The sequence below is a fragment of the Pseudophryne corroboree genome, chromosome 2, assembly GCF_028390025.1.
Source record: "Pseudophryne corroboree isolate aPseCor3 chromosome 2, aPseCor3.hap2, whole genome shotgun sequence".
Classification (NCBI taxonomy): Eukaryota; Metazoa; Chordata; class Amphibia; order Anura; family Myobatrachidae; genus Pseudophryne; species Pseudophryne corroboree.
Genome location: NC_086445.1, coordinates 354,084,331 through 354,329,291, shown reverse-complemented (window position 1 = coordinate 354,329,291; position 244,961 = coordinate 354,084,331). Strand labels below are relative to the sequence as shown.

At 44.1% G+C, this 244,961-nt stretch overlaps 1 protein-coding gene and 3 pseudogenes across 1 annotated transcript; 2 read left to right on the top strand and 2 right to left on the bottom strand.

The window, feature by feature from the left end:
* Positions 1-76,893: 76,893 nt before the first annotated feature.
* ADPRHL1 (ADP-ribosylhydrolase like 1) lies at positions 76,894-178,761 on the bottom strand. Its single transcript, XM_063953115.1, has 7 exons — positions 178,484-178,761; positions 141,877-142,041; positions 104,911-105,036; positions 91,674-91,814; positions 88,202-88,329; positions 86,218-86,350; positions 76,894-81,052 (listed from the first exon to the last, which is right to left on the bottom strand). The coding sequence occupies exons 1-7, from the start codon at positions 178,695-178,697 to the stop codon at positions 80,895-80,897; spliced, it is 1,065 nt and encodes a 354-aa protein (XP_063809185.1). The 5' UTR covers positions 178,698-178,761; the 3' UTR covers positions 76,894-80,894.
* LOC135051423 (5S ribosomal RNA) lies at positions 138,865-138,982 on the top strand (annotated as a pseudogene).
* LOC135052647 (5S ribosomal RNA) lies at positions 174,638-174,757 on the bottom strand (annotated as a pseudogene).
* On the top strand, positions 176,502-176,621 carry LOC135052646 (5S ribosomal RNA; annotated as a pseudogene).
* Positions 178,762-244,961: the final 66,200 nt, after the last annotated feature.

The following is a 244,961-nucleotide window of genomic DNA, read 5'->3' as shown; positions in this document are numbered from 1 at the left end:
ACATACATGGTTGGTATAGTAGGGTTCTGAATATTGATGAAATTATTCTCATCTTGAGTTATTATACCTTTTTGTTGTGCTTCATCAGTTAGCAATTTCAATTTCTTTATGATGCCATTAGTGGGGTCGCTTCTAAGTTTTTTATAGGTGTTGGCATCTCCTAATTGATGATTCACCTCATTAATGTAATCATCTTTATTTAGGATGACCACCGCACCGCCTTTATCGGCGGGCTTAATTATTATGTCTTTATTATCCCTTAAAGATTTTATAGCCAGATGTTCTTTTTTGGTGATGTTATATTTTCTCTTCATCTTGTTCTGTTGTATATTCCTAATATCTTTTTCTACTAGAGTGCTAAAGCAATTGATGCAATTGCCTTTCATGTGTTTTGGAAAAAAGGTAGACTTGGGTTTGAACTGGGATTTTGAATTATCATTCTGATTGATGTTGTTTTCGTCCTCTTTAGTTAGAAAGAATTTTTTTATACATAATTTACGTATATATTTTTGAAGGTCTACATATACCTCAAACGGATTAGCAGATGAGGTTGGGGCAAATTTTAGACCCTTTTGGAGAACAGCTAATTCTTCTTGTTCCAGGACATGAGTGCTTAAATTAAATACCTTGCCCTTCTCAGGGCTTATAGGGGGATTTTTTTGAGAGGGTTTGTTGAACTTTTTCTTTTTTCCTCCCCTTTTGCCCCTAGTATGTTTTTTGCCCTTAGTATTACTCAGGGAAATCTCCTTGGAGTTCTGTTGCCCCACTCTAAAAAAGAAGGATCATGTCCTGAAGAATCCCTTAATGTCTCAAAACGATTTCTAACTGGTAGTTTGAAAACATTTTGACGATAGTAGTTCCTATACGGACGATCATGCTCTACTCTTCTCCAATTACTGCTTATTTCATTACGATTATCATATGTTGTTTGATATCGATTATAACCCCTCTGATCCTGTGTGTTAAAAGATCTTGGTGTTCTATACGATTGAAATGGTTTTTCTTTAGCAAAATTCTTCCTATTGAAGGTGTTAGTTCTTAAAGGTTTATTGGGCAAGGGATGTGGTAATGTTTCTACATATTCATTTTCATTTTTTAAATCCCTTTGAAGTTTCTTTTGCTTCTTTAGCTTTAATTCCCTAGTATTTTTCTCTAATTTGAGTAGAATCTGTTTTTCTTTCGATTTCACATCCTCTAATTCCAGTACAGGTTTTAGAAGTGTGTTGATGGAATCAATTTCTTTATTGAGAGATCTCAATTCTAGTTGCCGTTCTTTTATGATGAGGTCAATTAGTGAATGGGAACATGTTTTAAGTATTAGATCCCAATCATGTTTGAATTCGGATCTGGCTGATTGAAATGAAGGTGTTTTGGTTAATTGCAATCCCTTAGGTACTATATTTTTCAACTGGTACTGTTCCAGGGTTGCAATCTCCCACCAGATTCTATTTTCCTTTAACATACTCCTTTCTAATTTATTTAATAACGTGTTTAGATCCTCATCACAAACACTAGAATCATCATTTATATTATCAATGAAAATATCTCTCATTTGATTATTACGTGTTTCTCTGTATGCAAACATCCCTGCAGCATAGACCACCTATGGATGTTTGAAAAATGGATCAGAAGAAAAAGGGTAGGTGGACTTTTGCGCACTTGGGGAGAAGAAGCAGCACACTTAGAATGCCAAGGACATACAAACACCATATGTCAAGGAACAACTTTTGAGAGAGAAAATTGGCATCTATGGTGTGCGCTGGTTTTCCCAGGGAAGTGACAAAGGATCATAAATTATAGTCAGCTTTATGACAAGAAGACAAAAGTTTTATTCTAAACAACCATTATATAGACACAGTGCATATGTCATGGCTTGGACATACAGGAACATGAATATTAAAACATATTAAAAATATTGCACAGACCCTTAATTTGTAAACATGGATGATGTGAACATGAAAGAGCAGTCTTTGTGCAAAAATAAGCAAGGTGAGACTTCAGACTCGTACCGTTCGGGGTGTGTGGTGTGTGCCTTGATGTAAAGGTTGGGTTCCAGCTGGGCAGCCCAGCACTACACCACACGCTTAGCCCAATCGCAGTTGGAAGCAGCGAAGACGGCAGTGAAGATCCGATGTAGCTTGCAAGTCCCACTCCAGGCACAACGCGTTTCGGATTACTATCCTTTTTCAAGTGCATTTATTGGAGTGGTGAACAGTGTTCTATTTAAAGGGCTTTTCCGGAAATGGATGGATTCGAATTTCCCGCTGTATTCCGTTTCCACGTCTGACCGGAACCGGAAGTGTGCGTTCCACCGGTGCTTATGCGTTCCACTGGCTATCGCGGCCGGAAATACGTCGAGGCATCTTGCGTTCCACAGCTTTCCGTACCGGAAGTAAGCGTTCCATTTGGTACGAAGTGCCTATCTTTGTTCCACAACTTGATACTTTTGTTCTTCATGTTATGGATGAAAGCTCGGACAATGTATTTATAGACAAAGGGGTATTATTCCTCCACCATTTATCTTCTTAAAGAGAGATCACGCAAGCCGACATATTTCTACATGGTACTTAGTATTCCCATGAAGTCCATCCCTATCGGCAATGCTAGATTCTCTTACACTCGCATGAAATAAAGGGAAGAAGGATAAAAATATGAATTAAAAAATATGAATTAAAAAATTGTACATCACATCATGAACCATTTTAATTCAAAATCTGCATTGAGGCCGTTTGGGACCAAGGTATTTAAGACATATATCCATTCCATTTCCTTCTTAGCTAATCGGATATCTATGTCTCTATTGCGATTTGATTCTACTACTTGTTCTATACCAATAAACCTTTTTATTTTTGATTCACAATTCTCATGACATGTTTTAAAATGCAATGATAAAGGATGATTTAGGTTTCCTTTTCTAATATTGTAGATATGTTCTGCCATGCGGATTTTTAGACTACGGGAAGTCTTTCCAATATAAAAAAACCCACACACGCATTCTATTAGATAAATAACATTCCTTGAATGACAGATGATAAAATTCTTCAAAGTATAAGTTTTGCCATTGGCCTCAAACATGGTGGTCTTCCTAGTATTAAAAGAATTATTAGAAGATCTGCACATTAAACATGAGCCGCATCTGTGAAAGCCCCTTGTTCTTTCACTGGCAGTCTTAGAATCGTATAAAGTGCTCTTTACAAGTTTGTCTTTTAAAGACGGAGCTCGTCTATATATAAATTTGGGTTTTTCAGGTAAATGATCTTTTAGGACAGGATCTTCTTGTAAGACCCGCCAGTTTTTTCGTATGCTTTTTTCAACTGCTTTAAAATGCGATCCATATTGGCAGATAAATGCCCATTGTAATGATGGGTCATTACCCTCATTCTTCTTCTTAAATTTTAGCAGCTCATCTCTATTTATTTTATCAAGGGCAGTTTTTGCTTTCGTTATATTGTGCTCTGAATATCCTTTATTCTTGAAACGTTGGCCAACTTGTTCTATCTCTTTTTGACATGTTATCTCATCTGTACAGTTCCTTTTTATTCTTTTGAACTGTCCTAAAGGTATTCCTTCCAACCATGTTTGATGATGTTGGCTAGAGGCATCAATATAGGAATTGGAATCAGTTTCTTTCCTAAATATACTTGTAGCTATGGTATTATCTTTCACATAAATATTAAGATCTAAAAAGGAAACTAATTTGTCGCTGGTATTAAAAGTTAATATGATATTAAAATCATTAGTATTGAGATCGGTGCAGAATGATGATAAACTCACACCGTCTCCCCTCCAAATAAAAAATACATCGTCAATAAAACGGTACCAGCACACCAGGTTTGCCCCTTGTGATTTTAGATGATTAACAGCAAGATTTTCCCAGTAAGCCATGTACAAATTAGCGTAACTAGGGGCAAACCTGGTGCCCATAGCTGTACCCTGTATTTGTAAATAAAAAGAACCATTAAAAAAGAAATAATTATTATGAAGGATGAAAGAAATTGATTCAATAATGAATGCTTGCAGATCTATGGTGTATTTACTTTTTTCTAAAAAGAATCTTATTGCTTCACAACCCTTTTCCCAATTGATAATGGTATAGAGACTACTTACATCACCTGTACCAAGAATGAAATCAGACTCCCATTGAATGTCTTTAAGTTTATTGAGGGTGTCAGTTGTGTCTCTTAGATAAGAGTCATTTTCTATTACTAAGGGTTGAAGAAAATGGTGCACCATAGCGGAAAGGTTCGAGGTGATGCTGTTAGAACCAGAAATGATCGGTCTTCCCGGGGGTTGGGTTAAATGTTTATGTATTTTCGGTAATACATACATGGTTGGTATAGTAGGGTTCTGAATATTGATGAAATTATTCTCATCTTGAGTTATTATACCTTTTTGTTGTGCTTCATCAGTTAGCAATTTCAATTTCTTTATGATGCCATTTGTGGGGTCGCTTCTAAGTTTTTTATAGGTGTTGGCATCTCCTAATTGATGATTCACCTCATTAATGTAATCATCTTTATTTAGGATGACCACCGCACCGCCTTTATCGGCGGGCTTAATTATTATGTCTTTATTATCCCTTAAAGATTTTATAGCCAGATGTTCTTTTTTGGTGATGTTATATTTTCTCTTCATCTTGTTCTGTTGTATATTCCTAATATCTTTTTCTACTAGAGTGCTAAAGCAATTGATGCAATTGCCTTTCATGTGTTTTGGAAAAAAGGTAGACTTGGGTTTGAACTGGGATTTTGAATTATCATTCTGATTGATGTTGTTTTCGTCCTCTTTAGTTAGAAAGAATTTTTTTATACATAATTTACGTATATATTTTTGAAGGTCTACATATACCTCAAACGGATTAGCAGATGAGGTTGGGGCAAATTTTAGACCCTTTTGGAGAACAGCTAATTCTTCTTGTTCCAGGACATGAGTGCTTAAATTAAATACCTTGCCCTTCTCAGGGCTTATAGGGGGATTTTTTTGAGAGGGTTTGTTGAACTTTTTCTTTTTTCCTCCCCTTTTGCCCCTAGTATGTTTTTTGCCCTTAGTATTACTCAGGGAAATCTCCTTGGAGTTCTGTTGCCCCACTCTAAAAAAGAAGGATCATGTCCTGAAGAATCCCTTAATGTCTCAAAACGATTTCTAACTGGTAGTTTGAAAACATTTTGACGATAGTAGTTCCTATACGGACGATCATGCTCTACTCTTCTCCAATTACTGCTTATTTCATTACGATTATCATATGTTGTTTGATATCGATTATAACCCCTCTGATCCTGTGTGTTAAAAGATCTTGGTGTTCTATACGATTGAAATGGTTTTTCTTTAGCAAAATTCTTCCTATTGAAGGTGTTAGTTCTTAAAGGTTTATTGGGCAAGGGATGTGGTAATGTTTCTACATATTCATTTTCATTTTTTAAATCCCTTTGAAGTTTCTTTTGCTTCTTTAGCTTTAATTCCCTAGTATTTTTCTCTAATTTGAGTAGAATCTGTTTTTCTTTCGATTTCACATCCTCTAATTCCAGTACAGGTTTTAGAAGTGTGTTGATGGAATCAATTTCTTTATTGAGAGATCTCAATTCTAGTTGCCGTTCTTTTATGATGAGGTCAATTAGTGAATGGGAACATGTTTTAAGTATTAGATCCCAATCATGTTTGAATTCGGATCTGGCTGATTGAAATGAAGGTGTTTTGGTTAATTGCAATCCCTTAGGTACTATATTTTTCAACTGGTACTGTTCCAGGGTTGCAATCTCCCACCAGATTCTATTTTCCTTTAACATACTCCTTTCTAATTTATTTAATAACGTGTTTAGATCCTCATCACAAACACTAGAATCATCATTTATATTATCAATGAAAATATCTCTCATTTGATTATTACGTGTTTCTCTGTATGCAAACATCCCTGCAGCATAGACCACCTATGGATGTTTGAAAAATGGATCAGAAGAAAAAGGGTAGGTGGACTTTTGCGCACTTGGGGAGAAGAAGCAGCACACTTAGAATGCCAAGGACATACAAACACCATATGTCAAGGAACAACTTTTGAGAGAGAAAATTGGCATCTATGGTGTGCGCTGGTTTTCCCAGGGAAGTGACAAAGGATCATAAATTATAGTCAGCTTTATGACAAGAAGACAAAAGTTTTATTCTAAACAACCATTATATAGACACAGTGCATATGTCATGGCTTGGACATACAGGAACATGAATATTAAAACATATTAAAAATATTGCACAGACCCTTAATTTGTAAACATGGATGATGTGAACATGAAAGAGCAGTCTTTGTGCAAAAATAAGCAAGGTGAGACTTCAGACTCGTACCGTTCGGGGTGTGTGGTGTGTGCCTTGATGTAAAGGTTGGGTTCCAGCTGGGCAGCCCAGCACTACACCACACGCTTAGCCCAATCGCAGTTGGAAGCAGCGAAGACGGCAGTGAAGATCCGATGTAGCTTGCAAGTCCCACTCCAGGCACAACGCGTTTCGGATTACTATCCTTTTTCAAGTGCATTTATTGGAGTGGTGAACAGTGTTCTATTTAAAGGGCTTTTCCGGAAATGGATGGATTCGAATTTCCCGCTGTATTCCGTTTCCACGTCTGACCGGAACCGGAAGTGTGCGTTCCACCGGTGCTTATGCGTTCCACTGGCTATCGCGGCCGGAAATACGTCGAGGCATCTTGCGTTCCACAGCTTTCCGTACCGGAAGTAAGCGTTCCATTTGGTACGAAGTGCCTATCTTTGTTCCACAACTTGATACTTTTGTTCTTCATGTTATGGATGAAAGCTCGGACAATGTATTTATAGAAAAAGGGGTATTATTCCTCCACCATTTATCTTCTTAAAGAGAGATCACGCAAGCCGACATATTTCTACATGGTACTTAGTATTCCCATGAAGTCCATCCCTATCGGCAATGCTAGATTCTCTTACACTCGCATGAAATAAAGGGAAGAAGGATAAAAATATGAATTAAAAAATATGAATTAAAAAATTGTACATCACATCATGAACCATTTTAATTCAAAATCTGCATTGAGGCCGTTTGGGACCAAGGTATTTAAGACATATATCCATTCCATTTCCTTCTTAGCTAATCGGATATCTATGTCTCTATTGCGATTTGATTCTACTACTTGTTCTATACCAATAAACCTTTTTATTTTTGATTCACAATTCTCATGACATGTTTTAAAATGCAATGATAAAGGATGATTTAGGTTTCCTTTTCTAATATTGTAGATATGTTCTGCCATGCGGATTTTTAGACTACGGGAAGTCTTTCCAATATAAAAAAACCCACACACGCATTCTATTAGATAAATAACATTCCTTGAATGACAGATGATAAAATTCTTCAAAGTATAAGTTTTGCCATTGGCCTCAAACATGGTGGTCTTCCTAGTATTAAAAGAATTATTAGAAGATCTGCACATTAAACATGAGCCGCATCTGTGAAAGCCCCTTGTTCTTTCACTGGCAGTCTTAGAATCGTATAAAGTGCTCTTTACAAGTTTGTCTTTTAAAGACGGAGCTCGTCTATATATAAATTTGGGTTTTTCAGGTAAATGATCTTTTAGGACAGGATCTTCTTGTAAGACCCGCCAGTTTTTTCGTATGCTTTTTTCAACTGCTTTAAAATGCGATCCATATTGGCAGATAAATGCCCATTGTAATGATGGGTCATTACCCTCATTCTTCTTCTTAAATTTTAGCAGCTCATCTCTATTTATTTTATCAAGGGCAGTTTTTGCTTTCGTTATATTGTGCTCTGAATATCCTTTATTCTTGAAACGTTGGCCAACTTGTTCTATCTCTTTTTGACATGTTATCTCATCTGTACAGTTCCTTTTTATTCTTTTGAACTGTCCTAAAGGTATTCCTTCCAACCATGTTTGATGATGTTGGCTAGAGGCATCAATATAGGAATTGGAATCAGTTTCTTTCCTAAATATACTTGTAGCTATGGTATTATCTTTCACATAAATATTAAGATCTAAAAAGGAAACTAATTTGTCGCTGGTATTAAAAGTTAATATGATATTAAAATCATTAGTATTGAGATCGGTGCAGAATGATGATAAACTCACACCGTCTCCCCTCCAAATAAAAAATACATCGTCAATAAAACGGTACCAGCACACCAGGTTTGCCCCTTGTGATTTTAGATGATTAACAGCAAGATTTTCCCAGTAAGCCATGTACAAATTAGCGTAACTAGGGGCAAACCTGGTGCCCATAGCTGTACCCTGTATTTGTAAATAAAAAGAACCATTAAAAAAGAAATAATTATTATGAAGGATGAAAGAAATTGATTCAATAATGAATGCTTGCAGATCTATGGTGTATTTACTTTTTTCTAAAAAGAATCTTATTGCTTCACAACCCTTTTCCCAATTGATAATGGTATAGAGACTACTTACATCACCTGTACCAAGAATGAAATCAGACTCCCATTGAATGTCTTTAAGTTTATTGAGGGTGTCAGTTGTGTCTCTTAGATAAGAGTCATTTTCTATTACTAAGGGTTGAAGAAAATGGTGCACCATAGCGGAAAGGTTTGAGGTGATGCTGTTAGAACCAGAAATGATCGGTCTTCCCGGGGGTTGGGTTAAATGTTTATGTATTTTCGGTAATACATACATGGTTGGTATAGTAGGGTTCTGAATATTGATGAAATTATTCTCATCTTGAGTTATTATACCTTTTTGTTGTGCTTCATCAGTTAGCAATTTCAATTTCTTTATGATGCCATTAGTGGGGTCGCTTCTAAGTTTTTTATAGGTGTTGGCATCTCCTAATTGATGATTCACCTCATTAATGTAATCATCTTTATTTAGGATGACCACCGCACCGCCTTTATCGGCGGGCTTAATTATTATGTCTTTATTATCCCTTAAAGATTTTATAGCCAGATGTTCTTTTTTGGTGATGTTATATTTTCTCTTCATCTTGTTCTGTTGTATATTCCTAATATCTTTTTCTACTAGAGTGCTAAAGCAATTGATGCAATTGCCTTTCATGTGTTTTGGAAAAAAGGTAGACTTGGGTTTGAACTGGGATTTTGAATTATCATTCTGATTGATGTTGTTTTCGTCCTCTTTAGTTAGAAAGAATTTTTTTATACATAATTTACGTATATATTTTTGAAGGTCTACATATACCTCAAACGGATTAGCAGATGAGGTTGGGGCAAATTTTAGACCCTTTTGGAGAACAGCTAATTCTTCTTGTTCCAGGACATGAGTGCTTAAATTAAATACCTTGCCCTTCTCAGGGCTTATAGGGGGATTTTTTTGAGAGGGTTTGTTGAACTTTTTCTTTTTTCCTCCCCTTTTGCCCCTAGTATGTTTTTTGCCCTTAGTATTACTCAGGGAAATCTCCTTGGAGTTCTGTTGCCCCACTCTAAAAAAGAAGGATCATGTCCTGAAGAATCCCTTAATGTCTCAAAACGATTTCTAACTGGTAGTTTGAAAACATTTTGACGATAGTAGTTCCTATACGGACGATCATGCTCTACTCTTCTCCAATTACTGCTTATTTCATTACGATTATCATATGTTGTTTGATATCGATTATAACCCCTCTGATCCTGTGTGTTAAAAGATCTTGGTGTTCTATACGATTGAAATGGTTTTTCTTTAGCAAAATTCTTCCTATTGAAGGTGTTAGTTCTTAAAGGTTTATTGGGCAAGGGATGTGGTAATGTTTCTACATATTCATTTTCATTTTTTAAATCCCTTTGAAGTTTCTTTTGCTTCTTTAGCTTTAATTCCCTAGTATTTTTCTCTAATTTGAGTAGAATCTGTTTTTCTTTCGATTTCACATCCTCTAATTCCAGTACAGGTTTTAGAAGTGTGTTGATGGAATCAATTTCTTTATTGAGAGATCTCAATTCTAGTTGCCGTTCTTTTATGATGAGGTCAATTAGTGAATGGGAACATGTTTTAAGTATTAGATCCCAATCATGTTTGAATTCGGATCTGGCTGATTGAAATGAAGGTGTTTTGGTTAATTGCAATCCCTTAGGTACTATATTTTTCAACTGGTACTGTTCCAGGGTTGCAATCTCCCACCAGATTCTATTTTCCTTTAACATACTCCTTTCTAATTTATTTAATAACGTGTTTAGATCCTCATCACAAACACTAGAATCATCATTTATATTATCAATGAAAATATCTCTCATTTGATTATTACGTGTTTCTCTGTATGCAAACATCCCTGCAGCATAGACCACCTATGGATGTTTGAAAAATGGATCAGAAGAAAAAGGGTAGGTGGACTTTTGCGCACTTGGGGAGAAGAAGCAGCACACTTAGAATGCCAAGGACATACAAACACCATATGTCAAGGAACAACTTTTGAGAGAGAAAATTGGCATCTATGGTGTGCGCTGGTTTTCCCAGGGAAGTGACAAAGGATCATAAATTATAGTCAGCTTTATGACAAGAAGACAAAAGTTTTATTCTAAACAACCATTATATAGACACAGTGCATATGTCATGGCTTGGACATACAGGAACATGAATATTAAAACATATTAAAAATATTGCACAGACCCTTAATTTGTAAACATGGATGATGTGAACATGAAAGAGCAGTCTTTGTGCAAAAATAAGCAAGGTGAGACTTCAGACTCGTACCGTTCGGGGTGTGTGGTGTGTGCCTTGATGTAAAGGTTGGGTTCCAGCTGGGCAGCCCAGCACTACACCACACGCTTAGCCCAATCGCAGTTGGAAGCAGCGAAGACGGCAGTGAAGATCCGATGTAGCTTGCAAGTCCCACTCCAGGCACAACGCGTTTCGGATTACTATCCTTTTTCAAGTGCATTTATTGGAGTGGTGAACAGTGTTCTATTTAAAGGGCTTTTCCGGAAATGGATGGATTCGAATTTCCCGCTGTATTCCGTTTCCACGTCTGACCGGAACCGGAAGTGTGCGTTCCACCGGTGCTTATGCGTTCCACTGGCTATCGCGGCCGGAAATACGTCGAGGCATCTTGCGTTCCACAGCTTTCCGTACCGGAAGTAAGCGTTCCATTTGGTACGAAGTGCCTATCTTTGTTCCACAACTTGATACTTTTGTTCTTCATGTTATGGATGAAAGCTCGGACAATGTATTTATAGACAAAGGGGTATTATTCCTCCACCATTTATCTTCTTAAAGAGAGATCACGCAAGCCGACATATTTCTACATGGTACTTAGTATTCCCATGAAGTCCATCCCTATCGGCAATGCTAGATTCTCTTACACTCGCATGAAATAAAGGGAAGAAGGATAAAAATATGAATTAAAAAATATGAATTAAAAAATTGTACATCACATCATGAACCATTTTAATTCAAAATCTGCATTGAGGCCGTTTGGGACCAAGGTATTTAAGACATATATCCATTCCATTTCCTTCTTAGCTAATCGGATATCTATGTCTCTATTGCGATTTGATTCTACTACTTGTTCTATACCAATAAACCTTTTTATTTTTGATTCACAATTCTCATGACATGTTTTAAAATGCAATGATAAAGGATGATTTAGGTTTCCTTTTCTAATATTGTAGATATGTTCTGCCATGCGGATTTTTAGACTACGGGAAGTCTTTCCAATATAAAAAAACCCACACACGCATTCTATTAGATAAATAACATTCCTTGAATGACAGATGATAAAATTCTTCAAAGTATAAGTTTTGCCATTGGCCTCAAACATGGTGGTCTTCCTAGTATTAAAAGAATTATTAGAAGATCTGCACATTAAACATGAGCCGCATCTGTGAAAGCCCCTTGTTCTTTCACTGGCAGTCTTAGAATCGTATAAAGTGCTCTTTACAAGTTTGTCTTTTAAAGACGGAGCTCGTCTATATATAAATTTGGGTTTTTCAGGTAAATGATCTTTTAGGACAGGATCTTCTTGTAAGACCCGCCAGTTTTTTCGTATGCTTTTTTCAACTGCTTTAAAATGCGATCCATATTGGCAGATAAATGCCCATTGTAATGATGGGTCATTACCCTCATTCTTCTTCTTAAATTTTAGCAGCTCATCTCTATTTATTTTATCAAGGGCAGTTTTTGCTTTCGTTATATTGTGCTCTGAATATCCTTTATTCTTGAAACGTTGGCCAACTTGTTCTATCTCTTTTTGACATGTTATCTCATCTGTACAGTTCCTTTTTATTCTTTTGAACTGTCCTAAAGGTATTCCTTCCAACCATGTTTGATGATGTTGGCTAGAGGCATCAATATAGGAATTGGAATCAGTTTCTTTCCTAAATATACTTGTAGCTATGGTATTATCTTTCACATAAATATTAAGATCTAAAAAGGAAACTAATTTGTCGCTGGTATTAAAAGTTAATATGATATTAAAATCATTAGTATTGAGATCGGTGCAGAATGATGATAAACTCACACCGTCTCCCCTCCAAATAAAAAATACATCGTCAATAAAACGGTACCAGCACACCAGGTTTGCCCCTTGTGATTTTAGATGATTAACAGCAAGATTTTCCCAGTAAGCCATGTACAAATTAGCGTAACTAGGGGCAAACCTGGTGCCCATAGCTGTACCCTGTATTTGTAAATAAAAAGAACCATTAAAAAAGAAATAATTATTATGAAGGATGAAAGAAATTGATTCAATAATGAATGCTTGCAGATCTATGGTGTATTTACTTTTTTCTAAAAAGAATCTTATTGCTTCACAACCCTTTTCCCAATTGATAATGGTATAGAGACTACTTACATCACCTGTACCAAGAATGAAATCAGACTCCCATTGAATGTCTTTAAGTTTATTGAGGGTGTCAGTTGTGTCTCTTAGATAAGAGTCATTTTCTATTACTAAGGGTTGAAGAAAATGGTGCACCATAGCGGAAAGGTTCGAGGTGATGCTGTTAGAACCAGAAATGATCGGTCTTCCCGGGGGTTGGGTTAAATGTTTATGTATTTTCGGTAATACATACATGGTTGGTATAGTAGGGTTCTGAATATTGATGAAATTATTCTCATCTTGAGTTATTATACCTTTTTGTTGTGCTTCATCAGTTAGCAATTTCAATTTCTTTATGATGCCATTTGTGGGGTCGCTTCTAAGTTTTTTATAGGTGTTGGCATCTCCTAATTGATGATTCACCTCATTAATGTAATCATCTTTATTTAGGATGACCACCGCACCGCCTTTATCGGCGGGCTTAATTATTATGTCTTTATTATCCCTTAAAGATTTTATAGCCAGATGTTCTTTTTTGGTGATGTTATATTTTCTCTTCATCTTGTTCTGTTGTATATTCCTAATATCTTTTTCTACTAGAGTGCTAAAGCAATTGATGCAATTGCCTTTCATGTGTTTTGGAAAAAAGGTAGACTTGGGTTTGAACTGGGATTTTGAATTATCATTCTGATTGATGTTGTTTTCGTCCTCTTTAGTTAGAAAGAATTTTTTTATACATAATTTACGTATATATTTTTGAAGGTCTACATATACCTCAAACGGATTAGCAGATGAGGTTGGGGCAAATTTTAGACCCTTTTGGAGAACAGCTAATTCTTCTTGTTCCAGGACATGAGTGCTTAAATTAAATACCTTGCCCTTCTCAGGGCTTATAGGGGGATTTTTTTGAGAGGGTTTGTTGAACTTTTTCTTTTTTCCTCCCCTTTTGCCCCTAGTATGTTTTTTGCCCTTAGTATTACTCAGGGAAATCTCCTTGGAGTTCTGTTGCCCCACTCTAAAAAAGAAGGATCATGTCCTGAAGAATCCCTTAATGTCTCAAAACGATTTCTAACTGGTAGTTTGAAAACATTTTGACGATAGTAGTTCCTATACGGACGATCATGCTCTACTCTTCTCCAATTACTGCTTATTTCATTACGATTATCATATGTTGTTTGATATCGATTATAACCCCTCTGATCCTGTGTGTTAAAGGATCTTGGTGTTCTATACGATTGAAATGGTTTTTCTTTTGCAACCCTGGAACAGTACCAGTTGAAAAATATAGTACCTAAGGGATTGCAATTAACCAAAACACCTTCATTTCAATCAGCCAGATCCGAATTCAAACATGATTGGGATCTAATACTTAAAACATGTTCCCATTCACTAATTGACCTCATCATAAAAGAACGGCAACTAGAATTGAGATCTCTCAATAAAGAAATTGATTCCATCAACACACTTCTAAAACCTGTACTGGAATTAGAGGATGTGAAATCGAAAGAAAAACAGATTCTACTCAAATTAGAGAAAAATACTAGGGAATTAAAGCTAAAGAAGCAAAAGAAACTTCAAAGGGATTTAAAAAATGAAAATGAATATGTAGAAACATTACCACATCCCTTGCCCAATAAACCTTTAAGAACTAACACCTTCAATAGGAAGAATTTTGCTAAAGAAAAACCATTTCAATCGTATAGAACACCAAGATCCTTTAACACACAGGATCAGAGGGGTTATAATCGATATCAAACAACATATGATAATCGTAATGAAATAAGCAGTAATTGGAGAAGAGTAGAGCATGATCGTCCGTATAGGAACTACTATCGTCAAAATGTTTTCAAACTACCAGTTAGAAATCGTTTTGAGACATTAAGGGATTCTTCAGGACATGATCCTTCTTTTTTAGAGTGGGGCAACAGAACTCCAAGGAGATTTCCCTGAGTAATACTAAGGGCAAAAAACATACTAGGGGCAAAAGGGGAGGAAAAAAGAAAAAGTTCAACAAACCCTCTCAAAAAAATCCCCCTATAAGCCCTGAGAAGGGCAAGGTATTTAATTTAAGCACTCATGTCCTGGAACAAGAAGAATTAGCTGTTCTCCAAAAGGGTCTAAAATTTGCCCCAACCTCATCTGCTAATCCGTTTGAGGTATATGTAGACCTTCAAAAATATATACGTAAATTATGTATAAAAAAATTCTTTCTAACTAAAGAGGACGAAAACAACATCAATCAGAATGATAATTCAAAATCCCAGTTCAAACCCAAGTCTACCTTTTTTCCAAAACACATGAAAGGCAATTGCATCAATTGCTTTAGCACTCTAGTAGAAAAAGATATTAGGAATATACAACAGAACAAGATGAAGAGAAAATATAACATCACCAAAAAAGAACATCTGGCTATAAAATCTTTAAGGGATAATAAAGACATAATAATTAAGCCCGCCGATAAAGGCGGTGCGGTGGTCATCCTAAATAAAGATGATTACATTAATGAGGTGAATCGTCAATTAGGAGATGCCAACACCTATAAAAAACTTAGAAGCGACCCCACTAATGGCATCATAAAGAAATTGAAATTGCTAACTGATGAAGCACAACAAAAAGGTATAATAACTCAAGATGAGAATAATTTCATCAATATTCAGAACCCTACTATACCAACCATGTATGTATTACCGAAAATACATAAACATTTAACCCAACCCCCGGGAAGAGCGATCATTTCTGGTTCTAACAGCATCACCTCGAACCTTTCCGCTATGGTGGACCATTTTCTTCAACCCTTAGTAATAGAAAATGACTCTTATCTAAGAGACACAACTGACACCCTCAATAAACTTAAAGACATTCAATGGGAGTCTGATTTCATTCTTGGTACAGGTGATGTAAGTAGTCTCTATACCATTATCAATTGGGAAAAGGATTGTGAAGCAATAAGATTCTTTTTAGAAAAAAGTAAATACACCATAGATCTGCAAGCATTCATTATTGAATCAATTTCTTTCATCCTTCATAATAATTATTTCTTTTTTAATGGTTCTTTTTATTTACAAATACAGGGTACAGCTATGGGCACCAGGTTTGCCCCTAGTCACGCTAATTTGTACATGGCTTACTGGGAAAATCTTGCTGTTAATCATCTAAAATCACAAGGGGCAAACCTGGTGTGCTGGTACCGTTTTATTGACGATGTATTTTTTATTTGGAGGGGAGACGGTGTGAGTTTATCATCATTCTGCACCGATCTCAATACTAATGATTTTAATATCATATTAACTTTTAATACCAGCGACAAATTAGTTTCCTTTTTAGATCTTAATATTTATGTGAAAGATAATACCATAGCTACAAGTATATTTAGGAAAGAAACTGATTCCAATTCCTATATTGATGCCTCTAGCCAACATCATCAAACATGGTTGGAAGGAATACCTTTAGGACAGTTCAAAAGAATAAAAAGGAACTGTACAGATGAGATAACATGTCAAAAAGAGATAGAACAAGTTGGCCAACGTTTCAAGAATAAAGGATATTCAGAGCACAATATAACGAAAGCAAAAACTGCCCTTGATAAAATAAACAGAGATGAGCTGCTAAAATCTAAGAAGAAGAATGAGGGTAATGACCCATCATTACAATGGGCATTTATCTGCCAATATGGATCGCATTTTAAAGCAGTTGAAAAAAGCATACGAAAAAACTGGCGGGTCTTACAAGAAGATCCTGTCCTAAAAGATCATTTACCTGAAAAACCCAAATTTATATATAGACGAGCTCCGTCTTTAAAAGACAAACTTGTAAAGAGCACTTTATACGATTCTAAGACTGCCAGTGAAAGAACAAGGGGCTTTCACAGATGCGGCTCATGTTTAATGTGCAGATCTACTAATAATTCTTTTAATACTAGGAAGACCACCATGTTTGAGGCCAATGGCAAAACTTATACTTTGAAGAATTCTATCACCTGTCATTCAAGGAATGTTATTTATCTAATAGAATGCGTGTGTGGGTTTTTTATATTGGAAAGACTTCCCGTAGTCTAAAAATCCGCATGGCAGAACATATCTACAATATTAGAAAAGGAAACCTAAATCATCCTTTATCATTGCATTTTAAAACATGTCATGAGAATTGTGAATCAAAAATAAAAAGGTTTATTGGTATAGAACAAGTAGTAGAATCAAATCGCAATAGAGACATAGATATCCGATTAGCTAAGAAGGAAATGGAATGGATATATGTCTTAAATACCTTGGTCCCAAACGGCCTCAATGCAGATTTTGAATTAAAATGGTTCATGATGTGATGTACAATTTTTTAATTCATATTTTTTAATTCATATTTTTATCCTTCTTCCCTTTATTTCATGCGAGTGTAAGAGAATCTAGCATTGCCGATAGGGATGGACTTCATGGGAATACTAAGTACCATGTAGAAATATGTCGGCTTGCGTGATCTCTCTTTAAGAAGATAAATGGTGGAGGAATAATACCCCTTTTTCTATAAATACATTGTCCGAGCTTTCATCCATAACATGAAGAACAAAAGTATCAAGTTGTGGAACAAAGATAGGCACTTCGTACCAAATGGAACGCTTACTTCCGGTACGGAAAGCTGTGGAACGCAAGATGCCTCGACGTATTTCCGGCCGCGATAGCCAGTGGAACGCATAAGCACCGGTGGAACGCACACTTCCGGTTCCGGTCAGACGTGGAAACGGAATACAGCGGGAAATTCGAATCCATCCATTTCCGGAAAAGCCCTTTAAATAGAACACTGTTCACCACTCCAATAAATGCACTTGAAAAAGGATAGTAATCCGAAACGCGTTGTGCCTGGAGTGGGACTTGCAAGCTACATCGGATCTTCACTGCCGTCTTCGCTGCTTCCAACTGCGATTGGGCTAAGCGTGTGGTGTAGTGCTGGGCTGCCCAGCTGGAACCCAACCTTTACATCAAGGCACACACCACACACCCCGAACGGTACGAGTCTGAAGTCTCACCTTGCTTATTTTTGCACAAAGACTGCTCTTTCATGTTCACATCATCCATGTTTACAAATTAAGGGTCTGTGCAATATTTTTAATATGTTTTAATATTCATGTTCCTGTATGTCCAAGCCATGACATATGCACTGTGTCTATATAATGGTTGTTTAGAATAAAACTTTTGTCTTCTTGTCATAAAGCTGACTATAATTTATGATCCTTTGTCACTTCCCTGGGAAAACCAGCGCACACCATAGATGCCAATTTTCTCTCTCAAAAGGGATTGTGCTTCGCCTGCCGGAGGCAGGTGAAACAAAATCCCCGATAAACCAGCGCATGCCGCTGCCTATCAGGGCTAATTAGATAGCCCCCGGCGGGACAATTAGCCCAGGTAAAAAACTGGGGCTAATTGGATATCCCCCTTAATATTTGAGAAAACACATTACTGTGTAGGAACTTTGCGACATCATTCTACAGTACTAACTTTTGAACCTTTGGTGGACATGACATTGACTCTAAAGTAAAGGGTTCACACAGGGACTGAGTAAAGTGACCCTTAAGCGGCCACCTGGGGGTCAGTTCATATATTGCAAGTAGTATTGAGGAACTATTAACCATACCTGAAAATGTGCATTATTTTAATTTGTGTGTCTGAATATTATTCAAAATTGCTGTTATCTTATTACAATATGATTGTATATGCCTTTTCAGCTGTTACTGCATTTCATTATTTAACCAGACTAAGTTAAATCCACAGCGGTGACCGGTTTTCTTGCCAGTTAAATAAATATTCAGTCACTGTCTTAATATGTGGTGATTATTTGGGGGTTGTTTCCTAGGGATCTTGATCTTTCTGCCTGAAGCCTATAATGTGAGGTCCGGAAGAGGTCGACATCGATGTTTGCAGCTGAACAACCAGGTACGACTACTCGCACCAAAGACATTCTAATTACTAACAGAACAAAATGTAAGTTGCTCAAATCAATTAGGAAATACAATTCTGGTGCATGAAAGGGAGGGGGTAGTCTGAGCTAGAAATACATTGGGGATAAACCCCTGGTGTCCCCCAACAGACCGAGCTGTACCTGTACCAAGACATGAAAGACTATATATATACAGTACATATACATATAATAGATTACAGAGGTCTTATTTACATACAGTTTGCAAACATATGATAAGCCACCAAGGCCCCGACAAGGCTCCTCTGATGCAGGTGGTCCCTAACTCTAGGTCTGGGCCCGGGGTACAGAACCCCACAACCCGGCAAAGGCCAGCTCACCCCAGGGCAGCACAATGCGAGAAGGTAAAGTGTTAGTATGTGTAATAAAAGGAAAACAAATTCTATATACAAAAATTAATATACTAGTGAAAGTGCAATTAAAAGACAAGAAGAATTCATAAATGTGTTAAGGGGGTGCTAAATAAGATCTCACAGTGTGCTACCCCAAAGCAGCCCAGCCCCACCAATCCAGGGGGAACCGCACCCCAGACCAGCCCCAGGTACTACTACTACTAACAACAACAACAACAACAACAACAACAACATTTAGCACCCCTTAACACATTTATTAATCCTTCTGGTCTTTTAATTACCTCTGGATTTCTATTATATGTATTATACTGTATATATTCTTTCATGTCTTGGTACAGGTACAGCTCAGTGTGCTGGAGGACACCAGGGGTTAATCCCCAATGTATTTCTAGCAATATTCTAATTACACCTGTCTATTATACAGAGAATTCCAAAGAAAGGGAGCAGCATGTGCAAAATCATGGCGGTAGGTGTGGGAGGAGGTCATCAGTAGGCAGGAGAGGCGACATGCATTAGCGGAGCAAAGAGGATGGGCAGGAGTATAAAGGGAGATAAGGTCAGAGATGTAAATGGGAGAGGAGTAGGTGAGGGCTTTGTAGGTGAATGTGAGAAGCTTGACATGGATTCTGAAGGGGAGCCAGTAAAGGGCATGTAAGAGAGGGGAAGTGCATGCAGTGCGTTTGGTGAGGAAGATGAGCCGGGCAGCAGCATTGAGGATAGATTGTATTGGAGAGAGGCATTTGTCAGGGATGCACTACAGTAGTCCAGTCTGGAGATCACCAGTGAGTGGATAAGGGTCTTAATGGTATCCTGGGTCACTCACCGTGAGGGCAGGGGGGAGCTGGCTGCACAAGGGGGGCATGGCCTCGTGGGTAGAAAAAGGGGCGTAGCCATGTACCTTGGCATTAGGGTGGTGCGTGACACTGCCATGAGGGCACAGTTAATGTAAGGTGCAAAGCCCAATAAGTGAAGGGCCCCTTTGAAGAGCCCCATCATCTGTCAAAAGGGGGAGGGGAAACCCTGTAATATAGAGGCCTAATCCAAGTGTCCCCAGATAGGAGAGGAATCCCCTGAAAGAAGCGTGACTGCAGTTGTAGTAACAGAGCCTGCAGTTTCAGAGAGAGAAACCCCTGGCAGAGGACAAGAGGGGGAGTTCTTTTGGCTGCCACATGCTGCAGTGAGAAGTGTGCAGTGGAGAGAGGTCCTGTACAGTGTGACTTCGTGCAGCAGACCCAGTGAGTGCTGCCTGGCGCCACAGTGGAAGATGAGAGATCTCCTGTGAAGAGACAGCCCATGTGTGAGAGGGTGAGTGTCTCTATTTGATATGTAATGCTGGATCCCTGGTTGATAGCCCCTGGAAAAGTGCCCGTAGTGAGGGAGGGGTCATTGCAAGATGGCAGCGAGGCTAGAGGGAAGTCCTGAATAACTGTATACCTAAGAGGAAGAGCCCAGCAGTAGAAGGGTTTAATGCCTGCATAATGTGAAGGTTGTCAGCATGTCAGATGAAAGGTCCCTGCATAGTGGGATATGTATTAGTGGCAGAGTCCTTGGATATAGAGGACGGTAGTATGCCTGAAGAAGGCGTATGTGGGGTGACGGAAGGAGAGAGGGTCTGTTATGAGTATTGAGATGAGTGTGATGAACTTCGGATCTGAAGTACCCTGTATACTATATGATGTAATTGTTGGACTGACATGCTATAGAACTACTGTACCCAGCAACATCGGGTATGTGCTGTCTCACTGCTGCGTCGTATGCAGAAGACCGTGCTCGAGGTGTTCGTTTGGAGTGGAAACGATATCTAACCTTTTATAACCATCAAGATTTAAGTAAACAGCATTCAGTGACACAGCCCAGTACAGATAGAGACAAATCAGGGGAGGATAGGTAGAGTTTAGTACCATCTGCGTACAGATGATACTGAAATCCAAAAGAGCTGATTAGTTTACCAAAAGATGAGGTATAGATTGAGGAAGCAGAGGACCTAAGACTGAGCCTTGCAGTACACCAACTGAAAGAGGTAGAGAAGAGGAGATAGATTCATAGAAGCAAACACTGAAGGAGCGATTAGATAGGTAGGATAGGAACCAAGAAAGGGCTGTGTGTTTAAGACCTAGGGATTGTAGTGTTTGTATGAGAAGAGAGTGGTCAACAGTGTCAATAACAGCAGACAGATCTAGAAGAATAAGAAGTGAGTAATGGCCTTTAGACTTTGCATTGACCAAATCATTAACCACTTTTGTCAGAGCTGTCTCTGTGAAGTGTTGGGAACGGAAGCCTGATTGAAGTGGGTCCAACAAGTTGTATGAATTACAGATGGAGCCTCACTCATCTAGCCTTCTTTGCTGCACCTAAGTGCACCAAGGTTTATTAGCATAAGCCTTTCATCTATTGTTCTCAGCTACAATACAATACAGAGAGAACAATACAGCAGGGGATTAAGTCATTACAGCAAGGGATAAAGTCCGACAGCACTGGCTCAGTTAATCCTTTTTATTTTTTATCTTGTTATATAATTTTTACACCTGTTATTTCTTAAGTGCAGCAAAGATGTTTGCATATAGAGACCAAAGGAAAAATATGGTCATGAATTTCCTGTCCTCTCAGGAATCTAATGATATAGATATAGAGGATGAAGGACCTCAGCACTATATTAAATAAGCTTGAAAAATTGATGCTGAAGGAAAATCGACTGTGGTGGGAGGTTGTTAGCTTGGAACATTATTATAAAAATAAAATGGTTCCAAAGGGCCGCCAAATACAGAAGTTTGCTACCTTCGAAACAGCCACTAGGGACTTTAAAGAGGAATGGTGTAGTATATTACACAACTGCTCTCTGACCCTAATAGAACTTATTATAAAGGAAAGACAAAAAGATTTAAAGTATTTAAATCACTGTATAGAGAAATTTAAATCCTATATTGAGCCCTTTACAGATTTAGAAGGGGTGAAACAAAAAGATAAAGAAATCATAATTAAGTTAGAAAGAAGTTCTAGAGATTTAAAAATCAAAAAACGAAAGAAATTCCAAAGGGATCTAGAGATCCTTAAAGGAACTAATATAGAACATGAAGAAGTGTAGGAAATTTTTAGCATGACCCCCTTTATACACAAGGAGAATAACAATACCAGAAAGAATTTCAAACATCCTCGCCCTATTCAAATGAACCCCTCCTATAGATCTCAGAATAATACAAGGTATTTGGGATGACAGTCTGTAAGAACCCCACATAGATATTCAGAAACAAATAATCATCAAAGAGAATTTAATGAACATAGGGGTAATTCTTCAAGACAGAGAGGAGAAAATCTATCCACATGGAGAAAGAATTCAAGATATGAAGATAGAGAAAGGAAATTTAATGTACCTATCAGAAATAGGTTTAATCCTTTAAGGAGAGATCCATTACATACAAAACAAGGACAGATGTATTTTTTAAATTGGGATCCCTGGACCCCAAGGAGAGAATAGGAACCCCAAATGTAATCATTAAAACTCATAGGGGAAAGAGAGGAGGCAAAAAAACATACAAAAAGAAAAAAAAACCCTGATTGAGATAGGAAGGAAAAAAGGGATGGGTAAGGTCTTCAATCTTAGTAACCACCCTCTAATGGAGGCTGAACAATTAGTTCTTGAAAAGGGACTAAAGTTTGCTCCCACATCCCAGGTCAATCCTTTTGAGATGTTTTTAGATCTTCAAAAATTTGTTAGGAAGGTTAGTATTAAAAAGTTTTTTAAACAAAAAGGTAATGTTAATCAACAGATGCTCTCACCCCATTTAAACCTAGATCTAAGTTTTATCCCAAACACGTTAAAAATGGTAAAATAGACTGTTTTAATTCCATTGTTACCAAGGAGCTTAAGAAACTCACTAATATCAAAAAGAAAAACCTCACTAAGAAGGAATTCACTGCTATAGAGTCATTAAGAAATAATGATGATGTAATTATCAAACCGGCAGATAAGGGGGGTGGGGTTGTTATTATGAATAAAGCAAATTATCTACAGGAAATCAACAAACAGCTGGGAGACCAGCACACATATAAAAAATTGTGAAGTGATCCCACCCCAATTATCACTAAGCAGCTTCTTGAGCTTACGAATAAGGCCTTGAGTAAAGGTATATTATCCAAAAATTAAATGGACTAGGTTTGCATTCAGGATCCAACTATCCCTACCATTTATGTACTCCCGAAAGTACACAAACACCCTACAAAACCTCCAGGGAGGCCTATCATCGCGGGGGTAAACAGTATTACCTCCAACCTCTCAGCGATGGTAGACTTTTTTCTACAATCTTTGGTTTCTAAAACAGCTTTCTTTCTAAAAGAAATGGGAGATGTTTTAAGGAAGTTGGAAGCCATATCTTGGAATGAAAATTGCACTTTAGTTAGTGCTGATGTCACTAGTTTATATATGATTATTGAATGGCAAAAAGGCAAAGAAGCGATCACCTATTTTTTAAATACTAGTGACTATTCAGAAGATCTGAAAGAGTTCATTTTAGAGTCCATAGATTTTATCCTTAAAAATAATTATTTTTATTTTATTACCTTCAAATAAGGGGAACCACCATGGGCACCAGGTTTGCCCCTAGTTAATGCAAATTTATTTATGTCCTATTGGGAGATGAATACCATTCATTCTCCGACTATAGGGGCAAACCTGGTATGCTGGTGGCGGTTTATAGACGATGTGTTTTTTATCTGGCAGGGAGGAGAAGCGTCTTTAGAAATGTTCTGTGAGAATTTGAATCAAAATACTTTTAATATTGAATTGACTTTCAATAAATGTACAGAATTTTTAGCCTTTTTAGATTTGGTCATATTTATAGAAGATAACCAAATCTGCACAAAGACACATAGAAAATCCACTGACTCCAACTCATATATTGAGATATCAAGTCAACACCATAAAAGATGATTGGAAAACATTCCATTGGGTCAATTTAAAAGGCTAAACGAAATTGCACTAATGAAAGCACTTTACAGGAACAAACGAATGAAATGACCACACGTTTTCAACAAAAAGGATATCCAGAACATCTGTTGGAAACTGCAAAGCAAAAAGTTCAAACTATAGAAAGAAATGAACTCCTAAAAGAAAAATCTAAACTCACAGAAAAAGATACCCTTTATGAATGGGCCTATATCACTAAATATGGGGCCCACCATAAGAAGGTTGAGGGTATTATAAGAAAAAATTGGAGAATTTTAAAAGATGACCCTATCTTGCGTGATATTATACCTGACTAACCTAGGTTTATTTACAAAAAGGCACCTTCCCTTAAAAATATATTGGTACAGAGTGCCCTAAAAAATGAAAAGGGGGCAAGTGAGCGGAGCATTGGGTTTCACCGGTGTGGAACATGCCTTATGTGTAAATCTACCACAAGAGATGGAGTAGAAAGAAAAACGACAGAATTTGAGGTACAGGGAAAAAATACAAAATAAAGGAGTTTATTACTTGTCATTCACGCAATGTGATCTACCTTATAGAATGTAATTGTGTCAAAATCTATGTAGGTAAGATCACTAGGTGTTTAAAAACGAGAACTGCAGAACATGTGTACAACATTAAAAAGGGCCTTAGCACCCATCCATTATCTGAACATTTTTCTCTGGTCCATAACAAATGTGAAAGAGGAATTAAAAGGTTCTTAGGCATCCAATTAATTAGGGGCAATTGGAAATGCAAAAATATAGATAAGAAACTTGCACAGAGTGAGATGAGGTGGATTTTTAATTTAAATACCTTACAACCTGAAGGACATAACTCTGACTTTGAGTTAAAGTGGTTCTTAGAGTGATTTCCTTTTTATTGTATCTCCTTTTTTATTGTGTTCCTTTTATCTTTTGATAATTTATTTATTATCTTATACATTAGGATTTAATCCCATTATCTGTGTTCCTTTTTCTTCTCTTCCCGAGCAAAATGATGGAGCGAGGATATGTATATATATGCAGAGATGCCTATCTCCCAGTACTAGGGATGGACTGGTCCAGAATACAAAGTACGGCTAAGATGGGGTGAGGAGATATGGCATCAGAATTATGTCTAAGGCGAAGTGAGTCTCCATATGGATCTAAGTGGTGATCATTTTGAAAGTGGAAAAGATTTCGTTTTGAAATAAGATCACTATTGTATGAATTTCTACAGTGGAACGCATGCCGCATTCCCTGATCATCAGAACGGAAGAGAAAGTTTTACTTCTCCAAAATGGCCGCTATATGGAACGCAGCGGTGAAACGCATGCGTAATTTCCGGCCAGCGAAAACGGAAGTTAAGAACCCGTTTTTCATTCTCGAATGTTCAATAGATATAACACCAGCAAAATCAGACATTTTAAAGATTGGATACTGTGAACAGTTTTTACATCATGTTTTGTTTATTTAATTAGTCTGTATGTGGATATAGAGGATATTGAATGGAACACAACCAGAAGTCAGTGATGAGACGCACGCGTCACTTCCGGCTGACAAATCCGGAAGCCAGAGTGGTCTAATTGATCAATTACATCAAATAGTAATGGTATAAATATTTGGCTGATGGAGATCCATGTCATCCAAGCTTGAAAAAGGAGATTTCTCTCCGAAACGCGTCGTTTGGTCGACATGGATATCCTCTTTTGAGTGCACTGTTGGACTCCCTGTCCAGCCTCTAAACAAAAAAGCCTCTTGCGGTGGTGCTGTGCAAATTCCACCGGGACCTGATTGCTTTTTGCTAAAAAGCTCTCCGCCCACCGCAAATCACTTAGAGGGTGAGAAACCTTTGGCATCAGTGCAATATATGTATATATATTTATTCTTCAAGTTTTTTATGTGTTTTATGTCACAATTGTGCCAATAAATTTGTGTGTTTTTATTTATAAACACTTCTGTGCCATTTCATCTTTGTCACAAGGGCGCCTAAGCACATAGTATATTTCCTCTGTTTGGTTCCTATCCTACCTTTCTAAACGCTTCTTCAGTGTCTGCTTCTATGAATCTATCTTCTCTACTCTACCTCTTTCAGTTGGAGTACCGCAAGGCTCAGTCTTAGGTCCTCTGCTTCCTCAATCTATACCTCATCTCTTGGTAAACTAATCAGCTCTTTTGGATTTCAGTATCATCTGTACGCAGATGGTACTAAACTCTACCTATCCTCCCCTGATTTGTCTCTATCTGTACTGGGTCATGTCACTGAATGCCTTTCTGCCATTTCATCTTGGATGCCATCTCGCCACCTCAAACTTAATTTTTCAAAAACAGAGTTAATTATATTTCCACCGGCCAATAGTAGGTACCTACCTGATATCTCTATCACTATTGAAAACTCGACAATCAACCCTACCCCACAAGCTCGCTTCCTAGGTGCCGTCCTTGACTGTGATCTCTCCTTTGTTCCCCACATTCAATCTGTCTCAAAATCATGTTACATGCATCTAAAAACCATATCCAAAATACAACCATACCTTACACAAGACACAGCAAAAACTCTAATCCATGCACTCATTATCTCCCGCATTGATTATTGCAATAGTCTCCTAACTGGTCTTTCCAAAACGAGACTCTCACCACTACAATCCATTCTGAATGCAGCTGTGAGGCTAATCTTCCTTGCTAGACGTTCATCGTCTGCAGATCCACCCTGTCAATCCCTCCATTGGTTACCTGTATTCTACTGTATTCAATATAAAATACTTTTACTCACACACAATGCCATTAACCAAATTAAACGAACGCTTATCTTAAAATATCTATATCCAACCCGACCTTTTCACTCTTCACAAGATCTGCGTCTCTCATCCACACTCATTACTCGCTCCCACTCACGATTGCAGGGCTTTCTTCATGCTGCACCCACCCTGTGGAATGTCCTACCATGCACAATAAGACTCTCGTTTATTCTCCAAACCTTCAAGCGTTCCCTGAAAACTCACCTCTTCAGGCAAGCATATCAAATTCCAGAACTGCCCACATAACTTTCATAAACTTTCCTATCAAATTGCATCCACTCTGCACAGTCCACACATATCCTCACATGTCTTCTCATTCTTCACTTTCCCTTCCTCCCGACCCCGGTTCATCGTTGCTGTGAGACCATATCATACAGCCCACCAAGAACCTTTGCAATCTGGTGGACAACTATGCAATATATAGCAGCTATCCTTGTGTATCCATGCCTATTTCCACATAGATTGTAAGCTTGCGAGCAGGGCCTTCCTACCTCTAGGACTGTTTGTTATTACCCATTTTTGATATATCATTGTTATTTCCAATTGTAAAGCGCAACGGAATTTGCTGCGCTATATAAGAAACTGTTAATAAATAATAAATAAATGACCAGCAGGGCCCCCGAATACACGAGTGCTTAGCACAAACCTGGAGGGATTGGTTGCTATGGGCAACATCTCATCTTAAATAGAATTCCCATCTTAGTAAATTTACCTCTGACATACTGTAATTTTTACATTGACAGTATGTTGACATTGTGACTGTAGACAGTCGGCATGTTGACAATACAGTTTTCAGAGTTACCCTGACCGCAGCCTAAACATAAAATATTACCCTAAAATTGGTGGGATGACATTCTGTCTGCATTCACAATTTCGGCATTATGTCAGTGTCAACATTGTGAATGTCAACATGTCAAACCTATACCCTCAAAGTAGCCTCAAGGGTTCTACTCACCTATGGGGCCTGTGTGTCATCTCCTTATCGCTGTCCTGGGGGCCCTTTCACCTCTGGGACCTGTGTGCCATCTCCTCACTGCTGAACCAGGCACCCCACTCACCTCTGGGACCTGTGTGCCATCTCCTCACCGCTGCCCTGGGCACCCCAGTCACCTCTGGGGCCTGTGTGCCATCACCTCACCACTACTCCGGGCACCCCACACCCCTCTGGAGCCTGTGTGTCATCTCCTTATCGCTGCCCTGGGGACCCACTCACCTTTGGGACCTCTGTGCCCTCAACACTGCCCTGGGCTCCCCACTTACCTCTGGAACCTTTATGCCATCTCCTCACTGTGTCGACAGGCACCCCACTCACCTCTAGTATCTGTGCGCTCTCTCCCCACCACTGCCGTCGGCACCCCACTTACATCTATGTGGCATCTCCTTACCTGCTGCCCCGGGAACCTCACTCACCTCTGGGACCTGTGTGCCATCTCCTCATTGCTGTACCCGGCACCCCACTCACTTCTGGAACCTGTATTTCATCTCCTTATCACTGCCCCGGGGACCCACTCCCCTCTGGGACCTGTGCGCCATCTCCTGACCACTGGCCCAGGCACCCCACTCTTGGGACTTGTGTGCCATCACATCTCTGCTGCACGGGCATCCCACTCACATCTGGGCCTGTGTGCCATATCCTCACCACTGTCCCTGGCATTCCACTCACCTCTGGGAACTGTGTGCCATCTCCTCAACGCTGCCCTGGGCACCCCACTTACCTCTGGGGCCTGTGTGCCATCTTATTATCGCTGCCCTGGGGACCCAGTCACCTATGGGACCTGTGTGTAATTTCCTCTCCTCTACACCGCTCACCCCACACACCTCTGGGGCATGTGTGTCATCTCCTTATTGCTGCCCTTGAGACCCACTCACCTCTGGGACTTGTGTGCCATCACCTCACTGCTATCCTGGGCTCCCCACTCACTTCTGGAACCTGTGTGCCATCACCTCACTGCAATGACGTGCACCCCACTCACCTCAAGTAGCTATGTGACATCTCCCCACCACTGCCCACGGCACCCCACTCACATCTGGGACATGTGTGTCATATCCTCACCTGCTGCCCAGGGGACCTCACTCACCTCTGGGACCTGTGTTCCATCTTCTCACTGCATAGATGAACACCCCACTCACCTCTAGTATCTGTGTGCCATCTCCTCACCGCTGCCCCGGGCACCCCACTCACCTCTGGAACCTGTGTGCCATCTCTTCACCATGTCGACCTCTAGCACCTGTGTGCCATCTCCTCACCTGCTGCCTTGGGCACCCCACTCATATCTGGAACCTGTGTACTATCTCCTCGCCACTGCCCTGGGGACCCACTCCCCTCTGGGACCTGTGTGCCATCTTCAGACAACTGGCTCAGGCACCCCACTCTCCTCTGGGACCTGTGTTCCATCATCTCACTGCATAGATAAACACCCCACTCACCTCTAGTATCTGTGTGCCATCCCTCCACCACTGCCCCGGGCACCCCACTCACATCTGGGACCTGTGTGCCATCTCCTCACCTGCTGCCCTGGAGACCTCACTTACCTCTGGGACCTGTGTGCCATTTCCTTACCACTGCTCCGGGCAACCCACTCACCTCTGGGACCTGTGTGCCATCTCATTATCGCTGCCCTGGGGACCCAGTCACAGGGGCGTTTTAAGAGAGGAGGAGGCCCGTGTTCAGCCTCCTCCATCGGGCCCCCTCCTCTCTGCCCGGAGCGCTGTAGAGTCTGAGCTCTAGAGGGCTCAGACTCTGCTGCGCATGCGCAGATCTCCGGGAAAATGGCGTGGTGGCCATTTTGCCTGAGATCTCTCTACTGCGCATGCGCAGAACGCCGTGAAAATGTCCGCTGGGCCATTTTCACTGTGTTCTAGCGGCGCTGCGGATGCCAGCGCTGGACTTTGGAGGGGTAAGTATTTTACAAATGGGTGCAGTGTGTGCGGTGGGGGCCCCTCTGGACTCAGGGGCCCGTGTGCACCGCACACACTGCACCCATTATAGAAACGCCAGTGCCCAGTCACCTATGGGACCTGTGTAACATCTCCTCACCTCTACACCAAGCACCCCAAACACCTCTGGGGCATGTGTGTCATCTCCTTATTGCTGCCCTGGAGACCGACTCACCTCTGGGACCTGTGTGCCATCACCTCACCGCTATCCTGGGCTCCCACTCACTTCTGGAACCTGTGTGCCATCTCCTCACTGCAACGACGTGCACTCCACTCACCTCTAATAGCTGTGTGACATCTCCCCAGCATTGCCCACGGCACCACACTCACATCTGGGACCTGTGTGCCATATCCTCACCTGCTGCCCAGGGGACCTCACTCATCTCTGGGACCTGTGTGCCATCTCCTCACCACATTGACGGACACCCCACTGACCTCTAGCATCTGTGTGCCATCCCCTCACCTGCTGCCCCGGGTACCCCACTCATATCTGGAACCTGCATACGATCTCTTCGCTGCTGCCCTGGGGACCCACTCCCCTCTGGGACTTGTGTGCCATCTCTCTATCACTGCCCCGGGCACCCCACTCACATCTGGGACCTGTGTGCCATCTCCTCACCTGCTGCCCCGGAGACCTCACTCACCTCTGGGACCTGTGTGGCATTTCCTCACCACTGCTCCGGGCACCCCACTCACCACTGGGACCTGTGTGCCATCGCTTCACCACTGTCCTGGGCAGACCAATCACCTCTGGGGCCTGTATGCCATCTCTTTATCGCTTTCCCTGGGGACCCGCTCCCCTCTGGGTCCTGTGTGCCATCACCTCACCACTACTATAGGCACCCCACACACCTCTGGGGCCTATGTGCCATCTCCTGACCACCATCCCAAGCATGTCACTCATGTCTGGGATTTGTGTGCCCTCTCCTCACCACATCGACAGACACCCCACTCACCTCTAGCACCTGTGTGCCATTTCCTCACTTGATGCCCTGAAGACCTCACTCACCTCTGGGACCTTTGTGCGATCTCCTTACCTCTGCCCCTGGAACCCCACTCACCTCTGGGACCTGTGTGACATCTCCTCATTGCTGCCTTGGGCACTCCATTCATATCTGGGACCTATGTACTATCTCCTCGCCACTACCCTGAGGACCTCTGGGGCCTGTGTGCTATCTCCTCACCACTGCCCTGGGCACCCCACTCACATCTGTGAACTGTATGCCATCTCCTCACCACTGCCCTGGGCAATCCACTCACTTCTGGGAACTGTGTGCCATCTCCTCTCCGCTGCCTCAGGCAGCCCACTCACCTCTGGGGCATATGTGCCATCTCCTCACCACTGCCCCGGGCACCCTGCTCACCTCTAGAACCTGTGTGCTATCTCCTCACTGCTGCCCTGGGCACCCTACTCACCTCTGGGGCCTGTTAGCATCTTTCCTCAACACTGCCATGGGCACCCCACTCACCTCTGGGGCATGTGTGCCATCTCCTCACCGCTGCTCCTGGCACCCTACTATCCTCTGGGACCTGTGTGCCATCTCCTCACTGCTGCCTTGGGCACCCCACTCATTTCTGGGACCTATGTGCTATCTCCCTCACCATTGCGGGGGGGACCCTACTAACCCGGAGGCCTATGTGCCATCTCCTCACCACTGCCTTGGGCACCCCACTCCCTTCTGGGACCTGTTTGCCAACTACTCACCACTGCCCTGGGAATCCCACTCACCACTGGGGCCTGTGTGTGTGCGCCATCTCCTCACCACTGCCCTGGGCACCCCACTCACCTCTAGGACCTGTGTGCCATCTCCTCACTGCTGCTCAAGGGTCCCTACTCACCTCTGGGAACTGTGTGCCATCTCCTCACCACTGCGCAGAGTACTTGCTTACCTCTGTGACCAGTGTGCCATCTCCTCACCTGGTGCACCAGGTTCCCCAATCACCTCACTGTCAGAAATACAGCATAGTGACATTGTAGCGAGTGAACTTCTGACATACATTTCCCTGCATATGCTTTTACAAGGCTAACCTGATTATTCCGTCGGGATGACCTTTATGGGTTCCACCCAGCCAATCTGTATTCTGTCTGGTGGTCACTTGATTCTTTCATCCAATAACATATAATTCAGGTTAACTATAGGAGGTCCAATGCTCACCATACTGTATATAAAGTCTATAAGGACCATTATGGAAGTGTCCTCTCATCTTTTGAATCGTGATTGTCCAATACAATTGAAGAGTATACAATTGGTTCGGCTTACCCCAATGCAAATGGAGGGTGTATGAATAGCTTGTCCGACCTTACTTAGGTCATTAGAATATTTGAACAAAGGGGATGCACAGGTCTCATCCTGCGCTTGCGCCCGCATTTTATGTAATTGTGAACGCCTCAGCCTGATTGACAGGCAGAGGTGTTCGCGGGGTGGTAACACTCCATTTTCTAGGCGGAAATAGAGCGTTCCGGGGCCAGAGCTTAACTCTAGGTATGGTGGCGCGCACAGGGGAGGCATCCACAATTTCAGCGATCACGCTGTAATTGCGGCATGATCGCAATTTCAGCGTGATTGCAGTGGGTGGGCTGTGGGCTGCATGCTGGGCGGCCTTGCCCTGCAATAAGCGCCCCCCAGCATGCGATTGAAAGGATTGCAAGTTCTGCTAAAAAGCAGAATTTGCAATCATTACTGAAAGCCCCCCCAAAGACCATTATTGCAATCCATCTCCTGTCAGGTATGATTATATGTCAATTCTATAACAATGTTCAGTTGTGAATACTCATAGACTATATTATACCAAGATTAACATAAAAATAATCGCATATACACTGCTCCCTACATCTCCAACCTCCTCTCCCTTCATACTCCCTCCCGCCCCCTACGGTCGACCAATGACTGTCGCCTCTCCACCGCCCTGGTCACTGTTTCCCATGCTCGAGTTCAAGACTCTGCCCGTGCTGCACCCCTTCAGTGGAATGCACTCCCCCGCTCCATTAGACTCTCCCCGACCTTGCACAGCTTTAAACGGGCACTAAAATCCCACCTATTCATCAAAGCATACCCTCCCGACGCATAACCTAGTCCTGAGGCCGCTCATCTATCCCCCTGCCTCATGCCTAGAACATCTCGACTTTGCTTAAATACTGCCATCAGGCTACCTCCCGCTTGCTTGCACCTCATGTCATCTGTCTGTCGACCATTCCCACTAGATTGTTAGCTCTTCAGAGCAGGGCCCTTTTTCTTCTTGTTATCTAAACCCTCTTCTCAACACATTTCACTCGCAGCTCTCCCTTACTCAGCGACCATCTTTACCCGCTTTTTCTCCTGCTAGTAAAGGCTCATCTCTATCTATGGCCACCAGCCCCTAGTAGTACGATGATCACTCACTCACTACTTACATCTTAGCTGTATTATGTCTTGAGAATTGTGATGCTCTTTGTTACCTGTACTCTATTTTTGTTATTTATTTACTGTAATGCTAAGTTTTGTCTCCCTGTACTGTCCTTTGTACGGCGCTGCAAAACACTTGTGGCACCTTATAAATAAAATTTAATAATAACAATAATAATTTTATATATATATATATATATATATATATAAAGATCCAATTCAGCCGGCACTCACATACATAGGGCAAATGCTCCGGTGTCCAGTTCAGCAAAACATCATATACCTCCAATATGAACGGCACTCAGAGACTGGTATAATGAATCAATGTATTAAAGACGCGACTTTAATACATTGATTCATTATACCAGTCTCTGAGTGCCGTTCATATTGGAGGTATATATATACATATATATATATACATATGAAATGGGGTGTAATGGATGGCACTCCAGCATATAGATAAATCAGACAGAAGACCAGAATGGTAGTCAACGTTTCGGAGCGATGCTCCTTTATCAAGACTTAGAGAATACTGACATACATAACATTTCTTGGAGACTGGCAATACCTTTTCGCATCCTAGGTCGGGCAAAATATTCAAGATACAACATCCAGTTACATGTACCACGAGATTCGTGGTGTATTATATAAAATGCCCGTGCAGTCTACTATACGTGGGCAAGACCACTAGACAAATGAAGGAACGCATGACCCAACATAGGTCTAGTATACGTGCAGCCCTTGAAGGCAAAGATTGTGACCAGCCAGTCGCTCGCCACTTTAGGGATCTACATCACAACCTATCTTCCATCAGGTACCGCATCATCGATTGGGTACCCCCCAATCCGAGAGGCGGTAACAGGGGCCGTATCCTACTCCAGAGAGAAGCAAGGTGGATACATGTGCTACAAACGGTCCAACCATTGGGACTCAATGAATCACTTGCCCTCACTTGCTTTTTATAAATTTCATCTTTCCTGCTCTGTACAATGTATTTCACTGATAGCCTTACTATGGTATAATTAGTCTTTTTGTGTTATACTGTTTACATTATCTTATCTGCAGATTCATTTGTCATCAAGTGACGGATTGCCCTAATATCCGCTTAGTGGCATTCACATTAGTTATAGCCCTCTGCTGATTTATCTGTTATCAAGTTACGGATTGCCCTAATATGTGCTTAATGGTATATACATTAGTTATAGCCCTTATTCATTTAATTGGCATAATGCTGTTTGATTACATTAGCACCATATATGCTATGATCATCGCAGATGCACATCCATGTATGTGCCTGTAACTTTTGGTCTTATAGATTGCACAGCGTGCCACACTATCATATTGTTGTGTTATGATTATTGCTTTAGGGCTTGCAGCACGGCTCAATCCTGTGCTTGTTTTCTCCGTAGTTTGTTTTCCTTAGTTACCATGGTGATGGTATGTCACTCCCCCCGCCTCTAGCCCCTGTGACGGATCCTGGGCGCCGGCGGCTGCCAATGAAGTCACACGGACTCCGGAGCAGACGGCGACGGCGGTTTCCCTGTGCACACGTGGTGAGTATACAGTAAGGTATTTTAATGTTATGTATGTCAGTATTCTCTAAGTCTTGATAAAGGAGCATCGCTCCGAAACGTTGACTACCATTCTGGTCTTCTGTCTGATTTATCTATATGCTGGAGTGCCATCCATCACACCCCATTTCATATTACTCCTTGGAGGGGCACCCAGACTGGTTGATTATAGGTTGATTGGAGTGCCGGACACCATCCTCGTCTATATATATACATATATATATCTCATGGACGCTGTCCGTGAGATTTCATTTACAATCTATTTCTTCGTGTGCCTGATGCTGATTGTTGCACTTTAAATTAGATTCAATTTATTCATGTCTTCTATGGAGTGCTGGTCCAGTCTGCTGCATTGCCCTTGCTGGAGCCTCTGTGTGTGGACATAAGTATATTGTGATTCATGGACCTGGCACCCTCATTCAAATGACTTTGTGTTGTGCTGTTCACTACATTTTTGCTATATATATATGTGTGTATATATATATATATATATATATATATATATATATATATAAAGAAAGGAAATTTGCGCCCAAAGGTTATTTTAACCTATAAATACAGGGAACCCAGTGGGTTTCACAATTAACATTGATTTTAAAACAAAAACATGAACTGTTCTTTCATAAAAAATTTATTAAAATGTACAGAAGCAATGAAGCAAGTCCATCATATTTACACAGACAAAGTGATGTAATTTCTCTTCAAATACTCCATCTTTGAAGTTGATAGAGGAATATCGGCAACTTAGTGCAGTATCTATAATCTTCCTCATATGCTATTCAGAGATAACATCAAATATAACAACCCAACGTGTTTCGTCTAGTAACTAGACTTCATCAGGGGTATGTCTTTTTGTATTAACATTTATCAAAATGTGATCAATCAGAGTGGACACTCAGGATTTTTTCAAAGAATAACTTCAAAACATCAAAAAGGAGACTGCCGAAGCTTCAAGCCAGTCTCATATATTCGATTGATCAGAATTCAGCTATTTCCTATGTTTCTAACTTTCAAAAGGAAGGTGAAAACAGCAAGATCCTGCCAAAAATGGACCTCATGTGTCAAACACAAACGTGAAATACAGATACGGATAAGCTGTCCATACAGATTCTCACAGGAAAAAACTTTCCAAACAGACAGCCAGTGGTACTCCAGTGTCCATGCATATATATATATATATATATATATATATAGGAAAGTATATTATAATGTGGTACAAATTAGATTGTGACAGACAGATAATAATAGTGATGAGAAAAATATAAATGTTACTCTACATTAAAATATAATAAATGTTTTAATAATAAATAAACTTAGGGGCGTGGCCTGACTGGCTAACGGAGCAGACCGGCCTTTACCCAGCTCCCGTTTCTACCTGCCTTAATTGCCCCATACCTGCCTTCCCGGAGGGGCTGCTCTCCCATCCGCCTGCTGGGGACCCTGCTGCAGCTGCCTGCGCCTCTCACTGAGCCCGGGGTCCCGTTTGCTGCGTCCCGCCGGCTGCAGCCTACACTTCGGGGTGAAGCCGCGGCCTCGAGTGACTGGCCGATCCCGGAAACGGCGCGCGCCTGGCGCGGAGCTCCGGGGACCCGGCTGATTCCTCCTACAGACCCCGGACTGTGCCCTGCCCTACTGCCCTATCAAGAACATTGGGTCCGAGCCCCCCCTGCCTGCTCTGGGCTCTGGATGTGGGGCCCTTTGGGAAACTGACCTGCATTATTAATATCCAGCAGGGGGCTGAATTTCAGAGGGAGAGACGTGGTTGCCTGAAGCCGGGGCCTTGACTTTCGCGTTGGCCCGCCAGACTCCCGGACACCTCGTACTGCCAGCGGGTGGGCTCACCCTGCCTCCTCCTTGGCGCTCCACCCGTGGGGGGCCTTGCACGAGCCGCGGACAGCTGCCTTAACATTGCCGCCAGGAGGACTGAACTGATGCCTGCGTCCCCTCCACCTCACACAGACCGGTGGCCATCCTGCCTCTGCTCCTGCGGGCTTCTCTCGGGGAGCTTGAAATGGAGGGAGACGGGAGCCGCACTGCCATTGCTGTGGATCGTTGGCGGTGCGGTGAGGAACTCTCCCCCTCCTGGCCCCTTGTGACCTGACCGCCTTCTCCTGCTGCCTGCGGTCCCGCGGGGCTGCCCGCGAGGGGACCGCGGTTTGGGGCCCACCACCACTTCTTCAGCCATAGCCTCGACTTCCCAGCCACCCCTGCTGCAGACATCACACTGACGTGGAGGTCCGGCCGAGCCTGCTATTTGGCCCACAGACGCCCCTTTCCTGCCTGGGGACACAATACTACTGGCCTGCGGTCCCTGAACGGAGCTGGTCCTTCACGGAGCTCCGCCTCCTGCGACCTCTGTCTGTCTGACTCCTCTCCGGGGCCACGCAGGACCCCTGCTCTCCTGGGACTCCCTGGACCCACCTCATCTGCCGTGCTCGGCTGACCACACCATGATGCCTCCTTAAGGCCCTCGCCTTACCTTCCCTGGTCCTGAGCCTCACTGCTGGAGCGCCACCTCTACTTCCCACCCTGCTGTCCACCCCCTTCTTCATATGTTCACGATGCCCAGGGGTGGCAAAAAGTCACAGGGGTCCGACCTCACACCATTCCTTACCAAAAAAAACATCCCGGCCAAGAGCAGGCCTGATGCTCCCGGACCCCCCCAGGGTCCCTCCGACTCAGAGGCCGAGGACGACAATCTCACGCCCCTCACCCGCAAGGACTTTTTCTCCCTCCTTAAGGAGATGCGGGATATTAAGACCTCAGTCCAGGCTCTCCACTCCCCGAAATCCAATATTGCCGACATCGGCTGTACAACCGATCAACTTGAACAACGAGTGGAAGAGGTGGTGTCATTCCAACAAACGGTCGAGACCGACTTCCATCAACTCCGCCAAGATGTTGCCCACTTGCGGGAGGAGCATGAGGACCAGGACAATAGGGCGAGGAGAAACAACCTGAGGATCCGGGGTGTCCCTGAAGAGGTCGAGGCGGCCCATCTTGACCTCTACCTCAAGCGCCTCTTTGCACACCTGTCGCCTGACACCCCTGAGGAGCATCTCCTCCTGGATCGAGCGCATCGAGCCCTGCGACCTCGCTCCCAGGACTCCTCCCAGCCCAGGGATGTCATTCTCCAACTGCACTACTTCACTGCGAAGGAAGCTGTCATGAGGGAGGCCCGACGGCTGGGGTCTGTGACTTTCCAGAATACCCCTCTTCAGATTTTCCAAGACCTATCTCCGCTCACTCTGGCCAAACGCAGAGACTTCAAACCCGTTACTTCCCTGCTCTCCCGTCATAATGTTAAATACCGCTGGGGTTTCCCTTTTCGTATCCGGGTTTGGCACCAAGGGAAGCTCCTCACGGCCAGGGATCTATCCGAGGCTCAAACGCTGCTCTCCAAGCTGGGCATCCCTACCGCCGAACAAGATATCCATACTCAACGCCTGCCACCACGGACACAGCGGGACCCACTTCAGCCTCCTCGATCTGAGTGGTTTACGGTCCCGGCCTCTGCGGCCTCCCAGGCTCCACCTCCGGTTCCCTGATGGACTTTCAGCTCTCTAATTCAATGTCTTCTCTACTTAATTGGGTCGACCCTTCCTGGTCGCACTCCCCTACCCGGGGAGCTGTTCTACTTTAGGCTCCCCGTATCCTGATCTCCCGGCCCCTTAGTTACCTCACAACTGTTCTGTTGTTACCCCCTGTTCAAATGTTACGCTGCTGATATGTTAACATGCTGGAACCTGACTTTTAGTTTTCCGTCTACCCCCGCCTCTCCCTTCCCTTCCGGAGCTGGCACTCCATCTGTCTTCTGTTCCTGTCTTCTCTCCAGCTTTCTCCCTCAGGTACCTCCAGGGGAGGTTTGCCTCCTACCCTTCGCCAAGCGGCTGGTGATCCGTGGTCCAGACCCCATGCCGCGCCCCCTTAGGGCTTTGAGCCCTCTCGCTGACCTAGGTGCCCTCCCGACACCTAGTACCCCTTTCCCCTGTCAGCACTACCGGTCCTGGCCTCTACTGCCGGATGACCAACCACCCTCCCTCCCCTCCCGGTTTCCTTTCCTTCCCCCCTCCCTTCTGACCACACTCTCTATAGCTTTATATCCTTCTTCTCTATCTTTCTCTCTCCTCCCTCTACTTTTAGTGCTCTCCGCTCTTTCTAATCTGCCTACCTCATCGTTGCTTGCCCATGGGTCTCCGGGTACTATCTTTTAATGTGAAGGGCTTGAATAGCCCCCAAAAGAGAGGTAAGCTCTTTGCCTCTCTTAAACTCCATAAAGGTGACTTGGTCTTCCTACAGGAGACTCACTTCCTACATGACTCCCACCCTACCCTGCAATGTAAACCATACCCTGACTCCTTCCATGCCTGCGACCACTCAGCCAAGAAACGGGGGGTTGCGATTTTATTTGCCCGCCACCTCACCTTTGAGCTTCTAGACTCATATCCCGACAAAGATGGCCGGTTCCTTGTCCTGGTGGGGAAACTTAATAACAACCTCTGTACCCTAGCCAATGTTTATGCCCCTAACCAACGACAGGAACGATTCTTTACAAAGCTAGATAACCTCCTTACTCGAGTCCGGCAAGGCGACCTCATACTTGCTGGGGACTTTAACTCCATTTTGAATCCACAGATAGACCGCTCTCCCTCTCCCCTTACTGCTTCCTCGTCGGACTCCCTCCGCTCCAGATCCCTCCTCCGTCTCATGCGTTCCCAACTTCTCTACGACTCCTGGAGGATAAAAGACTCCTCTGCCCGCGACTATACCTTTTACTCTGCCCCTCATAATTCCTACTCCCGCATTGATATGGTCCTGCTCAGCCATGATCTCGCCTTAAATCTCCACGATGCCCATATTCATCCGCTGATCTGGTCCGATCATGCCCCTATCACCTGCGATCTCTCAGGTCTGGTTTCACGCCCTCGCCCCATGACATGGCGCCTTAACGACTCCCTCCTCCACAACCCTGAGATAGGTTCCCATCTTCGGGACACGATCTCCGACTATTTTACCTTGAATGATACCCCTGATATCTCTAGGTCCACTCTCTGGTTGGCACACAAGGCAGTTCTTCGTGGACACGTTATCAGCCTAGCTTCAAAAGCTAAAAAAGAATCCCTCTCTCAGTTTAACAAACTCTCTATTAAACTCCACTCACTTGAGACCCAGCATAAGGCGTCCTCCGACCAGGCTGTCTTGTCCGAACTTCGTACTGTTAAGGCGGAACTTGATCTCCTTCTCACTGCACGGGTGGCCAAACGTCTTAAGTGGCTTCGCCAATCCTTTTATGAGAAGGGAGACAAGGCGGACAAGATCCTAGCGGCACGACTCCGTTCCATGAGAGCCAAAACTAATATTGTCTCTATCAGAAACTCTCTCAATCAACTTGTCCAAGACCCCACTGCCATTAGAGCGGCCTTCCAATCCTACTACGCTGACCTGTACAACCTCCCACCCCCCCACCTGGTTCCTCCCCTCTGCCCCACTCCGATCTAGTCTCCCACTTTCTATCTGCTTCTAACTTGCCTAGATTACCCCAGGACGCTATGGACCATCTTAACAGTGAGATCTCGGTGGAAGAAATTGCTCAGACTTTACTCATGCAAAAAGTTGGCAAATCCCCGGGCCCAGATGGGTTCATGGCTCTTTACTACAAAAAAGGGATTGTCCATGGCGACCCTTTTCCCCCTGAGATGTTGGAGGCTAGAATTGTGGTGATCCCCAAAGAAGGCAAGGACACCCTTAACTGCGCTAGCTACCGCCCTATATCTCTCTTGAACTTGGACTTGAAAATATTTGCTAAGATCCTGGCCAACCGTCTTAACCCATACCTCCCTTCCCTTGTTCATTACGACCAGGTGGGGTTTATCCCGGGCCGTCAGGCGAGAGATAACACCAGGCGTGCTATTGATCTTATACATATCTCGAACTCCAGGAGATGCCCCACTATCATGCTCTCCTTGGATGCTGAAAAAGCATTTGACTGGATCTCCTGGAGTTTTCTGAGAGCCGCCCTGGAGGCCTATGGCTTGTCCGGTGGCTTTCTCACTGGCGTCCTGGCACTATACTCCGCCCCCTCTGCCACAGTCTTAATCAATGGTGTCCTATCCGCCCCACTTAGCATCTCAAATGGTACACGTCAGGGTTGCCCCCTCTCGCCGCTAATATTTGCCCTCATTATTGAGCCCCTTGCTTCTCAAATTAGAGCGCACACATATATACACGGAATACAAGTAGGCCGCACCGACCCTAAAATCTCCCTCTTCGCTGACGACATCCTACTTTCTCTGACCCAACCCCTTATCTCACTCCCAAACTTATTCTCAGTCCTGCATTCTTATAGCCTTATATCAGGGTATAAGATCAACTACTCCAAATCCGAGGCTATGCTGCTTCATATCCCTCATCGGGAGGCTGAGTCCCTTCGTGCTAACTTTAATTTTAAATGGCAGCCCACAAAGATTAAATATCTGCGGATATACCTGACTTCTCGTTATGATTCCCTCTTCCGGGAAAACTTTCCACCCCTACTCACCAACACACTCGCTGACCTGACCTCCTGGAACAGTCTTTTTATTTTATGGCTGGGCAGGATCATAGCGGTTAAAATGACCATAATCCCCAAATGGCTTTATCTTTTCCAGACCCTCCCAGTAGCAGTCCCGGCCTCCTTTCTTCGAACTATCCAACGAGCCCTTGTGCGTTTTATTTGGAATCACAGACCCCCCCGCATCGCCGCCAATACCCTGAAAAGGCCAACCTCCGCGGGAGGTAGAGGCTTTCCTGACGTCAAACTTTACTACCTCACCTCTCACCTATCCCGTATTGTCACCTCTTATGCTCCTCCGGAATCTGTATCTTGGCTGGATATTGAGGCAGCCTTCATTGGTCTCCCGGACCTGACCCCCTTGTGGGGTCTGTCCTCCACCTCCCGACACCCAACCTCTAAACTTCTCCCCACTATTAAATTTAACCTTAAAACTTGGGACTCCCTCTCCCTGAAGAAGGGTCTCATCACTACCCCCTCGCCCTTGACCCCTATCTGGCAGAACCCTATGTTTCCTCCTGGACTCTCAACTGTGAGGTTCCGTCTATGGATAACGCTGGGCTTCAAATTCCCGACCGACTTTACCGATCGGGGCCAATGGCTGTCCCTGCCTGACCTCCAACAAAAGACCCCTTCACACCCACTTAATCCCTTCCAATTCCTACAAATACGCCACTTCCTAGGCTCTCTCCCCTCCACCGCCTTACTTCGTGCCCTCACCCCCTTTGAAAGCTTATGCATCAACTCCCATCTCTCCAAAGGCCTAATCTCCCAACTCTACTCTCTTTTCCTAGATTCCTCCCTTCCCCCCTCCCGGCCCCATGAGCTCGCATGGGAACGTGATCTTGGGCCCCCACCAGAAAATAAAGATTGGGAAGACATGAGACTGGGGATTGCTAAATGCTCTATTGCCACTGCTTTTAAGGAAACGGCCTACAAAGTTTACTACCGTTGGTACTACACCCCCGACCGACTTAACAAATTCTTTGCGTCTTCCTCCCCTACTTGCTGGAGGAACTGCGGGGCTAGAGGCACTATGCTCCACATATGGTGGACCTGCCCGGCCATTGCTTCCTTCTGGAACCTAGTCCACTCCCTCCTCAATTCGCTTTTGGAATCTCCTGTGCTGAAGGATCCTTGGATCTTTTTGCTATGTTACCCTCCCCCGTTGCTCAATACATTTTCCCAAAAGCTGGCCACACATATCCTAACGGCGGCAAAGTCGCTGATAGCTCTTAATTGGAAGAGCTCCTCCCCACCCTCCCTCCCGTCCCTTAAAACTAAAATTTGGCACATTGCCTCAATGGAAAAGATTACATACTATCTCCACGACCGGGGTCACATTTTTGAGCAGGTCTGGGCCCCCTGGCTCGCTGCTGAACGCAGATTGCCATCCCCCTCCCCTTGCTCCTAGCTTCCTCCGCAGACCCATGGGCACTGCCTACTATTTCTCCTTCCGGCCTATCTCCTTCTCTTTTCTTCTCTCTCTCTTTCTCCTCTTCCTTCCCTTTTCCTTGTCTGCTCTCGTCTCCTCCTTGACCCCCCTCTTCCTTTCTTCTGATCTCACTATTTCCAGGATATATACTGTGCATAGATTATACCGTGGTTCTCCCCCCCCCCTGTCCCCCTTTCCCTCCTCCCCCCCCCCCCCCCCCGAATTCTACATTTGAAGGTTACTGTTCTTTCTTCATTGACTAACTTTGTTGTCTATTTGAAAATTTGTGGTTTATGCTGGACGCTGGTTCTGATGGCCAACTGTCCCATGTCTTCATGTAATGTTTTTTTACTATGCTTAACCACGTATAAATAAGGAATTTCAAAAAAAATAAAAAAATAAACTTAGTTTGAAATCATAAGTGATAGATGTGTATTTATATGTATCAAATACTGTATCAAATAATGTCTGATAGTGTGTTTGGTGGTATATTTATTAATTTAGTTATTGTAGTCATTATTAAGGTGATATACTCTGAATAGGATTATAGTATCTTTAATGGGTTGTAGCCCTGAAGAAGAGTCCCTTCTGACTCGAAATGCATCTGCATTTTCTTTGCACTACTGACACATGAAGATCCCGGGAGATTTGGACCCAATCTGTGACTATTCTGTGACTGAAGGAAGTAAAGGAGGATCCAATAGCCTCCGATTTCTATGAAGACTCAGCATGCCCCAACGCAGGATTAGCCATGGTACAGTTCCACTTTTATGAAATGTATATTATAGTGATTTGATATTCTTTTAAATTTGTTACTAGCTGGGATACCTGCCATTGCCCAGGTTAAACAATGAACCTTGAAGTACATCTGCAGCCTTCAGTTTTTGACGTCTTGGATTTGCATGTGTTAATCTGGTTGGGTCTGATTTTTTTCTTAAACCAAACTAATATATGTACATGGGGCAATCCCCTCTTTTGCTACTCTATGGAATACATCCAAGAACAGCTTTCTCCAAAGATAAGTCCATGTCAATGCTTGAAGAGATCCATGAGTGTAATAATCTCTTTCCAAAACAAAAAACTCTAGACTCTAAAGGCTAGATGTAATTGGGTGCAATTTTTTTAGGTGTCTAAAAAATTGCACCAAATCACACGTTTATAATTTGCGATTTTTAAAAAAAATAAAAATCGCAAATGTAATAGGGTGCGAATTTTATGGTTAAAACGGAATTTGCATGCAATTTTTTGCATTTTTTAGTAAAGGAAACATGCGATTTTTTAGTAATAAAAACATGCGTATTTTAGGTCATGTTTTTATTATTTAGTCAGAAGCATGCACAGACCAGTGAGATCTGTCTGTAAAAGTAAAGAAAGTGTTTAAAAAAGAACAACCCACATGCAGGTCCCCCCCAAAAGCATAACCAGCCTTGGGCTCTTTGAGCCGGTCCTGGTTGCAAAAATACAGGGAAAAAATTGATTGGGGGTTCCCCATATTTAAACAACTAGCACTGGACTCTTGGACCGGTCCTGGTTCCAAAAATACAGGGGACAAAAGAAGTGGGGGTCCCCCATATTTTTTAAACCAGCACCAGGCTCCACTAGCCAGGGAGGTGATGCCGCAGCTGGAGGACACTTTTATATAGGTCTCTGCAGCCAAAGTATCACTCCCCCCAACCGGGGTTCCCTGGGGAAGTGGGGACCCCTTAAATCAAGGGGTCCCCCCCTCCAGGCACCCAAGGGCCAGGGGTGAAGCCTCTGGGCAGTGGATTGGGGGCTGATAGCCATATTATATAAAAATAAAGAATATTGTCTTTTGTTGTGGAACTACAAGTGCCAGCAATCCTCCCCTTCTTGCTGGTACTTGGAGAACCACAAGTACCAGCATGCAGGGAATTAATGGGCCCGCTGCTACCTGGGTTGGGGGTATCAGCAATATTAAACATGTTTAAAAATCATGATTCGCGATTGGCAATTGGGCATTTTTAACAGGTTTAATTTCCCTGATGGGGAACTGTTCCGGCTGGGTTGGGGAATTGGAGCTTAGAAGCATGGGGCCTTGAGGTTAACAAAAATCCCAGAACTGCAGAAAATAGATAATGCTAAACACAAAAGTAACCAAAGATTATATTTGGCAATTGATACATTTAAGAAACTCTAAATCTCCAGGATTTTATGAGTTTCTGAAAGAGCTTTTTATAATTTTAAAGAGTTTTTTAAATTCTGAGAGATAAAATGTCTCATCTTGTTGATGCATATAATGCCATGCTGCAGCAAAACAGCAAGATTACACAGACAATGCATATATAGACCTCCTTACTTAATGTTGAATATATACTAAAAACAATTTTGTGTTGTTTTGCCCTAGACAGACAGTGGAAAAATGCAGCATATACACCTCGGAAAAATCCACCAATTTTCCATATACAACTGTTTACAAATAAATTGGTGTACAGATTGCGCAAATTCTGTCCTAAATTATTACATAAAATAAAAGAGCGTTACTTCCCTTTTGTTTCTTTATGGGAAGGACAATAACTTTTCGGGTATCACCATATATTGAATTGTCTGAACTGTAAAAAATAATAACACAATAGTGCAGACATCCAATTTAAAAACACCAAAAGGTTTTTTATATATACACCACACTCACAATGTGTCAATGGGTTGAAGGCATATAATGAGACTTTAACTTGAAGGAAAATGTTTCTATTGAATTCTTCTGATATCCACCTGGGCTTTAGGCTTATTTGCGTAGTTAATCTTAAAAGTCAGTAGATGCAATTGCTCTAAGGTACTAACATCAGTAAAGTGGATCACCCACTATGGGCAAATAGCCAATAGTGCCTGGTCAATCAGGAGATTTAAGAAGATGTAAATATATGGTATTTATGGATTCAAAATCGATAGAAAATTCATGTAACTTCCAACCTGATCAATCTTAAAAAACCAGCATGTGATAATCAGGAAATCAGATTCAGTCAAGAGGCTCAATGTTTTTGTGCCACTAGTATACTGTGCTGTGTGTCCTGGTATCACAAGTGATACCAGGACACATTTCCTGTTTATCACATGCTGGTTTTTTAAGATTGATCAGGTTAGAAATTACATGAATTTTCTATCGATTTTGAATCCATAAATACCATATATTTACATCTTCTTAAATCTCCTGATTGACCAGGCACTATTGGCTATTTGCCCATAGTGGGTGATCCACTTTACTGATGTTAGTACCTTAGAGCAATTGCATCTACTGACTTTTAAGATTAACTACGCAAATAAGCCTAAAGCCCAGGTGGATATCAGAAGAATTCAATAGAAACATTTTCCTTCAAGTTAAAGTCTCATTATATTCCTTCAACCCATTGACACATTGTGAGTGTGGTGTATATATAAAAAACCTTTTGGTGTTTTTGAATTGGATGTCTGCACTATTGTGTTATTATTTTTTACAGTTCAGACAATTCAATATATGGTGATACCCGAGAAGTTATTGTCCTTCCCATAAAGAAACAAAAGGGAAGTAACGCTCTTTTATTTTATGTAATCATTTAGGACAGAATTTGCGCAATCTGTACACCAATTTATTTGTAATTAATGTTGAATATAGCATGTGTGATTGACTCATCATGGATGTCTAGCAGAGGAAGCTTCAGATGTAAGGCCTTGCAAACAGGCCAAGCAAAGACTCTACTCAATCAGAGGTTGGAGGTGTCGGACTCGGGGAGGAAGACATGTCATGAATTTGCACCTGTCTATCAGTCTACCGCCGGGTGAGGAGCTTATGGTTTATAAGGCTTCTGACTTGTGTGGGCAGTGCTGTGAAAGCTGGCCAATATAATAGACAGGTGCTCTTTGTGTGGTACTTTGGTTATGTGTCAGTTGCCTGCCATCCTGGCAAATAAAGCATGGTGCTATTATAAAAGAATTACAATGTGACCCTCATCTTGAAAGAGCGAGTGCAACAAGTGGCGTCATCACGAAAAGCTTAGGGAAGTCAGATTCCATTTACCTCTCAGCCTAACAGGCAAAGTATGCAAAATATCTAGCGGCTTTTTGCAAGTTACTGTTACACAGAGAGCACAAGTGTAGCAATCATTTGTGGCTCAGGTGGTGACCCCTAAGCTGTTGCCAACACAGCTGAATCTAAAACAGGCACAGCAGGACAGATTGGTATGGCCCGCCTCTGCTTTTCACAAAGCGATGCGGTGGATGCCTGGTAGCGTATCAGTGGGTTTCTCTCTGTGCAGAATGGCTGGAAGAGGCATGGGCTGAGACCTTAGCACAATGCTCTTTGTGTAGCAAAACAAAGAAAAAGCGTATATAGAATTAGGGGATATGTAGGCTTCGACATTTGAGCTCAAAAGTTTAATGATTGGCAAGGTGAGAGTTATACACCAGATAGGCTGCAGGTGTGTGGTTTTACTATAGGCCAGGATGGATGTAGGACACTGGACGCAAGGACCCAATGTTCTACACTTATGCAAGACACAATATGTATGCATTCCAATGGTTATCATCAGCGGATGCAGATCGGAATTGCATGGTCATCTATACAATCCTGATAGGCGTTGGCCTATAGGTTGGCAGTATCAGTGGATGTGTCGGAGGTATGATGGAGTCAGGAACTGTGTTGGAAGATGCAGTACCACTGATACAGGCGGCCTAATTAAGTTGGACTTTCTGGGCAGCCATTCGGTTGCTTAGAAGTCTGATGGTGTGGCCAATGTCTGCTTAATGGTGTCGCTGATGGTGTGGCTGATGTCTGTTTGATGATGTAGCCGATGTCCACTGGATGGTGTGGCCAAAGTCCTTGATGGTGTGGCCGATGTCTGCTGGATGGTATTCCTCAGTAGACAGCCCATCAGCTGCAGCATTAGCAAAGTTTCACAGTAGCAGCTGTTACTGAAGTCGCACCTATTACTGCATTGCCTTCACCTCTGAATAACACCCTAGGACACCAATACTAATCATTGCTAATAGATCGCTTCACATGACGTTTTACAGGGCTCATCAGTGTCACATATTTTAACAAAATTCTTACTGAAAGTTTTATAATTGTATTATATATGAAATTTCCACAGTACATTGTTTAACAGATGTGTATGAAAGGGTCTGATACAGTGTTAATTTTGTCGATAAAAATTTAGACTAAAAGTAATTGTTGGCAACAGTTTTATTTCATATTTAAAATACTAATAATACAAAATTAAACTAAAATTGAGATCCACTGCCTAAATCTTGACTAAAACAAAGCAACAAAAAGAGAGACTAAAATGGGACTTTAAACCGACTACAATTTTAAGAAGCTACCAAGACTAAAACTAAATTTAAAATCCTTGTCAAAATCAAAACACTGGTTTCATCCATATTAAGTATCTGGGGGTTGATGTATCAAGTGGTGAAGAGAGTGGAGAAGTGACCAGTGGAGAAGTTGTCTATAGCAACCAATCAGCTTTGCGATATCATTTATCAAGTACCTTCTATAAAATGATAGGTTACTTGGACAACATCTCCACTCTTTTTTTCACTGTGTGATACACCATCCCCTAAGTTTCCAAAATGAATTTTAGTTTATTAACGTTAAAATAGACATGTCTAAAATGTCAACTACAGTCTGACCATACATTTACGTTTACCCACTCCAAATGCTATGTCAAAGTTATTCTCCCCTAGGAGTCTAGTTTTAAAGTCACAATGCTCGATGAGGTGATTTGTAGGTGCTTTTACTTAATACAGCATTTTGAAATGTGGGTAAAAAATGTCCTGAAGTAGATGCATTAAAGTTAATTCTTAAATGTAATGAATATAATATAAAGTACTGTCCACATCCAGACTCCAGATGATGGACCTAATTCAGTACGGATTGCAAATTCTGTTAATTAGCAGAATTTGCAATCCTTTTGATCGCATGCTGACCGCCGCCTACCCCAGTTGAACAAGCATAAATTGCGAATGCAAGCCGCCGTGATCAGGCACTGACACTCCCCCGTTTGGCTGCCCCCACCCCCCTCCCCTCCCGTTCGCACTGCACCGCCCCCGCAATGCTCCGTCTCCTCCCTGGAGAAGGAGAAGCCTGCAACTGCCTCTGCCTGATTGACAGGCAGAGGCAATCACATTTTCTGCACCCCCCCCCCCCCCGTAGAAAATGTGGGCACATGCGCAGTACAGATGCTGCGCATGTGCCCGCATCTTTTTCTCAATATTTGCGGTTGGATCGCGTACTGCGATCCAACCTGAATTAGGCCCATGTACGTAGAGCTTACTGTGTCTGCCAACAGCACAATAAAGCAGGATATACTCTAAACCAGACAATGCTTGTGGCTCTGCAGGTATATTAAACTCTTTGGTATACACTAATTTATTATATAAACTCACTTTAATACACACAATACAAAGATGCACACTAAATGTTAGTTTATTAATCTGGATCCTTGGAAGACAATTTAACAAGAAAAATGAGTAAGTAAATATTTTTGTTTCTTATATTTGTTATGATTTATGTTTGCAAATCACAATCAGAAATGATGTACACACAAAAATGATGTTCAGTAATATAATAAGTATTATGTATAGTAAAAGAGGCTAAATTCTGTACATACAACTCTGTGAGAAGGGCATTTTTAACAGCACTTTATTAGATTTGAATTAATGCATACAAGAAGATAGCTGGGAACACAAAAGGCTCAAAATAGAATAAACACACTTACATTTCATTAAGCATGTAATCAACAGTAACAGTTCTGTTCATTCTTCCCTATAAAAGGCTGGAGTGCCAAGCTTGTGGCATCATATTCAAAAAGACTTGAGGCTGTAATTGCTGCCAAAGGTGCATCAACAAAGTATTGAGCAAAGGCTGTGAATACTTGTGTACATGTGATTTCTTCATTTTTTATCTTTAATAAATTTGCAAAAAAAAAAAAAAAAACTTTTTTCACATTGTCATTATGGGGTATTGTGTGTAGAATTTTCAGGGGAAAATTAATTTATTCCATTTTGGAATAAGGCTGTAACATAACAAAATGTGAATACTTTCCGCATGCACTGTACTATCATGCTGATGAGCCATAACTGTGCAGTATTTAAGAAAGAATAGGAAAATATTAAATCAACAGGTGGGATGATGTGGGGGGTAGTAGTTCTGTACAGTGTTTGAAAGCAAGAAATTGCGCTGACATTATTCTTTATAGTTCACAATCCCAATTATAACCTACACTATAATGTACGCCAAAAGTGGAATTAACTGATTTTATAGTGGCAGTTCACATCTATGTAATGGGTTGCATTCACATGTGGAAGGCAACAAAGTATAGTTTCCCAAAAAGATATGTCCTTCTAGGACTCCTGTTTTATATGGGAGTGAAACCCAGTGATTTTGATGCTTTCTGTTGCCTCCACTGCTTGACGGGGGTATAACTGAAGGGCTCACATCCTTTTTACTGTGACACTCCCGTTTATTCATTAGAAATTTTATCTCTCAGAATTCTGACTCCTGCCCCCAAATTAGCAGGATAAGTGTGGATAGATTCATATAATAGTTTTTCCATATGTATCACCTGAGAGGTTCTATAGAGAAGATTGTATAGTGTCGGTACAGTGCAGATCACATAAGTGCCATTGTTTTTCATTTCAAACCTATTAGAGTTTTACATGAATTATTCCACTGAAACTGTACTTTTAGTTTGTGAACAGCATTTAACCCCAACAACTGTTCTCAGTAGACACTGTCCATTACTTCAGCATGTATAGATCATGGCAGGGGCATAAGTTCATCCCAGTCACCCAGAGGCAAGTTAGAGTTTGGTTTCCCCACCACCCTTAAAAAAGAAAAGAAAAAAAATATGGTGTGTGTGTGTGTGTGTGTGTGTGTGTGTGTGTGTGTGTGTGTGTGTGTGCGTGCGCATTTATAGCTATACAAACACACACGACTTACAGAATTATATAGATAGTGCTCTCAGCCACAGGGACCGGAGCCTGCAGTGAATTGGCAGGCCTCCAACTACGCGGTGATGCAGCCGCCTGCTGCATGCAGAATCAGCGTTCACCAATCTAACAGTCCAGCAGCAGCTGCGGGAGCACTGTCACTTGCTGCAGTGCAGGCTGAGCAGGACCAGGCGAGAGCCATGCTGTCCTCTATTGCATGTATTAGCAGGGCTCTTGGGACAGAGCAGATCAACTCTGCAGCAGTCACACTTGGATCCAGCTGTAAACCACACAGGTGCCGCTGTACATACAGGTGCCCCTTCAGGGCATGGAGCCCGATGGCAGGCATCTCCATTGCCTCTGGGAGTTATGCCCCTGGATCAGGGATATTTTAAAAAACCTATTTATATCACTCAATAATTTGCTGTAAGGGCAATGCAGATGCCAGTGAGTGGTGGTCCCGCTGATTCCCCCAAAAGGTGAAAAAAATACTGCTGTGATGTGTTTCTTACTATCCACTCATTGCCAGTGCAGAGTGCAGCGCAGTCTCCCTGTCAGCCACCTTCCTTTACTGCATTGCAGTCTATGCAGCCAGCATCTATACATTGAGCCTGTGCAGGCTTTTAGTGCTCATTGGCCACCCCCTGACACAGCTCAGTGTCTATGAGCTATGACATGTAGGGTGATAGCAGCTGCAGATCACTTAAAAAAAAAACAGTCACACTATGATGGGAAATGGTTTGAGCACATATCATCAGTGCCCCATCTCAATCTGGTTATGGTGTGGCCCCTGAATTCACATGGGCCCTAACGTGGTGCACCTGCTGCACTGTTCCCCCACTCTGTAAATGGCAGGTAGTACAATAGAAGATAAAAATCACTTAATGCAGCAGAAAATCAGGTATGTTCTTTTAACTTTAACCACTGTGGCAAGTTATAACAAGCAGCTATTTACCTTACCTTTTACTCTTTTTTTTTTTTTTTCTTTCAGACTCCTATTAATGATAATTCTGGAGACTTTTCAGTTTTATATGACTTACATGCCAACCACAGTCCCATGGCACAGATCGTGCAGCAAGCAAAGAAGGCTTGAAATGCCCCTCTTGGATCTGTTTTCACCGTGACATCTGCCTTATAAAACCTATGTCAACACTTGGCATGCTGAGGGTCTGAGAGCCTGTGTCTGTGTCTAGCAGCCATTATTGTTTACTATCCATACCGATTTTGTAAAGGAGATAATGATTTGTAAGGTGATAACTAAGAAAAATGTGATGGTCATTTTTTAAAGAAAGAAAAAAAACCTTCTATGTTGCATTTACAGGAACTGTAGGATGTATATACAATTAATGTTGCTGTCAATGTACTCATTTAAGTGTCATGCCTTAGTACAGCTACAATGAGGTATATCTAGTATCAGTAACATATGTGTGACCGTTTCATCAAGAGTGCAAGATGGGATTTCTATGTATTGATTTAAATTCAACAAAATAGTTCCTAGTTTGCTGCTATTTATAAGAGTTGACAGTCTATCCAACATTCAAAAAATAATAATCTATAGCTAAAATTTATACTGTTTTAATTACTTAAAAATTGTAAACTAAAATATTTTTTGGAAGATAATTATTTTATTTAATATAAAAAAAGCTTACAATTTTCAAATGAAAAGTAATTATACAATATTAATAATAGCATATTATAGAATCCAGTTAAGTTGAAATATTATTGTATCATATAATTATTATGTTAGAGATGATGATAACAAAACAATGATGATGACGATGATGTAATGACGCATTTTAAAATTAGAGCAGCTCAGCATGAGAATTTACTAAACTAGTTAATTTATCTGAAATATTATTGAATCAGAAAATTATTATGTTAGAGATGATGATGATAGTGATAATAAAATGATGACAATGACGATGTAATGATGGATTTTGAAATTAGAGCAGCTCAGCATGAGAATGTACTAAACTAGTTAATTTATTGGTACATTGCTAATCTCATCAAGCATAACTCATCAAGCACATGAACATGTTAATTAATTACTATACAAACAGTTTGCAAAAATTCTTACATATAGCTTTCAAGGATAAATCTTCAATATTTCTGATGAAAATATCCACCACTTAAATATATGGCTGACCATCTGTTTTGGAAATATTATATGATAATATGGACAAAAAGCAGGAATCAATTGTAATGTTTGAAGGTGTCGCAAGCAGTGACAACTAGCGGTTTAAAAGATTGTTTTGATGACATTTCAGTGTCTTTGTAACTCTGCACTTTATATTTGGACAGTTCATTGACGGTGACATTATTTTTACTATGAGTACTACATTGCTGTTCACTTGTAATATCCCTGGGAGAAGGTATTTGATATTTGGAAGTTGCTCTTTTATGCATTATATTGTTTTCTTTCAAATGGTCAATTGACTCAAGATTAGTCATTATTTGATGCTGACCTTTGTTTCCATGGATCAATGTCTTCATTTTCAAAGACTGTTGTTTTGCTTCTGTGTTTCCTAGAGGACAATCATCACCAGGTGTAAGAGCTGGTTCACAATTCTTTTTTTCATGTTTTTGGTCATGTTCCATCTCTGACAGAAGTTTTCTCTCCAAATTGTCATCTTGCCCGACTATGTTTAAAACTGTCAAGATCTCATTGTCTGTGCTTTGCGTAGCACATAATATTGAGTCCTGCTCACTGTGAAGATAAATAGGTGATTGATAGTTTTCATTTAAATGATCAGCTGACTCCATGCCGGTCATTGTTTCCGGTAGTCCAATTTGGTGCAATATCTCTGACTTTAAAGACCGTTTCATTGCTTTTGAGTTCTTTAAAGGGCATGTCTGTCCAGGTAACAGAGATGGGTTACAATTCCTCTCTACATGTTTTTGTTCCATCATTGGTGAATACCTGTTCTCCAAAACGTTAGCTTGTCTGCCAGAATTTACCACCTGTACATTTTTTTCCTTAATTTCTGTGACTGTGCACAATGCAATGTCAAACTGAACACCCGGTTCTGTGCTACAGGATGCTTGCTCTGTAAGACTACGAGTTGAAGGAATATTTTCTAACAATTGCTCTGGTACATAATATTCACAGCACATCCCATACTTTGGTTCAAAATGAATGGTTGCAGTAGATTTACCTCCTGTTTCTTCAGACATGCATGTCACATAGTCTTTCTTCAATGTACAATGAGGAATGGAAGAACTATGCTTTGAAGCTTTGGTTTCATAATTAATACATTGAAGCTGCTGTTTATTTTCATTTTTAAAATCGTTATTGGAACTACAGTTATTGGCAGTATCATTAATTCCATTTTCTCCTGTGCTTTCAATATTTTTACTGTAGCTATTACCACTACTTTTGTCTTCTACAACAATGCGGTTATTTTCCAGTTTGCGGTTGATGTTGTTCTTTTTTAAGGTGTCCCCATTCTCATTTAGTTCATGTTCCTCAGCTTTGCTGTTGATTTTCAGCTCATTTTTTGTGTTGCTGTTGGTAACATCATTGATCCAACTGGTAACCATTTGTTTGTTATTCTCGTTATCTACACAGTGTTTATTTATATTAGTTTCACCGCAGAACTCTCCCCTTGAAGCTGGGGGTTGTGCATAAGTTGCTTCTTCAATGTTGACACCGCCAATCAAATTCAGTGCATCCATAGAACTTTCCTCTGTTGTTCCTGTGTCAGACAAATTCCCCAGTTCTAGTTTTATTACTGGTATTCCTTCCTTACTGTTCTCCACTAGACTTTGTATAATATCCTTTCTAACCCATGAACTTTCTTTGTCAGAGGAGCTGTGGTCACTGGGCTGTTCATATCCTATTATTCCTGTAAACATTTCGTCCCCATCTATGGTTGCAGCAGTCTTGCTATCTTCTGCCACATCCAAATCATCACTGGCGGTAGTGGAATCACTTGCATGGAAGCCTTTCTTTTTCTCACTCAGAATATCAAGTTCATTTTGATAATTTCTGGGTGTTTGTTCCTCTGAATCTATCACTGTGGAAGATATACTTAAAGCCTCTTTAGTATAAACGTCCATAATTATAGTGTTAGCCAGGAAACTGGGAATGGTATGTTCCGTTAGATCTGCATATCCAGGCTTTGGCAGTTCGATACATGTAGCAGTTACTGTGGGGGTATGCAGCAACTGAACCTCTGCTTTATTAATACGTTTAGTTTTATATGTAGAGATTTCTGTTTTCACTGTATGTTCGTTTGGAACCAATGAAGGTTTTAACACTAGACATATTTTAGAGTTGTGCTCAAACTTTTCCTTTAAGGCACAAATAACTGTACTTTTGGTGTGTTTTTTGGATTCATTCATTTTGGTGCTTGCTGGTTTTAGGCATGAAGGCTTGTTTTTGTTTTCTTTTTCTTCCGCAGTGGCAAATTTATTCAGGATGGACTTCACTCTGCTTTTCCCATTGCCTTTATTCCACTGATTCTTATTATTCTGAAAGTGCAGTTCATTTCCTGCTTTTTCATCTTTGTTAAATTTTAGTTTTGAGGAATCTAATTTTTTGACAATGCTGCCAGAGGAAATTCTACTGATGCTTTGGTTTTCTCTAAAGGTTAATTTTCCTACTTCCCTTGGTTTTTTCATAGGAGGTCCATGGTTTGGGTTCATAAACTTGGACTGCAATAGCTGAAATCTGGTTGGGCGTACAACATTCTTACTTTTAGCTTGTTCTTGCTTATTGTGTTGTATTGTGTTTTTCTGAATTATGGCTGTCTGCTTCTGTCTGGTTGATGTTATTTCATCTGAAGCATTCAAATTGGTGAGGTAGTACAGTAAGCTACTGAGAACAGCTAGTACGCCTTGGTGCCCAATTTTATTCATCTTCTTTTTCAAAAGCAGTGGGTCTACTGAGCTTTTAACGCCATGAGTCATTGATTTTATGGCACTGTATAAAAGAAAATGAAGGGCCCTTGGAATCATTAAATCAAAGACTAACTGAACTTAAACTCACGCCACTATATATTGTGCTAGTAGGTGTATTATAGCACTCATGCTACAAATCCCATGCTAAATTAATAGACTGACAGCTCTTCTCAATTAGCAATAGTCAAAAATGGAGCAAGCTGGGAAATGAGGGATGATTCTTAATTTTTGTCACATGAATTAAACCACAGATATAATCACACAGGCTTCAGGTTTGAATTGAGGCGCTATTATAGTAAGCTATTAAGAAGTATGATGACTAATACATTGAGTACCGTACTAATGTGCCGGGAGCCCGTTAGGATATTGGGCCTAATTCAGAGTTGATCGCAGCAGCAAATTTGTTAGCAGTTGGGCAAAACCATGTGCACTGTAGGGGGGGCAGCTGTAACATGTGCACAGAGAGTTTGATTTGGGTGGAGTCTGTTCAAACTTGAAATCATAATTGCAGTGTAAAAATAAATCAGCCAGTATATAGCATGCACAGAAACAATACAACCCACCCAAATCTAACTCTCTCTGCAAATGTTATATCTGCCACACCTGCAGTGCACATGGGTGGTCATTCCGAGTTGTTTGCTCGTTGCCGATTTTCGCTATGCTGCGATTTGTTGCTAAATGCGCATGGTACGCAGAGCGCATGCACTAAGTTATTTAACACAAAACCTAGTAGATTTGCTGGTGTTCCTGCGGCGCTTTTCGGTCGCACTGCTGATCGGTGAGTGATTGGCAAGAAAGGGGCGTTTCTGGGTGGTAACTGAGCATTTTCCGGGAGTGTGCTAAAAAACGCAGTTGTGTCAGGGAAAAACGCGGGAGTGTCTGGAGAAACGGGGGAGTGGCTGGCCGAACGCAGGGCGTGTTTGTGACGTCAAACCAGGAACTAAACTGACCGAGCTGATCGCAATCTAGGAGTAGGTCTGGAGCTACTCAGAAACTGCAAGGAATTATTTAGTAGCAGTTCTGCTAATCTTTCGTTCGCTATTCTGCTAAGCTAAGATACACTCCCAGAGGGTGGCGGCCTAGTGTTTGCAATGCTGCTAAAAGCAGCTAGCGAGCGAACAACTCGGAATGAGGGCCATGGTTTTGCCCAACTGCTAACAAATTTGCTGCTGCGATCAACTCTGAATTACCCCCATTGTGTGGCACCTTTTTAAGCAACCAAGTTAACACCATGCTGCTATCATTTTACACTAGCTGTAAATTACATAATATCTAATTTATTTGGCTAAACATTTGTAAATAATGTAATTAAGCAAATCTCCTGCAACATTCGGGGTAGTCTCATTACAGTGCCAAGGAACTTATTTTGACCCCATAAAGCTAAGAATCAGTTAATTTAATATAATCTCCATAGTTATTTATTTGGTTGATAGAGAATGGGTGTATCACTGAGTGCTCTCATAGGGATCCATTCAGGATACTGGCGGAATGGTAATGCCAGAATCCCAATGCTGCTTGGAATGCCAATGCCAGCATCCCGAAATGTATCAAAATGACAGCGCCTGGATCCTGAACACCGGAATCCCGATCAAGCTATCCCAGGATTCCTGCTTGGTAAACCACGGGGTTGGAGGGGGGGGGGTGTTAGGTTTAGGCTGCGGTGGGAGGGTTAGGCTGCAGAAAAGGGAGGGTTAGACTGTGGGGAGAGGGGTTAGGTTGCAGGGGTGGGAGGGTTAAGTTTAGGCTGCGGGAAGGGGGGGTTAAGGTTTAGGCACCACCGGGGAGGGTTAGGGTTGGGCTGTCGGGATTCTGGTGTTGGTCATATGACCGCCGGCATCGTCTACACTGGGATATTGTATGTATCCCCTCTCACAGCTACCTAATAATACAGAACACTGTAAAGTATCAGATTTTTTTTATTTAAATCAGAACCTCTATACACAAAATAAGACTAAAGTGTAAAGCCCAGTTCATGTGTCCTTTGCACCCTGTGTATAAATAGATATACGTTTAAAGTCAGACTCTTAGGGGTAAATTTACTAAAGATCAGTTTTGGAACTATTTAAAATCTGACGGGGATTAACAGGTATTGATGATGATTAATGTCTGTTTGCAGGCTAAACAACAGCATTTACTATGTATTGGTTTTTACTGTAATCTAAAAGCCAATTTCGATACCTGCCAGATTTTAATCCCCTATACTGCAGCAGATTTGATGGCAAACCCGCCATAAATCTACTGCAGAGGTAAAGCCATGGGTAGATCACTATAATCTGTGCAGGCTTTGATACTTAAAAAATATCAAACATCAATAAATGGTTAAAATTAGAGACTAAAAAGCTTGGTGTCCCCTCAAATTCATAACTAGCCCTGAGCCTCTGAGTTAGTCAGTGTTCAATAACTTGGTGCATCTACAATTTCAGTATACAAAATATTAAACACAATTGTATCAGCTAATTTGCTTGATGACTCATCGAAGATAATATGTGCATAGTAATAAACCAAAACATACATAAAATAGACTGCTAATGAACACTTCAAACTATACAGTACCAGTCAAAAGTTTGGACACACTTTCTCATTCAATTGAATGAGAAAGTGTGTGCAAAACTTTTGACTGGTACGGTGTATATATATATAAACCCCCATCATTTATTTATTGAATTGTTGAGGATAAGTGAGTTTACTTTGGTGAGTGCTGGGTTCTCTGTTTGTATTTATTAGAGCGATGTGGTCATGGGCTACATGCACCCCGCCCTGTGAGTGGTAAGTACAGCTGTGTACCCCGCTTCTGTGGTGGAGAGTGCAGTGTTACATGCACCCCACCCTGTGAGTGGTAAGTGCATAGCTGTGCCCCGCTTCTGGTGCGGTGAGTGCTGTGGTTTGTACTCTGTGTGTATATGAAGGGGTTAATCTATGGTTAGCTCTTATTAACCGTGGCCACTAGCTTTCTCATGCACCCCTGTGTGGACTTTATTATCCTGAACCTGTCTCAGCTGTTCTTTAGCAATCATCTTTGAGCCAGTGCAATAGGTGACTAGTGTGCCTTTAAAAGCCATAAAGTCTGTGGCAGGTACACATTACATCTAGCAGGCAGATGATGCAGCAGTGTGGTAGTCAGGTTTTAAGACTCTGTGATAGTGTAGGACCTGTATGAAGGTGGGGTACCTTGAATCGGTATACAGGCTTCCGTGCATTGGCCAATCCACCAACTAAACCCCCATCATTTATTTATTGAATTGTTGAGGATAAGTGAGTTTACTTTGGTGAGTGCTGGGTTCTCTGTTTGTATTTATTAGAGCGATGTGGTCATGGGCTACATGCACCCCGCCCTGTGAGTGGTAAGTACAGCTGTGTACCCCGCTTCTGTGGTGGAGAGTGCAGTGTTACATGCACCCCACCCTGTGAGTGGTAAGTGCATAGCTGTGCCCCGCTTCTGGTGCGGTGAGTGCTGTGGTTTTTACTCTGTGTGTATATGAAGGGGTTAATCTATGGTTAGCTCTTATTAACCGTGGCCACTAGCTTTCTCATGCACCCCTGTGTGGACTTTATTATCCTGAACCTGTCTCAGCTGTTTTTTAGCAATCATCTTTGAGCCAGTGCAATAGGTGACTAGTGTGCCTTTAAAAGCCATAAAGTCTGTGGCAGGTACACATTACATCTAGCAGGCAGATGATGCAGCAGTGTGGTAGTCAGGTTTTAAGACTCTGTGATAGTGTAGGACCTGTATGAAGGTGGGGTACCTTGAATCGGTATACAGGCTTCCGTGCATTGGCCAATCCACCAACTAAACCCCCATCATTTATTTATTGAATTGTTGAGGATAAGTGAGTTTACTTTGGTGAGTGCTGGGTTCTCTGTTTGTATTTATTAGAGCGATGTGGTCATGGGCTACATGCACCCCGCCCTGTGAGTGGTAAGTACAGCTGTGTACCCCGCTTCTGTGGTGGAGAGTGCAGTGTTACATGCACCCCACCCTGTGAGTGGTAAGTGCATAGCTGTGCCCCGCTTCTGGTGCGGTGAGTGCTGTGGTTTTTACTCTGTGTGTATATGAAGGGGTTAATCTATGGTTAGCTCTTATTAACCGTGGCCACTAGCTTTCTCATGCACCCCTGTGTGGACTTTATTATCCTGAACCTGTCTCAGCTGTTTTTTAGCAATCATCTTTGAGCCAGTGCAATAGGTGACTAGTGTGCCTTTAAAAGCCATAAAGTCTGTGGCAGGTACACATTACATCTAGCAGGCAGATGATGCAGCAGTGTGGTAGTCAGGTTTTAAGACTCTGTGATAGTGTAGGACCTGTATGAAGGTGGGGTACCTTGAATCGGTATACAGGCTTCCGTGCATTGGCCAATCCACCAACTAAACCCCCATCATTTATTTATTGAATTGTTGAGGATAAGTGAGTTTACTTTGGTGAGTGCTGGGTTCTCTGTTTATATATATATATATATATATATACTAGGTGCTTCATCGCGCCCTACGGGCGCTCTTCACACCGTCGCAAGGGGCTACGCCCCCTTAACCCTTGCATGCCTTTCTGGGGTTCAATATTTGTATTATATGGAGTATTTATTACCTGCATTCCTTTGTTAGTGGTTAAATATTGCACAATGAAAGGGCGTGCAATGGTGAAGGAGGCGCAGCCCCTTGCGACGGTGTGAGCAGCACCTGCAGGGCACGATGTACACAATGTAGCGGGTGTGGGGGGGACTACAGATGGGGGAGGGTGTCTGTAGATTCTGCGGGTGGAGGGGGGGACGGATGCGCGGGGGGGGGGGGGCGGCTGGGGAAGGGTCGGGAGGTGCTGCGGGTGGGGGAGGGGCAGAGGAGTGGGGCTGCAGATGGGGGAGGGGTCCGGACTCCGGAGGCACTGCAGGGGGGGAGGGGCAGGGGTGCCACGGGTGGGGGAGGGGCAGGTGCAGGGATGTTGCAGGTGGGTGAAGGGTTTCGGAGGTGCTGTGGGATGGGAAGGGGCGGGGGTGCCGGGGGTGGGGTAGGGGGTCCGGAGGCGCCGCATGAGGGGGAGGGGCAGGTGCGGGTGGTGCGGCAGATGGTGAAGGGGGTCCGGATGCGCTTCTGGTGGTGGAGGGGCTGGTGCGGGGGTGCTGTGGGTGGGGGAGCGGGGGTGAGGGGGGGACCGCGGATGGAGGAGGGTGTCTGCAGATGCTGCGGGTGGAGAGGGGTGCAGTTGTGGGGGGAGACATATATGGGGGGTGGATGGTGGAGGGGGTCTGGAGGTGCTGTGGGTGGTGGAGGGGCGGGGGAGTGGGAGCCGCGGGTGGTGTAGGGGGTCTGGAGGCACAGCGTGTGGGGGAGGGGTGGGGTGCTGCATGTGGTGGAGGGGAAGGTGCGGAGGTGTGGTGCATTGGGGAGGGGTCTGGAGGCGCTGCGGGTACTGTACCTGCCAAAAAGGTAGTTGGAGGGTATGCAGTGACGGGGCCAGGACAGGGGTGACGGGGCCAGGACAGGGGTGACGGGGGAGACTGGGAGTGACTGGTTAGCCCCCAGGAGATGCTGCGGCTGGAGGGAGGAGGGGGTCATAGCATGCATGCGGCGCGGACCTCGTGGCTGCCGGGCACTGTGGTAATGGGAGACTGGGAGTGACTGGTTAGCCCCCATGAGACGCTGCGGCTGGAGGGAGGAGGGGGTCATAGCATGCACACGGCGCAGAACTCGCGGATGCCGGGCACTGTGGTAATGGGAGACTGGGAGTGACTGGTTAGCCCCCAGGAGACGCTGCGGCTGGAGGGATGAGGGCGTCGGAGCCTGCAAGCAGCGCGGACATCTGCAGCGCTGCCCGCCTGCTAAAGTGTGAGAAGGAGCTGGGCACACCTCACTGTGGGCGGCAGCGCTGCAGCTAGCGGTGGGGCTGCCGGGGCTGGAGATAACAGAGGCAGTACGGAACCTGCACAGCGGCAGGTGCCCCACAAAACTGCAGCTAAGAAGCGTGGAGTGTGCCAGAAAGTGACGCTCCTCCGCGCCAGAGAGCCCCTGCTGAGCATGCTGATGTGGGGGGTCAAGCACACAGTGAGCAGGTGCCCGTCTGTCTGTATGACATACCCCGCACACCGCCATACCTCCCAACTGTCCCGATTTTCGCGGGACAGTCCCATGTTTTTGGGTCTGTCCCGCTGTCCCACCCACGGGCCGCAGTGTCCCGCGGTGTGGGGGGAGGGGGGGGGGAGATCCTGTACTAGCTGTTCTGTTAAGTGGAAACAGGAGGAGAGGGGGCATCAGGGGGTACGGATTAAGGGGGGGGGAGGCGGCAGCAGAGCCGGATTAAGGGGGGGCCCAGGGGCCTCACAGTTTTAAGGGGGCCCCCAGCTGGAGTAGCTCTGTCCCAGCTCTGAAGCTTCCCCGTCCTGCCAGTAACAGCAGCAGCATTGTGCTACAGTCAGCACACGCTGCTGCGTGTAGGCAGGTCTGTGGTGTTGCAAGGAGGCAGCAGCCTCCCTGCTTTCTTCTGCCTGTGCGGGTGTGTAGGGGGTAGCGACCACCCCCTTGAATTTACCCCAGCTGAGTGGCCAAAATCCCATTAAAAAAAAAATCCCCGGAATTTGCATAAGGGGGCGTGGCCACGCATCCCGCGATTAGGCCACGCCCCCCGAACCCACAGCAGGCACAGCAATGAGATGAGACAGGGGGGCCCTAAGTGCCCTGGGCTCATAATCCGCCCCTGGGGGATTGCCAGCAGCTCACAGAGCGCTGGGCATGCCCCCTCACTGCTGAAAACGGAGGTGTGGCTCGCGATCGCGGGTCCTCCCGCGAAGCCACGCCCCATTTTCGTTGGGCACGCCCCTTTTTGCAGAGTGTGTGTCCCTCCTTCTGCCTGAAGAAAGCTGGGAGGTATGCATCCCTGTCTGCCTGAAGAAAGTTGGGAGGTATGCACCCCTGCCTGTGCCATGCCCATACCATCTGCTTCTGCTCCTAGTCTCCTATAGATTTGCCTAGATCTGTGACTTATTTGACTAACTCCGCCCAGTGTTGTGACTCCGCCCAGCGTTAGCAAATGAGGCACAAAGTCACAGATCTGGGCTATTATATAGGAATATATATATATATACACACACACACAGTATATATGTATATATATATATGCACATTATATATGTATGTATATATATATATATACATATATATATAACCATTAGATTATTAGAACATTGCTATATGGAACCACTTAATAAGAGTATGGTATAATTTCAAAACAAATCATATTGGCCTTTGATATAACCCCAAATTAAACCTACCATTTTATTTTGCAACTATTTATTGGACATAACTCTTGTATGTTATACCACTCCAATCTCTCTCAAGTTCAAAGTCATCTGCCCTCTCTTGCTCCCCCACATCGAGTCCCTTTCTATATTGTGTGATTTCCATCTCCTCAAATTTTCCAGAATCAGGCCATTATTCACTCTTGAAGCCAATAAAATACTAAAACACGCAATTTTGATCTCTTGCATTGATTACTGTAATCTTCTCTTCACTGGGCTTCTGATCCTCCCTTCAGTTTATATTTAACTCTATTGCCCACAATCCCTCTAAAATAAAAAATTGGAAGCCACCCTCCAGATCTCCTGCGTTTGCCCCTGGCTGCACCTGCACACTCTACGCCTATTGCACCATTGGCTCAAACATGGGGTTTTCTCTTTGACATCTCACATGTACTGTATATACATTGATATTTGCACGTATGCTGAACTATACACACCTCTACGGATGGACTACCCCAAACCTATTCTTGGTCCCATCCATCATCATTATCATTGCACACTTGCACTAATCTTCAATCCTGGGGCAAAAGAGCCATCTGAAAATAGGTGTATTTACGTGTAGACACAACCTGTATAGCAATTCTGGCAACATGCCCGCTGTGGACTTATGTATTGTCAAAGTCAGAAAAATGTCTCAATGCACGTTGCCATATTTGCACCGCACACTGGTCCGCGCTGCGCGTGCATGCGCTCTCCCGTGGATTCGCATACCCGCAATAACGTGCACTCGCAGGCGCGGTATGCGTATTTACGGTAGAGTTTATGTAGTCGTAGCGTGCGACTCATTCGTTACAAATGTTCACAATTAATGTAGTTTATAGATCATGGTCCCTTTGATAGATTCTGAAAGTTTGGTTAAAATACAATGTCCCAGAGCTGAGGAATCCCTCTTTATATCGTACGAAGGGTCTAACAGGAATCATACAGCAGTGTTTGGTACCCATCGGAAGAGTATTTAATTAGCAATATTCCGGTGTTGGTTTGGAGCGTATTAATCGCTCGTGCGAATAGTTATGGACATAAGAAGTTTATGTCCATTTCTATTAATTACACATACTCAGGTATGCGGCGGGAAACCCAGTTTCCCACCCACCTGAGCTGTTGGAAATCGTCACAGCCCACCTGTATGAATCACCCTATGACCTTTTGTTATGATACAGGGCCGAATTCCTTCGGCCAATGGACAATGGGATTGTAGGACCAGGAGATTGCATTGTGTGTGGGGCATAAATAGGCAGGCCGACCACATCCAGCTCTCACTCTCTCATCAACGGTTATCTGCTGATAGCCGGGAGCTGGATATCGAGGCGCAGGCGATCATACCCTTTGTGCGTAAGTTTCTCTCCGTAATCATTGTCTTTCTGTGAGCCAATTTCTCTCATCTCATCTCTCTCTCTCTCTCTCTCTCTCTCTCTCTCTCTCTGTTCTGTTCTCTCATATCTCCCCTAGACTAGGCTAGTATTGTATTGTATTAGATAGTATTGTATTGTATTTCTTTTAGGTCAGAGTAGTATTGTCCTTTTGTATTTATTGTTTAGTTCTGTGGTTAGGAAGTCTCTGTTATATTGTAGTGTATCATTTGTACTGTTATCCCCTTTTACAAGTATATTAGATATAATACAGTTAATAGGCCTTGGAACCTAAACCAGTATCTGTGTATTTCCTATAGTGTTAAGTGTTCACTTGAGCGTCGGTGACGCTCAAGCAGCTTTGTAGTTAGTCAGGTTACACAAGGTTGCACTTACACCCTGTACTCACATTAAGGTATTCAGTGTATTTCATTGGTATAAGGTTTTATCATAAAGGTATAGTGTTGTAAGCGTCTGCATCGCTGGTGACCTCCTCGTGGTCTCGAGCGTATGCTACGCTACAGCGAATCATTCCCCTAGACATAACCAATAACGTGTCCTGTGATCACTGGGCCGTGAGCGAACGTGACGCTTGAGCGTCTCGCCTACGGCTGAGCGATCGCTACGCAGATAGCGTACCATTACGGTACTTCTTAAGTAAACAGCGTACAGTGTTCTTAGCTTCATAAAGGGTTGTTTATATGACAAAGGAATTTAGCATTGTCAATTGCGGGCTCGTCCTATCCTTCTCATATCTGCACTAGGTAGATCAGCAGACACTATCCCTCCAGCAAAGGGTGGGAGGTTGTCTCACAGTGCTGACGGGATAAGCGTCTGCTTCGCTTAGATAAAGAATGCTGAAGGAATCCGGGAACCGGAAGTAAGAACAAAACGCTTGTGTCTTTTTAAAACTGTTTATTTTTCTTTTGTCTTGCGTACGCATACATACCTGCATTTCTTTTCACTTGTGTATTTCATTTTTTCGTATATCACTATTCCTGTTTGCCAAATTTTATAGTTGATAGAAAGTGCTAAAAAGAGATTTGCTGTTATTTAATAGTAGAGGTAATAATTAAAGTATAGAACAACACACGGTTTGTCTGAGATACAAGGCAGTCAGTGTGGATTGCGGTAGATGATCAGGGATCACCTACATTGATAAATAAATATATTGTGTTACGGTGGATCCTTTGCATTGCGTACACGTGTCGCTAACAAAGACTAGCGTACGCAATCCAAAAGGCAGACGCACGCAGCGTACATTACGCAACGTAGCGTCCGGTTACGCTCACGTAGCTCAAGTCACGAAAAAGTTGAATTAGCGCAAAGCGATAATTAGCGCAAGGCGATAAGTAACGCACAGCGGTAGATAACGCGAAGCGGTAAATAACGCAAATCTATTTTTAGAAAATCTGAAATTTAGTTTAACAGATCCTGCTCCTAATTGGTAACACTCTTGGGCTAAAGACAAATTTCTGCGCAGAAATAGATATAGAAACAAAAGTGTACATGTGTTGAGTGAGTGTGTTTTGTATACAAAAGTTTATATAACTTTAAGGTGGAACCAAAAGGAAAGCCGGGTACTCGTCAAAGGACATACGTGTAAGTGACATATACGGTGGCCAGGGAGGCATCCCTGGTTAAATAATATTTGAGCATTAGAGTATAGCGGACCATAAGGTAACAAGACCAGGAGGTCATAAGGAACAAGACCAGGAGGTCGTAAGGTAAAAGGTCCGCTATAAAAGTCCAGTGGCACAACGCCTGGGGTGTTGGTGCAGAACCCATATAGGCCATACAAGCTCTGGCTGAAGGAATCGCAGCCGGAAACATAGATTCCATTGATCTTTCAGTACATGACAAGTAGTGCTCGTATACTGAACGATTGGACCGCACGTTATTGTGTGCAGTAGTTAGTAATCTGACCTAATACCATTAGAGTAAAGTGGTCACAAACGCTATCTGTACATTCTGACGTGATTTGTGTAATTTTTTATTTTTGGAAGGGAAGTTCGCTGGTCACTCAGGAACTATCTAACAACCCCAACTTTACTGGAAAGAGTAAGTGTCCTGCGGGTAACCCTCATATGTTCCAGTAAACTGAAGGTTCCATAGGGGCCCTGTATCGAGTACGCCAGCACCACGTCGGTGTGATCAGGTCGTATTGGTCGAGGTGGGCGAGTGAGTGGGGTACTCGGTAAACCGCCACCGCCGGCCTACTGTGGAGTAATTTGGTTGTCTGTAAAGGCTTGCTGAAAACCTTGATACAGAGATCCAAGGAGGACTAAGCAACACCTGCAGACTATGGGGGCCAGTTGCTCAGGTAGGGGGCGATCAACCCTGGTTCAGGTTGATTCTGTGAACCGACCAGTTGGGTCGGCACGATATGTAATGTGTGAAAAATATGGAATTCACACCGAATCTTTATGTGATGAATGGGAGAGAATGACTGTACAAGACAGGGACAAGTTCCCAAGAATAGGTAGCTTTAGTCCAGAAGTGTTACAAAATTTAAGGAGGAGGATATGTCTCGTAAAATCAACAAAGAGACGAATTCAACATCACGATTGTTTACAGTTATGGCACCAGGAAGGTGAGATACAGAGAGGTTTGGCTCTGGCGGCAGGATCTGGGGCAGTCAGGAAGTTGATTGCCACAGCTCCTCCTCCACCATACATTGCAGGAGAGAAGTTGATTGCGGAGAGAAACGCACTGGGTTGTAAAACACAAACTCTTAGTAACCCTGTAAATGTTAATGATGTTAACCAAATAACTCATGCAAGTATTAACCCGTGCAAGATGTACCCTGTTTTGAACCTTCCTCAGGAGTGTGATCAAGAAGACGATTCAGCAACAATTTCAGCTCTCTCTCTTGCAGCCACCATAGCAGAGACCACAGTAGGCACAGCGACACCCACGAGATTAGTGAAAGCCCCTAGCGGAGGGATAGGTGAGGTCGTGTCAACGGGTAAGTACGGCACCATGCACTACACTGAAACAATTGTACCACAACAAGCAGTAGAATCTACACAGGAAGAGGCTGTTAGAATTGCTCCTGTAAGGGTAATAGCAGTCCCCAATGGAAAAACAGATGTGTCTGGAGCCACTCCCATAAGGAACATAGCCATGTACACTCCATTTTCCAGAATGGAATTAAGAACAATAGTGTCCGAATTTCCTGACCCCAGGAAGGATTTAGTTGCTAGCCAAAAATACATCAGGGATCTAGGTAACACTGTAGAACCCAACAACAAGGATTGGCAGATACTGCTAAGAGCTTGTTTACCTTCCAATGTTGACGCAACTCAATTTTTAGCTGATTGTGCATTGGATAAAGATGTACCGCTTACAGACGTGTACAACAAGGATAATGTAAAAAGGATAAATTTACAGCTAAAGGAGTATTTCCCAGCCGTTGTTAAATGGAATAAAATATTTTCCATTAAGCAAAAGGAGTCCGAAACGGCAACAGAATATTTTCACCGGGCACTATTAGAAATGGCAAAGTACACTGGTATAGAAGACATTAAGACCAACCCAAACCATCGAGAAGTAGCAGTATCTGTACTGATGGATGGTTTAAAGGAAACATTAAAGACTAGGGTTCAGACCACGCAACCATGCTGGCGAGGTCTGTCAGTGTCCGGCTTGAGAGAGGCTGCTATTGATCACGACAGAAACATCACTAGGCACAGGGAATCGCAAAGTGATAAGTTGATGTCCGTAAGTATACAGGCGCTGACCACAAGGCAGCCTGCGTATGTACCACCGAATCCTGTGGGTAAGGCAAGTGTAATAACATGTTTTTCTTGTAACAGACCGGGACACTTTGCACGAGAATGTAGAACAAAGAATGTACAAAGATCTTTTCAACCCCCTAGACAACAACACAACACACGACATTGGGAGCAGGGTCCACAGAGGCGGAGTTTTGAGCCACATACAGGGGAAACAAAAAGATATCCCCCGAACAGAGATTGGCATGCCTCTGGTAGTTCCCAGCTAACTCCCCCACAAGTAGTTGCTGCCAATGGGATTCAGGGAGGTCAGCATACCCAATAGGGGTGTGGCCATACCTGTAATCTGCAGCCAGTTAAGTTGATTGCCAGTCTTGGAAGCGAACCAGAAATTGCAATCAATGTAGCTGGTAAAACTTTAAACTTTCTTGTAGACACAGGGGCGGCCAAGTCAGTGATAAATTCGACAGTGGGCATGAGAACCACTGGTAGGACAATTCCAGCCATGGGAGTAACAGGAGTAGTCCAGCACTACCCTGTTAGCAAACCAGCCGAGATTACAATAGGGCCTTTGCATACCAAGCATTCCTTTTTGCTGGCTGCATCTGCACCAACTAATCTCCTGGGGAGAGACTTACTATGTAAAATGGGTTGCGTCATTTACTGTACTCCTGAAGGTGTATTCTTGGACATTCCTGAGAATCACGCTCAGGAAGTACGAGACATGTTAGACTCCCCATCAAAATTAATGTCACATTCCATTATGACAAATAGGAATCCATCCCAAGTAGAAGAGATGACATCTCAGATACCAGAGTCGCTTTGGACAAAAGATGGACAGGACACTGGATTAATGGCAAACGTAGCTCCAGTAGTTGTGCAAGTAAAAGATGGTAGGATAGCTCCAAAAATCCCACAGTATCCTCTGAAGCCAGAGGTGGAGTTAGGAGTTTTTCCCGTAATAGAGCGCTTGCTACAACAGGGCATTCTAGTAAGAATGTCCAGCACCGCAAATAGTCCCATCTTCCCTGTTAAAAAGAGTGGGGGGAGGGGTTACAGGCTAGTGCAGGATCTAAGGGGGATTAACAAAATAGTTGAGAGTCAGTTCCCCGTAGTGCCTAATCCAGCTGTCATCCTAATGCAAATTCCTCCCACTGCCAAATTTTTCACTGTTATTGACCTCTGCTCCGCTTTCTTTTCGGTACCTCTGCACCCTGACAGCCAATATTTGTTTGCATTCACATACAGAGGAGTCCAATACACGTGGACTCGGTTACCCCAAGGTTTCATAGATAGTCCAAGTATATTTTCTCAGGCTTTGCATGATTGTTTACAGTCTTTCCAACCAGACAGTGGATCAGTATTGATACAGTACGTGGATGATCTACTGCTGTGTTCTGATTCATTGGAGGCATCCCTGAAGGATACGAAACAGCTCCTGTTTCATCTTTCAGACACAGGTCACAAGGTCTCCAAAGACAAGTTGCAATTATGCCAAGCTAAGGTAAAATATTTGGGACACTGTCTAACACAAGGACTGAGACACCTGACCGCTGATAGAATCCAAGCCATTAGAGACATGACACTGCCACAAACCCAGCAACAGATCAGGACGTTTTTAGGAATGTGTGGGTATTGCCGTAATTGGATCCCAGGGTTTTCCATATTGGCGCTACCTTTGCAGGAAATGGTCTCCTCAAACAAACCTGATCGGATTTCGCATACAGACGAATCCGAAACAGCATTTGAGAGACTCAAACAGTGCCTAACGCAGGCACCAGCACTAGGTATGCCAGACTATGGGAAACCCTTTGAACTATATGGAACAGAAAGTGCTGGGTGCGCAGCAGGTGTACTAACACAAAAACACGGTGATGCCAGCAGGCCAATTGCATACTACAGCGCCCAGCTAGATACGGTAGCGCGATCCCTCCCCACATGCTTGCGTAGCGTTGCGGCGATAGCATTGCTAGTAACGAAAAGCGAAGATGTCGTGCTAGGCCACAACCTCACAATCCATACACCGCATGCGGTATCTGCCTTATTGAATTCTGCCCAAACCAGACACGTCTCATCAGCAAGGTTTACAAGATGGGAATTGGCATTAATGGCCCCCGTAAACATCACCATAAGGAGATGCAGCGCATTAAATCCTGCAACATTTCTCCCAGGTGTGCCTGGTCAGACACAAAGGGTGGAAGGTGAGAGTGATGGGGAAGGAGGATTTAATGCAAAGGAAGATACACATGATTGTATGGAATATTTGACCCAAAATTTTACCGCAAGGCCTGACATCAGTGACAATCCACTGGAAGATGCAGAACTCACGTTCTACACGGATGGTAGTTGTCACAGACAGTCAGACTCGGGAGACTTGTGTACTGGATACGCAGTCGTAGATGACCAAGACACCATAGAAGCGGAACCGCTAGGCCCACCTCACTCAGCCCAGGTTGCTGAACTGGTCGCCCTAACCAGAGCATGTGAATTGGCTAAGGGTAAGTCAGCCAATATCTACACCGATTCCAGATACGCGTTCGGGGTAGTCCATGATTTCGGAGCCCTATGGCGGCTCAGAAATTTCATGACGGCAGCTGGTACACCGATAGCGCATGCAGCTCACATAAAAAGGCTTCTAACAGCGATACAGGAACCCGACAGAGTGGCTGTTATCAAATGTAAAGCACATACATATAGCCAAGACCCAGTATCCCTTGGTAACAGCCGAGCAGACGAAGCCGCAAAGCTTGCAGCTGCTACCCCCACACGGACAGACACCACACAGTTGATGGTATTTAATACCATCAACACACAGAAGTTGTGTGAGATGCAGAATCTGTGTTCCACACAGGAAAGAGCAGTCTGGAAGGCAAAGGGATATGGCCAGGAGTCCTCAGGGCTCTGGACGGATGGACATGGTAAACCAGTGGCCCCCAGGGCATACCTTCCATGTCTGGCTGAAGCAGCTCACGGGCTGACTCATCTAGGCAAGGAGGGGATGTGCAAATTGGTAAGAGCATACTGGTGCGCCCCAGGATTCTCCTCTCATGCGAGTAAAAGAGCAATGTCATGCCTTACCTGTCTGAGAAAGAATATTGGAAAAGCAATACCTACAGAACCATCCCATATCCCACCTGCCGGCGGCCCTTTCCAGGTAATACAAATTGACTTCATTCAATTACCCCCATGTCGAAATTTGAAATATGTACTTGTCTGTATAGATGTTTTCTCGAATTGGGTCGAGGCTTTTCCAGCAGCTACAAATACCGCTATGTTTACAGCTAAGAAAATTGTGCAGGAATTTGTATGTAGATATGGTATCCCTAGAATCATTGAAAGTGATAGGGGTACCCATTTTACAGGTGATGTCTTTCAAGGAATGTGTAAATTGATGGGTATTGATAGCAAGCTGCACACTCCGTACCGTCCACAGGCGAGTGCGAAGGTCGAAAGAGTGAACAGCACTATTAAAAATAAATTGAGTAAAGTAATGGCAGAGACAGGATTGACGTGGCCAGAAGCTTTACCCATTGTTTTGTATAGCATCCGAACCACTCCCAGGTCCCCTCTTAATCTGTCTCCTTTTGAAATCTTGTTTGGTCGACAACCGCATGTCATGATTAACCCTCAGGATGATTTGAAATGTAACAATGAAGTAACTGTAAAGTACTTGATTAACATGAGTAAACAGTTGAGGAATCAAAATGATAATCTGAAGTTGGTGATTCCTGATTTACCAGATAGTAATTGTCATGACATTGAACCTGGGGATTATGTAATGATACGAAATTTTCTACGCTCAGGTTGTCTTATTGATAGATGGGAAGGACCATACCAGGTCTTATTGACTAGCACCACAGCATTGAAGGTTGCTGAGAGAGAGACTTGGGTCCATTCATCCCACTGCAAAAAGGTTGCTGATCCAGAGAAGTCCCGCGATAAGGAACAGACGGTAGAGGTTGTATCACTGGAGTGTCTGTTCCAGGAGGATTGAGGCGGCACCTGAGCCTTGAAAATCGAAAGCAGCTGTCGACTCCCCTCTCCCTTTTATTGTTTTTCTCCACTTCCCAGCCCCTCTCCCTTAAAATTTCTTTTTTCCCCTCCTCATTCTTCTCTATTTCCTCCTCAAAGATGGACTTGCCCCAAGAGACTGTGATCCGGATTTTGATGTTAACCATGATGTTGACCAGAGCAGTCTGTTCCGGCGAGAGTACCATAGAGGTCGAAAGAGGTTCTGGAATGGGTTCCGATTATGATGATGGAGGCGTAGTTTTCCAAGATCAACCAAACCAACAAGCAAAGGCGAGTATCAGAAAACGATCCGATAGAAGAAATTGTGATGGATTGTTAGCTGAAGAAAATTGTATCTGTAGGCTCTGTGATAATCTGGTTGAAGATGGATGCATAAAGAAATGCCAATCTAGTTTTAATATCCATATAGACCGGCATCCATTGAGTGACTATCACTCCTTAGTGGGTAACGTGTTAAACCAAACAGATTGTTGGGTATGCTCTCAAGTACCTCAGGGTCACAGCAAATCAGGGCTAGTACCATTTCCTTTAACGTTAGGGGAGGTACTTGAGCTAAGTGGTGGGAGACCGGTGGACCGGAGGTTTAATATCTCCAGCCCTCCTAGTTTGAAGCTCCACCAATACCATGTGGATAGGTCCCTCTTATGTTTTAACATCTCCAATCCCAGAAAACCGGGAAATTGGGAAGTGTCGTGGAGCAACCTTACCATGACCTTTTCACACAGAGCAGATAGAATGCCTACAGATACAGAGCTCGTACGCCATATAGCCAGTAGAGGAAAATCTTTCCGGTATCGATATACCTTAGGAAATAGGATTACTAGAGTTGGAGAGGTATCACCAGGATACTGTGCACATATCGTACAAACCGATACGTGCATTAAGCAGATGGAAGAATTAGGGTCAGGAGATTTCACCTGGAAGGTTTGTAACATGGTCATGTCCTTCTCCGTCCCATATGTTCTCCCCGATGATGCATATTTCATATGCGGGAGAAAGGCGTACAAGTGGCTTGCCCCAAACTCTGAAGGATTGTGTTATATTGGAAAAGTATTGCCCGAAGTGATGACTGTTACACATGACAAAATGAAGGACATACACCGTGGTGCCCAAGCTCCTTATACTCACACTCATTACGAACACCGAGTTAAAAGACAACTGTCAGAAAGGTTAGAGCATCCGGCCTCTGATCTTATCCATGAATCCACCGGGATTCAGGTTCTGGTAGCGTTAGATTTCACTCGTACCGCTCGAGGAGTGATGAATTATAGATACATTTCCGCACTCGCCAATTTGTTAGATAATATCACTGAAATGTATGATGACACGTTTAGATACACTGGAAGAGAACTTCAAGCTTACAAAACAGAACTAGTTCAGCATAGGATGGTTCTTAATTATCTTACAGCAGTAACAGGCGGATATTGTGTTACATTGGCAACACAGTACGGCATAAAGTGTTGCACGTATATCACAAATAGCACCGAGGATCCGGTAGAGGTCATAGACCAAAAGATGGACGATATTCTCCAACTAAAGTGGGAATTTCGTCGAAAACACAATCTCACCCTTGCTGCTGTAGGTAATGAGCTGACTGGTTGGGTGTCATGGTTGAACCCGCGAAATTGGTTCTCCGGTTTAGGAGATTGGGCTCAAGGAGTCATAATGGATGTTGGAAAGTTTCTACTATGTATCTTGGGTGTCGTTATATCGATTGGATTGATATTTAGATGCGGGCAGGCTTTAATGAGGTGCAAACAAAGTACAAAAGTGATGAGCTTGAGGAGTGAGGAAACTGTAATTAACCTGGATTTGATTTATGACCCAATGATAGAAACCAGAATGTGATGAAAATGCGATTATACGGTCCGTTTCTTTCACCTGTTTTTCTGCTTTTCTCCCAGATACAAAGACCCCCTTGGACGAGGAAGCTGACGAGACGAGATGTATACAGACAACGGATTGACCAAAGAAGAAGATTTGACAACTTTAAATATGGACACTTGATGAACTTTGCCATGGATCCCCAGTTTCCCTAGTATTTTTAAACTCACGCTAGCCCACCATTTTTGTAAATCTGATGGCACTGACAAAGCTTGTTGCTCATGCCTAAGGAGCAAAACAGCGCAAAGAAGACGACTCTCAACAGATACCGAAAACAACTTCGACGACAGATGTACATTTCCCTGACATAGAATATCATTGCATTTTTCGTAAGTGTTCTTTATCTTCATCTCTACAACCCTCAGGTAACGACACACATAGACGATAGGGAATACAGGCACAGATATCAGCAACCACATACCTCCCCCATTCATGTATCATCAACTAAAATGTGCTCCCCATTTTGTTCAAAATCCGAAATGAGCTCGGTAAAGTTTGACAGCCCATCCACAGACCTGTGCCACAGGATAAGAAGGAATTCAAATGTATACTTCGCAATACCTCGAAGCTTGATTTACAACACGTACGGCACGATGATACATGACCCCCCAAACATGGATTCATACACACATGCTTCTGCTATCTCACTAGGTCATACCCTCTTCACACCTTCTCCTCTCTCCTCCCCTACCCAACCATGGAAATCAATTAACCCCTGACTTACATTTTTCTCCTTAAATGTTTTGTGGCAGTTATTATTGACTGCCAAAGGGTGGACTGTCAAAGTCAGAAAAATGTCTCAATGCACGTTGCCATATTTGCACCGCACACTGGTCCGCGCTGCGCGTGCATGCGCTCTCCCGTGGATTCGCATACCCGCAATAACGTGCACTCGCAGGCGCGGTATGCGTATTTACGGTAGAGTTTATGTAGTCGTAGCGTGCGACTCATTCGTTACAAATGTTCACAATTAATGTAGTTTATAGATCATGGTCCCTTTGATAGATTCTGAAAGTTTGGTTAAAATACAATGTCCCAGAGCTGAGGAATCCCTCTTTATATCGTACGAAGGGTCTAACAGGAATCATACAGCAGTGTTTGGTACCCATCGGAAGAGTATTTAATTAGCAATATTCCGGTGTTGGTTTGGAGCGTATTAATCGCTCGTGCGAATAGTTATGGACATAAGAAGTTTATGTCCATTTCTATTAATTACACATACTCAGGTATGCGGCGGGAAACCCAGTTTCCCACCCACCTGAGCTGTTGGAAATCGTCACAGCCCACCTGTATGAATCACCCTATGACCTTTTGTTATGATACAGGGCCGAATTCCTTCGGCCAATGGACAATGGGATTGTAGGACCAGGAGATTGCATTGTGTGTGGGGCATAAATAGGCAGGCCGACCACATCCAGCTCTCACTCTCTCATCAACGGTTATCTGCTGATAGCCGGGAGCTGGATATCGAGGCGCAGGCGATCATACCCTTTGTGCGTAAGTTTCTCTCCGTAATCATTGTCTTTCTGTGAGCCAATTTCTCTCATCTCATCTCTCTCTCTCTCTCTCTCTCTCTCTCTCTCTCTCTGTTCTGTTCTCTCATATCTCCCCTAGACTAGGCTAGTATTGTATTGTATTAGATAGTATTGTATTGTATTTCTTTTAGGTCAGAGTAGTATTGTCCTTTTGTATTTATTGTTTAGTTCTGTGGTTAGGAAGTCTCTGTTATATTGTAGTGTATCATTTGTACTGTTATCCCCTTTTACAAGTATATTAGATATAATACAGTTAATAGGCCTTGGAACCTAAACCAGTATCTGTGTATTTCCTATAGTGTTAAGTGTTCACTTGAGCGTCGGTGACGCTCAAGCAGCTTTGTAGTTAGTCAGGTTACACAAGGTTGCACTTACACCCTGTACTCACATTAAGGTATTCAGTGTATTTCATTGGTATAAGGTTTTATCATAAAGGTATAGTGTTGTAAGCGTCTGCATCGCTGGTGACCTCCTCGTGGTCTCGAGCGTATGCTACGCTACAGGGAATCATTCCCCTAGACATAACCAATAACGTGTCCTGTGATCACTGGGCCGTGAGCGAACGTGACGCTTGAGCGTCTCGCCTACGGCTGAGCGATCGCTACGCAGATAGCGTACCATTACGGTACTTCTTAAGTAAACAGCGTACAGTGTTCTTAGCTTCATAAAGGGTTGTTTATATGACAAAGGAATTTAGCATTGTCAGTATGAACAATCAGGTACCTTCTAGGTCCACCCCTTCAGCCTCCAATTCTTTCTATCCCACTTCCCAACTCACTCACTTTGATAAATATGATGTTAGCAGCAATTTCTACTATAATAGAGTATTTTTTACATGTTTTACATGTTTATAGTGTTTACAAACTATACACAAATATAGCAAAGCATTTCAATTGTCATAGAAATTTCTTTGCTCTACATATACTGCACACAGCGCTGAACGACATTGCACAATTTGATGTAAGTAGGGCTTCCATGTGTCCCAGTTTTCTACGGCCCAGGATCGATGAGACATCCACGGGGCCCGAGTAATGATGGGGTGTAGCTACATCCAATAGCTAAATCAAGCCAAGCCCCCTCCGAACCCAAAGCCAATGTAAAATATCATGTGTGCACTGCTTAGTAGCTTGCCCATGTCCCTCCAATAGGCCTGAGACCAGGTCATTTCATCGCCCTTTAAACTAAACTAATTGCAGCCTCACTGAAGTTTGTAAATCAATATGTCTGATTGGCGGCAGGTAGCTTATTACATAAATATAATTTTATACACTACCTGCACTGTTACGCCAGTGGTATTTAATAAAAATAAAATAAAGAAACATAATTAAAAAGCAAAAGCATCAAAAAAGTTAATTGTAAGTGTAACCATATGATGAACAGAATGTTCTCAATAATCATTAAAAAAATGTTCATTTTACAGAATTCAAATGTAAGCACGTAATGCACATTTAAATTAATGTTCAGAATTTCTAGAAAAAAAACTATAGGCTGTTTTAATCCTTTATTATTTGTATTCTAAAAAAAACTTGTTAATTAGTAACGTCTGCCATAAAATGAGGTAATAAAGGACTATGCAGAACATTAAACATTTCACTTCCCCCACACAATCAAAACCCATAACAAAAAGAGCTGGAGTTAAGTACATAGTTTATTCACAAGCATATAAAGCAATAAGGGAATACCACTTCCAAGACAATGCTTCTTTCATTCACCTCCTACATATTAATGCTTCTGTATGCAGACCCGTGCTCAAACCACATCATTGCACATGCATCATTCCCATCACAAAGGATTGAAGAATAGCATTACATTTATACTGTCCCCTCATTAAGTGATCAGGATTTATTCATGATCAGCGGAGCAGGAAACACTTTGGGACACTGAGTTCTGGGACAGGCACTGGACATGTTCCCTACCACATTAGTAGCCACTAGGCCAGTGTTTCCCAGACTGTGTGCCATGGTGCTCTGGCGTACCTCGTGGCACTTTGTAGGGGTGCCTTGGATTTGTGGTCCAGAACATATTAAAATTATTTATGGTTACTGTAATAGGCAAAACCAGTGTTGGAGGCTGCCAATCATACAATATGTGGACAAAAAGAAGCAAATCTTGTCCCTCACTATATAACTGAACTTAAGGATGACATATAAACACAATTTACTTAATTTAACATTATTTTCTAAATTTCTCAATAAGAAACTCTTGGCCTAGGGCATTAAAAAAAAATTTAAACTCTAGGGCGCCGTGATTCCAAAAAACTTGGGAACCACTGCACTAGGCATAATTTCCAGTGGCAAAGTGGTCAAGGTGCAGATCAAAAACAAATAAGGCTGCTTTGTGCACCTTAATTTATGCTGACATTTCTATCAAAGCCTCCTCAGCGTGCCTAATCTGGCAGGGTACATGCTTCGTCCTGAAGGGCACATGGCTAGTAGAGGTCAGGCCCTGTCTTATAGTAGTAATGGCAGATATTTTGCACCTTCTACTTTGGCTCTGTTGTACAAGCTTATTTCATGGAACACTTTGCCCAATATAAATGAAGTTTCAAACAGAGAAATACTGAATGTGTTAAAGAAGGCTCTAGATTACATCATTATCACTCATTTAATTAGGGAAGACACTGAACTTTTTATGTGATTTTAACCCTTTTGCACAACACGCCTCTTCTGATTTATCCACCTCAATGTAATGTAATCTTAAGCACCCTTCTGGTTTGAGGATGCGTCTCCCAACAGTAGAGGCAGTACGTGCTTCATGAATGAGTATACCCCTGATCTACAGTAATTGTGCTGCACATCTAGTGTGTTTTGTAAATTAGACCCAGTGGGGTAAATTTACTAAGATGGGAGTTCTATTTAAGATGAGATGTTGTCCATAGCAACCAATCAGATTCCAGGTATTATGTTCTAGAAGGTGCTAGATAAATGAGAAGTAGAATCTGATTGGTTGCTATGGGCAACATCCCATCTTAAATAGAGCTCCCATCTTAGTAAATTTACCCCAGTGTGTCCTAATAATAATATTGGATTGATATAACCTATTGCCTGACAGGACAGGACCTGTATTTAAGCATACCCAACAAGTCTTTAAATAATCATAGTCACTGATTTCATCAACTTGGAAGCTTAAGAAAGAGAACTCCCCACTGGCATACACTCCATTATACTGTGTCAGTGGTCTCATATTCTAGTAACTGGTGACATTGGGCATTAACGTGGCAGTGTGTTTTATCCTGCCACCATTGCATATGAGGAGTGCACCTCACCCAACATCTTCTATATATTGTATACTACACAGTCGAGACTCATTATTATGACCACCAGCTAATAGCCAGAGTAACCGCCATGTGCAGCACGGACAGCAGCCAGACGGGCTGTACTGTCATTTTAGACACACGTCCAGTAGCCCCCAGGTTTATTTTGATTATGAGCTGCTCCACTGTAGCATGTTGGTCGGCTCTCATGCACCTACATTGCCAATGTTCACCTCTCACATCAATGGCACATCTTGCTCCGCAGTTTCCACATCAGTTATCAGCAGTTGTGCCATTTGTCCAGTCACGACACACCTTCACTGCGACAGCACGCAGACAGTTCACAAACTGCACTGTTTCAGAAATACTGCCACCCTTGGCCCGAAAGCCGATAATAATCTCTTTTTGCAACTCGGATGAATCGCCCCTTTTACCCATGACAGCAAAGCGCGATATGTGTGCAGACGGCCTATCGCACACCTTATATAAACAACATGACAGCACAAAACACGTGACATACTTCGTGGGCTATGTGCTGCTGACGACAAATGTAGGAGGTGGTCATAATAATGTGTCTCAACCATGTATATATGGGAAGTCCTGCAGCTCTCTGTCCCTTGAGACTATCCACAGAAGTAGATTTATAATACACCCGTTATTATTAATGGCTGGTCATGTCCTGATTGATATTTCCATTTATTGTATAGTCTGGCATATGCAAGTCTGGCATATGGGACACAGAGGCTTATGGACAATTTCAAATCTTATTGTACAATGATTATAAACACAAATGATCATTTTTATATGTGCTATGCTCACATGGAGACTGTAATATGAAAGATTAGGTGTTGTGTTAAATTGTACACATACAGAAATCCCTTGTTGTGAACACATGAAACCAGGAATAAGATGCAATACGCCTGGGAAAGCTGTATGGCGTGTGGTCAGGGGCGGGTGCAAATTGCAGAGGATTATGATAATTAGCAACCACTTGTGATTGGCTGTTTGTGAACAAGCCGATAACACTGATAGGTGATTTCTCCATCTCTCAGTCATATATTATGGGTGTTTCATGAGTGTGTATAAAAAAAATTGTATTAATAGAGGTGTTTGTAGTTTAACTGATGCCTCACAGCAAATACATTTGTTGTACGTAATTTCAATGGTGTCCAGCATAGGTTCAAGTGGGACATAAAAGTCTGGACTGAGGACCTGGTGCAAGCCAGACACACATACTACTGTTGGCAAATGGAGCACATCTTCAGCTCTACATATGATTGGAAAGGAAATATCATATATTCTGTGCTCCATTTATCTAAGAGTTATTTACACCCATTGTGCTACGAACCCTGCATCAGCCCCTTAATGTCATGTATACATCTATGTAATTACTTATATGGCGCTTTTGTACACAGATTCATTTGGCCATTTAAAATTATATTTATATGAAAAGTTTTATGCAACTGCAAGACTTGACATTTTCAAAACATAGAAAATGAATGTTAGTAGCCTCTATGGGGTGATTCAATTATTTTACCCTGCGTCCACCACTAGAACTTACCCAATGCACAAATTCAGTTGTTGCTCTATTCCAGAGTGATTAGCCGGAGGGAAGGGGGGCAGTTCAGCTCACCGTCTCCTGAGATGGAGAGCTAAAATGCATGAAAAGTGTCCCATTTGGCTGCCCCAAACAGGAATTTTCGTGCTGCGAGCAGTATTTTAGATGGGTGCTTTTGGGCACATCAGAAGTAATGGGTGCCCATCACAGCAACAATTGAATTGCTCCAACAGGCACCCATGCCTTTGGGCACCCCATAAAACAATTGAATCTTCCCCTATGACAGCAAGCACACGCAAGGAGTGGAATTTGTACACATAAGGCAAAAAAATAATTCTACACTGGAGATGATTCCTCTGATGGGGCTGATCTCAGACTGTAGTTTTTAGCACCTCCCACTGTCTGTATTTTCTCCATCATTAAGCATATGCACACCTGCTGTTAAACCTTCCATACAACCAATCCGTAAAACTTTATGTGTGTATATTAAAACTTCTGCATCAAGTCATTAAACCCTGATGTCTCCACCCATAATCATTCTCCTTTTGCCAACAAGCAACAACACCCAGCAGTATGTACAGTTTATCCCAGAAGCAACAAGTGTGATGTGCCCATGTCTTCCTTCTGTATGTGGTATGTAATTGAGGTAGGATAGCTGAGCTAATTAATAGCCAATAATAACAACTTTAAAATTAACCAAAGAACTAAGAAAGCAATCGTGAAAACATTTACACCCCTCCCCACTCTTCACAAGACTACACTACATCAGTGTTTGTTTATATTTCTATTATATAGTGCTAAGAAAATGAAACTAGTTGCATTACTTTTCCTTTGTGGAGACTTCATAGAGTTTTTCGCCCAAGTACTGAAGTCTTTCTTTCAGTTCCAATTCCTGGTACAGACTCTTTGGCACATTGCTTGCACCATACAGCAATCCAAACAGACATCCAGCAATAGATCCAGTTGCACCACTTTCTCCTGCAACCGAACAAGGAGCATTACAGTATATAGAACATCTAGAACCCTGTGATTCTTGCGAGTCATAAAGCTCACGTAGAAAGGTCATCAAGATTTCAAGACAAAAGCAAAGACGCCCATTCATTTTCAGTGCAGGGCTGGCATGTACAGGCAGTTTAATATTTATATGTAGCAACTGGAAACCAGTATAGTTGCTAGATGGCACCTAGGTAATAGGGACCCTCTTCACAACATACGCTAAATCAAAAAGGGAGCAATATCACAGTTTGTATAATGAATGTCTTCATTTGATTAATAATATTTTGGAATTATTTTCTCCTTAATGTAATTCAATAAACTTGTTTAACCTTGACTTTTGTTACATATGAGAAATGCTATAAAGCTATTACCAAAATTCTTATTTTTTCTATTAAACATTGGGCAATTATAACTCTCGAGTCTTGACATAAGATATTACATATTTATAAAAAAAAAAAAATTAGTTTCACTTATTTTATTTTTTTAGATATATATGACTTTTATCTAATTTTGTCTCCGACACACCTTTCATAGTACAGAAGTACTGCATGTAGAATGAAGCATCTCAGGGTTCCAGATCTAACTGGATGAATATGAAGGGCAGAAAACGTATTTGGATATCAAATTATGTTAAAATATAGATGTTTGCTTTAGCATTGTAGAGGCTGGATTGTGTTTTAAGGCATCATATTCTATTATTAACTATATTTATGGCTAAAAGTACATTACTAATCTACTGTCTACAAATCTTGCCAACAGAAAGTAAAACCTCAGTTCAATTACCATAGAATTAAGATGTCATATTACTATTTATCCTATCACAACTGTATTCAGTGTCAGACTGGGACATGTAGGGCCCACCGGGGTAATGCAGTGGTAGGGGCCCATGTTAGGGGTGTGGCCAGTCTGCACCTTATTGGTTTGACTAACCATTAGAGAGTGCAATGTCTGGGCCCCTTCATAAATATATACAGTAAATTCAGCTGCTGCATGCATGATAATGTACAAGATTAATAACAGATTAATAACAGCAATGCACTGTAGAAGATACACCATAGTCCAGTATGATGTATAATTCAAGTACATAGTCTGGAACCTGATCCTTAGAGCAGGAGGTGGGCCCCCAGGCAGTAGGGCCCACCGGTGGTTTCCCCTGTACCCCTGTGGGTCAGTCCAAGCCTGACTGTATTTTACTTGTCCTAACCATACAGCTATACTGCAATCGACATATTCAACATCTCTTCTCCCCCAAAACACATCTATAAGTACAAACAAATTGAAGGGGCGAATTAAGATGAAAGAGTATAGACATGGCAACCTGCCATCATCAGACATCTATAAACTGTAGTTATCATCCCAAAGTCAGAATAAGTGAGAAATGACGGGCCCAATGTAAGTTTGGATGAAACCTCACAAACCTGCCATGAAAACAGGCAGGCATATGCCCTTTCTCACAAGTCTTATACAGTATATGTCACCTGTGGTGAGCTAGTTAATTGATAAGAAAGGTGTTTCACCACAGGTGATGGCAATCATACATTACCAGGAAAGTCCAGGAACAGAGCATTTTCTCCCTCATGGAGAGGGTCAGGTAGGCAAGTATGGACTATATTCCAATGTTTGCCAGTTTCCTCACATGAGGAAGATGTATCAAGTCCTTGGAGATAGATAACGCGGAGAGAGATAGGGGTATATGCAATTGCGGTCGAATTCCCGAAAATGTCGAAAAACGGGACATTTTCGCCCCCAAAAAAAATTCAACAATGCAATTCAGTACTTTTCGTCAAAAAAACGGACTTTCCAAATTCGACTTTTTGAAATTCGACATTTGTCAAATTCGACATTTCTGCAATGGTACAAATGCGGCAATTCGACAAAAGTATATTCAATTGAAGTTTGGAAATTCGACAACAGTGCTTTTAGACAGTAAATTCGTCATTTTCAATCCGCCACACTTTGGTGGCGGAATCTAATTAAAAAAATTAAAACATGTTTTTTTTGGTGTTTTTTTTATTGGTAATAGCATATCTATTTATATTAGAAGGGATTAGGTACTTGGTTTGTCTATTTTGGAGGCACAAGTATTATTTATATATTTTTTAAAATAATTGTTTTTTTTTTTTAAATGGAATGGTAAAAATCAGAAAAAAAATTGCGTGGGGTCCCCCCTCCTAAGCATAACCAGCATTGGGCTCTTCGAGCCGGTCCTGGTTCTAAAAATCCGGGGGGGAAGAAATGACAGGGGATCCCCCGTATTTTTAAAACCAGCACCGGGTTCTGCGCCTGGTGCTGGTGCAAAAAATACTGGGGACAAAAAGAGTAGGGGTCCCCCGTATTTTTTACACCAGCATCGGGCTCCACTAGCTGGACAGATAATGCCACAGCCGGGGGTCACTTTTATACAGCGCCCTGCGGACGTGGCATTAAATATCCAACTAGTCACCCCTGGCCGGGGTACCCTGGGGGAGTGGGGACCCCTTCAATCAAGGGGTCCCCCTCCAGCCACCCAAGGGCTTCACCCCTTGCCCTTGGGTGGCTGGGGGGGGGACCCCTTGATTGAAGGGGTCCCCACTACCCCAGGGTACCCCGGCCAGGGGTGACTAGTTGGATATTTAATGCCACGGCCACAGGGCGCTGTATAAAAGTGACCCCCGGCTGTGGCATTATCTGTCCAGCTAGTGGAGCCCGATGCTGGTGTAAAAAATATGGGGGACCCCTACTCTTTTTGTCCCCCGGATTTTTTGCACCAGCACCAGGCGCAGAGCCCAGTGCTGGTTTTAAAAATACGGGGGGTCCCCTGTCAGTTTTTCCCCCCGGATTTTTAGAACCAGGACCGGCTCGAAGAGCCCGAGGCTGGTTATGCTTTGGAGGGGGGACCCCACGCAATTTTTTTTCGGGTTTTTTACAGTTTTTTCCCGTTTTTAAAAAATCGGATCAAAATCCGTCAAATCGTCCGTTTTTCGACAGCGGGACTGTCGAATCCGTTTTTTATTGAATATGTTGAATTCCGGCACCCACTTGCCGGAATTCGACGGTCGAATTTTATCAAATTAAAAAACGGGCGAAAAATTGCTGCGATTCGCCGGTAATTGCATATACCCCAATAAAGTACTAACCAATCAGCTCCTGTCATTTTACAGGCTGTGGGCCCCATTTAAGAAAGAGGCATAACCCCTTTAACACTCCCTAAATGGGTTATGTCCTCCTTTCAGTATTCAACAACGAGAAGCAAACTAAGATTACCACTGTTTGTTATTGTATCACTTATGCCTCTTAATAGATGGCGAGAGCATTACAGTCCCCATTACCGGCAATGGGGACCCAGCGCTGCCTTTCCAGCTTCAGCGAAGCCTTCCATGCGCTGCCGGGTCCCTTTCGGGTAAAAGAGTCATGTGCATGTGCAGACTAGCCGTCGCACATGTGCCTGGCACAGAAGCCCATCACTGGCAGTGATATGCTGCCAGCAACACAGCAGAGGACGTCTCTGAAAAGGGAGATGCCGCTGGACCTTGTCAGAGAGTAAGTAATGGTAAATACCAACAGAATACTTGTTAGTATCACTGTGATACTAAATAAATATGCTGTTGGTATTAAGACACGAGGGCATATGCATGAAGGCTTGGAGAGAAATGCAGAGAGATAAACTACCAGGCAATCAGCTACTAACTGTCATTTTTCAAACACAGCCTGTAAAGTGACAATTAGGAGCTGATTGGTTGGTACTTTATCTCTCTTCACTTAATCTCTCTTCAAGCATATATGCATATGCCCCACGTTGTGTTAAAAAACAACAGGAGTGGATTGGTTGGTACTTTTTCCTCTCTCCATTTTATCTCTCCCCAAGCTTTGATAAATCTCCCCCATAAACTGTGAGTTACCAAGAGCTGCTGAGACTCCCACCAGTACCGATAGGCTAACCTCCTAAGAGACTCCACTCAAAGACCTGAAATATAGTTCTGTCACAAAAGGTTATAAATGATTCACATTAGAAAATAATGAAACTATCCGCCTTGTTATTCCTGACCCAACATTACTTTAAAATTCAGTCAGTTGCTGCAATGTGTACATTTCTCATCAGCCTCAGCTGTGAATACTGGGCGGTAAGTGACACTTATTACATAGGCCATTCTGCATCCCTGGCTTTCCTACTCCCTACTATCCAGTTATATGCCTGACATAAGAGAACTGCACAGCTTGAGCAGAGTGAGTTGCAGCATCTGCCGTGTATGCAGTGGGCACTGGATGTACAGATGTGTCCTCATACATCCAGCCTCAATACGCCATGCAGCACGAGATGTCTGGCATGAGTTAGCCATCAGGTCTAGTGCAAGTCTGTTAATGCTGGGTGTCTTTTTTTGCTGAATATGGGTCTTATGCTGCCCGCACACCTACAAATTTATTGTCAGATCTGGCTGGTTGGAATGAAAACCTGGTACTGGACGAGAACAAATGACAGTTGACCATTTGCTCCTAAATGCCATAAAATTGACAAAAACGGTCGTTCAAACAAATTGGTTAAATCAAATGAATTTAACCAATTTGTCTGTTTTACCATTTTTTGTCTGTTTTCCAGTGTTTGGGAGCAAATGGTCAATTGTCGTTTGCTCTCATCCTTTACCAGATTTTCATTCCAACTAGCACAAATCTGACAATAAATCTTTAGGTGTATGGGCAGCTTTAGTCACAACGCAATGTGACTAGGATACACAAGGAGACCGATTCATTTGATATAGGAAACTTATATAAGGTGTGCGACTGAGCAGAACAGAACTTGTCTTGGGAAAAAGCTGCTGCTGCTACATTGTAGCATGTGTATAGACTCAGTCATACACAAATATACAAGTGTCATATAAGAAATTAATCAGCACAGTCTCCTTGTGCATCATAGTCACATTGCATTGCGACTAAGAGGCAGTTTTGGCAAAAGAGAAGCAAAAAAGACACCCAAAGTTACAAGATTCTCAAGCAACCTTGCGTGCCACGAGGGGCTGACTGGCGTTACTGCAGCAAAAATGTATGAGGACATATCTGTATGTCTATTGTATTAAGAAATGTAAATCCAGGTTTATTCACAATAATTACTATTTACCATTTTGTTAGTATTTACTTGTGTTTTATTTTTGCTATATTTTATGTTGTATTGTTACCTCCATGGAACATTGCTCGACTGCACAGCTCCTTCCAATCCCCACCGGCTCCCAACAAAGCATCATATGCAATCATGGGAGCATCATGTCCTCTTCTTCCACCACGGCCCTCTGAGCTCCATTTCTTATATGTCTAGTAAATGGTAACAAATATTAGCTCACTGACAGCGGTGACATTTCAGGGAAATTTTGTGGAAATCAAGTATCACAGCAGAAAAGGCCATAGGACCACGCTATCCTCATTGTTGTGGGACTGATGCAGAGTTGGCATAAAGTAAGCATATCTATAAATACATAGGTTCATATATAGATTTAGTCACACCCTCTTACACTAGGGGCAATGGGGGTCATTCTGAGTTGATCGCTCGCTAGCTAGTTTTAGCAGCCGTGCAAACGCTATGCCGCTGCCCACTGGGGAGTGTATTTTAACTTAGCAGAAGTGCGAACGCATGTGCAGCCGAGCTCTACAAAAACAGTTTGTGCAGTTTCTGAGTAGCTCTGAACCTACTCAGCGCTTGCGATCAGTTCAGCCTATTCCTGTCCGCATTTGACGTCATACACCCGCCCAGCAAACGCCCAGCCACGCCTGCGTTTTTTCAGACACGCCTGCATTTTTACAAACACTCCCTGAAAACGGTCAGTTGACACCCCCTTCCTGTCAATCTTCTTGCAGCTGCCAGTGCGAAGGAAAACTTCGCTAGAACCTGAGCACAACCAAAAAGAGGTTTGTACCCGTACGTCGCGCGTGCGCACTGTGGGGCATACGCATGCGCAGAAATGCAGTTTTTTCTCCTGATCGCTGTGCTACAAAAATCGTCAGCGAGCGATCAACTCGGAATGACCCCCAATATGTAAATAGCATGCGATATGCAGGCTGTTCAGGATTTTCTGCGATTCTGCCCATATTTTTAAAGTGACAATCATTTACAAGGCAAAACCGACCTGGTTTTGCCTTGTAGATGATTGCCGCTTTAAAAATATGGCAGACTCACAGAAAATGCACCACACACACTGCATCCATTATAAATATGCCAGTGGCTAACTTTGCATCAGGCCATGTATCTGTAAATTTCCGTTATTTACAATCTCTAAATAGAGCTGGGGAATGTGCAGGGTGTGGTTCATCAAATCGACAGTATCTAGGTCGACAATGTTTAGGTCGACCACTATAGGTCGACAGTCACTAGGTCGACATGGATGGAAGGTCGACAGGGTTTCTAGGTCGACATGTGCTAGGTCGACAGGTCTAAAGGTCGTCATGAGGTGTGTTTTTTTTGGGTGTCGTTTTCTTCGTAGAGTGACCGGGATCCCAAATTAGTGCACCGCGTCCCCTCGCATGGCTCGCTTCACTCACCATGCTTCGGGCATGGTGCCTTCGCTCCGCTACCGCTTCGCTCGGCACACTTTACCGTTCCAATCGTAGTCCACGTGGATCGTTAAGTATGAAAAAATTCAAAAAAATAAAAAAAAATTGAAAAACTCATGTCGACCTTTAGACCTGTCGACCTAGCACATGTCGACCTAGAAACCCTGTCGACCTTCCATCCATGTCGACCTAGTGACTGTCGACCTATAGTGGTCGACCTAAACATTGTCGACCTAGATACTGTCGATCTTCAGACCGGATCCCTCTACAGCGCCCATTCATTTTATCCTCTGGTGTAGTTGGGATACAATAAGAGTTATCTGTGTGGAATAAAAAAACATAGGGCGAATGTAATGTGAAACACTCTATGCCAAATAACGCAGACACAATGTGCAAAGGCAACTCTGGTGTGGAACCGTTTGAAAATGTGACTACTTTTATAGGGACAGTAACTTTTAAAAAATAAACACATTTAAAGCATTTTGGAATTTTGGAGAACAACATAAATGATAAGCAGCACATAGTGTTTGGATTAAACAACCCTGAAATGCCTTCAGATCACATAGCATTATTTCTCAGTCAAGTCATTTAGTAATAACAATATGTGAAAAGGCCTACCTTGTCTCTTTCATCAGCATCATACTTATCAGGAAAGGTGGGCTTTGTCACATTGTCTTCCTCTATTTCCCTTTCTTCCAGGTAAAACTGCCATTTAGCTTCAAAGTAGAACCAATGCTCTTGGTACTCTAAATAGAAGCAACATCCAGAAAATAGGATTTAATGAAACTGAAATGTTGGTGCAGTGAAAGAAGTCACCTGTTAACACAACTTTACCTAACTTGGCATTAGGTTTATTTTAGTTCACAAACTTGATCTGCTGAGACAACTGCATATTGAGTCCCTTGCAAGGGCATCTAATTGCTGAAAAATACTGTATAACTCTTTGACATGCAGAATAGGCAGGTAAAGAGAGTAAAGGGCCTGTGCATGCACACATCTCTGGGATAATAGTGGTGGCGCCATTTTTTCAATCATTCTCTACCGCTTATGCGCAGCTCTATGGGAAAATGTGCAGTCACCATTTTCCTGTTTATTTTTGCAGTGGAGAAGTAAGTACAGCCTATGGGTGCAGGGTGTGTGGAATAAGTCCCCTGGACCCAGTTATCGATAGGCCCAAGACAAGAAGGAATGTAAAGGTTTAAACTTCTTTTTGGGTTCAGAAAAAATGAGGAATCCCAATCAGGGGGTATATCAAGAGAGGAGGGATCCCATGTGCAGTCCTCATCTAGGTCCACCCCCTCCCCCCCACCCTCTCTAGCCAGCAGCGCTGCTCTGAGCACTAGTAGACTCTGGTGCTTTTTTTGTTCCTAGGGTACTAGTAACCTCAACAACATTGATTTCCAGTCATTTCCAGTCAATTTGACCACCTCACAGCTCACAATATTGTTTTCAGCAATACTAGCCAAAGGCTGCAGTGAGCTGGCTGCTTACTAAGCGACAGAGCAGCAGCGCAAACACACAGCAGTTTATAGCAAATCTATGAAACATTGCCACACACTGCGTTGATCAAAGGGCTTATAGATGAACGTAAATAAAGCACATTAGGGTAAAGCGCACCAACCAGTACAAATAACATATAGATATATATATATATATATATATATATATACATATATTTTTTTTTTTAAACGTGCAGCTAGGTTCAAACTGCATGAATCAAAGGGCATATAGCTGCACATGAACAAAACACACTAGGGTAAAGTGCACCAACCAGTACAAACAATATATATACAGTATCATGTATTTTTTATTTTTCTATTGTTAAACTTGCAGCTGGGTTCGAACAGTGCAGACAACAGGGCTTATAGATGCACGTGAACAAAGCACACTTGAGTAAAACGCACCAACCAATTAGTACAAAAACAATATATATTTTTTATTTTTCTATTTTTAAACTTGCAGCCCTATTCGAACTGCAGAGATCACAAAGATTATAGTACGTAAACAAAGCGCACTTGAGTAAAGTACAGCCAATACAGCAGAATACACTGCAACACAGAGCAGCGTAACCCAATATACAGTCACTTTACTGCACAGCCACAATTAGGATGGAGTCTCTGGATGGACACAGCACAGCCTAAACAGCAGAGTACAGTGCAGTGTACCCCCTATACAGTCACTATACTGCACATCCACAATTAGTTTGGACTAGAGTCTCTGGATTGACATAGCACAGCCTAAACAGCAGAGTACAGCGCAGTGTGCACCTATACAGTCACTATACTGCACGCACCGTGCACAGTCACAATTAGTCTGGAGTCTCTGGATGGACACACAGCACAGCCTAAACAGCAGAGTACAGTGCAGTGTGCACCTATACAGTCACTATACTGCACGCACCGTGCACAGTCACAATTAGTCTGGAGTCTCTGGATGGACACACAGCACAGCCTAAACAGCAGAGTACAGTGCAGTGTGCACCTATACAGTCACTATACTGCACGCACCGTGCACAGTCACAATTAGTCTGGAGTCTCTGGATGGACACACAGCACAGCCTAAACAGCAGAGTACAGCGCAGTGTGCACCTATACAGTCACTATACTGCACGCACCGTGCACAGTCACAATTAGTCTGGAGTCTCTGGATGGACACACAGCACAGCCTAAACAGCAGAGTACAGCGCAGTGTGCACCTATACAGTCACTATACTGCACGCACCGTGCACAGTCACAATTAGTCTGGAGTCTCTGGATGGACACACAGCACAGCCTAAACAGCAGAGTACAGTGCAGTGTGCACCTATACAGTCACTATACTGCACGCACCGTGCACAGTCACAATTAGTCTGGAGTCTCTGGATGGACACACAGCACAGCCTAAACAGCAGAGTACAGTGCAGTGTGCACCTATACAGTCACTATACTGCACGCACCGTGCACAGTCACAATTAGTCTGGAGTCTCTGGATGGACACACAGCACAGCCTAAACAGCAGAGTACAGTGCAGTGTGCACCTATACAGTCACTATACTGCACGCACCGTGCACAGTCACAATTAGTCTGGAGTCTCTGGATGGACACACAGCACAGCCTAAACAGCAGAGTACAGTGCAGCATGCCCCTATATACAGTCACTATTTACTGCACAGCCACAATTAGGAGTCTCTGGATGGACACAGCACAGCCTAAACAGCAGAGCATTGCACAGCATTTTTCAGTGTGCATTGAGTGAAAAGGTGATGAGTACCGGCCAGGGCACCTTATATAGAATCCAAGTCCCATGGGTGCACTCGGATCCCAATGTATGGAGTGGCTCGGATTCTTTGGAATCCGAATCGCTCATCTCTAAAGGTGAGTATAGAAGAAATAGGTGCAGGGTGTGCAGTGTTGCCCCCCCTTTACGCAGGGGCCCGCACACCCTGCACCAATTATAACTACGCCATTGATCCCAATTAAACTTATATAATATATACACTAGGAACAATAAAGTAAACTAAAACTAAATAAAAATATTTAAATTCTGAATAGAAACTATGGTAACTGTTCTGATTAACTGAGCAATCTATCTGAATATTACTCCCATTTTTCTTGTCAAAACACACACACATACTTCCCGACTCTGGAGTTTTCCTACTTGCCGACTCTAGAGTTTTCCCGGAGAGGATGGGCCAAGTGGCATGTACTGTGAATCACAGCACATCGGCCGCTCATCCCTTCTTGGCATGATTCCTGCTTTTGCATAGCAGGAGGCAGGGCCCTGATTATGCAAATCCCACCATTGTGCCCCAATTGCCCTGTCCACTGTCACTGGTAAGTGTTGGTGTCACCGGATTGTGGTAGAATTACCCACATTTCTGGGACCTGGGAGTCTGCCCTCCTAGTTTGGGAGTCTTCCAGAGGGCAAGTATGACACACACACACACACACACACACACACACACACACACACACACACACACACACACACACACAGTGCTGTATATGACCTGTTTATGGAAATGAAAATTATTTAAATTCAACAGTTATTATTATTATTATTATTATTATTATTATTGCTATTATTACTATTATTATTGTTATTATCTTACCTGCCATATGACGAATAGTTTTCTTACAGTACTCTTCAGCCATTGGTATCACCTTCAGCAGGTCTCTTCCCCACTGTACAAGCGGCTTTCCTTGTACGGCATAAGAGGCAAACAACGCAGTGCACAGTGACCCCAGAAACCCTGAATGTGCAAACACACAGACATATCCAGAGACAGATTATATTGAAATGAACACTTAAATATTAAATAAATGTGCTCCAAATCACTAGTCACTAAAGTGTTGCTTAATAAAAATACAAATTGATCCAATAAGAAACAAAGTTGTAACATTCACAAATATATACTGTAGACAGACCTTAAGGACACTGCAAGATATGGTTCCTAACAACGGGTGGGATTCCTACCATTACCTACTACAGCACCCCTGTGATTTGCTGGGTCTATGCGGACTGAAGAAAGGTAACGAATGGCAAGAAAGGGCTGGATTTGAAACACACCTTAGCCAAGTGCTATACCTTTCAGTTTCCATTTTTGTTGATGGACTTTTGTGGAATGCGGCTTCCAGTTTACTAATGCTATAAATGGTTATGTTCATTTCTTGATAAAGGTTTTTGATGAAACCAGAACATTGGGGGCGATTCGGAGCTGAACGCAGTCGTACGTCTCTACTCATGCAGACCGACCGCAGTGTGTGTGTGCAAGCTAAACCTTGTGGCCAAGGTGAATGACAGCGGTGGGAGTTCGGGGGCAGCGTTTCAGCTGAAACGGGGTCGTGTTGTGAGCGTTTTTGGGGTGGCTGCATGAAATCACACACAGCTGCTCCCACAAAGGGGTCAACCTCTAATCGATGCAACCGCAATTAAATTGCGGAAGGATCATGAGGCAGCGCTACACACATGCTGGGGGGCCTTGTCCTGTGCTGGGTGGTCCCCAGCATGTGAGGAGATGTACGCAGATCTTGCTGCGGGAAGCAAGATCTGCGTCCATCTCTGAATAACCCCCATTGTCCATGTATAATCAGGTTGGAAGAGGTGAATACACTTTTCTTCTTTCATCTGAATTGGTGAGTGCCCTTGCATAAATATATTTTGTATACTGCAGCTGCTGTAGATATAACCGGCAGGATGTAATGCCGGCCGAGTCCGTCGGCCGTGCGGGATGGCGGCCGAACTCGGATGTTTTTTTAAAGGGACAATCACTTACAAGGCATGGTTTTGCCTTATAAGTGATTGCCCCTTTAAAACAACATTCGAGTTTGGCCACCATCCCACACGGCCACCGGACTCTCAACATTAGATACCGCCGCACATGTACAGATAGAGTTAGATTTGGTTATATAGTTTCTGTGCAGGGTAAATACTGTCTGCTTTATTTTTACACTGCAATTTAGATATCAGTTTGAACACACCCCACCCAAATCTAACTCTCTCTGCATATGTTATATCTGCAAACCCCCCCCCCCACCTGCAGTGCACATGGTTTTGCCCATTAGAGGAAGATTTTGCTTTTGCGATCAACCTTGAATTAGGCCTGAAGTCTAGGATGAAACACAATGGGATCCATCGGTAACTTCCTGCATTTGGAATCTACCTTTGATCCAATCTTTGGTGCAATACAAAAAACTTATCTGGTTTTATCCATATTTGGGATGCCATTTATAATGCTTTCTCATTTGGCCAAATAAACTTGTGTTTTGCATATTACACTTTTGGTTACTTATCTATTTTAAATCACTCCATTCATAAGCTTACAGATACCTAATGAAACTCTAGATATACAGATTAGCATCATTTCAATACAACTTTGGTATATGTTTATTTTCTACGTTTCTGCAATTGAACTCACACCAAATTCATCTAAAATACTATACCTATTTCGTACCTTGTCCTCTATTTGTTCTCATCGTTATTCTTACTAGAGGTACAATTGACTACAGGAGATTAGCTGTGTCCAGACAAGATATTTCATGTACTTTATGTATAAAACAATTGTATTCTATTGACCTAGGTGTATTCAGTGTGTGAACTGGTTCTGTGAAATGCATCAAAACGCCCCTGGTGAGTGGTGCCAACAATGCATGTCATACGGCGATTATTATAAAATAGTACCAGGCACTATTATTATTATTATTATTATTATTATTATTATGAATATTATTATTATTATTTGCAGTAGCAGTAGTATTACTACTACTCATTATTACATTTTACATCAATTGATACTAAAAGAAGTGTCACATTGCCAGTTTGCCCCTATTACACTTTGCACTGAGGAGGGCAAATATATATACACTAATAATTTAACATGACACATTTTAGGGAACTTGCTTAGGAGCTGTATACATAATTGTATTATGTACACTGAAATTGGTTAGGGGTTTTTGAATAGGTATAGAGTAGACGAATCAACACAAATCTGGTCTAATATGACAGGTATGGCAGGATTACTCAAATCATGTCACTAGTTATAATAAATGAACCCCCTGTGTTCTGTGGGTGTGGTATGTTAGATAGACTAGACTTAGGCAATGTCTAGGTCGACCACTATTGGTCAACAGTAAGTAGGTCGACATGGTTTCTAGGTCGACAGGGACTCTAGGTCGACATGGACTAGGTCGACATGAAAAAAGGTCAACATGAGTTTTTTATACTTTTTTTGGTGTCGTTTTCTTCGTAGAGTGACCGGGAACCCCAATTAGTGCACTGTGTTCGCTTGCCATGCTTTGGGCAAGGTGCCTTGCTCCGCTACTGCTGCGCTCGGCACAGGTTATGGTTCCCAATTGTAGTCCACGTGGATCGTAAAGAATGAAAAAGTTCAAAAAATGATTTTTTTTAAAAAAAACTCCTGTCAACCTTTTGTCATGTCGACCTAGTACATGTCGACCTAGAGGTAAATTTACTAAGACGGGAGTTCTATTTAAGATGGGATGTTGCCCATAGCAACCAATCAGAATCTACTTCTCATTTATCTAGCACCTTCTAGAAGATAATACCTAGAATCTGATTGGTTGCTATAGGCAACATCCCATCTTAAATAGAACTCCCATCTTAGTAAATTTACCCCCTAGAGTCCTTGTCGACCTAGAAACCATGTCGACCAATAGTGGTCGACCTAGATATTGTCAACTCAAGTCTTGTCGACCTAGAGACCGGATTCCATGTTCTGTAATGTACATTAGTATACAACGTATAAGAAACACCATTTTCTTTTAACAATTCCATATTATTATTGTTCTACCTATCTATTAATATTATCACTAGTCATTTATTTGATGCCTATTTCAGCTCTGTGATAATGTGTCTGACTCTGCATTTAGTGGATGATTTAAGAGGCCAGGAGTGTTGCCTGGAAGGAGATATCCTGCTAATAGCACTGTAGCTTTGTGTCTTGGTATTTGAGACTCATGAGAGATGCTGGACAAACAGATCCAAAGAGTTTTTTTTACAAACTTGCTGTATCGCAATGTGGAACAATATAAAATGTATAACTCCTTATTGTATACTATTAGCTGTGCCAATATAAGCCAACAAGATAACACAACAGGGTAACAAAGGATACCTTCTAACACTAAATGAAAACAATTAAATAATATAAACAAAATAAATGCTCCCTATTTAAACAAAGAGAAAAATATGTAATTTTATATTTAACGGCAATCTAAAATTCAATAAAACACCTTACTTTATTATGCACAGAAAGAGGGGCATGTGCTACATGTAGATTTATGAATTGTAGACCTGCATTTAGCAAATGTTAGCAGACTCTGCATGCGCAGTAGCAAACATACCAATCTTTGGGGGAGATGTAGTAGCCAAGCAGTAGCGCCGAGATTTATTATCATCTCGGCTGCCGGAGAGGGGAAGTGCCCCTTACAGATAGCAGTGCCGATAATGACAGGGGAGTATAACGCCCCCGTCACCTTACTCGCAGCACCACTTTCATGGGGGAGAAGCGGTATCAGTGCACATACAGGGGTAGATGTATTAACCTGGAGAAGGCATAAGGAAGTGATAAACCAGTGATAAAGCAGTGTTAAGTGCAAATTGATAATACACCAGCCAATCAGCTCCTAACTGTTAATTTACATATGAGAGCTGATTGGCTGGTGCAGGGCCGTCTTAACGGCAGTGTAGGCCCCTGGGCACAGCAATGCATTGGGCCCCCTACCCATCCTCCAGCGGTAGGGGTGGGGTGTGCTATCAGCGGCAGCTTTGCTGTCCCGCGGGCGGTAGGGGGTGTTCTATCTTCCGCTCAGCATGTAGGACCTGGAGCAGTAATTTCTGCTAATTACTCCTTTACTGCACAGATGGGGTGGGAGGGAGAACACTAAACTGTAGAGGGGGGCATTGGGCTGAATGAAGGTGCCCTGGTACATGACTTCCGGGGTGGTAGGGGGTGTTAATTATGCAGGGGAGGGGTGGATAGGGGAGTGGGCTTAATATTCATCATTTTCTGGTGGGAGGGCAGCTTGCTTGACTGCAGATATCTCAAGTTCCTGAAAATAGATTTCTTAGCTTTGAATGGGATAAAAAAACTAGAGAGTCCCACCTTTCAGAAGGTTCTGGGACTTGGGGATCAGAGGTCAGGAGCCAGAGCAATCCTCCAATGAATATATAAAACTGTATACCAGGTGTGTAGAGCTGGAGCAGGGACCAGCTGCTGGAAGGCTGATATCTCTGGTTCCGGCTGTCACAACTGAGGGCCTGAGCTGACGGGAGGCAGCCTCAGTTGTAGGGGCTGAGATGTACCGGAACCTGGGAGGTTGTATCAGACCCCTGGACATGTAAGTAACATGAATAATAACTGCCCGAAGGCGTGACCACGACAACTTGGATAAAAGTCAATGATGTTTATTATGACAACTCCGCAACACAGCAGCAGTAAAAGAAAACGTAAAAGTCAGCAAATAATAAATACAGTTCCTGGGTACTACAGGATGGCAGGAGCCACAGGGCACTGGTAGTGTGAGATAGTTCTTATGATCTTCTAGATGGAAAGTCCTTACCAGGCCCGACTGTAGCAATGGAGATAACCCAGGATTGTGCCAGCTGATGTTCCAGGAAAAGCTGGGTTGCTGAAGGTAAAACAGCTGCTGTGGATACTGGCTGGAACCAGACTGTTGTTAGCACGGAGTGGATACTGGCTGGAACCAGTTAAATAATAGATGAACTTGGGAGCGATGAAATATGAACTGAAATGTAGAACTTGAGAGCGGAGAAATAATAATACCGGTGGAGAGTGGTAAAGTGTAGAAAGGACACCGGCCCTTTAAGGGAAGCTGTACTCTGCTGGAAGCTGAGCTGGAAGCAGGTAATGCTGTAGCTGGAAACAGATGAATCCACAATGGATTGGAGAGTCAGGCTACACCGCAGGTGGAATGCTGGTGCGGGTCTCTATGGTGGAAGTCTTGAGACAGGAGCTGGAACCTGGAAGACAATCACAGGAGAGAGACAAACAGGAACTAGGTTTGACAACCAAAGCACTGACGCCTTCCTTGCTCAGGCACAGTGTATTTATACCTGCAGCAAGGAAGGGATTGGCTAGGCAATTATGCAGATTAACAATACTGACAACAGATTGGAGGAAATGATCAGCTGACAGAATCCAAGATGGCTGCGCCCATGCAGACACTTGGAGGGAAGTTTGGTTTGTAATCCATGTGGTAATGAAAACAGTAATGGCGGCGCCGGCCACTGGAGACAGGAGACGCCAGGCTGACAAGTGCACATCCAACCACGCGGACACAGCGGAGGCCGCGGCTGACGTAATCGCCACTCTGACACTCTGCATGCAGAAGCTCAGGGACGGCGGCGGAGGCCGCGGGAGACGCCATGCCAGATGTAATAAGGCGTTACTGTGACAGCGTCTCAGAGAGACAGGAGAGGATGCAGGAATGTGAACATTAGGATAACAGATGGGATCCGGTCCTGGAGCGCTGAGCCAGCCTTAGGAGGCATCTGATGGGTAAGAAATGGCGTCCAGATACCCGGATCGTGACAGCACCCCCCCCTTTAGGAGTGGCCCCAGGACACTTCTTTGGCTTTTGAGGAAACTTGGAATGGAATCTCCGGACCAAGGCAGGAGCATGGACATCAGAAGCATTGGTCCATGAACGTTCCTCAGGGCCGTAACCCTTCCAGTCAATAAGATACTGTAGTTGACCGTAACGGTGACGTGAGTCCAGGATCTTGGCCACTTCATACTCAACGCCTCGTTGAGTTTGGACTTTCGGAGTTGGAGGAAGTGAGGAATGAAACCGATTCAAGATCAGCGGTTTCAACAGGGAAACATGGAATGTCCTGGGTATTTTTAAGAAGGGAGGCAACTGGAGTCTGTAAGCAACAGGATTGATGACTTGTTCAATCTTGAAAGGACCGATATAGCGAGGTGCAAACTTCATACTGGGAACTCTTAACCTCAAATTCTTCGTGGATAACCATACCCGATCACCCACCTTGAGAGCAGGAACTGCTCGACGCTTCTTATCCGCAAACTTCTTGTACCTGAACGATGCCTTGAGCAGAGCTGATCGTACGCTCTTCCAGATATTGGCAAACTGATGCAAGGTGATATCCACTGCGGGAACAGAAGTTGCTGGAAGCGGTTGGAACTCAGGGACTTTAGGGTGGAATCCAAAGTTGGTGAAGAATGGTGTTGAAGAAGATGAAGAATGATACTGGTTGTTATGACAGAACTCGGCCCAGGGAAGTAATTGAACCCAGTCATCTTGAGAGGAGGACACATAGATGCGGAGGAAGGCCTCCAAGTCCTGATTCACCCTCTCGGTTTGACCATTGGTCTGAGGATGGTAAGCCGTGGAAAACTTTAGCTTGACTTGGAGGACTTGACATAAACTTCGCCAGAATTTGGCTGTGAATTGAACTCCTCGATCTGAGATAATTTCTTCAGGAAGACCGTGGAGTCGGAAGATCTCTTGTATGAATACTTGAGCCAACTTGGAAGCTGACGGAAGACCGGTGAGAGGAATAAAGTGTGCCATCTTGGTGAACCGGTCAACTACCACCCAGATGGTATTGAACTTGTTGCACATGGGTAAGTCTGTAATGAAATCCATCGACAAGTGGGTCCATGGTCGACGGGGAACGGATAGTGGAACCAGTTGCCCCGCAGGCGACTGGCGGGATACTATATGTTGGGCACACTTTGGGCAAGATGCAATAAACTCCAAGACGTCTTTTTTCAGAGTTGGCCACCAATAGGACCTAGAGATAAACTCCAGGGTTTTTTGGATACCTCTATGTCCGGCAAAACGGGAAGCATGGGCCCAATGCATGAGCTTCTTCCTTAGCATCGGCTTCACAAAACTTTTCCCTGATGGGGGCGTAGAGTCCATCCCTACCGTGGAGAATGCCAACGGATTTATAATAGGATGCTTGTCTGAAGACTCTGACTCATTTTCTTGCTCCCATGAGCGGGAAAGGGCATCGGCCTTGCGATTCTGAGAGCCCGGACAGAACTGGAGTTTAAAGTCGAACCTGGAAAAGAAAAGTGCCCATCTGGCCTGACGAGGGTTGAGACATTGTGCGCCCTTCAGGTATAAAAGGTTCTTGTGGTCTGTAAGTATGGTGATTAAATGAGAAGCTCCCTCCAACAGATACCTCCACTCTTCTAGAGCGAGCTTGATGGCTAGCAACTCCTGGTCGCCAATGGCATAGTTGCGCTCAGCTGGGGAGAACTTCCGGGAGAAGAAACTGCAAGGATGTAAATGGCCATCTTTAGCCCTCTGAGATAACACCGCTCCTACTCCAACGGAGGAGGCATCCACCTCTAGGATGAAAGGAGAGTCGATGTCAGGCTGTTTCAGGACAGGCGCAGAGATGAACCTCTGTTTTAAAAGATGAAAAGCTTGCATGGCTTCTTCAGACCACTTGGACGGGTTAGCACCCTTCTTGGTGAAAGCAGTAATAGGCGCCACAATGGTGGAAAAGTCTCGTATAAACTTTCGGTAATAATTGGCGAACCCTAAGAACCTCTGGACCCCTTTGAGGGTTAAGGGTACCGGCCAATTCTGAATTGCTTGTAGTTTCTCAGGATCCATCTCTAGTCCGGAACCGGACACAATGTACCCTAGAAACGGAATGGACTTGACTTCAAAGACGCATTTTTCTAATTTGCAATAGAGATGATTGACACGGAGACGGGACAGAACCTCTTTAACCCAAAAACGATGTTCCTCTAAATCGTTGGCAAAAATGAGGATATCGTCTAGATCAGAGATTTTCAACCTTTTTTTACTCGCGGCACACCGAACAATATCTTAAAATTGCCAAGGCACACCATCAGTTCCCCACAGAAAAAGACAAAACACACACATTGGCCCTCCCAGTAAAAAAATAAATAAATCCACACATACATTGGCCTACACAGAAAAAACAATCACATTGCTCCCCACATAAATCAATCACATTTCTCCCCACATAAATCCTATTGCTCTCCACATGAATTATTCACATTGTTCCCCCCATAAATTCATAAATTCTTATTCTCCCCACATAAATCCTATTGAAATCCTATTGTTCCCCACAGGAAAAATAAAATAACACATATTATCAGCTGTCCTCAGTGGCGGGGGTTGTTTATAGTGGAGTGCTGCGAATACTGAGCAGCGTGCGGTAGGGCAGGTGTGGATGTGGGTGGGCAAGGAAAGCTGTGTATGCAGGCTGGAACTGGGAAATGTGTAGGTAGGCGGGTGGGCTGGCTGGGTGGTGAGACGCGGCAGCTGTGACCTATGATATCACATCGTTTTCAAGGCATAGGTCATGGCCGGAGCACGACTGATCCTCTAAGAAGAGCCCGGGCCAACAGTTCACTGTGAAGGTGCAGGAAGCTGCTCTGGCTCCGCGGCACACCTTGCCACTGGTCGCGGCACACTAGTGTGCCACGGCACACTGGTTGAAAAAGCCTGGTCTAGATAGACCACGACATGACGGTATAGAATGTCTCTGAAGATCTCATTGACAAAATGCTGGAAGACAGCTGGAGCATTGCTCAATCCGAAGGGCATGACGAGGTACTCATAATGTCCGTCACGGGTGTTAAAGGCGGTCTTCCACTCGTCACCCTCACGGATCCGGATGAGATTGTATGCACCTCGCAAGTCCAGCTTTGTAAAGATGGTAGCTCCGCTAACTCTGTCAAAGAGCTCAGTAATCAGGGGTAAAGGATAACGGTTCTTGATGGTAATGTCGTTCAAACCTCTGTAGTCGATGCACGGCCGCAGACCACCATCTTTCTTTTTTACAAAAAAGAAGCCTGCGCCGGCTGGGGAAGAAGAAGGTCGAATGAACCCCTTTGCTAGGTTCTCTTTAATGTATTCCTCCATAGAATGCGTCTCAGGCAGAGACAACGGATAAGTTCGGCCTCGAGGTGGAACCTTCCCTGGAACGAGATCAATCGGACAGTCCCATTCTCTATGAGGAGGAAGGATATCAGCAGAAGCTTTACTGAACACATCCGTGAAATCTTGATATGGAGGAGGTGGAACATCAGACGACCTGGGGGAGGAAGAACAGACAGGCAATACTTTAAACAAACATGTCTCTGCACAGGAGGAACCCCATGCCAGGATTTGCGTAGTCGTCCAATCAATTGTAGGATTGTGAAGACGGAGCCATGGAAGGCCCAGGACCACAGGATGTGTGGCTCTTGGAATCACTAAAAGTGAAATAAGTTCGGAATGAAGAACTCCCACTCTCAGACGAACTGGTAGAGTCCTTAGAGCAATAACAGTATCAAAAATTTTACTGCCATCCACGTCAGTTAAGGAAAAGGAGGAAGGAAGTCTCTCGGTGGGTAGGGACCACCGTTTAACATAGGCTTCAGTAATAAAGTTCCCAGCTGCTCCGGAATCAAGGAGGGCAATGACGTTCCGATAACGTTGAGCAACTTGAAGCGAGACTGGGAGATTACAATCATGAGGAGATGGAGAGGAGATCATTACTCCTAGCCGGCCCTCTCCTGGGCGAGCTAGGGTTTGGAGTTTTCCCGGACGTTCGGGACAGGCATTGATGGTGTGAGACGGAGCTGCACAGTAAAGACAAAGAGACTCAGAGAGGCGTCTTCGGCGCTCAGCAGGAGTTAAACGGGAACGGCCAATTTGCATGGGCTCATCTTTAGATGGTGACAGTTGACGAGGAGGAGGAGCAGAAGATTTTGGAGCAGATGATCTTCCACGCTCAGTTGCTCTCTCTCTCTCTGAAACGTAAATCAACTTTCGTGCAGAGTGAGATTAGCTCATCTAACTTAGAAGGTAAGTCTCTGGTAGCTAACTCATCTTTAATAAGCTCAGATAAGCCATGCCAGAATGCAGCATACAGGGCCTCGTCGTTCCATGCCAGTTCGGATGCCAGGATCTGGAACTGTATCAGATATTGTCCTACAGTACGTGACCCCTGGCGTAAACGGAGAATCTCGGATGAAGCTGAGGTTACCCGGCCTGGCTCGTCGAAGATGCGCCTGAATGTTGACACGAATGCAGTGTAAGAAGATAGCAGGGTGTCGGACCTCTCCCATAACGGTGATGCCCAGTCAAGGGTGGAGCCACTGAGAAGAGAGATAATGTAGGCAATTTTTGTACGGTCACTGGGAAAATTGCCAGGTTGTAGCTCAAACTGAATCTCACACTGGTTGAGAAATCCCCTGCAGAATCTTGGAGATCCGTCAAATTTTGCTGGCGTTGGAAGATGAAGACGTGGAGCAGAAATGGGTAAGGTGGGTGGGGTTATAACTGGAGTCACTGTGGTTGACGCACCAGATGCGCCTGATCCACGGAGAGTTGTCTGAATCCCATCCAGCCGAGTAGAGAGATCCTGGAGACAGCGGATGATGTGGCCCTGTGCAGCCTCCTGATGTTCTAGTCGGGCTGCCAGTTCTTGCATCGGCCTGGCCGCTTGATCCTGGTCTCCGGCTGGATTCATTAGGTCAGTGCTTACTGTCACAACTGAGGGCCTGAGCTGACGGGAGGCAGCCTCAGTTGTAGGGGCTGAGATGTACCGGAACCTGGGAGGTTGTATCAGACCCCTGGACATGTAAGTAACATGAATAATAACTGCCCGAAGGCGTGACCACGACAACTTGGATAAAAGTCAATGATGTTTATTATGACAACTCCGCAACACAGCAGCAGTAAAAGAAAACGTAAAAGTCAGCAAATAATAAATACAGTTCCTGGGTACTACAGGATGGCAGGAGCCACAGGGCACTGGTAGTGTGAGATAGTTCTTATGATCTTCTAGATGGAAAGTCCTTACCAGGCCCGACTGTAGCAATGGAGATAACCCAGGATTGTGCCAGCTGATGTTCCAGGAAAAGCTGGGTTGCTGAAGGTAAAACAGCTGCTGTGGATACTGGCTGGAACCAGACTGTTGTTAGCACGGAGTGGATACTGGCTGGAACCAGTTAAATAATAGATGAACTTGGGAGCGATGAAATATGAACTGAAATGTAGAACTTGAGAGCGGAGAAATAATAATACCGGTGGAGAGTGGTAAAGTGTAGAAAGGACACCGGCCCTTTAAGGGAAGCTGTACTCTGCTGGAAGCTGAGCTGGAAGCAGGTAATGCTGTAGCTGGAAACAGATGAATCCACAATGGATTGGAGAGTCAGGCTACACCGCAGGTGGAATGCTGGTGCGGGTCTCTATGGTGGAAGTCTTGAGACAGGAGCTGGAACCTGGAAGACAATCACAGGAGAGAGACAAACAGGAACTAGGTTTGACAACCAAAGCACTGACGCCTTCCTTGCTCAGGCACAGTGTATTTATACCTGCAGCAAGGAAGGGATTGGCTAGGCAATTATGCAGATTAACAATACTGACAACAGATTGGAGGAAATGATCAGCTGACAGAATCCAAGATGGCTGCGCCCATGCAGACACTTGGAGGGAAGTTTGGTTTGTAATCCATGTGGTAATGAAAACAGTAATGGCGGCGCCGGCCACTGGAGACAGGAGACGCCAGGCTGACAAGTGCACATCCAACCACGCGGACACAGCGGAGGCCGCGGCTGACGTAATCGCCACTCTGACACTCTGCATGCAGAAGCTCAGGGACGGCGGCGGAGGCCGCGGGAGACGCCATGCCAGATGTAATAAGGCGTTACTGTGACAGCGTCTCAGAGAGACAGGAGAGGATGCAGGAATGTGAACATTAGGATAACAGATGGGATCCGGTCCTGGAGCGCTGAGCCAGCCTTAGGAGGCATCTGATGGGTAAGAAATGGCGTCCAGATACCCGGATCGTGACACCGGCCACAGTAGAGACAAGCTGCCAGTGTCCAGCAAAAGGGGTGAGTCCCAGCTTTTGTATTATACCCTCAAAAAAACTCTATGTCAGACAGAACCTGAGATATCTGGCTGGGAAGAGCAATTAACAGGCTCGGATGGGAACCACTGCTTTCACGTTGGATATTTCCGGTTCCCCAAGGCCGATTTTAAAAAATCTGGTACCTCTGGAAAGAGGGGACCCTCAGCTATCAGCCTAGGGCCCTTATACTCCTGGGGCCCTTGGGCAATAGCCCATTGAGCCCATACGAAAAGACGGCCCTGGGCTGGTGTGTTTGTCACCTTGCATTTATCACTGGTTTATCATTTCCTTATGCCTTCTTCAGGTTAATACATCTGCCCCAAAGTGTGCTGATACCACTTCTCCTCCCTAACGTCATTTCATACATCTACCCCTTTGTGTTTTTCCAGGCGTGGGTGTGTGTAGGTAAAGTTGCTATTTTAAGTTCTGCATATGGCGAACCATTACATATTTCTTACCCCCAACATGGGGTTGGTATAACTCCAGGTACTAGTGATGGTGACTGTGGGCAGTGTGATGCATATGCTGGATGTGGTGCATATCGTCACCTTAGCATTCCACTGTGCACGACTCAGAATCGGGCCCTTTGTGTGGACAGGTTATTATGCACAAACCTTGGGTCTTTTACATTTCCTTTTTGGCAGGTTTCTCATTTTTGCAGAAAAATGGACTTGACCGTTGCGAATAACATCACTGCATGCCCTCAATCACACTTTTCTATTTGTATAAATGATCTTTAGTGTACCTTTACAATATAGAATCTATATATATACACATGTACTAGTTAACAAACAAATGCAATCAGCACTTCTATTAAAAACATACATTGCCCAATTTGGATGGATTGAAATATTGCCTCCTATCTCTCAGAGAGCACTGTCATTTGATGAACTAATATGTATTTCCAATCATGGACCTCTTAGACACTAGGCATAAAGTACAAATAATATTACCTGTTGGGTGATTATGGGTCATCCTCCCGCATTCAATGCTAACTTCAATCAAGGTCTCCAGTCTGTCTGGCTTCCAGTATTTCATACCAATGCACATGGCCTTGGTTGCAGCTCCAAATCCAGAACCTAAAACATATGAAAATGACACAAAATTATATTGTATACTGAGAATGCTATTTAAAAGTGCTTTAATTGACTCCAGTCTTCCTGTTCTCCGGGGAGGCTTTATGCCCTAATATGGCCACCAAGCTCTCTACTGAGCATGTGCGGGAGCCATCTTGACACTGCGTAGTGTGACATGGTGGGAGAGAGTAGTCTCCTACCTAGCTCAGGAGAGTCCTGTGATTACCTGCAACCCACAAAGATTCCAGTGTTCCTGCACCACTACCCAGTGCCTACATACACTTACCAGCTGGTAAGCTGTATGACACCCCACTCTGCTGAAGCTACTTTCCATAAGAACCAGTGTGTGTAACAGTGAGTACGGCTATACCTGCTATCTATCAATAAACCAACATCACTCATAAAGTATTTGGGCCATTCATAGTTTGAAGTCATCCGTTGGTGAATGCTTACATAACTCTGCAACATCAACACCTGCACACACATCATTTCCAACAGATAAACCATTCCACACACCAATTTAATTGATGTGCCATAACTTCTATTTCTTAAATTTGGCAAAAATCTTTACGCTTCATGCTTACTTAATAGTCCCTTCATTAAGGAATTAAGTATCACTTTTTGTCTATAAAATGTAAATTTGAATTCAAACTCACAGAAAAAATATTTCAGAAGCAGCTATGCATAACTTGCACAGATTGACACCAAACCAGTCTTAAATCAGTTCACACATGTGCAATGTAATGGAAAGTGATTTTGGCTCTCAGTTCCATTTGGTTAAATGAAAATAATTTAAAGAGTACTGCATAAACAATGATTTAATCCAAGCAAAAATACATATATATTTTTTTAGATGATTTTGTTCCAGTAAGACCACCCTGTTATATTACCTCTTTGATTTATAAGTTGGTTTAACCCTATAAATGTATAAGGCGATGCGATATTAAGCCCTATGATGGGTGATAATACCTGTTTTGATTGGCAAAAGGGCTCTTAGCACCTGTATAATTAAGGGCTTTGGTTTCATCACACTAGTATATACTGTTACTTTCTGGTACACTAAAAAAACAAAACTTTTTTTTATCTTTCCTTAAAAAGAGCAGATTTATGAAGTGGTCAGGCAGGGTCGTTTTAAGAGAGGAGGAGGCCCATGTGCAGCCTCCTCTGTTAGGGCCCCCTCTTCTCTAGCCAGAAATGCATTAGAGTCTGAGCACTTGGGGCTCAGACTCTAATGTGCATGCGCAGATCTCCAGGAATATGGCACGGTGGCCATTTTCGCTGTGATTTCTCTAATGTGCAAGCACAACACAACCTGAAAATGGCCATTGCACCATTTTCTCAGGAATTATCTGTGCATTTGTGTCTGCCAATGGGGGACTCTGGAGAGGTGAGTATTAAAGAAATGGGTGCCGTGTGTGTGGTGTAGGTTTCCCTGGACTCAGGTGCCCGTGTACACTGCACACACTGCACCCATTATAAATACGCCAGTGTGGCCAGGTGCCACAGTGCGTCAGAATCTGACTCCTTCTTACATGGTCCAGCAGCTCTGGGTCTCCCTGGATGGCTTCAGTTCTGTGGCAGACGGGTGCCAATTACCTACTGTTTGCCACACACCTCAGTTATCTGTTACAGCTCTGCTAGCAGCTGCTGTAGAGACTGCTGGGGTGCTTTGTGCTATCAATGGCAAAATCATCTACCATAGATGGTTAATCCTAGTGCCAGAGTATTAGGCTTGCTACCTGATTTCCAGCAACTGTTCTGCTAGAACTACCAGTGTTCTGATTGGTCCGTCTACTGATTCTTCTTGCCTGCTCCCTTAGTACTCCTTCTAATGACTTCCTGATTAAGAATTTGGCGTTCTTCTGACCTGATTCTGCTTGCCTGCTTGGTTCTGACCCTGTTTCTGACAACCACTTTTCAGTATGCCTCATGGTCGACAGTTTACTGTAAGTCACTTTTTACTTGTTTTGTTCATACTGTTTATGTTTCTGTAGTTTGTAATGCTCTGCAGACCCCTTGTGACGCCACATAAATTAGGATAACAAAAATAATAATTATAATTATTATTATTATTAAATATTGCAGGTCTGGATTCGAGTCTCTGGACAGAGATAGTCCTGACTAACTATAGCATACCATACGAATTGAGCATGTACTGGCTGATAAAGACAAAACACCATTTGGCAATGTGAATTTCCTTCATGCAGCAACATAGACAAGATCACGATGCCTCTGATACTCCTTTCAGACCAAAACCCTGAATCTGACCTAGGTTGTTAGGAGAGACTAGATGGGCCATGTGGTTCTTGCCCTACTCTAATACCCAGGAAACGCCCTCATGTTCAACTCAGGTTGCTACCCAGGTTGAAATGCCAGGTCACTGGACCTGGGTGTTTTTCCCAGGACCCTTTCACACCGATCTGCGATCCGGGTTAAACCAGCAATAACCCGAGTGGAAGTGGCAGTGTGAAAGTGTAATTATAGAGCAGCTCAGACCTCCCTGTCTAACGCTTTTCAAGCCTTCAAAGCTACTCTTTCTCAAACAATAATCCATCTACTACAAAGCTAGATGTCAGCTTTTTAGGAGCTTGTCTATTCTGGAGATATCTTGAATCTACTTTGGATGTGAGGCTTATATGTAGCTTAAGATATGCCAGGCTGGGACTGGCTATAGTTTCAGAGATACCGATCTGGGACCGGTTATTGCTTCAGAGATGATGGACTGGGACTGGCTATACAGTAGCTTCAGAGATGCAGGACTGGGATTGGAATAGATTTTGTGTGCAGAACGAGCTGGAACCAGAATAGCTTCTATGTGCAGAATCCGGGCTGGAACCGGAATAGTTTCTGTATGCATAATCTGGGCGCTGGAACCGGAATAAAGTCTATGTGCAGAATCCAGGATGGAACTGGAATAGCTTCTATGTGCAGAATCCAGGCTGGAACTGGAATAGCTTCTGTGTGCAGAATCCCTGCTGGAGCTGGAATAGCTTCTTTGTGCAGAATCCAGGCTGGAACTGGAATAGCTTCTATGTGCAGAATCCGGACTGCAACCAGAATTGCTTCGGTATGCGGAACTGGCTGGAAATACTTGGCAGCTAGGCTGACACGGTGAAATGCAGATAGACATGGGAACCTGGAGTCTGGAGCCATAGACGCCTGGCAGCAAACGTTAACTGAGTCCCAGAGGGCAACTTTTATACCCCTTGCTTGACAGTCATTGGAGGACAAGATCAGCTGAGTAGAGACTGGTGTCGCTGGGGCAGATGACTGGGATGGTTCAGCTGACTGGGATGAAGATGAAGGCACCCAGGAAATAAAGCCGGCAGGAAGACTAAACTGTTTGCAAAAATGTTGTTGGAAAGATTAAAAATAATTTTAGGGGGCGTGGCCTGACCTTGCTGAGAGATAGACGTATCCCTCTGGAGCTCCTGCAATGGGCACTTAATATAACTCTCCCCCACTCTCCCGGGGAGCTGCTAACATCCTGGGGATGCCCTGCTTTCCTCCCTCACCCCTTGGGCAGCGTTGCAGAGCTGGGGATCATGCTAGGTGATCCTGCGGGGTTGCGGCCTGCCCATTCACCCAAAGCTGGTACCTTGATTTTCGGCAGCACCAGCCACGGACTTCCGGAAGTGGAGGAGGCCATGGTGTGGGGATCCCCACCACCCGCCGGGACTACCGCTGCATGGACCACCAGGTGAGAGCTCCCTGCAGCAGCTGCGGCTCTCCCACACCCGCCGGCGCCTGTGTCTGTTCCTCCCTGTATCCCCAGTGTGGTGGTGGCCATCTTGTGGATCCCACCTCCTACACCCCGGGCAAGCTACCGTCCCTGCAACTGCACACCCACTCTAGCAGTCTCCTACTGTGACCCCCGTGGGGGGTCACTCTCTACTGGGGCTGTGTATAACTATGTGAAATGCACCTACAGGCCTAACACCGGAGGAGAGCAGTCACAGATTTTCCCAGCTCCTGCTCCAACAGCACAAATAACCCCTCCTGGCCTACCCAAACCTACCCTCATGCACTGACCCTCTTCCCTCCATCTCCCCATACCCCCTGCAGCCAACGGAGAAGTGCCGCAGAATCGGGGAGTGCCGTGGAAGCTCCTGCAGGTTGCGGCCTATTCCACACAATGCAGCCAGGGCCTTGATTTAGGTGCTGGACTGCCGGACGCCCCGTGACGGCGGCATGCAGGCTCATCTCCCCTCTCCCTGCTTCCTTAGGCGTTGCCATCGCCCGTGGTGGGCCCCGCATGGCCTGCAGCTGGATCTCTGGCAGTGGATGTCAGGCTGGAGATGCTGCAGGCTGCCTCCTTGATTCCTCTCACAGTCTGGTGGCCATTTTAACACTGCTGCGTTATGCTGCTTACTGGAGGACTGAGACCTAGAGGGGGAGCACTGGCACTGGATGCTGAACAACACTCTGGAAGCCTGGTAAGCTGCCCTCCCCTGCTACATTGTGGATTGCCCACTGACCCCTTGACCTGGAGACTGCATACAATTCTTTGGAGACCCGCAGGTCTCTTTCTACCGTGATCATAGTGTGGGGCCCATTGCTACATCAGGCGCAGCGGGGGTCAAAGGGTGTCCACATTTCTGGCTATAGATTACCTACCCCAACCTAGTAGCTGCTGAAAAAGGCTAACAGGCATCTGAGCCGCACTCCACTCTCCTGCTTGGCTACTGCCATAATAACACAGCTGCTCCTAATTATTTTGCTTCTATTCAGCACGGATTTCTACTGCTAATATAATCCCCTCATTGCACCACTCTGCCGGCCAGCGAGTTCTCCTATCTGGAGATTCAATTAATCTCGATATAACTGCCGGGATCTGTACATTATTCTCTTTTACCTATGCAGTCGGACTGAGCCATGACTCCCTGAGGCACCCAAACACTATGGGCCTCGGTGGTTGTTGGCGTAACCAAGGAAATGCTCCATGCAGCAGAGACGCCATAACTTGGACATGGAATGCTAACAATCTAATATTGTGACTCTCCCCTGTTTCACTGTATATTATTATGCATCGCATCTGCTAATGGGGAAAACTAAGAAGGGGGGGCAAACTCCTGCAGCCAAAAAATCTGGCAACAAATCTCTACAATCTGATCTATTTCGTTATCTTCAGCCGAAAATAGATAGCGAAGACACTCGTTCATCGTCCTCGGTGTCCGTTTCTCCTGGCGACGCCAAGAAGATGGCTGGGGCTAATCCCCCATCGCTGGATGCTGGAAGTGATGCCTCCATGGCTGACATCTTAACCTGTTCTCTTCCCACTAGAAAAGATTTACCTACCAAGAGAGACTTTCTGGATTTGGAACAAACGATACGTGACACTGTCAAATCTTAGATCTCCGTCCTCCAGGCTGATATTTCTCAAATATCCCATCAAGTTTCAGACATGGAAGATCAGGCAGATGAGGTCTCCTCGTTCCAACGGAAACTCTGTTACACTGTCGCCCTTCAGGCTCAGGAATTGAAGGCGTTATGGCGGCGTCAGGATGACCTTGACAACAGAGACAGGATGAACAACCTACGTGTTCGGGGGTTACCTGAGGACATCCAAGGTTCGGGTATCATTGACGCTCTCACTAAGATATTTAATGAGATTATAGACACCAAACCGGACAATGTTCTACTATTTGATAGGGCTCACAGGGCGCTAAGGCAGAAAGGTCTTCCTTCTGAGGCACCTAGAGACGTCATTTGCCGCCTTCACTATTATCATATAAAAGAGGATATACTTGCTAAAGCCCATAAACTGGAGCATTTAGAATTCAACGACACAGTAATTAATATCTTCCCTGATTTGTCGTGGCACACGCTCCAGCAGCGTAGATCTATCAAGCCCCTTACAGATGTTCTTAAAGGGAAGGGTATACAATTTCACTGGGGCTTCCCCTTCAATTTACAAGATTCTCATGAAGGTCAACGGGTCACATTACAAAGAGGACTTGGACAACTTTTGTTCTGCATTGTCTATACCTAAACCTGTCTTGACGGATTGGATTCAATCACACCACCATTTTGATCCTCTGACACCTCCTGCTCCCCGTGCATCATGGACCCCTGTTAGCAACTGGAAATGGGGTACGGTACGGACACCCCCAGATTGTATTGATGCTGGGACTTGATTTAGCTTGTTCTCTATTCTATAGTTGTCAGGTGGAATACAGTTTTCTGGGTCACGTTCGATCCTTAGACAACTGGAAAAGTCTCATAAGAGGCTCAATGCCACATATTTGGACCTCTCTCACACCGAAGATGCTATTTTAGAACTGCATTGATCAGTAATAATGCTTTATAATGATTGCACCCCCCCCCCCTTTTTTTTCCCTCCTCTTTTTCCATTATTGGGTTTACTATTTGAATTTGCTGCATTCTATTGCCTATTTTGTGTTTCTCGTTGGATGGAGTTGTCTGTCCCCATTGCTTTACTTATGATATAGGGATACTTTTCTTATATACTATTGGAGTCAACTGTTTACCTTTTTGTATCTCCCTAGTTCTATGTTGTTTTCTAAGTGTTACTGGGTTGTGCTGTCAATACTGTGCCCCAGTTGGGTCTGACCGCCTGCCTGTTTTGGCCCTTAGGTCATGGGGATACGTTTCCTATATCTTAACGGCAGTGAACCTACCATTTACAAGATATATTGATAATGCCATGTAATTTTGTATTTTTTGCATTGGATCTTCTTTTTTTGTTCTTCTCTTTTTTGCTCTTTCTTTCAGCTTCTTTTTCTCTTTCCTTTGTTGTTCTGCTCCTCACCGTCACGGCCTGGTGTTTCCACTACGGCCTGACCATGGGCCCCCCTCACATGTTCGGTAAGTCGATGTTGCCTCTGATATTCACTGTACGATGTAAACTCAAATTTATCAATGTCTTCTGCCCTTAGGTTGTGCTCCTTCAATGTGAAGGGGCTTAATATTCCTGAAAAAAGGTCTACCTTATTACGAGAGTTCTGGGCTGAACGCATAGATGTTGCGTTTATCCAGGAGGCTCACTTCAAATGTCTGGCCTCCCCCAAGTTGGGAAATTACTATTACCCACAGGTATTTTGCAGCAATAACCCTCTCAGTAAATCCCTAGTTGTTGCGATCTTGTTTTCACGTCGGCTCCCGATTACGGATATTTCTCATGTAGTTCTGGAAGACGGTCGATGTCAGGTTCTTAAATGTACAATTTATAACCAGGTTTATACTCTAGTTAATGTATGCGCTCCTAATCAAAACCAAAGACAGTTTTTTACCAAGATACAGCGACTATTAGAACCCATTAAAGAGAGCTGTCTAATTCTGGGTGATGACTTTAACTGGTCGTTAGACCCTGCGGTTGATTGTTCCCCTTCATCGGCTAGACGACTGACATGTGACCACCGCCGGGTTAGCCGACTTCTCTGTGAGTTCAAGTTGAAGGACTTATGGGGAACTCAACATCCGACAGAAAAGGACTACACCTTCTTTTCCTCCCCTCACACTGGGGGTCATTCCGAGTTGTTCGCTCGCAAGCTGCTTTTAGCAGCTTTGCACACGCTAAGCCGCCGCCTACTGGGAGTGAATCTTAGCTTATCAAAATTGCGAACGAAAGATTAGCAGAATTGCGAATAGACACTTCTTAGCAGTTTCTGAGTAGCTCCACACTTACTCGGTATCTGCGATCAGTTCAGTCAGTTTCGTTCCTGGTTTGACGTCACAAACACACCCAGCGTTCACCCAGACACTCCTCCGTTTCTCCAGCCACTCCCGCGTTTTTCCCAGAAACGGTAGCGTTTTTTCGCACACACCCATAAAACGGCCAGTTTCCGCCCAGAAACACCCACTTCCTGTCAATCACATTACGATCACCAGAACGAAGAAAAAACCTTGTAATGCCATGAGTAAAATACCTAACTGCATAGCAAATTTACTTGGCGCAGTCGCACTGTGGACATTGCGCATGCGCATTAGCGACTAATTGCTCCGTTGCGACAAAAAAATAACGAGCGAACAACTCGTAATGACCCCCACTATGTACTCACGTCCACACTATTTTCTAGTTGAGCCTAGATTTCTTCACCTTTTTCCTTCCAGCACGATCGGTCACATCACATGGTTAGACCATGCTCCAGTGTATGTGTCTGTTGATGTTGCTTCGGCCCCTACAAAACCATGGTCATGGCGGTTTAATAACTCACTGATCCAAGATCCTAACCTAAAGGCTGATCTCGCTTCTGCCATCTCTGATTATATTGTGACTAATGGCACTCCAGATGTTAGTGCAGTCACAATCTGGGAAGCACATAAATGTGTGATTCGAGGTAGATGTATACAGCTTGGCTCTCAACTCAAAAAGGAGCGAAAGGCGCAGAGACTGCGGCTCATCAAACGAATAGCGACCCTGGAGGCCTCGCATCAATCTTCCCTTGATGCTTGGGTTTTCCTAGAACTAACTGCAGCCCGCCAGGCCCTTAATAAATTTTTATGGGATAAAACTAAGTTGGGAATAGCTAAATGTCGTCATAAATTTTACCTTTGGGGCAACAAACCCAGCGCTATGCTTGCTCGGGTGTTGCGGGTCCAGAGAGTGCAGTCCTATGTTCATTCTATCCATGAGGCCAGGGGACGTATTGCATATACACTACCTCGGATTGCTCACTCTTTCCAAAGATATTATGATTCCCTTTATAATCTTAGAAAGGATCAATCTCCCAAGACTACCTGTGATTTAAAGATACTGATACAGAGATATCTTGTAGAGGCTGACTTTCCAAGATTTACTGATGCTGACCTAGATGCTGTGGATCAGACCTTTACCATTGAAAAGCTAGAAGCAGCGCTGACAGCGACGCCAACTGGTAAAAGCCCGGGTCCGGATGGCTTCTCAGTCGGCTACTATAAAGCCTTCAAACAATCTTTACTACCTCTTTTCTTGAAAGCGTGTAATTCTATTTCTGCTGAGACGGGATTCTCTCCGCAGGCCCTTGAAGCACATATAACCGTGATTCCAAAGGAGGGTAAGGACCCCACCCAGTGCTTGAGTTACAGACCTATTTCTCTGCTGAATTGTGATATTAAGCTTTTTGCTAAATTGCTTGCAGGTCGTTTGGGCTACCTTCTCCCGTCGGTGGTGCATGGGGACCAGGTGGGATTTGTCTTAGGTAGAGAAGCTAAAGATAATACGTCAAAAGTTATTGATCTTGTTCATCTTGCTCGGACCGTGTTCTCCCATATGGTCCTTCTGTCCACCGACGCGGAGAAGGCTTTTGATAGGATCGATTGGCAGTTCATGGAGGGTCTTCTCGGGCACACGGGTTTGGATCTGACCTGCCTTAGTCGTATTTTAACTCTCTATAGATCTCCATCGGCTAGGGTTCGAGTGAACGGTGCCCTCTCCGATCCCTTTCTGATACGAAATGGCATGAGACAGGGATGTCCCTTGTCCCTGCTTATATTTGTCCTCTGTCTGGAGGCACTGGCGAAAGCCATTCAGGCCAATCCGAACATTCATGCGGTACGGGCTGGACATCAGGAACATAAATTGGCATTATATGTGGACGACCTTTTGGCCACCCTGGCGGACCCAGTAACTTCCCTCCTGGCTCTCATGCAAGTATTCCATAGGTTTAACTTGCTATCCAATTTTAAGATTAACTTCACCAAATCGGTTGTCTTGAATATTTAAACCCCTACCCGAGTAATTGAAGGAATCCGGGATTCGTTCCCATTTCAGTGGCATCCTACCCAGCTAAAGTATTTGGAAGTTATTTTGACTAAAGAAATCACTGATTTATATCATTTCAATTTTCTCCCTTTGCTACATAAGATTACCGCAGACTTTAATAAATGGTCTGCACTTCAACTTACTTGGTTGGGTAGGATTAATACGGTTAAGATGACAATTCTCCCTAAAGTTTTATATTTACTATAAACTATACCTATATTCATGCCTACTTTATTTTTTACCACGTTGCAGTCCTCGGTTGGTCATTTTATTTGGGGATGTAAGGGACACAGACTTTCTCAATCCACATTGACCCGTACTCATACTGACGGCGGACTGCAACTGCCTCATTTTATCAGTTATTACCACGCAGTACATTTGTCCAGAGTCGTTGAAATGTCTAGGTAACCCTCCTCTAAGCAATGGCCACTAGTTGCTGAAGCAGCTGCCGGTACACCCTCACGCATTCTCCCCTGGCTTCAAAAAATTACACGTGTAAAACATCCTACCTTTGACCCGACCCTTAAAATATGGAAGAAATATAGACATATGGACCTCTTTAGCCCGGGCCCTTCATTGCCGACACCTTTCCTATTTAACTCGGACCTGCCTTCTAGCCCCCTTTCCCTATCTCCTCTGTCAGCCTGGGCTACAACCATTTTCTCGTTTGAGTCACCTGATAGGTTCGGCCGGACTCCACTCCTTCGGAGATTTGCAACAAACATATGGTTTACCGCCTAATTCTTATTGGGCCTATCTTCAAATTCGGCATTACTTAACTACATTGCCGGCCCGTGCGGTGGGGTGGAAGCCGACGACCTACGAATCCTTCTGTCTTTCTGAAAATTCACCACGACATATAATATCTTTACTGTACAGACACTGTCTTACTAGTATTCCTTCCCAACCCCTAGCATTTGTTAGGGCTTGGCATGAGGATATGGGTAAAGAGTTGACCTCTGTGAATGCTGATTATTTTACAGGACATAAAGCAATACCTTATTTCACTAAAGTTCAAGCCGCTGCGGCCGCAGTATTTAATCCTTAACCTCTGTAATGTTTACACACCTTACGTACACAAGATCGTACCGTGTGTGCACTCTGCGTACCTACGCCGAACGGACGTAGTAAGTACATAGTTTGCGTACACAGGCCTAAACGCTGATAGTACAATGCAGCAGCCCGAGTGGCTGTAAATACACTTTAAACCTTAGCAGGAAAAGGGACACGACACCAAGTTGTACTTTAAAACTATGTTGGGGTCCAACCCACCAACGGTTATTTACTAGCAGGGGGTTGCAACAACAATACAATACGAGAAAAGGCTACAGTCAATGGTACATACGTTTGTTCGACTGCGCTACCCGGTCCGGTCCTCAGTCAATCAAGGTAGATGACCTTCAGAGATTGTGTCTGACCGGGCCTGCAGCTGGCCTTTTATACATTTGTACAAAACCTAATACAATGGAAACTGTAATCTCTTCACCTATAGGTCACTGGGATGGTCATTTACAGTACAGGAGAGGTCATAGGTCGGTTTGAATAGATGGGCGATGTGTGGTCCAGGTGCACTTGCAGTTGTTCTCTTCTGGGTTCCCGCCGAATATCAGGAGTACAGTAAATACAGTTGATATTAATATTCTGCTCCTGCGCATATCTATTCGGCAGCACAAGTACTCGCAGAGAGGCCATCTGTGTGGAGTTTGTCCGTGATGTGTATGGCTGAAATATTTTCGACTTCGACAGTTCACCCTTTGGCAGTCATAAATAACTACCACACTTGACTACTAAACAGAAAATATTATCTACACAATATATACAAGTTTGGATGATCGGGGGAGAGTTGTAGGTGGGAAATGTATAGCCTAGTGGGATAGTAAAAAGCATGTATGTATGAATCAATGTCTGAGGGGCATGTATCATCGTGCCGTATATGTTCTAAATATGCTTCGAGGTATTGCGAAGTATACATTAAATCCTTCTTATCCCGTATTAAGGGTCTGTAATTGGGCAAACAAACACTACCGAGCTTCGTTCGGGCAAGGGATTGTAATCCCTCGCCTCTTCAGCTTCTAATACCAACAAATGGGGAGCACATTTAGTTGATGATACATGGAGGGGGAACATATGTGAGTGCTAGTATATGTGGATAACACCTGTCGACTATGTATGCCATTAACTGGAGGTTGCAGAGATGAAGATAAGACACATATATAAAAATACATTCACGTAAACATTGGGTAGGGCTGACGACTTTTCCAGTTGGATGTTTTCTGGGAAAAAGGGGGAAACAGAGAAAAATGGTGAAAGAAACAGGCCATGAAATTCATTTGCAATCCTTATAATAACACTGTCTCTATGGATGGATCATAAACCAAATCAGCTGCTGTAACAACGCCCTCGCTCCTTAGACTCATCAAATTTGTGCTGTGCTTTCGCCGCGTCAGAATTCGAACACACCCAAATATTAAACCAATCATTATGACGACACCCAGGATACACAGGAGAAACTTTCCTACACTTGCAATTACATTCTGCACCCACTCTCCCAATCCAGAAAACCATTTGAGTGGGTTTAACCATGGGACCCAGGCGGTCAATTCATTACCCACAGCTGTCAGGGTAAGATTGTGTCTCCTCCGGAACTCCCACTTCAACTGTAAGATCTCATCCATCTTTTGATCGATGATCTCCGTGGGGTCGTCAGTGCTATTCGTAATATACGTACAGCACTTCACGCCATACTGAGTTGCCAAAGTGGCATTGTATCCACCCGTCACGGCCGTGACATAATTCAGGACCATCCTGTGCTGGACCAGCTCTGTCTTGTAAGCTTGTAACTCCCTGCCCGTATACCTAAAGGTGTCATCATACATCTCAGTGATATTGTCTATCAAGTTCGCTAGCGCATGAATGTACCTATAATTTATAGTTCCTCTGGCAGTACGGGTGATATCTAATGCGAGTAGGAACTGAATCCCGGTGGATTCGTGGATCAAATCGGAGGCTGCGTGCTCTGTCCTATCTATGAGGTGTCTCTTGATGATGTGTTCATAATGGGTGTGAGTATAAGGAGTCTGATCGTTGCGGTGAATGGCTTTCATTTTATCAGCACAATATAACACAATCCCTCAGAGCTCGCCTTCCTCCCACATATGAAATAGGCATCATCTGGGAGATACAATTGTAAAAAGAGATAGTTCAGCGCTCTGAAAATCTGCCTATTACAATTTCTGTACGCTCTTTTTTTAGACTATTTTAGATTCCTTTATTCAAATTTTGACGCAAATAAGAATAAGCTAGGGATGCGCTGAACTATCTCTTTTTACAATTGTATCTCTCTAGAGTAGGTGTTTTGTAGTACACCTACCAATAGTACATCAGCAGCAACCAGCTTAATAAGCTTGTGTGGTATTAATTAGCGCAGTTCTTCCAAACCATATCTATATCATCTGGGAGAACATAGGGGACAAAATGTAACAACACCATGTTGCAAATCTTCCAGGTAAAGAAACCAATCCCCAGTTCTCTCATCTGCTCAGTACAAGTATCAGGCTGGATGATGTGGACACAATACCCCGGTGACACTTTTCCAACCCACATGGTCTTGCTCCCACGTGTATACCTATACCGAAAATACCTCCCACTGTTGTCTATCTTGCATACAAGTTCAGAGTCAATAGGTATCCTATCAGCTCTGTGTGAGAAGGTCATTGTCTCGTTATTCCAGGTTACTTCCCAATTTCCGGGTTTTCGGAAATTGGAGACATTAAAGCATATTAGTGATCTATCTACATGATACGGGTGGAGCTTCAAGCTAGGGGGCCTAGATATATTGAATTTCTTGTCCACCGGTCTCCCACCCCATAATTCGAGTACCTCATCTAACGTTAAAGGATATGGCACTAATCCCGACTTACTCTGTCCTTGAAGTACTTGTGAGCACACCCAGCATTCTGTATGGTTTAAGACCTTACCCACTAATGAGTGGTAATCACTCAACGGATGTCGGTCCATATCAATATTACTGTTGGACTGACATCTCTGGATGCACCCATCTTCGACTATGTTCTCGCAATATTTACAAATACAATATTCATCAGACAAAAACCCCTCACATTGTCTCCGAGCTCCATGACTACCAGAGCGCTTAATGATACCATCCTTTACTCGAGTGATGTGCTGCTCCTGAGATCCTACAAATTCGTAACCGCCATCAGAACCCATTCCAGATCCTTGCTCGACTTCTCTGGGACCCTCACCAAAACAAATAGTCCTGAGCAAAAACAGAATTACTAGCAGAACCCGAAACGCAGTGTGATAGATCCATTTCGTTAGAGGAAAGGAGGAAAATAAGGAGGAGAAAAGAAAGGAACATGCAGTGAGGGGGGGTGAAAAAAGAAAATGGTGCGACAACCGTCCTTGATCTTGTTGCTCTCCGCACTCAGGTGCCGTTCGACAGTCCTGCCTCTCAGCTTTCCCGGAATAGACTCTCTAGTGATACAAGGTTCTCTTCACCTTGCTCTTTGTCACGAGTTTTCTCCGGGTCAGCAACCTTCTTGCAGTGGGAGGAGTGGACCCAAGTCTCTCTTTCGGCGACTTTTAGTGCTGTCGTGCTGGTTAACAAGACTTGGTACGGTCCTTCCCACCTGTCTATGAGGTAACCTGAGCGTAGAAAATTTTGAATCATCACATAATCCCCAGGCTCAATGTCATGACAATTACTGTTCGGTAGGTCAGGAATCACCAGCTTTAGATTTCTTTGTTGATTTCTCAGCTGCTGGCTCATCCTAACCAAATGTTTCACAGTTATTTCATTATTGCATTTCAAATCATCCTGGGGGTCTATCATTACATGGGGTTGTCGACCAAAAAGAATTTCAAAGGGTGATAAGTTAAGCGGTGACCTGGGAGTGGTTCTGATGCTGTACAACACTAGTGGCAAAGCTTCTGGCCACAGCAATCCAGTTTCAGCCATCACTTTGCTCAGCTTGTTCTTAATAGTGCTGTTCATTCTCTCCACCTTCGCACTCGCCTGTGGCCAGTACGGAGTATGCAGCTTGCTATTAATTCCCATCCGTTTGCACATGACCTGAAAGACTTCACCTGTAAAATTGGTACCCCTATCACTTTCAATCATTCTAGGGATACCATTTCTGCACACAAATTCCTGCACAATTTTCTTTGCAGTGAACATGGCAGTATTTGTGGCAGCAGGAAACGCTTCTACCCAGTTGGAAAACACATCAGTACATACTAACACATATTTTAAATTCCTACAGGGTGGCAACTGTATGAAGTCGATTTGTATTACCTGAAAAGGTCCGTCTGTAGGAGGGATATGGGATGGCTCCGTTGGTATTGCCTTACCAATATTCTTCCTCAAGCAAGTAAGACATGTCATTGCTTTCTTACCTGCATGAGAAGATAATCCTGGCGCACTCCAGTAGGCTCTTACCAGCTTGCACATACCCTCTTTGCCCAGATGAGTCAGACCGTGTGCCGCCTCAGCTAAACTTGGAAGATATGCTCTGGGGGCCACTGGCTTACCGTGTCCATCTGTCCAAAGTCCTGAGGACTCCTGACCATATCCCTTCGCCTTCCAGACTGCCTTTTCCTGTAGGGAACACACATTTTGCATTTCAATTAACTGTTGTGTGTTGACCGTGTTAAATGTCATCAGTGGTGTGATGTTCGTTTGTATGGTGGCGCTTGCTGCTGATTTAGCAGCTTTGTCTGCCCGGCTGTTACCAAGTGAGACTGGGTCTTGGTTGTAAGTGTGTGCTTTACACTTGATAACAGCCACTCTGTCTGGTTCCTGTATTGCTGTCAGGAGTCTTTTGATGTGAGACGCATGCGCTACAGGTGTGCCAGCTGCTGTCATGAAATTTCTGAGGCGCCACAGGGCCCCAAAATCATGCACCACTCCAAAGGCGTACCTAGAGTCTGTGTATATATTAGCTGACTTACCTTTGGCCAACTCACATGCTCTGGTCAGGGCGACCAGCTCAGCGACCTGTGCTGAGTGCGGTGGGCCAAGGGGTTCAGCTTCTATAATACCTTCGTCATCTACAACTGCATATCCGGTGCATAGGTCTCCCGATTCCATCTGTCTGTGGCAACTACCATCAGTGTAGAAGGTAAAGTCTACTCCTTCCAGTGGGTTGTCACTGATGTCAGGTCTCGCTATAAAAGTTTGGTTCAGGCATTCCATACAATCATGCGTTTCAGTATCTGTACTAAATCCTCCTTCACCATCATTCTCATCCTCCACCCTTTGTGCATGACCAGGCACACTTGGCAAGTAGGTTGCAGGATTTAGTGATCTGCATCTCTTAATGGTGATGTTTACCGGGGCCATCAGTGATAATTCCCACTTTGTAAACCGAGCAGATGAGACATGTCTGGTTTGGACAGAGTTTAGAAAGTCTGACACTGCATGAGGTGTATGAATGGTCAAGTCGTGTCCTAACACTACGTCCTCGCTTTTACTTACAAGCAAAGCTATCACTGCAACACTTCGCAAGCAAGTGGGGAGAGACCGTGCTACAGTGTCCAACTGTGCACTGTAGTAGGCTACTGGTCTGCTGGCATCACCATGTCTCTGTGTTAAGACTACTGCTGCACACCCAGCACTTTCAGTACCGTACAATTCAATGGGCTTCTCATAATCTGGCATAACAAACGCAGGTGCTTGTGATAAACACTGTTTTAGTCTCTCAAATGCCAGTTCGGATTCATCTGTGTGAGAGATCCGTTCCGGTGTGTTCAAAGAGATGATTTCTTGTAAAGGTAGTGCCAGTATGCAGAACCCAGGAATCCAGTTCCAACAGTACCCACACATTCCAAGAAAAGTGCGGATCTGTTGCTGAGTTTGTGGCAGAGTCATGTCGCGAATCGCCTGTATCCTATCAGCGGTCAGGTGCCTAAGTCCTTGTGTCAAGCAGTGTCCCAAGTATTTAACCCTGGTACGGCACAACTGCAACTTATCCTTTGAAACCTTGTGTCCTGCCTGGAAAGATGAAACAGAAGCTGTTTATTATCTTTCAAGGACAACTCGAGTGAGTCAGAACACAACAACAAGTCATCAACATATTGTATTAGTACTGATCCACGCTCAGGTTGAAAGGATTGTAAACAGTCATGCAAGGCCTGGGAGAAAATACTTGGGCTGTCAATGAATCCCCTGTACGTGAAGGCAAAGAGGTATTGGCTGTCAGGGTGAAGAGGAACAGAAAAGAAAGCAGAGCAGAGATCAATGACAGTGAAGAATATTGTGGTAGGGGGAATTTGCATAAGGATGACAGCTGGATTGGGCACTAGGGGGAATTGGCTCTCAACTATTTTGTTTATCCCCCTTAAATCCTGCACTAACCTGTAACCCCTCCCCCCACTCTTTTTCACAGGCGAAATGGGGCTATTGGCTGTGCTGGACGTCCTGACTAGGATGCCCTGCTGTAGCAGCCACTATATGACAGGGTACACTCCTAATTCTACCTTTGGCTTCATGGGATATTGAGGGATTTTTGGAGCTATCCTGCCATCTTTTACTTGTACTGCTACTGGAGCTACATTCACCATCAATCCAGTGTCTTGTCCATCTTTGGTCCAAAAAGAACCCGGTATTTGCGAAATCATTTCCTCTACCTTTGATGGACACGTGTCTATAACAGTAGAATGTGTCATTAGCCTTTGAGAGGTGTCTAGTATATCTTGAACTTCTTGTGCGTGGTTCTCAGGTATATCCAAGAAGACACCCTCAGGAGTACAATATATGACACACCTCTTTATACACAATAAGTCTCTGCCAAGTAGGTTATTTGGAGCTGATGCTGCCAATAGGAAAGAATGTTTGGTTTGCAATGGCCCTATAGTAACCTCTGCAGGTCTACTCAAAGGGTATTGTTGCACCATTCCTGTTACTCCCATTGCCGAAATCGTTTTTCCCGTGGTTTTCACACCTTTTGTGGAACTCAACACTGACCTGGCCGCCCCTATATCTACAAGAAAAGGTAATGGTACACCAGCTACATCAACCATGACCTCAGGTTCCTTTCCAAGGCTAGCAGTCAACTTCACTGGCTGTAGACTACAGGTGTGGCCTGACTTTTATTGTGTAGTGGAACCTTCCCGCAACGCATTGGCAGCTACGATATGTGAGGGGGATAACTGCCAGTCCCTCCTAGGTGGGTACCTCCGTGTTTCCCCTCTATGTGGTCCCTGTTCCCAACTATGTGTGTTGTAGCGTGGTTCGTATCCAGGTCTAGGGGGTCTGTATACATTATGTGTCCCTTTGCTCCTACATTCCCTTGAGTAATGCCCTTCCTTCTGGCAATTGTAGCATATTATTACCCGTGACTTACCATCAGGGGTCTGGGGTTTTGGCAGTTGGGACTTTCCTGTAAGTGCCTGTATACTTACCATCATCAGCTTATCCCCTTGCGACTCCCTGTGTTTAGTGATATTCCGATCATGCTTGATAGTGGACTCTCTCAACGCAGCCACCGAGATACCTCTCCAGTTAGGTAGAGAGGTTTGCACCCTTGTCCTCAGTGTTTCCTTTAAACCATCCATTAACACAGAGACAGCTACCTCCCTGTGATGTGCATTATCCTTAATATCCTCAATTCCAGTGTACCTAGTGCTCTATGGAAATATTCAGATGCGGTTTCACCTTCCTTTTGTCTTATGGAGAAGATTTTATTCCATTTAACAACAGTAGGGAAATATACTCCTAATTGCAGATTGATTTGCTTTATGTTCTCCTGATTGTACTCATCAGTAAGAAGTACCTCTGCATATAAATTACAATCCGTTATGAATTTTGTGATGTCAATATTTGAGGGTAAACACACCCGTAGCACTGTTCGCCAATCTTTATTTGTGGGTTCATGGGCATTACCTAACTCTTTAACAAATTTCTGGCATCCGACTAGATCTTTTCTGGGATCGGGGAATTCTGACATAATTGACCTTAACTCAGCTCGGGACCAAGGACAATGCATGGCAATGTTCCTGATGGGAGTTACTCCCTGACTATCAGTTCTCCCATTGGGAACTGCAATCACCCTGACAGGATTTAATTCAACTACATCATTTTGGCTTGACTCTATAATGCGGGGAGTTATCGTCTCTGCATAGTGTATGGTGCTGTACTTACCTGTGGACACAACCTCACTCACCCCTCCGCTGGGGGGCATCGCTACAACTCTTGGTGGTTGGGCCATGCCCACCTGAGTATTCTGTATGGTGGCTGCTAGAAAGAGTGCCGATATCGTGCTGGGCTCATCTTCCTGCTCACAGTCCTGGGGAAAATTTAAAATGGGATACAGCTGGCAAGGGTTAGGGTTAGCACATTTATCAATTACTTTCCTATCCTTTACCAATGCACCATTGCTTGTAGCCAATTTCTCCCCATCAACATATGGTGGTGCAGTTGCCATCGCTTTCCCGCTAGGTTTGGAACCTGCTATGCAAGCCAATTCCCTCTGCACATCCCCCTCTTGCTGCCACAAGTTTAAACAATCTGTATGGCTGATCCTTTGTTTTCTAGATTTTATCAGACATATCCTAATCCTTATGTTCTGCAATACCTCTGGCTCAATGCTGCCCAGCCTAGGGAATGATGGCCTATCTTCAGCAGTCATACGTTCCCATTTAGAACAAAAAGTCTTGGCGTGTGGACCATATTTCCTACACATAATAAACCTCGCTGACCCCCTGGGCCGCGGCTCTTCAGCCTGAACCCTGGCAACCATATGCCCACCGCTTGTGCAATTGGATCCCATGGCAGAATTTTTCCTTTTACGCAATCCCCAATGCACAACACGAATAGACAGTGAAAGTTCTAAGAGCGCTTTCACCCACTCCTTCTTCGCTGATGTACCACGACTCACTCCAATAGTGACCACGCGTACCCAGTGAGGACCCTACCTGGCTTCTATTCACTGGAAGTTTTAGGAGTGACTTACTTTTTCCAGTGAATATCTACCATTGGAGATTTTCCTGAGAGAGACCAGCGAAAACTCCCTATACACTTATACACAAATCATGCTTGCGTATGCTTTACATGGCACTAATGATACCGCGGTTTTGCGCAAAAAGTTCGCACAGGGGTATCAAGTTGCACCACATATCGAACCCACATATGCGCGGTCCAATCGCACAGCGTATAGGTACTTGTTACCTATCCGTTCTACGACCACTGGAGTCGAATATACAAGCTGCGCTCCTCAGCCAGAGCGTAACAAAAAACCTTTAAACTTCAGTCCACAATTCTTTACTATACAATGCACAATTGCCTATTACGCTCCTCTGCAAATCTCCTCACGATTTGCGTATTTCACTATCTGTATTAACGTGAGTCAGCCGCCTCACGCCGCCAAGCCTCCACTTACTTGGTGTCACCAACGGGATCCCGAATTCCTGGGGTTCAATACACTCACTCTGACTTTCAGCTCACACAAATACACAGTGTTTTTCTGTACAGAAAAATTTCCACTCCTTCTGATTGACAGCTTTACCCCAGAGATAGTACAGTTTAGACAAAAGTCTTACACTAATCTGCTTTTGAAATTGGATAGTAATGTGCTATTTGTATTTAAGGTATACTATCCCACCTTATGTGAACAACTATTGTGTGATTCTATTATGCGCACACAACCCTACGCAAGCTTGCGTAATCACGCAAATGTGCGTACCGCTATGCCACGTGTGCGACCCTGTGCCACGTGCACGGTTTCGTACGCTGTCCTCACATTCCGTACCATGTGTAGCAGTGTGCGTACGTTATAAAAACCACACAACTTCGATAAATGTGAGCAATAAAAACTACTATCGCCCACTAAACACAACCCACACTGGTTCTGTGTAAACCATAACGACTAGGCCAGAACTGTGTTTTGTGTTATTACAATTATGCCCTTAATATACTTTATCAAATTTATCTATATAACAAACAAATGTATCCGATTTCAGACAGATCTAAAATGACCTAATAATTTATACCTGTGGCAAAAATATGTGAGAGGGTATGCAAAGTATTGGTACGCCCTGTGTACGTTTTTTCGCGCCAAAAAATTACACTGAGATAATAAACAGCTTTCTTCCTGTCTCCGGGTTTCACACCAGCATCTCTTAATACTGCAGTTACAGACATGATCTAACAACACAGAATAATAGGATTTAAGAACACCCACGCAACCAGAAAAAGGTTTATCTTAAGATGCGTCTCCACCCTTTGTTGATAGATCAAAGTCTGTACTATTAGCTGCAAATCTGTGATTATGTAGTGAACCGGAGGAGCCCCCAATTGTGAATGCTGATTATTTTACAGGACATAAAGCAATACCTTATTTCACCAAAGTTCAAGCCGCTGCTGCCGCTGTATTTAATCCTTCACCTCTGTACTGTTTACACATCTTACATACACAAGATCGTACCGTGTGCGCACTCTGCGTACCTATGCCGAACGGACGTAGTAAGTACACAGTTTGCATACACAGGCCTAAACGCTGATAGTACAATGCAGCAGCCCGAGTGGCTGTAAATACACTTTAAACCTTAGCAGGAAAAGGGACACGATACCAAGTTGTACTTTGAAACTATGTTGGGGTCCAACCCACCAACGGTTATTTACTAGCAGGGGGCTACAACAACAATACAATACAATAAGAGAGAAGACTACAGTCAATGGTACATACGTTTGTTTGCCTGCGCTACCCGGTCCGGTCCTCAGTCAATCAAGGTAGATAACCTTCAGAGATTGTGTCTGACTGGGCCTGCAGCTGGCCTTTTATACATTTGTCCAAAACCTAATACAATGGAAACTGTAATCTCTTCACCTATAGGTCACTGGGATGGTCATTTACAGTACAGGAGAGGTCATAGGTCTGTTTGAATAGGTGGGCGATATCTGGACCATGTGCACTTGCAGTTGGTCTCCACTGGGTTCCCGCCGAATATCAGGAGTACAGTAAATACAGTTGATATTAATAGTCTGCTACTGCGCATATCTATTCGCAGGAACGTGCGATCTTCAGCAAACTGATACCGGAATATTGCTCTTAAAATACCTTACAGCTGGATACCAAACACCACCTCCTAACCTAATTATGTCCCCTCATATCCTGTAAAGGTGAATCCCTTTGTTATTATACCCTTTAAGCAATTGTAACTCGCTGGTGTGGTGTATGTAGACTATGTGTAAATTGTGCGCTATGTATATTAAATATGAAATGTGTCTTTGTGGCTTTTCCATGTGGTCACAAATGCTACTGTAATTACTCATACCACGCGCTAATACGCACTACCGCGTGAGCGGCTATAAGCAGCTTGCGAGCATGCGCACACACGGCAGCACAAGTACGCGCACGGGGGCCATCTGTGTGGAGTTTGTCCATGATGTGTATAGCTGAAATATTTTTGACTTCGACACCTCAGAACAATGGTCCCGTGTTTTTCAGTTCACTTTTGCTAGCTCACCTTCACTCCACGTACTAGAAACACAGTATAAGATTGTTTCGAGATGGTATCGATGTCCGGACCGGGTTCTCCAAATGTTTCCAAGTGTATCGGAGCTTTGTTGGAGGTGTGGCCAGTCTCGTGGCACTCCTTGCCATATTTGGTGGCAGTGCCCGGGGTTGGCTGCCTTCTGGCAACGGGTCCAGTCTATCACTAGGTGAATTACAGGATTCCCGGTGCCAGAGACTCTTGAGTTCTGGTTACTTAACTTAATAGATCTCCCCCTATCCCAATTCAAAAACTCTCTATTGCGGCACTTAATGAACGCTGCTAGGGCCACCATTCCATGCTTTTGGAGGTCTCACATACTGCCTCCTATTTCTAAATGGTTTTAGAGAATCGACTTTTACATGGCAATGGAGGACCTGACATCATCTTCCGAACTATCCGCGTCTCGGTTCACGGCCACATGGTTCGACTGGCTTCAATTTAAGGAAATACAGGAATTCCGGACCTATCTGTTTCTCTCTCCCTCCGCGACACCTTTGGGTTGTGATGGTGATGGCAGTTCTTCTCTTTTCTTTTTCCTTTTTCTTGTTTTCTCTATGCTCTATTTTTCTTTTTATTGTTATTCATACTGTGGGACATTACAGATTACTGTTTCAAATTCAGTAGATTACAGTTAATGTACAGTGTCTTTATTTTCTGTATTATTGGACAATTGTTGAAATGTCAGTTCTTATTGCTACAATTTATATATTGCCTGCTATGCTCTTGAGCTGTACATTGTGGTTTCTTTATTAATAAAACAGAAATTGCATAAAAAAATAAATAATTTTATAATCCATCATCCACCCAGACCAAACTGGCTTCATATTAGTCTGTAGTTAGGTAACCAACATTAGAAAAATGCTTGCAGTGTTGCAATCCATAAAAACCAGATTGGACAGAAAAGGATTGTCTCTTTGTTGGCGCACTGAAAAGAAATAGAATGTACCTGATTTGTTGAATTTTAAAAAAAATAACTTTTATTTATCTAATTAATAAAAAGAATGCCTAGCAAATGAGAAACATATCTGTGAAAATTTTTTTAATAAATTGTGTACTATAAGTGAATAAATTGTGTACTTAGTGTTCATTAAAAACTGACCAACTGTGCTAATTGTCTAATTTCGCTCTTAATTGATTAATGTTTATTTATCATGATTATGCAAATTGATGTTAACTGCTATTAACATCAATTTGCATAATCATGATAAATAAACATTAATCAATTAAGAGCGAAATTAGACAATTAGCACAGTTGGTCAGTTTTTAATGAACACTAAGTACACAATTTATTCACTTATAGTACACAATTTATAAAAAAAAAATTCACATATATGTTTCTCATTTGCTAGGCATTCTTTTTATTAATTAGATAAATAAAAGTTATTTTTTTAAAAATTCAACAAATCAGGTACATTCTATTTCTTTTCAGTGCGCCAACAAAGAGACAATCCTTTTCTGTCCAATCTTGTTCTTCATTCATTTTCATTGTCTATGGCGGCACCCCCATATAAACATATGTAGAATTTCTATATTATAACTAAATTTGGGGAATTTTTTACATTCAATTAATACAAAGTTTTTCTGGTGCAGAAGACACCCCCCCCCCCCCCTTCCCCGTTTTCCCCTTTTCGAAGAATCCATAAAAAACCCCTCATCAGTGGATCCCAGGTTTCTATTATCTTTGATGGCTGGGATCACCTAGTTGAGACACTTACCCGCTTTAGCTTTCTGACTACATTTGTTTACCTTTTGGTTACTCAACATATGGCCCCTACCACGTGAATTTGGACTGACAGATTTGCTTCCTGCTTCCATCACCTTAACTTCACCCATATGCGATAGGATAATGGTCCTTAGTTGCTCTTATGTTTCCCTGTCAGACTTTTCCTGTTTGTGCTCTGATTCCATCTTTCTTGTTTTTCTCTATCTATCACACGTGGCACCCTTTAATTCAATTAGTGTTCAAGGATACTTTTTCTGTAGTCCTTTTCCCCCCTGTACCCCTACCATTTTCCCCAATCCCCTAGTGTTGTAACATTTTCGATTCAACCTATATGTATTGTGACAAGAACACTGGAATAGTGTTTAAGGGCAGGTATGTTTGTCCCAGGTTCTTGTCTTACATGTTTTAGAAAAAGGAAAACTTCAAGGAAAATGTTTTGTTTTGTTAGAACCTTTTCAGTCTGTTGGAAAAGCTGGATAAGGGCCCTGAGAGAGAGAGAGGGCAAGTTCCAGACATTGGGCCCAGTTCGGGTCTTTGGCCTCACAGAGGGCTAATCAGGGCTTTCAGCTGTGCAAGAGTGTTATAAGTTTGCTAGCCTGATCAGTGTGTGCAGACTTCCTGGGGAGACTGCAGAACCTCTGTGGGTTCCTTATACAAGTGAGCCATACAGTATTTACTGGAGAACTCTGTGTTTTTGTTTAGAGACCGTTAGGAACGTCTTGTGTTTAGTTAGTGCCGGACAGGCAAGGTATTTTCTTTTGATGTTTGTTTTATTTTCTGCTTAATAAAACTGGTTGTGGCTAGTTGCACCACAAACTGGACTTGTATGATATCACAGCTGCTGCTTGCTGCTGTCTACCCCAGGAAACGGCACCCTGTTCCCCTACAGTGTTACAGTATTGTTTACGATTGTTATCGTTCATTCTGACTGCAAAAATGGCTCACTTGTCATGCTTATTGTACAGTAATTGTTGTTTTTGGTCTACACTTGTGAGCTCTCAAAATAAAGAATTTAAAAAAATTCAGAGCCCAGTAATGTAATCTGGCATTATTGATATGCTGCTGTTTATTTCCGAGACCCTCCACCTTCACACCTGCTATATTCAATATCATACACACATTTCATTCATTTGTTGGATATCGTATAAAGTAAACATTATCCAGTGAACTCCTTCCCTCAATGAACAAGTCCTTTCTCTCCCACCAGCCACACTTGGCATCAATGTTTACTATCACGCCATGAAAACTAAAATAATTGCAGATTTATATTCCATCTCATACAGTATCTCCCAGATTTATGCTTACAACTTTTCCTCACTGATCGAGAAAATGCAATCCCAACTGGAAGATTGGAAAGACCTTAAATTGTCCCTTTTTGGTAGAGTCACAGTGATAAAAAAAATATTGTCTTCCCTAAGCTTGTGTATCTTTTACAAATGCTCCCCATCACAATCACCAAAGTTGCTGCTATTTGCTGCAGTCAGATGTACTCTCAATTTATAGTGCATCAGAAACATAGAATGAGTCGCCATCACACCTATTTCCCAAAAATACAGGGTGGTCTGATAAGCCTCATATTCTTGCATTTGCTAGATCTGCACTTTTTAGATATATCTCTGACTGGCTCTTGCATACTATTGTACTAATGCAGCCCTTGAGGAGGCATTGTTTTATCCATTTGCCCCAGCAGCGCTACTCTACTTCATGTTCCGAAGATACAGATTCCATCACTGTGTTGCAATAATATTCTCCTTTGGGACACATACAAGGCTTGACTTAATATCAACAGGCACCTGGGAAGTAATCCCTATTTTTTCCCCAACCCTCCCTCCATCTATTGACAATTGCTCCTATAAAACTTGATATAATAAGGGATTTCACTCAACATAGGATGATTTTGACCCTCTTGGCCATCTTCTTTCCTGTATAAAATGCTAAGACAAATACTGTACCACTTACCCCATTCAAATTTCTTTATGTTCCTACAAACATGCTACTACATGTCTTTAGATAACGGTTTGCTTAGCATACATAACCCAAATGCTTTATCTTGATGTCTTCACCTTTAGTCACTCTCCGCTCTTATAAATGTAGAATTTGTTACCTTTACCCGGATGTAATAGACACAAATGTCTCATCTTGGTCCAGTATTTCCAAAGCCTGGCAGCTTGAATTACCTGATTTATCTAATTTTAAGTCTATTTTACCCACTCTCAAGTCGGCTAGGCTACAGGATATTCAAATTTTAAATAGAACTTATGTCTCATGCATTCGACACTACCTGAGGAAGTGGCCAGGTGCCAAAATTGCAGTTTTAAGTAAGAATTTACTGTGATCAAGCTTTTCCTTTGTGAAACGCACGTCAGGTACCTAAGGGTCACGTGGTGTGCACACATGACACTTAGGTCCGTCAGCGGCCGCCGATTGCTGGAGCAGCCGAATACTGCTCTATGAAGCAGCCTCACACAAACGGGGCACACGTGGCTGCATATCATCCAGCGGGATTCCCCCGGCATTAAGGACGTCTGATGCAGGACCCCAGAGGCGTCCTCTCCCCCCTTCTCCTTCACATGAAAACCTACAACTGGTAGCTATAAATCAGCCGACTATGGCTCTAAGTGAGCCATAAGGGAGAGAGGGTGGCCTGCTGCGTCCCTGCTAAACCAACCCCAATATCTCCTCTACTGAAATCATACTCGGAGACAAGATCTGGGATTTAATCATTGGCCACAGTTTTATTAAACATTACCTTATTTACATTTTACATTTTGCAGGGTAGGGTCAGAGAACGGTGGGCAAGGCACAAAACCCTATCAATGCCTATCATTGATTTATGACGGGGCGTGCCACATACCTACGCCGTAGGCCCTCGGCAACGCCCCCACTATGGAGCCATGCTCCTCCTTGATTTATGACGGGGCGTGCCACATACCTACGCCGTAGGCCCTCAGCAACGCCCCCGCTATGGAGCCAGCCCCCACAGATCACTCTGGCCTGGTGCGCAGCCGACGGTCCGCCGCCGACAGCTGGAGCCTGGCGTGCGGCACCTCAACGACGGTGAATCTGCAACCTCAGCTGGCTCCCCTGCTCCACCTGCCTTGCGCACCGCTTCTTCCCGCCACTGAGGTTCTCGGGCCTGCCCGGGTACCGAAAACCCCCCACCCTGCAATCCGCCCTTCCCTAGACTTCCCCTGCCTTTTGCAATGCGTCGTTGAACAAGTCACTGTTAACCTCCGACAGATGCCTCCGTCTGCCCCGAACATGCCCTTGACCTTCTGACTGGGGACCTTTCCTCCCAGTGCCCTCACGCACTTACTGCCACATTGACCGTCTTCCTGATCCTCCCTATGGCAGCCCCCTTTCGCACGCCGCGTCAGGTCAGCCTGGAGATGATGCTAGATCACACGATGCTGGCTGCTTGCCACTGCCCCTTTGCCCATGCTAGGTCAGTGCCAATCCCAATCCTTCTTAACATATCAAGGGACTTCGTGTCCCCCACAACGTTACCTCCCGAATGAATGACTGTTGTGTTGGGCCACTACTCTTGCACAGTGCCCCCCTCTGACCAGGTACCACCCACCTTGCCGGCTGGCACCTTTCCCCTCTATTCCATCAGCGATCAAGAAGCTGCTGGTCCTCCTGGCATGCTGCCTAGCGCTTCCCACTACTTGGCACCACCGCGCTCTCTCCTGCGGGAGTCCCGTTTCCTTCACCCAGGAAGGGGGGGGGCACACACCCCGACTGCCCCGGCCCCAAACCTGCCAGCCCTGCCGCCAGCCCCCTCCTCGCTTGCTGGCACGTGGCTCCCTCGTTCCTCTGTCTGGCTTGGACATACAAACTGGCTAGCCTGTGGGCCCTTATGCCCCTAGCCCGCCTGTTGGCGGCCACCATCATGCCACCTTTTTCCTGGCCAGCTTCTTGGCCAGACAACTGCTTTGGTCCCTGCTGGGCACTCCCTGATTCCTGCATCTCTGCCAGATGCCTGCGCTTCACCTGTCACAAAACTGCCAAACCTGACCAGGTGCCCTGGCTGTTTCTGAACGTGCCTTGCACTGTTCCCGACCATGCTGCCGCAGCTTATCTCCCTGCCCACGCCCGGGCCTAACTCACGAAAAATAGCTAGAAGAGGCAAACCGTTCTATCCTCCTAACATCTGATGCTAACATCAATGGTTGCCCCCTATTGGATCCTGCTGCATTTCCATTAACTTCTGCTAACAACACCAGTAGCACGCTAAATGCAAACCTCAATGGTTACGAACTCTCGGGAACCAGCTGCCTCTCTGCATCTCCGCTGCCAGCAGCCCGTGGGCCATCGCTTCAAAGCAGTTAGTTAGGAAAAACCTTCCTAACCTCCTATTGTATGCCGACATCGATGCTTTGAACCCTCGGATGCTAAAACTGTCTTGGGCCCTCAGTTTCTCTGGTGCGATAGGCACGCTGAATACCTCCAGCATGACCTGTAGTTCGCGCAGCAATTGGCTGTGCTGCAGCTTGTGGCCCTGCCCCCAGGAGATCATCTAGGTGGTGTGCTGTGGCTCTTGACCCTGTGCGCCCCTGCCGGCACCACTGCAGGGAAGAGTTGAATGCTCCGCAGACAGCACCCGAAATGTCGCAGCCCATCGGCAATACATTTTCCCCCGAAAAATTCTCCACCGCAGCTTCGTCCCATGAGACTGAAACTCTCCTGATGCAAAGGGAAGCAGCCTAAAAGGCTGACTCTAAGTCCAGCTTTGCCCTTAGGGCTCCCAATGTCAGGATCCATAACGTGATCGGATCCTGAAATATGATATTGTGTATATACTGTCTGACATGTAGTATCATGCTATTCCCTATGTTATAAATGACATTTCTTAAACTGCATTGTAATTAACATAGAGGACAGTTGTAATTCCCCTTTGCTGGATTGTAAAAGAACAGGATGTTTATTTTTCACCACAGGGGGGGAGCTGTAATGTGGGACAGCTCAGAAAGCCTGATACCTGGCTTCCAGACTCTGCCTCTTCCCAGGGGTTATCACACCTCACAAGAGGAGTATCTGATAAGGCTGCTTCCTGAATGACAGCCATAAAATTGCTGTAGGATGGACAGGAAACCCAATCTCTGAGCTTCAAACACAAATGCTTTTGACTTTCTGAGTGTGTATAACTGGACAAACAGGCTCAACACACTGTGTCTTCAATTCCTCCTGCCTTTGAAAAAGGGTTAAAACTCCCACCAGTAAGGGGGGTTTCTTTCGAGTGGCTAACAAGGCTTAAGACTGACCTGCTCACCCTCCCTTGTGCTCGGACCGTCCTAATGGCCGCCTCACTGGCTGGTACTGCCCTGAGCATAGTTCCTTGCCTAATGCGTCGGTCACCAACGCCCCTTCGGGGTAGGACAGGTGCTGGATGTGCCTGACCTCCCTCCCCAAAGGTGAAATTACCCATCCTGGCAATGGCGGGGCTGCGAATGGCCCCACCGTCCTGCCTAACGCTAGTTCCTTAGCGATTTTCTCGCGTACCGCCCCCAGCTGCCTCCTTACGGACCTTATGTCCCTGGCGCTACTGTTGGCGTGCCTCTCTGGTTATAGGTACCCTAAAACCATCCTTGAAGCCCCCCCCGCAGAGAATTGGCTTCCTTTAAACCTGGGATACCTGGGCAGCCCTGCCAGGCCCATGCCCAACTCCACAGGACTATTCGCTTTTCCTAGGCCCAGCTGGTGTGGGCCCCTTTTGCGGGTGACTACCCCTCTCTCTGTTGCACTCCTTGACGGAGTGGTTCGCGCCACAGAACGTGCATGCGTGCTTGTAGTTGCACTGGGTGCGGATGCGCACATAATGCAGAAAACCCAGCGTCTAATTTCTTGCTTTGCATGCCCTGCCCTGGATTTTTTGTGGCGCTGCGCCCCATTTAGCTACGGCCGCCGCCTGCGCTTTGAGCCAGATGTCTAAGTCTCTAGTGCCAAAGTCAATGGGCTTTATGCCCCACGGCCTTTGCGCTGACCACCTCGTCATATTTTCACCACACCTTTCCCCTGTGTTCCTTGTACACAGGATACATGAAATTGGTGTATTTTAACATGCTCATGGCTGCCTCTGGGTAAACACAGTGTCCCTCAGAGGAAAACCAGGCAAACACAGGTAGAACATACAAACTCCACACAGATATAGCTCTGGCAGTATTGCTAACATTCTGTACATTCCGCACGTTTCCTGGAGTGAACATATATCTATAAAAGCCCCTTTTTCAATCTCCTTTCTAGTCAGAGCCGGCAAATGGGCCGCTACTGATCCGAAAGCGCATACCAGGCCTGCGGTTCCTTGCACAAAGGCTGCCGCCTTATCATGCTGTACCAATCCCGTTTTCCCCCGGTTGCGTCCGCCCCGGGGAAGCTGACACTGTACCTCCTGCACGCTTCCTGGCATAACACACATTTTATGCAAACTGTTATTACTCAACCCCCCTGCTGCGTTGCACAACTCGCTGCATATAATCTGCACATTCTGACAACTATTGGGGTCATACAAACATTATGTAAATCATTATTGTCGACATTGTTCTTACCAATCCCAAGCGCCGCGTCTTCGATCGTTTGTCCCTCCGGGTACTGCGTGTCCTGCGCCAACCCTGGCGCAAGGAGATGACCTCGCCGCTGTCCCTCTGGGTGCTGCGTGTCCTGTGCCGACCCTGGCGCAAGGAGATGACCCCGCCGCTGTCCCTCTGGGTGCTGCGTATCCTGCGCCGAACTTGGCGCAAAGAGATGACCCCGACACATGGGTGTGCTCCGCGTGAACCGTTGGAAGTAGTGGCGCAACGCCGAACAAAGCGTAGCCCGTGCTCTCTCCTCCTTGCCTCTGATCCCTGCTGCTCGGACGCCTCTCGCGATGCTCTCTCCGCGGCGTGATAAACTGCTGCTCGCGATTAGGGTAGCTCCGTTGCGGTGTTGAGTCTGCGCTAATGAAAGCCCTTGCTCCCTGCTCCCGCTGCCTCATGCTCCCCAAACAAGATCTCTGCGAGATGCGATGACGCCTGCCTGTGCCGCTGTATTCTTCCTGATGAACTCGTTTCCTGGCACGGTAAGGTTATTCCAGTCGACCTGCTCGGCTCCCATTCGACCTTGCGTAATGGCGGCTGCTTCTTGCGGGTGAAAGGTAACGGGGTGGTTGATGACGGTGACCATGATCCCTCGCCGCGCGTCATCTGCGTTGACTCTCTACCTCACTGCGATGGCTGCCGACACGTGCTGCCGCTTCCGCTGTGCTGTTGGTCCAACACCCCTGTGGACTACGATGCTGCCTCCACGATACTCGGTCCGCTGCTCCCGCTCCTGATGCCGATACCGCTGCTCCTGCCTCTCCGCGGCTTGTCGTAGCGTGGATCGTGATTTGCGCTGCTCCCCTGCGGTGTCCTGTTCAGCGTGATGAAAACTGCCAATGCGTGCTGCCGCTCCCGTTGCGCTGTGCTGTTGGTCCAACACCTCTTTGGACTACGATGCTGTCCGCTGCCTCCACGATGTTCGGACCGCTGCTCCTGATGCTGGTATCACTGCTCCTGCCTCTCCGCATGCCTGAAACAGCTGCACCATCGATACCCAGCGTTGCCTGCTGTAAGCCCTTGTCGGTGAAAAGTGACGTCCGCTGCTTGCCGCTGGCGATGCTCTCCCATGGGACTGTGACCGATGCCGTCTGCACTGAGAGAAGGGCCTGCATGGTTACGCTGCTCCCGATGTACCTGGCTCCTCTATCCCGGCTTCTGGACCATCTGATTCTGTGGCCGCGGGCATGCCTTCATATCTGGCCGCTAAATCGACCACACCGTGCTGCTGCTCCGTGCTGTTGGGTGCCTCTGCCTCCTTGCCGCTGTAAATTCCCCCTTCCTCTTCTTTGTTCCAGCCGGGGTCTGGCCACCAGGGTCAACTCCCTCTGCCTGAAATCCACTCTGCTCCTGCAGTTGCAGCCTCTTCTCCCTGTGGAAATCTTCGTTCGGTATGACTTCCTCCCCCACCTCCTCCTGGACACTCTGTGGGATAATTTGCTTTCTGCTGGATCTCCCTGGCTCTTTGCTCCCGTGAGACTGGGCTACTGTCGCTGGGAGGGAATGCTGCATCTTTCTGCTGGATCTCCCTGCTGGCTCTCCATGCTTGCGTGCTCCTGCTGCAGCTGGAACCCCTTGCACAACTTGTAGTAAGAGATCTGCTCTGCCTGCTGAGACTACAGGCTACACGTGGCTCTGGGCCTGCTCTTTGTTCTCCAGAGACTGGGCTGCTGGATGCTGCATGCTGCTATCTGTTTGCAGCTCTAGCCTGGAATGCAGCCTCCCCCCCTCTGCCTCAGCCTTTTAACCCCCTCATGGCTCTTCCCTCCCCCTGCTAGCCTACTGGCAGCCCTGCTCTCCTAGGTGTGACGGGGAGGACGGGTATACCTGCCCCCGTCCCTCCCTTTTCCCCGTTTGGCCCACGGCCGCGTGTGCCCCCCCTCTCCCCTATATCGCTGCAGCGCCATTTTGGTGCCTATGCTCCCTAATGAGCGGCTCCTCTTTTCCCTTCCTCTATTGCCTCTTATTGTTAATTATTGGTAAACAGGATTAACCCTGCTAATATTATATGTTAATTAGGCTATGTATAGCCTGCAGTGAAGGGTACAACCTTTTTTTTTTTTGTTACCTTCTGATTGCTCCTGTGATTTATGTACAGGAGAGAATAACATTGTATCATCTTTAAGAAACCGTATCCCTGGGAATGCAACAATTGTAACCGTTCCCAGGACTACTCTGTGAGATTACTACTATATATAAAGTCTGCTTTCCCCTGCCTTTAAGCAATTTATGTTAATATAATAAGTATGAACAGAAGTAATATATACTCAAACTCTTAAGAGTGTCATTTTTGCAGACAGCAGCATATTAAGCATTTAAAATACTCTCACTCAGGAGGGTTCACTACGGCTGGCCGGCGGTCGGGCTCCCGGCGACCAGCATACCGGCGCCCGGAGGCCGACCGCCGGCTTACCGACAGTGTGGTGAGCGCAAATGAGCCCCTTGCGGGCTCGCTGCGCTCGCCACGCTAGGGGCACGGTGGCGCGCTATGCGCGCCACACTATTTTATTCTCCCTCTATGGGGGTCATGGACCCCCACGAGGGAAAATAAGTGTCGGTATGCCGGCTGTCGGGCTCCCGGCGCCGGTATACTGAGCGCCGGGAGCCCGACCGCCGGCATACAGAAGACCACCCCACTCGGGTGTGTACCGCATGGGACAGCAACACAATTATAGCCCTCTGCACTACCTGCAACAAGGCATAAGAGGGTAATTGCTTCAGTCTCATTGCTTGATACCTCCTCTTTCTTTTTTCAGGCTAAGTTGGGGGAACCTACCCTCTCTCATTCCTCGTCCTATACCGGCAGGCAAGATGAGAGACCAGCAGAAGGGAGGATATACCTGTATCTTAGCCACAGTTATTCTCTGCTATACCTTTTCTTTATAATGGAGTAGCAATATTGTATGACCATTCATACAATTTACATTACTAACTGTTAAGATCATAACCGCACACTGGCGACATAGAGGTATGGGAATTTATAATCCTTGTACTTAACTGTATTATCTATTATTTTATATTGTACCTACCGTTTTTTAAGAGAAATTTGTATTTGAGGCACACGTGCCTCATACCTCACAAATACGTGACCTAATTTCAAACAAACTGTCCTGATATATTACATATGGGCTAGAATACCAACTATATCTGAGGCATAAAATACCTCATACCTCACCAATACATGACCTATGATTCAAACAAATTGCCCTGATATATTATATATGGACTAGAATATCAACAAGATTATGGACACTTTTTAATTTTTTATTGTTAAACATAAACAATTAAACCTTCTCTTGATAAACTGTTCACTCAGTCCCTACAATCACACCTTACTCTGTAAGCCCAATCTCATCCGATCTTGGAAGCAAAAGAGTAGTGGGCCTGGTCAGTACTCGGTGAGTGACCACCTGGGAAGACCAGGTATTGTAGGGCGTGAATTTGAACAGGTCACGTATCATAGGGGGGCCATTGCGCAGACGGACCCCAAGCATATTCCTGCATAGTTAAGTCAGGTATTATTACATTAATTATTTATCACATTTTCACATATGATCACACCTTTAAAAAAAAATATACATGTGTTATGTAACACAAATTTTAAGGCATATTGAATAAAAATTAATTATTTTTAAGACAATCATACATTGCTAATTAAGTTTTTGCTTCAGATAAGAGTGCTCCCCACTAGGGTCGTCTTTTCTTCTTCTCAGTACACTTTGGGAGCACCACTGACCGTCAAACTTTCCTTACCAACAAGACATTCTGTCATAGGTACATATTTGACAAAGAATACTCAGAGAAGCGCTACCATTCAACAGCATAAATAAATTTATTATTAAAAAACATATAAAAACTGTCACAATTCAGTGAATAAACCGAATATCCTGTATTATAATTAACTCATGTATTATGTATCAAACAATCATAACACAGATGGTAACAATATATATGCATATAATAGAGACTCCCTGGAAGAAAGATAACCACCTGTTTTCTGGTGGAGACTGCAACAATATTAATTAAATGACCATCCTTATATTAAGCTCCATGCATGGACTAATGAGTCATATAGATTTAATGAGAATTTCTTTCAAAGTCCAGCCACTTTTGAATGATGTAAATGTGGTGTGGTTCTAATTTGACCACCATTTAGTGGAGAGCTTAGGTGCTCGCAGTTAATTACTTCCAACTGAAATTAAGGCTTACTGGGTAGCTCTAATGGACATGCTTCCATATATATTACAATGACTTTAAGCTGTGACCGCTATTTGAAAAGTCCCGTGTATATGGCTTACCCAGACCTTTCCATGGTAAGAAGATTAATTGCAGTCTCCTTAATATTGGTGGGCGCCGGCTGCCCACACTGTTGTACTGCTGTACGTCGATGTCGAGACACTGTTATTGAACCAGATGGAGATCAGGCTTCAAGTGCTGGTGTCGGAGCGTAGCTGTATGTCTGTAAGTCGTACGCTCGTAGCTCCGTCTGCGGGAGCCGCCGAACACCCTTACACACTGATGTGAAGGTGCGGCTGTATGTCCACAAGCCGTGCACTTGTATTCTGTTAGCGGGAGCCGCTGAACACACTCCTTGTGTGTGGATGTTTGATGAGCCCAGGATATCGGATAGATGTCGGGCGGATGCTTGACGCGTTTCTCAGCCTCAAGACAGGGGCTGTTTCATCAGAAGTCTATCCGACTTCATCAAACATCCACACACAAGGAGTGTGTTCAGCGGCTCCCGCTAACAGAATACAAGTGCACGGCTTGTGGACATACAGCCGCACCTTCACATCAGTGTGTAAGGGTGTTCAGCGGCTCCCGCAGACGGAGCTACGAGCGTACGACTTACAGACATACAGCTACGCTCCGACACCAGCACTTGAAGCCTGATCTCCATCTGGTTCAATAACAGCGTCTCGACATCGACGTACAGCAGTACAACAGTGTGGGCAGCCGGCGCCCACCAATATTAAGGAGACTGCAATTAATCTTCTTACCATGGAAAGGTCTGGGTAAGCCATATACACGGGACTTTTCAAATAGCGGTCACAGCTTAAAGTCATTGTAATATATATGGAAGCATGTCCATTAGAGCTACCCAGTAAGCCTTAATTTCAGTTGGAAGTAATTAACTGCGAGCACCTAAGCTCTCCACTAAATGGTGGTCAAATTAGAACCACACCACATTTACATCATTCAAAAGTGGCTGGACTTTGAAAGAAATTCTCATTAAATCTATATGACTCATTAGTCCATGCATGGAGCTTAATATAAGGATGGTCATTTAATTAATATTGTTGCAGTCTCCACCAGAAAACAGGTGGTTATCTTTCTTCCAGGGAGTCTCTATTATATGCATATATATTGTTACCATCTGTGTTATGATTGTTTGATACATAATACATGAGTTAATTATAATACAGGATATTCGGTTTATTCACTGAATTGTGACAGTTTTTATATGTTTTTTAATAATAAATTTATTTATGCTGTTGAATGGTAGCGCTTCTCTGAGTATTCTTTGTTCTGCAACTTTTTTGGTTGAGGATCAGCACCTCAACCTTGGGAAGCTGCAACCAGTACAACAGCATTTATATATATTTTTGGTGTCTGTAGCCATTAAACTAGCGCCCACCCACTTTTCTTCTTTTTTTTACATATTTGACAAATTAAGGGGGACAATACCCCACGAGTGTCAGTTTACCCCTGAAGCAATCATCTATTAACTTTGGAGATCCTGTGCGGCTTTCCCAACTACCTCTTGCTACCGTCCTCCAACTAGTAATGACTTCCCCTGATTATCTCCCATAGACAGTGCTGGGTATACTGATAAACCACTGTATCACCACGACTTATTGCCCCGTGTACTCCACTACCACCAACATATGTATCTCCAGGTGCGTGTTTCATCCTACTGCACACCACCTGCATTTACCCACGTCTGGCTGCATCTGTCTTATACTGCATTAACCTTGTGCTGTCTCACACACTGCTGTACAACCTGGTTAATAAGCCAATCCCTGGTTAAGCTATTCAACATGTGGACTGACCTCCATCAAACAGCGCTGACACCCATAAACACAGGTTCTTGTCAATAGGTAAATCTCACAATCCAGCAGTGAAACAGGGAATGCAGCAGACATCTACTTAGATACATTCTGGAAACATGTAAAAGATTTCTCTCAGATTGAGGTAGAGCTAGCTATGAAATGGGTTATGGTATCATTGCTTAGGCTTTTCTCTCCTGAAGTCTCTATTAGGCAAATGCTTAAAGTACACACATACAGTAATTATATATCTGTTCAGAATTACAATGACTTTGTCACCTTTTTCATTGAATGGGGTATGCCATGCTAGTAAGTAGTTATCCGGTTTTAGATGTGAGCATCCTTCAATGGTTGCTGGGTCTGGTTGACGTCCTTCCAGCTTGTCCACAACATCAACATACTGCTTCACCATGTCCCTGTACAAATCTTCCAAGCACCAGTAATCTGTTATTAAATTAGAAAATATTAATTTATCAATTCAACACTAGAGAAAACAATATCTAGACTGGGTTGGAGTATTCAGCAGCTTTATAGCTTTTCCATCTAAAAGTCCTCCGTGTGTAATGTCCAAAAACTGTAAGAAAGTTGTTTACCCTAGGAAGAATTAGACACCAGGGCAAAATGCATTGAACCTAAGAGACTGACAGCGCAACGGTAGCACTGAGCAAAACAAGCAGGTAGCCAGCTTTCTGGAGCATTTGGACACTACACACAGTGGACTTTAAATAATAATTATCTCCCTCTGGAACAGAACAGTTACTGTATATAGCTGCAGAATCCACCAGCCCAGGCTATATAGGGTGAGTACATAAGTACCATACCAGATAAAATGCCGACTGGATCCCGACTGACGGCATAAGCCCGGCATCTAAATACAGATGGGGTTTAGATCCTGGCGTCAAAATACCAATGCCCAGAATCCCAATCATTCTTTCAGCGGGATGCGCTCGCATCCTGCCATGGAAGGTGGGAGGTTAGGTTTAGGCATTAGAAGGGGGGTTAGGGTTAGGGTGCAGGGACGCGAAGGGTATGGTTAGGTACCGGGGAGGGGGGATTAGGCACTTACAAGGGGAGGTTAGAGTTAGGCACCAAGCAGGGAGGGTTAGGTTTAGGCAGCGGGGAAGGGAGGGTTAGGCACCACTGAGGAGTTTAAGGCACCCACAAGGGAGGGTTAGGGCAGGGGGCAGGGGAGGATTATAGTACTTTCCGGTAGGCTATTGGGATTCTGATGGTCGGGATACTGCTGTCGGTATTGTGACCGCCGGAATCCTGTCCATCGGGATATCATACTAAATCTCCATACCTGCACAATACGATACAAAAGTGCCACCTACCTGGGAGTAGTCAACACCGTTAAGTGCTGCCAGGGGCCTCACTAGATTTAAACCAGAGGAGTATAAATATAACACTATCCTGGAACTCCCCCCTCACCAATCGACGCCTCCTGTACGTTACATGGTTTATGTGGTTGTACTGTTTCACCGTATATACCGGTACTAGCAGTTAAATTACTCTTATAAACATTTGTTGCTTTCATAGATACTGGACAAACTGTACAATATAATTATTAATTAACATCCATTTTTATAATTATGTAGAACTTTTCCTTAATGAATTAATTCTATTAATTTTATAATGCATTTTTGTCCAATTGTTGAGATATACTGTATATCTATTTAATTCATTAAATGTATATAAAGTAATAGCACAGAGAACCCTCTTTACTAACTTCTCTATATGTTCTTTTTAGAAGGTTTGATCTCCCTCTAGATGTTGTTCTCACCAAAGCCTGGGATTTCTTTTTCGCTCTTTCTTCTTCCCTACTGTATCTCTCTCTTTCATCCTGTCTTGGGGGGAGATGTATCAAACCTTGGAGAGAATTAAAGTACCAACCAAACAGATTCTGTCATTTTACAGTATGTGCTAGAAACATGACAGAAGCTGTTTGGTTGATACGTTATCTCTCCAAGATTTGATACATCTCTCCGTATATCTGTTATCAGAACTTGATTTTAGTTTGCAGACTTTGTTTAGGATTACCTTTTTTTCTTTTCACCTGTTTTTTCTTTGTGCATGTGGTCTTTGCTTCCCTGTGTGCCTTTTTCTTTCTTCTGTACTTTTATTATACATTACTGGTTTTGGATAATATGATGTTGCCATTAGTTGATTTACAAAAGTGTTATTGTTTTTACCATGAGGTGGTATCTAATAAGTAAGTATAACAGGAGTGTTTAGAGACTGTAGATGTGTGATGCGCTGAAACTCTCTTGAAGTATTATACAAGGGCGCCGAGATGTATGGTGACCAGGGTCATACAGACTGGCTAAATATGGAAGGTGTGATCACCCCCCTCCCCTCACACACACACACACACACACACACACACACACACACACACACGTTGAGATAATTAGTGCCCACTCCCTAATCGGTGCAAGGGGTGGATCCATGGGGGCGATCAGTGCGAGCAGCAGCAGCATACACTGCTTTGAGCTGGGCTGCGGGGGGTCCGATGAAGCTACTGCCGCTGAGCAGCAGAAGTCTCCTGTCTCGTGCTACTTGATGTACCGTTATTGCATAGGGGATTCGGGGCAATCTGAGCAACCGCTCTGATCTCACTGCTTGCCCCAGGATCCCAAATCAATGCAAAACCTGAGGATCCCGCTGTTGGATCTTGAGGTTTTGCCGCAGATGCTTGTCCCATTGAATTCAGTGGGCTGACAGTCAGCACCTCCCGCACAGAGGACATCACCAGTACCCCCTCACTGCTAACACTAACTGCACCCCCATACAGAGGACACAACCGCCACCCTCGCACTACCGACATCCCCACACAGAGGACACCAGCAGCACCCCTGCACGGAGGACACCACTGGCACCTCCACACAAAGAATGCATGCGCAGTAAAGAAATCACTGGGAAAATGGCCCACCGCACCATTTTCCTGGAGAACTGCGCATGCGCAGTAGAGTCTGAGGCCTCTAGAGCCAGACTACAGCGTGCCGTTAGAGATGTGGGTGTCCAAATGGAGGAGGATGAACACGGGCCTCCTCTCTTAAAGCGCCCCTGGTTACAATAGTGATTCATAGTGACAAATCATGCCATTATAGTGTCACCATCAGGCATTCAGTCTCTATCACCAATCCCAAATAATGCATGTGCAATTACTGTGTGCACAATGCAGTTGTTCAAGGGATGCAAGAGGCGGGTAAAGAATGGGAGTGAATGCTTCTCTTTACTGCTATAAAGGTAAGGGGAAGAGACAATCACTGGAAGGCATTGACATACTGTATATATATATATATATATATATATATATATATATATACTGCTCAAAAAAATAAAGGGAACACTTAAACAACACATCCTAGATCTGAATGAATAAAATATTCTTATTAAGTACTTTGTTCTTTACATAGTTGAATGTGCTGACAACAAAATCACACAAATTATCAATGGAAATCAAATTTATTAACCCATGGAGGTCTGGATTTGGAGTCACACTCAAAATTAAAGTGGAAAAACACACTACAGGCTGATCCAACTTTGATGTAATGTCCTTAAAACAAGTCAAAATGAGGCTCAGTAGTGTCTGTGGCCTCCTCGTCCCTGTATGACCTCCCTACAATGCCTGGGCATGCTCCTGATGAGGTGGCGGATGGTCTCCTGAGGGATCTCCTCCCAGACCTGGACTAAAGCATCCGCCAACTCCTGGGCAGTCTGTGGTGCAACGTGGCATTGGTGGATGGAGCGAGACATGATGTCCCAGATGTGCTCAATTGGATTCAGGTCTGGGGAACGGGCGGGCCAGTCCATAGCATCAATGCCTTCGTCTTGCAGGAACTGCTGACACACTCCAGCCACATGAGGTCTAGCATTGTCTTGCATTAGGAGGAACCCAGGGCCAACCGCACCAGCATATGGTCTCACAAGGGGTCTGAGGATCTCATCTCAGAACCTAATGGCAGTCAGGCTACCTCTGGCGAGCACATGGAGGGCTGTGCGGCCCCCCAAAGAAATGCCACCCCACACCATTACTGACCCACTGCCAAACCGGTCATGCTGGAGGATGTTGCAGGCAGCAGAACGTTCTCCTTGGCGTCTCCAGACTCTGTCATGTCTGTCACATGTGCTCAGTGAGAACCTGCTTTCATCTGTGAAGAGCACAGGGCGCCAGTGGCGAATTTGCCAATCTTGGTGTTCTCTGGCAAATGCCAAACGTCCTGCACGGTGTTGGGCTGTAAGCACAACCCCCACCTGTGGGCGTTGGGCCCTCATACCACCCTCATGGAGTCTGTTTCTGATCGTTTGAGTAGACACATGCACATTTGTGGCTTGCTGGAGGTCATTTTGCAGGGCTCTGGCAGTGCTCCTCCTGTTCCTCCTTGCACAAAGGCGGAGGTAGCGGTCCTGCTGCTGGGTTGTTGCCCTCCTACGGCCTCCTCCATGTCTCCTGATGTACTGGCCTGTCTCCTGGTAGCGCCTCCATGCTCTGGACACTACGCTGACAGACACAGCAAACCTTCTTGCCACAGCTCGCATTGATGTGCCATCCTGGATGAGCTGCACTACCTGAGCCACTTGTGTGGGTTGTAGGGAGGTCATACAGGCACATGGAGGCCACACACACTACTGAGCCTCATTTTGACTTGTTTTAAGGACATTACATGAAAGTTGGATCAGCCTGTAGTGTGTTTTTCCACTTTAATTTTGAAGGTGACTCCAAATCCAGACCTCCATGGGTTAATAAATCTGATTCCCATTGATAATTTTTTGTGTGATTTTGTTGTCAGCACATTCAACTATGTAAAGAACCAAGTATTTAATAAGAATATTTCATTCATTCAGATCTAGGATGTGTTATTTTAGTGTACCCTTTCTTTTTTTGAGCAGTGTATATATATATATATATATATATATATATATATATATATATAGAAATAAAGACTACGGCGCTTAGGTGCGGCTTTGTGTTGTCTATACCTTGAATTTAAAATAACCTTTTGTATAAACAGAGTATAAATAAAGAATAAAAACACTTCTCAATATATTGAGTGAGTGGCAGCTTATAATACATACATATGTGCTTGGCATGCACACATAAGGATTTAAAGGAATTGGTGAAAATAAGCACCCAAGAGTGTAAATTGTATAACAAGGTGAATAAAAATGAAGGTATCAAGAAGGGGTATATTAAAACCAGTTAGAAAAAACTTAACTGAAAACCAGAGAAGCTAAATTCAGGCGATGCTTCTTTGACGCTTAATACATGTTGAAAAAAAGAAAAGCAAACATAGTGTGTACTGTTTTTTTGGAAACAAATATCGAAATATATCACTGGCTAGGAATCATTAGGCTCAATTAGGGAAACAGCATATTCCCAAGTATGCAATCAATATATAGCCTGGGCAGTGTATATATAAAAGATAAAATGATTTAATACACGAAATGACATAATCCCCTTGATGAAGTCCTGTTGATGACGGACGAAACGCGTTGGGACTACCTGCTGACATTTCCTCTCATGGACAGATAAGCCATCTATAATTTTGAATTCTGTACGCATGCATTCCAGACATTTATGGACAGATAAGCTTGATATAATCTTTTATTCTGTACGCATGATATACAGCTATTCATATTTTTATGTATTTTTATGTCATTTCGTGTATTAAATAATTTTATCTTTTATATATACACTGCCCAGGCTATATATTGATTGCATACTTGGGAATATGCTGTTTCTCTAATTGAGCCTAATGATTCCTAGCCAGTGATATATTTCGATATTTGTTTCCAAAAAAACAGTACACACTATGGGGTATATTTACTAAGCTCCCGATTTTGACCGAGATGCCGTTTTTTCTTCAAAGTGTCATTTCGGTAATTTACTAAGCAAAAATCTCGGCAGTGATGAGGGCATTCGTAATATTTTGGAAGTCCTAGGAAAAAATCACAAATCAATACACCATCGGTCAAATACGCCTGCAATTTGGTAGAAATCGGAAATTTACTAAAAAGTGCAAATCACAAACACTGCCGACAATAGCCAAACACTGCCGTGCTGAAATACAATTCGTGAAAAAGTGCTAAAAAAAAACAGATCTGCTTTTTTTCCCCGTGTTTGGATAGGCATGCACGGATCCATGAGATCCGTGCATGTTTATCAGTGGGAAGGGGATGGGAAAGTGTTTTTTTTTTTTTTTTTTAAATGCGTGGGGTCCCCCCCTGCTAAGCAAAACCAGCCTCGGGCTCTTTGAGCCGGTCCTGGTTGCAAAAATATGGGGGGAAAAATGATAGAGGTTCCCCCATATTTCAACAACCAGCACCGGGCTCTGCGCCTGGTCCTGGTTCCAAAAATACGGGGGACAAAAAGCGTAGGGGTCCCCCGTATTTCTGAAACCAGCACCGGGCTCCACTAGCCAGATACATAATGCCACAGCCGGGGGACACTTTTATATAGCTCCCGGCGGCCCTGGCATTACATAACCAACTAGTCACCCCTGGCCGAAGTACCCTGGAGGAGTGGGGACCCCTTCAATCAAGGGGTCCCCCCCCCTCCAGCCACCCAAGGACCAGGGGTGAAGCCCGAGGCTGTCCCCCCCATCCATGGGCTGCGGATGGGAGGCTGATAGCCGTTGTGTAAAAAAATGAATATTGTTTTTAGTAGCAGTACTACAAGTCCCAGCAAGCCTCCCCCGCAAGCTGGTACTTGGAGAACCACAAGTACCAGCATGCGGAGGAAAACTGGGCCCGCTGGTACCTGTAGTACTACTACTAAAAAAATACCCCAATAAAAACATAAGACACACACCTTGAAAGTATAACTTTAATACATACATACACACCTCCATATACACATACTTACCTTATGTTCACACGAGGGTCGGTCCTCTTCTCCATGTAGAATCCATGGTGTACCTGTGGAAAAAATTATACTCACATACTCCAGTGTAGAAGCATCTTCTTCTTGTAATCCATTTGTAATCCAGGTACTTGTCAAAATAAAAAAACGGACACCCGACCTCGCACTGAAAGGGGCCCCATGTTTTCACATGGGACCCCTTTCCCCGAATGCCAGAAACCCCCTCTGACTTATGTCTAAGAGGGTTCCATCAGCCAATCAGGGAGCGCCACGTTGTGGCACCCTCCTGATCGGCTGTGTGCTCCTGTACTGTATGACAGGCGGCACACGGCAGTGTTACAATGTAGCGCCTATGCGCTCCATTGTAAACAATGGTGGGAACTTTGTGGTCAGCGGTGAGGTTACTTTCGGTCACCCGCTGACCACAAAGTTCCTACCATTGGTTATAATGGAGCGCATAGGCGCTACATTGTAACACTGCTGTGTGCCGCCTGTCATACAGTACAGGAGCACACAGCCGATCAGGAGGGTGCCACAACGTGGCGCTCGCTGATTGGCTGATGGAACCCTCTTAGACATAAGTCAGAGGGGGTTTCTGGCATTCGGGGAAAGGGGTCCCATGTGAAAACATGGGGCCCCTCTCAGTGCGAGGTCGGGTGTCCATTTTTTTATTTTGACAAGTACCTGGATTACAAATGGATTACAAGAAGAAGATGCTTCTACACTGGAGTATGTGAGTATAATTTTTTCCACAGGTACACCATGGATTCTACATGGAGAAGAGGACCGACCCTCGTGTGAACATAAGGTAAGTATGTGTATATGGAGGTGTGTATGTATGTATTAAAGTTATACTTTCAAGGTGTGTGTCTTATGTTTTTATTGGGGTATTTTTTTAGTAGTAGTACTACAGGTACCAGCGGGCCCAGTTTTCCTCCGCATGCTGGTACTTGTGGTTCTCCAAGTACCAGCTTGCGGGGGAGGCTTGCTGGGACTTGTAGTACTGCTACTAAAAACAATATTAATTTTTTTACACAACGGCTATCAGCCTCCCATCCGCAGCCCATGGATGGGGGGGGGGCAGCCTCGGGCTTCACCCCTGGTCCTTGGGTGGCTGGAGGGGGGGGACCCCTTGATTGAAGGGGTCTCCACTCCTCCAGGGTACCCCGGCCAGGGGTGACTAGTTGGTTATGTAATGCCAGGGCCGCCGGGAGCTATATAAAAGTGTCCCCCGGCTGTGGCATTATGTATCTGGCTAGTGGAGCCCGGTGCTGGTTTCAGAAATACGGGGGACCCCTACGCTTTTTGTCCCCCGTATTTTTGGAACCAGGACCAGGCGCAGAGCCCGGTGCTGGTTGTTGAAATATGGGGGAACCTCTATAATTTTTTTCCCCATATTTTTGCAACCAGGGCCGGCTCAAAGAGCCCGAGGCTGGTTTTGCTTAGGAGGGGGGACCCCACGCATTTTTTTATTTTTATTTAACACTGATTTTTATTTTAAAAAAAGTGCACAATGAAGCCCAGCACGGATCTCTCAGATCCGGCCGAGATTCATTGTCTTAAAGTCGGCAGTGTTTTACAAGTCACTCACGTAAAACACTGCCAAAAAAAACGAATGACATCGACATCGGAAAAACGGAAAATGCAGAATACGACAGCTTAGTAAATTAGCCGTAATAAATTCAAAAAGTTGCAAATTTACACTTGCGATGTCATTCGTGATTGAACTTTGACCTCAAACCGGAATATACGAATCTTAGTAAATTTACCCCTATGTTTGCTTTTCTTTTTTTTCAACATGTATTAAGCGTCAAAGAAGCATCGCCTGAATTTAGCTTCTCTGGTTTTCAGTTAAGTTTTTTCTAACTGGTTTTAATATACCCCTTCTTGATACCTTCATTTTTATTCACCTTGTTATACAATTTACACTCTTGGGCGCTTATTTTCACCAATTCCTTTATATATATATATATATATATATATATATATTAAGCAGCGCGAGAGTTATTGGATCTACACCCTGGACACTGTCGCCCCCAAGGGTATGAATGAATATAACCCATTGAATTACTTTATCAAACGGTAAATATATTTGGGGTTGCATCTGACGTGTATATCACCTCACTAGCCATGTCTAGAAGTTATATTTCGGCACCCCAATGGGGGTTCCCATTACACTTATGTTGATGTGGTTATTGTTCATGTATTTAGATTGGTTGAAGGTGTCCTTGTTATTAGGGGATCTTCAATCAAGTGTTATGATCCTCCCTGAAGACTTTTGTCCATCAGGAAGGATTTTGTGGTCCTGCCACTGGTCTTATCTTCAAGGAATATTTCAAATGTTATTTAAGTGATCTAAAATCTGCATGTGGATATGTTTTACCACTCATGTATTGATTTGTACATTTATTTTTACATTGTTTTATGTTATATTGAATGTACCATCTTTGTGTCACACCCCACAGTGAAATATGTATGGATTGAAATGTATTAATGATTTGGGGATGTTTTGTTCATTATGGGGTTAATGTTTTGACAGCAGGTTTTTCATACATATTCGTGGGGGTGAAATTTTGTTTTGTTGAAAGACACTATTTTTTTATGTGATGTATGGTTATCTGACTACATGCATGAATTGTTCCATGTAAAATTTAGGATTATGTAATGATTACTATGTATCTAATATCAACTTGAAATGTTAACCCTTTGAAGTATAGGACACAGTGGGGGCAGGATCGACGTAGGGTGCGTCCCACGCTAAGTCCTCAGGTCCTATTGTTGCATGATGTCTGAACACTTAATATGAGGTTTATCTATATCTGTCATTCTTCTTTAGAACCATTTTTTACCATTAATAAACCTTTATTACTATTGAGAGCTATTAGAGCGTACACCTAGTTAAGCCCAGTGGGTATATTGCCAGTGAGCCTTGTAGTAGTGTGGACTTTGTCCATTAGGTTCCGTTTTGGCTGTTGTGGTTTTACCCCGTGAATGTAGTACATTGTGACATTGAGTACTCCACTAGCGTGATCCGATGCGTCTCACCTGTTTGTGGTGGAACGCACTACACGCTTCCGGTCTGTGGAACGCATGACGCGTCCCGGTTCGAGTCAGCGGAGGCGATTCCGGTCCGTGGAACGCAGGGCGCGTCCCGGACCGCGGCGTTTGGTGGCTGAGCCTGGTGTGCGGGAGGGCTGCAGGCTGGAGGGATGGCAACTTGGTTTGGAGGTAGGGGAGATTAGTCATGGTTCTAAGTGTATTGATTGTATGATATATACTGTGAACAGGAAGTGATGTTGTTTCTACTTCCGGGTGCCCGGGGTTATAACCCCCGGCGCTGAGACAGTGTTTGTGGAGCCATGTGCAGTGTGACAGCATGATATCGGCCATGTGAGTATTTGCACTTCAGTGTTTATCACTATTGTTTAAAGGTTACTCTCCAGGTGGTTGACGGTAAATATGTATTGTTTTATACTCTAGTGATCTGTCTGACCTATTGGAAACAATTAAATAGATTGCTTGGATACAGATGTATATTGGAAAGATCACCTGGACCTAGTGAGTAGTTAGAGGTTGTGATATCTGTGTACTGTTTTATTGTATATTTATATTTGTATAGTCAATGGCGTTGCTCCCCTTTTGTCTACAGGGAGAGCCGATCACATTAAGAAGTAACAAGTTGATAAATGTGGAGGCACGGCTACCAGAGTATGTGATTACTTGTGTAAAAATTTTTTTTTTGAGTTGTACTAAGTGCTGTCCCTTTCCCTATATCTCTGATATTCTGTATATATTGATTTTAGATGCACTTGGGTCGCCCACCTGTTGATTGGACAGGTGTTATTTGGACATCTCCCAAAGAGATTGGTTTATGTAAGCCCTTTAGTCTGTTGACTCCACATGGGTGGTCACTGGAGTATGTTTGTATTTACCCACTGGGCCTAAGGTGTATTGGATGAGTGCACTATGAGTGTGCTTTGAAATAAAGAAGTATTAATGTTGCAACAATGGGGCCTGGGAGGCACTGAGTGTGTTTTTATGTTTCATATCTTTTCTAGATCTCTATTGATGTTGTAATATTTACATCTGTGAATTTTCTGAACCTTCACCGAATCTGCCTATCTTGAAAAAGACCCAGATATAGGGTCGAAACGTCGATCAAGGGCGAGTTGGTGCAACAGATGATCCAACAAAAAAACTATGAAATAATTTTATGAGATATGACTTTATGTCTGTCTTTTATTATTGTGAGTGCCCCTCCCACTTTGGTGGAATTCCAGTATTTTATATATATATATATATATATATATATATATATATATATTTAAAAAAATATATATAAATATATATATTTAAAAAAAATAAAATATATATATATATATATATATACACACACACACGCTACCATTCAAACATTTGGGGCCACCCAGACAATTTCGTGTTTTCCATGGAAACTCACTTTTATTTATCAAATGGGTTGCAAAATGAATAGAACATATAGTCACGACATTGCCAAGGTTAGAAATATTTATTTTTATTTGAAATAATAATTTTGTCCTTCTTTCATCAAAGAATGCTCCCTTTGCAGCAATTACAGCATTGCAGACCTTTGGCATTTTAGCTGTTAATTTGTTGAGGTAATCTGAAGAAATTTCACCCCACGCTTCCTGAAGCACCTTCCACAAGTTGGATTGGCTTTATGGGCACTTCTTGCATACCATACGGTCAACCTGCTCCCACAACAGCTCAATGGGGTTGAGATCTGGTGACTGCGCTGGCCACTCCATTACAGACAGAATACCAACTGCCTGCTTCTTCCCTAAATAGTTCTTGCATAATTTGGAGGTGTATTTTGGGTCATTGTCCTGTTGTAGGAGGAAATTGGCTCCAATCAAGTGCTGTCCACAGGGTATGGCATGGCATTGCAAAATGAAGTTATAGCCTTCCTTATTCAAAATCCCTTTTACCTTGTACAAATCTCCCACTTTACCAGCACCAAAGCAGCCCCAGACCATCACATTACCTCCACCATGCTTGACAGATGGCGTCAGGCACTCTTCCAGCATCTTTTCACTTGCTCTGCATCTCACAAATGTTCTTCTGCGTGATCCAAACACCTCAAAATTCAATTCGTCTGTGCATAATACTTTTTTCGATTCTTCCTCTTTCCAATGTCTGTGTTCTTTTGCCCATATTAATCTTTTCCTTTTATTTGCCAGTCTCAGGTATGACTTTTTCTTTGCTACTCTGCAAGAAGGCCAGCATCCCAGAGTCACTTCTTCACTGTAAACGTTGACACTGGCGTTTTGCGGGTAGCATTTAATGAAGCTGCCAGTTGAGGACCTGTGAGGTGTCTATTTCTCAAACTAGGGACTCTAATGTACTTGTCTTCTTGCTCAGTTGTGCACCGGGGCCTCCCACTTCTCTTTCTACTCTGGTTACAGCCTGTTTGTGCTGTTCTCTGAAGTGAGTAGTAGACACCGTTGTAGGAAATTTTCAGTTTCTTGGCAATTTCTCACATGGAATAGCCTTCATTTCTAAGAACAAGAATAGACTGTCGAGCTTCACATGAAAGTTCACTTTTTCTTGCCATTTTGAGAGTATAATCGAACCCACAAATGTGATGCTCCAGATACTCAACTAGCTCAAAGGAAGGACAGTTTTATAGCTTTTCTAATGAGCAAACCCGTTTTCAGCTGTGCTAACATAATTGCACAAGGGTTTTCTAATTATCCATTAGTCTTCTACCGCAATTAGCAAACACAATGTACCATTAGAACACTGGAGTGATGGTTGCTGGAAATGGGCATGTATACATCTATGTAGATATTCCATTAAAAAACAGACGTATGTATAGAGTGAATTTCTGATTAATTTAATGTTATCTTCAATGAAAAAAAAAACAGTGCTTTTCTTTTATTTGTAAGTGACCCCAAACTTTTGAACGGTAATATATACACTGCTCAAAAAAATAAAGGGAACACTAAAATAACACATCCTAGATCTGAATGAATGAAATATTCTTATTAAATACTTTGTTCTTTACATAGTTGAATGTGCTGACAACAAAATCACACAAAAATTATCAATGGAAATCAAATTTATTAACCCATGGAGGTCTGGATTTGGAGTCACCCTCAAAATTAAAGTGGAAAAACACACTACAGGCTGATCCAACTTTGATGTAATGTCCTTAAAACAAGTCAAAATGAGGCTCAGTAGTGTGTGTGGCCTCCACGTGCCTGTATGACCTCCCTACAACCCACACAAGTGGCTCAGGTAGTGCAGCTCATCCAGGATGGCACATCAATGCGAGCTGTGGCAAGAAGGTTTGCTGTGTCTGTCAGCGTAGTGTCCAGAGCATGGAGGCGCTACCAGGAGACAGGCCAGTACATCAGGAGACGTGGAGGAGGCCATAGGAGGGCAACAACCCAGCAGCAGGACCGCTACCTCCGCCTTTGTGCAAGGAGGAAAAGGAGGAGCACTGCCAGAGCCCTGCAAAATGACCTCCAGCAAGCCACAAATGTGCATGTGTCTACTCAAACGATCAGAAACAGACTCCATGAGGGTGGTATGAGGGCCCGACATCCACAGGTGGGGGTTGTGCTTACAGCCCAACACTGTGCAGGACGTTTGGCATTTGCCAGAGAACACCAAGATTGGCAAATTCGCCACTGGCGCCCTATGCTCTTCACAGATGAAACAGGTTCTCACTGAGCACATGTTACAGATGTGACAGACGTGACAGAGTCTGGAGACGCCAAGGAGAATGTTCTGCTGCCTGCAACATCCTCCAGCATGATCGGTTTGGCAGTGGGTCAGTAATGGTGTGGGGTGGCATTTCTTTGGGGGGCCGCACAGCCCTCCATGTGCTTGCCATTAGGTACCGAGATGAGATCCTCAGACCCCTTGTGAGACCATATGCTGGTGCGGTTGGCCCTGGGCTCCTCCTAATGCAAGACAATGCTAGACCTCATGTGGCTGGAGTGTGTCAGCAGTTCCTGCAAGATGAAGGCATTGATGCTATGGACTGGCCCGCCCGTTCCCCAGACCTGAATCCAATTGAATAAAAATACAGCAGTGTAAATTCCTGGCGCAAAGAGTTGTCAACCCAATCTAAATCCTCAACAGATCTGTCCAAATAACAGATCAAAACAACATTCAATGAGAAAACAGTGAGAGGATAGATCAAAGGCGATAACAAATTAGATTAAAATTGTGATATACGTCACATGTTAGGGTGGCCTTTCGGATGTTCACTCTTTCGATTATCTCATGATATCCAGATGTCAAACATGAAAAAAAGTGGTGGTATTGCTTAAAACACTGATTTGAACAACCTATAAGTGTCCAGAAAAGAAAAGCCTATAGTGCCGGGCCCAATTTGATAGTAGATGAGGATAGTATCTCGCCACCAATCTCCCGATTTTTAAGGACGTACCGAAACTCACATCAGAATAAATAAGAATAAGTGTGTAAAGGTATCTTTAAAACGCTATATCCCACGTGATGTAAAACAGAAAGAAAGCTGCTCCAGAAGGCGTACTCCACTCACTTGGGAGGGGGATTGTTTCCACATATAAAGGTATCTTTCAAGCCGGGATCAGGAATAGCATCCACAATAATTCAAAAAGATTTTATTAAGAGTCCATAAAACAGCAATAAGATGTTTTTCTATGTGGTTTCCACTCTCTGGTCTGTACAGAACATGCAGGTCAGGAATCACAGACAAAAACTGATGCAATCCGGTTTTACACCAGTACTGTCTTGTTGGACATACTCCAAAAGTGGTGTCCCATAAAAAACAAAATAGTTAAATAAAAATGATGAAAAACTCACTACCTGGTTTCACCAACGACGTTTCGACCTCCTGGGTCTTTTTCAAGGTGCATATCCAGGTAGTGATTGAATCAGTATTTATGCTCCCAAACAGGAAGTAATAATTATCACAATGCATGATGGGTAAAACGTTTGTACAAACTTTCAGTTAATTAAAAGAAAAGGACATAATGACACAAAACATTCATTTAGTATTAGAACATACTACTAAGATCCTTAAGAACTATTTTAAATACAAATGGTAATAGTAAAAATAAAGATAGCGAAACGGAACCGCCATGGCAAACGCCATGCGTTCCATTTTGCGTTTCACCTGACCGGAAGTGGAGCGTCATGCGTGTCACGCTGCGTTCCACTTACCGGAAGTTGTTCGGCGGTACTTCCGCAATGGTTTGCCGAAAGGCAGACTGAAAAAGCTTTTATTTAGATGCGAAGGACCGCCATTTATTAGTTTGAAGAGGGGAAATCTAGATAGTAGAGAGGCTGGGAACCGCAATAACAGACTTCCAGCGTTCCATCCTATATTCCACCTCACCGGAAGTGCGGCGCTATGCGTTCCATAATGCGTTCCACATCTAGGAAGTGGATTAACAGTGGTGTCTTCTGCCAAAAATTATTAATTTTAAACAGAGATTTATTTCATATTAGAGTGAATGGGAAGGATCGGAGAGAAGTACATTACACAATGCATTAATTAACCCAAACGTGGATTTGAAAAGACTTATATTTGTATTTATAGGGAGAATCTCTTCTTAATCCAATAAATGTAATATTGATTCTAGAAAGTTAGTTTAACCGTTATTAGTATACCATCATGTTATGAGCTTTGTTTTAAAGAAACCATTTAAGTTCGAAATCAGAGTTCAAACCCAAGGGGATCAGGGTATTTAATTTAAACATCCAGTGCATTTCTGCTTTAGCCAGATTCCCTTCAATATCCCTATCTCTCCAATTCGACCTCACTTGCTGAATTCCAAGGAAAAAGGATATTTTTGACGTGGAGCATTTATGTATTTTAAAAAAATGCTCCGATAGAGTGTGTGTAGTTACGCCTTTTTTAATGTTACGTAGATGTTCGGCTACACTAGTTTTTAATGCTCTACCTGTGCGTCCTACATAAAGTAGACTGCATTCACATTTAATCAGATACACGACATTCGTTGTATGACACGTTATAAAGTCATGAATTTCATACTTCTTGTCATTTACTGTAAAAGAGGTGGTCTTAGATGTTTCAGATGATATAGTTCTACAGGGTAAGCAGGTTCCACACCTGTGAAATCCTTTTGTACGTATAGGATTGAATGATTCAAAAGGTATAGCACTTCTAACTAAATGATTTTTTAGGTTATTGCTCTTTCTATAGATAAACCTAGGTTTCTCTGGGATTATCTCCTTCAAGATTGGATCTCTTAGCAGGAGATGCCAATGGTTTTTGATGATGTTTTCTTGTTTTTTATAATCAGCCCCAAAACCTGATATGAAGGCCCATTCGGAAGTGCTGTTTGCAGTTTTCAATTTATCCTGGGTTTTCTGTAAAAGTTGTTTCCGTTCTATTCTGGATACCTCAACTTCAGCTCTCTCCACCGTTTCCTTCTTATATCCTTTGGAACTACAGTTTCTTTTGAGTCTAAGAAACTGCCCCTTTGGGATCCCAAAGGTGCAGTTTCTTAGACTCAAAAGAAACTGTAGTGAACATCAAAACTATGAAGAACAAAAAGAAATTATGAAAAGAAAATTCTTATCCAAAGGATATAAGAAGGAAACGGTGGAGAGAGCTGAAGTTGAGGTATCCAGAATAGAATGGAAACAACTTTTACAGAAAACCCAGGATAAATTGAAAACTGCAAACAGCACTTCCGAATGGGCCTTCATATCAGGTTTTGGGGCTGATTATAAAAAACAAGAAAACATCATCAAAAACCATTGGCATCTCCTGCTAAGAGATCCAATCTTGAAGGAGATAATCCCAGAGAAACCTAGGTTTATCTATAGAAAGAGCAATAACCTAAAAAATCATTTAGTTAGAAGTGCTCTACCTTTTGAATCATTCAATCCTATACGTACAAAAGGATTTCACAGGTGTGGAACCTGCTTACCCTGTAGAACTATATCATCTGAAACATCTAAGACCACCTCTTTTACAGTAAATGACAAGAAGTATGAAATTCATGACTTTATAACGTGTCATACAACGAATGTCGTGTATCTGATTAAATGTGAATGCGGTCTACTTTATGTAGGACGCACAGGTAGAGCATTAAAAACTCGTGTAGCCGAACATCTACGTAACATTAAAAAAGGCGTAACTACACACACTCTATCGGAGCATTTTTTAAAAATACATAAATGCTCCACGTCAAAAATATCCTTTTTCCTTGGAATTCAGCAAGTGAGGTCGAATTGGAGAGATAGGGATATTGAAGGGAATCTGGCTAAAGCAGAAATGCACTGGATGTTTAAATTAAATACCCTGATCCCCTTGGGTTTGAACTCTGATTTCGAACTTAAATGGTTTCTTTAAAACAAAGCTCATAACATGATGGTATACTAATAACGGTTAAACTAACTTTCTAGAATCAATATTACATTTATTGGATTAAGAAGAGATTCTCCCTATAAATACAAATATAAGTCTTTTCAAATCCACGTTTGGGTTAATTAATGCATTGTGTAATGTACTTCTCTCCGATCCTTCCAATTCACTCTAATATGAAATAAATCTCTGTTTAAAATTAATAATTTTTGGCAGAAGACACCACTGTTAATCCACTTCCAAGATGTGGAACGCATTATGGAACGCATAGCGCCGCACTTCCGGTGAGGTGGAATATAGGATGGAACGCTGGAAGTCTGTTATTGCGGTTCCCAGCCTCTCTACTATCTAGATTTCCCCTCTTCAAACTAATAAATGGCGGTGCTGTAGGAAAAAAAGATCCTTCGCATCTAAATAAAAGCTTTTTCAGTCTGCCTTTCGGCAAACCATTGCGGAAGTACCGCCGAACAACTTCCGGTAAGTGGAACGCAGCGTGACACGCATGACGCTCCACTTCCGGTCAGGTGAAACGCAAAATGGAACGCATGGCGTTTGCCATGGCGGTTCCGTTTCTCTATCTTTATTTTTACTATTACCATTTGTATTTAAAATAGTTCTTAAGGATCTTAGTAGTATGTTCTAATACTAAATGAATGTTTTGTGTCATTATGTCCTTTTCTTTTAATTAACTGAAAGTTTGTACAAACGTTTTACCCATCATGCATTGTGATAATTATTACTTCCTGTTTGGGAGCATAAATACTGATTCAATCACTACCTGGATATGCACCTTGAAAAAGACCCAGGAGGTCGAAACGTCGTTGGTGAAACCAGGTAGTGAGTTTTTCATCATTTTTATTTAACTATTTTGTTTTTTATGGGACACCACTTTTGGAGTATGTCCAACATGACAGTACTGGTGTAAAACCGGATTGCATCAGTTTTTGTCTGTGATTCCTGACCTGCATGTTCTGTACAGACCAGAGAGTGGAAACCACATAGAAAAACATCTTATTGCTGTTTTATGGACTCTTAATAAAATCTTTTTGAATTATTGTGGATGCTATTCCTGATCCCGGCTTGAAAGATACCTTTATATGTGGAAACAATCCCCCTCCCAAGTGAGTGGGGTACGCCTTCTGGAGCAGCTTTCTTTCTGTTTTACATCACGTGGGATATAGCGTTTTAAAGATACCTTTACACACTTATTCTTATTTATTCTGATGTGAGTTTCGGTACGTCCTTAAAAATCGGGAGATTGGTGGCGACATACTATCCTCATCTACTATCAAATTGGGCCCGGCACTATAGGCTTTTCTTTTCTGGACACTTATAGGTTGTTCAAATCAGTGTTTTAAGCAATACCACCCATGCATGTGTACCATCTTTCTTTTTTTCATGTTTGACATCTGGATATCATGAGATAATCGAAAGAGTGAACATCCGAAAGGCCACCCTAACATGTTACGTATATCACAATTTTAATCTAATTTGTTATCGCCTTTGATCTATCCTCTCACTGTTTTCTCACTGAATCCAATTGAGCACATCTGGGACATCATGTCTCGCTTCATCCACCAATGCCACGTTGCATCACAGACTGTCCAGGAGTTGGCGGATGCTTTAGTCCAGGTCTGGGAGGAGATCCCTCAGGAGACCATCCGCCACCTCATCAGGAGCATGCCCAGGCATTGTAGGGAGGTCATACAGGCACGAGGAGGCCACAATCACTACTGAGCCTCATTTTGACTTGTTTTAAGGACATTACATCAAAGTTGGATCAGCCTGTAGTGTGTTTTTCCACTTTAGTTTTGAGGGTGACTCCAAATCCAGACCTCCATGGGTTAATAAATTTGATTTCCATTGATAATTTTTGTGTGATTTTGTTGTCAGCACATTCAACTATGTAAAGAACAAAGTATTTAATAAGAATATTTCATTCATTCAGATCTAGGATGTGTTATTTTAGTGTTCCCTTTATTTTTTTGAGCAGTGTATATGTATATATATATATATATGTATATATATATATATATATAAAATTACAGCACTCAGTCCAAAAAAAACGTTTAAGCAGTAGTGTGGTGCCAAGTCAAAAAGTATATAATATCACTCACTTTCCCATAGAGAAAAAATGCAAAAACCAGCACTCACGATTCAGTTGAAAGCAGAAGAGGATTTATTTTTCAATACAAATCCATTAGTGATACATCCAACAACTGTGGCCCGACAGCTGTTTCAACGCATACAGGTTTTCCTCAGGGGCTAATGACACAGAGCCCAGAACTTGCATATATAGCAATAAATGGAGCCAACACTTAACAAACCAAACCCATGCTGTGGGAGGGCTCTCCACATGAGTAGTGTGCTCATTGGATGCCTCCGTGGGATGGAGAGTGTCAGCTGTGTAACTAAGGTAAACAGACCTTGCTCCCCGCCAGTTATAGCTAAGGCTGCATGTGTCCCAGTTGTGGTCAGATGATGCACATATGCAGATGCTGTCAGCATTAGTGAATGGGGCACTGATCAAAATGTAAATAAACAATACTTCCTCACGTGCAGGTGCCTAGTCAAAACATCCCTCAGGGCGGCCGCTGTCATGGGGTTAAATATCCAATAAGCTAAAATGCAGATAACGCATGATGCTGCACAATAGTCATTGCTTCACAAACGAACCACAGTAGATATGAACGTGCACCCGAATGTGCGCATGCAAATTAGATTAATCCCTCACCAAAGATATCACATATATCCATCACAGTTATATTCATATACTGGTGATTACCAGCACTGGTGACCATGATAAAAATTAACACATTATCTTCCATTGATAAATGGCAACAAAAGCTACTATCTGATTACAAGGTCTCCCATGCAAATTGGGACCAGACCAAACTCTGCTTAGCTTGTTGGAAAGCCCTGGTTGTAAGGTAATGTTCTATCATCGGTCATTATGAATCTATGTGAATGGATACTTTGTAATTAGAAGGTACATCTTAATATGATGATATTAAGTGGTGGTGCATGTTCCCTATAACGCAGTGGGAGAGGAAATCTAAGTACAGCACCCAGAATTCTCAAGCCGTCACTGTGCAAGGTACTGACTGGGCCCAACACTGCTTAGATACCAAGATCGGACGGAATCGGACGGGATTCAGTGTGGTATGGCTGTATCCATCTCTCATTCCCCACATGTCCGTGTACCAAAGGCTCACAACCAGAGTACTCACCTAAACTATTAATAAAAGGCATATCAGGATAATTCTCAATGCATGCAATCCAGGTGTTGTAGGTAATGTCCAAGACTGGAAGTCCATATAATAATAATAATACTTTATTGTCATCAATAGTTCAATGAACAATCAACGAAACTAAAAAGCAAGCATATACAGAGACCATAAGAACAGAACGAAGAGAGCACTCCTAAACCCAAGACATTCCCAATTGTCTTGGGTTTAGGAGTGCTCTCTTCGTTCTGAGTTGAGCATAATGGATGTATTGAGATAAGTTGTGTGTAGAGCCTACATGTTATACTGTAATAAAGGCGTAAGCAATGGCTAAGCATATAACAAAGAATGAACAGTATTAAAACAAATCACAAAAAGAGGCAGGATCCAAGTTAGATGACACGCGGTGGTGCCAGTCTGATGGATTATCGCAGGATTACTCCTGATGAGAAGTAAAAAACCTACAAGACACATGGTGGTGTCGGTGCACCATCTCAGGCACTCAAATGATAAATTAAGTACACATGGCGGTGCCTCTGCATAAAGCATGATTCGAAGGTGAGAAGAATGCATTGGATGACACACGGCGGTGCCAATGCCCCGTTAGTGGTGTTGAAACAGTTAATACACAACACATGGTTGTCACGTCTAGCAAAGTTTGAGGATCCGGCAGCTGAGACTTGCCCGAGGAGGTAGATGGCCGTGGGTGAACAAGATGAGGGGGTTGGATATAGTTCCTTCGCATGGGACACGGAGCAATGAAGAACGTAGGCGGGGTTGAAAGTCATAGAATAGTATTTATTATGTACAGGGCTGAGGTAGAGAACTGTGGCTGGAGCACGTTGGTTAAAGAACGTAGTTGCGGATAATGCACTGCAGGTTGTGGCTTGGAAGACAAGGTTGTGAATAATGAGCTGCAGAACTGTGGATGGTGGTTAAAAGGCATGGCTGGAGGTAAGAACTGTGGACTGTGATTTGAAAGACGAGACTGTAGATAATGAACTGTGGAACTGTGGATGGTAGTTGAAGACGTGGCTGGAGACAAAGACTGTGGACTGTGGTTTAGAGGATGAGGTTGAAGATAACAATCTGCAGGTTGTGGTCGGTGGTACAAAGACGTGGCTGGTGAAGTAGATCTGTGGAGTGTGGCTTGAAAGACGAGGCAGAAGACCCGGGCCGACTGTGCCCAAAGGGTCTTACTGGACCGGGTTTTCCAGGAGCGCTTCCACAGGCAGTAGCAGGTTAGGAACGGCAGGACTGCAGCATCAACAGAGAACCGACCAAGCAGGAGCAACCAGAATACGAGAAGGATCCTGGGAGCACAGGCTAAAGCACCTACAACAGGGTTGTAACCTGAAGCACTGGCGTCCCTGTCCTAAACCAGCCCCCTTTTATAAGGAGAGCTTCCCCTGGATTGGCTGGAAGAAACAGGAAACAGGAACTATGCTTAAAACTTGGTCTCCAACATGGCGGCGCCCAGTAATGCAGACCTTTCTGCAAAGCCACATTGCTCACTGCCTCTGGTCTCCTAACAATAGCTCAGCAAGAGCGACCCACTGTAGCGGCGTCCCGCCGCCACGAGTGGACCCCCTCACCACCGCCACTGCTGCCCACGGACCCGGCGCAGCAGCCCACCTCCACCGCTGCCCGCACACTGCTAGAGAAGCCAGACCCGCGGCCCAAGCGTACCGGTAAGACTCCGGACGCTGACAATGGCAGTGCCTATGAAAAATAAACAAGTCCAAATTACTGTCATCCTAGTATCCTATAGTTCAAAAGAAACATCAAAGACAGAATTCTTCATTGAGCCCACTGGGTGCTAAAGTTTTTAATCGATAGATCCATTGCTGTTCTCTCTGTAGAAGCAATTTGTCACGATCACCTCCACGCTGTAGAGGAGGAATTTGGTCTATAATACAGCATTTAAGATGATTGATGGTGTGATGTGCCTCCTTGAAGTGTTTTGCTACAGGTAGATTGGTAAATTCACTGGAGATACTAGTCGTTGCGGTGCTTTTCTTAATTGTTGAACAATGCTGGCTTAGTCTTTCCTTCAGCATCCTGCTGGTCTTCCCCACATTAAGTAGCTCGCATGGACATTTGAGCACGTAAACTACAAATTTGCTGTTGCAGGCCAGTCTATGTTTAATGGTCTACTGCTTGTGATCCAATGGATTTGTGAATGATTGCCAAGCAATAAGAATTGGCAGTTCGGGCATCCAGTGCACTTGAATACCCCGGGCTTGGTGGACAACCAGTTCATACTTCTATTAGTCTTCCTTTTGGAGAAATCAGTAACAACTAAAAGGTCCTTCAGGTTTGGTCCTCATTTATACGCAAACCTGGGTGTGTTAGGTATTTATTTTGCCAGAACAGGATCGCTAGAAATTAGATGCCAATGTTCGTAGAATTTATTGCGAATGAAGCTTGAGTCGGTGGTATACATACTAATGAAATTCAGTCTGTCAGGTCCTTCTTTGCAAGAGACAGACAGAGGAGATCTTCCCTCTGTATTTGTCCTGTCTTAGTCAGTGCTGATTCAATTTCCTCTTTGGGGTATCCTCGATCGAGAAATCTTTGGACCATTGACTGTAGGGCTGAAGACATTTCCGAGGGATCCAAAGTAATGCGTAATACCCTTAGTAGTTGTGAAAATGGTAAACCTCTTTTGAGTGCTATAGGATGGAAGCTAGACGCTAGCAGAAGAGTATTCCTGTCGTAAATTTTGTTGTAGATTTTGGTGATCAGTTTGTTTGCCTTCTTGGTGATGGCCACATCTAAAAAACTGATTTGTAGTTTGCTGAATGTGAGACTGAATCTGATGGTGCCGGGAAGTGAGTTTAGATGGTCAATGAATGCCAAAAGAGCTGATTCTTCACCATGCCAGAGAAAAAAAAGGTCATCAATGTATCGAACATATGATGACAAAAATTGTTTGTAGATGGGGTGACCTATAATGTGTTCCTGTTCGTATGTTGTCATGAAAATATTGGCATATGCGGGGGCCATGTTTGACCCCATCACTGTCCCCTGTTTTTGTAAATAAAAACAATTCTCAAACAGAAAATTATTTTTGTTGAGGATAAGATCCATAAGCAACACCATGTAGTCCGATGGAGGGCCAAAATACAAGTCACTCTCATTGATAAGCAGTCTGCAAGCCTCTATTCCCTGAGAATGCGGAATGTTTGTATACAAACTTGAAACGTCCAGTGTAACCAATATGGTTTCATCGGAAATGTCATTGATATTTGCAATTTTTCTAAGGAAATCTGTAGTGTCTTCAATGTAGCTTGCAGTGTTTTTGACAAGTAGTTGTAAATAAAAGTCCACGAGCTGTGAGAGTGGCTGGCATAGAGAACCTCTGGCCGAGATGATTGGTCGACCTGGTGGCTGAGACAGAGATTTGTGAATCTTAGGGAGTGTGTAGAGAAAAGGTGTCTTTGGATGGGTAGTAGTCAAAAAATCCGCTCTGGATTGGTTGATATATATGTTATTGATGCCCAATTGAATCACCGAATCTATTTCTTTTTTGTATGACCAAGTAGGGTCATAATTTAATTTCTGGTAACAGATGGCGTCAGCGAGCTGTCCCTTGGCTTCTTGTATATAATACTCATAGTCCAGGAGAACTATACCGCCTCCCTTGTCAGCTGATCTGATCACTAATTGTGTGTCACTCTTTAAGGACTTAATTGCTAGTCTCTCATCCTTAGTAATGTTGTGATGAGTGATCCTTTGGTTTTCAAAAATGGAAACGTATCCCTCTTGAGTACCCTCATGAATGTATGTATTGAGGAATTTAAAGTAGGGGGATCAAAAGTGCTGGATTTCTTTAGAGGGCAGATCGGTGTAGATGTAGTATTATCTGATATAGTACATGAAGTGAAATTGGATTATAAAGAGAACAGAGTATACCCCTGGCTTTCTCGCAATGACCAACGCAGGTTTAGGCCACAAGCAAGACGCGGGGGACGCAGACTGGTTACAACCTTTACAGACATTGAGAGTCATTCTCAAATATCAGCAAGTGATTCTGATGTACCTTCTACATCCTCACAGGGGGCTACATACCTTTCAAGATCAGAAAGAAATAGAAGTGCTCAAAAAAACCCGCTATACCCCACCCGCAGATGTGAGAGAAAAAGGAAGAAGGAAATGAAGTATAAAAACCAGGAATCAGTGGTTTTCAATCTTTCCAGTCACACATTGACTATAGCTGAGCTCTCTGTCCTCAACAAAGGTTTATCATTTGTACCCACTATCAAACAAGACAGCTTCCGCTGGCAAGTGGACCTTTGCAAGCTAGGATGACAGCTACGTCTAAGAGATTATTTTTCTGATACTAAACCTTCTCTCCATTTGTCCTCTGTAGAAGGTTTGATACATCTCCTATTATTAGAGCTGCAGTATTTGATCTGAAAAAATGCTTGTACCCTGTTGCTGGCAATAAGTTCTGTTGAAGCTGCTGCCCTCCTATGATACTTGCCTACTCTCCCGGAAGCTGCGGGAGGCTCCCATTTTGAGGGGTAGCCCCCCGCACCCCAGGAAGAGTAGGCAGGTCTCCCACATCTTGCTTGTACCCTGTTGCTGGCAATAAGTTCTGTTGAAGCTGCTGCCCTCCTATGATACTTGCCTACTCTCCCGGAAGCTGCGGGAGGCTCCCATTTTGAGGGGTAGCTCCCCGCACCCCAGGAAGAGTAGGCAGGTCTCCCACATCTTGTTCGCACCCTAGTGATGCGGGCAGGATGGAGAGATAATCTCCCATATTCATGGGTCTGTGGGGTGGGGAATGGGTTAAAATGACACAAATCACGCCATTTTAGCCCCACCCCCTTCCTGTGGACCCGCAAATTGCGGCTTTTTCAGATGTGGGGCCAGGGCTTGATGATGTCACAGCCCGTTCCCCGTCCCCTGAAGTCTCCTGCAGCATCTCCTCTCCGGGCTTCTCCCGGAGAGGAGAAATTTAAGGTAGGCAAGCATGCCTAGTATTTAATCAGCGTCACTCATATGGAGGAGCAGACTTGTGGCAGAACCTCCTCCTTTGCTTCCAATGTGATCAGTTATGCAGAAAGATGGGCTAGATGCATCATCGTTGGAGAGTGGTAAAATGGAAAGTGATAAACTACCAGCCAACCAGCTCCTAACTGTTAGGGCCTGTGACATGGCAGTTAGGAGATGATTGGCTGGTACTTTTTCTCTCTCCATTTTATCAGTCTCCACACGATGATGCATCTAGCCATGAAACAGTTGCAGTCACATGAAGTAGAAGTAGTTTATTGAAAAACAGACAAAGTGTACAATATTTCAGAGCTCCGACACTTCCTCCGATAATGGGGTAAATTTACTAGGGTGGAAGTTTTTTTACAACTGGTGATGTTGCCCATAGCAACCAATCAGATTCTGTTATCTTCTAGAAACAGCTAGATAAATGTTAAGTAGAATCTGATTGGTTGCTATGAGCAACATCACCAGTTCTAAAAAAACTCCCACCTAAGTAAATTTACCCCAATGAATTCCTCCGACCATCCCTTAAGATGTCTTTTCTTGTACCATTCATGTGTTTATAAGGATGTGAATGGGGACAGTGAGATACATGGCATCACACATGCTCTTACTGGTATAATGACTTCAGCTTGGTCATTTGTTTCTCCTTGCTCGGTCATACGTTTCCATGCAGTTCACACTCACTAGCTGATGCTGTTGATTGCTCATTATAGGAAAAGATGGCACCACCTTGGCTTAGGGAGAGATGTATCAAACCTTGGATAGATATAATGTACCAACCAATCAGCTACAAACTACCATCACAGTTTGTTTTTTAAAAATGGCAGTTAGAAGCTGATTAGTTGGTACTTTATCGCTCTCTACAGTTTGATACATCTCCCCCTTTGGTTTCTAAACCATTCCCTACAGCACTGACATTGGCTCTGCTCTATTTACGGTAATCTCTCCTGACCTCACTCTTTATGGTATTCTTCTGCTAGTTACATTCAGTTCCTCACAGAAACATGTGGTACTGCACAGCTGCACTCCACTATTTCTTGTCTGTTTGCTTATGGCAGAGAAAAAATGTCCTCAGGGGTTCACTGACCTGCTTGCGGTCACTTCCAGTCCCACTGAAGCTCTCGATAAACGTGTTAGCCTTAGTGCTGAGCAGGTTATAACCAGCAAAGAACATCACACTGTGCCCCTTGAATCTCACTCAGCCTTCATCTCCTTGTGGTCACATGTGCAGCTGGATACGACACAGAAGGACACCAGCGCTGCTAGATGCTTAAAGATGTATCTCTTATAAAAGAAATTGATTTAAAACCCAATTATCCATCTCGCTTACACAAAACAAATGTGCATAAATACACTCACAAAAGCATAATAAATGCTGGACTGAAAGCAAGTGCCAATCATTGTGCTTTCTCACCAATTAGGGGAGCTTTTAAAAACAAATGACAGTGGCCGAAATCATCATTTGATATAAGCACATGCCCCTGACTACCCACAATGATAGGGATTTAATGGATGTATAATAAGCATTTTTTCAGCATGTGTTTGCATTTCTGCTAACTATGGGGGTCATTCCGAGTTGTTCGCTCGTTATTTTTTTCTCGCAACGGAGCGATTAGTCGCTAATGCGCATGGGCAATGTCCGCAGTGCGACTGCGCCAAGTAAATTTGCTATGCAGTTAGGTATTTTGCTCACGGCATTACGAAGTTTTTTCTATGTTCTGGTGATCGTAATGTGATTGACAGGAAGTGGGTGTTTCTGGGCGGAAACTGGCCGTTTTATGGGTGTGTGTGAAAAAACGCTACCGTTTCTGGGAAAAACGCGGGAGTGGCTGGAGAAACGGAGGAGTGTCTGGGCGAACGCTGGGTGTGTTTGTGACGTCAAACCAGGAACGAAACTGACTGAACTGATCGCAGTTGCCGAGTAAGTGTGAAGCTACTCAGAAACTGCTAAGAAGTGTCTATTCGCAATTTTGCTAATCTTTCGTTCGCAATTTTGATAAGCTAAGATTCACTCCCAGTAGGCGGCGACTTAGCGTGTGCAAAGCTGCTAAAAGCAGCTTGCGAGCGAACAACTCGGAATGAGGGCCTATACTAGGCCTACATGAGAAAACCCCTTCCTATCCCCATTCTGCCTGTCTGGTCATAAGTAATTCTAAGTGCTAGATGCGTACGAGGCTGCAAACATAATGCACACTCACACAACACACACTGCCAGCTGTTATAAAGCTCTCTTTGCTTTAGCCCCAGTAACGCAAAACAATGTTATACTTAATCTCCATTTTACAAGGTGAAATCATAATACATACATTATAGCCTGTATTACAGATAGTTGGGCTTAATACATTTTAACAGACTGCTGATGCTGTGAGAGAGTAGAGTTGTAATCACCTTACAAAATACTACATTTATAAACAAGTGCTTAACTGGTATAGGCAGTATATGTACAGTAGCTGTGGAGACAGTTACAAGAACGGCTACTGAGCTTAAATGAAAATTATACAGACATTTTTAGCAGTAAAGGGGTTTATGTACTAAGGGGTCCTTGCGATCACGGCACAGGTAAGCGAATGCCTCTGCCTGATTGACAGGCAGAGGATTTAGTGGGGAGGGATAGGGTCGGCCAGGATGGGGGTGGCCAGCGTTCTGGGAAAACGGGGCGTGCAAGCCCGCATTTTCCAGGTGTGGTGAGGCCAAGGACGGCGTCGCAAGATGCAGTTTCCTTGGCCTTGCAAGCCGCACCCTGCGACAGCAAGCCTGAATCTTACTCAGCCTGTTGTCGCAGATGAACATCTCGACCAATGAGATGCGATGGGATGCATCTGAGATGCGATGGCATTGCAAGTGCAGGGAGAAGGTGGTATGCACTTGCATTGCTATGGGCTGCATTTGTGAGCAGCTTTGCATTTGCAATCCTTAATGAATCAGACACTAAGCCTTGGAGAGATATAAAGTTGACGGAGAGAAAGTACCAACCAACCTGCCGTGTTTGAAAAATGACAGTTAGGGGATGAATGGCTGTCACTTTATTTCCGTCCACTTTATCTCTCTCCAAAGTTTAGTACATAGAACCCTAAATCTGTGTCTTAACTGATTCCAGATCTTTACATTATGTTGTATGTGAACCTGACTACTCTTATCTTCTGAGCCCTGGCCGAGTTTATTTTCAGATAGCTAGCATTCCTACTTAGTGATTTCTGAAGCTAAATTTAGGCAACTCTTGGCCGAAGATTAGACAGTGGCATTAAAACAAGTGGCCAACTTACCAAACAAAAGACAGAGAACATTCCGATTTCTATACATACTGTATATATATTTAGATTGGGAAGAGACGGTAATATGTAGCTGCTTACAACACATGTATTTTCTGCTATATGCCTCACGCTACATACAGATATTATGATTCACAGTAGCAAATAGTACTAGCATTTCGCAGACACACAGCTGTCTCCCAAGCTTAAAAACATGCCTGTTTACATATATCAATTACATTTTTGTACCAATTTTCAAATAACTTTCTAATATTTATTATGTTATGTTCTGCAGCATACAGTAGCTTTAGGGAGTAGGTTCCAATCACCCTTCTTCAAAAGGTAATAAAGAAGCATACTGAATGCTTTTTATATGGACTTAGAAGATATTAAAGGGAAACCCACTCAATTCTGATGTTGCTAAATTGAGATGGGATGCGGTTATCTGCCGGTCACTATACCAATGCCGGAATTCCGCCTGGTGGAAAGCCCGTCAGTCGGCATGCTGACTGACCGGGACTATTCCCACTCGTGTCCACGACACCCATAGAGTGGGAGTAGAACCTGTGGCGAGTGCAGCTAGCCTCCGAGCCCACAAGGGTCTTCGTTGCGCTCGCTCCCCACCCCCACCCACCGGCATTCTAAACACTGGATTCCCGGCATCGGTATGGTGACTGGCAATATCACAACCGCAGGTCGCCCATACCCAACCCATTGAAATCATAGTACCGGGTACTAAACTCACTAAAATAGCTGATGATGAATTAATTAGACTCCAGCCTTAACAATTGCTTGTAGAAAGCTTAGAAATACACTGTTGCTGGCATTTTTTGCTGGCAGGTTGTGACTAGCTTCCATGATTATACTGTAGATGCCGCTAAGGAAGGTTGATAATTAAAATTACCTATTCGTAACTAAAAACGTACTTGAAGGAGCAGTGTATTCTCACTTTATAACAGGTCATTTTAGGAACAAGAACTATTTCAATTAGAAGGAGGAATATTATTCTGGCAGCAACACTTTTGATAGAGGTATCAAAGAAAGGATTCTGACAATTTCTTTTAGACACTAATAGGCATATATAATTAAGAGCAAGAATAGCAAAATCCTGCACCTGAAGGTTTTTCCCGGGGGTGCAAGATTTTTGCTATTCGATTGAGTGACCAGCAGCACAACCAGATTTTCCTAAAATTCACACAGTGCTGTGGCACTGTGTGAATTATGAAGCAATTGGAAGTTTCCAATTAGCTTAATTAGTCCAATCACTCACATTCCAAAGCATGGCTTCCTCCTTCGGTTCTTCTTTCCAGCATCACAGACAGCTTCCAGCTGGGAACAGGGCAGGTATCTACTACCCCTGCACACTACACTACCTCTCACCCAGCACGTCCCTCACCACACACACTGCCACTGCTACCCTGCACCCCCCTCCCAGCACACACTACACTACACTGCCGCCACTACCATGTGCCCCCCTCTCCATACACACTTCTCTGCACTACACTTACTTTCTTTCACTGGCTTCTTTCTTCATGCAGGGGAGAGCAGGAGGCAGGAAAGCCAATGGAGGATGTAGCAGCCGGGCACAGATGTCTTTAGAGCGTCCTGAGCAGGAGAGTAATTTTTTTCCTCACATTGCGGATTTTTTTAAGCAAACAACTACGCGTGATTTTTAAAAAAAATTGGATACCATGTGTATCGGGAGCACGCATACCCACGGTAATCCAGAATTTGACGAGAGGTTTGCAAGTTTTTTTACAGGCAAAATATTGCACCTAGTTGAATCATCCCCTATGGGTTAGATTTACTAAAGCTATTGAAACAGAAAAATTAAGTTGTTGCCCACAGCAACCAATCAAATTCTATAATTTTGTAGAGTGCAATAGAGAATGATAGCTAGATTGGTTTGATTGGTTGCTATAGGCAACAACTCCACTTTTCATTTTTAGAAGCTCAGGGCTATCACCCCCGTACAAACACAACTTCTCTAGAGTAGCACTCCTTCCGGGTGCCGTGGGGAAGAGATAAAAGACTTACCTTGCTCCAGGTGGAGCCCCTCACACACGTTGCTCCAAGTAGAGCCCCTTGCACGTTGTGCCATGCAAAGTCCCTTACACACATTGCGACAGGTATATATATATATATATATATATATATATATATATAGTGTGTGTGTGTCCCGTCACTCACCAGGTCCGACTGCGGCAGTAGGTTTCCCGGCTACTGACCATCTCTGCGGCCACTCCATACTTCACTTCCGCCTAACGTGAAGCTTGGCAGAAGTCAGTAGTAGGAAGCGGCCAGCAGGGGGGCCCAGTGGGAGACAAACTTTGCAGATCCTTGAGCTCTGATTGACTACTAATGAGTTTGCGTGCTAATGACATATGCAAATGTTCTGGTGAGTCATTTGTCGCTGACATCAAATAGCAAGATGGTAACACAGATCAACATGGAGCTGAGTATGTTTATATGTACAATAAAGGGCGTTACACACTGGCCCATTACACTGAAAGATATGAACGAGAAATCGTTCATATCTTTCAGTGTGCATGCACCAACGATGCACCATCGTTGATGCCGGCTCGTTTAAGCATGCAAGCCAATATGGACAATCTCGTCCATATTAGCATGCAGGGCTATGGAGCCGGGTGACGGGGGGGGGAGTGAAGAAACTTCACTCCCCCCATCACCACCACCCCTTCACCCCTGCCGCCAGGTCGCCCATCAGCCGTAACGGCCGTCGGGCACCTCGGCAAGTGTGTAGGGCCCTTAAGTGTATTTAAATATATTTTGCTACATTTGCTTTTCTTTACAAAAATGTAAATAACCATAGTTTTGCGTTGGAGAAAAATATATATACAGCGCCACTTGTGGGATAGATTCCAATATTCCGTTAAAATATTTTATAAAAAGAGAAAAACTGTAAAAACATTTAAAAAACACACATAACCTTTTTTAAGGTGTCTGCCACCCCCTAAAGATGCAATGCTGGTGAAGCAATGCTAAAAATTGTGGAAGAAGTGGGAGATAGGGGTACCGGCGACTTGTGTTGTTTGAAAATGTATATTAAAAGATCCTAAAATTTATCAGCCAAAAAATATATATATAAAAATATTCAAATTTATTAAGATATAAAACTTAATAGATAAAAGTACAAATTTTCAAAAAAAGTATAAAAATATATATGAATAAATATAAGGTAGGAGATAAGACTTAGCTTAAAAATAGGCAGGGGGTCAGTGCAGGGAGCCCAACGCGTTTCGTCACATATGACTTCTTCAAAGGGTAGGGACAGAATGATTCCTTAAGCCTATTTATACCCTTACATACTGGGTATGGAGTAGTGACATCACAGATGGTCATGTGATTTAATCTCAAAGTCTCACCAAAATACACACATAATGGTACTTATTAATCATCACAGCAGGCTATGGGTGTTATTTGGGGCACATCTACAGTTAAAACGAATGGTTTATATGTTTAAAAAGTATATATATAGGGTTTTTCATGAATTAATGTATTAAATAGCGGCACTTCCGCCACACTTCCGGTGACGGAGGCCGCGGGTCACATGACTTAGGGCACTTCCGCCCCACTTCCTGTATGCTTCTGCGCATGCGCCGCACTTCCTGTGTGCTTCTGCGCATGCGCCGGCGGCGGGACCCGGTCCGTGTGTTTGCGCATGCGCCGGCGGCGGGACTCGTTCTCCATGTCTGCGCATGCGCCGCCGGCGGGACCTGGTTTCGATGTCAATTCAGTTTTGTCTCCTCTGTGTTTAGTCTGTGTTTCTCTCCTCCATGGCGGCCATTTTCGTGTATATCAAGTCCATAGAGTTCAAGGCAATTGCGGTGGCCATTTTGATGTGGTTTCAGGAGACCCATATTGATTTCATTATGAGGTATCCATAGTAATGTTTCCATATGGAAAAAAAGAGATAAAAGATTTGGTAATGATCCTTATCTTGGTGTTTCTATTACCATCATAAAGCAACATTTGTCATTATTAAAATATTGAATTATTAGTATTAAAAAACCCATAAGCTACTATTGTATATGCTTGTAATTATAATACAGTAGTATTAATAGTACAGTAATATTTTTTAAAATAATATTTTTAAAGTTTAAATGGGCTATCTCAGGTATAACTAGGGTTCGGGGGGGGGGGTTGGACCACGTGAATATATTATATATTAATTAGATATATAAAATGCTAATTAGGATCATAAAACATTTTCGTTTGTTTCAAAGGACCCTTTAAATCGTAGGGGTGCCGAGTGTTAGTAGATCGCCCACCAGGTGGCTTGATGTCCTATCGTCACTCACTACAGTACCTGATCTTCCCAGGTAGTCCCCTCCCCTGGTACTGGTCAGGCCCAATACACTGCTTAGCTTCCAAAATCGGACGGGGTTGGGCGTACCAGTGTGGTATGACTGTACATACGTGTGAGACGTCGTTACACCGGTGATCCGATCGCTCAATAACACTCGGGATCAGGTTAGCTTGATTAGTTTATTAAAATAAATGGGAGAACTAAAAATGTGAAAATGCAGGACTATATAAAAGAATGCAGGACTATATAAAAAAATGAGGATACTGCACCTCACAGGAAAGGTGCAATCTCGTAACCTTCGTTAAAGCCTGTTGGTTGCAGTGTTCCCAGCTGGAAAATCCAATACATTTCGCGTCTTGAGAGCTTGTTTGCAAGATCACCACCTCTCTCACCCAGGTCCACATGTTCAATCGCCTTGAACGTAAGGTCCTCAGGATTTGAATTATGGTGTGTTGTGAAATGTCTGGAGACCGTGTGGCTTTCGACCTTATTTTTAATGTTTCTGATATGCTCCTGAATCCTTATTTTCAACGGTCTCTTAGTCTTGCCCACGTATTTCATCCCACAGGTACATTCCAACAGGTAGATCACGGACGTTGTATTGCAGTTCATGAAATGTTTAATAGTATATTCCTTTTTATTTTCCATATCACAGAAAGTTTTCCTGTTCCTATGTAAATATTTGCAAATAATACACTTCCCACATTTATAAGATCCTAGGCACTTAAGCATTGGGATCCTTTGATTAGGTTTCTCCTTTATCATGCTGGGTGCCAGGCAGTCCTTCAAATTTCTTGACTTTTTGAAAACTAGTGTTGGTTCGGGCGGTAGGATATGGGTTGTTGGGAAGAAACACATGTCTACATGACATCACAGATGGTGTGAAGATCAACTGGAGATATATAAGAGAAGATTCCAAGACAAAGAATACCCGGAGCCCATCTTGAATGAAGCAATGAAGAAGACAAGAAGTTTAAACAGAGATGACCTGCTGAGGTACAAACCGAGAGACGAAACGAAGGATGCAGTCGCGTTTATCACCACATTTAATCAACATGAGAGAATAATAAGGAATTCACTAAAGAAGCACTGGAACATCCTTCTGATGGATACAGTATTAAAAGATATCCTACCGCCCGAACCAACACTAGTTTTCAAAAAGTCAAGAAATTTGAAGGACTGCCTGGCACCCAGCATGATAAAGGAGAAACCTAATCAAAGGATCCCAATGCTTAAGTGCCTAGGATCTTATAAATGTGGGAAGTGTATTATTTGCAAATATTTACATAGGAACAGGAAAACTTTCTGTGATATGGAAAATAAAAAGGAATATACTATTAAACATTTCATGAACTGCAATACAACGTCCGTGATCTACCTGTTGGAATGTACCTGTGGGATGAAATACGTGGGCAAGACTAAGAGACCGTTGAAAATAAGGATTCAGGAGCATATCAGAAACATTAAAAATAAGGTCGAAAGCCACACGGTCTCCAGACATTTCACAACACACCATAATTCAAATCCTGAGGACCTTACGTTCAAGGCGATTGAACATGTGGACCTGGGTGAGAGAGGTGGTGATCTTGCAAACAAGCTCTCAAGACGCGAAATGTATTGGATTTTCCAGCTGGGAACACTGCAACCAACAGGCTTTAACGAAGGTTACGAGATTGCACCTTTCCTGTGAGGTGCAGTATCCTCATTTTTTTATATAGTCCTGCATTCTTTTATATAGTCCTGCATTTTCACATTTTTAGTTCTCCCATTTATTTTAATAAACTAATCAAGCTAACCTGATCCCGAGTGTTATTGAGCGATCGGATCACCGGTGTAACGACGTCTCACACGTATGTACAGTCATACCACACTGGTACGCCCAACCCCGTCCGATTTTGGAAGCTAAGCAGTGTATTGGGCCTGACCAGTACCAGGGGAGGGGACTACCTGGGAAGATCAGGTACTGTAGTGAGTGACGATAGGACATCAAGCCACCTGGTGGGCGATCTACTAACACTCGGCACCCCTACGATTTAAAGGGTCCTTTGAAACAAACGAAAATGTTTTATGATCCTAATTAGCATTTTATATATCTAATTAATATATAATATATTCACGTGGTCCAACCCCCCCCCCCGAACCCTAGTTATACCTGAGATAGCCCATTTAAACTTTAAAAATATTATTTTAAAAAATATTACTGTACTATTAATACTACTGTATTATAATTACAAGCATATACAATAGTAGCTTATGGGTTTTTTAATACTAATAATTCAATATTTTAATAATGACAAATGTTGCTTTATGATGGTAATAGAAACACCAAGATAAGGATCATTACCAAATCTTTTATCTCTTTTTTTCCATATGGAAACGTTACTATGGATACCTCATAATGAAATCAATATGGGTCTCCTGAAACCACATCAAAATGGCCACCGCAATTGCCTTGAACTCTATGGACTTGATATACACGAAAATGGCCGCCATGGAGGAGAGAAACACAGACTAAACACAGAGGAGACAAAACTGAATTGACATCGAAACCAGGTCCCGCCGCCGGCGCATGCGCAGACATGGAGAACGAGTCCCGCCGCCGGCGCATGCGCAAACACACGGACCGGGTCCCGCCGCCGGCGCATGCGCAGAAGCACACAGGAAGTGCGGCGCATGCGCAGAAGCATACAGGAAGTGGGGCGGAAGTGCCCTAAGTCATGTGACCCGCGGCCTCCGTCACCGGAAGTGTGGCGGAAGTGCCGCTATTTAATACATTAATTCATGAAAAACCCTATATATATACTTTTTAAACATATAAACCATTCGTTTTAACTGTAGATGTGCCCCAAATAACACCCATAGCCTGCTGTGATGATTAATAAGTACCATTATGTGTGTATTTTGGTGAGACTTTGAGATTAAATCACATGACCATCTGTGATGTCACTACTCCATACCCAGTATGTAAGGGTATAAATAGGCTTAAGGAATCATTCTGTCCCTACCCTTTGAAGAAGTCATATGTGATGAAACGCGTTGGACTCCCTGCACTGACCCCCTGCCTATTTTTAAGCTAAGTCTTATCTCCTACCTTATATTTATTCATATATATTTTTATACTTTTTTTGAAAATTTGTACTTTTATCTATTAAGTTTTATATCTTAATAAATTTGAATATTTTTATATATATATTTTTTGGCTGATAAATTTTAGGATCTTTTAATATACATTTTCAAACAACACAAGTCGCCGGTACCCCTATCTCCCACTTCTTCCAACCATAGTTTTGCATTGCATACATAGACCTGTATTGAAGATTGTAATAAGTATAAACATAATGTTTTCATAACTACAATGGCTATTGCTAAATGTAATAAGAAAGAGTTGTTAACACTCAGTAACAACGTTTCATACTTTTCTTGATGTTAACTATGAATTTCTATATACTAAATATCAATATATTGTACCAGCTAGTCAAAGAATAAACTAATTAATCTAATGACCATAACACTTATATTTAAACTGTAACATTGGCTTCCCATAAAAGAGGGAGCATTGTCCATTTTGCAAACACACTACAGATCAATAAGTTGAATTCCTGTAAGAAAACCAATGTACTTACATTCATGATTCCTATAGATTGTAAGCTTGCGAGCAGGGCCTTCCTACCTCTATGACTGTCTGTTATTACTCAGTTTTGTTTTATCATTGTTGTTTCCAACTGTAAAGTGCAACAGAATTTGCTGCTCTATATAAGAAAGTGTTAATAAATAAATAAATAAATAAAATAAATAAATGATAGCGGCTTCACAAAGGTGTATATACCTCCTTACCTGTAACAAGAGCCTCTGCAGTAGCCATGTGCATCAGTGTGTTGTGACTGACTGGCCATTTCTTTACCGACAACATCAACTTCTCTAAACCTCCAAATTCTTTCAGCTCTTCGTGAATCTTTACTCCTGAAGCACTGATTTCCCAGTTGAAGTTTCTATAGCCTAAAGAATCTCCAAAAGCAGCCAGAAGCATTGCAGCTGTAAATTTCTCCATGATGAGATGTCCTTGCAGCTTGTGCTTCTCCTTTGTCTGGCAACTACAGGTTCTAACTTTAGTGTCGCTCTATGGCTGGCAGAGGTCCTGTCATGGACTATAAAAGGTAATGCTGCCCTTATCGGAAGCTGTCAAATCCTCCCTTTTAGTGACATATCTGGACATTGTCTGTTCACACTGCTTATTAGAAAACTCAGTTACTGTCACTGACTTGTCTTTATCATTCACATAAGGGGGTTGGATAAATGTCACTTTAACCAGGCCTTACTAAAGAAAAAAATTATGTACATATATTATTGTCTAGAAGAGACATTTTTCTGGCTTAAATGTCAGCAAAAGGCACAGTTACTGCTTCTCCCAGTTAGGTGCAGTGATGCCAATAGCTGGGGGGGCACTGGCTAATATTAGAGCCAGATTTACATTACACACACATATAAGAACCTGATGGTTCATGTGGCCATTATCAGCAGTGTAGAACTGTTTCTCTCTCTCTCTCTCTCTCTCTCTCTCTCTCTCTCTCTCTCTCTCTCTCTCTCTCTCTCTATATATATATATATATATAATTATATATATATATATATATATATATATATATAAGTATGATATATATATATATATATATATATATACACACCAACAGTAGCGGCACTCCAGGACAGCAAATAGATTTCAAAATATCGTGTCGTTTTATTGCATATCATCAACGTTTCGGGGTGTTACCCCGTCTTCAGGATAATATGACACATTAAACAAGTGAAATTTATACCTTAACGTCCTCGGTCCTGCCCGCTGCGACTCCCGTCCTCCAGGCCGTCATCTGACGCACTTCCGGTCACGTCACCCACCGGGTCCGGAAGTGGCGTCGCTCGTAACCCGTGGCGACAGGAAGTCCAGGGGAGACACAAAGGACGGTTTCTATGCCAACATAACCAGCTGTGTGCAAAAACATAAACAATAAGAGATGTACACTGAAAAACAGATACTTTAACCGTTGCTCAAGACATCATGTTAGTGCCAAACAAATCAAAAACAAACAAAACATGCTTATGTGTAACCATTTAGATCGTGCCTACATGTCTCTCCTATTTTAATGTTGCTCTGTGCAATATAAAACATTTTATATGTTCAATTATAGTAATATGTGAATCAATAAAATATCAACTTTATGAAGGTGAATACAGTGCTTTGTTTTACTATTTACCAAGTTATACCTACATTAAAACTAAGCATAGTTTTCTTAAAAAAACAATTACTTATTATATAATCCAAGTTTTACTTTTTGCCTCCATCTCATGTACCTTCATCTCTTTAGACCCTTTTTATACCGTATTTATATAGAGTTACGCTCACATATCCATTACGTCTCATCCTACTTTATGTCCTACACCTCCTTTGTTTGTTTATTATACTATATTATTTCTTAATTAGCTTTTCTATAGGAAACAGGACAACCCCATGGATTCATTGAGGCCCCTGGGTACCATGGTATCCAACCTATGGATCCATTGGGCCTCTATTTGTAACAGCTTTCTTTGTCTGTTACCTCCCCTGATAGATACAGGAACATGATCCACCACTATATATTTCAGTGATGCTACTCCATGCTTCTGTATCGCAAAATGGCGAGCCACAGGCTGCTCGCTTTTACCTGATTGTATGGCAGCTCTAATGGCCATACGTTGCTGTGCCATCCTTTCTTTAAACTGCCGTGTGGTTTTACCTACGTATTGTAAGCCACATGGGCAAAACAATACGTATACCACAAATCTACTGGTGCACGTTAGTGGCCATCGGATTTTACGTTTTTTACCTGTATATGCATGGGTTACATAGGCCCCCACCTGCATATACCCACACGTGGTGCAGCCCAGGCAGCGGTGGCAGCCATTTTTGCATCCTAAAAAGGATGTTTCTGGTTTTTTGGAGTGAAAATTAGTGATGTCGGTTTTGACTACCATATCCCGTATATTCCGACTACGGGTATGGCTAGGCAACAGCCGCGTGCCATGCAGTTCTGTTAGGTCAGGGTCTGTAGTTACACTCTCGTGACCGTTTTCTTACTGAGGGTGTTATATTCGTTGACCCATGGGATGATCCCACCCAGTTGTTTTTTATCCTTTGACCTCAGTAGCTCATTTCTCTTCATGCCCAGTGCCCTTTGCTTAGCCTTTAGCAACTCATTAGGCTTATACCCTCTCATGATAAATTTTTCAAACATTATTTGTAATTGTTTTTCTGTCTCCTCTGGGTCATTTGTAATCCGACACACCCTCAGAAACTGAGAGTATGGCAGACCCCTAATAGTCGCTACAGGGTGAAAGCTATCACTTCTAAGAAGGGTATTCCTATCTGTAGGTTTACTATAAATGGATGTGTGTATACGTTGATCTACAATTTTAATTTCCACATCTAGAAAATTAATACATTTTTTGTCCATATTATAAGTTAGCTTAACCGGGCTATTCGTGGCATTGTGTGTCTCAATGATCCCACTCAGATTTTCCTGTTCCCCACTCCAGAACACCAATAAATCATCTATATAGCGATGATACACAAAAATGTTGTTAACAGTATCCTCATTTTCAAAAAATAACTCGTTCTCCACTTGCCACATATATGTATTGGCAAAGGCCGGGGCCACCGCCGATCCCATGGCGCACCCGGTCCTTTGCCAATAAAATCTACCGTCAAACAGAAAATAATTATGTGACAATGTGTATCTCAGCAATTCTAGAAATATCTCTATCTTAGGTCCTGTATACAGTGGGTTGTTAATCAGCAACCTTCTGACTGAGTTAATTCCATCCTCATGCGGAATGCATGTATAAAGACTGGCCACATCTAGTGTGACCATTACTGTTGTGTCTGGGATGGATCCTAACTCGTTCAGATGTCGCAACAGTGCAGACGTATCCTTGAGGTGCGTATGTGTACCTTGAAGTCTTTGAATCTGTAGTGGTTCTTTTTTTGTAGTTCCTCCAACGCATTTCAACCTTTCGGTCTTCCTCTGGGAGTCAGAGGAAGACCGAAAGGTTGAAATGCGTTGGTGGAACTACAAAGAAAGAACCACTACAGATTCAAAGACTTCATCAGGAAGACTCTTTCCCACGTCGAAAAGACCCGGTCACGTGACCGGACCAACCCGGAAGCCAGCAGCGCTGCTAGGATACCAGACAGCGGAGGAAGCCGGTGACGGAGCGCGGCGTGCGGCTGGAGCGGGCGACAGGTGAGTTCTCTGTAGGCGGTGGGAGAGGCACAGCTAGCCGCTCTGCAGAGCGGCATCTGAATCCTTTCCCCGCTGCTAGACAGGTCCACCTCTCTGACCGACCTGCACCCGGTGTTAGGCGCCGCGGTCCGTGGCGTCGCTCGGTCCATCTCCAAGCGACGACCGCGGCCGCTGCACCCTCCTCCTTGCGCGCCCGGCGCCTAGCAACTAGGGACGCCGTGCGTGCTGAGCCGCCGGGTCCCTAGCAACGGTAGGACACCGGGCGCGCTGAGCCGCCGGGTCCCTAGCAACGCTAGGACGCCGGGCGCGCCGAGCCGCTGGGACCTTAGCAACGGGGACGCCACAGGCGGACCGCGTTCCCCGTTGCAGGGATTGATTAATTAAGTGTTCACACATGTTCTCTGGTCGTGCAGCAAGGCAGCTGCACGACATTTATTGTAATTAGGCTCTGTGCTCTTATTGGAGGGTTCCCTGTTAAATGCCTCCTCAGTGCCTCACACAGACGCCGGTGATAGCTTCCTGCATGCTGCTCATGTTTGGTGAACGTCTGTTCCTGGTCTGCTGTGTCCGGTCTCTCCAGTTCTCTGAGTCCCTGAAATCTTGGAGTTTGTCATCTGGTCCCAAGGAGTTCTCCTGGTCCTCATTTTCCTGTGGCAGTCGATTTAGGTTCCCACTTGGTTTCGTGAGTGGCGGCCCTGCCGCGTGTTACGGCCTAGGCCGCTTTAGTATTATTTTCTTGCATTGGAGCATTTGCGGAGGTTTCCGCTTCCATAGTCCTCTCCGGTACTCGGCGGTGCCGTGTAGGAGAGTGGACAAGTGGATTATTTTGGTTGTTCTTTTCCCTGGCGGTAAGCCGCGCATACTTTTAGTTTCAGGTTAGCCAGTAGCCCCTGGCCTTGTTGTTTAGTTAGAGGGCCCCTTGTTATTACCCTGCCTCGGTTCACTCTTTGTCTCTCCTTAAGACCTGAGGGGGCATCGGAGTTGGGCAGACGTAATCAGCCCTTCAAACGCGGCTGCCATGGGCCCAAGAAACCATAGTCTCGCAAGAGTGAACTGACAGCACGGGTAAGACAACGGAGGTAGGGCGCCAGGGGCTATTCCCATTCCGTTTCCCCTTTCCAGCATTACATCCTGGTACTCAGGTCTCACAGTATAAGATCTCCTCTGACCTGAGTATCTGGATCATAACATTATCACCGGCCCAAAACATAAAAAAAAAAGGGGGGTTATTTTTCCCATTTTTTGTTTTGGTGAGAGTAAAAATTCGGCCTCATGAATCCGGCAGGGTTAGGGCCAAATCCCGGTCAGCTTTTGGTTAACCAAATTCATGAACTAACTCAGATGGTTCAGGACCTTACTCTTCGGGTGAAATCGCAGGAAGATCTTTTGTGAGCCTCCCCGAGTGTGGTCCCAGAACCAAAGATACATTTACCCGACCGTTTTTTGGGTAACCGCAAAGATTTTTTTAATTTTAAGGAAGCTTGTAAGCTTTATTTTCGTTTAAGGCCTCGTTCCTCTGGTACTGAGTCTCAGCGGGTTGGGATAGTTATGTCGTTGCTCCAGGGTGATCCACAGACCTGGGCGTTTGGGTTAAGAACAGATGATCCTGCTTTGTTATCTGTAGACGCCTTTTTTAAATCGTTAGGCCTGTTATATGATGACCCAGATAGAGAGGCATCAGCTGAGAGTCACCTGCGTGCCCTTAAACAAGGTAAAAATCCAGCAGAGGTATATTGTACCGAATTTCGCCGTTGGTCGAACGACTGTGGCTGGAATGACCCGGCCCTGCGCAGTCAGTTTCGCCTCGGTTTGTCTGAACTTATTAAAGACAGTCTCCTTCAGTACCCCGCTCCTGAGACTCTCGACAAACTCATGGAGCTTGCTATTAAAATAGATCGTCGTCTCAGAGAGCGGAGGGCTGAAAGAGGAACAACTTTTAGGCCTAATCCTTGTGTTTATACCTTTCCTGAGGACGTCGAGGAGCCCATGCAGATGGGTCTCTCCCGGCTGTCTCCAGAGGAAAGAACCAGAAGATTAAATTCTGGTCTTTGTTTGTATTGTGGTGGTAAGGGACATATTGCTCGCAACTGCCCGAACAAGTCGGGAAACGCTCTGACCAAGTCAATTGTGAGGGGGTACACTTGGGTCTGCAGCTAATCTCCTCAAATGATTCTCTATTAGTTCCTGTTAAGATTTCCTTTGGCAGCCTCAGTTCATTGGTGTCGGCCTTCGTCGACAGTGGAGCTGCAGGAAATTTTATGGACTTGGCTTGGGCTAAGGCTTTAGGCATTCCACAGATACCACTGGACAAACGTATCACCATGCACGGCTTGGATGGGGGTCCGCTTTCCAATGGGATAATTACTCACCGCACACCTCCAGTATTACTGACAGTGGTGGCCTTACATTCTGAAGACATAGAATTTTACCTTACACATTGTCCGGCAGTTCCTGTAGTTTTGGGTCACCCCTGGCTTGCCTTTCATAATCCCACCATAGATTGGCGGTCTGGGGAGATTTCCCAATGGGGTCCTTTTTGTGTTAAGGAATGTATTTCCCATCCAGTCCGGGTTGCGGCAGTCGTCCCAGAACTTATTCCTGTAGAATATCAAGATTTTGCCGATGTGTTCTCCAAAGGCAATGCGGACATTCTGCCTCCCCATCGGTCCTATGACTGTGCGATAGAGTTAGTACCAGGTGCCAATTTGCCTAAGGGGAGATTATATGCCCTGTCTGGGCCAGAAACCACAGCCATGAATAATTACATTCAGGAAAGCCTGAAAAAAGGCTTTATTAGGCCTTCGAAATCTCTGTTGAGTGCAGGTTTTTTCTTTGTCGAGAAAAAAGATGGGTCACTCAGACCATGTATTGATTTTCGGGCTTTGAATAAGATTTCGGTTAAAAACACCTATCCTTTGCCATTGATTTCAGTGCTTTTTGATCAGTTACGCTCCGCCATGATCTTTTCAAAAATCGATCTTAGGGGAGCTTACAACCTCATCCGAATAAGATCTGGGGATGAGTGGAAGACAGCTTTCAGCACTCAGTCGGGTCACTATGAATACCTGGTGATGCCGTTTGGCCTGTCAAATGCTCCTGCGGTGTTTCAGGACCTAATCAACGATGTTCTCCGTGACTTCCTTGGGAAGTTCATGGTCGTTTATTTAGACGACATTTTGATTTACTCTGAGTCTATGGAACAACATGTTACCCAGGTGCGTCTGGTTCTTCAAAAACTATGAGAGAATCATTTATACGCTAAGCTTGAGAAGTGTGATTTTCACATCACAGAAGTGTCCTTCTTGGGGTACATTATTTCTCCCCAGGGAGTTTTTATGGAACGAAAAAACTTCAGGCCATCCTTAATTGGGCGCAACCCACTAATTTAAAAGCAATTCAGCGCTTTTTAGGGTTTGCAAATTATTACAGGCGGTTCATTCATACCTTTTCTGACCTGGTCGCTCCTATAGTAGCTTTGACTAAAAAAGGAGCGGATCCTTCCAATTGGTCGCCTGAAGCTGAGTCTGCCTTTCGGGCCTTGAAGCAGGCCTTTGTCTCGGCTCCTGTCCTCAGACACCCTAATCCGGAGCTCCCCTTTATTGTTGAGGTTGATGCCTCAGAGGTTGAAGTGGGGGCTATCCTTTCTCAGGAAGATCCGGAGTCTCAGGAATTACATCCTTGTGCCTTCATGTCCAGGAATTTCTCCTCCGCAGAATCCAACTATGACGTTGGTAATCGGGAATTACTGGCAGTAAAATGGGCTTTCGAGGAGTGGAGGCATTGGCTGGAGGGAGCTAGGCATACTATTACAGTATTTACTGACCATAAGAACCTGCAATATATTGAGTCAGCTAAACGGCTTAATGCTCGGCAGGCACGTTGGGCATTGTTTTTTACTCGTTTCAGGTTTATTATCACCTTCAGGCCTGGTTCCAAGAATACGAAAGCTGATGCCCTGTCACGTTGCTTTCTTCCGGTTCACAATAGCAATCCTGTTACTACCCCCATAGTTCCATCTTCAGTCATCTGGGCAGGTCTCACACAGGATTTATTTACTCAGTTAAACCAGCTTCAACACCAGGCTCCTAGACTTACTCCTGCTGGTCGTCTTTTTGTCCCTGAATTTTTGAGAGGCACTGTTTTAGCTGAGTTTCATGACAACAAGGTATCTGGTCATCCAGGTATCACTAAGACCTTGGAGCTGGTCTCTCGCTCGGTGTGGTGGCCTATTCTTTCTAAAGACGTAAAAGAATTTGTCCACTCCTGTCAGGTTTGTGCACAGCATAAGGTCCCTCGTTCGTTGCCGATCGGGCAACTCATACCTTTAGCCATTCCTCTCAGGCCATGGTCTCATATATCCATGGATTTCGTGGTGGACCTTCCCCTTTCAGCCGGATGTCGAGTCATTTGGGTGGTAGTGGACCGTTTTAGTAAAATGGCTCATTTCATTGCTCTTCCCCGATTACCCTCTGCTCAAGGGTTGGCAGTTTTGTTCCTCTGCCATGTGTTCAGGCTCCATGGTTTGCCCACTGATATTGTCTCTGATCGGGGTCCGCAATTTATCGCACGATTCTGGAAACGTTTTTGTGTCTCATTGAATATGAAACTGTCTTTAACATCTGGTTACCATCCACAGTCTAACGGGCAAACCGAACGAGTCAACCAGTCATTAAAACAATATTTACGCTTGTATTCGGCCAAACTCCAGAATGATTGGTCTGAATTTCTTCCTTTAGCCGAATTTGCCTGAAATCTTGGAGTTTGTCATCTGGTCCCAAGGAGTTCTCCTGGTCCTCATTTTCCTGTGGCAGTCGATTTAGGTTCCCACTTGGTTTCGTGAGTGGCGGCCCTGCCGCGTGTTACGGCCTAGGCCGCTTTAGTATTATTTTCTTGCATTGGAGCATTTGCGGAGGTTTCCGCTTCCATAGTCCTCTCCGGTACTCGGCGGTGCCGTGTAGGAGAGTGGACAAGTGGATTATTTTGGTTGTTCTTTTCCCTGGCGGTAAGCCGCGCATACTTTTAGTTTCAGGTTAGCCAGTAGCCCCTGGCCTTGTTGTTTAGTTAGAGGGCCCCTTGTTATTACCCTGCCTCGGTTCACTCTTTGTCTCTCCTTAAGACCTGAGGGGGCATCGGAGTTGGGCAGACGTAATCCGCCCTTCAAACGCGGCTGCCATGGGCCCAAGAAAACATAGTCTCGCAAGAGTGAACTGACAGCACGGGTAAGACAACGGAGGTAGGGCGCCAGGGGCTATTCCCATTCCGTTTCCCCTTTCCAGCATTACATCCTGGTACTCAGGTCTCACAGTATAAGATCTCCCCTGACCTGAGTATCTGGATCATAACACCCGGGGGGCGTCTGAACAAGGATGCACCACGGGCAGCAGGGGCAGAGAGAGGAAACCAGTCCGGAGACCCCCTTTTTTACCCCACTTATGCCACCACCATAAGCTCAGGGCATCGTGAAGGTTTTAAAGATTTTTTACCAACACCAGCATTTGTTGTTATTATTATTTTTTCCTAAAGACTTTTCAACAGCAGATGTGTGGGACGCCGCAGTCTGTATTATAACCTGCATGAACTTTATAAGAGACAATATCGCCCACCTGCATGAACTTTATAAGAGACAATATCGCCCACCCTGGGCATTAACCGCACACCTTTAGATTGGCCAGTATACAATAAATACAGTTGCTCACAACAATTAATTCGCATTATATTGTTATTTTTGTGATTTCTATATCCAAGTGCAAACTCAAATTTGGGTCTGTTCATACATTATCCTTTATTACATCTGATGTTTATTCGTTAGCTAAACACACACCTTAGGGGTTGAGCGCAGTTCTATTGTGGTATATCCACTAAGCTTCTCCATGTATATATTTTTTGCACTGAAGCCTCTCCAATGTGGATTCGCTGCATAATTTAAGGCATTGCTCTGATGGAATATAAATCCTAATTACTAGGTCTCCTGCAGATTGCAGGTTTTACTTCAGTATTTGTCTAATTTTTTTTTCCATCCATTTACCCATCTATTGATATGTTTTTCAGTCCCTGAAACAGAGACTCATCCCCATAGTATTATGCAGCTTCATATCCTCTTGGAACGACAGAAAAGCTTAGGTTTGTGCTTAGAATTAAGACAAAATGGTTACTCTTGTTGGTCTACTGTATTTATTAATCTCTACCCAACTCTGTCAACTCGCCCTCTCTGATCTTAGCCTATGTGTTAATGACACATTACTACCCTGTTGCACACCTTCAGTTGCAAATGGAGATGATTCTGCATTGGCTGAAGTTGCAAATGCTCACCTCTGTAGCATGCACTGTATGAGAGCATACAAAGAATGTATGCAGAACCAACTTGATTTCAAATCTCCATTGATCAGAAAGCCAGTGGTGGATTTTACTAAGCCAGTTGCAGTCTGTGACTGCATAGGCTTCACTGTGACTGACATTGACTTCCTATTGGAAGTGCTACCTGCCAGTCAACCGCAGGATAGTCAGTCCCATTGTGAGGTGTTTCATCCCTCTGGGATTACCAGACCAGGCTGCGATTAGCAGAGAACGTGCTTCCAGTAGGAAGTCACTCTCTGCTTGATCTTCAGCCCTTGTCAGCTTCTATGGGCAGTCCATAGCAGTCAGAGTTTTGCGCATGCACAGTAAGCTGCCACATGTGCATATGCGCCGGTCCCGTGCCTGCCAGATCCATTGAGCCAATGGGGGTAATTCAGAGTTGATCGCAGCAGCAAATTTGTTAGCAGTTGGGCAAAACCATGTGCACTGCAGGTGGGGCAGATATAACATTTGCAGAGAGAGTTAGATTTGGGTGGGTTATTCTGTTTCTGTGCAGGGTAAATACTGGTTGCTTTATTTTTACACTGCAATTTAAATTTCATTTTGAACACACCCCACCCAAATCTAACTCTCTCTGTACATATTATCTCTGCCCTCCCCCCCCCCCACAGAGCACATGGTTTTGCCCAACTGCTAACAAATTTCCTGCTGCGATCAACTCTGAATTACCCCCAATATCTGGATTATTGCTAAACAGACGCTTATGTTTTTTTCTCACGTTCTAATAAGCCAAACAACCAGATCACAGTGTATGAGAGTAGTTTCTGGAGATGAGAAACTGTCAGGGAGTCTGGTCCAGGCAGTGGCAACATCCAGTATGGCGGCTGCTCTTATGCAGTATTCATAAGATATTTTGACTGTCTTCTTGGTGGCTTGAGTTGCAACAGATTACCCAAAAGCTAAAATAAAGAGAGTTACTCATCTGCACCAGTCAATCAGCGCGTAAGAACATAGGGAGTTATTCAGGGTTATTAGCAAACCAAAAAAACACACTAATGATCAATACCATACTGCACTGCAGGTGGGGCAGATCTAACACGTGCAGAGTGAGTTAGATATGGGTGGCTTATATTGTTTTTGTGCATGGTAAATAATGGCTGCTTTATTTTAATCTCTGCACGTGTTACATCTGCCCCCCCTGCAGTGCACATGGTTTTGCCCATTAGTGTGCTCTTTTGGTTTCCTAACAAGCCTGAATGAGGTCCATAATCTGTGCATGTGTTGCTTTTATTAGTGCCCTCGGTTCCCCTTCTTTGGGGATAAAAGGCTGCCTACTCCTAGAAAACTTTCTAGGTTATGTTTAGCTCCTGTGCAGTACACTGTGTACAGGTGTGGTTCATTAGGTCGACATGCATTAGGTCGACATACATTGGGTCAACCACTGAAGGTCGGCGTGCATTAGGTCGACATGTACAAGACCGACGTGGAAAAAGGTCAACATGAGGTTTTTGACCGTTTTTGGTGTCGTTTTCTTCGTAAAGTGATGGGGAACCTCAATTAGTGCACCGTGTCTACTCGCCATGCTTTGGGCAAGGCAAATCCCAAACTGTTCTTGAAACTATTCTACTACATAATCCTGTGGTTTAGATTGCTCTCCAGTATTTTGGGATCCTGGATTGTGTAAATCTCCTGTACTTCTTATTCACTGTGGGGCCCATTTAGCATTGTATATTACCTTAATCCCCGAAAACATCAAGTATCCCCTGAATGTATCGCTGAGGGACCGCAGGCAGCCGCAACACACATAGGTTTCCTGTGGGGGTGCAATGCTGTCCAATTTACCAATTTCCAGAATGTGAAGCATTTTGTAGATTGGCCCCTGCAGCTAAGACCATCTGAAGAACGGGCTACTGCCATCTGAAGATGGCAGTAGCCCGTTGTAGCCTATGGGATACACATTGTGGATGTAGTATTGGAGGGTTCCCACAGACCCATTCACCAGAAATGCCTGCTGTACATGTGCGGTCAGTGGGTTTCCAAATGCGCAGAAGTCCTGGCAGTCCTTATAGAACATAGCAGGGACGGCCTGTCCCTGCAGGTGCTGGATACTACTGTACATTTACCTGAAGTAATCCCATATTGCAATGCAATCCTGGGCACTAATATCGTTCCCAAATCACATTGAATATGCAATTAATGATAAATGTGCCCATCTGTGTCTTAGTTTTCACGCAAGAGCACTGCTTTCTAACCTGTTGTTTGCCCACGTGTGTGCTCCACTGCCTGTCTGAGTACTTATCCTATACAGTAATGAAAGGCTAATGCTGCTCCTCACCTCTGTGGGGGGAATTCAAGAGTTTTGAGCACTGGCGACCACTAGATAGCACCCAATGGAGCAATTCAAGTGTTGCTCTGTTCGGGGGCTCACAGCCTCTGCCGCTGACATTACTGTTATGTTGTTCCATCATTTTGACGGGCTGGTAACTAGTCACTTGTAAGTGAATGGCTTGAGTCTGCTCATATCTCAGTGCTGTTTCACAATATCCTGGTCACTGCTTCTTGTTAGCTGCGCTCTGGGTAGCATTGATGCACACTGTATAGTAGCGCTTCTAATCTGTACCACTCTGGATTTTATAGTTTACCCAAGAACACTATGGGGCAGATTCAATTAGCCGCAGTGTTTACCGCGTAGGTAAAGCTCTAGGTTTAACACCCAGAGCTATTCAATGATTAGCCAATTTCCCCATGCGGTAAATCCATGGCTAACTCTCGTTAACCCACAGATTCCAGATCATTACCATAGAGAAATTGGAAATAGATAAAGTACCAACCAATCAGCTTCTGTCATTTTTCAAACACAATTTATTAAGTGAGTTAGGAGCTGATTGGTTGGTACTTTATGTCTCTCCTCTTTACCGGTCTCCAAGGATTGATACATCTCCCTGAAGTCTTCGGAAACAAACAAGGGATAATTTGTGCAGGTACTGCTTAAAAGTAATGATGTTGAATTGCGACAAGCACTTAAGTCAGAAAATGGGTTCAGCATAAGGATGAGAAAACCGCCAGCAGCAAAAGGCATCCTCCCACAGAGCCATGCTCTCTTTGCGAAAGTTTGCGGTGGCACCACTTGCATACCCCTTAGCATTTAGCTCTCATATACAGGCCTGTATATGATAGCTAGATGATAATTGGCTGTTATGAGAAACTTCTACACTATAGGTCTCTAAAAGGTTGATAAATTTCCCCGGAGACAAAAGTCTTATGCAGCAGCAAAACTGTATTGTCAGCATGTGCATCTATGGCCTCTTGTAAACTGATGTGTGGATTGCAGGGTTGGACTTGCCCGCAGGGGCAGGGCCAGATTAACCATGGGGCGGATGGAGCTACAGCTCCAGGCCTCCACATAAAAATAGGCCCATCATCATAACTAGCCACCAGCTAGCCACATGGTCAGCCATAAATCATAACTATTAAGATTGCATTTCTATTTTTTGCATTAAATTATGTCATTTTATATATTTATTAGAGATGAGCGGGTTCGGTCTCCGAGATCCGAACCCCCCCGAACTTCACCTATTTTACACGGGTCCGAGGCAGCCTCGGATCTTCCCGCCTTGCTCGGTTAACCCGAACGCGCCCGAACATCATCATCCCGCTGTCGGATTCTCACGAGATTCGTATTCTATATAAAGAGCCGCGCGTTGCCGCCATTTTCACTCGTGCATTGGAGATTGAATGGAGAGGACGTGGCTGCGTTCTCTCCCTGAAAAGCTCCGTAATCTGTGCTCAGTGTGCTGCAAATATCTGTGCTCAGTGTGCTGCAAATATCTGTGCTCAGTGTGCTGCAAATATCTACGTTCTCTGCCTGAAAACGCTCCATGTCTGTGCTCAGTGTGCTGCAAATATTTGTGCTCAGTGTGCTTTATTGTGGGGACTGGGGACCACCAGTATAATAGTAGTACAGTACAGTACAGTAGGCCATTGCTGTATCTTGCAGCTCTGTGTCACTGCAAGTATCCATTCCATATCTGTGCTGCATTTTTGTGAGCAGCATATTATATAGTATTACAGTGCAGCATTTTGGTGACCAACAGTATATAGTTGTACAGTAGGCTGTTGCTGTATCTTGCAGCTCTGTGTCACTGCAAGTATCCATTCCATATCTGTACTGCATTTTTGTGAGTAGTATATATAGTATTACAGTGCAGCATTTTGGTGACCAACAGTATATAGTTGTACAGTAGGCCATTGCTGTATCTTGCAGCTCTGTGTCACTGCAAGTATCCATTCCATATCTGTGTTGCATTTTTGTGAGCAGTATATATAGTATTACAGTGCAGCATTTTGGTGACCAACAGTATACATATATAGTACAGTACAGTAGGCCATTGCTATTGATATATTACTGGCACATAATTCAACACATTAAAAAATGGAGAACAAAAATGTGGAGGGTAAAATAGGGAAAGATCAAGATCCACTTCCACCTCGTGCTGAAGCTGCTGCCACTAGTCATGGCCGAGACGATGAAATGCCATCAACGTCGTCTGCCAAGGCTGATGCCCAATGTCATAGTAGAGAGCATGTAAAATCCAAAAAACTAAAGTTCAGTAAAATTACCCAAAAATCTAAATTAAAAGAGTCTGAGGAGAAGCGTAAACTTGCCAATATGCCATTTACGACACGGAGTGGCAAGGAACGGCTGAGGCCCTGGCCTATGTTCATGGCTAGTGGTTCAGCTTCACATGAGGATGGAAGCACTCATCCTCCCGCTAGAAAACTGAAAAGAGTTAAGATGGCAAAAGCACAGCAAAGAACTGTGCGTTCTTCTAAATCACAAATCCCCAAGGAGAGTCCAATTGTGTCGGTTGCGATGCCTGACCTTCCCAACACTGGATGGGAAGAGGTGGCGCCTTCCACCATTTGCACGCCCCCTGCAAGTGCTGGAAGGCGCTCCCACAATCCAGTTCCTGATAGTCAAATTGAAGATGTCACTGTTGAAGTACACCAGGATGAGGATATGGGTGTTGCTGGTGCTGAGGAGGAAATTGACAAGGAGGAGTCTGATGGTGAGGTGGTTTGTTTAAGTCATGCACCTGGGGAGACACCTGTTGTCCGTGGGATGAATATGGCCATTGACATGCCTGGTCAAATTACTAAAAAAAAATCACACCTTCAGTGTGAAGTTATTTTAACAGAAATGCGGACAACAGGTGTCAAGCCGTGTGTTGCCTTTGTCAAGCTGTAATAAGTAGGATGTTAACCACCTAGGAACATCCTCCCTTATACGTCACCTGGAGCGCATTCATCAGAAGTCATTAACAAGTTCAAAAACTTTGGGTGACATTGGAAGCAGTCCACTGACAACTAAATCCCTTCCTCTTGTACCCAAGCTCCTGCAAACCACACCACCAACTCCCTCAGTGTCAATTTCCTCCTTAGACAGGAATGCCAATAGTCCTGCAGGCCATGTCAGTGGCAAGTCTGACGAGTCCTCTCCTAACTGGGATTCCTCTGATGGATCCTTGAGTGTAACGCCTACTGCTGCTGGCGCTGCTGTTGTTGCTGCTGGGAGTCGATCGTCATACCAGAGGGGAAGTCAGGAGACCACTTGTACTACTTCCAGTACGCAATTGACTGTCCAACAGTGCTTTGTGAGGAAGATGAAATATCACAGCAGTCATCCTGCTGCAAAGCGGATAACTCAGGTCTTAGCAGCTGTGTTGGTGTTAAACGTGTGTCTGGTATTCACCGTTAATTCACAGGGAATTAGAGAATTGCTTGAGGTACTGTGTCCCCGGTACCAAATACCATCTAGGTTCCATTTCTCTAGGCAGGCAATACCGAGTATGTACACAGACGTCAGAAAAAGAGTCACCAATGTCCTAAAAAATGCAGTTGTACCCAATGACCACTTAACCACGGACATGTGGACAAGTTAAGCAGGGCAGACTCAGGACTATATGACTGTGACAGCCCACTGGGTAGATGTATTGCCTCCCACAGCAAGAACAGCAGCGGCGGCGCCAGTAGCAGCATCTTGCAAATGCTAACTCGTTCCTAGGCAGGCTACGCTTTGTATGATAATAGTATACCCTAGAAAAGGGTGTATGGCATCACTCCCAGACACATTTAGCTGAAATAATGGAGAAGATGCTAGGACCTGTTCCTATGTAGAAAGTCCCCTTCTGTATCCAATTGTACCAATAGGATAGTCTTTTGTTAGCAATAGTTACCACAGATGATCAAGGATTATTAAGCGGCTCAGCATTCCGCAGTATTGCAGTTCCTTGGTGCAGTGGAAATAATGTAAAGTTCCTCAATAAAGATGGTTTACCTCCAGCAAAGGTCCATGAGGTTCAGTAGGGGGCTTGGTTCAGGTTCTCTATCTCCAAGTGTTTGTAGGTCCAGGGAGTATTGCAGGAGAGCAGCTCACACCACTATTCTAGGGTATACTATTATCATACATTTTATATATGTATATTTATTATTTTTCTTATTCAATTGTTTAATTCCATGGATGTTTTAGTGATTTTTATATGAATTAAATACGATTGTATATTGATTTGCTCATCTCATCTATGACCGTTTAGGGCTAGAAATCCTATTTCTGCCGTTGTTTCTATGAGGTCTGACCAACCTCTCTTTCTTTAGCTGCTGTGTTGAACCTCCCCAGTTCAGCGCCTTGAGAAAATCACCTTAGGGTGTTTTTTCGCTTTTCTTTTACGCTTTGTATCACCGCTTTCCGTTGAGAGGAAAAATAAGCAGAAACTGTATGGTTGACGCACTAGAAAAGATTGCTTTATTTTAAAATGTAACCTTTATTAGATATATATTAAATTATGAGTTTATTACCCAGACTACAGTGAAACATAAGAGTTAAAATCAGACAAACTAACATATATGTGATACCTTGAAGATAGAGAATTGTGAATAAAGAGATTTAAAAGGCGTGTCCACGTGTATTTTGTACATCTGATACTCGTAAGATTATTATATCTATTCCGATGTTATCAATATTTAGTCTATTAAATATATAGTTCTTTTTATATAGTGGTTGTTACACCAATGATGTTATCATCTCTCTCCAGAATAATAGTTCGAGAGAGTCAATTTTTATCTTCTATACACCTATTTATTCACCAAAAATATCTCCTGGGAGTTAATCACACATACAGAAACTGTGAATATCAATAGGTATATATGTACAGATTGACTCCACTAGAGAGATAATTAGGTAATATGTATCGCCAATTGTCGCCACTACATCTCAGTATAGTATAATCCCGGACCAAGATCAGCTGGAGAGTAAGTATCTCTGTCTCCAAAATAGTTTTCAAAAAGATAAGTATTAGCTTGCACTCACCATCTCTATTAATGCACAAATACAAATTCTAGGGCATATGAAAAGGGAAAGGTTGTTTAGAGGATATGGCAGTCCCAACTATAGTATGGATCTTTAAGGGATATAGCAATCCCTATTTTTTATTATCCAATAACCCACATGTATTGCCAACCTAGTTAACTTCTATACATTTCATTATATCAGACCAGCTTAAAATCACTCTCTGTTAAGGTATTTTATTCAGAGATATAAAGCTGTGTCATTCAGGGAGATAACACTCCTTTAAGAATATATATCAACCCCGTATATCATATCCCTTATATTATTTCATTATCATAATGTGATTGGACATATAATATCTAACAGTGCTTAAACAGAGTGGTGCTGATAGAATTTGCAGTCTCCACAATTTTTACACTCTCTCAATAACGATAACTATATTATTCTATTGAAACAAAAAGCTGCCTTTTGGTTCTGGTTATTTGCCAAGTTATTTTCTACAATGTAATATATTGAAATCACACTGATTCAGTGTTCTATCTAATCATGCAGCTGCCACTTGGTTCTGAGTGTTCTCTAGTTAGTTGCTACAGTGTAGTGTGCATTGTAGCAATTTAATATAAAAATAGTAACACATATAGTGCGGCTGGTGTATATAGTGATTGGCATATTATCCTATATACAGGGTCATTTGTCTCCTGTTCAATAAACTTATTCCTTTCAATAGGAGTCAGCTAATATCAGCGTATAGTATCTAAAACATCTGCTGCTATCGGTATATAATACTTAAAGTACTTATTGCAAACTCTAACATTGTCAGCATATAATATTCAGAGCATCGGCTGATGTCAGTGTATGATGCTTAAAGCGTTTGTTACGGACTCTGATATTAAGTATCCTATCATCAAGTGTATAATATTGAGGACATCAGCAGCTGTCAGCAGATGGTATTTGAAACAATTGTTGCGGTTTGTATCACTAAGTATCCTATCCTCAAATGTAAGCAGCCAGATACAACTTCTCTAGTGAATAACAACCATTATAATATAAGTATCTATACGTTTGTTTTATAACTTCACATATCTAATACACGCGGGCACGCTGTGCCCTACACGCGTGTTTCACTGCACTACACGGCAGCTTCGCCAGGGAGCAAACACGAGTGCCTTTCCTGGACGTGATTAAATCAGATTTACAACATCCAAATTCCAATCATCGTATTGTGAGTGGTCACGTGTAGCCGCCGGCCAATGGGCCGCGGTGACGTGATTCCACTCTCCAATCGCAACCCGCACATCGCGATCTGTATTATATCCATGGGACGGGGATCTCATTATCACTACGCCCCGATGTCTGTATATATTCAAGCAGCCTTGCTATTTGCTGCTGATGCAGTCTTTATTAATCCCGTTTAGGGCCCTATGTTATCCCCGCATCATACAGTATGTCGATAATCCTGTCGCCTCTGATCAGCTCTTTATGCCCACACCTATATTCCAGTGTTCCAGTCAATGAGTTAATACATATACATGTCTCATGGTCGGTATAATGGTGTGGGACCCTCTTGTATAAGTGGTCCGAAACATGTATTTTTCATACTAAAGCTGTAAATATTATTATATTACATATTAACCACTCGGAATGCGGCTCTAAATTCATTAAATGTCTCATTACAATATTCTTAGTATCATGAGGGGTTATTCCTTCTGTCCAGAATACAATTATTATTATTATTATTATTATTATTATTATTATTATTATTATTATTATTATCCTTTATTTATATGGAGCCACAAGGGTTCCGCAGCGCCCAATTACAGAGTACATAAACAAATAATCAAACAAGAAAACAGCAACTTACAGTTGACGACAATATAGGACAAGTACAGGGTAAATAAACATAGCTACATCAGCAGATGACACTGGAATAAGTATCAGGTGGCAGAAGACTGCTGGATTTGGTGCAGTTGAAGATTATTAAAGTAAGAAAAAAGTAAGCACATGAGGGAAGAGGGCCCTGCTCGTGAGAGCTTACATTCTAACGGGGAGGGGTAGACAGACAGGGGTGAGACAGATGGGGTACATAGACAGCGTGGAACAGAGGTTTAGGATGAGATTTGGCTGGGTTTGGTGTAGAAGTGGGTCTTGAGAGCCCGTTTGAAGTTTTGTAGAGAGGTGGAGAGTCTGAGGGGGAGAGGTAGGGAATTCCAGAGAAGTGGTGCAGCGCGTGAAAAATCTTGGAGGTAGGAGTGGGAGGAAGTAATCCGTAGGCAGGAGAGTCGGCGAGCATTAGCAGAGCGAAGAGGACGGGTGGGAGTGTAAAGCGAGATAAGATCAGAGATGTAGATGGGAGAGGAGTGGGTGAGGGCTTTGTAAGCAAGTGTGAGAAGCTTGAAATGGATTCTGAAAGGGAAGGGGAGCCAGTGAAGGTCTAGTAAGAGAGGAGAGGTGGACGTAGTGCGTTTGGTGAGGAAAATGAGCCGGGCAGCAGCATTGAGGATAGATTGGAGTGGAGAGAGGTATTTGTCAGGAATGCCAGTCAGGAGGAGATTACAGTAGTCCAGTCTGGAGATGACCAGTGAGTGGATAAGAGTCTTAGTAGCATCCTGGGTCAGAAAGGGTCTGATCCTGGAAATATTTTTTAGATGAAAACGGCAGGTTTGTGAGAGGTGCTGAATGTGAGGTTTGAAGGAGAGGGAGAAGTCAAGGATTACTCCAAGACAGCGCACTTGGGGGGTAGAGGAGATAGTAGTGCCATCAATAGATAATGAGATTGTAGGAGGTGAGGTTATGCGGGAGGGAGGGAAGATGATCAGCTCGGTCTTAGACATGTTAAGTTTAAGAAAGCGCTGGGACATCCAGGAAGAGATAGCAGAGAGACAGTTGGAGATACGAGTGAGGAGAGTAGGGGAGAGGTCTGGAGAGGAAAGATAGATTTGAGTGTCATCAGCATAAAGATGATATTGGAAACCAAAAGAACTAATGAGCTTACCTAGTGAGGACGTATAGAGAGAGAAGAGAAGAGGACCAAGGACAGAACCTTGGGGTACCCCTACAGTTAGTGGAAGTGAGGGGGAGGTGGAGTCATGAGAGGAGACAGAGAATGAACGGTTAGAAAGGTAGGACGACAACCAAGAGAGGGCAGTGTCACGCAGACCAATGGAGTGAAGGATTTGCAGTAGGAGAGGATGGTCCACAGTGTCAAAAGCAGCAGAGAGATCAAGTAGAATAAGTAGAGAGTAGTGTCCCTTAGATTTAGCAGCATGGAGGTCATTGCATACTTTTGTAAGGGCAGTTTCAGTGGAGTGGAGAGGACGGAAGCCAGATTGGAATGGGTCAAGCAGTGAGTGTGAGGAAAGAAAGGAAGTAAGGCGGTTGTAGACAATACGCTCAAGGAGTTTGGAGGCAAAAGGGAGGAGAGAGATGGGTCGGTAGTTGGAGAGAGTGTTTGGATCAAGGGTAGGTTTTTTAAGAATAGGAGAGATGAGTGCATGCTTGAAGGCAGAGTGGACAGTGCCTGATGATAGGGAGAGATTGAGAAGGTGGGAAAGATGGGAACAAGCAGAAGAGAGGTAGCGGAGGAGGCGGGAGGGGATAGGGTCAAGTGGGGAGGTGGTGAGGGGACAGGAAAGAATGAGGGCCATGACTTCCTCTCCAGATGCATAGGAGAAAGATGACAGAGTTGGTGCGAGGGATGGGGAGGGTTGGTAAGGGATGGGAGAAGGCTGGTTACTGATGGTCTGGTGTGATGTGATGTCCTGACGTATGGAGTCAATTTTGGATGTGAAGTAAGTGGCAAAGTCAAGAGCAGAGAGTGAGGAAGGGAGACGAGGTGGAGGTGGGCAGAGGAGTGAGTTGAGAGTGGCAAAGAGGTGCCGGGGGTTGGAAGACTGGGAGGAGATGAGGTTCTTGAAGTATGACTGTTTAGCAAGAGAAAGGGCAGCACTGAAGGATGAAAGCATAAGTTTGAAATGGAGGAAGTCTGCCTTAGAGCGTGATTTCCTCCAGTGTCGCTCAGCAGTACGTGAGCATTTTTGCAGATATCTGGTGCATTTGGTGTGCCAGGGTTGAGGTGTTAATTTGCGAGGGTGAATAGTGGTTGGTGGAGCAACAGAGTAAAGAGCAGAAGTAAGGGAAGCATTGTATGTGGAAGTGGCTTGTTCAGGGCATGAGAGAGAGAGAATAGGAGAGAGAAGTGAGTCAAACAGGGAGGAAAGGAATGTGGTGTCAATAGCTTCAATGTTACGCTTAGTGATGGTAGCCTTAGGAGGTAGAGATGGGGAAGTCGAGAGAGATAGGTTAAAGGAGAGCAGGTGGTGGTCAGAGAGGGGAAATGGGGAGTTGGAAAAATCAGAAATATCACAGCGGTGAGTGAAGACCAGATCCAGTGAGCTCCCATTCACATGGGAGGGTGAGGAGGTCCACTGGGAGAGACCAAGTGAAGAGGTGAGGTTAAGGAGTTTAGAGGCAGGGGATTGTGTGGGGATGTCAATAGGGATGTTGAAATCGCCTAGAATAATGGTGGGAATGTCAGAAGAGAGGAAGTGAGGAAGCCAGGAAGCAAAGTTGTCGATGAATTTGGAAGCAGTGCCAGGGGGGCGGTAAATGACAGCTACTCTAAGATGGACTGGTTGGAAGAGGCGTATGGCGTGGACCTCAAATGTAGAGAATATAAGGGATGGTTCTGGTGGTATGAGTTGGTAGGAGTAACTAGAAGGTAAAAGGACCCCAACACCACCCCCATGGCGACCCCCAGGTCGGGGTGTGTGTGTGAATGTGAGGCCCCCAGCAGAGAGAGCAGCAGCAGAAGTAGTGTCAGAGGGTGTAATCCAAGTTTCAGTAATGGCTAGTAGGTGTAGGGAGTTGGAAATGAAAAGGTCATGAGTGGGGACCAGTTTGTTACAAACAGATCTGGCATTCCAGAGTGCACAGGATAGGGGGTATGAGTTTGTGTGAGAGATGTGAATGAGATTTTCAGGGTTGCTGTAGCGATGAGGTGGGATTAACTTTGAGGGCAGGGATGATGAGAGAGTAGTGATGGTACGGGTGCCTGAGCTAGGAGGGGAAACTGCAGGAGGTGGGCAGGGAGGGAGGTCAGTGTGATGTGGATGGGGGTGTGGGCAGGTGACAGGGAAGGGAGAGAGGGAGCAGGGCTGAGTTGTGGGGTAGCAGGACCATGGGGCAGAGGTGAATGAAAGTGGGGTAACAGGAAAGGTGGGGGTAGGAAACAGAGGGATGGAGGGGAGACAGAGGAGGGGAGAGAGGAGGAGGTGTAGGAGACTAGGGGGGAAGGATAAAGATACACTATTAGGTAGACACTGAGTGATGTGGGGAGTATAGGAAAGCCTTGACATAGTGTTAAGTAGGTAAATAGGTTGAGGGAAAGTGGAAGTAGGAGAGGAGACTGCAAGTGAATCCAAGCAGAAGATTTGCTGAAATGCAGGTGAGAAAAGCAGTGTAGGCTCAAGGGGTGTAGATTTAGTATGAAAAGAGTCAAAAGCGTAGATAAAGTGGTTGCAGAAATGTATTTGGAGTGTAAGAAATGAAAGGATTGTGAGAGGTTTAAGAAGCAATGGTAATTATGTTAGATTTTTTTAAGTGTTTGCAGGTTAAATTGCATTGGTGCAGCTGTGCTTAAAAAACAAAATTACAATGCAGATACAAGCATTTGTAGGTGAAATGGACGGTTTTTGAAATGTCCAAGTAAGGTATTTCCATGCTATTTAATCAGATGCAACAATCAGGAGGTAAGTGATCTGAGGAGTAAGTGACTCACATTTGTTATTAGTTCTTCAGTTTTTTTGGGTTTTGTTTGATTGTTGTGCTTCTGTGTTCCTTCTTTTTCACTTCGATTGAACGCTGATTGAACGCTGCTGTTATGTGTCAATTTTATCACGCTTTGATAAAATGCACGCTTCGATACTAAATGCACAGCCTACACCAGTGGACTTAAGTAGAAGACTATTACAAGTGAAACCAATAATTGAAATCTGTAACCACACCCCACCCCCTCAAATGCAAGGCAATAAATTACCTTAAAAACAACAACCAGGCATTCCACAAAGAATAAACTGGGTCTATCTCATTCAAAACTTAAAAAAGTACTTCAAAATCACATACTATGCAATAATTTTACAATTGTAATTACCCAGCAGAATTAGCTTTGCATGTATAGATCTAATGCAGCAGAATATGATGGTAGCTGTAGTCAATTGTAATTACCCAGCAGAATTAGCTTTGCATGTATAGATCTAATGCAGCAGAATATGATGGTAGTTGTAGTCAATTGTAATTACCCAGCAGAATTAGCTTTGCATGTATAGATCTAATGCAGCAGAATATGATGGTAGCTGTAGTCAATTGTAATTACCCAGCAGAATTTGCTTTGCATGTATAGATCTAATGCAGCAGAATATGATGGTAGTTGTAGTCAATTGTAATTACCCAGCAGAATTAGCTTTGCATGTATAGATCTAATGCAGCAGAATATGATGGTAGCTGTAGTCAATTGTAATTACCCAGCAGAATTAGCTGTGCATGTATAGATCTAATGCAGTAGAATATGATGGTAGCTGTAGTCAATTGTAATTACCCAGCAGAATTAGCTTTGCATGTATAGATCTAATGCAGCAGAATATGATGGTAGCTGTAGTCAATTGTAATTACCCAGCAGAATTAGCTTTGCATGTATAGATCTAATGCAGCAGAATATGATGGTAGCTGTAGTCAATTGTAATTACCTGTAGTTGACAAGAAAAGAAGAAACGTCAATTCACAATCGATATCAGCTGAGGATAAATTAACGCTGATTGAACGAATGAAAAAAGATTTAAAAAAAAAAATATATGAACAGCCCAAAGAGTAATGAGGGGCTTATTATACTGATTTTAATAAATATAGGTTCTCATCCTCCTTATTGCCTTTATTCATATATAGTAGTAAATCTGATTAAATTAAGTTATAATTGGAAAACCAACAAGTGCCTAACTTCAAAGATGGTTATTAATCAGATGAGAATTTCTCACCCATTAGTGATGTCTAGTTTCCCATAAAGGTGAAGATATTAACATAGAACATTTGTGGGGGTACAACCACCCATTAATAATATCATTTTTCCCATAAAGGTAAGTATGTTTAAAAATTAAATGTCTACATGGATTCTTCGTGCACCCTAAAAACCCAATACATAACTTAGTCCACTAGGCAGGTGGGTGTTCATACAAATTCTTTATGGGGTACAACCCCCAATTGATGATATCAATTGTCCCATGAAGACGAGTAAATTTCGTAATTGGATATCTATATACATTCTCTGTACCTCCATTCTCTGTACCCAGTGTATAAACTAATTCACTGGATAGGTAGGTATCAGTTTCTGGCCAATCATGTACTTCTGAAGGTTTGCTTATCACGTGATGAAGTCTACTTTATTATGACGGTAAGTATTGTCAAGGAGCAAGTATCAAGGTAGTTATATCTGTACTTTTGAGGAATGATGTATAAATTAGTCTGTAGACCTATAATTAGTCTATAAACCTATTCCTAACTACATTTCTGTATATGTATTTGTAAGTATTAGCTCTAATGAATATTAAATGTCATATACACCATCCAATATTGATCAGATGATAGTCTAGACAGGGCTATGGTCTGGATAATTTCCAGAGATATCCAATTGTGGTACCTATTATTAGAGTAATTTCATACTGTATGTCAAGAGGTGGAAATGAACAACACATCTGTCTACTGAATCATATGTAGTGCTAGGGAGTGCTGTGATATAGAGGCAATAAAGAGGATGAGAACCTATATGTATTAAAATCAGTATAATAAGCCCCTCATTACTCTTTGGGCTGGTCATATATATATTTTTATCTTTTTTCATTGTATTCTGTACAGAAGGAATAACCCCTCATGATAATAAAATTTTACTTACCGGTAAATCTATTTCTCGTAGTCCGTAGAGGATGCTGGGACTCCGTAAGGACCATGGGGAATAGACGGGCTCCGCAGGAGATAGGGCACTTTAAGAAAGCTTTGGATTCTGGGTGTGCACTGGCTCCTCCCTCTATGCCCCTCCTCCAGACCTCAGTTAGGGAAACTGTGCCCAGAGAAGATGGACAGTACGAGGAAGGATTTTTGTAAATCTAAGGGCGAGATCCATACCAGCCACACCAATCACACCGTATAACTTGTGATAAACTACCCAGTTAACAGTATGAACAACAACATAGCCTCGGTTCAACCGATAAACTATAACATAACCCTTATGTAAGCAATAACTATATACAAGCCTTGCAGAAGAAGTCCGCACTTGGGACGGGCGCCCAGCATCCTCTACGGACTACGAGAAATAGATTTACCGGTAAGTAAAATCTTATTTTCTCTAACGTCCTTGAGGATGCTGGGACTCCGTAAGGACCATGGGGATTATACCAAAGCTCCCAAACGGGCGGGAGAGTGCGGATGACTCTGCAGCACCGAATTGAGCAAACAGGAGGTCCTCCTCAGCCAGGGTATCAAACTAACAGAACTTTGCAAAGGTATTTGACCCCGACCAAGTAGCAGCTCGGCACAGCCGCCCAAGAAGAGCACACCTACCTAGTGGAATGGGCCTAAACCGATTTAGGTAACGGCAATCCTGCCGTAGAATGCGCCAGCTGAATCGTGTTACAGATCCAGCGAGCAATAGTCTGCTTTGAAGCAGGGCCGCCAACCTTGTTGGCTGTATACAGGACAAACAGTGCTTCTGTTTTCCAGATCCTAGCCGTTCTGGCCATGTAAATTTTCAAAGCCCTGACCACATCAAGGGACTCGGAATCCTCCAAGTCACGCGTAGCCACAGGCACGACAATAGGTTGGTTCATATGAAAGGATGAGACCACCTTTGGCAGGAATTGAGGACGGGTCCGCAATTTCGCTCTATCCATATGGACAATCAGATAGGGCTTTTAGTGAGAAAAGCCTCCAATTCCGAAACTCGCCTAGCCGAAGCCAAGGCTAACAACATGACCACCTTCCAGGTGAAATATTTCAACACCACTGACTTAAGTGGTTCAAACCAATGTGACTTAAGGAACCGTAACACCACGTTAAGGTCCCAAGGCGCCACCGGCGGTACAAAAGGAGGTTAAAAATGCAGTACTCCCTACACAAACGTTTGTACTTCAGGAAGAGAAGCCAATTCTTTTTAGAAGAAAATGGATAAGGCCGAAATTTGAACCTTTATCGATCCTAATTTCAGGCCCAAGTTCGCTCCAGTTTGAAGGAAGTGAAGCAGACGGCCCAAAAGGAATTCCTCCGTAGGAGCATTCCTGGCCTCACATCAGGAAACATATTTTCTCTGACGTCCTAGTGGATGCTGGGTACTCCGTAAGGACCATGGGGTATAGACGGGCTCCGCAGGAGACTGGGCACTCTTAAAAATAAGAATTTACTTACCGATAATTCTATTTCTCGTAGTCCGTAGTGGATGCTGGTGACTCCGTCAGGACCATGGGGTTTAGCGGCTCCGCAGGAGACAGGGCACAATAATAAAAGCTTTAGGATCAGGTGGTGTGCACTGGCTCCTCCCCCTATAACTCTCCTCCAAGCCTCAGTTAGGATACTGTGCCCGGACGAGCGTGCATAATAAGGAAGGATATTGAATCCCGGGTAAGACTCATACCAGCCACACCAATCACACCGTACAACCTGTGATCTGAACCCAGTTAACAGTATGATAACAACGAAGGAGCCTCTGAAAAGATGGCTCACAACAAGAATAACCCGATTTTTGTAACAATAACTATGTACAAGTATTGCAGACAATCCGCACTTGGGATGGGCGCCCAGCATCCACTACGGACTACGAGAAATAGAATTATCGGTAAGTAAATTCTTATTTTCTCTAACGTCCTAAGTGGATGCTGGGGACTCCGTCAGGACCATGGGGATTATACCAAAGCTCCCAAACGGGCGGGAGAGTGTGGATGACACTGCAGCACCGAATGAGAGAACTCCAGGTCCTCCTCAGTCAGGGTGTGCCCCTGACCAAATAGCAGCTCGGCAAAGTTGTAAAGCCGAGACCCCTCGGGCAGCCGCCCAAGATGAGCCCACTTCCTTGTGGAATGGGCTTTTACTGATTTTGGCTGTGGCAAGCCTGCCACAGAATGTGCAAAATGAATTGTACTACAAATCCAGCGAGCAATCGTCTGCTTAGAAGCAGGAACACCCATCTTGTTGGGTGCATACAGGCTAAACAGCGAGTCAGATTTTCTGACTCCAGTCGTCCTGGAAACATATATTTTCAGGGCCCTGACAACGTCAAGTAACTTGGAGTCCTCCAAGTCCCTAGTAGCCGCAGGTACCACAATAGGTTGGTTCATGTGAAAAACAGAAAACACCTTAAGGAGAAATTGAGGACGAGTCCTCAATTCTGCCCTGTCAGAATGAAAAATTAAGTAAGGGCTTTTATATGATAAAGCCGCCCATTCTGACACACGCCTGGCTGAAGCCAGGGCTAATAGAATCTTCACCTTCCATGTGAAATATTTTAATTCCACAGTGGTGAGTGGATCAAACCAATGTGACTTTAGGAAACTCAAAACAACATTGAGATCCCAAGGTGCCACTGGGGGCACAAAAGGAGGCTGTATCTGCAGTACCCCTTTTACAAACGTCTGAACTTCAGGCACTGAAGCCAGTTCTTTCTGGAAGAAATTCGACAGGGTCGAAATTTGAACCTTAATGGACCCTAATTTTAGGCCCATAGACAGTCCTGTTTTCAGGAAATGTAGGAAACGACCCAGTTGGAATTCCTCTGTAGGGACCTTCTTGGCCTCACACCACGCAACATATTTTCGCCAAATGCGGTGAAAATGTTTTGCGGTTACATCCTTCCTGGCTTCGACCAGGGTAGGGATGACTTCATCTGGAATGCCCTTTCAGGATCCGGCGTTCAACTGCCATGTCGTCAAACGCAGCCGCGGTAAGTCTTGGAACAGACAAAGCCCCTGCTGGAGCAGGTCCTCTCTTAAAGGTAGAGGCCACGGTTCTTCCGTGAGCATCTCTTGAAGTTCCGGGTACCAAGTCCTTTGTCAAAGTCAGAAAAATATCTCTATGCACACTACCATATTTGCACCTCACACAGGTCCGTGCTGCGCATGCGTACGCTCTCCCGTACGTGCGCATACTCACAGTCGCGGGCACCCGCAGGCGCACGGTATGCGTATTTACGGTAGAGTTTATGTGGTTGTAGCGTGCGACTCAATCGTAACATATTTTCAGTAATAATGTATTTTGTAGATCATGGTCCCTTTGATAGATTCTGAAAGTTTGGTTAATATAGAATGTTCATGAACAGAGAAATCCCTCTTTGTTTGATACGAAGGGTCAGACAGGAGTAATACAGTGGTGTTTAGTATCCATCGGAAGAATATTTAATTAGAAATATTCCGGTGTTGGTTTGAAACAGATCAATCGCTCGTGCGAATAGTTATGGACATAAGAAGTTTATGAACATTTACTTTATTTGCACTTTATTACCCATGCGGCGGGAAACCCAGTTTCCCTCCCACCTGAGCAGTTGGAAATAGTCACAGCCCACCTGTATGAATCAACCTATGACCTTTTGTTATAATGCGAAGCCGAATTCCTGTGTCCAATGAACAATGAGATTGTAGGGACCATTGAATTGTATTGTGTGTGGGGCATAAATAGGCAAGCCGACCATATCCAACTTCACTCTCTTCAACGGTTCTCATTGCTGATAATCGGGAGCTGGATATCGAGGCGCATGCGATCGTTCCCCTTGTGCGTAAGTTTTCTCCGTAATCATATTGTCTTACTGTGAGCCATCTCTCTCTCTCTCTGTCTCTCTCTCCCTCTCTATCTCTCTCGTATTTTCCTTTAATTATATTGTATTGTATTTCCTGTCTAGTTTATCTGGTTAGTTGGTTTATGTTATATTGTAGTGTATCATTTGTACTGTGATTCCTTTTTGCAAGTATAATAGCTATAATACATATAATAGGTTTTGGACCCTAAGCCCAGGTATCTGTGTATTCTTTATAAGGGTTAAGTATTCCCTGAGCGTCGGTGACGCCCAAGCAGCTTTGTAGTTAATCAGGTTACACCAGGTTGCACTTACACTCTGTCTCTACACTAAGGTATACTGTGTATCTCATCGTTAAAGGTATAGATATAAAGGTTTAACGTTGTAAGCGTCTGCACCGCTGGTGATCTCCTCGTGGTCCCGAGCGTACGCTACGCTATAGCGAATCATCACGTTAGTCGGCAGCCAATAGCGTGCCTGCCTGTGATCACTGGGCCGTAAGCGAACGTGACGCTTGAGCGTCTCGACTACGGTTGAGCGATCGCTACACAACTTGCGTACCCTTACGGTACTTCTTACGTAGATAGCGTACAGTGTTCTTAGACCTCTTAAAGTGTTTTATATACGATAAATATTTAGCTTTATCAATTGGCGGCTCGCCCGTCCTTCACATATCTGCACTAGGTAGATCAGCAGACATTATCCCTCAGCAAAGGGCGGGAGGTTGTATCCCTCGTAGTGCTGACAGGATAAGCGTCTGCTTCGCTTAGGTAAAGAGTGCTGAAGGAATCCGGGAACCGGAGGTAAGAACAAAACGCTAGTGTCTTTTAAAACTGTTTATTTTTCTGTCTTGCGTACACACGCACGCACATATATATATCTGCATTTCCTTTTCTTTTTCATTTTCGTATATCACTCTCCTGTCTGCCAGTTTTATAGTTGATAGAAGTGCTAAAAAAAGATTTGCCGTTATTTCATAGTTTAAGAGTAAAGGTAATATAGTTAAAAGATAGACAAACACACAGTTTTGCCTGGGAGATAAGGCGAAGTCAGTGTGTTGTGCGGTAGATGATCAAGGATCATCTACACTGATAAAAGTATAAATTGTGTTACGGTGGATCTTTGCTTTGCGTATACGTGTCTCTAACAAAGACTTGCGTACGCAATCCAAAGGCCGACGCATGCAGCGTATATTACGCAACGGAGCGTCCGGTTACGCCCACGTAGCTCAAGTCACGATAAGTTGATTTTTAACGCAAAGCGATAAATAACGCAAAGCGATAAATAACGCGAGGCGAGAAATAACGCAAGTCTATTTTTGGGTGTCCGAAATTTTAATTAACAGATCCTGCTCCTAATTGGTAACACACCTGATCTGAAGAAAAATTTCTGCGCAGAAATAGAAATAGAAACAAAAGTGTACATGTGATGAGTGAGTGTTTTTACAATTTTTAAAGGTTGAACCACAAGAAAAGTCGAGTACTCGTGAGGTACATGCGTGTAAGTGACGTGCACGGTGGCTAGGGAGGCATCTCTGGTTAAATATACAATTTTGAGCATTAGAGTATAGCAGACCAGGAGGTCATACTGTAACAAGACCAGGAGGTCATAACAGACCAGGAGGTCCAGGTACAGCCGACAAGGAAGTCCGCTATACAGTTCACAGGCACAACACCGAAAAGGGTTGGTGCAACACCCATATAGGCCATATAAGCTCTGGCTGAAGGAATTCGCAGTCGTAAGTTTCGATTCCATTGGTCTTTCCGTACATAAGCTTAGTTGTTTGTGTACTGAACGACTGGACCGCACGTAAGTGTGTGCAGTAGTTAGTAATCTGACCTAATACCATTAGAGTAAAGGGGTCACAAACGCTATCTGTACACTCTAACGTGATTTGTGTAATTTTTTTATTTTAAGGGAAGTTCGCTGCTCACTCAGGAACTATCCAGCAACCAATAGTTACTGGAAAGAGTAAGTGTTCTTCGGATAACCCTCGCAGGTTCCAGTAAATAGAGGTTCAGGTCGCAGGGGCCCTAGGTCGAGTACGCCAGCACCATATCGGTGTGATCAGGTCGTATTGGTCGGCGTGGGCGAGTGAGTGGGGTACTCGGTAAACCGCCACCGTCAGCCTATTGTTGACATTTGGTTTTGCGTAAAGGGTTGGCTAAATAAAGCAACACTTTCGAACTATGGGGGCCACTTGTTCAGGTAGGGGGCGATCAACCTCGGTTCGGGTTGATTCAGTGGTCCGACCAATTGGGTCGGCCAGGTATATAATGTGTGAGAAATATGGAAGTCACACAGAAACTTTATGTGATGAATGGGAGAGAATGACTGTACATGACGGGGAGAAATTCCCAAGAGTAGGGAGCTTCAGCTCAGAAGTGTTACAAAATTTAAGGAGGAGGATATGTCTCATAAAATCAACAAAGAGACGAATCCAGCATTATGATTATTTACAGTTGTGGCAACAGGAAGGTGAGATACAGAGAGGTTTGGCTCAGGCGGCGGGATCCGGCTCTAACAGAAAACTGATTGCCACGGCCCCACCGCCACCATATATATCAGGAGAGAAGTTGATTGCGGAGAAAGACGCACTAAGGTGTAACACAAAATCACTTAGTAACTGTGTAAATGTTAATGATAATGTTAACCCATTAACCCATGCAAGTATTAACCCGTGCAAGTTGTACCCTGTTTTGAACTTTCCTCAGGAGTGTGATCAAGAGGACGAATCGGCAACGATTTCAGCGCTCTCTCTAGCAGCCACCATTGCAGAGACCACAGTAGGCACAGCTCCACCCACGAGATTAGTAAAGGCCCCTAGCGGAGGGATAGGTGAGGTCGTATCAACTGGTAAGTACGGCACCATGCATTATGCTGAAACTATTTCACCACAGCCTGTAGAATCTACACAGAATGAGGTTGTTAGAATTACACCTGTTAGAGTAATAGCAGTGCCAAATGGGAAAACAGACGCATCAGGAGCCACTCCCATTAGGAACATTGCCATGTACACCCCATTTTCCCGAATGGAATTAAGGACCATAGTGTCTGAATTTCCTGACCCTAGAAAAGACTTAGTTGCCAGTCAAAACTACATCAGAGACTTAGGTAACACTGCAGAGCCCAACAATAAAGACTGGCAGATATTGCTGAGAGCATGTTTACCCTCAAATGTCGACGCAACTCAATTTTTAGCTGATTGCGGACTAGATCATGATGTACCTCTTACAGATGTGTACAACCAAGATAATGTGAAAAGAATAAACTTGCAGCTAAAAGAGTATTTCCCAGCAGTAGCTAAATGGAATAAGATATTCTCCATTAAACAGAAGGAGTCAGAGACAGCTGCAGAGTATTTTCACAGAGCATTATTAGAAATGGCAAAATACACAGGCATAGAGGACATTAAAACAGACACAAACCATCGGGAAGTAGCAGTATCGGTACTGATGGATGGTTTAAAAGAGTCATTGAAGACTAGGGTACAGACCACACAACCATGTTGGCGAGGTCTGTCTGTGGCTACTTTGAGAGAGGCTGCTATTGATCACGATAGAAACATCACCAGACACAGGGAACAACAAGGTGATAAATTAATGTCAGTAAGTATACAGGCCCTGACCACAAGGCAGCCTTTGTTTGTATCACCAAATCCTGTGGGTAAGTCAAGTATGGTTACTTGTTATTCTTGTCACAAACAGGGACACATGGCACGAGATTGTAGAGTAAAGAATCCACGAAACTCATACCAAACCCCTAGACAACGACACGACACACGACATTGGGAGCAAGGTCCGCAGAAACGGAGTTATGAGCCACATACAGGGGAAACAAAAAGATATCCCCCAAACAGAGACTGGCATGCCTCTGGTAGTTCCCAACTATCTCCCTCACAAGTAGTTGCTGCCAGCGGGATTCAGGGAGGTCACCATACCCAATAGGGGTGTGGCCATACCTGTAATCTGCAGCCAGTAAAATTAATTGCCAACCTTGGAAGTGAACCCGAGATCGCAATTAATGTAGCTGGTAAAACTTTAAACTTTCTTGTAGACACAGGGGCGGCCAAGTCAGTGATAAATTCGACAGTGGGCATGAGAACCACTGGTAGGACAATTCCAGCCATGGGAGTAACAGGAGTAGTCCAGCACTACCCTGTTAGCAAACCAGCCGAGATTACAATAGGGCCTTTGCATACCAAGCATTCCTTTTTGCTGGCTGCATCGGCACCAACTAATCTCCTGGGAAGAGACTTACTGTGTAAAATGGGGTGCGTCATTTATTGTACTCCTGAAGGTGTATTCTTGGACATACCTGAGAAACACGCTCAGGAAGTGCGAGACATGTTAGACTCCCCATCAAAATTAATGTCACATACCATTATGACAAATAGGAATCCATCCCAAATAGAAGAGATGACATCTCAGATACCAGAGTCACTTTGGACAAAAGACGGACAAGACACTGGATTAATGGCAAACGTAGCTCCAGTAGTTGTACAAGTAAAAGATGGTAGGATAGCTCCAAAAATCCCACAGTACCCTCTGAAGCCAGAGGTGGAGTTAGGAGTTTACCCAGTAATAGAGCGCTTGCTACAACAGGGCATTCTGGTAAGAACGTCCAGCACTGCTAATAGTCCCATCTTCCCTGTGAAAAAGAGTGGGGGGAGGGGTTACAGACTAGTGCAGGATCTAAGGGGGATTAACAAAATAGTTGAGAGTCAGTTCCCCGTAGTGCCAAATCCAGCTGTCATCCTAATGCAAATCCCTCCCACTGCCAAATTTTTCACTGTTATTGACCTCTGCTCCGCTTTCTTTTCGGTACCTCTGCACCCTGACAGCCAATATTTGTTTGCATTCACATACAGAGGAGTCCAATACACGTGGACTCGATTACCCCAAGGTTTCATAGATAGTCCAAGTATATTTTCTCAGGCTTTGCATGATTGTTTACAGTCTTTCCAACCAGACAGTGGATCAGTATTGATACAGTATGTGGACGATTTATTACTGTGTTCAGATTCACTGGAAGCATCTCTGAAGGATACGAAACAGCTCCTGTTTCATCTTTCAGACACCGGACACAAGGTGTCCAAAGACAAGTTACAATTATGCCAAACTAAGGTAAAATATTTGGGACACTGTCTAACACAAGGACTGAGACACCTGACCGCTGATAGAATCCAAGCAATTAGAGACATGACTCTGCCACAAACCCAGCAACAGATCAGAACGTTTTTAGGAATGTGTGGGTATTGCCGTAATTGGATCCCAGGGTTTTCCATTTTGGCGTTACCTTTGCAGGAAATGGTCTCCTCAAACAAACCTGATAGGATTTCGCATACAGACGAGTCCGAAACAGCATTTGAGAGACTCAAACAGTGCCTAACGCAGGCACCAGCACTAGGTATGCCAGACTATGGGAAACCCTTTGAACTATACGGAACAGAAAGTGCTGGTTGCGCGGCAGGTGTACTAACCCAAAAACACGGTGATGCCAGCAGGCCAGTTGCATACTACAGCGCTCAGCTAGACACGGTAGCGCGATCCCTCCCCACATGCTTGCGAAGCGTTGCTGCGATAGCATTGCTAGTGACAAAAAGCGAAGATGTCGTGCTAGGCCACAACCTCACAATCCATACGCCACATGCAGTATCAGCCTTATTGAATTCTGCCCAAACCAGACACGTCTCATCAGCGAGGTTTACAAGATGGGAATTGGCACTAATGGCCCCCGTAAACATCACCATAAGGAGATGCAGTGCATTAAATCCTGCAACGTATCTCCCAGGTGTGCCTGGTCAGGCAAAAAGGGTGGAAGGTGAGAGTGATGGGGAAGGAGGATTTAATACAAAGGAAGATACACATGATTGTATGGAATATTTGACCCAAAATTTTACCGCAAGGCCTGACATCAGTGACAACCCACTGAAAGATGCAGAACTAACGTTCTACACGGACGGTAGTTGCCATAGACAGTCAGACTCGGGAGACTTGTGTACTGGATACGCAGTCGTAGATGACCAAGACACCATAGAAGCGGAACCGCTAGGCCCACCTCACTCAGCCCAGGTTGCTGAACTGGTCGCCCTAACCAGAGCATGTGAATTGGCTAAGAGTAAGTCAGCCAATATCTACACCGATTCTAGATACGCATTCGGGGTAGTCCATGATTTCGGAGCCCTATGGCGCCTCAGAAATTTCATGACGGCAGCTGGTACACCGGTAGCGCATGCAGCTCACATAAAAAGGCTTCTAACAGCGATACAGGAACCCGACAGAGTGGCTGTTATCAAATGTAAAGCACACACATATAGCCAAGACCCGGTATCACTTGGTAACAGCCGAGCAGACGAAGCTGCTAAGTTAGCAGCTGCTACCCCCATACAGACAGACACCACACAATTGATGGTATTTAATACCATTAACACACACAAGTTGTGTGAAATGCAAAATTTGTGTTCCACACAGGAAAAGGCAGTCTGGAAGGCAAAGGGATGTGGCCAGGAGTCCTCAGGACTCTGGACGGATGGACATGGTAAACCAGTGGCCCCCAGAGCATATCTTCCATGTCTGGCTGAAGCAGCTCACGGGCTGACTCATCTAGGCAAGGAAGGGATGTGCAAATTGGTAAGAGCCTATTGGTGCGCCCCAGGATTCTCCTCTCATGCGAGTAAAAGAGCAATGTCATGCCTTACCTGTTTGAGAAAGAATATTGGAAAGGCAATACCTACAGAACCATCCCATATCCCACCTGCCGGCGGCCCTTTCCAGGTAATACAAATTGACTTTATACAATTACCCCCTTGTCGGAATTTGAAATATGTACTTGTTTGTATAGATGTTTTCTCAAATTGGGTCGAAGCATTTCCTGCGGCTACAAATACCGCTATGTTTACTGCTAAGAAAATTGTGCAGGAATTTGTATGTAGATATGGTATCCCTAGAATAATCGAAAGTGATAGGGGTACCCATTTTACAGGTGATGTCTTTCAAGGAATGTGTAAGTTGATGGGAATTGATAGCAAGCTGCACACTCCGTACCGTCCACAGGCGAGTGCGAAGGTCGAAAGAGTGAACAGCACTATTAAAAATAAATTGAGTAAAGTGATGGCAGAGACAGGATTGACATGGCCAGAAGCTTTACCCATTGTATTGTACAGTATCAGAACCACTCCCAGGTCCCCTCTTAATCTGTCTCCCTTTGAAATCTTGTTTGGTCGACAACCGCATGTTATGATTAACCCTCAGGATGATTTGAAATGTAACAATGAAGTAACTGTAAAGTACTTGATTAACATGAGTAAACAGTTAAGGAATCAAAATGATAATCTGAAGTTGGTGATTCCTGATCTACCTGATAGTAATTGTCATGACATTGAACCTGGGGATTATGTAATGATACGGAATTTTCTACGCTCAGGTTGCCTTATTGATAGATGGGAAGGACCATACCAGGTCTTATTGACTAGCACTACAGCACTGAAGGTTGCTGAGAGAGAGACTTGGGTCCATTCATACCACTGCAAGAAGGTTGCTGATCCAGAGAAGTCCCGTGATAAGGAACAGACGGTAGAGGTTGTATCACTAGAGTGTCTGTTCCAGGAGGACTGAGGCGGCACCTGAGCCTTGAAGACCGAGAGCTGTTGTCGACTCCCCACTCCGTTTTATTATTTTCCTCCACTTCCCATCCCCTCTCCCTCAAATTTCTTTTTCCTCCTTCTCATTCTTCTCCGTTTCCTCCTATAAGATGGACTTGCCCCAAGAGACTGTGATCCGGATTTTCCTGTTGACCATGATGTTGACCAGAGCAGTCTGTTCCGGCGAGAGTACCATGGAGGTCGATAGAGGTTCTGGAATGGGTTCTGATGATAAAGATGGAGGCGTAGTTTTCCAAGATCAACCTAACCAACAAGCAAAGGCGAGTATCAGAAAACGATCCGATAGCATTGACCATAGAAGGAATTGTGACGGATTGTTAGCTGAGGAAAACTGTATCTGTAGGCTCTGTAACAATGTCATCGAAGATGGGTGCATTAAGAAATGCCAATCCAGTTTTAATATCCATATGAACCGGCATCCATTGAGTGACTATCACTCCTTAGTGGGTAATGTGTTAAACAAAACAGATTGTTGGGTATGCTCTCAAGTACCTCAAGGTCATAGCAAATCAGGGCTAGTACCATTTCCTTTAACGATAGGGGAGGTACTTGAGTTAAATGGTGGGAGACCGGTGGACAGGAGGTTTAATATCTCCAGCCCTCCTAGTTTGAAGCTCCACCAATACCATGTGGATAGGTCCTTATTATGTTTCAACATCTCCAATCCCAGAAAGCCGGGAAATTGGGAAGTGTCATGGAGTAACCACACCATGACCTTTTCGCATAGAGCAGATAGAATGCCTACAGATACAGAGCTTGTACGCCACATAGCCAGTAGAGGAAAATCTTTCCGGTATAGGTACACCTTAGGAAATAGGATTACGAGAGTTGGAGAAGTATCACCAGGATACTGTGCACATATCATACAACCTGATACGTGTATTAAGCAGATGGAAGAATTAGGGTTAGGAGAGTTCACCTGGAAGGTGTGTAATATGGTTATGTCCTTCTCCGTCCCATATGTTCTCCCCGATGATGCATATTTCATATGCGGGAGAAAGGCGTACAAGTGGCTTGCCCCAAACTCTGAAGGATTGTGTTATATTGGAAAAGTATTGCCTGAAGTGATGACTGTAACACATGATAAAATGAAAGACATACATCGTGGTGCCCAAGCTCCTTATACTCACACCCATTACGAGCACGTTGTTAAAAGGCACCTGATAGAGAAGACAGAGCATCCGGCCTCTGATCTGATAAGTGAATCCACCGGGATTCAATTCTTAATCGCGTTAGATTTCACCCGCACCGCTAGAGGAGTGCTAAATTATAAATACATATCAGCGCTCGCAAATTTGTTAGATAATATCACTGAAATGTATGATGACACGTTTAGATATACTGGAAGGGAACTTCAAGCTTATAAAACAGAACTGGTGCAGCATAGAATGGTTCTTAATTACCTCACAGCAGTGACAGGCGGATATTGTGTTACATTGGCAACACAGTACGGCGTGAAGTGTTGCACGTATATCACGAATAGCACCGAGGATCCGGTCGAGGTCATAGACCAAAAGATGGACGATATTCTCCAATTGAAGTGGGAATTTCGCCGAAAACACAATCTCACTCTTGCTGCTGTAGGTAATGAGCTGACTGGTTGGGTGTCATGGTTGAACCCGCGAAATTGGTTCTCCGGTTTGGGAGACTGGGCTCAAGGAGTCATAATGGATGTTGGGAAGTTTCTCCTATGTATCTTAGGTGTTGTCATATCAATTGGCTTGATATTTAGATGCGGTCAGGCTTTAATGAAGTGCAAACATCGTACCAGGGTAATGAGTTTGAGGAGTGAGGAAACTGTAATTAACCTGGATTTGATCTATGACCCAATGATAGAAACAATGATGTGATGAAAATGCGATTTCTACGGTCCGTTTCTTTCACCTGTTTTTCTGGTTTTTCTCCAAGATAAAAAGACCCACTTGGACGAGGAAGTTGACGAGACGCTATACAGACAACGGATAGACCAAAGAAGAAGTTTTGACCACTTGAGATATGGACATTTGATGAACTTTGCCATGGATCCCCAGTTTCCCTAGAATTCTTAAACTTACGCTAGCCCAACATTTTTTGTAAATCTAATGGCATTGACAAAGCTTTTTGCTCACACCTAATGGGCAACACAGCGCAAAGAAGACGACTTTCAACTGATACCGAACAAAACTTCAACCGACAGATGTACATTAACCTGACATAGAATACCACCGCATTTACCGTAATTATGTCTTTTCTTCATTTCTACAACCCTCAGGTAATGACACACATAGTATAGGGAATACAGGCACAGATATCAGCAATCACATATTCCCCCATTCATGTATCATCAACTAAAATGTGCTCCCCATTTTGTTCAAAATCCGAAAAGAGCTCGGTAAAGTTTGACAGCCCATCCACAGACCCGTACCACGGGATAAGAAGGAATTCAAATGTATACTTCGCAATACCTCGAAGCTTGATTTACAACACGTACGGCACGATGATACATGACCCCCCAAACATGGACTCATACACACACGCTTCTGCTATCTCACTAGGTCATACCCTCTTCCCACCTACTCCTCTCTCCTCCCTTACCCAACCATGGAAATGAATTAACCCCTGACATATATTTTTCTCCTTTTGAAATGTTTTAGAAGGTGGCAGTTATTATTGACTGCCAAAGGGTGGACTGTCAAAGTCAGAAAAATATCTCTATGCACACTACCATATTTGCACCTCACACAGGTCCGTGCTGCGCATGCGTACGCTCTCCCGTACGTGCGCATACTCACAGTCGCGGGCACCCGCAGGCGCACGGTATGCGTATTTACGGTAGAGTTTATGTGGTTGTAGCGTGCGACTCAATCGTAACATATTTTCAGTAATAATGTATTTTGTAGATCATGGTCCCTTTGATAGATTCTGAAAGTTTGGTTAATATAGAATGTTCATGAACAGAGAAATCCCTCTTTGCTTGATACGAAGGGTCAGACAGGAGTAATACAGTGGTGTTTAGTATCCATCGGAAGAATATTTAATTAGAAATATTCCGGTGTTGGTTTGAAACAGATCAATCGCTCGTGCGAATAGTTATGGACATAAGAAGTTTATGAACATTTACTTTATTTGCACTTTATTAACCATGCGGCGGGAAACCCAGTTTCCCTCCCACCTGAGCAGTTGGAAATAGTCACAGCCCACCTGTATGAATCAACCTATGACCTTTTGTTATAATGCGAAGCCGAATTCCTGTGTCCAATGAACAATTAGATTGTAGGGACCATTGAATTGTATTGTGTGTGGGGCATAAATAGGCAAGCCGACCATATCCAACTTCACTCTCTTCAACGGTTCTCATTGCTGATAATCGGGAGCTGGATATCGAGGCGCATGCGATCGTTCCCCTTGTGCGTAAGTTTTCTCCGTAATCATATTGTCTTACTGTGAGCCATCTCTCTCTCTCTCTGTCTCTCTCTCCCTCTCTATCTCTCTCGTATTTTCCTTTAATTATATTGTATTGTATTTCCTGTCTAGTTTATCTGGTTAGTTGGTTTATGTTATATTGTAGTGTATCATTTGTACTGTGATTCCTTTTTGCAAGTATAATAGCTATAATACATATAATAGGTTTTGGACCCTAAGCCCAGGTATCTGTGTATTCTTTATAAGGGTTAAGTATTCCCTGAGCGTCGGTGACGCCCAAGCAGCTTTGTAGTTAATCAGGTTACACCAGGTTGCACTTACACTCTGTCTCTACACTAAGGTATACTGTGTATCTCATCGTTAAAGGTATAGATATAAAGGTTTAACGTTGTAAGCGTCTGCACCGCTGGTGATCTCCTCGTGGTCCCGAGCGTACGCTACGCTATAGCGAATCATCACGTTAGTCGGCAGCCAATAGCGTGCCTGCCTGTGATCACTGGGCCGTAAGCGAACGTGACGCTTGAGCGTCTCGACTACGGTTGAGCGATCGCTACACAACTTGCGTACCCTTATGGTACTTCTTACGTAGATAGCGTACAGTGTTCTTAGACCTCTTAAAGTGTTTTATATACGATAAATATTTAGCTTTATCACCTTCTTGACCCATCCGGAACCACGAGTATCGTTCTTACTCATCTCCTTCTTATGATTCTCAGTACTTTTGGTATGAGATGCATAGGAGGGAACACATACCCTGACTGGTACACCCACAGTGTTACCAGAGCGTCCACCGCTATTGCCTGAGGGTCCCTTGACCTGGCGCAATATCTGTCTAGTTTTTTGTTCAGGCGGGACGCCATCATGTCCACCTTTGGTTTTTCCCAACGGTTTACAATCATGTGGAAGACTTCCCGCTGAAGTCCCCACTCTCCCGGGTGGAGGTTATGCCTGCTGAGGAAGTCTGCTTCCCAGTTTTCCACTCCCGGAATTAACACTGCTGAGAGTGTTATCACATGATTTTTCGCCCAGCGAAGAATCCTTGCAGTTTCTGCCATTTCCCTCCTGCTTCATGTGCCGCCCTGTCTGTTTACGTGGGCGACTGCCGTGATGTTGTCCCACTGGATCAATACCGGCTGACCTTGAAGCAGAGGTCTTGCTAAGCTTAGAGCCTTGTAAATTGCCCTTAGCTCCAGTATATTTATGTGGAGAGAAGTCTCCAGACTTGATCACACTCCCTGGAAATTTTTTCCTTGTGTGACTGCTCCCCAGCCACTCAGGTTGGCATCCGTGATCACCAGGACCCAGTCCTGAATGTCGAATCTGCGGCCCTTTCATAGATGAGCACTCTGCAGCCACCGCAGAAGAAAACACCCTTGTCCTTGGAGACAGGGTTATCCGCTGATGCATCTGAAGATGCGATCCGGACCATTTTCCCAGCAGATTCCACTGAAAGGTTCTTGCGTGAAATCTACCGAATGGGATCGCTTTGTAAGAAACCACCATTTTTCACAGGACCCTTGTGCAATGATGCACTGATACTTTTCCTGGTTTTAGGAGGTTCCTGACTAGCTCGGATAACTCCCTGGCCTTCTTCTCCGGGAGAAAACATCCTTTTCTGGACTGTGTCCAGAATCATTCCTAGGAACATTAGACGTGTCATCGGAAAAAGCTGCGATTTTGGAATATTTAGAATCCACTCGTGCTGTCGTAGAACTACTTGAGATAGTGCTACTCCGACCGCCAACTGTTCTCTGGACCTTGCCCTTATCAGGAAAGCGTCCATATTTCTTTTAGGAAGAATCATCATTTCGGCCATTACCATGGTAAAGAGCCGGGGTGCCGTGGACAATCCAAACGGCAGCGTCTGAACTGATAGTGACAGTTCTGTACCACGAACCTGAGATACCCTTGGTGAGAAGGGCAAAATTTGGACATGTAGGTAAGCGTCCCTGATATCCAGTGACACCATATCGTCCTGGTTCGCTATCACTGCTCTGAGTGACTCCATCTTGATTTGAACCCTTGCATGTAATTGTTCAAATCTTTTAGATCTCACTGAGCCGTTTGGCTTCAGTACCACAATATAGTGTGGAATAATACCCCTTCCCTTGTTGTAGGAGGGGTACTTTAATTATCACCTGCTGGGAATACAGCCTGTGAATTTTTTCCCAATACTGCCTCCCTGTCGGAGGGAGACGTTGGTAAAGCAGACTTCAGGAACTTGTGAGGGGAAGACGTCTCGAATTTCCAATGTACACCTGGGATACTACGTGTAGGATCCAGGAGTCCACTTGCGAGTGAGCCCACTGCGTGCTGAAACTCTTGAGATGACCCCCCACCGCACCTGAGTCCGCTTGTATGGCCCCAGCGTCATGCTGCGGACTTGGCAGAAGCTGTGGAGGACTTCTGTTCCTGGGAATGGGCTGCCTGCTGCAGTCTTCTTCCCTTTCCTCTAACCCTGGGCAGATATGACTGGCCTTTTGCCCGCCTGCCTTTATGGGTACGAAAGGACTGAGACTGAAAAGACTGTGTCCTTTTCTGCTGAGATGTGACTTGGGGTAACAAAAGTGGATTTTCCAGCTGTTGCCATGGCCACCAGGTCCGATGGACCGCCCCTTTATACGGCAATACTTCCATGTGCCGTCTGGAATCTGCATCACCTGACCACTGTCGTGTCTATAAACATCGTCTGGCAGATATGGACATCACATCTACTCTTGATGCCAGAATGCAAATATCCCTCTGCGCATCTCGCATATATAGAAATGCATCCTTAAAATGCTCTATAGTCAATAAAATATTGTTCCTGTCAAGGGTATCAATATTTTCAGTCAGGAAATCCGACCAAGCTCCCCCAGCGCTGCACATCCAGGCTGAGGCGATTGCTGGTCGTAGTATAACACCAGTATGTGTGTATATACTTTTTTGGATATTTTTCAGCTTCCTATCAGCTGGCTCCTTGAGGGCGGCCGTATCTGGAGACGGTAACGCCACTTGTTTTTATAAGCGTGTGAGCGCCTTATCCACCCTAAGGTGTGTTTCCCAACTCGCCCTCACTTCTGGCGGGAAAGGGTATACCTCCAATAATTTTCTATCGGAGGAAACCCACGTATCATCACACACTTTAATTTATCTGATTCAGGAAAAACTACAAGTAGATTATTCCCACCCTACATAATACCCTTATTTGTGGTACTTGTAGTATCAGAAATATGTAACACCTCCTTCATTGCCCTTAACATGTAACATGTGGCCCTAAAGGAAAATACGTTTGTTTCTTCACCGTCGACACTGAGGTCAGTGTCCGTGTCTGTGTCTGTGTCGACCAACTGAGGTAAATGGGCGTTTTTACAAGCCCCTGACGGTGTCTGAGACGCCTGGACAGGTACTAATTTGTTTGCCGGCCGTCTCATGTCGTCAACCGACCTTGCATCGTGTTGACATTATCACGTAATTCCTAAATAAGCCATCCATTCCGGTGTCGACTCCCTAGAGAGTGACATCACCCATACAGGCAATTTGCTCCGCCTCCTCACCAACATCGTCCTCCTACATGTCGACACACACGTACCGACACACAGCACACACACAGGGAATGCTCTGATAGAGGACAGGACCCCACTAGCCCTTTGGGGAGACAGAGGGAGAGTTTGCCAGCACACACCAAAAACGCTATAGTTATACAGGGACAACCCCTTATACAAGTGTTTTCCCTTATAGCATTTTCACATATGTAATCATATCGCCAAATAAGTGCCCCCCCTCTCTGTTTTTAACCCTGTTTCTGTAGTGCAGTGCAGGGGAGAGCCTGGGAGCCTTCCTCACAGCAGAGCTGAGCAGGAAAATGGCGCCGTGTGCTGAGGAGAATAGGCCCCGCCCCCTAAAACGGCGGGCTCTTCTCCCGGAGTTTGTGAGATCTGGCAGGGGTTAAATACATCCATATAGCCTCAAGGGCTATATGTGATGTATTTTAGCCATAAAAAAGGTATAATACATTGCTGCCCAGGGCGCCCCCCCCAGCGCCCTGCACCCTCAGTGACCGCTGGTATGAAGTGTGCTGACAACAATGGCGCACAGCTGCAGTGCTGTGCGCTACCTTATGAAGACTGAAAGTCTTCTGCCGCCTGTTTCTGGACCTCTGGACCTCTTCAACTTCGGCATCTGCAAGGGGGGTCGGCGGCACGGCTCCGGGACGAACCCCAGGGTGAGACCTGTGTTCCGACTCCCTCTGGAGCTAATGGTGTCCAGTAGCCTAAGAAGCAAATCCATCCTGCACGCAGGTGAGTTTACTTCTCTCCCCTAAGTCCCTCGTAGCAGTGAGCCTGTTGCCAGCAGGACTCACTGAAAATAAAAAACCTAACTTAAACTTTTATTCTAAGCAGCTCAGGAGAGCCACCTAGATTGCACCCTTCTCGGCCGGGCATAAAAATCTAACTGAGGCTTGGAGGAGAGTCATAGGGGGAGGAGCCAGTGCACACCACCTGATCCTAAAGCTTTTATTATTGTGCCCTGTCTCCTGCGGAGCCGCTAAACCCCATGGTCCTGACGGAGTCCCCAGCATCCACTTAGGACGTTAGAGAAAGAAAGATTAGGTACTATATCTGGTGTGCACTGGCTCCTCCCTCTATGCCCCTCCTCCAGACCTCAGTTAGTATCTGTGCCCGGCCAGAGCTGGATGCACCCTAGGGGCTCTCCTGAGCTTCCTAGAAAAGAAAGTATTTGTTAGGTTTTTTATTTTCAGTGAGATCTGCTGGCAACAGACTCACTGCTACGTGGGACTGAGGGGAGAGAAGCGAACCTACCTGCTTGCAGCTAGCTTGGGCTTCTTAGGCTACTGGACACCATTAGCTCCAGAGGGATCGAACACAGGCCCAGTCCTCGGTCGTCCGGTCCCGGAGCCGCGCCGCCATCCCCCTTGCAGAGCCAGAAGAACGAAGAGAAGTTGAAAATCGGCGGCTGAAGACTCCGGTCTTCATTAAGGTAGCGCACAGCACTGCAGCTGTGCGCCATTGCTCCCGTAGCACACCACACACTCCGGTCACTGATGGGTGCAGGGCGCTGGGGGGCGCCCTGGGCAGCAATTAGATTACCTTACTTGGCGAAAAGCACATAATACAGTCTGATAAACTGTATATGTGCATTAACCCCTGCCATTAAAGTACATAAAAGGACAGAAGCCCGCCGCTGAGGGGGCCGGGCCTTCTTCCTCAGCACACCGGCGCCATTTTCTCTTCACAGCTCAGCTGGAAGGAAGCTCCCCAGGCTCTCCCCTGCAGTATCCTGGTACACAAAGGGTAAAAAAGAGAGGGGGGGCACATAAATTTAGGCGCAAAACTGTGTATATAAGCTGCTATAGGGGGAAAATCACTCAGTATAGTGTACATCCCTGTATTATATAGCGCTGTGGTGTGTGCTGGCATACTCTCTCTCTCTGTCTCTCCAAAGGGCCTGGTGGGGGAACTGTCTTCAAATAGTGCATCCCCTGTGTGTGTGGTGTGTCGGTACGCGTGTATCGACATGTCTGAGGTAAAAGGCTCCTCTAAGGAGGTGATAGAGCGGATATGTGTGTGGGAGGGTGTCTCCGTCGACAACGCCGACACCTGTTTGGATATGTGTAAGTGCTGAGGTAAAATAATTGCACAAAAGGTTAGGGAACAGAAAGGAAATCTACCCTGGTCTGTCCCTATGTCACAGAGTCCTTCAGAGTCTCTCTATGTTCACTATCCAAAATAACAAAGTATCGACACGAAGTTTAACTCCACTGTGGACTACGATAATGCAAAGTTACAGCCAAGAGGGCTAAAAGATATTTAATATATGATTATTGGAATAAAAGATGATTTGCATATCACTGATGACTCATCTGTCCCTGACACGAGAGTACACATGTTAAGGGGAAGAATGCTGAGGTAAATTTCCCTCCTCTCATGAGGAAAAAGAGCGGGAATCTCCAGACAAGAGACGGCAGCTTCCCACAAGAGAATTCTCAGGCTGTATCCTTTTCCCACTAGGGCCAGGATGTGTTGAGAATCTTCCCCTTGGGTGTCCTGTTTGCACTAGCTATTCTCAGGGATCCTGCAGATAGTGTGCACATTCTAGTATACTACCCAGACCGGCGATTGTGTCGGCATGGGTTTATAGCGCTGTGGCAGCGTGGACAGGTACCTTATCAGCAGAGATTGAGACCCTAGTTAAGATGCTGTCTTAAGTGATAGATATATAATTATAAAGCATGCCCAAAGGGACATGAGTATACTGGGTCCTAGAGACAAAAGCTATGTCGATTTCTGCTTGACGTGTCCTGTAGAATATACATTGGACAGATGATGCCGACTTAAGAGGCATATGGAAGGCTGAGGATTGTGTGGAGAAAGGTTCTCGGGCCTGGTCTCCACAGCTATAGCTGGTAATTCTGATATTTTGTCTTATATTCCAGCACAGCCTAGGAAAGCACGACATTATTAAATGCAGCTTTTCGAATAAAGAAACAAGAAAGTCTGAGGTGCGTCCTTTCTTGTCAGAGCCGGGGGCAGAGGAAAGAAGCTGCACAACACAGCTAGTCCCCAGGAACAGAAGTCCTCCCCGGCCTCTACAAAAATCCACCGCATGTCGCTGGGGCTCCACAGGCGGAGCTAGGCCCGGTGGGGACACGCCTTCGTAAGTTCAGCCACAAGTGGGTTCACTCCCTGTTAGATCCCTGGGCAATAGAATTGTATCGCAGGGATACAGGCTGGACTGTGAGAAGATGCCCCCTCACCGAGGACCCGGCGGGCTTCCCCCCAAGAGAGTGAGCCAGTGTTAACTGCAATTCGTAAATTGTATCTTCAACAGGTGGTGGTCAAGGGTCCCCTCCTTCAACAAGAGGGTGTTATTATTCGACCATGTTATAATCCCGAAACCAGACGGTTCGGTTAGACCCATATTGTATTAAAATCCCTGAACATATACCTGAAAAGGTTCAGGTTCAAGATGGAATCGCTAAGAGCGGTCATTGCAAGCCTGAAATGAATCGGGACATAAGGGATGCATACCTTCGTGTCCCCATTTATCCACCACATCAGGCGTACCTCAGAATTGCGGTACGGGATTGTCATTACCAATTTCACCAAGGTAATGGCGGATATGATGGTGCTCCTGCGGAAGCAAGGTGTCACTATCATCACATACTTGGATGATCTCCTCATAAAAGCGAGATCAAGAGAGCAGTTGCTGGACAGCGTATCACCTTCTATGGAAGTGAAACGGCAACACGACTGGATTCTATATATTCCGAAGTCGCAGTTGGTTCCTACAGCTCATCTGCCTTGCCTAGGCATGATCCTAGACACAGACCAGAAGAGGGTTTATCTCCCGATAGAGAGAGCTCAGGAGCTCATGACACTGGTCAGGAATCCATTGAAAACCAAAACAGGTGTCAGTGCATCACTGCACTCGAGTCCTGGGAAGGATGATGGCATCATACGAGGCCATCCCCTTTGGCTGGTTCCATGCAAGGACAATGGAACTTACTGGACAAGTGGTCCGGATCACATCTTCAGATGCATCGGTTAATCACCCTATCCCCCAGGGCCAGGGTGTCTCTCCTGTGGTGGCTGCGGAGTGCTCACCTTCTCGAGGGCCGCAGATTCGGCATTCAGGACTGGGTCCTGGTGACCACGGATGCAAGCCTCCGAGGGTGGGGGGCAGTTACACAGGGAAGAAAATTCCAAGGTTTGTGATCAAGCCAACAGACTTGCCTTCACATCAATATCCTGGAACTAAGGGCCATATACAACGCCCTAAGTCAAGCGGAGTTCCTGCTTCGCGACCAACCGGTTCTAATCCAGTCAGACCGCAGGGGCTCATGTAAACCGCCAGGGCGGCACAAGGAGCAGGGTGGCGAGGGTAGAAGCCACCAGAATTCTTCGCTGGGCGGAGAATCAAGTAAGCGCACTGTCAGCAGTGTTCATTCCGGGAGTGGACACGACCTCCACCCGGGAAAGTGGTGACTTCATCAGGAAGTCTTCACGCAGTTTTGCAAATTGATGGAAACTGCCTCAGGTGGACTACATGGCGTCCCACCTCAATAAAAAGATAAAAAAGGTTTTACGCTGGGTCAAGGGACTCTCAGGCGATAGCTGTGGTCGCACTAGTAACACTGTGGGTGTTCCAGTCAGTCTATATATTCCCTCCTCTTCCTCTCAGACCCAAGGGCTGAGAATTGTAATAAACGGAGGAGTGTGAACAATATTCTTTGCTCCGGATTGGCCAAGAAGGACTCGGTACCCGGAACTGCAAGAAATGCTCTCAGAGGACCCATGGCCTCTGCCTCTCAGTCAGGACATGTTGCAACAGGGACCCTGTCTGATCCAAGACTTACCGCGGCTGCGTTGGACGGCATGGCGGTTGAACGCCGGATCATAGCGGAAAAGGGCATTCCGGATGCAGTTATTCCTACGCTGATAAAGGCTAGGAAAGACGTGACAGCAAGACTTTTTCACTGTATATGGCGAAAATAGGTTGCTTGGTGTGTGGCCGGGAAGGCCCTACAGAGGAATTCCAGGGGGGTCGATTCCTGCACTTCCTACAGTCAGGAGTGACTATGGGCCTAAAATTAGGATCCATAAAGGCCAAGATTTCGGCCCTATCCCTTTTTTCTCTCAAAAAGAACTGGCTTCACTGCCTGAAGTTCGGACGTTGTTACAGGGGTGCTGCATATTCAGCCCCTTTTGTGCCTCCAGTGGCACCTTGGGATCTTAACGTGTGTTGGATTCCTAAAATCCCACTGGTTTGAGCCACTTAAGACCGTGAAGCTAAAATATCTCACGTGGAAAAAAGTGGTCATGCTTTTGGCCTTAGCTTGGACTAGGCGTGTGTCAGAATTGGCGGCTTTGTCATGTAAAAGCCCATATCTGATCTTCCATATGGAAAGGGCAGAATGGAGGACTCGTCCCCAATTTCTCCCTAAGGTGGTATCATCATTTCATTTGAACCAACCTATTGTGGTGCCTGCGGCTACTAGGGACTTGGAGGATTCCAAGTTGCTGGACGTAGTCCGGGCCCTGAAACTTTATGTTTCCAGGACGGCTAGAGTCAGAAAAACTGACTCGCTATTTATCCTGCATGCACCCAACAAGCTGGGTGCTCCTGCTTCAAAGCAGACTATTGCTCGCTGGATCTGTAGCACGATTCAGCTTGCACATTCTGCGGCTGGATTGCCGCATCCTAAATTAGTAAAAGCCCATTCCACGAGGAAGGTGGGCTCTTCTTTGGCGGCTGCCCGAGGGGTCTTGGCTTTACAACTTTGCCGAGCTGCTACTTGGTCGGGTTCAAACACTTTTGCAAAATTCTACAAGTTTGATACCCTGGCTGAGGACCTTGAGTTGCTCATTCGGTGCTGCAGAGTCATCCGCACTCTCCCGCTCGTTAGGGAGCTTTGGTATAATCCCCATGGTCCTTACGGAGTACCCAGCATCCACTAGGACGTCAGAGAAAATAAGAATTTACTCACCGGTAATTCTATTTCTCGTAGTCAGTAGTGGATGCTGGGAGCCCGTCCCAAGTGCGGACTCTCTGCAATACATGTATATAGTTATTGCTTAACTAAAGGGTTATTGTATGAGCCATCTGTTGAGAGAGGCACAGTTATTGTTCATACTGTTAACTGGGTATAGTTATCACGAGTTGTACGGTGTGATTGGTGTGGCTGGTATGAGTCTTACCCTGGATTCCAAATCCTTTCCTAGTAATGTCAGCTCTTCCGGGCACAGTTTCCCTAACTGAGGTCTGGAGGAGGGGCATAGAGGGAGGAGCCAGTGCACACCAGATATAGTACCTAATCTTTCTTTTAAGAGTGCCCAGTCTCCTGCGGAGCCCGTCTATAACCCATGGTCCTTACGGAGTACCCAGCATCCACTACGGACTACGAGAAATAGAATTACCGGTGAGTAAATTCTTATTTTCTCCATATTCAGTGATAATGTTTCAATGTCACTTCCTTCCTAGCCTTAATTAGGGTAGGAATGACCTCCTCCGGAATACCCATTACCGCTAGGATCCTGCGTTGAACCGCCATGCCGTCAAACGCAGCCGCGGTAAGTCTTGGAACAGACAGAGCCCCTGCTGCAGCAGGTCCTGTCTTAGAGGAAGAGGTCACGGATTCTCTGTGAGCATTTCCTGCAGATCTGGATACCAGGTCCTCCGTGTCCAATCTGGAACAATGAGAATTGGTCTCACTCCTCTTTTTCTTATTATCCTCAACACCATGGGTATGAGAGGAAGAGGAGTAAACACAGAGACCGACCGTAACACCCACGGTGTCACTAGGGCGTCCACAGTTTACTGCCTGAGGGTCTCCTGACCTGGCGCAATAACTCTGCGGCTTTGTGTTGAGGCGGGACGCCATCATGTTTATCAGTGGCAGTCTCCACCGAATTGCAATCTGTGCTAAGACCTCCTGATGAAGTCCCCACTCTCCAGGACGTAGGTCGTGTCCGCTGAGGAAGTCTGCTTCCCAGTCGTCCACTCCCGGAATGAACACTGCTGACAGTGCGCTTACATGATTCTCCGCCCAGCGAAGAATTCTGGTGGCTTCCGCCATCGCCACTCTGCTCCTTGTGCCGCCTTGGCGGTTTACATGAGCTACTGCGGTGACGTTGTCTGACTGGATCAGAACCGGTTGGTCGCGAAGTAGGGTCTCCGCCTGACGTAGGGCGTTGTATATGGCCCTTAGTTCCAAGAAGTGAAGACAAGACTCTTGACTTGACCAAAGACCTTGGAAATTTTATTTTTCCCTGTGTGACTGCTCCCCAACCTCAGAGGCTCGCGTCCGTGGTCAGCAGGATCCAGTCCTGAATGCCGAACCTGCGGCCCTATGGAAGGTGAGCACCCTGCAGCCACCACAGGAGAGATACCCTGGCCCTGGGGGAGAGGGTGATCAACTGATGAATCTGTAGATGTGACCCGGACCACTTGTCCAGTAGGTCCCATTTGAAAGACCTCGCATAAAACCTGCCGAAGGGAATGATTTTCCCCGGACTCGGGTGCAGCGATGCCGACACCTGTCTTGGTTTCAATAAGTTCCTGACCAGAGTCATGAGTTCCTGGGCCTTCTCTATCTGAAGGTAAACCCCTTTCTGGTCCGTATCCAGAATCATACCCAAGAAGGGCAGACTAGTCATAGGAACCAACTGTGACTTCAGGATATTGAGAAACTAGCCGTGTTGCTGTGACACCTTCAGCGAACGTGACACGCTGTTCAACAACTGCTCTTTTGATCTCGCCTTATAGGAGATCATCCAAGTATGGGATAACTGTGACTCCTAGCTTGCGTAGGAGCACCATCATTTCCACCCATTGCCCTGAAATTGGTAATGACAATACTGTACCGCAATTCTCAGGTACGCCTGATGGGGTGGATAAATGGGAACATGAAGGTATGCAGCCTTTATGTCTAGATACACCATCAAATCCCCCCTTTCCAGGCTGGCCATGATCGCTCTGAGCGATTCCACCTTAAATTTGAACCTTTTCCAGTATAGGTTCAGAGGTTTTAATTTTAAATAGGTCTGACTGAACCGTACGTATTCGGGACTACAGCCAAGGTTGAGTAATAGCCCCTTCCTTGTTGCAGGAGGAGAACCTTGAGCACCACCTGTTGGAGATACAATTTGTGAATTGTATTTAATATAACTCCCCTGCTGGGGGAGAAGCCGGTAGGTCCGATAAGGAAAACCGGCGAGGAGGCACCTTTCGAATTCCTTTGTAACCCTGAGAACAATTTTTATTGCCCCGGGATCCACCTGTGAGTGAACTCAGATGTGGCTGAAGAGTCGAAGACATGCTCCCCCTGGGACGGACTCCCTTAGCGGAGCTCCCGCATCCTGCGGTGGATGTAGTAGAGGCCGGGGAGGACTTCTGTTCCTGGGAACTAGCTGTGCCCCGTGCCCTTACCTCTGGTAAGAAAGGACGCGCCTCATACTTTCTTGTTATTCTGCGACCGAAAGGACTGCATTTGATAATGTCGTGCCTTCTTAGTCTGTGAGGGAATATAAGGCAAAAGATCAGAATTACCAGCTATAGCTGTGGAGACCAGGTCCGAGAGCCCTTCTCCACACAATTCCTCAGCCTTGTGAGGTAAACCCTCCATATGCCTCTTTTAGTCGGCATCACCTGTCCATTGCATGTTCCACAGGACAAGTCTAGCAGAAATCGACATAGCATTGACTCTAGAACCCAGTAGACTAACGTCTCTTTGGGCATGTCTTATATATATATATATATATATATATATATATAAGACAACATCTTTTACATATAAATAAATATATATATATCTATATACTAGGGACAATAACATGGCATCCTTATCTAGGGGTTAAACCACCGCTGATAAGGTATCTGACTACGCTGCTACAGCGCTATAAACCCATGCCGACACAATCGCCGGTCTGAGTAGTGCACCAGAATGTGTGTAAATGGACTTCAAAGTACTTTTACTGCATGCTATCTGCAGGATAACTGAGGATAGCTGTTAAGTCAGCGCTACCTTTTTGGGTAAACGTATCAATGCCTTGTACACCCTAAGGGAAGATTCCCATCTTATCCTGGCCCCATTAGGGAAAGGATATTCCCTGAGAATTCTTTTTGGGAAGCTGCAGCTTCTTGTCTGGAGATTCCCGCTCTTTTCCTTCATGAGAGGAGGGAAATTTACCTCAGCTTTCTTCCCCTTAAACATGTGTACCCTTGTGTCACGGACAGATGAGTCATCAGTGATATGCAAAACATCTTTTATTAAAATAATCATATATTGAATACTTTTCTGCCAGTCTTGGCTGTACTTTGCATTATCGTAGTCGACACTGGAGTCAGACTCTGTGTCGATAACAGTGCCTATTATTTTGGATAGTAAGCGTTGTGAGACTCTGATGGTCTCTGTGACATAGGGGCAGACATGGGTAGATTCCCTGTCTGTTCTCTAATCTTTTGTAATAAGGTCATCTTAGCACTTAATTTCACATATCCAATCAGGTGTCGGCGTTGTCGACGGAGAGACCACGCACCCACAGAGATTTGCTCCATATCTTCCATCGGAGAGCCTTTTTCCGCAGACATGTCGACACACACGTACCGACACACTCCACACACACAGGGAATCTCTTATCTGAAGACAGGTTCCCCCCTAGGCCTTTTGGAGAGACAGAGAGAGAGAATGCCAGCACACACCCCAGCGCTATATAACCCAGGAAAAAACACAGAATGTTTACCCAGTAGCGCTGCTGTAATGTATAATCGCCAAATATGTGCCCCCCCTCTACTTTAAAACCTTCTTCACCGTGTGTCAAGCAGGGGAGAGTCCGGGGAGCTTCCTCTCAGCGGTGCTGTGGAGAGAAAATGGCGCTGGTGAGTGCTGAGGGAGAAGCCCCGCCCCCTCGGCGGCGGGCTTCTGTCCCGCTCAAACTTACTAAAATATGGCGGGGGCTCTTTTATATACATGTACAGTGCCCACCTGTACATGTGTATATACTTTTTGCCATAAGAGAGGTGTTATATTGCTGCCCAGGGCGCCCCCCCCCCCCCCCCCCCCCCTTCACCCTGCACCCTTACAGTGACCAGAGTATGTGAGGTGTATGGGAGCAATGACGCACAGCTGTGGTGCTGTGCGTTACCTCAGTGAAGCTCTGAAGGCTTCTGCCGCCTGAGACGTCTTCTGACTTCGTTTCTTCTGGCTCTGTGAGGAGAACGGCGGCGCGGCTCTGGGGGTGGACGCCTAGTAAGAACCTGTGTTCACCCCCTCTGGAGCTAATGGTGTCCAGTAGCCGAGGAAGCAGAGCCTATCTTAGACAAGAAGGTCTGCTCCTCTCTCCTCAGTCCCTCGATGCAGGGAGCCTGTTGCCAGCAGTGCTCCTTGTAAAAATGTAGAAAAAATCCAAACAAAAATGCTTTCTAGGCAGAGAACTCAGGGAGCTCCCTGCAGTGCACCCATCTCGCTCTGGGCACAGTGTAAAAACTGAGGTCTGGAGGAGGGGCATAGAGGGAGGAGCCAGTGCACACCCAGAATCCAAAGCTTTCTTAAAGTGCCCTATCTCCTGCGGAGCCCGTCTCCCCATGGTCCTTACGGAGTCCCAGCATCCTCAAGGACGTTAGAGAAACTAAGAATATTGTAATGTGAGACATTTAATGAATTTAGAGCTGCATTCCGAGTGGTTAATATGTATTATAATAATATTTACAGCTTTAGTATGAAAAATACATGTTTCGGACCACTTATACAAGAGGGTCCCACACCATTATACCGACCATGAGACATGTATATGTATTAACTCATTGACTGGAACACTGGCATATAGGTGTGGGCATAAAGAGCTGATCAGAGGCGACAGGATTATCGACATACTGTATGATGCGGGGATAACATAGGGCCCTAAACGGGATTAATAAAGACTGCATCAGCAGCAAATAGCAAGGCTAGTGATAATGAGATCCCCGTCCCGTCCCATGGATATAATACAGATCGCGATGTGCGGGTTGCGATTGGAGAGTGGAATCACGTGACCACGGCCCATTGGCCGGTGGCTACACGTGATCACTCACAATACGATGATTGGATGTTGTAAATCTGATTTAATCACGTCCAGGATAGGCTCCCGTGTTTGCTCCCTGACTAATACCCCTTTTCCACCTACGTACCGTGTCCGATCCGGGATGTTTAACACGGCTACAACCCGTGTCGGCTCCCCCGTTTCCACTACACTTCGACACGGGTTATTCCCGTGTCTGATCTGTTTCCACTTAACCCGGGTAAGCTCTGTAAAAGCCTATTGCTGTCATTACAAATGGACTTTTTACTGTCTCATCAAGATGATGTCATCAAAAGGACCAAAAGGGAGGGGTGGGGCCTGCTCACAGCATTGCAGCAATGGACGCCGGTGCAGTAGCTGTGTCTAGCATGGAGTCGCAGACTGTTTGCAGTTTACTGCTGCTTTCTGCTACAGACAGCTTGATGCAGCTTTTCACCTTGTGCTACCTACTGCAGAGCTGGAGAAGGAGAGCTCAATTCTTTGCAGAGAGGGCTACCTATCGACGCAAATATTTGAAAAGGAGGAGAGCGCGTATATCATCCACTGTTGTTATTTCTTTAATAACAATGAACTGTACACCAAGCCGAAGAATGTGGATGAGAGATCGCAGACATGGGGAAGCATTCATGCAGACTATTCTAGCATATCAGGAGGAGCAGTGGATGTCAAACTTCAGGATGTCTCGCGCTACATTCGAGTATGTTTTGGAACTACTGTCCCCCGCAATAACCATGCAGACCACCAGGTTCCGTAAGCCCATTGAGCCAGCCAGGAGGTTAGCGATTGCTCTCTGGTGGTATGCTACCCCTGGAGAGTATCGCACAGTTTCCAGTTTATTTGGAGTAGGGATTGGCACGGTCTGCAAGATTGTCTACCAGGTCACGCGGGCATTGCTGGATACCATGTACCATCGCTTTATTTCCTTGCCACAAGGACAGCGGCTAGATGAGACTATAAAAGGGTTTAAGAAGCGTGGCTACCCACAGTGTGCTGGTGCCATAGATGGGACCCACATCCCCATCATCGCCCCCCATGACAACCCAGCAGACTATTACAATCGTAAGGGTTGGCATTCCATTGTTCTGCAAGCTGTAGTGGACCACAAATACTGGTAAGCACTGTTTCACTAATGTGTTTGAAATAGGCTTGGCCTGTTTTATGATAATGCATAAACCTTTATTTTTAGTTTCACAGATGTCTTCATAGGGTGGCCCGGACGGTCACATGATGCAAGGGTTCTCGCCAACTCCGATCTTTACAGTATTGCTGAGGACAAGCTTGGTGGATGGCTTTTCCCTCGAGAGGTAAGATTATTTACTACTTAAACTAATGTTCGCCCATAAACCAATAGTCAAGTTTTACCCCTGTAATAATATTAATGTTTTATTAACAGAAATCGGTGATCGTACATGGTGTGGACATCCCGGTCCATCTCATTGGTGATGCAGCATACCCATTACAGCGCTGGCTAATGAAGGGCTACACCCAGCATGTTCACTTATCCCCCGAACAGACATCATATACCCATGCCCTAAGTTCGGCCCGTATGGCAGTGGAGAATGCGTTTGGGCGTTTAAAAGGACGCTGGCGCTGCCTCATGAAGAGGAATGATGTGGACTTGAAAATAATGCCAGATATAGTAGCGGCCTGCTGCATTCTCCATAACATATGTGAGATACAAAAGGAAAACTTTCTCCCCGAGTGGAATGTACATGATCATGGGGCGGGGGTCACTGTACATGATGCACCAGGCTTGGTGGGGGGGCATGACGCTGCCAGCGAGTGCATAAGGGCCACCATTGCAGCTAATCTTCAAACAATGTTGCAGTAGAGAAAACAGACAAGTTTTTGTGTGCAAACAATTTTTGTTTATTTCGTTTTTTCAGTTATAAAAATTTGGTTCAAAAGTTGTTATTATATTTTTCCTTTTAAACAGTTGGCACACATTTTCTGAGGTAACAATATAAAATATTTAAGTGCAAACATGTCACTGTAAAATTCCACATAACGCAAGGGGTCTTCAACATGTGTCCCTCCAGCTGTTGTGGAACAACATGTACCAGCATGTGTTGCTATGTGTTTCCACAACAGCTAGAGGGCCACATGGTGAAGACACCTGCCCTGAGGTAAAAGAGTAAAGTGCAAACAGGGCACTCTGTATAAAAAAAAACCTAATGTTTGGTTTGGCAGATATCGGGTCACCCCCAATATTTGGATCGCACTGCCGCACATTTTCTGAGGTAACATTATAAAATATTTAAGTGCAAACATGTAAAATTCCACATAACGCAAGGGGTCTTCAACATGTGTCCCTCCAGCTGTTGTGGAACAACATGTACCAGCATGTGTTGCTATGTGTTTCCACAACAGCTAGAGGGCCACATGGTGAAGACACCTGCCCTGAGGTAAAAGAGTAAAGTGCAAACAGGGCACTCTGTATAAAAAAAAACCTAATGTTTGGTTTGGCAGATATCGGGTCACCCCCAATATTTGGATCGCACTGCCGCACATTTTCTGAGGTAACAATATAAAAAGGTAGCCCAAATATCTGGATCCCACTGCCCATTTTCTGAGGTAACACTATAAAACTTTAAAGTGCCAACAGGGCACTCTGTAAAATCAAAATAATGTTTGCATTTGTAGGTATCAGGGTTGAGGATACAGTGCAAACATAACCTTAAAACACAAACATTGTTTTATAACCCGCTGCTCTAGGGCAGTTGTCTATATACCCGAAATTCTGAGGACTGCGGGATTTGTGTTGGGGGATTTGAGGGAGGCTCATAGTTGTATGGACCATATGGGTGCTGTGGGTAGGCTGTGTCTTGCTGTTGTGTTTGTGTGGTATTCCCTATGGTACGTGCAAACGTGCGTTCAAAAAATGTCATCTGCCTATCATGCATGGTCATTAACTGACTCATAAAAGTTTGATGCATTTCTTTTTCTGACGCAAGGAATCTCTCAAGCCGTGCATCTTCCTGGGCATTGAGCTCACTATCTGCCTCACGCAGGTGATCCAAGATAATGGACTTCATTGCTTTGACCGTTTGTTCTGTTTTGTTCAGTTTCTTTTTCCGCTGTGGAACGTTGTAGACTGTGAAGGAGATGAAACAGAATGTAAGCAACAATTTAAAAATAGCAGTGGTAGCATATACGTGTTTGTGGCCTTCTCCCACCTGCACACTAGCTATACTCTGCAACATTACCATGATTCTATTAAAAAATAGCAGTGGTAGCATATACGTGTTTGTGGCCTTCTCCCACCTGCACACTAGCTATACTCTGCAACATTACCATGATTCTATTAAAAAATAGCAGTGGTATCATATACGTGTCTGTGGCCTTCTCCCACCTGCACACTAGCTATACTCTGCAACATTACCATGCCTTTACATATAGGGACTGCTGCAACTGTATTTGTAATGGTAATACTTACTATTTGAGCGCAAAGTCGTGGTCTTGGGGGGTTGCGACGTCTCCGCCTGAGACTGTGGTACGTCCTCAATAGTGGCACTGATGGAATCATCATTGATGGTCGAGTCTTCAAAACTGCTGTCCGATATAAGCAGCGGGGATGATGGGCTGCATTGTGAGCTGGGAAGGCTGTGCTGTGTTTCGTCACAGTCCTCGTCGACTGACATCTGGCGACTGGCAGAGCTGGATGACGATAGTGCTATGGGATTTGTTATCGCAGTTTTGCCGAAGACACTATAGCATAGGTCATAATATGGCCATTCCATACGCCCAGCACCACTTTTCTTGCGGTTATGGTCGTGTACTTTGGTGAATTGTCTGCGTAGTGCCTTCAATTTGTTAACGACTTGTTGCTGGGTTTTTTGGATGCCCCTTTCTGCCAGCATAAGGGATATGTTCTTGTAGACGATAGCATCCTTAACTGTTCCAGTCACCTGCCTTCTTATTTCTTCCTCTCCCCGAATATTAAGCAGCTCCTTGATCTCTGTGTCTGACCAGATATGGCTAGCCATGTTGCTGTGCTGGAGCTTCTGCTGCTGTATATTGTCTGGAAGCTGCTGCAATAAAAAGATCTGTATGTACCCAGCGCGACTTCAGAGTGTTTTGTTTGCTGCCTCAATGCCTGCATGTGCCCAGCGTGTCTCCCAGGGATGACATCATCTTCCAGTGCCCCAGAAGCACCAATCAGCGTCTCAGAGCGTTACTCGGGTCTGAAAACACGTGTAATGACCGTTTCCACTGCACCGCTATCCGTGTCATTACCGTGTTCTACCCAGGTAAATAGCCGGGTTGGATTCCCGGGTCACTCAACCCGTGTTGACCCGTTTCCACCTACTAAAAATCCGTGTTGATGCGCGCCCCCGTGCAAAAACACGGGTAAAAACAGCTAGTGGAAAAGGGGTATAAGCTGCCGTGTCGTGCAGTGAAACACGCGTGTAGGACACAGCGTGCCCGCGTGTATTAGATATGTGAAGTTATAAAACAAACGTATAGATACTTTTATCATAATGGTTGTTATTCACTAGAGAAGTTGTATCTGGCTGCTTACATTTGAGCATAGGATACTTAGTGATACAAACCGCAACAATTGTTTCAAATACCATCTGCTGACAGCTGCTGATGTCCTCAATATTATACACTTGATGATAGGATACTTAATATCAGAGTCCGTAACAAACGCTTTAAGCACTGACATCAGCAGATGCTCTGAATATTATATGCTGACAATGTTAGTTTGCAATAAGTACTTTAAGTATTATATACCGATAGCAGCAGATGTTTTAGATACTATACGCTGATATTAGCTGACTCCTATTGAAAGGAATAAGTTTATTGAACAGGAGACAAATGACCCTGTTTATAGGATAATATGCCAATCACTATATACACCAGCCGCACTATATGTGTTACTATTTTTATATTAAATTGCTACAATGCACACTACACTGTAGCAACTAACTAGAGAACACTCAGAACCAAGTGGCAGCTGCATGATTAGATAGAACACTGAATCAGTGTGATTTCAATATATTACATTGTAGCAAATAACCAGAACCAAACGGCAGATTTTTGTTTCAATAGAATAATAGTTATCGTTATTGATAGAGTGTAAAAATTGTGGAGACTGCAAATTCTATCAGCACCACTCTGTTTAAGCACTATTAGATATTATATGTCCAATCACATTATGATAATGAAATATTATAAGGGATATGATATACGGGGTTGATATATATTCTTAAAGGAGTGTTATCTCCCTGAATGACACAGCTTTATATCTCTGAATAAAATACCTCAACAGAGAGTGATTTTAAGCTGGTCTGATATGAAATGTATAGAAGTTAACTAGGTTGGCAATACATGTGGGTTATTGGATACTAAAAATTAGGGATTGCTATATCCCTTAAAGATCCACACTATAGTTGGGACTGCCATATCCCCTAAACAACCTTTCCCCTTTCATATGCCCTAGAATTTGTATTTGTGCATTGATAGAGATGGAGAGTGCAAGCTAATACTTATCTTTTTGAAAACTATTTTGGAGACAGAGATACTTACTCTCCAGCTGATCTTGGTCCAGGATTATACTATACTGAGATGTAGCAGCGACAATTGGCGATACATATTACCTAATTATCTCTCTAGTGGAGTCAATCTGTACATATATACCTATTGATATTCACAGTTTCTCTAACGTCCTAAGTGGATGCTGGGGACTCCGTAAGGACCATGGGGAATAGCGGCTCCGCAGGAGACTGGGCACAAAAGTAAAGCTTTAGAACTACCTGGTGTGCACTGGCTCCTCCCCCTATGACCCTCCTCCAAGCCTCAGTTAGATTTTTGTGCCCGAACGAGAAGGGTGCACACTAGGTGGCTCTCCTGAGCTGCTTAGTGAAAAGTTTAGTTTTAGGTTTTTTATTTTCAGTGAGACCTGCTGGCAACAGGCTCACTGCATCGAGGGACTAAGGGGAGAAGAAGCGAACTCACCTGCGTGCAGAGTGGATTGGGCTTCTTAGGCTACTGGACATTAGCTCCAGAGGGACGATCACAGGCCCAGCCATGGATGGGTCCCAGAGCCGCGCCGCCGGCCCCCTTACAGAGCCAGAAGACAGAAGAGGTCCGGAAAATCGGCGGCAGATGACGTCCTGTCTTCAACAAGGTAGCGCACAGCACTGCAGCTGTGCGCCATTGCTCTCAGCACACTTCACACTCCGGTCACTGAGGGTGCAGGGCGCTGGGGGGGGGGCGCCCTGAGACGCAATAAAAACACCTTGGATGGCAAAAAATGCATCACATATAGCTCCTGGGCTATATGGATGCATTTAACCCCTGCCAGAATACATAGAAAAACGGGAGATAAGGCCGCCGATAAGGGGGCGGAGCCTATCTCCTCAGCACACTGGCGCCATTTTCCCTCACAGCTCCGTTGGAGGGAAGCTCCCTGGCTCTCCCCTGCAGTCACTACACTACAGAAAGGGTTAAAAAAGAGAGGGGGGGCACTAATTACGCGCAGTATTAAAGATACAGCAGCTATAAGGGGAAAAACACTTATATAAGGTTATCCCTGTATATATATAGCGCTCTGGTGTGTGCTGGCAAACTCTCCCTCTGTCTCCCCAAAGGGCTAGTGGGGTCCTGTCCTCTATCAGAGCATTCCCTGTGTGTGTGCTGTATGTCGGTACGTTTGTGTCGACATGTATGAGGAGAAAAATGATGTGGAGACGGAGCAGATTGCCTGTAATAGTGATGTCACCCCCTAGGGGGTCGACACCTGAGTGGATGAACTGTTGGAAGGAATTACGTGACAGTGTCAGCTCTGTATAAAAGACAGTGGTTGACATGAGACAGCCGGCTACTCAGCTTGTGCCTGTCCAGACGTCTCATAGGCCGTCAGGGGCTCTAAAGCGCCCGTTACCTCAGATGGCAGATATAGACGCCAACACGGATACTGACTCCAGTGTCGACGGTGAAGAGACAAATGTGACTTCCAGTAGGGCCACACGTTACATGATGGAGGCAATGAAAAATGTTTTACACATTTCTGATAATACGAGTACCACCAAAAAGGGGTATTATGTTCGGTGAGGAAAAACTACCTGTAGTTTTCCTGAATCTGAGAAATTAAATGAGGTGTGTGATGATGCGTGGGTTTCCCCCGATAACAACTGATAATTTCTAAAATGTTATTGGCATTATATCCTTTCCCGCCAGAGGTTAGGGTGCGTTGGGAAACACCCCCTAGGGTGGATAAAGCGCTCACACGCTTGTAAGGGCTCTACCCTCTCCTGAGATGGCTGCCCTTAAGGATCCTGCTGATAGAAAGCAGAAGGGTATCCTAAAATGTATTTACACACATACTGGTGTTATACTGCGACCAGCAATCGCCTCAGCCTGGATGTGCAGTGCTGGGTTGGCGTGGTCGGATTCCCTGACTGAAAATATTGATACCCTAGATAGGGACAGTATATTTTTGCCTATAGAGCATTTAAAAGATGCATTTCTATATATGCGTGATGCACAGCGGAATATTTGCCGACTGGCATCAAGTCTAAGTGCGTTGTCCATTTCTACCAGTAGAGGGTTATGGACACGACAGTGGTCAGGTGATGCGGATTTCAAACGGCATTTGGAAGTATTGCCTTATTAAGGGGAGGAGTTTATTTGGGGTCGGTCTTTCAGACCTGGTGGCCACGGCAACAGCTGGGAAATCCACGTTTGTACCCCAGGTCGCCTCTCAACATGAGAAGACGCCGTATTATCAGGCGCAGTCTTTTCGTGGACAAGCGGGCAAAAGGTTCCTCATTTCTGCCCCGTGACAGAGGGAGAGGAAAAAGGCTGCAGAAATCAGCCAGTTCCCAGGAACAGAAACCCTCTCCCGCCTCTGCCAAGCCCTCAGTATGACGCTGGGGCTTTACAAGCAGAATCAGGCACGGTGGGGGGCCCGTCTCAATGAATTTCAGCGCGCAGTGGGCTCACTCGCAAGTAGACCCCTGGATCCTTCAGGTGATATCTCAGGGGTACAAATTGGAATTCGAGACGTCTCCCCCTCGCCGTTTCCTAAAGTCGGCTTTACCGATGTCTCCTTCTGACAGGGAGACAGTTTTGGAAGCCATTCACAAGCTGTATTCCCAGTAGGTGATAATCAAGGTACCCCTCCTGCAACAGGGAACGGGGTATTATTCCACACTGTTGTGTTACCGAAGCCGGACGGCTCGGTGAGACCGATTCTAAATCTAAAATCTTTGAACACTTACATACAGAGGTTCAAATTCAAGATTGAGTCACTCAGAGCAGTGATTGCGAACCTGGAAGAAGGGGACTACATGATGTCTCGGGACATCAAGGATGCTTACCTTCATGTCCACATTTACCCTTCTCACCAAGGGTACCTCAGGTTTATGGTACAGAACTGTCACTATCAGTTCAGACGCTGCCCTATGGATGGCCCACGGCACCCCGGGTCTTTACCAAGGTAATGGCCGAAATGATGATATTCCTTCGAAGGAAGGGAATTTTAGTTATCCCTTACTTGGACGATTCCCTGATAAGGGTAAGATCCAGGGAACAGTTGGAGGTCGGTGTAGCACTATCTCAGGTAGTGTTGCGGCAGCACGATTGGATTCTCAATATTCCAAAATCGCAGCTGGTTCCGACGACTCGTCTTCTGTTCCTAGGGATGATCCTGGACACAGTCCAGAAAAAGGTGTTTCTCCCGGAGGAGAAAGCCAGGGAGTTATCCGAGCTAGTCAGGAACCTCCTAAAACCGAGCCAAGTCTCAGTGCATCAATGCACAAGGGTTCTGGGTAAAATGGTGGCTTCCTACGAAGCAATCCCATTCGGCAGATTCCACGCAAGAACTTTCCAGTGGGACCTGCTGGACAAATGGTCCGGGTCGCATCTTCAGATGCATCAGCGGATAACCCTGTCACCAAGAACAAGGGTGTCCCTCCTGTGTTGGTTGCAGAGTGCTCATCTTCTAGAGGGCCGCAGATTCGGCATTCAGGACTGGGTCCTGGTGACCACGGATGCCAGCCTGCGAGACTGGGGAGCAGTCACACAGGGAAGGAATTTCCAGGGCTTATGGTCAAGCCTGGAGACATCACTTCACATAAATATCCTGAAGCTAAGGGCCATTTACAATGCTCTAAGCTTAGCAAGACCTCTGCTTCAAGGTCAGCCGGTGTTGATCCAGTCGGACAACATCACGGCAGTCACCCACGTAAACAGACAGGGTGGCACAAGAAGCAGGAGGGCAATGGCAGAAGCTGCAAGGATTCTTCGCTGGGCGGAAAATCATGTGATAGCACTGTCAGCAATTCCGGGAGTGGACAACTGGGAAGCAGACTTCCTCAGCAGACACGACCTCCACCCGGGAGAGTGGGGACTTCACCCAGAAGTCTTCCACATGATTATAAACCGTTGGGAAAAACTCGACAGGTATTGCGCCAGGTCAAGGGACCCTCAGGCAATAGCTGTAGACGCTCTGGTAACACCGTGGGTGTACCAGTCAGTGTATGTGTTCCCTCATCTGCCTCTCATACCCAAGGTACTGAGATTGATAAGATGGAGAGGAGTAAGCACTATATTCGTGGCTCCGGATTGGCCAAGAAGGACTTGGTAACCGGAACTTCAAGAGATGCTCACGGAGGATCCGTGGCCTCTACCTCTAAGAAGGGACCTGCTCCAGCAAGGACCCTGTCTGTTCCAAGACTTACCGCGGCTGCGTTTGACGGCATGGCGGTTGAACGCCGGATCCTGAAGGAAAAAAGGCATTCCGGATGAAGTCATCCCTATCCTGATCAAAGCCAGGAAGGATGTAACCGCAAAACATTATCACCGCATTTGGCGAAAATATGTTGCGTGGTGCGAGGCCAGTAAGGCCCGACGGAGGAAATTCAACTGGGTCGATTCCTACATTTCCTGCAAACAGGAGTGTCTATGGGCCTGAAATTGGGGTCCATTAAGGTTCAAATTTCGGCCCTGTCAATTTTCTTCCAAAAAGAACTAGCTTCAGTCCCTGAAGTTCAGACGTTGTAAAAGGGGTACTGCATATACAGCCTCCTTTTGTGCCTCCAGTGGCACCTTGGGATCTCAATGTAGTTTTTGGGTTCCAAAAGTCACATTGGTTTGAACCACTTAAATCTGTGGAGTTAAAATATCTCACATGGAAAGTGGTCATGCTGTTGGCCCTGGCCTGGGCCAGGCGCGTGTCAGAATTGGCGGCTTTATCCTGTAAAAGCCCTTATCTGATTTTCCATTCGGACAGGGCGGAATTGAGGACTCGTCCTCAGTTTCTCCCTAAGGTGGTTTCAGCGTTTCACCTGAACCAACCTATTGTGGTGCCTGCGGCTACTAGGGACTTGGAGGACTCCAAGTTGCTAGACGTTGTCAGGGCCCTGAAAATATATGTTCCAGGACGGCTGGAGTCAGAAAATCTGACTCGCTGTTTATCCTGTATGCACCCAACAAGCTGGGTGCTCCTGCTTCTAAGCAGACTATTGCTCGTTGGATTTGTAGTATAATTCAGCTTGCACATTCTGTGGCAGGCCTGCCACAGCCAAAAATCTGTAAATGCCCACTCCACAAGGAAGATGGGCTCATCTTGGGCGGCTGCCCGAGGGGTCTCGGCTTTACAACTTTGCCGAGCAGCTACTTGGTCAGGAGCAAATACGTTTGTAAAATTCTACAAAATTGATACCCTGGCTGAGGAGGACCTGGAGTTCTCTCATTTGGTGCTGCAGAGTCATCCGCACTCTCCCGCCCATTTGGGAGCTTTGGTATAATCCCCATGGTCCTTACGGAGTCCCCAGCATCCACTTAGGACGTTAGAGAAAATAAGAATTTACTTACCGATAATTCTATTTCTCGTAGTCCGTAGTGGATGCTGGGCGCCCATCCCAAGTGCGGATTGTCTGCAATACTGGTACATAGTTATTGTTACCAAAAAAATCAGGTTATTGCTGTAGTGAGCCATCTTTTCTAGAGGCTCCTCTGTTATCATGCTGTTAACTGGGTTTAGATCACGAGTTGTACGGTGTGATTGGTGTGGCTGGTATGAGTCTTACCGGGGATTCAAAATCCTTCCTTATTGTGTACGCTCGTCCGGGCACAGTATCCTAACTGAGGCTTGGAGGAGGGTCATAGGGGGAGGAGCCAGTGCACACCAGGTAGTTCTAAAGCTTTACTTTTGTGCCCAGTCTCCTGCGGAGCCGCTATTCCCCATGGTCCTTACGGAGTCCCCAGCATCCACTACGGACTACGAGAAATAGAATTATCGGTAAGTAAATTCTTATTTTCTGTATGTGTGATTAACTCCCAGGAGATATTTCTGGTGAATAAATAGGTGTATAGAAGATAAAAATTGACTCTCTCGAATTATTAATCTGGAGAGAGATGATAAACATCATTGGTGTAACAACCACTATATAAAAAGAACTATATTTGTCTGACGTCCTAGTGGATGCTGGGAACTCCGTAAGGACCATGGGGAATAGACGGTCTCCGCAGGAGACTGGGCACTCTAAAAGAAAGATTAGGTACTATCTGGTGTGCACTGCAGGGCCGGATCTAGGGGGGGGGCGAAGGGGGCGACCGCCCCCCCTAACACAGTCATAGCCACGCCCACTTTTGAGCAGAAGAGAGCTCTACTGGGAGAGCCTGAGGCAGAACGATGTGCTGCAGCTTATACCACAGCAGCACAGAGGAGCCAGGAGAGCAAGGGTTACAGAGCATTTGCCCCTCACTTGCTGGCGTTTGGGTACTAGGGCTAATAAATACAATTACCCCATAGCACAGTCACATGTACATAGAACGATCACAAAGCTCTATCTCAGTCTCACTCAAAAAGTTCAGTCAGAATTGAGAGAGGAGGAGTTAGGATTGCAGATGGGAGGAGTTGGGACTGTAGAGGGAGGAGTCAAGATTAAACAGTAAACCGCCCCACCTAAAGAAAAGTCTAGATCCGTCCCTGGTGCACTGGCTCCTCCC

Coding starts and splice junctions, on each gene's coding strand:
- ADPRHL1 (XM_063953115.1), bottom strand. CDS start 178,697: ATGGAGAAATTTACAGCTGCAATGCTTCTGGCTGCTTTTGGAGATTCT. Junction 105,037..141,876: donor TACCCCATTCAATGAAAAAG/GTGACAAAGTCA, acceptor CATATGTTTTAG/GTTCTGGATTTGGAGCTGCA. Junction 81,053..86,217: donor TCGAGCAATGTTCCATGGAG/GTAACAATACAA, acceptor GTTCGGTTGCAG/GAGAAAGTGGTGCAACTGGA.